Here is a 283934-nt window from a genome sequence, read left to right on the forward strand (position 1 = left end):
TCTGCTTACTTAGACCAAACCAAACCCTGAATTATGTTGGAAAATATGTGATGTTTTATGAAGGATCACATAAGAAACAACATTTTTTAGTTGTTTTTGAAACTAAAAAACTATTCAAAAAGTTTTAAATAGTTTAGAAAGGACTTTTACATTTTCATAATATTCATGGCTGTGTGGTAAAGCTGACATTATCTCACTTGTAATGGTTCAGATTGGACACTGTGACTGGCCGGTTCTGTGCTCCAGGCCACATGTTTGATACCCCTGGACCCATGCAACGAAGTATAAAAAAAAACGTGTCCACACTTTGGCCTGTGAAGAGTGAAAGCAGATATACGGCGTGATATCGAGCCAAATGCTTCAAAGTGTTCCTTGATGATGTGATAAAGAAGTGGCGTTCCTCCTCCAACCACAAACAGGAAGCTCATGAAGCGAGCAGTGTCAGTGCTTGTACGACACTCACCACGAGACCTCTGAGCAGGATGGCTGCAGTCGCACAGCTCTGCTTCTACCTGCTGTTCACTCTCATCAGCAACATTCATGCAGAAGAATTTATCGCCATAAGAGAAGAAGGAGGCTCTTTACAGTTCAAGCTCCCAGATCAAAACAGCTCCTGCATCACCTCCAGACGTGTTGGTGAAGATACTCTGGTCCTGTGGAACATCTCTGACCTCTGGAACAGAAACTTCACAGTACATGAAGACCTGACAGGACGACTCTCATTTCCTGAGACATTTCATGGTTCTCCTTCATTTACTCTCAACAACCTGACCCACTCAGACTCTGGACTGTACCAAGATGTGTGCTGGACTCAGGGCAGGATGACATATGAGAGAAACATCAGCCTGACTGTGTGTAAGACAGTGAGGTGGGAAGAACATTGGTGGGGAGAAGATATCACAAGTCATGAAGACACTGTAGACGTACAATGTAAAGGAGCAGGTGAGAATCTGACGGTGCGTTGGATCAGACATGACAGTAAGTGGCAACAAGCCAGGCCGAGTAGATTTGAAGACAGAATTTTGAAGGTGAATAAAGTCCAAGAAAGTTTCCTGGAGGTGACAAACGCATCACTTCTTCATGTCTTCAATGAACAACAAACTGTTTACATCTGCCTGGTGATGAACCAACAGCAGTGTGTGAGCACTTACTCTGCACATTTGATCAAACAAATAAAGCGACGTTATGCTTCAGAGGGAGACACAGCTGTGCTGGAGTGTCCCTTCATGGACCCCATTCATGACCAGCCCCCAGTTTGGATGAAGGAAGCAGGTCCCTACAATACTGTTCAAGAAATTGGTCGAAACTTCTCGCTGGTACTTCCATCACTAATGTTAAATGATTCAAATTTCTACCACTGTCTAGGTCTAACAGTAAGTCATTTGTACTGGCTTTTGGTGTGCCCTAAATTTGGTCCACCTGCAGTAAAGGTTTTCTCAGAGGGAAATGAAGTCACTATGAGATGCTCTGATGATTGGAAAAATAGTACTTCGGGCTTTATGTTCAATAAGTTGATTCAAACAGAAGGCAAAATTGTGAACGATGATAAGTTATGCAATGACAATAGAATCACTTGTTCCTATGACAGCCTGATAATCTCTAATGTCTCACTGGAAGATGCAGGAGAGTATGTGTGTGCAGGTTTTAATTTAGAGTTAGAGTGTTTGTCAGCAGAAACATTTGTTCTGATCTACAGAGAGCCCTTTGGGGTTTACTCGACCTTCTACAGAGTCAGGTGGATACTGCTCAGCAGTCTGCAGGTGATGCTTTGTGTTGTTGTGGTCTGTGTGACACAGAAAACCAGGAGAGGAGAGCGGCTTTCAGCTCAGACACACACTTAATATGCTTATAATAATAATAATAATAATAATAATAATAATAATAATAATACATAGAAGTGAAGAAATCAAAACAAAAACAAACAAAAATATTATTGTAGATATGAATATGTACCTGATTAGACGCCTCGGTCTCTTATGTGATTATGATTTTATCTTTTTAAATTTTTAAATTTTTTAAAATTTTTTTAAATATTTTATTTTAATTAATTAAAATGTTTTAATGAAAAACTATGAATTTTTTTAGCGTAATAATAATAATAATAATAATAATAATACATAGAAGTGAAGAAATCAAAACAAAAACAAACAAAAATATTATTGTAGATATGAATCTGTGACCTGACTGGACGGTTCAGTCTCTTATATGATTATATATTTTAAACATTTTGCCTTTTTTTTAATCTTTCGACTTAATTCTTGTTTATTTCTGCTCATATTTTATTTCAGTTATAATGATTATGTGCTTTTTTGTTTTATGTGATTTGATGTTTATCCATATCTCATTCATGTATCTCTCAGAGTATCATTTTGAATATTCTTCTGTTTCTATCAGTGATCAGTTCGATCTATAATAAATGTTAGAAACCAGTTGTAAATGTATTCGTTCTTCACTCTGATGTGAATCATTATCATCTCTCTTGGAAAATGTATTTTGTTATTGTGTTTAAGAGCAGATTCATTACAGCACCATGTTCATCTGCACTGTATTGTTTTCATTGTTGTGAATAAACATGATTGTCTGATACAGCAAACACTTCATAATATGGACGTTACTGCTTTGATTGTGTTTTTATATTCTCCATTTTTGTTAGGAATCATTTCTGAAATAAAAATATCTAAATCTAATTTAACAGGCTGAACGTTGATGCTCTTCTGTCAATGACTCCATGATGATTTTAAATTTTAATAAACACACAATCCTCATATTTCAGTGCAGGATGTAGAGCAGAGTATATCAGTCAACTGGATCAGAGCTCATCAGCATTTTGAACTTAATATGCAGCCAACACACTTTAACACGTGTCTGATGTAGAGTGAAACATATCATGGAAAAATGGAAGACGAGAGAAGCTGCATGGTTATCATCATTTATTTATTCATTTATTTTTTTTGCCTGTCCCATTTGGATCTTTAGCCATCAGAATTGTTGTTTGAAGGCCAAGAAAGATGCCATGTTGGTCCATTTGATTGACCTTTATTATAATTGTGTATTTGTTTTATTTTATTATCGGTTGTTACAGACGGGACAGACATGACTGGGGGATAGGACAGGGAGAAGGAAAGAATGAAAGAAAGAGAGGGAGAGAAAGAAAAACAGAGGGGAGAAGAGATGATGAGAAAGGGGGGAAGGAACAAAAAGAAAAACAAACAAAACACCTGGATCACCTGTATGGAGAAAAAAAAACAGAAGAGAAAACAAACAAAAAGTGCTATATAAATGCAAGCCATTATTATTATTATTATTTTGCTTATCAGGGATGTAAATCCTTAGGTGACGGCCAAGCAGGAAACAAGGTCATAATTCTCTCTGTGAGGGAGGAGGTATAGCCCCCCCGTGAGAGGGGCCAATGTGTAAGAGTTTGTGGAGTGCTCTTTGTCTCTGTATATAAGATGTAAGGGCGGTGGCCACAATTCAGAGATGGTCCTGGCGTTTCACTGGGATGCTCTCTCCACATTGAAATGTGTTCATTAAACCCACTTCAAATCAAGTTCACTGGGTGTGTTGCAGGTTATTGTTAGATTTTCCACAACAAAGTCCAAAGATGTGAGATGACAGATGTGTAAGAGCAGGCCAGCTTGGTGAGGTTATTAGTTGACGCAGTAGACTTTGCTAATGGCAGGCAGAGAGCAACACCGTATAACAGCAGTGAGAGCAGCAGTTGTACTGGATGTCATATGTGTGTTATACTGCAGAGGGCAACAGATGGCAAGATATCTATCATAGGACATGATGGCCAAGGTGAAAAACTCAATGCTGTCATAAGAGCACAAACAGAAAATCTGGAGCAAGCACAGAGGAGCAGAAACAGTGTGAACATAAGAGAGCATCTGAAGCAGGAGGAACGGAAACAATTCAATTTAATTTTATTAATACAGCGCCAAATCACAACAACAGTCGCCTCAAGGCGCTTTATATTGTAAGGTAGACCCTACAATAATACATGCAGAGAGAAACCCAACAATCATATGACCCCCTATGAGCAGCACTTTGGCGACAGTGGGAAGGAAAAACTCCCTTTTAACAGGAAGAAACCTCCGGCAGAACCAGGCTCAGGGAGGGGCGGGGCCATCTGCTGTGATTGGTTGAGGAGAGAGAAGGAAGACAGGATAAAGACATGCTGTGGAAGAGAGACAGAGGTTAATAACAGATATGATTCAATGCAGAGAGGTCTGTTAACACATAGTGAGTGAGAAAGGGGACTGGAAAGGAAAAACTCAATGCATCATGGGAATCCCCGGCAGCCTACGTCTATTGCAGCATAACTAAGGGAGGATTCAGGGTCACCTGAAACACCTGAAACAACCCTGTACTACCATCAGTGTTGGGAAGGTTACTTTTAAAATGTATTCCACTACAGATCACAGATTACATGCTTGTATTTTGTAAGGTATTCTGTTACGTTACTCAATGAGAGCAATGTATTCTGATTACTTAATATATTATCATGCTTTTTACAGCTACATGAATGTCCTATTGCTGTGTGATTTATTACTGAAGGTTACTCTCCACACCAACACCAGCTAGATGTTTAAATCTTAATATAAATGAGTAACAGTAGGTGGACATTAGGTAAGGCTGCACTTTTTGCAGCGATCTCGTATAGAAAACTATTCCGCGCGAATATAAAACAGGTCCACGGACACATAACGGGTATGACAGTCCATTCTCCCTGCGGCACGGACTACACTGCCCATCAGGCTTTATGCTTGAGGGCGATGCCTGTAACACTCTGCCTGTTGCCTTCATATTGAATCATTTTTTGAATAATAATTTTTAAAAATATCTTTTTGTCATTCATCACAATCCTCCCGACAGTGTGAGAGTAAATAAATGCCTTTACAACTTTACAACTTTTACACAATCACGACCTGACCTGAGGTCACATGCAAGTTTCAGGTCATGGACTGAGCTGGACTCATCTTCGCTGATGCACTGCTTGTTAAATATTTCAGTTTGATCTTAGAAAAAAGATACATAAATAAGTTTTAGCTTCACAGCATTTTTGAAAAATCAATGACAAGCTTTAAAACATGAAACCAGGTCAAAAATGTCTCTGTCCGTCGCTGTCTCAACCTTTCTTTAAACCCCTTCCCCTGTTTTATTGCTCAGATTCTTTCCAGCTGTTTCCCCTGTTGTCCAACCTCTCGTCATCCTGTGTATTTAAATCCTGTTTGCCTCTGTTCCTCCCTCTCTGTCCCTCCCTGTCCCTCCCTCTCTGTCCCTCTCTGTCCCTCCCTCTCTCGCCCTCCCTGTCCCTCCCTCTCTCGCCCTCCCTGTCCCTCCCTCTCTTGCTCTCCCTGTCCCTCCCTCTCTTGCTCTCCCTGTCCCTCCCTCTCTTGCCCTCCCTGTCCCTCCCTCTCTGTCCCTCCCTGTCCCTCCCTCTCTTGCCCTCCCTGTCCCTCCCTCTCTGTCCCTCTCTGTCCCTCCCTCTCTCGCCCTCCCTGCCCCTCCCTCTCTCGCCCTCCCTGTCCCTCCCTCTCTTGCCCTCCCTGTCCCTCCCTCTCTTGCTCTCCCTGTCCCTCCCTCTCTTGCTCTCCCTGTCCCTCCCTCTCTTGCCCTCTCTGTCCCTCCCTCTCTGTCCCTCCCTCTCTTGCCCTCCCTGTCTCTCCCTCTCTGTCACTCTCTGTCCCTCCCTCTCTGTCCCTCCCTCTCTGTCCCTCCCTGTCCCTCCCTCTCTTGCCCTCCCTGTCCCTCCCTCTCTGTCCCTCTCTGTCCCTCCCTCTCTCGCCCTCCCTGTCCCTCCCTCTCTCGCCCTCCCTGTCCCTCCCTCTCTCGCTCTCCCTGTCCCTCCCTCTCTTGCCCTCCCTGTCCCTCCCTCTCTGTCCCTCTCTGTCCCTCCCTCTCTCGCCCTCCCTGTCCCTCCCTCTCTCGCCCTCCCTGTCCCTCCCTCTCTCGCTCTCCCTGTCCCTCCCTCTCTCGCTCTCCCTGTCCCTCCCTCTCTTGCTCTCTCTGTCCCTCCCTCTCTTGCCCTCCCTGTCCCTCCCTATCTTGCTCTCCCTGTCCCTCCCTCTCTTGCCCTCCCTGTCCCTCCCTCTCTTGCTCTCCCTGTCCCTCCCTATCTTGCTCTCCCTGTCCCTCCCTCTCTTGCCCTCCCTGTCCCTCCCTCTCTTGCCCTCCCTGTCCCTCCCTATCTTGCTCTCCCTGTCCCTCCCTCTCTTGCCCTCCCTGTCCCTCCCTCTCTTGCCCTCCCTGTCCCTCCCTATCTTGCTCTCCCTGTCCCTCCCTCTCTTGCCCTCCCTGTCCCTCCCTCTCTTGCCCTCCCTGTCCCTCCCTCTCTTGCTCTCCCTGTCCCTCCCTATCTTGCTCTCTCTGTCCCTCCCTCTCTCGCCCTCCCTGCCCCTCCCTCTCTTGCCCTCCCTGTCCCTCCCTCTCTGTCCCTCTCTGTCCCTCCCTCTCTCGCCCTCCCTGTCCCTCCCTCTCTCGCCCTCCCTGTCCCTCCCTCTCTCGCTCTCCCTGTCCCTCCCTCTCTCGCTCTCTCTGTCCCTCCCTCTCTTGCCCTCCCTGTCCCTCCCTATCTTGCTCTCTCTGTCCCTCCCTCTCTTGCCCTCCCTGTCCCTCCCTCTCTTGCCCTCCCTGTCCCTCCCTCTCTTGCCCTCCCTGTCCCTCCCTATCTTGCTCTCTCTGTCCCTCCCTCTCTTGCCCTCCCTGTCCCTCCCTATCTTGCTCTCTCTGTCCCTCCCTCTCTCGCCCTCCCTGCCCCTCCCTCTCCCGCCCTCCCTGTCCCTCCCTCTCTTGCTCTCTCTGTCCCTCGCTCTCTCACCCTCCCTGTCCCTCCCTCTCCCGCCCTCCTTGTCCCTCCCTCTCTCCGCCCTCCCTCCCCGTCCCTCACTCTCTCTTGCCCTCTTTGTCCCTCCCTGTCCCCCCCCTCTCACCCTACCTGTCCCTTGCTCTCTCGCCCTCCTTGTCCCTCCCTGTCCCCCCCTCTCTTGCCCTACCTGTTCCTCACTCTCTGTCCCTCCCTCTCTTGCCCTCCCTGTCCCTCCCTATCTTGCTCTCTCTGTCCCTCCCTCTCTTGCCCTCCCTGTCCCTCCCTCTCTTGCCCTCCCTGTCCCTCCCTATCTTGCTCTCTCTGTCCCTCCCTCTCTTGCCCTCCCTGTCCCTCCCTATCTTGCTCTCTCTGTCCCTCCCTCTCTCGCCCTCCCTGCCCCTCCCTCTCCCGCCCTCCCTGTCCCTCCCTCTCTTGCTCTCTCTGTCCCTCGCTCTCTCACCCTCCCTGTCCCTCCCTCTCCCGCCCTCCTTGTCCCTCCCTCTCTCCGCCCTCCCTCCCCGTCCCTCACTCTCTCTTGCCCTCTTTGTCCCTCCCTGTCCCCCCCCTCTCACCCTACCTGTCCCTTGCTCTCTCGCCCTCCTTGTCCCTCCCTGTCCCCCCCTCTCTTGCCCTACCTGTTCCTCACTCTCTGTTCCTCGCTCTCTCGCCCTCCCCGTCCCTCGACCCTCTCTCGCCCTCCCTGTCCCTCGCTCTCTCTCGCCCTCCCTGTCCCTCGCTGTCTCGCCCTCTCTCTATTGTCCCCTTCCCCTGTGAGGTTTGTTCCAGCTGTGTTTTCACCTGTTGGCTCCAATATTAAAACACTTTTATTTATAGTAAAAATAAATAAAATATTAGAAACCAAGATGTAGCGTCGTTGTTGACAGTGTCCTCAAGTGAATATAAAACAATGATGGAACTTGGACTTACCAGCAGCCGTGGACCCAAAAGAAAATCACACAAAAAGAAACTGCAGCCCACCCGGTGCTGTACAAAAGAAAGTGTGAAAACAACCCACCACCTGAGGTCCCAGGGCCACTGGCACGTCCTCCGTTCACTGAAATAAAACACAGAAAAATACATTAAAGGAATAAAAGGACACTGAGCGTCAGGCTTAAAACCCACTTTAATAACTTTAATAAAAGAAATCACACACACACACACACCACACTGGAAGACTTATACCCCACGGGTCAAACTACAACTCGTGCTGGTGGTAATTGTCCAGGCCTCAATCACAAGCCAGTCTGGCTCCCCACAGGCTGAGACCTGCAAACGAGGCAATTTAAAGTTCCCAGCAGGACTCTCGGGCAGAGGGTCGCTTCAGCCCGATCACAGAAGCGTGGGTACGAGCAACAGTCCAGAATAAAATAGAATAAAACCAGGCGAACCAGGAAAGGGTAAGCCTACTTAATAAAAACAGTCTCACAACAGGATAAAACAGGACAAGACAGGACAAGACAGGACAGCAGGCTCCACCGAGGAGGAGCCCTCACAACAGCGGCTAGGCAGGCGTCTTGATTCTCCAATTAAGGCTGGGCGAGTTGTCACGGAGAGGTGAAGGCAGCGATCAAACCCCCGGGACCGGAGGCGCTATACTCTCACTGGTGGAGATCACTCGAGCACCCCTCTCCGCAACGCCGGAATAAATCAGAAAACTGCCGCGCCGTGGCTGTCATATGAGCATATCAGCATACGCTTCATTAGTAGCAACAGCCTATTGGTTCCAAAGACTTTCACTTTTTCTTCCACATGGTCAGAGAATGGTCTACATTTGTTTCTAAAGAACAAACACATTGAGGTGTTTGTATGTGACTTGTACAAGAACAAAAGGCGTTCTGCTGTGCCGTCTCCTGCAGGCCTTTCAAACAGCAATATCTGATCAATCTGTTTCCAGACGTGGGTCGAGTATCCAAAAATTGTACTCAAGTAAGAGTAGCATTACTTTAAAATATTATTACTCAAGTAAAAGTGAAAAGTAGTCGTCAAAAAAGTTACTCGAGTAAGAGTAAAAAAGTACTTGGTGAAAAGACTACTCAAGTAGTGAGTAACTGTTTGAAATGTCTGATTTATTTTATAAATAAATGCTATCAGACAAACAAAAATAAATAAATATACAAACTGTAGTATTTTCAAAAGGAATATATGCAAAAACATCAACAAAATAAGGCACAACAATTGTTGATTTTCACAACAAAGCTTTTTTCACCAATACCTGCAGTAAATAATATAAATATATAAACAGTGCAAACAATTTCCAGTGACAAGATATGCTGTAAACTTTATATTCATCTTTGCTCCAAATGGCACAGCAGCCTCAGAGAAAACAGAACGAGGCATCTGTTCATACAAGGCAGCTCAGTTTACCATAAATTGTATGGGTGTGCATCTATTTCTGCATATTTAGCAAAAATGTGCCATTTCTTCACTCGGTGAGGTGATGGTTCAGCTTCAGCAGTAGTTTGCTCTCAAGGTTCTTCCTGTGAAGCTGTGACTGTTCAGCAGTGAACAGGAGTCCTGCATGACTGAGAAGTCCTTCACAAGCTCCAGATGCAGGAAGAGCTGTACTGACGTTGATCGACAGCTTCTTGATGTGAGGAACGCCATGCAATAGATCCACACCTCCAGTGAATGGACATGAACGGTACCTCTCCAGCTCCCCTGCTTCTGGCTTCCCTGACCCCATGGATCCATCATCTTCGTCGGTTAGGCTGCTGTTTGTGCTGACCTCATCCAGCTCTGAGTCTAGGTGATGTCTGATGATGAAGAAGAAGAGTAATAAAATAAATATACACTTTAGGACTCAGGGGAAAGGGATCAATAACAATTTAACCTTTACAGTTTGATGATTTAAAGTCTCACACACAAGCCGTCGAAAGGGAAGGGGGGGTTGCTGCTTCCAAATAGAGCACATTTCATTCATAATGATGTGAATCCAAGCCCATCATCTAGTCATGTTTTAAACCGTGGGTTGTGTGAAATCTCAGAAATGCACCCACAAAGTGAATCTGTGAACTAAGGTGTAGGTCTGTTAGGGTCTATTAGGTTATGTTGTGGTGATCCTCGGGTTGAGGGATTTGTGTTCATACTGGAGTGCAAAATTAAAACCAATGTAAGATGGACAAGAAAAGTTCAAAGCCATCAGGTGCTCAGTTTAGAAAAAATAAAAAAGAAGAGGAAGAGAAACGAGCAACAGATACAGGTAAGCAGATGTGTCATTGGATAATGGCAGGTCATCCTGAACCAATCAGAATACTTTATTAATCCCTAAGGAAATTATGTGGGTTACAGTTGCTCCAAAAAGAAATGGTAAAAATAGTAACAGTAACAGACTAAACTCCAAACAATACATTATGTTACAGATTTTAATATTAATTAGTCATTGTTAATTGTTGATTTGTCCTGTTCTCATTGTATGATGAATTATGATGGCTGTTTGGTAGCCGTTTGCATACTATGCATCAATGCATACTCTCTCTCTCTTCGTCTGTGTGTGTGTGTGTGGGGGGTGGGGGGGTGGGGGGGCGCCAGAGGGAGTGTTTGCCCAGGGCGCCAAACAGGCTAGGACCACTACTGCTCACACCTGCTGAAGTCATTTGATTGTCGGTACCTAACTACTGCTGTGTCTCTTCTGTACTTTCAGAAACAAGGATGGACCCGTGGGTGATGGGTAATGAGGTCATGCTGTTTGTGCACGTTTAAACTGATGTGAATGGGTTAAAAGGAGCACAGTTGCAGCTCAGTGGGGAGCGACTGGTAGTCAGGCTGTGCTGTGCAGTGTCTCAGTTTTTGTGTTGTATAGCAGAATGGTATGTTTGGAGAATGTTTCCAAGCTGTTCCTGTTATGTGACGTTAACTGAACTTCAGGTAACCTGCAAGCAAAGAACAAGAAACAAGTTCCTGTGAGGTATTCTGAGCCTCAAGGACGATGATAAACACTACAGAGATTACACATTTCACTCTAAGTCCCTACTTTGACACTGGTGCATACAGATACTTGTATTTCCTCGTTATTCTTACTTCTTATGCTGCAATTATTTGTGCTAACGTCCTGCTGATTGTGGTTATCTGTGTGAACAGGAGCTTACATGAACCTATGTACATGTTTCTGTGCAGCCTGTTTGTGAATGAGCTGTATGGTAGCACAGGGCTGTTTCCGTTCCTCCTGCTTCAGATCCTCTCTGATGTTCACACTGTTTCTGTCTCATTTTGTTTCCTGCAGGTTTTCTGTGTGTACACTTATGCTTGTGTGGAGTTTATAAACTTCGTCGTCATGTCTTATGACAGATATTATGCCATCTGCTGTCCTCTTCAATATAAGTCATGTATGACACTTAAAACAGTCACCACGCTGATTTCTCTAACATGGTTATTACCTTTTATTATGATTGTCGTGCTTATATCGTTGAGTGCTCCTCTACAGCTCTGTGGAAACGTCATCAATAAAGTTTTTTGTGGAAACTACGCCATCATTAAACTGGCCTGCTCTGACACCAGAGTCCACAACATCTTTGGGCTCATTTACACTTTCATCTCTGTCGTTATTCCTCTGGTTTTAATCCTGTACACCTACGTGAGGATCCTCAAAGTCTGTTTTTCTGGCTCCAAGCAGACTCGACAGAAAGCCGTCAGCACCTGCACGCCTCACCTCGCCTCCATCTTGAACTTTTTCTTCGGTTGCTGTTTTCAGATATTACAAAGCAGATTTGACACCAGTGGTGTGCCAAATGTTTTTGGCATTTTATCATCATTGTACTTTCTGACATGCCAGCCGCTCTTCACAGCGCTACTGTACGGGCTGAAAATGACCAGAATACGCATCGCATGTAAACAGCTGTTTTGTGGTTCACTGACACGTTTGTTCAGTTGTAGCAGTGATATCTTCTCCAAAAGCCACCAAAGTCAGAGTTATTGTTAATGCATGTCGATTAAAAGGAAAGTTACTTTGGAGCTGAAATCATTCAAACTTTGCTCTTCGTGGTTTTTAAAGTTCTGTTAAGTTTAGATATATCTGTTTTTGTCAGTATGCTTGAACAAATAAACTAATATGAGTGACTCAGTTTTCTGTTGTTCTGTCACTTGAGCAGAGATAAACAGTCGGGTGGTTTGGGATCAGTGTGTCTAACCTCCAGAGGGATCAACACACAAACAGCAAAGTAAAAGATGTGCCATCAAAAACTGTACATAAACACTTTGAACAGAGAACAAAATAAAAATATATTTTTGCTAATTCTTGCATAAAATTACACATTTAAACTGAAATCACATGAATATAAAGTTCTATTGATGGATAAATTTCCATCAGTCCACATGATTCAAAGTGAACTCACTTACTGCCATTTAACAGTGAGAACATTTTCTATAAAAACTGTTTCCCTCACTGAGATATTTGATCTTGCTGCACTGAAAAAATGGGATTAACATAAAAACAATATGTACATCGGTTGCACGCAATTAAGTTATGTTTTGTCAACCTTATTATTTTATGTTATAACTGCACACAATGTTTTTGTAACATGAACATGATTTTGTCATGTTGTTAGTATGCTTTTCATTCATGTCAAATATTTATAGAAACTACTTGTTTATCAGACATTAACGGGTTATGTAAAATGTAAAGAGCTCTTTTATGTTAATTGTATTTGACTACCATGTGTTAGATTGACAAGATAATTTTATGCTATAAATATGTGTGCATATATATATATATATTAGGGGTGGAAATTTACAAAATTCACGGTTCGATATTTTGGTGTCACGGTTCGATATTTTTTCGATACAAAAAAAAATGTTCATGCCTTTTTAATTTGTCATTTATTAAAATTATAAATATATATTTTAACTCAAACGTACAGTTTTTAAATTTAATGTTGCTGAAACAACAAAGTAATAAAATAAATCTATCTGATGGAGAAATCACTCATCTTTGGTAAAGAGAGTTTATTACAGAGAAACGGCTCTTTCCAAAATAAAAGCTATACTATACGCTTCTTCTGGGCTATATTCTCAGCAGCATATTAAACATATCAGGTCCCCATAAGGAGAATCATGTGCTAACGGCTGTCTAAATGACTCGGCTAAAGTTTGTAGCATGCGTGCTTGTTGTTTTTGTCTGCTTCCACTTGACTTTCCACTAGGATGATGTCGGAGTAAATGTGCAGTCATATTCGTTGTGTTCCCACTAGTGCTGTCAGCGTTAATCTGAAATGACGTTAACGCCACAACACGGCAAATCTCCGTTAACGAGCTACCGCGGATCGCCCCGTGCGTGGGGCTGGACGGCCAACACGTTAACGAGCTAACTGCGCTAACGCACTAGTTCCCACCAATGTAATTGAGCATTGCTGGCACATCCGACATACTGTTTTACTTTGCCAGATCTGAATGAGGGTGGGGGAGGTTCAATTTGCCATGTTGCAAGGAGAACTTAGCTTCTGTCTCCTAGCTTGCGCTGCGCTCAGTGGATCTACGTTTGACTACTCCGCCTAGGCTGCACTGTCGAGCACAGATCCACTGAGCCCTCAACACAGACAGCATCGTCAGAAGGAAAGTTGATAAAATAAATTTAAAATTTTGTATTGTTCGATACACATGCATACCGAACCGAAAGCACTGTATCGAACGGTTCAATATCGATATCGTTGCACCCCTAATATATATATCTATATATACACACACAGTGTATGTACTGTACATTTTGTTTCCAATCAAACCAACAAGCAAAACATTTTTGAACAATGACCTGTAGTTTTCAAAACAGTATACAACTGGAAGTTGTAACAGCAGTCCAGATTATACATGAGTCATGTGAGTGCATCTCTTCCAAAATGTACCTCACAAACACCTGCAGGATCCTGAATTCAACATTCTGGGGCCTATGACAAAGTTAACACTGAATTTTCTACGAATACTGGCCCAAAGGTCAAAGGTGAGAATTCCTCGGGTATTTTTTTTTCTTTCTTTTTTTTTTTCAAACGTAAGAGCCTTAAGGCACGATGGCAACAGGAATGCAAATACTAAAATGTGACGAAGAAAAGCTTGAAAATAACATTTTCACCCACAAGCACAAAACCAACAGCCCTAAAATGTGATTCGTTTTGGCTTCCTTCTATAAGTAAAACATGGCAATAACTTATACTAACAAACAAAAAAAAACAGTGGTTGGACATCACAACACAACCAAAATTACTGTAACCATGTCCAATGAACTTAAAAATTGTCTGACTTCTAAACAGCTGCTACAATTAGTTCAGGCTACAAACTATTCCTCAAAAGAGCCATGGCTTGAAAAATGAACATTGAATGCTATAGTAATGATGGCCCCAAAGTTAAAAGTGAAAGTTGCTCCTACCAGTAAAAACCTATAAAATTGTGAGCAAAATCAGTTTCACTACATACTGTAATTTTACCAGTGTTGGCAAAAAAGAAACAATGGAACATATTCAGAGAGGCAGACATATTGTTTCCATGTCTGTTCACTCGTACAGTCTGTTCTTGAGAACCTGGGCCTTCTTTGAAAGGCTGTTCCCTTCGAGCTCCATAACCAGTTTCTGGAATACCTCGAAGGTAAACTTCAGTTCCAGTGGGTAGGTCAGGTTCAAAGTGTACATTAATCCAAATAGCATAGCAGCTGCTAGGGCACAGTTATCCAAATCCTGCTAGACTCCCTGGCCTTCAAGGACTATCCCGATGTCCTCACGGCTGTCACTGGCATCTCTTGACTTGATGATGTAGATTCCCATGGTTGTTTCCTCAATAGATTGTTGGATAACTCCTTCATCTGTGGCCTGGAAAATGCACATTCCCAAAATTAAATTCAACAGAACACTGGTCATTGCAAAGAAGCAGAATACTGTCAGAGAATGAAGAGGTGTTCAACTATGAACACCTCTTCATTCTCTGAAGAGGTGTTCAGAGAACACGTGGTCCTAACGCATGTAGAAGAAAAATACGTAAAACACCTAAACATCTTCTCTAACCCATATGGACAAGTCTCTGTCTCTATTTCTCCCTTGGTTAAGGTGACGTTCAACCCATTTATTAGTAGGTAACTACATTTTGCCTGAAAGGACGCTGAATAAAGCAGTATTTTTACAAAGTAATGACTGACACAAAACAAGCTTGTCAATTTAGTCTGGTTTTTGGTTATTATGTTAATTTTGTCAAAAGCAATAAATGTGGAGATACTAGCATCTGAACTGTACTAAACTATGATCTAAAACCCAGACGTTAGCTGGATCCAAGTATTTCATGAATATTTTTTTATAAAGTCTTCCAGGCCATACAGTATTTTTCTAATAAATAAGGTGGCCCCAATATTTATTAAATGTGTCCATTAAAAAGTGAAATTGTGGCATGTCAGCATGTAGATAAAACAAGATTTCATAGCTAAATATAGTCTAATCATTTTCAGTTATGTCTATTCATTTTAGAATAAAAAACACATACAAACTGGGGGCTGCCAGTGGTATCCCCCAGTCACCAGCAGATACACCTGTGGCATAAGTTTGATATTTTTCAAAATCCCAGAGGTCAAGGTCACTGAGATTCGAAATCTTTTTAGTAGCTGCACCTATGGGATGAATTTGACAATCCTACATGACTTTGTTGTTCAGTTGTCCACGCGTCATTGTGGCAATAAAAGCCTTTTACAGCCGAGGGGTAAGAGATTTTAGCTTTTTAAGTTTTGGGAGGGGGGGTTTAGTTCATGAAGCAACCACATTTATTTTCAATAAAACTGACCGTCTATAATAGCACTTACCACATGTTCTGTCACTAAATTGCTGGGGTCTTCGTTGAGGTACACGCAGAGCCCCTTGATAATACATTCACGCACAAGATCAACATCATCCTGGCAAAGGGTGACAAGCAGCATTTTGTTAAAATTATTATTTCCCCTAAACTGTAGACACAAATTAAAATTCTTTCTTACCTGGGCCATGGGTTCCAGAATATTCTGCAGTCTTCTTCCTATCTGTCCTCCTCCTTTTTGAACACCTTTATAAGTTTGTCAGATAGCACATCTATCTGCATGGTGGTAATGCGCTTAAACTCTGCATTTATCTAAAAAGAGAAGTTGACACATAAAAATACAGTCACAAACTCAAATCTCACAAGGTCACATTTACAAAAAGCTATAATTTTTTTTCATATTACTAATTTTTAGCGATGCATCCCACTCTACAGTTTGTTTTGTTATGAAATGGACTGATTTTTCTACTCTCCCAGAGTGCTCAAAGTGCTGCATACAACATGCCGCATTCATCCAATCACACCGATTCATTCTACTAAGTTTCTTAGTGCTTCCTAACTACCGTTCACACTCCAATAAACGCACCACAGATCATTAGTATTAGTATCTACTCTTGTAGCCCAAGGATACCTGGCATGCAGACTTAAGGAGCCAGGGATCGAACCACTAAGCTTCTGATCAGTAGGCCTGCTCTACCTCCTGAGCTAAAGCCTACAACAAGAACAATGTCACAGGCCACACAGATTGACAACCCTCCATCAGCAGGGCTAAATTTCGACAGGCTTCCAGAGGAAAAAGTTACACAACTGCTCGCGTTAGAAGTGGCTTATAAAAAGAGAATGATGTCACCACTTGTTCATTTCTATTTTGAAGTCTTAAGCTGTGCGTTTCCACAGTTGCCCTTCCAGCTTTCTTTTAAATAGCACGTCGTTAGCACAGTGTAGATCTGCCTATGGAACCAAGAGACACTGTACCCTCATTAGTTAATCAACAATCGTTAGCCAATGAGCATACACTAGTCCACTGTCCTTTTCCATATTAATGGGTACAATGAACACCATGTCATAATGAATATGAAACTAGCAACTTAGACCACAAACACTCAGGAACCATAAACCATGTTTACTGAGGTCAAAGATAAAGGCTATCTTCAGATTTTACTTTAAAAATTTAGAAGTCTCTTTCCTTTTCAGTGCATTACCACATTTTAACATTAAGAAGGAGGAGTGAGGAGTTTACAACTGAAGTCATCTTTTTATACTCAAATGTAAGCTGGCATACTAGACTTATCTGAGAAATCAGAAATTAATCAAGCATCACAATCAACCACTAAAATGTATTTTTCTGTTCAGGAGTGCTACTTAATAACTGTAATTTCACTGCAAAAGTTAAAAATCTCACCAAGTGTATCTGTCTTTTTTCTAGTCAAAATAATCTCATTACACTTAAAATAAGACACATTCAGCTACAGAGTAACATAAGAACTTGTTTTTCGACAGTGCATCTTGAAACTGGAGAATTTTCACCTAATACAAGTTATTTTTGCTTGAAATAAATAAAAAAATCTGCCAATGGAACAAATGAAAATTCTCCAGTTTCTGGTGATTTTTTGACTAGAAATAAGACAAATATACTTTGTAAGATTTTGAGTTTTTGCAGTGTTGGCATCTTAGTCAAACAATTATAATGTGCTTAACAATTTTTTCTGCTTTTTTGTAAAAAACAAAACAAAAGTGCATTTAAAAATTCATGGATAATATATATTTAAGCACTGGATTGACCATTACAGAAACATATACAGGAAGCAGACAGAGTGCAAACCTCCGTCAAGCCAGCTCACTCTCTGGGCAGAAGACATCAGAGAGCCAAAGAAATGTGATATTTAGAATCCCTATATGGCTATATTTTGTAAATATAACCAATGGCAGCAAGAAACATAGTTTTAAATAGCTCTATTTAACATTACTGTCACTTTGACCTTCAGAAAAATCTGTTGAGTTTGAAGGAGAGGTCAGAGGTCAAAAGTGACATAATATTAAACAATTTTATATGGTAAAATCTATATGTTGACAATAAACACTACACTTGTAATAATCAGTTTCTAAGTTAAAAGACTTTGTGAATTTTCCACCAATAAATCCTTAAGTTGACTTTGGAGACATCACTTCCTTGACGGAGGTAATAATTTTGACAGTTACCATTACTGTTAATTTAGGGCCGATCTACCATAAACCTTACATTGGGTGGTCTAACACATGTGTTAGCACTGCACATTATCTGTCTTGTAGCTCTATGCCCAAACAAAAACAAAAATGTAGTCAAGTAAAAACAAAATTGCAAACTAATCAAAACTCCTAATTAACCAACCTTTTATGATGATATGCCTTTTTAAGGTCACCATTGGGATTGGGCCAACATGTAATCAGCCAATGGATAAGTGTCACAGAGTTCATTCAGTGCTAGAAGCTTGATTTTCTCTTGAAGGGGACATACTTAATTCAAAGGCTCTGTAGTGTTCATTGTACCACCCACACAACACTTTGACAATGAGAAACAACTGGGGATGTATGATGTGCATCTAGGTTGCATTTACCATATGACGGTGAGCTGATGTGGAAAGAAATCATCAGCTGATGTTTTGAAGCCAAAGTCAAAGGTACATTTTTATAGCAACTGGTGTGTTTGACAATTTGCTTAAAAAAATGATGTTTGGCTTCAAATCGCATTGTCCATACTGCTGAAAGAGGGCCAAAATACCTTATCATCTGAGGATAGTGCTCAAGATAGTGATGCTTTGGTAGAAGTCTGACACAGGAAAACAGCTCTTGGTACTTTTGCTGTGTTCAACTATTTTGCTTTCAAGATATGAGATGGACTCATCAGTATGTACAAGGGCAACAACTAACTCAACAATATCTTTTAAAACCATTAATACAAGCCATGCTGGCTCATTTTCTGGCACACGATGTCCTATTAAAAATGGGAGCAACCTCAGCAAATTCCAGTTTTCATGGGCATTGCCTCCAATTGTTTTCAGACCCAAGAGTCTCTTTGGCACAATATGTGGCTTATTTGTTTTGTCTGACCATTTATAGGGGAATGACAATATAGTTTTATTTAGCTCATGTATTGTAAAAAACGTCTTGGATATCAGTGATGCTAAGCAATGAGCCACCTCTACTGGCACAATACTCTCAAATAAGTCATGAGCAATGTCAGGAGGAAAACCAGAGACTACATGAAAATGGGACATTCGTTTTGCAAAAACACAATCTTGTTTAACCCCCAAGTACTGTGTGCTGTTCTCAGAGGCTTTTTTAACGTTCTGCATGAACTGCTTTAGTTCGGAGGCGAAAAACCCTGAAGCAACGTGAGAATTGATATCACAATGTTTTGCTGTGCAAAACCAACAGAAGTAATCACCAGAAAAATTTTCAACAAAGCCAGCAATGCTGTGTGCTCCCAAATTATCAGCCACAATGCTATGCAAAGTACCTTTAAGAGATTTCCCTAACAAAGCAATATATACACCATGGTCCTCCAAACTTTTAAGATCTTCCACAAGAGGTTCCAAAACTTTGTCATAACCATATGCTCTAACATCATCACTTTTACAAAGCACAGTGAGATAAATAGATGATAAAGCAGAGTGACAGCCTGGGGTCAGGTTTGCTAGTATCCAATAAACACCAAAAAGCTTGTGCTTCTTTCGAGACGTCCCGAGGGGATTGCAGGTCTCAAAATCCTCCACATACAAACAAAGTGATATACGCAACTCATCAGCATTCAAGAAACAGTTGTTTTTGAAATGATAACCATCTTTAACAGACCTGTACTCATAAGATGGGTCAACTTCAATTTTGTCCTTTCCTGTATGACTTTCACCCTAACCCACATGAGCATATTCAATGCCTAGGAGCAGTACTGGAGACCTTGCGGGTACAAAACTTGAAGGCAAAGTTGGAAAAATGCTGTTTTCTGCAGACAGAGGTAAAGTACTTTGGGCATGTGAACTCCAAGGATGGGGTAGCTACAGACCCAGATAAAATATCTACTGTGTCTAATTGGCAAACTCCTAGCTCTGTTGCTGAATTGAGGTCATTGTTGGGGTTTGCTAGTTACTATCGCTGATTTGTTCCAGGTTTTGCATCCCTAGCTGCTCCGCTTCACCAGCTGTTGGCCGAGCTGGCTCGGACTAAGCACAAACGCCCCTCCAAGCGTACACTGCAGGACGTTTGGACTGAGCAGTGTGAAAATAGCTTTCAAGAGTTGAAGGCTTGGTTGGTGAATTCCCCCGTATTGGCTTATGCTAATTTTTCACAACCTTTTATCTTGGAGGTCGATGGCAGTCACTGGGGTCTGGGTGCAGTGCTTTCACAACAGCAAGCCGATGGCAAGGTGCGTCCTATAGTTTATGCTAGTCAAGGACTAAAGCCCACAGAGCGTAACGTGTCCAGCTACAGCTCCATGAAACTTGAATTCTTAGCTTTGAAATGGGCCATGACTGGAAAATTTAGAGAATATCTGCTGGGTAACAAATGTGTCGTCTATACAGACAACAACCCCTTGAGCCATCTGACCACAGCAAAGCTTGGAGCTTTGGAACAGCGCCGGGCTGCTCAGCTTTCCTCTTTTGATTTTTCAATTAAGTATCGTCCAGGCCGTATAAATAGCAATGCAGATGCTTTGTCCCGACAGTGTCAGCCATCAGAGCAAACTGTGTCTTTAGAGACACTGCTCTTTGAAGGATTTGGGCTAGAGACAGGTGATGAGCATTATGCTCCACCGCCTGGTTTTGACCAAGGCTTCCCTCGTTAGCGAGTTAAAAACTGGTTGAAGATGTTCTGTTATGTCTTGTCTTCTTTATGAGGAATAAGTCTCTAAACTAGCGGGGCCTGTGGAAACACAGACCCAACACAAGTGCAGTAGTGTAGCAGCTGTGCCAGTTATATGGTGTGGAAAAGACTCGCACCACACCATACCACCCACAAGGTAATGGCCAGTGTGAGCGTTTTAATCGGGCTCTGCATGATCTGTTGAGAACCCTGCCCCCTGAGCAAAAGCGTCATTGGCCCATGTATTTGCAGCAGCTTACCTTTGCTTACAATACCACAATCCATCAAACTACGGGTGAGTCACCCTATTTTCTTATGTTTGGCCAAGAGCCCCAGCTCCCAAATGATTTCCTGTTAGGCCGAGTAGAGGAACCCACACAAGGCCCGGTGCACACTTGGGTCCAAGAGCATCAGCAACGTCTTGATGTAGCTTATAAAGGTGTGAGAAACCGCACCCAAGCAGCAGCGACGCTACGTGCAGATCGTCAACCTGCCCCAGCTTCTGACCCCTTGCCATTGCATCAGTTAGTGTATTTGAGAGATCATAGCATTCAGGGCCAGAATAAAATCCAAGATTTTTGGGGTGTTACACCATATTGTATTGTCCGTGTCCCTGCTGACTCTGGTCCTGTGTATACAGTGGCCCCACTCCATGATCCAGAACAGAAAAGGCAGGTTAATAGACAATTGATTAAGCCGATCCCGGCTGATGTCTGTGAGAAAATCAGAGGGGAGCTCCAGCAAACTCCTAACCCTAGGAGATCACCTGAGCAGTTATCCCTGTCTGAGGATGCTGGAGACTATTATGTGTGGCAACGAAGGGAGTCCCCAAGAGGTAATCCCCAAAAATTATGAATGGATTCTGCACCTTGTCCCCAACAACCCCCAGAGGACCTGGCTATGGTAATGAGGCCACAGTCCAGAGGGACTGAGCCTGGTAACCTGACCCAACAGTTTAGTGTGCCCACTCCATTTGCTGAAAGTTACAGTACAGTTAGAAGAACGCCACGCTCAACTGCTGGCCACCACTCCAATCCACACCATCTGCCCCAATCAGCTGAAGCCAGGCCACCTAGTGTACATTCAGTTACAGCTTTTTACAGACCGTGGCTTTAAAGTTTCATCGTCGGGTCGCCAATGCAAAAACCAGGGGAGAGAATGTGAAAGGTGAGACCTGAGTATGGGAACCGCCCCTGGTAGGCGGAGCTGGTCTGTGTCCCTTTAGTAAGCTCAGGTGTGGGCAATTAGGTATTCTCTAGCAAACCTGAAGCTGCGAGTGCTTGGTCCAAACCAGGCAAGTTGGTATTTTTTCTTTCTATGAAAGCTTGATGCGGGCCCCCCTAAACTTCTGTTAGAACGCTGGGAAAAATTGCGTTCCTGTGAGAACAGTGTAGTGGACTTCACAGCCAATGACCCACATTTATTAGGGTGTGACGCGAACTTGTGGACAGAGTACCGAGCTGCTGCTTTGCCAAGTGGATTTCTGGCTGCGGGCAAAGGACGCCTCACATCAGTGTGTTTTAATTTGTTTTAACTTGGTGTAATTCGACAGACTGTGACTGCTGCGGCTGTCGATTTTGTTTGTTTGTTTTATTTTTCTGTATCAGTAGGCACCACAGATATTCATTGTTTTTAGTGTTTTACCTTTTTTTATATATATATTAATATATATATAGCTGCCGACGGTGAAGGCGCTGCGTGGAAAACAAATCCTTTTTTTGTCTTGCCGCGTTTTGCATGGACAGCAGTGGGCCCGAGTGAAGACGGCACTGAAGATTTGCCTTTTTTTTATAGTGTCCTGCCCATTTGGGGTTCTCTGTGAGTTGCCGTCCCTTTTTAACATGCGTGATATGTTGTAACCGGTTCCCCGCAGCACTTATCCTGTCTCACAGGCAATCATACAATTTTATCTTTTTTTTTTTCATATTTAATAAAGTAAAGTTTTTAATTGTTTTTAGGTGCCGCTGTTACAGTTACTTCTATTTTGTATTAAAATGAAACCCTTTTTAACTGACTGTGCGCCTATTTTAAATAGGTACCTACCACGGGTCACAATTAAGGCCTTCCATGTCTTAAATGTGCATGGGCGTCCAAAGTGTAGGTGTTTGAGTTTGTAATGTAGCTCCAATCTACCTTTAACTGATACTGAGCACACTTTACACTGCTGCATTCACTGGAGAAGGAGGAGAGGGAGAGAAACAGCTTTATTAACATTTGCAATGCAATTTAGTAGAGCTTAAATGTACTTAAACCCCTTAAGTACTGCCCTATGTATAGTTCAAACACTCACCTCTCCTACAGAGCCTTTAGGATGGAGGTAAATTTTGTTTCACAGGCAGAATAAGATATCTAGAAAATATCAAATTTTGCATCAATTATAGAAACATTTAGCATCTATTAAAGATGTAGACAAACTATTCAACATAGTTCTATGTGTGTTTTAAAAATAAACTAATCATGGTTATTAATTATACATTAAATTTTTTTCCATCTGATTAAAAGCATTACAGATATATGGTAAATTACTACAGGGGGATCACACTCCTCAGCCTCCCTGGGAAAGTCTATGCCAGGGTGCTGGAAAGGAGAGTTCGTCCGCTAGTCGAACCTCGGATACAGGAGGAACAATGCGGTTTTCGTCCTGGTCGCGGAACACTGGACCAGCTCTTTATCCTTTTTTTTTTTTTTTTTTTTTTTTTTTTTCCGCCTGTCCCATTTGGTTCTTTAGCCGTCAGAATTGTTGTCTGAAGACCAACAAGGATACCCAATGGATTTATTTTGCCAAATGGATCATCATGGCATTGCCGTATTGGTCCATTTGATCGACCTTTGTTTTTATTATTTATTTTATTTTCAGTTGTTACAGACGGGACAGACATGAGTGAGGGATAGGAAAGGGAGAAAGAAAGAGGAAGGAAAAGAAAAACAGAAGGGGAGAGGGACATTGAGAAAGGGGGGAAAAAAAATATCTCCGGGATCACCTGTTGAGAGAAAAAGAATAGAAAACAAGCAAAAAAAAACAAAACAAAACAAAGCAACATACTATACACAACACCATCGCATTAATCTACCTAAGTGTAAACAGCAGTAAATACTAAATATTGAATGTTGTTGTGCAGCACGCAGGACAGACAGCGCACAATGTGCTTTGAAGTAGCAGCCAAGAAAGGTGTGATTTAAGTCTACAAACAGTGAACACCTGTGTGCACACCTGTGTGGATCGGCGCGCTTGTATTCAAATGGTTTCCCCATGTAATGGTCTGCAAGAGGATGTAGAGAGCCATAGCCCTGTCCCTCAGGGCATGAAGCAGGCATGGAGGAGATCCAGGCCCCAGACATCCAGAGGTCCCAGAGTGCAAGAGCCCAAGGAGGACCACCGGAGGGGCATCCGTGCCACCTTCATGGGAAGGGCTGAGGATACCCAGGCGAGGGGTCACCCAGTAGCCACCGGGCAGAAACTAGAGGGGGCTGCACCGGCGTGTCCGCCGGCTCCGCCGGCAGCCAGCTGTGCCAGAGTGAACCGAGCCGCAGGCACAGAGGCCGGAGGCCCGAGGGCCCTCCGCGCCCCGGAAGAGGCCTGACCGAGCAGCAGGCGCCAGGCCCCGCCAAGTAGCCACCGGGAGTGAGCTGGCACATGACCTGAGCGCCCAGCCCCGGACACCGAGAACCAACAATGCACCGACCCCTGAGGGCATCAGTCACCGGCAGGGAGTGTGGTGAGGGGAGATAGGCCTCCACACTTGGAGGGCCTGGGAGTTCCCAGAGAGGTGGAGTCTAAGACCCGACCTGACATATAGACACATACAAACAGGCACACACAGACACAGACATGCATTCCCACCCTCATGCACACATATACAAACACTCAGCACTCACCCAACGTAGGAATAAACGTAAATGGACATGTACACACAATCACACTCCCAAAACATACTCTATACCCCGGGTCCAGGTATCCTCGCCCCCAGAGGGGGAAACGGCACCCAGACCCAAGAGATGTTACCCTTCCCTCCGGGGTGGAGGCTAGCAGACCGCCCCAGGCTCCGCAGCAGCAGGGAGGCCAATCGGACAGCCAGCATCTCTTCCCAGCCCCCCCGCCCCGATGGCTAGCAGAGAACGGGGGTGTGTTAAGACCCCATACCCTCCTCCTCCCGCTCAAGTGTAGTGTTGCTGCGTGTTGCTCTAAAGTGTGTTTAAAACAAGGGAGAGCATGGTGCTGCTGCCAGAGAGCAGCAGGTGTTAGCACGGCCCCTCCCGAGAACCCTCAATGTCTACATGGATTTAAAATTGAGAGGTGGGCACCGGCGCCAGAGGTAGGTTTGAATACACAGACCGTCTACTGGACGCCGTTAACGTGCCCACCCTCAAGGCCCTATATATATATATATATATATGTGTGTGTGTGTTATGAGAGTGTAAGTAATGTGGATGTCTAAGTTGTGAGATAAAATTGAGGCACAGGTGGCCAGAAGAGGACAGAGGGGTGGTGACACCCTGGTGACACACCCGCACCCCAAAGCCCTACCTGTGTGGGTGGGTGTGGTGGAGCGGGAAGAGGGAGGCAGCCGGGGATGGGGAGGAAAAGAAGGGAGGGGAGGGTGTCCCTCCCTAGGGCCAGCTCCCCCGCTGACCCCAATAGGCACCCCCGTCCTCTGGTATCCACCAAGGCAAGGGAGCCCAGGCCCATCCAGACCGGGGCCTACGGCAGCAGCACCGCCAAGCCCCACAGGACCCTTGGCAGCCCACCCTACACCACCGCAGAGGAAACTGTACCCACCCCAACATTCAATCATCTCCCAGACTACACAAGACACAGACACCCAGGTTAAGTTTATTCTCCACCTCTCCTATGTCTCTCCCCCACCTGCAGAGTGGACTCCTGCAAAGATGGAACAACCTCCCTGCCAGTTGAAGAGCCCCCCGGTTAGGCCGATGCACAAGAGGCCCCCTGCGCCAGGGCTGAGCCCCCGTGCACCCACCCGCCCACAACCTCGGCGACACACCGACGAGGACCAGCTCTTTATCCTCTCGAGGATACTTGAGGGTGCATGGGAGTTTGCCCAACCAGTCTACATGTGTTTTGTGGACTTGGAGAAGGCATTCGACCGTGTCCCTCGGGGTGTCCTGTGGGAGGGTGTTGCGGGAGTATGGGGTGTCTGGCCCATTGCTACGGGCCATTCGATCCCTATACAACCGTTGCAAAAGCTTGGTTCGCATTGCCAGCAGTAAGTCGGACTCGTTCCCGGTGGGTGATGGGCTCCGCCAGGGCTGCCCTTTGTCACCGGTTCTGTTCATAATTTTTATGGACAGGATTTCTAGGTGCAGCCAAGTGGCGGAGGGCTTTCGCTTTGGTGGCCTCAGAATCTCATCTCTGATTTTTGCGGATGATGTGGTTCTGTTGGCTTCATCGGGTGAGGGCCTCCAGCTCGCACTGGAGCGGTTCGCAGCCAAGTGTGAAGCAGCGGGAATGAGGATCAGCACCTCCAAATCTGAGGCCATGGTTCTCAGCCGGAAAAGGGTGGAGTGCCCACTCCGGGTCGAGGATGAGTTCCTGCCCCAAGTGGAGGAGTTCAAGTATCTCGGGGTCTTGTTCGCGAGTAATGGGAGAAGGGAGCCGGAGATCGGCAGACGGACTGGGGCTGCAGCTGCAGTAATGTGGACGCTGCACCGGTCCGTCGTGGTGAAGAGGGAGCTGAGTGTAAAAGCGAAGCTCTCAATTTATCTATTGAGCTACATCCCTATCCTCACCTATGGCCACGAGCTGTGGGTAGTGACCGAAAGAATGAGATCGTGGATACAAGCGGCAGAAATGAGCTTCCTCCGAAGGGTGGCTGGTCTCTCCCTTAGAGATAGGGTGAGAAGTTCGGCCATCCGGGAGGGGCTCAGAGTAGAGCCGCTGCTGCTCCACATCGAAAGGAGCCAGATGAGGTGGTTCGGGCATCTGACAAGGATGCCTCCTGGGTGAGGTGTTCCGGGCATGTCCCACTGGGAGGAGGCCCCGGGGCAGACCCAGGACACGCTGGAGAGATTATCTCTCGGGTGGCCTGGGAACGCCTTGGTGTTCCCCCGGATAAGCTGGAGGAGGTGGCTGGGGAGAGGGAGGTCTGGGCCTCTCTGCTAAGGCTGCTGCCCCCACGACCCGGCCTCGGATAAAGCGGAGGAAGATGGATGTGTGGCAACCCAAACGGAATCCAAAAACTTAAAACTAAGTACAATGTTGATAACTGGAATATTACACATCTGCATCCTACCACCAAAATTTGCTTTCAGTAATACTTAGTTAGATCATTTAATTTGATCTTTCTACAAAATTAAATTTACAGAATGTAAGATAACATATGCAAATCTTCACTAACAAATAAAATAATGTTATCACAACATTAACTTTAATACCACTACAGAACAGCACTAGAGAATTGCTCTGAAGTGACAACAATCTGCCTCTCAGCAGGGATAAGCACCAAATATTTGTACAGCAAAAGTAAATAAATTTCACACAATTGTATTCTCACAATGACCCACAAAACACAATAAACTTACACTTTCTCTGGCGCTAATGACTACTGCAGGCCCTTCATACCTGTCCTTCTTTTGGTAAAACATTTTTACTAACACCAGTTAACTAAATAGACACAAGTTTGTAGGAAAAGATGTTAATATACATAATACTGTCCTGCAGCTTAAGCTAGCATTATCTTCAGTTCAGTTGAGGAATAATTCTTATTTTCCATTATGTTGCTCAACAGCAGTATATACGAAAAACTACCTCAGTAAAAATTCACACATCTAATAGATTTTATCTTCATTTCCCCTCCAAAAGGGCTGTTTTGAGATGACACACTGGGAGACACTCTTTGAGCCTCACGGTGAGGACATCAATGGGCTCACTAAGTGCATCACCGACTACATAACCTTCTGCACTGACTCCATTGTTCCAGCTCAGACTGTCCATTGTTACCCAAATAGCAATCCCTTGTCATGATCTGAATGAGTGGCTGGAAACTTCCTCAGTCCCCTTGGTATCCACCCCTGGGCCATCATATCTTCAACAGCTTCACTCACCTGGAGCTGATTTGAGGTAATCAGGTTGGAGGGATTTAAGCCCTACACTGATGTTCCTTCTCCGCCAGTTTGTCAGGTACTCCATGTTGGTATCTGGCTCTAATGCTCCATATTCTCTTTGTCCGGTGCTTTACTTACCTTGTTCTCTTGTGCCTTAATTCTCCCAGACGCCCCAGAATTCTTACCCAAGACTTAAGCTCATCTCCTGGACTTCAGATAACCCACATTTCCTCTGGAAATCTCTCTGTGCCTCACCTGCCTGCCCTCCTGCCATCACACTCCTCAGAACGTACAGAACTCAAGTCAGCCTTCTCACACCATCTAGCCCACGTCTCTGCACTGAATCATACCTGTCATTAATCTCTGTCTCTCTTCCACAGCATGTCTTTATCCTGTCTTCCTTCTCTCACCCCAACCAATCACAGCAGATGGCCCCGCCCCTCCCTGAGCCTGGTTCTGCTGGAGGTTTTTTCCTGCTAAAAGGGGGTTTTTCCTTCCCACTGTCACCAAAGCGCTGCTCATAGGGAGTCATATGTTTCCCCGAAAGTTGATTCTGTTCATCTGGACGTTTTCAGAGGGAGAAACGTTTTGTCACCCATCCAGGTGACGTCTTCAGTCTCAGCTGACTGCAGGTTTCAATCTTATAAACAGAACATTTGCTTAATGACTGAAACCAGCCCACTGAAGGAACAATGGGCTGGGAGGTCAGTTCCTTACTCATTAATATGCAAATTCTCATGACCATTGATCAACAACCACTGATCAATGGCTATGAGTACTATTCACAGACAGTTGGGGAATGGCTGCAATCACAGCATTGTAAGATGGCAAAGGATTTAACCTTAAGACCCCTCCTCCATTCAGAGATGGTCTTCATCATTCTGTGTGATTTCTGGTATTACACAGGGAAAGACACTGTAAGCAAATAACTTGTATGGCAGCCATGGACAGCCATTGCTACATCTCCATGAGTGAATGAGAAAAACATCCCTCCACTCATGCATTCATCCATCAATACTTTCAGTCTGCCCTTCCTTTGGCCTTGTGTTGAGATTGAGTTACTAATGTTTCTTTTATGCAACTGTTTATTTTTTTAGTTTAAAAGAGTTATTTAGTTTGCAAAGCATGTCCCTTGGTGATGACACCAGACTGCTGTGGGACTAAAGTGAAAAGCTTAAATGAAGCAGAGGTGAAGTCACAGTTCAGTCCGTGTGACATTCAGTATCCCATGTTACACATGACTACAGACACTTTTGATGCTACACATATACTAAACTGTAATGCAGAGGTAAGTTTGAGATCTTTGTCACAGATGATCCTTCAGTGGTATAATGTGTTGCTTGTGTGGTTATTTTGGCTAATTCATGCCACAGTGTAAAGCAGGTGAAAGGATCACTAACATAGCATGAATACTTCTAAATGTACAGTATCCTGTGGATAGTGTTGGCTTGCTGTGAACCATGGAGATCATAAGAAACGCCACACAGTTTTCATATTTTACTCTCGGTGCCTATGTTGATACACAGATGTTTAAATATTTATATTTTATAATTATTTTGTCTCTGTATATGTTTACAGTTGGTTCCAATGTGCTGCTGATTGTGGTTATCTGTGTGAACAGAAGCTTACATGAACCTATGTACATGTTTCTGTGCAGCCTGTTTGTGAATGAGCTGTATGGTAGCACAGTGCTGTTTCCGTTCCTCCTGCTTCAGATCCTCTCTGATGTTCACACTGTTTCTGCTCCTCTGTGCTTCCTGCAGGTTTTCTGCATTTACTTATATGCAAGTGTAGAGTTTAGTAACTTAGCTGCCATGTCTTATGACAGATACATGTCCATCTGTTATCCTCTTCAATATCACACACTAATGATGTCTAATAAAGTTGCCCTTCTGATAGCTGTGACCTGGATTCCCCCTTTACTTGCTGTTTGTGTCACGACATGTCTGAGTGCTTCATTGCAGCTTTGTGGAAATGTCATTAACAAAGTGTACTGTAACAATCACTCCATTATCAAGCTGGGATGTCATGGCACCACAGTCAATAATCTCTATGAGCTCACTGCCGCCTCTGTCACAGTGTGTGTCCCAGTATCTGTAATCCTGTACACCTACACAAGGATCCTGAAAATCTGTTTTTCTGGATCCAAACAAATGCGACAGAAAGCCGTCAGCACCTGCACGCCTCACCTCGCTTCTCTGCTCAACTTTTCTTTTGGGGGTTCCTTTGAAATACTGCAGAGCAGGTTTGATATGAGCCATGTTCCAAACATGTTCCGGATATTTTTATCAGTGTACTTTCTTACATGTCAGCCCCTCTTCAATCCTGTCATGTATGGCTTGAACATGTCCAAAATACGGACCATATGTAAAAATCTGCTTTTAGGTTATGTAGGGAAGAGCAGGATATTTATCAAAATTGTTCAGATTGAGAAATAAGAGATAAACTACACTGATATGAAGAATGAGCGTTTCTACATGTGACATATTGTTTATGCTGATGCAGACATGTCTAACAGTCATTGAAAATTAGTCAAATAAAAATAATGTAAAAAAAATGAGGAAGTGTCTTCATTCCCAGACAGATTATTGAAAACTGTTTAAATAATGAAAGAAAAGATAATTGTTTCTGTGTTATTGCTGCTTGATGTGAATATTAACATTATACTTTCTACTTGGACCACAGAAAAGTCACTACACTACTAATCAAAGCCATGCCTAAATCATTAGTATTAATTTTAGTATAATGTTATTTATATAGTCTAATATGAGCCATCTCAGGGCACTTGATGATGTAAAGGAAGACAACATTTTCAAAAGAACCTCAGGGAACCACAGTTTGTGACAATAGGGTTGTTATACAGTGGCTTGCAAAAGTATTCGGCCTCCTTAAACTTTCCCACATTTTGTCACATTACAGCCACAAACATGGATCAGTTTTATTGTAATTCCACGTGAAAGACCAACGCAAAGTGGTGCACACGTGAGAAGTGGAACGAAAATCATACATGATTCCAAACATTTTTTACAAATAAATAACTGCAAAGTGGGGTGTGTGTAATTATTCAGCCCCTGAGTCAATACTTTGTAGAACCACCTTTTGCTGCAGTTCCAGCTGCCAGTCTTTTAGGGTCTGTCTCTACCAGCTTTGCACATCTACAGACTGAAATCTTTGCCCATTCTTCTTTGCAAAACAGCTCCAGCTCAGTCAGATTAGATGGACAGCGTTTGTGAACAGCAGTTTTCAGATCTTGCCACAGATTCTCGATTGGATTTAGATCTGGACTTTGACTGGGCCATTCTAACACATGGATATGTTTTGTTTTAAACTATTCCATTGTTGCCCTGGCTTTATGTTTAGGGTCGTTGTCCTGCTGGAAGCTGAACCTCCGCCCCAGTCTCAAGTCTTTTGCAGACTCCAAGAGGTTTTCTGCCAAGATTGCCCTGTATTTGGCTCCATCCATCTTCCCATCAACTCTGACCAGCTTCCCTGTCCCTGCTGAAGAGAAGCACCCCCAGAGCATGAAGCTGCCACCACCATATTTGACAGTGGGGATGGTGTGTTCAGAGTGATGTGCAGTGTTAGTTTTCCACACATAGCGTTTTGCATTTTGGTCTCATCTGACCAGAGCAGCTTCTTCCACATGTTTGCTGTGTCCCCCACATGGCTTGTGGCAAACTGCAAACAGGACTTCTTATGGTTTTCTGTTAACAATGGCTTTCTTCTTGCCACTCTTCCATAAAGGCCAACTTTGTGCAGTGCATGACTAATAGTTGTCCTATGGACAGATTCCCCCACCTGAGCTGTAGATCTCTGCAGATGGGGCAGACTGACAGAAGCGAGGCTGCCATCGGCCTGGCCAACACCAGCAGGCAGTAGGTAAAGTGTCTTGCCCAAGGACACAACGACCAGGACAGATCGAACTGGTAACCTTCCGGTTACAGATGTGCTTCCCAACCCCCTGAGCCACGGTCGCCCAGAAGGCGCCATCTGTGCAGTCTGTAGATGTTGAATCTACTTAATTATTGTAGAAAAATAATTGATTTCTGAGCTTTTTTCACACATTAAAGTTGATTACCTTGATTAAGCATCACGAGGCAGAGGGAGGGGGGTGGTTGCCTATTTTTTTTGCTGGGAGTTGGCAACTCTATTTGTTAGGTTGTTTAATATTTCTGCTAAGTACTCTTTAAAATACCAGAATAGGGAGGATGGTGTAGGTTTAAGTTTGTTAGATTGATCAGTGTAGCTGAACTATAAAATATTTTGGGTGCAGGGTTAGGGTTAGTGAGGGGGCAAACTCCACAAGTTTCTGACAACTAATAAAATGTGTTCAATGTGCTGCCCATTGTGTTGGATTGTCAATGCAACCCTCTTCTCCCACTCTTCACACACTGATAGCAACACCGCAGGAGAAATGCCAGCACAGGCATCCAGTATCCGTAGTTTCAGGTGCTGCACATCTCGTATCTTCACACCATAGACAATTGCCTTCAGATGACCCCAAAGATAAAAGTCTAAGGGGGTCAGATCAGGAGACCTTGGGGGCCATTCAACTGGCCCACGACGACCAATCCACTTTCCAGGAAACTGTTCATCTAGGAATGCTCGGACCTGCACCCATAATGTGGTGGTGCACCATCTTGCTGGAAAAACTCAGGGAACGTGCCAGCTTCAGTGCACAAAGAGGGAAACACATCATCATGTAGCAATTTCAAATATCCAGTGGCCTTGAGGTTTCCATTGATGAAGAATGGACCCACTGTCGTTGTGCCCCATATACCACACCAAACCATCACTTTTGTTGTTCCAGCAGTCTTGGAGGGATCCATCCAATGTGGGTTAGTGTCAGACCAATAGCGGTGGTTTTGTTTGTTAACTCCACCATTCACATAAAAGTTTGCCTCATCACTGAACAAAATCTTCTGCGTGAACTGAGGGTCCTGTTCCAATTTTTGTTTTGCCCATTCTGCAAATTCTGTGCACTGATCTGGGTCATCCTCGCTGAGATGCTGCAGTAGCTGGAGTTTGTAAGGGGGCCATTTGTGAGTAGCTAATATCCGCTGAAGGGATGTTCGACTAATGCCACTCTCCAGTGACATGCGGCGAGTGCTACGCTGTGGGCTCTTGCTGAATGAAGCTAGGACAGCCACTGATGTTTCTTCATTGGTGACAGTTTTCGTGCATCCACATTTTGGCAAATCCAACACTGAACCAGTTTCACGAAACTTAGCAAGCAGTTTGCTAACTGTAGCATGGGAGATGGGTGGTCTCATCGGGAGTCTTGCATTGAAATCTGCTGCAATGACCCGGTTACTGCGTTCACCAGATATCAACACAATTTCGATCCGCTCCTCACGTGTTAACCTCTTCGACATGTCAATGGCTGTGAACAAAGAGAAACTTGTAAATAACTCATGAAAGAATAAAGTTACGTTGAAACCAAGCACACCATTGTTTTTCTTGTGACATTACCAATAAGTTTGATGTGTCACATGGCCCTCTTCCTATTGAAAAAACAAAAGTTGTATCCAAGATGGCCGACTTCTAAATGGCCACCATGGTCACCACCCATCTTGAGGAGTTTGCCCCCTCACATATACTAATGTGCCACAAACAGGACTTTAATATAGGGGTGGGTTTTAATAATCGATTCATCGATTAAAATCTGGCTTGGATAACGTGATATCGATTCATTAGAATCCTGAATCGATTTTTTAATATAGGCTAAATGTATTTTGCCCAAAATTCCAGAATCTCAGGTGAAACGTCACAACATTTCAACAACCACCAAACAGCTAAAACAGTAAATGAGAGCAGGAACACTCATTGCGGGTTCCCGCCCCTGGCCCTCCCACCTGAAGTTAATCACACACCTGTGGCTCATCACCTGAACTCATCCACTACTTAAGGCAGTGGCTGGAAACATCTCGTCGCTGGACTATTCTTTAACCTCGGTAGTACGCTCCGGAGTACTAGTCTCTTGCTGCCTTTTCGTATCACTGACCCTTTGGATTGATCACGTGTTGTCTGTAAACAGGAATTCTGTTTCCCTGGAAGCCTTGGCGTGCGGGCTTGCTGGTGTGCTGTGTTTTTGTGAAGTCCCTCGTGTGTGAAGAGCTCCTTTCCCAGATTTCCCTGTGCCCTGAATTCCCTCCGCCCTCTCACTTGTATATATTTGCACCTGGTGTTGTATAGTAATAAAGGGAACTGTATTCTAGCTGCCTTGTCTGCGCTTGAGTCCATCCCACTTCGTGCCATCTGCCATCTTAGTTGTAAAGGTCACATGACTGTATCACATGATTAAAATGCATTATCGTTTTTGAAAACCTTCGGTTTTTTGAAGTCCACAAGGCGACACGAAAACGGCATTTTCAAATGTCTCCACTTTGGAGAGCGTTTTCAAAAAGCTCCGTTTTCCTTGACCGAAGACGCCGTCTCAGTTTGGATGGAGAGAAAATGATGCGTTTTCAAACAAAAACGTGTGGACATGGCCTCAGTCAGACTCGGCCCCCACCTCTACCCCCAACAGGTCAATCTGCCTCCCCACCTCCTCCACCCTCCTCCACCCATGCACACATTTTACAATGGCAAGTATACGCTCTCTAAACTTCCCACATGGATTAAAGATTGCACTACCACACACACAACGTTTGGCCCTGCTTTTGCTGCCTTACGAAAGTTCTTCCTGGAAAAGAAGCAGAAACAAGCATAGTTCCTCTCCCAAAGGACCCAACTAACATCTCCCTAATATTCACGGAGACTTGTGTTAGGATGATAAGAAAATGATGTGCAACTGCAAGAGGAGAAAAAAGAGACACAAAGTTCAATATCACACCACAGGCTTTTGAACATCTTGCACCCTTGTGAGTGCTACTGGTTAAAAAAAAATCAGTCAGGCAGTTTTTCAGTTTTCGTGTTTATTTTGTGTTTCATTTTTTGTATAGCTTGTTCTGGTGATTTAGTGTCCAGGATCAGGAAAGTTTGTGTTTCATGGCCTCTGCAGACTGTGCTGTTCATAAGGCCAAAGACTGACATCATTTCCCTGAGCAGGTAGGCGGTCTTTGTCAGGTTTTTTTCTGCTGATTTGTTGCATCAGTCAGCGATCCGCAGCAAAGCTCCAGCTTTAGTGACGACTGCCTCTGCGATCGGGGAAAGTTTCAGTGAGCGTGGCAGCAGTAAGGGCTTCACAAACACACGATGGTACGTTTGTGTACAGAGAATACTTTTAAGTAGATACTTTGACAGATGTGTGCAGCACATCTGTGTTCATTAACATAAAGAGAGAAACGTGTTTTTCCTGCTCTGATCATGTGATGACGGCTTATGATGAGAAACGCCTAAAATGTGAAATCGTGTGTTTGCAGGATCACAGTGAAGACACGACGCAGGGGAACAAAATCCAGTTCATCATAAACTCCTCAAAGGTTTCATACTTCACACTTGCTGCTTACTTCGACATCAGTACTTTGAAATATTTCTGTTTCACGGTTGTTATGTCTTTATACTTATTGATTCTCTGCGCCAATGTCCTGCTGATTGTGGTTATCTGTGTGAACAGGAGCTTACATGAACCTATGTACATGTTTCTGTGCAGCCTGTTTGTGAATGAGCTGTATGGTAGCACAGGGCTGTTTCCGTTCCTCCTGCTTCAGATCCTCTCTGATGTTCACACTGTTTCTGCTCCTCTGTGCTTCCTGCAGATCTTCTGCGTTCACACTTATGTCTGTGTAGAGTTTTGCATCTTAGCCGTCATGTCTTATGACAGATACCTCGCCATCTGCTGTCCTCTGCAGTATCACACACGTATGACGCCTGCAGCGGTGGTCTTGCTGATTGCACTTCCCTGGTTATACTCTTTTCTTACCATTCTTACTTTGATCTTACTGATCGCTCCTCTGGAGCTCTGTGGGAACGTCATTAACAAGGTTTACTGTTTGAACTACTCCATTGTGAAACTGGCCTGCTCTGAAACCAAAGCAAATAACATTTATGGTCTTTTTATCACAGCTCTCACAGTCTTTGTTCCAGTTATCTTAATCCTGTGCTCGTATGTGAGGATCCTGAAAGTCTGTTTTTCTGGATCCAAACAAACCCGACAGAAAGCCATCAGCACCTGCACGCCTCACCTGTCCTCTCTGCTAAACTTCTCTTTTGGTGTTTGCTTTGAAGTGATCCAGAGCAGGTTCAGTCTAAGCAGTGTGCACAGCATGGTGCGCATTGTTTTATCGCTGTACTTTCTAACCTGCCAGCCGCTCTTTAACCCCGTACTGTACGGACTGAACATGTCCAACATCCGCAAACATCTGTTTGCTCACAAAAGGAGATAACTGCAGAAGAAAAATCATCATCATGTCTGCTCTGAACACTGTGAATATTGTATATTATTATTATTGCATATTATTCCACGTAAATACATGGCTGCCTCTGGCTCTGCTAGTGTAAACTCTTCTGAAACTCCTCTGGTTGCTCATGAATCTTACAGCTACAATCACATCCTAAAAGGCTGTTTTGACTCAAATACTGTGCTGCAGCATGAATCACAATAGGTTTACCATTCTTCCAGCAAGATGGTCATTCATAGTGAACATAGACGGCTTCTGTCAGGTCGTTTATGTCCACTGTGAAATTAAACAAGATGCTTTCTGTTCAAGTCCTTAAAGGTTAAGCTGACCCCAACAGGATCTTGCTGTTCTGCAGGTTGTTGACCCTGTAAAGTCTGAACAATGAAATAATTGCCAGAAAATTAAACTTTTTGGAAACTGCAGGTTTTAATTGAACCTTCTGACAATTTTTTTTTTTAAAAAAGTAGAAGACAATAAGTTTGAGGGTTTTTTGCCACCTTAAACATTTCTGCTTAACAGGACCAGCTGACCGTGGTCTGCACATGGATCAGATCCGTGTGATGGTCAATCAGTCTCAGCCTGCGTCAGTTTCACGTCTGTGATGTAGAGCAGCAGGAACTTGGTGGCAGATCTGTTTCTGATCATTCACTGCAGGAAAGTTCACAAAGTGCATTCTGGGAAAACCTGGCTCAACTTTCTCCTTTCTCCTTTTGAATTACACTTCATTAGAAATACTTAAATCAGTTGATTTGTGAGGGGGGAAGTTAAGAGGCACTCGCTGACTTTCAGTGACCCACTTGAGGTTTAGGGTTCACTGAAGGCCGGGTTCAGACATGGGGTCACGTTTGGCAGCGATGACGGTCCAGTGTTCTCTGAAGGGAGTCAAATTTCTACCACACAAATGCAGCCTTTAATAAAAATTGTTTATTTAATTTAATAACTGTACAGTACTCTCTGTTTATAGTAACCATTGTCCTTAATGTAAATATGTAAGAAAAAAATTGTGTATGTTTCTGTTCTGTGTCCTGTTTGTTTGTATATTTGTCTTTTTGGCTGCTGTTACAACCAAATTTCCCCTTGTGGGACAATTAAAGGATTATTCTATTCTATTCTATTCTATTCTATTCTCTAAAATGCACATTTAAAGGGTTTTGTTTTTAGTGCGAGCGACGAGTTTATGGCCTTTTTCTTCTTGTCTCAGCGTTAATCATGTGACAGCCTGACTCTAAACCCTCAGTGGCCCTCAGGCTGTGTGTCAGGAGGCTAACGTGGCACTGGGTGCCGTCTTGGTTCGAGAGTTGACTTTTAGTTATTTCCGCAAAAGATGAATTTAAGACTTTGAACAAAGTGAGAGAACTTTCCTGTTGAAGTAAACCTGCAGAGGCTGCTGATGCTGTAAGAGTTACATCATCACTGTAACCGGTAGATTAAAGGTCACCTGTGCATGTAAACATTTCTGTCCCTGAGGTGTCTCCTCATTAGCCACAGTTTCCTCCACCTCCCTCTGATGCAACTATCTGCGAGTGCTTTTGACCAGAGAGACCAATCAGCCGGAGCGGACCTCAGCTCTGGTCTCAGAGGACGGTAATGACCCCCCTCAGAGGACCCATCCACGAAGACACACCCTGCAAACTTCATACAGACTTTCTGAAACACTGCTCCAGCTTTTTCCTGATGGTGTAGAATGTGTTGTCCATATTTATGTGGACACCAACTCTGAACATCCACCAGCTCACTGCTGATCCATTTAATGTTGCACTTTAGCCACATGCTAAGAAACAGAACAATATAAACACATTACAGAAAACACATGCAGTTTTATTATGTATCATCGGTGTAAATAGGTATAAAAGTTCATAAAAGTGTTACCAACGACCTGGTACATCCAAACATTGTCCACTTCCTGGCGTGACAGCAGTGCTCTGCTTTTTATAACGGCCTCCTTCACATCACCGTGACCTCTTTGGGCTGCATAATGAAAACTCACAGTCAGCAACCCCGACTTCCATGCCTGGAATCAGCAACAGGCCACAGCTGGTCATGAAACAGCTCGTCATCGTTTCAACTTTGTTGTGACCAGCAGGTTACAAAGAACAATTTCAAAATAACAGGACTGACAAAACAGACACAATATCGTAAGTCATGAGAAGGTTTTCTTACATATTGCACTGCTGAAACAGAAATATGTTCCCAGGTTAAACTCATTATAATCAATGATTATCCTAATCCTATGGAATCGAAATACATCGATATGCAAAAGGTCTTCATTTCTTTATATTCAGCCATGTGGCCACAGCTCCGTGCACAGCTTCAACAATGATGGTGTGGTCCACTCAGCTTCCCTCAAAATGCTGTTGAAGCTTTGCAAGATCCAGGAATTAAAGATCTTGTGGACTGGACCTTCTGCCAGATACTCCCAGCACACCCTCACTTTATGTTTAGATGTTATACCCAGCATCCTCCCCTCCACCTGATCCCACTTACCACCAGCTGGTGATCAGCTCTGTTCCTTTCAGCCGGGCGTCCAGAACACACGACTGCAGATCTGATGATCACAAAATTGATCATCGACCTGTTACCTGGTGTCCTGGTGCCATGTGCGCTTATGCACATCCCTGTGTTTGAACATGGTACAGACATACATACATCCGGCAACAATCCCCCAGCAACACAATAGAATAGAATAGAATAGCTTTTTATTGTCACTGTACATGTACAGTGAAATTTTGTGTGTTCAGCACCAACTGTGCAGGAATAAAAATATAAAAATTAGAAAGCAAGAATGAATAAAAGACAAGAGTTTATATACAACAAAAATAATATATAGAAAACAGGACGTGTGGGATCTGATTGACCTGAGGCACCAACCAGAGGGCAGCAGGTGGTGGGCGTGGTCACCTGTGAAGGAGGATTAGGCGATGACCTCCAGGGGTGTCAGAGGGCAGCCAATGATGTTTTTGGCAGTGTTAATGACCCTCTGTGCAGCCTTCCTGCTCTCAGTCGTGGTCCCTGAGGAGAGCACGCTCTCCACTGAGGAGCAGTAGAAGGCCAGCAGCAGCTTCTGGTCCAGGGTATTCGTCCTCAGGACACAGGAGGTACAGCTGGGCCTTCTTTTCCAGGGCGATGCTGTTGTGGGTCCAGGTGAGATCAGCTGAGATGTGAATGCCCAGAAACCTGAAGGTGGAGACAGATTCCACCTGTTCTCCATTCATAATGAGAGTGGACCCGTCGGTGTCTCCTGAAGACCATGATGAGTTCTTTGGTGTTAGGATGTTCAGCTTCAGGTTATTCTCTGAGCACCAGCAGGACAAGTTCTCTACCTCCGTCCTGTATCCTCTCTCCATCAGAGATGAGCCCAATCACAGTGGTGTCATTGGCATACATGATGATGACACCACTGTGGTTGGGTGGTTTGGTGTACAGGGTGTGCAGTAGGGAGAACGCAGCCTGTGAAGCTTCGGTTGGTGAGGAATTCTTTGATCCAGGAGCAGGTGGCAGGAGGGGTCTGAAGGTGGTCCAGTTCAGTCCTGAGGATGTTGGGGATTATGGTGTTGAATGCTGAGCTGTAGTCCACAAAGAGCATCATCACCAGGCGCTTCCTGTTGTCCAGATGGCTCAGCACTCTGTGACGGGTGATGGCATCCTCATGGATCAATTTGCTTTGTAACCAACCTGATGGGGTCGAGAGAGGAAAGTAGACAGTCTCTGATGAAACTATCCACTTAAAACACCTCATGACTACACACGTGAGAGTTATAGGTCTGTAGCCATTCAGGGTGTCTATTCCAGTCTTGTGGGGGATGATGGTGGAGGCCTTAACCCTTTATGGTCGGTCGGAGCGGGCACATTCTGTTTTGTGTAATTACAGTGGTCCCTCGCTATAACGCCCTTTCACCGTTATACCCTTCGCGGCCTCACTGTTTCACTGATTTTTTTTTGTGCAATTTTGCATGTTTTTTCTCTCTCTCTTTTTTTCTCTTCAATACAACGCATTGTGTTCTGCGTCCTGATTGGCTGTAGACCATTGTCAATGAATCTCCTCCGTGCCGTGTCTCCTGTACAGTGCTGAATGCATTCAGCTTGTCAAATTTACATAAATCTCCTACATACATAAAGCCCTGGCAGTGTGACTCTGAAGTGCTGTACTGTATGTTTGTAAGTTTTCTCTAACAAACACAATGTCGACGAAGCGTTCTGCAAATGCACATACTTCATATCATGAAAGAGGAGGTGGGCGGAGCTTATAAGTGCTGACAGACATCAGAGTCAGAGGCTCAGACACAGCTGGCTGTCACAGCTGATCTAAGGTCAGATGTAGATCTTCATAGGTGAAATGCACAAATTGTTGCCGCCAGCACACCTCACTTCAGAGAACAACCTCTGTGGTTCAATGACCTTTGACCCTTATTTCACTGAGTGTAGAAATGTCTTATCTTCTGCAAAATGACAGTCAAATTGTAATTTTCAAAAACAATCTTAAAAACACCGCTAATTTCTCCAGAGGACCCGGTTGACCTTCATCCAGGAGAAAGAGATGAAATGTTCAGGAATCAAACACCAGGATGATTTCATGGCTGAAGAAAACAACTTTCTCCTCAGAGACCCCAGCAGGCCTACTGATCATTTCTATGAATATGCTTTAGCAATAACTACATTTAACTAATATACAGCTCTTCAATGCTTATTCAAGGTCCTTTACTGCTGTTCATGTTATCTTAAGAGTTTAGACTGTCAGCAGCTTTTACCTGGAGTTGGCTCTCTCTGTGGAAGAGCATCACTTCCTGTTCCAACACAGTCGGGTTTTTGTGTAGTTTATCTGCGGAGCAATTTAATTAAAAAACTTCTTATTTCATAGTAGAATCTTCACGTGCTTCATCCGAAGCACGCTCTCTGTACTCACTCGCTAATTTGTATTCGCTCACTGTGTCTTTAGGTTTTGCTAGCTTAGCTTAGCTCATAACCGACTCACTAGCAGCATGGCCTCTAAAATTCCCCGAAAAGCCTTCAGTTAATCCAAAATGCTGCAGCAAGAGTACTGAGTACTCCAGTATTCCTTGGAATGCTGCTGAAGATCTGCCAGAGGTGGAAGATTTTGCGGACCGGGCCCTCTGCTAGGTGTTCCCAGCTGATTCTCACTATACATGCGGGTGCTCCAAGTCTGTCCAGCGTCCTCCCTGACCACCTGATCACCTCAGCCTCTCTCTTCACCCGAGTGTCCAGAACATCTGGCCACAGATCTGATGATATGATTATAACATCGATCATCAACCTTTGGCCTAGGATTTATCCTTATCGATGCCCTTAAGTTTAAACATGGTGTTCATTATGGACTAAAACTTCGAGTTTTTGATGCCACTGAGGATGGAAAGGTAGCTGACAGAAAAGAAATGCATAAGTGATGTCAGACACCAGAGACTTGGTGGAAAAAAACCCAAAACTAAACTAAACTAAATGTTAGCTTAGAATGAACCTTTTTTTTAAAACATACCAATCAATTGATGAATAACTAAATAGGCTTAATCATTTCCAACACCCTGGAGGACAGCGGGGAGAACTGAGACGCTGAATGGTGCTTTGATTCGATCGTTTACATCAAAGTTATTTACTAAAGTAAGATGGAACGTTTAAAAGTTAAACCCAGCATTCTTGGCAGACTTTTTCTTTCAGTGTTGCAGAATCTAATTTTAAAAAATTGCTGAAATCTGTTTTTTTGAGTGTCTCAAAGAATTCAGTGACAAAAGGTCCATGTTGGTGTCGCTTTTACCAATTTTATCTGGACATCCTACATGAACACATGTGGAAGGTACCGTGTGGCTGCTTATGTGTTGCTGAATGATTAAAGGCTTTGCTGTCTCTTGCAGTGTTTAAGTGGCCAAAGACTGAATGCAGCCTAACAGGAAACAACATCCAGTGAAAAAATGTCTTTAAATATTCTCATTTGTTTAATACATCTGCTTTCCACACTTTCCAGTGTAAACTTTTACATATGTCATAAATTTTGGACATTTTCAGCCCGTACAGCACAGGATTAAAGAGCGGCTGACATATAAGCCAGTACAGTGATATCAAAATACGTAAAATGTTTGGTACAGTGTTCATGTTAAATCTGCTCTGCAATATTTCAAAGCAAGCACCAAAAGAGAAGTTGATCAGAGAAGCGAGGTGAGGCGTGCAGGTGCTGACGGCTTTCTGTCGCATCTGTTTGGATCCAGAAAAGCAGACTTTCAGGATCCTCATGTAGGTGAAAAAGATTAACGTGAGAGGCAGAAAAATGGTGAATGCTGTGCTGATCAGTCCATAGATGTTATTGAGTGTGGTGTCAGAACAGGCCAGTTTAACAATGGTATAGTTGTCACAGTACACTTTGTTAATGATGTTCCCACACAGCTGCAGAGGTGAGCTCAGAGAAACTGTCACAGCAACCAGCAACAAAGCACAGATCCATGACACAGCGATGAGCACAGAAAACGTGTTGGATGTCATTCGTGTGTGATACTGCAGAGGACAGCAGATGGCAAGATATCTGTCATAAGACATGACGGCTAAGTTATAAAACTCTACACTTCCATACGAGTACAGACAGAAGATCTGCAGGAAGCACAGAGGAGCAGAAACAGTGTGAACATCAGAGAGGATCTGAAGCAGGAGGAACGGAAACAGCCCTGTGCTACCATACAGCTCATTCACAAACAGGCTGCACAGAAACATGTACATAGGTTCATGTAAGCTTCTGTTCACACAGATAACCACAATCAGCAGGACGTTGGCGCAAATTATTAAAGAATATAAAGACAAGAGAAGCAAGACAAACAAGTATTTTGTAGGCCCGGCATCAAAGTAGGCACCAAGTATGAAGTATGAGCCCTTTGTGAAGTTTATCATGATGCAAAGGTCCGTCACAATCAGCTTAATGAACAATACATGAACTGATGAGAAATGTGTAATTGCATAACAGTATTTCACAAAGCAAATGAAAGGAACCTGTCAAAGTTCTTAACTGAAAACCTTCCAAAAAGTCAAAAAGTAGTGAGTGCAGCTTCTTTTAAAGCCTTAAACTCAGCAGACGCCCCCAGCAGCAGAATGACATCATCCTCTGAACCTTCCACTGGCTGCTGATTGCTATGAAATGTTAACATCAGCTTTCAGCTTTCAAACTGGCAACATAACACGGTGTGCTTCCAATGGCATTTACAATGATCCACAGAGATGGGTGCTGTTTGTGTGTGAAGTTTTCCTGTTTTAGTTAGAAGACCCAAATGCCATGTTGCAATAATACAGGGTGGGCCATTTGTATGGATACACCGTAATAAAATGGGAATGGTTGGTGATATCAAAGTCCTGTTTGTGGCACATTAGTATATGTGAGGGGCAAACTCCTCAAGATGGGTGGTGACCATGGTGGCCATTTAGAAGTCGTTTTTTCAATAGGAAGAGGGCCATGTGACACATCAAACTTATTGGTAATGTCACAAGAAAAACAATGGTGTGCTTGATTTCAACGTAACTTTATTCTTTCATGAGTTAGAATATAAAATGTGTTCAATGTGCTGCCCATTGTGTTGGATTGTCAATGCAACCCTCTTCTCCCACTCTTCACACACTGATAGCAACACCACAGGAGAAATGCCAGCACAGGCATCCAGTATCCGTAGTTTCAGGTGCTGCACATCTCGTATCTTCACACCATAGACAATTGCCTTCAGATGACCCCAAAGATAAAAGTCTAAGGGGGTCAGATCGGGAGACCTTGGGGGCCATTCAACTGGCCCACGATGACCAATCCACTTTCCAGGAAACTGTTCATCTAGGAATGCTCGGACCTGGCACCCATAATGTGGTGGTGCACCATCTTGCTGGAAAAACTCAGGGAACGTGCCAGCTTCAGTGCATAAAGAGGAAAACACATCATCATGTAGCAATTTCAAATATCCAGTGGCCTTGAGGTTTCCATTGATGAAGAATGGACCCACTATTGTTGTACCCCATATACCACACCAAACCATCACTTTTGTTGTTCCAGCAGTCTTGGAGGGATCCATCCAATGTGGGTTAGTGTCAGACCAATAGCGGTGGTTTTGTTTGTTAACTTCACCATTCACATAAAAGTTTGCCTCATCACTGAACAAAATCTTCTGCGTGAACTGAGGGTCCTGTTCCAATTTTTGTTTTGCCCATTCTGCAAATTCTGTGCGCCGATCAGGGTCATCCTCGCTGAGATGCTGCAGTAGCTGGAGTTTGTAAGGGAGCCATTTGTGAGTAGCTAATATCCGCTGAAGGGATGTTCAACTAATGCCACTCTCCAGTGACATGCGGCGAGTGCTACGCTGTGGGCTCTTGCTGAATGAAGCTAGGACAGCCACTGATGTTTCTTCATCAGTGACAGTTTTCTTGTGTCCACATTTTGGCAAATCCAACACTGAACCAGTTTCACGAAACTTAGCAAGCAGTTTGCTAACTGTAGCATGGGAGATGGGTGGTCTCGTCGGGAGTCTTGCATTGAAATCTGCTGCAATGACCCAGTTACTGCGTTCACCAGATATCAACACAATTTCGATCCGCTCCTCACGTGTTAACCTCTTCGACATGTCAATGGCTGTGAACAAAGAGAAACTTGTAAATAACTCATGAAAGAATAAAGTTACGTTGAAACCAAGCACACCATTGTTTTTCTTGTGACATTACCAATAAGTTTGATGTGTCACATGGCCCTCTTCCTATTGAAAAAACAAAAGTTGTATCCAAGATGGCCGACTTCTAAATGGCCACCATGGTCACCACCCATCTTGAGGAGTTTGCCCCCTCACATATACTAATGTGCCACAAGCAGGACTTTAATATAGGGGTGGGTTTTAATAATCGATTCATCGATTAAAATCTGGCTTGGATAACGTGATATCGATTCATTAAAATCCTGAATCGATTTTTTAATATAGGCTAAATGTATTTTGCCCAAAATTCCAGAATCTCAGGTGAAACGTCACAACATTTCAACAACCACCAAACAGCTAAAACAGTAAATGAGAGCAGGAACACTCATTGCGGGCTCCTGGCCCTCACACCTGAAGTTAATCACACACCTGTGGCTCATCACCTGAACTCATCCACTACTTAAGGCAGTGGCTGGAAACATCTCGTCGCTGGACTATTGAGTAACCTCCTTTTCGTATTGCTGACCCTTTGGATTAATCACTTGTTGTCTGTAAACAGGAATTCTGCTTCCCTGGAAGCCTTGGTGTGCGGGCTTGCTGGTGTGCTGTGTTTTTGTGAAGTCCCTCGTGTGTGAAGAGCTCCTTTCCCAGATTTCCCTGTGCCCTGAATTCCCTCCGCCCTCTCACTTGTATATATTTGCACCTGGTGTTGTATAGTAATAAAGGGAACTGTATTCTAGCTGCCTTGTCTGCGCTTGAGTCCATCCCACTTCGTGCCATCTGCCATCTTAGTTGTAAAGGTCACATGACTGTATCACATGATTAAAATGCATTATCGTTTTTGAAAACCTTCGGTTTTTTGAAGTCCACAAGGCGACACGAAAACGGCATTTTCAAATGTCTCCACTTTGGAGAGCGTTTTCAAAAAGCTCCGTTTTCCTTGACCGAAGACGCCGTCTCAGTTTGGATGGAGAGAAAATGATGCGTTTTCAAACAAAAACGTGTGGACATGGCCTCAGTCAGACTCGGCCCCCACCTCTACCCCCAACAGGTCAATCTGCCTCCCCACCTCCTCCACCCTCCTCCACCCATGCACACATTTTACAATGGCAAGTATACGCTCTCTAAACTTCCCACATGAATTAAAGATCGCACTACCACACACACGACGTTTGGCCCTGCTTTTGCTGCCTTACGAAAGTTCTTCCTGGAAAAGAAGCAGAAACAAGCATAGTTCCTCTCCCAAAGGACCCAACTAACATCTCCCTAATATTCACGGAGACTTGTGTTAGGATGATAAGAAAATGATGTGCAACTGCAAGAGGAGAAAAAAGAGACACAAAGTTCAATATCACACCACAGGCTTTTGAACATCTTGCACCCTTGTGAGTGCTACTGGTTAAAAAAAAATCAGTCAGGCAGTTTTTCAGTTTCCGTGTTTATTTTGTGTTTCATTTTTTGTATAGCTTGTTCTGGTGATTTAGTGTCCAGGATCAGGAAAGTTTGTGTTTCATGGCCTCTGCAGACTGTGCTGTTCATAAGGCCAAAGACTGACATCATTTCCCTGAGCAGGTAGGCGGTCTTTGTCAGGTTTTTTTCTGCTGATTTGTTGCATCAGTCAGCGATCCGCAGCAAAGCTCCAGCTTTAGTGACGACTGCCTCTGCGATCGGGGAAAGTTTCAGTGAGCGTGGCAGCAGTAAGGGCTTCACAAACACACGATGGTACGTTTGTGTACAGAGAATACTTTTAAGTAGATACTTTGACAGATGTGTGCAGCACATCTGTGTTCATTAACATAAAGAGAGAAACGTGTTTTTCCTGCTCTGATCATGTGATGACGGCTTATGATGAGAAACGCCTAAAATGTGAAATCGTGTGTTTGCAGGATCACAGTGAAGACACGACGCAGGGGAACAAAATCCAGCTCATCATAAACTCCTCAAAGGTTTCATACTTCACACTTGCTGCTTACTTCGACATCAGTACTTTGAAATATTTCTGTTTCACGGTTGTTATGTCTTTATACTTATTGATTCTCTGCGCCAATGTCCTGCTGATTGTGGTTATCTGTGTGAACAGGAGCTTACATGAACCTATGTACATGTTTCTGTGCAGCCTGTTTGTGAATGAGCTGTATGGTAGCACAGGGCTGTTTCCGTTCCTCCTGCTTCAGATCCTCTCTGATGTTCACACTGTTTCTGCTCCTCTGTGCTTCCTGCAGATCTTCTCTGTGTTTTCTTATGTCTGTGTAGAGTTTTGCATCTTAGCCGTCATGTCTTATGACAGATACCTCGCCATCTGCTGTCCTCTGCAGTATCACACACGTATGACGCCTGCAGCGGTGGTCTTGCTGATTGCACTTCCCTGGTTATACTCTTTTCTTACCATTCTTACTTTGATCTTACTGATCGCTCCTCTGGAGCTCTGTGGGAACGTCATTAACAAGGTTTACTGTTTGAACTACTCCATTGTGAAACTGGCCTGCTCTGAAACCACAGCAAATAACATTTATGGTCTTTTTATCACAGCTCTCACAGTCTTTGTTCCAGTTATCTTAATCCTGTGCTCGTATGTGAGGATCCTGAAAGTCTGTTTTTCTGGATCCAAACAAACCCGACAGAAAGCCGTCAGCACCTGCACGCCTCACCTGTCCTCTCTGCTAAACTTCTCTTTTGGTGTTTGCTTTGAAGTGATCCAGAGCAGGTTCAGTCTGAGCAGTGTGCACAGCATGGTGCACATTGTTTTATCGCTGTACTTTCTAACCTGCCAGCCGCTCTTTAACCCCGTACTGTACGGACTGAACATGTCCAACATCCGCAAACGTCTGTTTGCTCACAAAAGGAGATAACTGCAGAAGAAAAATCATCATCATGTCTGCTCTGAACACTGTGAATATTGTATATTATTATTAATATTATTGCATATTATTCCACGTAAATACATGGCTGCCTCTGGCTCTGCTAGTGTAAACTCTTCTGAAACTCCTCTGGTTGCTCATGAATCTTACAGCTACAATCACATCCTAAAAGGCTGTTTTGACTCAAATACTGTGCTGCAGCATGAATCACAATAGGTTTACCATTCTTCCAGCAAGATGGTCATTCATAGTGAACATAGACGGCTTCTGTCAGGTCGTTTATGTCCACTGTGAAATTAAACAAGATGCTTTCTGTTCAAGTCCTTAAAGGTTAAGCTGACCCCAACAGGATCTTGCTGTTCTGCAGGTTGTTGACCCTGTAAAGTCTGAACTATGAAATAATTGCCAGAAAATTAAACTTTTTGGAAACTGCAGGTTTTAATTGAACCTTCTGACAATTTTTTTTTTTTTAAAAAGTAGAAGACAATAAGTTTGAGGGTTTTTTGCCACCTTAAACATTTCTGCTTAACAGGACCACCTGACCGTGGTCTGCACATGGATCAGATCCGTGTGATGGTCAATCAGTCTCAGCCTGCGTCAGTTTCACGCCTGTGATGTAGAGCAGCAGGAACTTGGTGGCAGATCTGTTTCTGATCATTCACTGCAGGAAAGTTCACAAAGTGCATTCTGGGAAAACCAACTTTCTCCTTTTGAATTTTGCAACACTTCATTAGAAATACTTAAATCAGTTGATTTGTGAGGGGGTGGGGGGGGGGGCAGTTTAGAGGCATTCGCTGACTTTTAGTGACCCACTTGAGGTTTAGGGTTCACTGAAGGCCGGGTTCAGACATGGGTCACGTTTGGCAGCGATGACGGTCCAGTGTTCTCTGAAGGGAGTCAAATTTCTACCACACAAATGCAGCCTTTAATAAAAATTGTTTATTTAATTTAATAACTGTACAGTACTCTCTGTTTATAGTAACCATTGTCCTTAATGTAAATATGTAAGAAAAAAATTGTGTATGTTTCTGTTCTGTGTCCTGTTTGTTTGTATATTTGTCTTTTTGGCTGCTGTTACAACCAAATTTCCCCTTGTGGGACAATTAAAGGATTATTCTATTCTATTCTATTCTATTCTATTCTCTAAAATGCACATTTAAAGGGTTTTGTTTTTAGTGCGAGCGACGAGTTTATGGCCTTTTTCTTCTTGTCTCAGCGTTAATCATGTGACAGCCTGACTCTAAACCCTCAGTGGCCCTCAGGCTGTGTGTCAGGAGGCTAACGTGGCACTGGGTGCCGTCTTGGTTCGAGAGTTGACTTTTAGTTATTTCCGCAAAAGATGAATTTAAGACTTTGAACAAAGTGAGAGAACTTTCCTGTTGAAGTAAACCTGCAGAGGCTGCTGATGCTGTAAGAGTTACATCATCACTGTAACCGGTAGATTAAAGGTCACCTGTGCATGTAAACATTTCTGTCCCTGAGGTGTCTCCTCATTAGCCACAGTTTCCTCCACCTCCCTCTGATGCAACTATCTGCGAGTGCTTTTGACCAGAGAGACCAATCAGCCGGAGCGGACCTCAGCTCTGGTCTCAGAGGACGGTAATGACCCCCCTCAGAGGACCCATCCACGAAGACACACCCTGCAAACTTCATACAGACTTTCTGAAACACTGCTCCAGCTTTTTCCTGATGGTGTAGAATGTGTTGTCCATATTTATGTGGACTCTGAACATCCACCAGCTCACTGCTGATCCATTTAATGTTGCACTTTAGCCACATGCTAAGAAACAGAATAATAAACACATTACAGAAAACTTTAAAGAGTCACACATGCAGTTTTATTATGTATCATCGGTGTAAATAGGTATAAAAGCTCATAAAAGTGTTACTAACGACCTGGTACATCCAAACATTGTCCACTTCCTGGCGTGACAGCAGTGCTCTGCTTTTTATAACGGCCTCCTTCACATCACCGTGACCTCTTTGGGCTGCATAATGAAAACTCACAGTCAGCAACCCCGACTTCCATGCCTGGAATCAGCAACAGGCCACAGCTGGTCATGAAACAGCTCGTCATCGTTTCAACTTTGTTGTGACCAGCAGGTTACAAAGAACAATTTCAAAATAACAGGACTGACAAAACAGACACAATATCGTAAGTTATGAGAAGGTTTTCTTACATATTGCACTGCTGAAACAGAAATATGTTCCCAGGTTAAACTCATAATCAATGATTATCCTAATCCTATGGAATCGAAATACATCGATATGCAAAAGGTCTTCATTTCTTTATATTCAGCCATGTGGCCACAGCTCCGTGCACAGCTTCAACAATGATGGTGTGGTCCACTCAGCTTCCCTCAAAATGCTGTTGAAGCTTTGCAAGACCCAGGAATTAAAGATGTTGTGGACTGGACCCTCTGCCAGATACTCCCAGCACACCCTCACTTTATGTTTAGATGTTGTACCCAGCATCCTCCCCTCCACCTGATCCAACTTACCACCAGCTGGTGATCAGCTCTGTTCCTTTCAGCCGGGCGTCCAGAACACACGACTGCAGATCTGATGATCACAAAATTGATCATCGACCTGTTACCTGGTGTCCTGGTGCCATGTGCGCTTATGCACATCCCTGTGTTTGAACATGGTACAGACATACATACATCCGGCAACAATCCCCCAGCAACACAATAGAATAGAATAGAATAGCTTTTTATTGCCACTGTACATGTACAGTGAAATTTTGTGTGTTCAGCACCAACTGTGCAGGAATAAAAATATAAAAATTAGAAAGCAGGAATTAATAAAAGACAAGAGTTTATATACAACAAAAATAATATATAGAAAACAGGACGTGTGGGATCTGATTGACCCGAGGCACCAACCAGAGGGCAGCAGGTGGTGGGCGTGGTCACCTGTGAAGGAGGATTAGGCGATGACCTCCAGGGGTGTCAGAGGGCAGCCAATGATGTTTTTGGCAGTGTTAATGACCCTCTGTGCAGCCTTCCTGCTCTCAGTCGTGGTCCCTGAGGAGAGCACGCTCTCCACTGAGGAGCAGTAGAAGGCCAGCAGCAGCTTCTGGTCCAGGGTATTCATCCTCAGGACACAGGAGGTACAGCTGGGCCTTCTTTTCCAGGGCGATGCTGTTGTGGGTCCAGGTGAGATCAGCTGAGATGTGGATGCCCAGAAACCTGAAGGTGGAGACGGATTCCACCTGTTCTCCATTTATAATGAGAGTGGACCCGTCGGTGTCTCCTGAAGACCATGATGAGTTCTTTGGTGTTAGGATGTTCAGCTTCAGGTTATTCTCTGAGCACCAGCAGGACAAGTTCTCTACCTCCGTCCTGTATCCTCTCTCCATCAGAGATGAGCCCAATCACAGTGGTGTCATTGGCATACATGATGATGACACCACTGTGATTGGGTTGTTTGGTGTACAGGGTGTGCAGTAGCGAGAACGCAGCCCTGTGAAGCTTCGGTTGGTGAGGAATTCTTTGATCCAGGAGCAGGTGGCAGGAGGCGTCTGAAGGTGGTCCAGTTCAGTCCTGAGGATGTTGGGGATTATGGTGTTGAATGCTGAGCTGTAGTCCACAAAGAGCATCATCACCAGGCACTTCCTGTTCTCCAGATGGCTCAGCACTCTGTGACGGGTGATGGCATCCTCATGGATCAATCTGCTTTGTAACCAACCTGATGGGGTCGAGAGAGGAAAGTAGACAGTCTCTGATGAAACTATCCACTTAAAACACCTCGTGACTACACATGTGAGGGTTATAGGTCTGTAGCCATTCAGGGTGTCTATTCCAGTCTTTTGGGGTATGATGGTGGAGGCCTTAACCCTTTATGGTCGGTCGTAGCGGGCACATTCTGTTTTGTGTAATTACAGTGGTCCCTCGCTATAACGCCCTTTCACCTTATGCCTCACTGTTTCACTCATTTTTTTTTGCGCAATTTTGCATGTTTTTTCTCTCTCTTTTTTTTTTCTCTTCAATACAGCGCATTGTGTTCTGCGATCTGATTGGCTGTAGACCATTTTCAATGAATCTCCTCCGTGCCGTGTCTCCTGTACAGTGCTGAATGCATTCAGCTTGTCAAATTTACATAAATCTCCTACATACATAAAGCCCTGGCAGTGTGACTCTGAAGTGCTGTACTGTATGTTTGTACGTTTTCTCTAACAAACACAATGTCGACGAAACGTTCTGCAAATGCACATACTTCATATCATGAAAGAGGAGGTGGGCGGAGCTTATAAGTGCTGACAGACATCAGAGTCAGAGGCTCAGACACAGCTGGCTGTCACAGCTGATCTAAGGTCAGATGTAGATCTTCATAGGTGAAATGCACAAATTGTTGCCGCCAGCACACCTCACTTCAGAGAACAACCTCTGTGGTTCAATGACCTTTGACCCTTATTTCACTGAGTGTAGAAATGTCTTATCTTCTGCAAAATGACAGTCAAATTGTAATTTTCAAAAACAATCTTAAAAACACCGCTAATTTCTCCAGAGGAACCGGTTGACCTTCATCCAGGAGAAAGAGATGAAATGTTCAGGAATCAAACACCAGGATGATTTCATGGCTGAAGAAAACAACTTTCTCCTCAGAGACCCCAGCAGGCCTACTGATCATTTCTATGAATATGCTTTAGCAATAACTACATTTAACTAATATACAGCTCTTCAATGCTTATTCAAGGTCCTTTACTGCTGTTCATGTTATCTTAAGAGTTTAGACTGTCAGCAGCTTTTACCTGGAGTTGGCTCTCTCTGTGGAAGAGCATCACTTCCTGTTCCAACACAGTCGGGTTTTTGTGTAGTTTATCTGCGGAGCAATTTAATTAAAAAACGTCTTATTTCATAGTAGAATCTTCACGTGCTTCATCCGAAGCACTCCCTCTGTACTCACTCGCTAATTTGTATTCGCTCACTGTGTCTTTAGGTTTTGCTAGCTTAGCTTAGCTCATAACCGACTCACTAGCAGCATGGCCTCTAAAATTCCCCGAAAAGCCTTCAGTTAATCCAAAATGCTGCAGCAAGAGTACTGAGTACTCCAGTATTCCTTGGAATGCTGCTGAAGATCTGCCAGAGGTGGAAGATTTTGCGGACCGGGCCCTCTGCTAGGTGTTCCCAGCTGATTCTCACTATACATGCGGGTGCTCCAAGTCTGTCCAGCGTCCTCCCTGACCACCTGATCACCTCAGCCTCTCTCTTCACCCGAGTGTCCAGAACATCTGGCCACAGATCTGATGATATGATTATAACATCGATCATCAACCTTTGGCCTAGGATTTATCCTTATCGATGCCCTTAAGTTTAAACATGGTGTTCATTATGGACTAAAACTTCGAGTTTTTGATGCCACTGAGGATGGAAAGGTAGCTGACAGAATAGAAATGCATAAGTGATGTCAGACGCCAGAGACTTGGTGGAAAAAAACCCAAAACTAAACTAAACTAAATGTTAGCTTAGAATGAACCTTTTTTTTAAATCATACCAATCAATTGATGAATAACTAAATAGGCTTAATCATTTCCAACACCCTGGAGGACAGCGGGGAGAACTGAGACGCTGAATGGTGCTTTGATTCGATCGTTTACATCAAAGTTATTTACTAAAGTAAGATGGAACGTTTAAAAGTTAAACCCAGCATTCTTGGCAGACTTTTTCTTTCAGTGTTGCAGAATCTAATTTTAAAAAATTGCTGAAATCTGTTTTTTTGAGTGTCTCAAAGAATTCAGTGACAAAAGGTCCATGTTGGTGTCGCTTTTACCAATTTTATCTGGACATCCTACATGAACACATGTGGAAGGTACCGTGTGGCTGCTTATGTGTTGCTGAATGATTAAAGGCTTTGCTGTCTCTTGCAGTGTTTAAGTGGCCAAAGACTGAATGCAGCCTAACAGGAAACAACATCCAGTGAAAAAATGTCTTTAAATATTCTCATTTGTTTAATACATCTGCTTTCCAAACTTTCCAGTGTAAACTTTTACATATGTCATAAATTTTGGACATTTTCAGCCCGTACAGCACAGGATTAAAGAGCGGCTGACATATAAGCCAGTACAGTGATATCAAAATACGTAAAATGTTTGGTACAGTGTTCATGTTAAATCTGCTCTGCAATATTTCAAAGCAAGCACCAAAAGAGAAGTTGATCAGAGAAGCGAGGTGAGGCGTGCAGGTGCTGACGGCTTTCTGTCGCATCTGTTTGGATCCAGAAAAGCAGACTTTCAGGATCCTCATGTAGGTGAAAAAGATTAACGTGAGAGGCAGAAAAATGGTGAATGCTGTGCTGATCAGTCCATAGATGTTATTGAGTGTGGTGTCAGAACAGGCCAGTTTAACAATGGTATAGTTGTCACAGTACACTTTGTTAATGATGTTCCCACACAGCTGCAGAGGTGAGCTCAGAGAAACTGTCACAGCAACCAGCAACAAAGCACAGATCCATGACACAGCGATGAGCACAGAAAACGTGTTGGATGTCATTCGTGTGTTATACTGCAGAGGACAGCAGATGGCTAGATATCTGTCATAAGACATGACAGCTAAGTTATAAAACTCTACACTTCCATACGAGTACAGACAGAAGATCTGCAGGAAGCACAGAGGAGCAGAAACAGTGTGAACATCAGAGAGGATCTGAAGCAGGAGGAACGGAAACAGCCCTGTGCTACCATACAGCTCATTCACAAACAGGCTGCACAGAAACATGTACATAGGTTCATGTAAGCTTCTGTTCACACAGATAACCACAATCAGCAGGACGTTGGCGCAAATTATTAAAGAATATAAAGACAAGAGAAGCAAGACAAACAAGTATTTTGTAGGCCCGGCATCAAAGTAGGCACCAAGTATGAAGTATGAGCCCTTTGTGAAGTTTATCATGATGCAAAGGTCCGTCACAATCAGCTTAATGAACAATACATGAACTGATGAGAAATGTGTAATTGCATAACAGTATTTCACAAAGCAAATGAAAGGAACCTGTCAAAGTTCTTAACTGAAAACCTTCCAAAAAGTCAAAAAGTAGTGAGTGCAGCTTCTTTTAAAGCCTTAAACTCAGCAGACGCCCCCAGCAGCAGAATGACATCATCCTCTGAACCTTCCACTGGCTGCTGATTGCTATGAAATGTTAACATCAGCTTTCAGCTTTCAAACTGGCAACATAACACGGTGTGCTTCCAATGGCATTTACAATGATCCACAGAGATGGGTGCTGTTTGTGTGTGAAGTTTTCCTGTTTTCAGTTCAGTTCAGTTCATTTTTATTTCAAACATTTCAAACATGATCCTTCACAATCATTACAATATATTATTCCATTATTTGTTTGAAAAGGAGTAGGTAGAAGTATTCACTTATTTGTCCCTACCCCCTCAAGTTTTACCTCTCATTCATAAATTTTCTTAAATTAAAACAAACAACATATGAAACAAAAGTAAAGCAAAACAAAACAAAACATACATAAATCAAAAACAAAAAATTAGCAATCCCCACCAGGGTATAGTTTCTTTCATATGAAAAAAAAACAGAAGGTTTATATTTGCAGATGCACAAATTATGGAAAAACAAACAACCAAAACAAAACAAAACAAAACAAAACAAAAAAAACCCAAAAAAGAACCACAACACCATTACCAGCAACATTACCGTCCTGGGTTAACCCCGTTTTCTTCATTGTTATACTTATTTAAAATCAGGTTTTTATATTTTACTTTAAACTGTTCTATGTTTTTACTTTCTTTTATTTCTTCTGTTAGACTGTTCCATAATTTAACTCCTGCAATTGAGATAGACATAGTTCTTAAAGTTGTTCTAGCACTTTGTATTTTTAAATTCCATTTCCCTCTTAAGTTATACCCACCTTCTCTTTCTATGAACAATTTACAGATTTCTTTTGGAAGCAATTTATTTCTTACTTTATACATTATTTGCGCTGTTTTAAGCTTCACCAAGTCTTGGAATTTAATAGCTTGCATTTTGACAAAGAGTGCATTTGTATGGTCCCTGTACCCCACATTATTTATTAATCTAATGGCCCTTTTCTGTATTACAGTTATTGTTTGTGTGTTACTTTTGTATGTATTTCCCCAGACCTCTACACAGTAGCTCATATATGGCAGTAGTAAAGCACAGTATAAAATGTGCAGTGCTTTCTGATCCAGCATATGCTTTGCTTTCCCCAGGACGGCACTGCCCCGTGCCAGTTTCCCCCGAACATAAGTAATATGTGGCTTCCAACAGAGCTTGTGGTCAATGATCACCCCAAGAAATTTTATTTCATTTACTCTTTCTAAATATACATTGTCAACACATATTTCTACTTTGATGTTTCTCTTTTGGTTTCCAAACAACATAAATTTGGTTTTATCTAGATTCAATGATAATTTATTTATATCAAACCACTTCTTTAATATAGTTAATTCCTGTGTGATCATCTCCAAAACCTGTGGCAATTCCACACCTGAACACAGTATATTGGTGTCATCTGCAAATATTACAAACTTTAAAATCTCCGATACTCTGCAGATATCATTTAAGTACATAATAAACATTTTTGGACCCAGTACTGAACCTTGAGGTACTCCACAAGCTATATCCATCAAATTAGATTTATATTCATTTATTTGTACATATTGTTGCCTGTTCCCAACATAGCTTTTTAACCATTCCAAAACCACTCCCCTAAACCCGTACTTTTCCAGTTTTTTTAATAGAATTTCATGATTAACCGTATCAAATGCCTTTTAGTTAGAAGACCCAAATGCCATGTTGCAATAATACAGGGTGGGCCATTTGTATGGATACACCGTAATAAAATGGGAATGGTTGGTGATATCAAAGTCCTGTTTGTGGCACATTAGTATATGTGAGGGGGCAAACCCCTCAAGATGGGTGGTGACCATGGTGGCCATTTAGAAGTCGTTTTTTCAATAGGAAGAGGCCCATGTGACACATCAAACTTATTGGTAATGTCACAAGAAAAACAATGGTGTGCTTGATTTCAACGTAACTTTATTCTTTCATGAGTTAGAATATAAAATGTGTTCAATGTGCTGCCCATTGTGTTGGATTGTCAATGCAACCCTCTTCTCCCACTCTTCACACACTGATAGCAACACCACAGGAGAAATGCCAGCACAGGCATCCAGTATCCGTAGTTTCAGGTGCTGCACATCTCGTATCTTCACACCATAGACAATTGCCTTCAGATGACCCCAAAGATAAAAGTCTAAGGGGGTCAGATCGGGAGACCTTGGGGGCCATTCAACTGGCCCACGATGACCAATCCACTTTCCAGGAAACTGTTCATCTAGGAATGCTCGGACCTGGCACCCATAATGTGGTGGTGCACCATCTTGCTGGAAAAACTCAGGGAATGTGCCAGCTTCAGTGCATAAAGAGGAAAACACATCATCATGTAGCAATTTCAAATATCCAGTGGCCTTGAGGTTTCCATTGATGAAGAATGGACCCACTATTGTTGTACCCCATATACCACACCAAACCATCACTTTTGTTGTTCCAGCAGTCTTGGAGGACAGCCACTGATGTTTCTTCATCAGTGACAGTTTTCTTGTGTCCACATTTTGGCAAATCCAACACTGAACCAGTTTCACGAAACTTAGCAAGCAGTTTGCTAACTGTAGCATGGGAGATGGGTGGTCTCGTCGGGAGTCTTGCATTGAAATCTGCTGCAATGACCCGGTTACTGCGTTCACCAGATATCAACACAATTTCGATCCGCTCCTCACGTGTTAACCTCTTCGACATGTCAATGACTGTGAACAAAGAGAAACTTGTAAATAACTCATGAAAGAATAAAGTTACGTTGAAACCAAGCACACCATTGTTTTTCTTGCGACATTACCAACAAGTTTGATGTGTCACATGGCCCTCTTCTTATTGAAAAAACAAAAGTTGTATCCAAGATGGCCGACTTCTAAATGGCCACCATGGTCACCACCCATCTTGAGGAGTTTGCCCCCTCACATATACTAATGTGCCACAAGCAGGACTTTAATATAGGGGTGGGTTTTAATAATCGATTCATCGATTAAAATCTGGCTTGGATAACGTGATATCGATTCATTAAAATCCTGAATCGATTTTTTAATATAGGCTAAATGTATTTTGCCCAAAATTCCAGAATCTCAGGTGAAACGTCACAACATTTCAACAACCACCAAACAGCTAAAACAGTAAATGAGAGCAGGAACACTCATTGCGGGCTCCTGGCCCTCACACCTGAAGTTAATCACACACCTGTGGCTCATCACCTGAACTCATCCACTACTTAAGGCAGTGGCTGGAAACATCTCGTCGCTGGACTATTGAGTAACCTCCTTTTCGTATTGCTGACCCTTTGGATTAATCACTTGTTGTCTGTAAACAGGAATTCTGTTTCCCTGGAAGCCTTGGTGTGCGGGCTTGCTGGTGTGCTGTGTTTTTGTGAAGTCCCTCGTGTGTGAAGAGCTCCTTTCCCAGATTTCCCTGTGCCCTGAATTCCCTCCGCCCTCTCACTTGTATATATTTGCACCTGGTGTTGTATAGTAATAAAGGGAACTGTATTCTAGCTGCCTTGTCTGCGCTTGAGTCCATCCCACTTCGTGCCATCTGCCATCTTAGTTGTAAAGGTCACATGACTGTATCACATGATTAAAATGCATTATCGTTTTTGAAAACCTTCGGTTTTTTGAAGTCCACAAGGCGACACGAAAACGGCATTTTCAAATGTCTCCACTTTGGAGAGCGTTTTCAAAAAGCTCCGTTTTCCTTGACCGAAGACGCCGTCTCAGTTTGGATGGAGAGAAAATGATGCGTTTTCAAACAAAAACGTGTGGACATGGCCTCAGTCAGACTCGGCCCCCACCTCTACCCCCAACAGGTCAATCTGCCTCCCCACCTCCTCCACCCTCCTCCACCCATGCACACATTTTACAATGGCAAGTATACGCTCTCTAAACTTCCCACATGGATTAAAGATCGCACTACCACACACATGACGTTTGGCCCTGCTTTTGCTGCCTTACGAAAGTTCTTCCTGGAAAAGAAGCAGAAACAAGCATAGTTCCTCTCCCAAAGGACCCAACTAACATCTCCCTAATATTCACGGAGACTTGTGTTAGGATGATAAGAAAATGATGTGCAACTGCAAGAGGAGAAAAAAGAGACACAAAGTTCAATATCACACCACAGGCTTTTGAACATCTTGCACCCTTGTGAGTGCTACTGGTTAAAAAAAAATCAGTCAGGCAGTTTTTCAGTTTTCGTGTTTATTTTGTGTTTCATTTTTTGTATAGCTTGTTCTGGTGATTTAGTGTCCAGGATCAGGAAAGTTTGTGTTTCATGGCCTCTGCAGACTGTGCTGTTCATAAGGCCAAAGACTGACATCATTTCCCTGAGCAGGTAGGCGGTCTTTGTCAGGTTTTTTTCTGCTGATTTGTTGCATCAGTCAGCGATCCGCAGCAAAGCTCCAGCTTTAGTGACGACTGCCTCTGCGATCGGGGAAAGTTTCAGTGAGCGTGGCAGCAGTAAGGGCTTCACAAACACACGATGGTACGTTTGTGTACAGAGAATACTTTTAAGTAGATACTTTGACAGATGTGTGCAGCACATCTGTGTTCATTAACATAAAGAGAGAAACGTGTTTTTCCTGCTCTGATCATGTGATGACGGCTTATGATGAGAAACGCCTAAAATGTGAAATCGTGTGTTTGCAGGATCACAGTGAAGACACGACGCAGGGGAACAAAATCCAGGTCATCATAAACTCCTCAAAGGTTTCATACTTCACACTTGCTGCTTACTTCGACATCAGTACTTTGAAATATTTCTGTTTCACGGTTGTTATGTCTTTATACTTATTGATTCTCTGCGCCAATGTCCTGCTGATTGTGGTTATCTGTGTGAACAGGAGCTTACATGAACCTATGTACATGTTTCTGTGCAGCCTGTTTGTGAATGAGCTGTATGGTAGCACAGGGCTGTTTCCGTTCCTCCTGCTTCAGATCCTCTCTGATGTTCACACTGTTTCTGCTCCTCTGTGCTTCCTGCAGATCTTCTGCGTTCACACTTATGTCTGTGTAGAGTTTTGCATCTTAGCCGTCATGTCTTATGACAGATACCTCGCCATCTGCTGTCCTCTGCAGTATCACACACGTATGACGCCTGCAGCGGTGGTCTTGCTGATTGCACTTCCCTGGTTATACTCTTTTCTTACCATTCTTACTTTGATCTTACTGATCGCTCCTCTGGAGCTCTGTGGGAACGTCATTAACAAGGTTTACTGTTTGAACTACTCCATTGTGAAACTGGCCTGCTCTGAAACCAAAGCAAATAACATTTATGGTCTTTTTATCACAGCTCTCACAGTCTTTGTTCCAGTTATCTTAATCCTGTGCTCGTATGTGAGGATCCTGAAAGTCTGTTTTTCTGGATCCAAACAAACCCGACAGAAAGCCATCAGCACCTGCACGCCTCACCTGTCCTCTCTGCTAAACTTCTCTTTTGGTGTTTGCTTTGAAGTGATCCAGAGCAGGTTCAGTCTAAGCAGTGTGCACAGCATGGTGCGCATTGTTTTATCGCTGTACTTTCTAACCTGCCAGCCGCTCTTTAACCCCGTACTGTACGGACTGAACATGTCCAACATCCGCAAACATCTGTTTGCTCACAAAAGGAGATAACTGCAGAAGAAAAATCATCATCATGTCTGCTCTGAACACTGTGAATATTGTATATTATTATTATTATTATTGCATATTATTCCACGTAAATACATGGCTGCCTCTGGCTCTGCTAGTGTAAACTCTTCTGAAACTCCTCTGGTTGCTCATGAATCTTACAGCTACAGTCACATCCTAAAAGGCTGTTTTGACTCAAATACTGTGCTGCAGCATGAATCACAATAGGTTTACCGTTCTTCCAGCAAGATGGTCATTCATAGTGAACATAGACGGCTTCTGTCAGGTCGTTTATGTCCACTGTGAAATTAAACAAGATGCTTTCTGTTCAAGTCCTTAAAGGTTAAGCTGACCCCAACAGGATCTTGCTGTTCTGCAGGTTGTTGACCCTGTAAAGTCTGAACTATGAATTAATTGCCAGAAAATTAAACTTTTTGGAAACTGCAGGTTTTAATTGAACCTTCTGACAATTTTTTTTTTTTAAAAAGTAGAAGACAATAAGTTTGAGGGTTTTTTGCCACCTTAAACATTTCTGCTTAACAGGACCAGCTGACCGTGGTCTGCACATGGATCAGATCCGTGTGATGGTCAATCAGTCTCAGCCTGCGTCAGTTTCACGCCTGTGATGTAGAGCAGCAGGAACTTGGTGGCAGATCTGTTTCTGATCATTCACTGCAGGAAAGTTCACAAAGTGCATTCTGGGAAAACCAACTTTCTCCTTTTGAATTTTTCAACACTTCATTAGAAATGCTTAAATCAGTTGATTTGTGAGGGGGTGGGGTGGGGGGGGCAGTTTAGAGGCATTCGCTGACTTTCAGTGACCCACTTGAGGTTTAGGGTTCACTGAAGGCCGGGTTCAGACATGGGGTCACGTTTGGCAGCGATGACGGTCCAGTGTTCTCTGAAGGGAGTCAAATTTCTACCACACAAATGCAGCCTTTAATAAAAATTGTTTATTTAATTTAATAACTGTACAGTACTCTCTGTTTATAGTAACCATTGTCCTTAATGTAAATATGTAAGAAAAAAATTGTGTATGTTTCTGTTCTGTGTCCTGTTTGATTGTATATTTGTCTTTTTGGCTACTGTTAAAACCAAATTTCCCCTTGTGGGACAATTAAAGGATTATTCTATTCTATTCTATTCTATTCTATTCTATTCTATTCTATTCTCTAAAATGCACATTTAAAGGGTTTTGTTTTTAGTGCGAGCGACGAGTTTATGGCCTTTTTCTTCTTGTCTCAGCGTTAATCATGTGACAGCCTGACTCTAAAACCTCAGTGGCCCTCAGGCTGTGTGTCAGGAGGCTAACGTGGCACTGGGTGCCGTCTTGGTTCGAGAGTTGACTTTTAGTTATTTCCGCAAAAGATGAATTTAAGACTTTGAACAAAGTGAGAGAACTTTCCTGTTGAAGTAAACCTGCAGAGGCTGCTGATGCTGTAAGAGTTACATCATCACTGTAACCGGTAGATTAAAGGTCACCTGTGCATGTAAACATTTCTGTCCCTGAGGTGTCTCCTCATTAGCCACAGTTTCCTCCACCTCCCTCTGATGCAACTATCTGCGAGTGCTTTTGACCAGAGAGACCAATCAGCCGGAGCGGACCTCAGCTCTGGTCTCAGAGGACGGTAATGACCCCCCTCAGAGGACCCATCCACGAAGACACACCCTGCAAACTTCATACAGACTTTCTGAAACACTGCTCCAGCTTTTTCCTGATGGTGTAGAATGTGTTGTCCATATTTATGTGGACACCAACTCTGAACATCCACCAGCTCACTGCTGATCCATTTAATGTTGCACTTTAGCCACATGCTAAGAAACAGAACAATATAAACACATTACAGAAAACACATGCAGTTTTATTATGTATCATCGGTGTAAATAGGTATAAAAGTTCATAAAAGTGTTACCAACGACCTGGTACATCCAAACATTGTCCACTTCCTGGCGTGACAGCAGTGCTCTGCTTTTTATAACGGCCTCCTTCACATCACCGTGACCTCTTTGGGCTGCATAATGAAAACTCACAGTCAGCAACCCCGACTTCCATGCCTGGAATCAGCAACAGGCCACAGCTGGTCATGAAACAGCTCGTCATCGTTTCAACTTTGTTGTGACCAGCAGGTTACAAAGAACAATTTCAAAATAACAGGACTGACAAAACAGACACAATATCGTAAGTCATGAGAAGGTTTTCTTACATATTGCACTGCTGAAACAGAAATATGTTCCCAGGTTAAACTCATTATAATCAATGATTATCCTAATCCTATGGAATCGAAATACATCGATATGCAAAAGGTCTTCATTTCTTTATATTCAGCCATGTGGCCACAGCTCCGTGCACAGCTTCAACAATGATGGTGTGGTCCACTCAGCTTCCCTCAAAATGCTGTTGAAGCTTTGCAAGATCCAGGAATTAAAGATGTTGTGGACTGGACCTTCTGCCAGATACTCCCAGCACACCCTCACTTTATGTTTAGATGTTGTACCCAGCATCCTCCCCTCCACCTGATCCCACTTACCACCAGCTGGTGATCAGCTCTGTTCCTTTCAGCCGGGCGTCCAGAACACACGACTGCAGATCTGATGATCACAAAATTGATCATCGACCTGTTACCTGGTGTCCTGGTGCCATGTGCGCTTATGCACATCCCTGTGTTTGAACATGGTACAGACATACATACATCCGGCAACAATCCCCCAGCAACGCAATAGAATAGAATAGAATAGCTTTTTATTGTCACTGTACATGTACAGTGAAATTTTGTGTGTTCAGCACCAACTGTGCAGGAATAAAAATATAAAAATTAGAAAGCAGGAATGAATAAAAGACAAGAGTTTATATACAACAAAAATAATATATAGAAAACAGGACGTGTGGGATCTGATTGACCTGAGGCACCAACCAGAGGGCAGCAGGTGGTGGGCGTGGTCACCTGTGAAGGAGGATTAGGCGATGACCTCCAGGGGTGTCAGAGGGCAGCCAATGATGTTTTTGGCAGTGTTAATGACCCTCTGTGCAGCCTTCCTGCTCTCAGTCGTGGTCCCTGAGGAGAGCACGCTCTCCACTGAGGAGCAGTAGAAGGCCAGCAGCAGCTTCTGGTCCAGGGTATTCGTCCTCAGGACACAGGAGGTACAGCTGGGCCTTCTTTTCCAGGGCGATGCTGTTGTGGGTCCAGGTGAGATCAGCTGAGATGTGAATGCCCAGAAACCTGAAGGTGGAGACAGATTCCACCTGTTCTCCATTCATAATGAGAGTGGACCCGTCGGTGTCTCCTGAAGACCATGATGAGTTCTTTGGTGTTAGGATGTTCAGCTTCAGGTTATTCTCTGAGCACCAGCAGGACAAGTTCTCTACCTCCGTCCTGTATCCTCTCTCCATCAGAGATGAGCCCAATCACAGTGGTGTCATTGGCATACATGATGATGACACCACTGTGGTTGGGTGGTTTGGTGTACAGGGTGTGCAGTAGGGAGAACGCAGCCTGTGAAGCTTCGGTTGGTGAGGAATTCTTTGATCCAGGAGCAGGTGGCAGGAGGGGTCTGAAGGTGGTCCAGTTCAGTCCTGAGGATGTTGGGGATTATGGTGTTGAATGCTGAGCTGTAGTCCACAAAGAGCATCATCACCAGGCGCTTCCTGTTGTCCAGATGGCTCAGCACTCTGTGACGGGTGATGGCATCCTCATGGATCAATTTGCTTTGTAACCAACCTGATGGGGTCGAGAGAGGAAAGTAGACAGTCTCTGATGAAACTATCCACTTAAAACACCTCATGACTACACACGTGAGAGTTATAGGTCTGTAGCCATTCAGGGTGTCTATTCCAGTCTTGTGGGGGATGATGGTGGAGGCCTTAACCCTTTATGGTCGGTCGGAGCGGGCACATTCTGTTTTGTGTAATTACAGTGGTCCCTCGCTATAACGCCCTTTCACCGTTATACCCTTCGCGGCCTCACTGTTTCACTGATTTTTTTTTGTGCAATTTTGCATGTTTTTTCTCTCTCTCTTTTTTTCTCTTCAATACAACGCATTGTGTTCTGCGTCCTGATTGGCTGTAGACCATTGTCAATGAATCTCCTCCGTGCCGTGTCTCCTGTACAGTGCTGAATGCATTCAGCTTGTCAAATTTACATAAATCTCCTACATACATAAAGCCCTGGCAGTGTGACTCTGAAGTGCTGTACTGTATGTTTGTAAGTTTTCTCTAACAAACACAATGTCGACGAAGCGTTCTGCAAATGCACATACTTCATATCATGAAAGAGGAGGTGGGCGGAGCTTATAAGTGCTGACAGACATCAGAGTCAGAGGCTCAGACACAGCTGGCTGTCACAGCTGATCTAAGGTCAGATGTAGATCTTCATAGGTGAAATGCACAAATTGTTGCCGCCAGCACACCTCACTTCAGAGAACAACCTCTGTGGTTCAATGACCTTTGACCCTTATTTCACTGAGTGTAGAAATGTCTTATCTTCTGCAAAATGACAGTCAAATTGTAATTTTCAAAAACAATCTTAAAAACACCGCTAATTTCTCCAGAGGACCCGGTTGACCTTCATCCAGGAGAAAGAGATGAAATGTTCAGGAATCAAACACCAGGATGATTTCATGGCTGAAGAAAACAACTTTCTCCTCAGAGACCCCAGCAGGCCTACTGATCATTTCTATGAATATGCTTTAGCAATAACTACATTTAACTAATATACAGCTCTTCAATGCTTATTCAAGGTCCTTTACTGCTGTTCATGTTATCTTAAGAGTTTAGACTGTCAGCAGCTTTTACCTGGAGTTGGCTCTCTCTGTGGAAGAGCATCACTTCCTGTTCCAACACAGTCGGGTTTTTGTGTAGTTTATCTGCGGAGCAATTTAATTAAAAAACTTCTTATTTCATAGTAGAATCTTCACGTGCTTCATCCGAAGCACTCTCTCTGTACTCACTCGCTAATTTGTATTCGCTCACTGTGTCTTTAGGTTTTGCTAGCTTAGCTTAGCTCATAACCGACTCACTAGCAGCATGGCCTCTAAAATTCCCCGAAAAGCCTTCAGTTAATCCAAAATGCTGCAGCAAGAGTACTGAGTACTCCAGTATTCCTTGGAATGCTGCTGAAGATCTGCCAGAGGTGGAAGATTTTGCGGACCAGGCCCTCTGCTAGGTGTTCCCAGCTGATTCTCACTATACATGCGGGTGCTCCAAGTCTGTCCAGCGTCCTCCCTGACCACCTGATCACCTCAGCCTCTCTCTTCACCCGAGTGTCCAGAACATCTGGTCACAGATCTGATGATATGATTATAACATCGATCATCAACCTTTGGCCTAGGATTTCCTGGTGCCACATGCACTTATCGATGCCCTTAAGTTTAAACATGGTGTTCATTATGGACTAAAACTTCGAGTTTTTGATGCCACTGAGGATGGAAAGGTAGCTGACAGAAAAGAAATGCATAAGTGATGTCAGACGCCAGAGACTTGGTGGAAAAAAACCCAAAACTAAACTAAACTAAATGTTAGCTTAGAATGAACCTTTTTTTTAAATCATACCAATCAATTGATGAATAACTAAATAGGCTTAATCATTTCCAACACCCTGGAGGACAGCGGGGAGAACTGAGACGCTGAATGGTGCTTTGATTCGATCGTTTACATCAAAGTTATTTACTAAAGTAAGATGGAACGTTTAAAAGTTAAACCCAGCATTCTTGGCAGACTTTTTCTTTCAGTGTTGCAGAATCTAATTTTAAAAAATTGCTGAAATCTGTTTTTTTGAGTGTCTCAAAGAATTCAGTGACAAAAGGTCCATGTTGGTGTCGCTTTTACCAATTTTATCTGGACATCCTACATGAACACATGTGGAAGGTACCGTGTGGCTGCTTATGTGTTGCTGAATGATTAAAGGCTTTGCTGTCTCTTGCAGTGTTTAAGTGGCCAAAGACTGAATGCAGCCTAACAGGAAACAACATCCAGTGAAAAAATGTCTTTAAATATTCTCATTTGTTTAATACATCTGCTTTCCACACTTTCCAGTGTAAACTTTTACATATGTCATAAATTTTGGACATTTTCAGCCCGTACAGCACAGGATTAAAGAGCGGCTGACATATAAGCCAGTACAGTGATATCAAAATACGTAAAATGTTTGGTACAGTGTTCATGTTAAATCTGCTCTGCAATATTTCAAAGCAAGCACCAAAAGAGAAGTTGATCAGAGAAGCGAGGTGAGGCGTGCAGGTGCTGACGGCTTTCTGTCGCATCTGTTTGGATCCAGAAAAGCAGACTTTCAGGATCCTCATGTAGGTGAAAAAGATTAACGTGAGAGGCAGAAAAATGGTGAATGCTGTGCTGATCAGTCCATAGATGTTATTGAGTGTGGTGTCAGAACAGGCCAGTTTAACAATGGTATAGTTGTCACAGTACACTTTGTTAATGATGTTCCCACACAGCTGCAGAGGTGAGCTCAGAGAAACTGTCACAGCAACCAGCAACAAAGCACAGATCCATGACACAGCGATGAGCACAGAAAACGTGTTGGATGTCATTCGTGTGTGATACTGCAGAGGACAGCACATCAGAGTCAAGATATCTGTCATAAGACATGACGGCTAAGTTATAAAACTCTACACTTCCATACGAGTACAGACAGAAGATCTGCAGGAAGCACAGAGGAGCAGAAACAGTGTGAACATCAGAGAGGATCTGAAGCAGGAGGAACGGAAACAGCCCTGTGCTACCATACAGCTCATTCACAAACAGGCTGCACAGAAACATGTACATAGGTTCATGTAAGCTTCTGTTCACACAGATAACCACAATCAGCAGGACGTTGGCGCAAATTATTAAAGAATATAAAGACAAGAGAAGCAAGAAAAACAAGTATTTTGTAGGCCCGGCATCAAAGTAGGCACCAAGTATGAAGTATGAGCCCTTTGTGAAGTTTATCATGATGCAAAGGTCCGTCACAATCAGCTTAATGAACAATACATGAACTGATGAGAAATGTGTAATTGCATAACAGTATTTCACAAAGCAAATGAAAGGAACCTGTCAAAGTTCTTAACTGAAAACCTTCCAAAAAGTCAAAAAGTAGTGAGTGCAGCTTCTTTTAAAGCCTTCAGCTCAGCAGACGCCCCCAGCAGCAGAATGACATCATCCTCTGAACCTTCCACTGGCTGCTGATTGCTATGAAATGTTAACATCAGCTTTCAGCTTTCAAACTGGCAACATAACACGGTGTGCTTCCAATGGCATTTACAATGATCCACAGGGATGGGTGCTGTTTGTGTGTGAAGTTTTCCTGTTTTAGTTAGAAGACCCAAATGCCATGTTCCAATAATACAGGGTGGGCCATTTGTATGGATACAGCATAATAACATGGGAATGGTTGGTGATATTAAAGTCCTGTTTGTGGCACATTAGTATATGTGAGGGGGCAAACTCCTCAAGATGGGTGGTGAACATGGTGGCCATTTAGAAGTCGGCCATCTTGGATACAACTTTTGTTTTTTCAATAGGAAGAGGGCCATGTGACACATCAAACTTATTGGTAATGTCACAAGAAAAACAATGGTGTGCTTGGTTTCAACATAACGTTATTCTTTCATGAGTTATTTACAAGTTTCGGACCACTTATAAAATGTGTTCAATGTGCTGCCCATTGTGTTGGATTGTCAATGCAACCCTCTTCTCCCACTCTTCACACACTGATAGCAACACCGCAGGAGAAATGCCAGCACAGGCATTCAGTATCCGTAGTTTCAGGTGCTGCACATCTCGTATCTTCACACCATAGACAATTGCCTTCAGATGACCCCAAAGATAAAAGTCTAAGGGGGTCAGATCGGGAGACCTTGGGGGCCAGTCAGCTGGCCCACGACGACCAATCCACTTTCCAGGAAACTGTTCATCTAGGAATGCTCGGACCTGGCACCCATAATGTGGTGGTGCACCATCTTGCTGGAAAAACTCAGGGAACATGCCAGCTTCAGTGCACAAAGAGGGAAACACATCATCATGTAGCAATTTCAAATATCCAGTGGCCTTGAGGTTTCCATTGATGAAGAATGGACCCACTATTGTTGTACCCCATATACAGTGTTGGGAAGGTTACTTTTAAAATGTATTCCATTACAGATTACAGATTACATGCCCCAAAATGTATTCTGTAACGTATTCCGTTACGTTACTCAATGAGAGTAACGTATTCTGAATACTTTGGATTACTTAATATATTATCATGCTGTTTACAACTACGTGAATGAACTATTGCTGTGATTTATTACTGTTACTGAAGGTCCGCGGCTCCGAACCGTAGTAAAGGGACCTCTGGCTAATACGGTGGGTTCTGTGTCGGGCTCGCAGCCGAAAACTAGCTTTACTTTGTTGTCTGTGTCAACTTTGCTTGCGAGAGACAGAGAGAGGCGTTGAAAGGCTGCTCCAACAGAACTTATTGTTTTTGGAGGAAAACACAAACACGGTGTACAGTCGAGTCTTAATAGCTTACTTACAACTGGGCTCGTCAGGCACTCTTCTTGGCTGCAGTGGTTATTATTATATTTACATATATTTACCCTCCCTCGCTCACAGACACATAACGTGTATGGCAGTCCATTCTCCCTGCAGCACGGACTACACTGCCTATGATGCTACATTCTTTAGAGCTATACCGGTAGCATTCTGTCTATTAGCTTAGCTCAACAACAACAGGCGCTCTCTCACCCAGGAAACACACAGAGAGAGAGCGTCACCATGTAACCATGGCAACCGTAACGCTGCCGCCTGGAACAACAGAACGCAGCTATCAAACAAACCCAAACAATCCTGACCCGCGACAATATGAAACAGGGAAGTACCGCCGTGTAATCCATTTATTTCAACAAAGTAACTGTATTCTAAATACCACCTTTTTAAACGGTAACTGTAACGGAATACAGTTACTCATATTTTGTATTTTAAATACGTAACGGCGGTACATGTATTCCGTTACTCCCCAACACTGCCCATATACCACACCAAACCATCACTTTTGTTGTTCCAACAGTCTTCCAATGTGGGTTAGTGTCAGACCAATAGCGGTGGTTTTGTTTGTTAACTTCACCATTCACGTAAAAGTTTGCCTCATCACTGAACAAAATCTTCTGCGTGAACTGAGGGTCCTGTTCCAATTTTTGTTTTGCCCATTCTGCAAATTCTGTGCGCCGATCAGGGTCATCCTCGTTGAGATGCTGCAGTAGCTGGAGTTTGTAAGGGTGCCATTTGTGAGTAGCTAATATCCGCCGAAGGGATGTTCGACTAATGCCACTCTCCAGGGACATGCGGCGAGTGCTACGCTGTGGGCTCTTGCTGAATGAAGCTAGGACAGCCACTGATGTTTCTTCATCAGTGACAGTTTTCTTGTGTCCACATTTTGGGAAATCCAACACTGAACCAGTTTCACGAAACTTAGCAAGCAGTTTGCTAACTGTAGCATGGGAGATGGGTGGTCTCGTAGGGTGTCTTGCATTGATATCTGCTGCAATGACCCGGTTACTGCGTTCACCAGATATCAACACAATTTCGATCCGCTCCTCACGTGTTAACCTCTTCGACATGTCAATGGCTGTGAACAAAGAGAAACTTGTAAATAACTCATGAAAGAATAAAGTTACGTTGAAACCAAGCACACCATTGTTTTTCTTGTGACATTACCAATAAGTTTGATGTGTCACATGGCCCTCTTCCTGTTTAAAAAACAAAAGTTGTATCCAAGATGGCCGACTTCTAAATGGCCACCATGGTCACCACCAATCTTGAGGAGTTTGCCCCCTCATATATACTAATGTGCCACAAACAGGACTTTAATATCACCAACCATTCCCATGTTATTATGCTGTATCCATACAAATGGCCCACCCTGTAGAATGGGAATATGTTTCAGTAAACAGGTAAATAAACAAAACTTCTGTCAGTGTCCAAATACATTTGGACCTAACTGTATATGTCAAATCATAGCAGTATAGTAGTGGCCTAAATGTGTATTGAAAGTGGTTTTCCATTCACCTTCTCTAAACTTCGCTAAGTGAAGCACAGAGGAGCAGAAACCGTGTGAACATCAGAGAGGATCTGAAGCAGGAGGAACGGAAACAGCCCTGTGCTACCATACAGCTCATTCACAAACAGGATGCACAGAAACATGTACATAGGTTCATGTAAGCTCCTGTTCACACAGATAACCACAATCAGCAGGACGTTGGCAGCAGCGATCGACTTGTATAAAGATCGAAGTATCTGATAGGGCTGTTTCTGAGTAAGCACCGAGTGTGAGATATAAAACCTGGGAAAAGTTTGTTTTCGTTCTCACTTTGTTGTGAACAGAAAACATAACTCTGGATAAACGAACAGGCAGAAAATGTTTACCTCTGACAGAACTGTAGCATGTGAGGGTCACGGCAGGGTTGAAAACTATGACATGAAAAAACCAGAGACATGCCATGACACAAAGGAAAACAGACGACCCTGAACAGAGACAGAGGACTTAAATACACAAGATGGTAATGAGGGAAGTGGAATCACCTGGGGAAAAATAGCTGACACAAATAATCACAATGCCACAGGGGAAGCAAAACTAAACACAACGAACATGGAAACAAGACTTTCAAAGTAAAACAGGAAAAATGGAGAGACATGAACTGGGAAACGCAAGCTTGACATAGAGATTCAATCATTTTTCACAATAAAACAACAAATCAAACAAACAATAAACAAGTAGTGGGTTGGAGTGTGCTTGCCATCAAATACCCAGAACAATTCAAAACAGCAACTTGATAATACGACAGAGTGCAAGCACATAAAAATGATACCAATAGATTCAAAATGAATTTTAAAACAGATGAAGAGAAGTATTTCTTACAGATTCTTAACAAGTTCATTCTTACACTCATGCGCCTTAACGGTAATATTATTAATATAATTACAGGTCCATACTTTGTCCAATAGATCGCCATAGATTAGATATAACAGACACACAAACAAATGTGAATATTACATCATCATTATCATCACAGTCATGGGGTTGTTTGCTGGTAAAATCCTCAGGTCTTCATTACACCTCGTATTAAAGTAAACAATAGGTACACGTGTTTTAGTATCAGCTTTCAGGCCCCTCTTCTGTGGAACCAGCTTCCAGTTTGGATTCAGGAGACAGACACTATCTCTACTTTCAAGATTAGGCTTCAAACTTTCCTTTTTGCTAAAGCATATAGTTAGGGCTGGACCAGGTGACCCTGAATCCTCCCTTAGTTATGCTGCAATAGACGTAGGCTGCCGGGGGATTCCCATGATGCATTGAGTTTTTCTTCTTTACTTACTATGTGTTAACAGACCTCTCTGCATTGAATCATATCTGTTATTAACCTCTGTCTCTCTTCCACAGCATGTCTTTATCCTGTCTTCCTTCTCTCACCCCAACCAATCACAACAGATGGCCCCGCCCCTCCCTGAGCCTGGTTCTGCCGGAGGTTTCTTCCTGTTAAAAGGGAGTTTTTCTTTCCCACTGTCGCACACACACACACACACACACACAAATTGAGTTCATGCCTCAATGGTGGATGTTCAGAGTCCACATAAATATGGACAACACATTCTACACCATCAGGAAAAAGTTGGAGCAGTGCTTCAGAAAGTCTGTATGAAGTTTGCAGGGTGTGTTTTCATGGATGGGTCCTCTGAGGGGGGTCATTACCGTCCTCTGAGACCAGAGCTGAGGTCCGCTCCGGCTGATTGGTCTCTCTGGTCAAAAGCACTCGCAGATAGTTGCATCAGAGGGAGGTGGAGGAAACTGTGGCTAATGAGGAGACACCTCAGGGACAGAAATGTTTACATGCACAGGTGACCTTTAATCTACCAGTTACAGTGATGATGTAACTCTTACAGCATCAGCAGCCTCTGCAGGTTTACTTCAACAGAAAAGTTTCTCACTTTGTTCAAAGTCTTAAATTCATCAGTGATTGAGTGACCGGAAGTGACACACTGAGCTGTCAGCAACAGGTTCTCTGAGCAGAAACGTTGACAAACTTAACATATCTCCTGAAAACGGCAGCTCTCCGCGGATACTAAACTTTGAGAGCGTGTGTGGGAAACCGTCCAGAAGTGGTGGCTCGTCATTTGCGACCTCTCGAAAACTCACAAGTTGACGTTTTTGAACCGTAGCGGTGAGAGAGAGGAAGGACGCTAGCATCAACTAGCTAGCCGGTCGTCACGGCAACGCTACAAGCATGGGCCCGAAAAAAGTTCTGTCAGCCGAGGAAGGTGACGATATTAAGAAGTCGCTGGAGTTTATGACAGAGGAGATTTCTACTGTCAAACTGCAGCAGAAAGCCATCCTGGACCTGGTCGAGGAAGTTAAGGCTCTCCGCATCCAGAACGCCGAGAAGGATCGGCGGCTGGCGTACCTGGAAAACAGAGTGGCGGATTTGGAGCAGTACACCCGGATGAACGATGTCATCATCACGGGGCTTCGCATCAAACCCCGGTCATACGCCCGGGCGGTCGCCGCCGACAATGTAGGAGGGCCAGGAGAGGAAGATGTCAACTCCACGGAGCATCAAGTGGTTACCTTTCTACGGTCCAAAGGTGTGGAAGTGGATTATAACAACATTGAGGCTTGCCACCCTCTACCCCGAAAAAATGACAGTGACAAACCAGCCATCATTGTGAGATTTGCAAACAGAAAACACAAAACAGCACTGTTAAAACAAGGAAAGAAACTGAAAGGATCCGATGTCTTCATGAATGAACATCTGATAAAAAGAAATGCGGACATTGCCAGGAAAGCACGTTACTTGAAGAAACAGGGAAAAATTCAAAATACATGGACCACCAACTGCAAAGTATTCATTAAACTCAATGGAACACCGGAACAAGCCAAAGTGTTGGTCATCAGAAATATGGAGGAGCTGGACAAATACTGAGGTTCAACTTACTCTGGAGGTATGAATACACATGTGACATGACACACAACACAACACATGGCACAGTCCAAAAGAACTTCATCTGCATCCGACAACAATATCAATATAACTCATTGGAATTCTCTTTATGATAATCTGGAACTGAAAACATTTCGATACACAGACCATAATGTTCTAGACTTAGAAAAGGATATAGACCCGGAAAATAACTTCTTCTACAACATCAGCAGTAACTGCTGCTACTTCACTGATGAACAGTTTAAGCACACCATCAACACGGAAAATAAATTATCAATAATCCATTTTAATAGCAGAAGTCTGTATGCCAACTTCAACAATATAAAGGAATATCTAAATGAGTTGACAAATCCATTTGGAATTATTGCCATTTCTGAAACATGGATCAATGCGGAGAAAGGACTGGACTTTGGACTGGAGGGATATGAAGTGAATTTTGTAAATAGAAGGAACAAGAGTGGAGGGGGAGTAGCTGTGTATGTGGATAAAAACCTAAATTACAAGGTGGTAGAAAGCATGACAACTGTAATTGATAATTTATTAGAATGTATAACAATTGAAATTTATAAGGAAAAAGAGAAAAATGTAATAATTAGCTGTATATATAGAACACCTGGCTCTAGTATTCAAGTATTTAATGACTTCATAGAGGAAATGTTCTCTAAAACAAATCAAAAAGTTATGTTTATCTGTGGTGATTTTAATATTGACCTGTTGAATCCGAAAAAGCATAAAATGACCGATGAATTCCTAAATACTATGTACAGTTTGAGTTTACATCCTAAAATAACCAGGCCTAGTAGAATTACACCACATTGTGCCACCTTACTTGACAATATTTTCACTAACAATATGGAAAACAACATTATGAGCGGAATATTAATTAATGACATCAGTGATCACCTACCAGTTTTTGCAGTTTATGACACTAATTATAAGAAAAATCAGCATGAAGAACAACTGAGATACAGACGTGTAAGGACAGAAGAAACTATGAATGCACTTAAGAATGATCTATTAAATCAGGACTGGGACAATGTGTACAAAGAAACTGATATTGATATTGCATATGGCATATTTTTAAGAATATTCATGGAATTGTACGATAAAAACTGTCCAACAATAAAATACAACAGAAAGCACAAATATTCATTTAGACCATGGATCACTAAGGGTTTACAAAATGCATGTAAAAAGAAAAATACACTCTATAGGGAATTCCTAAAACAACGAACAAAAGATGCTGAAAATAAATATAAAAAATACAAAAATAAGTTGACCAATATTATACGTGTATGTAGAAATGAGTATTATAGTAAAATATTGAACAACAATAAACATAATATGAAGGGAATATGGGATGTTTTAAATGGTATCATTAAAAATAATTCTGGACAGCAAAGTTATCCTCAATACTTTATCGACAATGGCAATATTATGGAAAACACTGCTGATACGGTCAACAGCTTTAATCATTATTTTGTAAATATTGGACCAAAACTGGCAGAACAAATTCCTGAGTCACTGCCATCAGTAGACTGTAGTGAAAACCTGATTGATAGGAACCCTAACTCAATGTTCCTCACATCAGTGGAGGAAAAAGAAATAATTGACATTGTACACATGTGTAAATATAAAATATCAACTGATTGTAATGATATTGACATGAAAATCGTCAAGAAGGTCATGGAAGGAATTGTAGGACCTCTAACATATATTTGCAACTTATCATTTCAGACGGGAAAAGTGCCAAACAAAATGAAAATAGCTAAAGTTGTGCCGCTGTATAAAACTGGGGATAGACGCCACTTCACAAACTACAGGCCTGTTTCTTTACTACCACAATTCTCCAAAATCCTAGAAAACCTGTTTAATAAACGATTAGACAAATTCTTAGATAAATATAAATTACTCTCTGACAGTCAATATGGATTCAGATCAAAAAGATCAACATCTCTGGCATTAATCGAATCAGTCGAGGAGATTACGAATGCTATAGATCAGAAACAGTATGCAGCTGGAGTATTTCTGGATCTCAAGAAAGCATTCGACACAATCAATCATGATATATTAATTAATAAATTGGAACGGTACGGGATCAGGGGGGTTGTACTGCAATGGGTGAAAAATTATTTAAGTGACAGGAAACAATTTGTGAAGCTGGGTGTCCATTCCTCATCATGCTTGGACATTGCTTGTGGTGTTCCACAAGGCTCTGTACTGGGTCCAAAGTTATTTATTATTTATATAAATGATATTTGTAAGGCATCTGATATATTAAAATTAGTATTATTTGCAGATGACACAAATATTTTTTGTTCTGGGGGGAATCTAAAGGAGCTGCTGGATACAATTACATCAGAAATGTGCAAAATTAAAAAATGGTTTAACAGGAACAAACTATCGCTAAATCTAAGTAAAACTAAAATAATCTTATTTGGGAATTCCCTTAGAAATGCACAAGTGCAGATTCATATAGATGGTGTGGAAATTGAAAGAGTACTTGAACATAAGTTTCTTGGTGTGATTATAGATGATAAATTAAACTGGAAGTCTCATATAAATCATATACATAACAAAATTTCAAGAAGTGTCTCAATCCTGAGTAAAGTAAAACACATTCTGGACCACAAATCACTCCACATTCTCTATTGTTCCCTGATTGCACCATATTTGAATTACTGTGCAGAGGTGTGGGGCAATACTTACAAATGTTCGCTATCACCAATCTTTATATTACAAAAAAGGGCCATAAGGATAATTCATAAAACCGGTTACAGAGATCATACAAATCCACTATTCTTAAAATCAAAAATTCTAAAATTCACAGATCTGGTTCATTTTCTCACTGCACAAATTATATATAAAGCAATAAATAACCTGCTTCCTGACAATATTCTAAAAATGTTTTCTAAAAAGGAACGGGGATACAATTTGAGGGGGGAATTAAATTTAAAACATCCTCGTATCCGTACAACATTAAAAAGTTTTTGCATCTCTGTGTGTGGAGTGAAACTGTGGAACAGACTAAGTAAAGATATAAAGCAATGTCCAAGCATGACACAGTTTAAAAAGCGGTTTAAGGAAATGGTTTTTACAGGGTACAGGGAAGAGGTAGAGATTTGATAGGGTGTTCTTGTCTAATATTTTCATGTGTGTGCGGGTGCACGGGTATGTTGGTATGGGTATATATATATATTTGTAGGTTGTGTATCCTTTGAGGTGTTAATGGGGTTATTGAAAATGTGTATATGTGCGTATGTGTAAATACGAATGTATGGATAGATAGAAACATATATGTATATATATTAAAAAAAAAAGAAAAAAAAAGAAGAAGAATTATAAAAAATAAAAAAAAATAAAAATACACATTACATATAATGTGATTGCAAGGAGGTATTTCTGGAGTCTATAAATTACTAGATAGTGGAAAAGGGGTGGGATTAAATAAGCTCATGCTTCTTCCTGCTCCTTTTTGAACATGACAGATATTTGTAGTTGTGGTTGCTCGTTTTCTTTTTTGTTTTGCTTTGTTTATTTGTCTCTTTTAATTCTATGTTGTTGTACTTTTTTAACATGTTCAAAATAAAGATTCAATCAATCAATCAATCTTTTGTGGAAATAACTAAAAGTCAACTCTCGAACCAAGACGGCACCCAGTGCCACGTTAGCCTCCTGTAACATGCTTCATGTTAGTGTCAGAGAAGTGTTAGCCAGAAAAACCTAAAGCTGACCCAGCAGGCAGTGTTTGTGTTCATATATCAGACGTTTTATTCATGTGGAATCAGAGTGGCTCTTCTTGTAGCCATGGAGACCGTGGTTTCTGCTGGTCACTGAGTAATTCGGTGTGACAGCAGCTTACTGCACAATGCTTTCATGTCCGCAATGACAGCCAGGCCACACCATCATCGCTTCCTTTCTTCTGGCTGTGGTCACGGTGCGTCAGCTGATGCTGCAGCGAGCATTAATGCAGTAACTTTATTGAAAGTGCAGCTTTTCACTGACAGGTGGAAGAAAGAGTGGAGTGGGGTTATTTTCTGAGGTTAAGGCTATTAAAATGTAATATTCTGATTAATTTTAAAGATTTTCTTTTTTGGATCCAAACTTTTTTCCGCTTTCTGTTTGGCGATGGTGCGTTTAACATTTTTTTCTTTTCATTACGCCTGCCCTGTCCAGCACTGTAGCAATCAAAACTGTTGTCTGAAGGCTGAGAAAAATGCCCAACAGATTTACTTTCCCCAGTGGACCTTTTCCTATAGTCGTCCACTTGATTGTCATAGTTGATTCACTCTTTATTATTTATTTTTATTTTAAGTTATTACAATCAGAAAGAATAAACTAGAGGAGAAGAGGGATAAAGAGAAAAGACACTGAAAATCTTATTCACCACCTGCTGAGAAAAAAACACAAGCAAAAAGAAAACAGCAAAGCAGCGAAACTACAGCAACAACTAGCATAAGCATAGGTAACAGCAAATAATAAATACTGAATCGTACTGAGCAGCACACAAGACTGACAATGCATGATATGTTTGAGGGGTCACCCAGCAGCCACGGTGCAGAAGCCACAGGGGGGCAGGGCGGCTGGGTGAAATGCCCGCAGGCTCTGCCAGCAGCCAGCAGGAATGAGCTGTTACATACCTGAGGGCCCAGCACTGGACACCAAAAACCACCAATGCACCGACGCCTGAGGGCATCAGCCACTGGCAGGGAGTGTGATGGGGGGAGATCAGCTTCCATACTTTGTAGGGCCTGAGATGTTCACAGAGAGGTGGAGTCTAAGACCCAACCTAACATATAAACACAGACAATCAGGTGCACACAGACACAAACGTGCATTCCCTCATGCACACAGACACAAACACTCAGCACTCACTCAACGTGGAGAGAAACAGAAATGACCACTGTACACACTCACACTCCCCGTACATACATAGCCATGGTCCAGGCACCATCACCCTCAAAGGGGCAATCTGCCCCCAAACCCAGGAGATGTTGCCCTTTTCCCTGTGGTGGAGACAAGCAGACCACCCCCGGTCCTGCAGCAGCAAGGAAGCCAGCATCCCGGATCCAGCCCCCTGCCCCCGATGGCGAACAGAGAATGGAGTTATGAAGACCCCATACCTCTCTCTGCCTGTTCATATGTGGTCTGGCTGCGTGCTGTTCTAATTTAAAACAGGTGGCCTCTCCTGCACCTCAGTGACATAGCTGTACTCCAAGGTCCTGCATGCCTGGGGGGGTTGATGGAGTGGGAAGAGGAAGGCAGTTGGGGGCAGTTTAATAACACAATTTAATAAATGACAGTTTTATCCTAATTAAAAAACAAATACGTTGATTAATTGAAATAAGTAAACCAGTTAAAGAAAAACACGAAAATGTAAGATAATAACAAAAACACACGTGTCAAGTTTGTTTATAAATAATCTGTATTTACAACAACAACGTGGATTTTTAAAATAAAAATGCATTAATCATGTAAATTTCCTGCAGAAACGTCCACATATCCAGTCAAAGCTGTCCAAAACGTTGAACTTCATGTTGTGTCACGGTTGGACATCTAAAATTTGGATGCAGTTTGGACGTCGTACAGATCTGAACTGGTTATGGACCGAACACGATGGTCTGCACGTTTATCCGCCATCTAGTGTTTGGTGGGGGAGGAGCTTCTCTGTGGACGGCGCCGTCTTCAGTTCTTCTTCTTTCTGTTCGAATTCTGCTTCTTGGGCACCCTGCCTCCTTCAGGGTTTCAGTCATTGCTCCACACTTCATGGCAGCAGTTCCTAAAGTTGCTCTAGCTGATTATACCTCTGATACCTGAAAACTAAAACTTCTAACAGTCATGTTTCTGTATTGTATAATGTGCCTTTTATGGCATCAAGGAGGTTTGTAACGTATAGATCTTGGATGTTGTTATCTCCTTCGTATAAAACGTCTTGTTGCCCATAAAAGAGGAAGTTCACTCAGGCCCTAAAACTTCTCCTTTTTCTGAGGTCATATTATAATGATTGACAGTATTATATTATAAGGCCTGTGCCAGTAAAACAGCAGGAAGAACAGACAGAGGCCTTTGCAATCGGGAGGGATCGATTTCCACCCATGTAGCCTTTTTTCCTTTGTCCTTGCATGTGAAGCTGGGAGTTTTGGGGAGTCTAGTCCTGAAACTGAGCCATCAGTCGTGGGTGTATCACCCGCTCTGCTGTATAGTTGACCCACATCCTGATTCCCAGGGTGCGGCTTTAATGAGGTCCCACCTATGGAGCGTTTGTCTGTGCGGGATCCGATGACGACCTTCAGTCAGCCTTCTCGTACATCAGAGAGCGATTATAGTTACACCTGGGCCTATCAGGGCCACTCACCTGAGCAGCTTTCTTTTTAACTGACTTATTCTGATTTTGTTCTCATATTGTTTTTTATTTAAATGATATTTCTCCTTCGTGTTGTTGGTTTGACGTTTCAGTAACAACCTGCAAAAACTGTACTTGTAACCGCACACGGAGACCGTTGTGCACCACTGAGATGAGGAGGAAGAGGAAGAGGAAGAGGAGATGAGGGTCTGACATCATTCTGCTGAACACAAACAGTTGCAAACTGTAAGTGTGTGTCTGTGTGTGTGTGTGTGTGTGCGTGTGTGTGTGTGTGTGTGTGTGTGTGTGTGTGTGTCGGTTTGCCCTGTCATCTGACACCTGTGAGGCTGCAAAGAGGTCACATTTTCAGTACAGTCAAAAACATGAAATGCAGACTAACACACACACACATGTGGGTGGGGCACCAGGTGGGCGTGGTCCAGGTGTTTTATTAGCTGCTGTGAGAGGTGAACTCAGAGAAAAGGCAGAAGGCGAGAAACACGACAAGGTGAGTTTCTTTAAAACCTTTAAACAGGAAAAAACGAATATTTTTATTAATTTGTATAAAATGCATTTTCAAACACAGGACACCAAAGCATGTTTGTAACATTTTAAATGAATTAATGACACAAAACCAGACTTAAGTAAATAATATTTAACACGAAAACAGTTTACTATACTTAAATATAAACATAATATAATTTGATAACACGGACAGATTTTAGGCAGATCGCACTGAGTAAAACCCTCTTTGAACAGAAGATAAAATCTTACTTTAAAAGTGACCCGAGGACTCCAGGGCACTGTTTTTTAGATAAAAAGGAAGATGTATTCTTTATTTTCGTGGCAAATGTACAAGCCCTCATCGGTGAGTTAAGCAGAGTTCATGGGAGCTCCTGACCTCCGTCGCTGGCTGACCGTCCTTTAACTCCCCGATGAAATGTTCACGTCCTTCCAGGAAACACAGCTTCAGAGCCTTGCACAAACTGACATCAGCAGCATCTCCTTTTTCTCTGCAGACCATGGTGACCTTTCTTCTTCATGCCCTGCTGGCGGTGATGTTCCTTCCTGTTGTCATGTTAACACATGGGTCCCAGTCCCCTGTCCTCACCTTTGACCCAGCAGCTGTCAGTGACCCGGATGCTTATTGCCAGATGCTCCTTCAGTCCGGCGTCCCCGAGCATCAGATCCCCTGGTTTTGTGTCTGCACTCTGTGCCAGAACTCCAGAGGGCCCAAAGGAAACCGCGGAGACGAAGGGCTGCCAGGTAACCTGCATCTATATCATGACATTACAGACCACACAGAACATTTTTACATTATTTTATTTCCATCAGACCATAAATAAAGAAAAACATGACGAATATGAGAAGCTTACAGATTGTGTATCAGTCTTCACACATGCTTAAATTAACATGGGGCTGATTTACCGCTGCCTCTGCTGGACAGTGAAGGAACTGCAGCTATTGTTGCTCTGTCGGTTAATCAGTCTGTTGCTGTCCCCGTCAGGTATTCCTGGTAGTGCTGGGAAAAGAGGCATGTCTGGGTTCAGAGGTCCTCCAGGTTTCGTGGGCAGACAAGGAGCCAAAGGTTACTGTTGGGGAATGCTGTGAAGCAGGCTCAGTATTCCCAATATTCCCATTTTTCCTTCTTTAAGTGTCTCTGTCAGGTAGAAAAAAACTAATTTTGCAAGATGTGGCTCACTGATTGGGCTCTGATTCTTTTCACCAAAGCAATCTTTGTACCTGGCCAAGCATCTCATTCCTATGATTGGAAATCTAAATGGGATTTAAAAAAACATTTTATGTGAAGGAATGTCAAACTACTTTACACTGTGAGCCACAAACAGGACGATTTCAGAATACTTTATTAATCCCTCACGAAATTATGTTAAATTATGTTAAATTATGTTAAATTATGTTTCTGTGCTCCCGAGAAGAGAAGCTTTCCTTTGTTTAACTCCACATTTAATCTGTAATTTATGTTAATTTTCTTAATATAGGAACAATACGTTTAATTTAAACTGTACGTGTCCGTTTTTCTACAGGACAAAGACGTGGCCGTAGTAAATGACTGTTAGCATGACTGTTTGGGCTTAAATTATAATAAATAAATGTTACAGAAAGAGTTCTGACTCATTCTCCACACTGTCCTGTTATTATATAAATAATAATTTCTCTAGTAGATCATGAAAAATCAGGAACTCTTCTGTCATTTAATTGTTTATCTATTACGTTGTATCGCGTGAACAGCCATTATTATTATTATTATTTACTTTATTTTATTTGAACAGTTTTTCCCAAAATGCCTACAGCCAATCAAAAACACCACTTCAAATTTCAATCTCTTTGTTTTTATAGCATTTACCACGAGAGCAAAAAGAAACGCAAATTCCTGGTTTAGCTCTTAAATATTCCTACATGCTGACTGTGTTAGTCGCCCCGAAAGCTGCTGTGAGAGGCTGAAGTTTAATTATTGTATGATAGATGATCGGTTCCTGTTACAAGCAGTGGAAATTATAAAAGGTTTGAAGCTGCTCCTGTTTCTGCATCATTGACTGTCTTCTCTTTATGAACTTCTCTGAAAAATACTTCATTTCACCACTAGGGGCTGCTGTAGTTTAGTGGCCTTAACTGCTTGGACTCTACTTGTGATTTTCTGTTTTGCTATAACTAAATGTTTACCATGGTGTGAGTCGCCTGACTTTATCTGTTTTGTGTTCAGGACAAAAAGGCGATGATGGGGATAAGGGCGACCGGGGACCTGAGGGGCCTGCAGGACTCAGAGGACTGCCGGGCTTCAAAGGTGAGTGATGAGGCAGTCATCGGGTGCTTCACCCATCGAGCCTCAGAACACCTCCTTATCCTGTTTCTGTTGGTCTGCAGGTGAAAAAGGGGAGCAAGGTTTTGTGGGTCTTCAGGGGGATCCGGGTCCTAGAGGAGATGATGGTGTCTGTCCTGATAATTGCAAGTCCATCCCTGGAACTCAGGGACCAACTGGTTTGATAGGCCCAGCAGGATCCAGAGGTCTGCCTGGCAGCCCGGGGATGCCGGGTCCCAAAGGTGCCATGGGTGAGATGGGAGAGTTTGGGCCCCCTGGTGTTCCTGGCTCTGTGGGTGAGAAAGGAGAGCTGGGGCCACAGGGGGAGTGCAGATGTATAGATGGAGCCAATGGACATAAAGGCGAAAAAGGAGATACAGGAGGCAAAGGTGATGTGGGACCAATGGGCACCGTGGGCCAAAGAGGGCCCCAGGGGATAACGGGAGACATGGGGCACATAGGGATGATGGGTCCTCCAGGTCCCTGCATGCCCGCCATCCAGTCGACCTTTGCTGCAGGCCTGACGACCAGCTTTCCCCGACCTAACACCCCCGTGGTTTTCTCCTATGTTTATTACAACATCCAGGAGAATTACAACCCCAGCACCGGCATCTACATCGCCCCCATCGATGGCACCTATGTCTTCAGCTATCACGTCAGCGTCTTTGACAAAGTCCTGAAAATCGGCCTCTTTCGTAACTTCATGCCAGTTGTTAAAACCACAGAGGCCAACCAGTTAGCGACCACCTCACAGTCAGTGGTCCTTCACCTGCTGAGGGGAGATTGGGTGTGGATTCAGGTGAAGGATATGGTAACCAACGGCATGTATGTCAACAATGAGGCCAGCAGTGTTTTCTCTGGCTTCTTGCTGCACCCAGATTCATGTGAATTGGCTTTACTCAGAACCCCCATGACCCCCAAGAAGGTTCCCGATGAGGGATACACCTGGGACGGCACGGCTGAGTCCAGCACCCCCCAACCCTGATCAAGTTACACTCATGTTACACAAAAATATTTCCCACCAATCAGACCGACACAAACATAGTGTAACCACAGACGATGTGCTTGAACATCAAACGTCAGGTTTTTGCACTTTGTGAACCATCCTTTAGAAACCTTATGTTTTAGACCAATAGGGTGACTTCTGGTGTTGTGGTCTCATTAATTTTGGAGCTTTTCTGTTTTCTTTGTATTTCTAGAAATTACAGATGGTATCTGATGGGGTGGTTTCTCGCCGAGCCTCTGCTGTAATAACATCCTGTATTGTTGGCGTGTCCTCGTTTCCTCCATGGCTTCAGTAGCGCTGGAATATTTATCTCCCCTCTTATCTCTCTGTCTTTGTCTGTAAACGGGTGTGAGCTCCAAACTCTGAGATTTACAGGCAACGAGTTACCTGATGATCCCCTGACACCGACCCAACTGGGCGGGTTCTCCCAAAACAGCTCCGCTCTGCTCCAGACAATGAAACCGAGACAACACGAATCTCTGTCGCGCCCTGATGACTCAGCCAGAGCTGTTCTCTGTTTTCCAACAGGTCATGCATCAGAAACATCAGCTCTGAAGCATCTTCACATACAAACATGTCTGTGAGACGCACAGCTCAGTCACAGCTCTGGATCTTAAAATTCCCAGAGAAAAAAACTTGTATTTTAATATTGGAACACTTGCATTGCAGGATGATTTACTTAAAACTTGAAGAAGTTAAAGTGAAAGCTAAGGGGATTTGGGAGCTCATGTCTTCAGATAACATCACACAGTTTCTCTCTTAGAGTTTATTGATCAGTGCTAACTAACTAACTGGTGTTGAGTCTTTTAAAAGAAAAGCTTGTATCGCTGTGTGTTATTAGGTCCAGGTGTTGGTGTCATCAGGTTCCTCACAAAGCTAAGAATAAATAAACTGGGAGCTCAATATATAAAACACAGTTTATTTCATAAATACATTAATTTCAGAACATACATGTAAAAAAGCCTCCCGCATCCAAACCCAACAGGAAATCAGCCATTTTGGCATCTTTGCTAATAAAGTTTTCTTAATTGAACTTTTATTTAACAGGAAGTTAATTAAAATGTAAATGTTTCTCTGCATAGTTCTGTCCATCGTGATTTTAACAAACTCCTGCTTGAGTTGTAACAGATCAGTTTTCAGCAGACTTTGAAGAGTCTGATGTGCCGACCTCTTCATGCTGTGATGGAGGTGTGTCACGGGAACTGTGGCAAATTTTGATATTTAGATATGAAATTTTAAGTTGCTGTGATTAATAAATTGTTCAGTTGACCCCATTGCATGCGAGTCCCAGCCTGAGCACAGCTACCTGCCAGTATTCAGTTACAGTCACAGCGCCACCTAGTGGCAACAGGGTCATTGCCATATCATCCAGTATATGTAGCAGCCAATGAGTCCCAACCCCGCCTACAGGAAGTGCCTGAAACACACGCAGCATGCTGACGGTCACTGCAGCTGTAGCGTTTTGCTGTTCTCTATTCTCTCTATTCAAACAAAACAGTTTCAAGAGCTTCATTCTTGTGGTCCACATTAGAAAATCAATCATTAGCAGGTGGGGTGATTCTAGTTCACGCTGAAATAAAAATCAAATATTAGAGATGTTGTGGGTTTTGGTTTGTGATTGTCCTCTGTATGAATACTTGTGTGTTGTTAAATTTAAAAATCCTCTATTAAAATAAGAAAGAAAGGAATCTGTCATTTCATGTCTGAATGAAAACTAACTGCACGTTCAACAAGAACAACGTCAGCTTTAGAGCTGGACTCCAGACGAGTCCGAGCTGTCTGTTGTGTCTCTACAAAGTAAACCTCGACTAAAATTAATTCACATTCACAAAGAAACTGTCTGAAGGCTGAGCACATGTTAAGCATGTGTGATGCTTCAGCTGGCTGCCTGTCTCAGTGAGAAAGTTGCCACCAACAACACGTTGGTTCAGGTTTCATTCATTTCTGTTCAACATCCTCGACTGCCAGGGTTTGCATTGTTGGCTGCACAGCAGTGTTTAATTTTCAACAGATTATGTTCCTGTGATGATGCGACTCTGACACAGTGACAATCAGTGATGGGAATAACGGCGTTACTAACGGCGTTGCTTTTTTTTAGTAATGAGTAATCTAACTAATTACTATTTCTATCATTACAACCCCGTTACTGTTACTAACAAGAAAATGCGGTCGCGTTACTATTTTTCAACAAACAGACGGTTGAAGCTGTCTTCAGGTTACCGCAGATTATATCAGTTGCACAGAAGTGACTGTAAGTAATCTGGGCGCTGCAGCGGCAATCACTTTCTGGCTGACATCACTTTTTAGCACAACACATGGAGCTCAGGGGGCAAATCAATCGCATGAGTGCTGCTGTTTGACTGAGGAAGAATAAAGCAGTCGTGGTAAGACAATCACATGACCACTTCAAGACAAATCCAATCCAATCCAATTTTATTTATAGAGCACTTTAAAATACCCAGCACAGGAACAAAGTGCTGTACAGAAAATAAGTTAAAACAATAGAATAACAGAAAACAGCAAAACAGAGACAAAGCAACAAGGTGATATATACCAGTTTATAAACTGTGTTGATCGGCCACGTAAAACCAGAGTCATGATAAACAAGATATACGTGGCGTTTGTTCCTCAATAGTTTCATGTTTACTGTCTAAGGACAGCACAGCGAGACCTCTCTGCTTATGAGCAACAAATAAAAAAAATGAAACAAAAAACAGCCCTTTCGTGTTGGTGAAAAAAGTAACCAGTAATTAATTACTGATTAAATGGAACTGAGGACGCCATCATCTACCTGCTCACTCGTGTTTACACCCATCCGACTGTGAGGGTCATGTTTTTTGACTTTTCTAGTGCTTTCAACACCATCAGGCCGACCCTCCTGGGTGATAAGTTAACGGCGATGCAGGTGGATGCTTTTCTGGTGTCCTGGATTGTTGATTACCTGACAGGAAGACCACAATATGTACGTCTCCCACAGTGTGTGTCTGACAAGGTACTCAGCAACACAGGGGCACCACAGGGGACCGTCCTCCCCCCCTTCCTCTTCACCCTCTACACCACAGACTTCAGCCACTGCACAGAGACCTCCATCTTCAGAGGTTTCCTGATGACTCTGCAGTGGTTGGATGCATCAGCAGGGATGATGAGACAGACTACCGGGCTGTGGTCGACTCCTTTGTCACGTGGTGTGAGCAGAATCATCTGCAGCTCAACGTGGCAAAGACCAAGGAATTGATCGTGGACTTCAGGAAGTCCAGGAAACACTTGACCCCTGTTTCAATCCAGGGGGTCAGTGTTGGCATTGATGAGGACTATAAATACCTTGGAGTTCACATGGACAATAAACTGGACTGGGCTACAAACACAACAGCACTTTACAGGAAGGGCCAGAGTCGTCTCTATTTTTTGAGGCAACTGTGGTCCTTCAACATCTGCCAGAAAATGCTCAGGACTTTCTACGAGTCTGTTGTGGTCAGTGCGATCCTCTATGCTGTTGCATGCTGGGGGAGCAGGCTGAGGGTCGCAGATGCCAACAGACTCAATAAACTGATCCGTGAGGCCAGTAATGTTGTGGGGACGGAGCTGGACTCCCTCAAGGTGGTGTCGGAGAGGTGGATGCTGTCCAAGATAAAGACAATGTTGGATAACACCTCCCACCCACTCCATGACATGCTGGTCAGTCACAGGAGCTCGTTCAGAGAGACTGAGATTACCCATAATGCACCACTGAACGACACAGGAAATCTTTCCTGCCTGTGGCTCCCTGTACAACTCATCCACCTAACACACTGGTTACTGCTACAGCTACACGTTTCTTTTCCAGCTATTTATTAATGAGTGACTTTGTATATATATATATATATGTATATATTGTACTATTCTTAGTTAGTGTATTGTCTGTCTTGTTAATGTTTGTTTATAATGGAGCACTGTAACAAAAAAATAATTTCCCCCAGGGATCAATAAAGTATTCTGATTCTGATTCTAATTACTTCCTGTTGAGGTTTAAATTTATCATCTTAAATGTTTATATGAAACCCTCCATGCATGGTCAGGAGCTTTCTCGTCTTGATGTCAGTGGCTTCTATCTCCTCCTTTGGCCAGCCTATTACCCCAGCAGGGTACCTGATCACGGGCAGGGCGTACGTGTTGATGGCCCGGATCTTGTTCTTACTGTTCAGCTGACTCCTCAGGACTTGCCTGACCCTCTGCAGGTACTTGGTGGTTGCAGCTTTCCTAGTGGCCTCTTCATGGTTCCCATTCGCCTGCGGGATCCCCAGGTACTTGTAACTGTCCTCTATGTCTGCAATGTTGCCTTCTGGTAGTTCAATCCCCTCAGTTCTGACTACCTTCCCTCTCTTTGTTACCATCCGAATACACTTCTCCAGCACGAATGACATCCCGATATCCTGGTGGTGTGGATCAGTGAATCGATGTCTCGTTCACTCTTGGCATACAGCTTGATGTCATCCATGTACAGGAGGTGGCTGACAACTGCTCCGTTCCGTAGTCGGTATCCGTAGCCAGTCTTGTTAATGATCTCACTGAGGGGGTTCAGGCCTATGCAGAACAGCAGTGGGGACAGAGCATCTCCTTGGTAGATCCCGCACTTGATGGTGACTTGTGCTATGGGCTTGGAGTTGGCCTCTAGTGTTGTACGCCACATCCCCATTGAGTTCCTGATGAAGACTCTCAGGGTCCTGTTGATCTTATATAGTTCCATTCCAGTATCCAGCTGTGGGGCATGGAGTCATAGGCCTTCTTGTAATCAATCCAGGCACAGGTTGGTCAGCCTGGTCCTGCAGTCTCGGCTGACTGCTTGGTCTGCCAGTAGCTGGTGTTTTGTGCCTCTGGTATTCTTGCCCATCCCTTTCTGTGCCCCGCTCAGGTATTGACCCATGTGCCTGTTCATTTTAGCCGCTATGATGCCTGACAGGAGCTTCCACGTGGTGGTGAGGCAGGTTATTGGTCGGTAGTTGGAGGGGACCAGTCCCTTCTGGGGGTCCTTGAGGATCAGGACTGTCCGGCCTTCGGTTAGCCATTCCGGGTGTCTCTCGTTAACTAGCAGCTGGTTCATTTGTGCTGCCAGGCGCTCGTGGACCATGTCAGGGCCTCGTGCTGTCCAACTCTTCATACTAGAGACCCTTTCTTGGATATCTGCCACTGTGATGGTTACTGGACCCTGTTCGGGGAGGTCGCTGTGGTCTGCCCACTAGCCACTGAGCATTGCCGTTATGGGTTGCGTCCTTCTCCCATATGCTCTTCCAGTATTGCTCCGTCTCCAGCCTTGGTGGTGCTGTTCTCTTATTGTTCCCCTGCCACTGAGAGTACACCTTGGCTGGTTCTGTTTATTCTATCTCTCTGGTGTACCTCCTCAAGCGGCTGGCCAAGGCTGTGAGTCATTGCTTGGCAGTTTCCAAGGCCTCAGGTATGGACAGCTTCCTGTACTTCTTAGGGACCTTCCTCATCGCGCCTTTCTGCAACTCCGATAGTAGCCTCCCTCCGTGCTACCTTGATCTTAGCCTCTAGCCTCCTTCTGAACTAGGTAGTGCTGCATTAAAACATCATCTAGCACGTACCCTTCTGAGGTTACTTTACGTAATCTTGGTAACCGGCTACGGGGGGTCCAGGTTTCAAGCTTGGCCATGATCCTATCTTTCAGGTCAGTTCCTCTCGCACTCAACGATCCTTCTCCTATCGCACTTGGGGATTGGTACCCAATCTCGGGTGGGGGTGATGATATCTCCCCCTGACATGGCATTCTGGCTCCCCCTTGCTGTAGCATTTATGTTGTACCTTCCGCCAGGGTTGGCATACAACAGGGTTCGGGTGATGAAACTTGTGGGCTGTCCTCTTCCTTAGAGACAGGGTAAGGTGTTCCTTCATTTGAGAGGGAATCAGAGTACTTCTCCACATTTAATGAAGCCAGTTGTGGTGGTTGCTAGTAATCTTATACGGATTCCTTCCTGGAATCTGCAGGAATAAACTCTAAATACTTAACTTTTACTATAAAAGGTTTTGGGCCCCAGTTGAACAGTTGGCTGCCCAGAATTTAACAATACTGTTTTTCTATTATTGGGCATGTTCATGAGGGGAGGGCGTGGCGTCAGCAGATTTCTCTCTCCACCTGTCCGTCCCTTTGTCAGGTGTATAAGAGCAGCTTCCCGTGTGGATCACAGACACCTTCACACTGCTCTGTGAAGCTGATGTTTGTTGTCCCTCTTGCAGGATGACTGCTGCTGTCATTTGACTTGCTCTTGTTGATGAGGAATCTGTGCTGATGACCTGAAGTTGTCTTTCTCACTCACTCTGTTTGACTGTTTCACAGTTAAGGGTGTAACAGATTCTGCCTCAGTGAGAGCAGACTGACAGCGCCTCAGACGGTTTCTGCTGTTTATTAAATGAGTCGCTGAGTCCAGCTTCATTGCACAGATGTAAAGTGCTTCTTTTCCTCCTGCTGCAAGATTATGATGTTTAAAGAAACTCATCTGTTTACTGTTGATTGTCTTAATTCATGACTTTTTACGTTGAGAGGTAAAGACAGATGCTGTGTGCAGTTCCATTTTACAACCTGACAGTTGAAATAGAAAGAACTTTGTATATAAATTACTCATAGGATTAAAAGTTTTTCTTCCTTTGAAATCACAGCAATTAAATAAGTTTTTTCTGAAGATGTTAAAATTATAATTTTGTATTCCACCTCAGCTGGATCTTTTTGTTTGTTTGATTAGAAAAAGAAAACATTAAAAATTGATGTTAGGTCCTCATGTGCTTTAAGTTTCTATGCCTGATGGTTAGGTGGCCCCTGAGATTATGTCTGCTCTTTGTCGAGCTTTTTTCTTTATCTAAGAGCTTCTCTAAGTGTCTAAAGCAGATCTGAATGAAAGTCAGAAAACATGAAGAACGGAGGTTAAATGTTGATCTCTTTTATGTCACTGTGGTTCACGTTTGTACAGGATGAGCTCCTCATGAACTCTGTTTAGTCTTTCTGAAGTGAAACAAGTTCCCATCCTTCACTGTTAGATTCATTGAGTTTTGTTTTCTATGGTTACTCTGTTTAAAGAATAGTTTTGAACTGAACACAGACTCAGTGCAGCTTGTGCTTAAACTCTGACATGATGAAGAGTTGATGATCCTTTAGCAGCTCGTTACAGGATGGAGAATAACTTTGAAATTGTGTTTGTGCTTCAGGGTCTGAACGACTCGCTCACAAACCGTCAGATCTACTTTGCCTTCGCTCTGATGTCGTACCTCTTCACCGTGTCTGTAAACCTGACCCTCATCATCACCATCAGCCTGGATAAAACGCTCCACGAGCCGATCTATATCTTCTTGTGCAGCCTTTGTTTTAATGAGATCTGTGGAGCTTCGAGTTTCTACCCAAAGCTGCTTCATGACCTTCTGACCAACTCTTATGTCATCACGTACGCGGCCTGTTTGGGTCAGATGTTTGTCACTTATAGTTATATTTTCTCTGAGTTCACCAGTCTCACTGTCATGGCGTATGACCGCTACATCGCCATCTGCAAACCACTGCAGTACCGGATGCTGATGACAGCTCAGAAGGTAACCCAGCTTCTGATGCTCACCTGGTGCTTCTCAGTTTTTGAAACGGCCGTGGGCGCCGTCCTGACCGCCAGGCTGCCGCTCTGCGGACGCCACATCCCCAAGATATTCTGCACTAACTGGGAGGTGGTCAAACTGTCATGCTCTGACTCGACCCTCAACAATATCTATGCGTTCATGTTGATATTTTCACACCTGTCACAGACTGCACTAATCATGGTGTCGTACGTCCACCTGATACGAGCTGCCGTCAGATCTCAAGCCGACCGCAGGAAATTCATGCAGACGTGTCTGCCGCACCTCAGTACACTGCTGGTCTTCAGCACCTCACTGATGTTTGATACCATGTACTCTCGTTACAGTGGCGGCAGTACAATGAAGGCACTGCAGAATGCATTAGCTGCTCAGTTCCTGGTGGTCCCACCCCTCGTCAATCCCATCATCTATGGCTTGAACCTGCAGCAGATCAGGTCCAGGATGCTCCACAGGTTCACCCACCGGACTGGGACATTCAGGAAAAACTAAGCCATGTTATTGAAATCAAACATGAAGAAAACATAGGAAGATGAAGTTATTTTCTAATCTTCTGTTCAAGTCAACCAAAATATGTGGATAGAATTCAGTTAAAACTAATAAAATCCAACCCTAAAATGTCACTTTTGGTTCTTAGTACTTTAAATTAAAGTTTATGTTTCATTGTTTTAGTTTGCTGTGATCGAAGGGTCAAAGAATTATCACTCTGTTCCTTTCATTTGTTTAAAGGAATCTGTGTAAAGATTGGTTAGATTCAAGTAAATGCTAAAACTCCTTCTTACTTCCCACCTTTAAATGTTATGAAATGATAGTCATAATCCACATGAAAAGCACCATCCCAGCCACGGTGGGCACCCTGCAGCACACACACTTTTAGTGTCACTGCTGCCCTTCATACTGCCGTCACTAGAGGGCGGCGACACCTATGTATGAACGCTGCTCATCAACTTCTCTTCAGTATCCAGTCCTGTGATACCACACAGACTAACTCTGGATACTGTAGCTCCAGTGAAAACTAAGGCCTCTAATCAGAAGTACCTGACTCCGTGGTATAATTCTCAAACACGTACCCTAAAGCAGATGACTCGTAATCTGGAGAGGAAATGGCGTGTCACAAATTTAGAGGATCATCATTTAGCCTGGAGAAATAGTTTGTTGCTTTATAAGAAAGCCCTCCACAAAGCCAGAACATCTTACTATTCATCACTGATTGAAGAAAATAAGAACAACCCTAGGTTTCTCTTCAGCACTGTAGCCAGGCTGACAAACAGTCAGAGCTCTGTTGAGCCAACCATCCCTTTAACGTTAACTAGTAATGACTTCATGAACTTCTTCACAAATAACATTTTTATCATTAGAGAAAAAATTACCAATAATCACCCCACAGATGTAATATTATCTACAGCTACTCTTAGTACCATTGATGTTAAGTTCTGTTAAGACTCTTTTTCTCCAATTGATCTTTCTGAGTTAACTTCAATAATTACTTCCTCCAAACCATCAACGTGTCTTTTAGACCCCATTCCTACAAAACTGCTCAAAGAAGTCCTGCCATTAATTAATGCTTCGATCATAAATATGATCAACCTATCTCTAATAATTGGCTATACATATAAAGTGGACGAACACCCCATTTAACGAAAAATTCATGTCCGAAAGTCTCCTTATATTTCAGTCACATAGTTATAAGTGCACTGGTAATGTCTGCCGATAAGTTCCACTTTGTTCTTACTGTTTGCTGCGGTGATGACGTCACATGGTTTTATGACGGTCCGGCCGTATCATGAGTCCGGGGAGCACTAGGCATGTTTTTCTCCATGGTCGTGTCCAAATTCATGGGCTGCTTCCTCCTGAGGCCGCATTTGTAGACCGATTACGTCACAGCGACGCGCCGAAGGCTGTCCAAATTCGTAGACTCCTCCAAATGCAGCCGACAAATGCGTCCTCCATTTCCCCGAATTTGAAGGATGGGTCGGGTGTGTCCTTCGTAGCCTACCATATCCTAGAATTCATAGCGCGGCCCAGCCAAACTCCAGTTTCCAACAATGGCGGCAACTCCAAAGTTTTCTGGGTTTTGCAAACTTCTACCACTGTTTCATCTGCGACTATAGTAAACATGCCTTGCCACTGAATCGGCTCATTTTACCCAAGGTTCCTTTCTGCTGGGATGAACTGACTCGACAGCAGGGTTTTAATAGTTTTGCAATTTTCATTAGTTTTTATTTTTATTTAGTTTTGACTTCAGATTTTCAATTTTATATCAGTTTTAATTAGTTTTTACCAACTGTTTGCTAGTTTAGTTTAGTTTTTATTTTTTTGAAAATCCTTAGTTTCAGTTTAGTTTTGATTAGTTTCAGTTATCGTTTTAGTTGCGTTTGCAATAATTAAGTGTAACAAAATCCCAGTTTTATCATATCAGTCATTCTCTTCTGCTTATCCTTGGGTATGTTGCTATTCCAGCTACCATACCCTGCACCCTGGACAGGTCGCCTGTCTGTCGCAGGGCTAACACGCAGAGACAGACAACTCACATTCCCACCTATGGGTTCTTTAAATAAATAAGGCAGATGAACAACCATTGATACCAGGCAACTATAAAACGTATATCTTGGCCCCAATGAGACTATTAACTCTCGCAGCACCGGGTGTTCGTAATTTTGGTTCAAGTGAACTGATAAACTTTTTGAAGGCAATTGACTCACACAGTTGTGTAGATATCCCCGTCCTGTTGTCTCGGGATGCATCACGCTGCCTTGCCTGGGGTTAGCTTCTGTTTTCTGGGGATGAGGGTTGAGTGTGCTCCCTTACCTTCTCAAGGTAAGCTAGGTTAGCCTTCTTTTGTGAGCTTTTCTAGTGCACTTTAAGGTTTGTGGGATTTTTTTCCCTTTAGAAATGTCCCTCATAATTTGTCTGTTTCCACTACAAGACACTTGCTTTATCCAAAACACAGTCATATTCAAAGTAATCCCAAATTGGACTCTGGCTCCCGACTTTTCCTGACATGATTCTGCGCGTGGACGGAGCAGCAACACAGACAACTCGACTAACGTACTGCCACCTGCTGGCATAATGAGACACAGCAATAAAAAAATCTGGAAACTAAACTTCATTTTCACCCTTGACTATTGTATGACACGCACACATCAATGAAAACTAAACACATTTTTGCTATAAATTCAGTTAATTTTAGTTAGTTTTGTGAACACTCATTATAGTTTTAGTTAGTTTTCCTTTTTTTGTTTTTATTTTTATTTCCGTTAACGAAAATGTTTTTTCACTTCTAGTTTTCGTTATTTCGTTAGTTTTCGTTAACGATAATAACCTTGCTCGACAGGCCTTCACTCACCTGAAAGAACGCTTTGCCTCGGCACCCATCCTCGTCCAACACAACCTCAACCAACAGCTCATCGTGTAGGTGGACGCCACAGATGCGGGAGTGGGGCGGTGCTCTCCCAGCAACAAGGCGGTAAGCTTCATCCATGTACTTGTCTCACCGCCTCTCCCCCGCAGAGAGAAACTATGACGTGGGAGATTGAGAACTACTGGCCATCAAGCTCGCCCTGGAAGAGTGGCATCACTGGCTGGAGGGTGCTGCCCAGCTATTTGTGACGTGGACTGACCACAAGAACTTGGAGCACATTCGGTCAGCTAAACAACTCAACGCCAGGCAAGCCAGGTGGGCCCTATTCTTTACCAGATTTACCAGGTTCCGGTAATGTCAAGCCCGATGCTCTCTCACGCCAATTCACCGCCTCCGAAGACACAGCTCAGGACTCCCCCATTCTTCCTCCCACGTGTGTTATTGGGGCCCTGACCTGGGAGATCGAGTTGGCGATTAGAGAGGCTCAACAGACTGAACCAGATCTCGGAACGGGCCCTCGTCAGTAAGGTCACGAGTGCTACATTGGGCTCATACTGCCAAGTTCACCTGTCACCCTGGGGTCCACCGCACAATCACCTTTCTTCAACGCTTCGCTTGGTGACCATCTCTCGCTAAGGATGTCCGCAAATACACTGCCGCCTGCCCAACCTGCACTCAAAACAAAAATGTCCATCAACCATCTTTCGGTCTCCTCCAGCCTCTGACTTCAAGCCGCTCCTGGTTACACATTGCTGTTGATTTCATCACTGGTCTGCCCACCTCGTCTGGTAACTCAGTCATTCTCACCATTATCGATCGCTTCTCTAAAGCTGCTCACTTAGTCGCCCTCCCTAAGCTCCCCGCTGCACTAGAGACCGCCTGGCTCCTGACTAACCACGTTTTTCGACGTCGTTTCAGACAGGGGGCCGCAGTTTACATCACGTTTCTGGAAGGAACTCTGCAACGCCCTTGGAGCTCAGGTCAGTCTCTCCTCTGGTTTCGCACAGTTAGAGGTTGAGCTCTCCATTTCGCTGCAGGGTCCCTTCATTCTTCACATATCCATGTCGAGCCAAGTGTAAATCCCGAGGCTGAACGGCCTTTGTACGAGCACATGCTTCCTACCAGGGCAAAGCTATGAGCTAGAAAAATCGGATGATCTGATATCGTCGTGTTGGTGTTGTTCCCAGATCATCATGAAAATGTTGTTGCAGGTTCAACATTGCAAGTGACCAATCACATTATTGTGACGTTATTCTTTTGCGCACCAACCCATTCGTGCATTTATGAAATTCCAATGTTGCAAGGACAATATCAATTCTGCTTAGCGTTTATTAAAGGGTTAGGGTTAGGGTCAGGGTTAGGGTTCGTTGATTGGCGGACAAAGGCGGTTTCTCGGCGGACAAAGGCGGTTTCTCGGCGGACAAAGGCGGTTTCTCGCAGCTTAAGTACAGTTTTTTGTTTTACGCCGGTTTTTCCCGAAGTCGCAAAAGTATGACATCACAACATTCTGATTGGTCACTTGCAATGTTGATCCTGGAACAACCTTTAGTATGATGATCTGGGAACAACACCAACACGACGATATCAGATTGTGCAGAAAAATCCTGCCAGACAGCCTGTGTCTGTCCAACCAATCAGAGAGCTCCTTACATCCCACGGTGTGGCTAATTTGCATAGCAGCAGGATTTTTAAAATGAAGTTGTTAATCCAACAGCTAATCCAAAAGTTAATCCTTGAGCAAACAGGAAAGGGAAATGGATTTTGAAATGAGGAGTGGAATCACCATTTTTAAAAGCAATTTGAAAATCACTTTAATGTGGAATTCAAAAATGAATTTACAAATGCAGAACTTATTCTAAAATTCATTATTTAAGCAATGAATTCTTTATTTCGATGCGCGTGGCTCTTGTGGTCCTCCATGAAAAAACTAGTTCATGCATTTAATACTTCTAAGCTGGACTACTGTAATTCATTATTATCAGGATGTCCATGTGCTCTTCACGTCTCCTTGCCAACCAAATCACATCAACATGGATCCTGTTTAATCCTTCACGGCTCAAATTCAACAGAGCTGGAGAGAGAAGGTAATCAGAGAACCACATTAGGAGTATTTTTATTTCATTTTCAGTACGAGAAGCTGTGACAGTAATACACAGATGAGGCATCACGCTGTCGTCAACCATTTCTTTAACAAAATAAAAGCATCTGCATGGAGCCGAATGCGCCACAGCAGAAACAGCAGCTCCTCCTCGCACATAAACATCTTTAATCTCCTTGAGTAGAAAAATAAATTACCTCAGGCCAACGAACAGTCAACGTGACATCAGAACAAACTCAGCTCTGTTTTATTTCTCACCAATATCTAAAATAAATATCAGCAACAGCTGCTTCTACGATCTGTTTAACATAAAACATCAAGAACTGGATAAAAATAAAAAACAGCAGATTTTACTGTCACAACAAATATTTGGCATTTTTACACAAAAATAAATAAAATAATTTAATTGCCCTGCCTGCCGATTTTATTCATTTAAATTTGGTTGAAAAGAACAGATGGCTGAACACCAACAACAACAAAAAGAATATTCAGAGCCAACTCCCAGAATGCACTGCTGCTGAGCTCTGCTCGTGTCCTGTTTCGATATTTAGTTTTGATCGTTTTCATTTTGTCCTTTGGTCAGACTTTTTGTTTTAAAGAAAATTAATGTGTTGCTTTGTTGCCAGAACATGAAGAGAATCTTAAAATAAGATTTAAATGTTTCTCACACACAAACACCACGTCAGGTTTGTCATAAGGAGCTTCCATCACAGCCAATCACACGAAAGAACCTGAAGACTCGCTCGCTGAATCTCTTCAGGGTTCATAGTTCACCAACACCAGCGTGAGGCAGCTGCTGCTCTGATTCACACATGACAGGATGTGATGTCATCAACAGTAAGCAGGTACGAGCAGGCGGTGCTACACCAGGCGGCGAATCAGGTTGTTCTTCTCGGGCTCCAGGAACTCATCCACCAGGGCAGCGGTGACCTTCCTGAGCTCCTCCTCCAGGGTGGACACCTCGCTGCAACACAGAGGGTGATGATGTCACAGAGGCCCCGCCCACACATCATGAGGTCACACATGAAGTTTGTTAGAGTGCCATTAGGACCTGACGTAGGTTATTCTTGGACTTTATCCTGTATGCTCTAAATAAATTTGGTGCTTTTTTAAACAAACGTGTCAGAACTACAAACGTCGCAGTTCTATCAAACTTTCTCGTGGTGCACGTTTCTCTGAAACGTCTGAAACTGCTGTTAGCAGCACAGTTATTGAGCTCACAGATCAGCCGAAGGCATCAGCACTGCAGGGAAAGAAAGCTCCATCAGTCAGCTGGCAGACCACAATCCAGATCAGTGGTAATTATAAAGCACCAAATCACAGCAACAGTCGCCTCAAGGCGCTTCATATCGTAAGGTAGAGCCCAAAATAACACATACAGAGAAAAACCCAACAATCAAATGACCCCCTACGACCAAGCCCTGTGACGACAGTGGGAAGGGAAAACTTGCTTTTAACAGGAAGAAACCTCCGGCTCAGAGAGGGCGGGAGAAAAGACATGCTGTGGAAGTGCGACTGGCGCCATGCCGGCTTCCTCCAGGACAGGACTTAATCTCAACAATTTTTACCGGTGAACGAGTGTGCTGTGACCTGCGTTTCTGGTCTTCCAGGGAAAAACTGTAACTTGTGTAGGAATACACATGGACAGGACATTTGAGCACTTTGAATTTAAATCTTATTCCATATAAAACCCAAAATGTTCCTAACAGCTGAGTGAGGGGGGCTGAGGGTCTCGTTTGTGCTGCTCAGTCTTGGTGATAGCTCTGTTCCTGTGGAGAATGAAGCTCATCACATCCACAGATCTGTTGTTGTCAACAGCTATTGATTTCAGCTCTTTGAATAATACTTTCAACATTAACTGGACCAAAAAGCGTCTTAAAAATCCTACGTCCATCTGGGATTTCATCTCATCTCATCTGCTCTGTTGAGGTGGCCTGGAGTTACAATATTCACAAAGTCCCAGTGAAGCTCTCTGAGGTTGGAGGCGTGGCCTCTGATCTACAAACATGTTATATTTGGAGCAACTGTACGAGAATTCGTCTCTGGTTTAATAAAGGGGGCGTCCAAATTCATGGGCTGCTTCCTCCTGAGGACGCATTTGTAGGCCGATTACGTCACAACGACGCGCCGAAACTGTCCAAATTCGTAGACTCCTCCGAATGCAGCCAACAAATGCGTCCTCCTTTCCCCCGAATTTGAAGGATGGGTCGGGTGTGTCCTTCATGGCCTACCATATCCCAGAATTCATAGCGCGGCCGAGCCAAACTCCAGTTTCCAATAATGGCGGTCGCTACTAAGTTTTAAAATTACTCATACTAATCTTTCTGGGTCACAAAATAAACTTTTGACATATTTTCAGGCGAGAAAGTAGCTGTGTAAACATCAAATATCTGCTCGTTTATCAAGATATCGCATATTTGCAAAAGTGCTTCGACGTTTTCGGAGACGTCTGCTACCCACCAGCTCGATAGCTAGCCGGGAGCTCAAGGGTCACTGAAGCCGCCGAGAACGGCACAACTCCCGGCACATCATTTTCGCTACTCTGGTTAAACGTAATATATAAGTCACTTAGACAACCTAAAAATGTTATTGTTTGGCTTTTTTCACTGTTTGATTTGTTCCTGAGTAAATCTGTTTGGCTGAGATTAAAGTTCTAGTTTTCACACAGCTGAATAAACGTCAAACAGAAAACTGATTAAACAGAAGCATGACACGGTCGAGAATTTACGCCAGTGTCCTGTTATATTTTAGATGGCAAGGAGCAGACGGCCGAGTTTATTAAACTCCACCCACACAGCGGTGACACTAATCAGAAGGCTGGGTCCTCAGGAGGATGCAGTCCATGAATTTGGACACAGCTAATGTATTCTCCTTGTAAGTGAGCTTTTTAACAATGATGGTTTATTTACCCCCCCCCCCCCCCCGAAAGATTCTCCTTTAGGTCAGTTTAGTTTCACCTCACACACTTAGGTCACTCCTACCAGGCAGCCTGATCGCCTTTACTCCTTTCAGCTCTTACTCGAGTCATTTTGTCGGGGAAACATTTTTTTTTTAAATGTCAAACAAATGAAGGAAGTCTCTTTTGAATTAATTTACAGGTTTTTAATCCTGTGAAAACTTCCTAAAACGTACGAGTGTGGTACAGACACAGGTATACAGCACAGCTTAGCTTTATTTCTGGCTCGACTTTGTACTTTTCTACACAAAGTGTTACTTGCTTGTCCCGACTTTAGCTAGGACGAGGCGTTTCACTCCGCTTGATTTTGCTGTTTGCCAAATGTCACATCCATAAATGCAAGTTTGTGTTTGTAGGAAGGAAAAGGATCTGCTCCTGTTACATAAAGCCAATGTGTTTAATGTTGCAGTCGTTTTTGCATTGTTAGTTTGTGTATTTTACCTGCTTGTATGTGCGTTTGTGTACACACGTCTGACTTGTTGCTCTAGAGTGTGACCAATTTTTCAATGGTGCGACTAAAAAAAAATAAAAAAAATCCTTGGTCCCGGTGCGACCAGCTGTTCGAGTGGTCAACAACAGACACGCGTTATATCGTGGTCTAAACCAATCAGAGATAGTCAGGGGCGGGACCTCTCTGATTGGTCGTGGTCCAGATATTCCTGTAGTCCGTGTGTGCAGGTGGACGAGCCGACAGCTCACTGATGCGTCGGCGAGTCCGTGCTTTGTATTTACCTTTTTTTTGAGCTGGACTCTTCAGGTTTTATCTCTCAACAACCAAAATTCACTGAACCAGCAGCAAAAGAAGATCCAAACTACACTTCACATTTGATAAACATCGTCATGAATTCACTCTGACTTTTACGGTTTTGCTTCCACGATAAAAATCACACTTCCTGCACAGCTCTCTCTCTCTCTCTGTACCTCAGGAACAGTTTCCCCGTCTCAAATCTCATTATTCATTCGCTTATCACCCACCAGTCTGTTGTTTACAGCGCTGTGGTTTTAATTTTTGTTTGTTGTTTTTTATACTTAAATGACCTCGGACAAGAAAGCCTGATTTCTGCTGTTAGATACTGAAGAAATTTATACTTTTTAAAATTATGGAAAATTTCAGAAGGCCAAGAAAACCTGCTTCATGTTTTTCTGTTTGATCCTCAGTTACTTTGACACAAAGGCCTCGGCTGTGATGCTCACACCTCTGATGAAGTCTCACATGTATCAGTGCTGATAAATGATCAGAATTATAATATTTCTGACTGTTTGAGGCAAAATTGAATCGAGTCGAATGAATTATAGAAATCAGTGATGATACTCAGCCCGCGTGAGCAGAAGTGCCAAAGAGTGTCGAAGCACTTTCAGCACTTTTTCAGTCACGAGTGTTTCTTGTAGAACTGAGCTCCAAATAAAGAACTTTGTGTTGACAAGATTGTTAGTTGATCATTTACAAATCAATAGTGTCTGTATGGACAGCAGTTTCCCCCCTACACATGTAAAACTGTGGTGTTCAGCGATGCGGTTGAGCATTTGGGTGCGCCCAACTGTTTTTGCACTGCGCACCATGGCAACCGCGGCAAAAAGTCCGTCTAGAGCCGGCACTAACATTTCATCTCCATCACAGACAAACAGAAGTGAGGAGCCGACCTCTGCCCTGGCACCGCGCAGAACTCTGTGTAGTACTTGATCTTCGGTTCGGTGCCGCTTGTCCTCAGCGTGGCCACGACGCCGTTCTGCAGGGTGAAGGTGATCATATGACCGCTCCTGGACACGGGAAGAACCTGCACGGGAGAACACACCTGAACACACCTGAACTGAACAGGAGGAACTCGAGGAAGAACAAAACGGCATCTCACAGATCTGAGGTCTGGCTGACTGCTGTCGTATCCCGTGGTAACGTCTCTGACGTGAACGATCTGGACGCCGCCGCACGTCTTCGGGTACGAGCCGCTGCCGTCAAAGTTTCTGATGCGGCCGAAGATCCTCTGGATGGTGGGAGGGTCGTTACAGACGACGTAGGAGGTTTTAGACACGTGATAGCCGTACCTACAGACAGGAAGTCACACTGAGGATGACTGTCAAAATAAGAGCACATTTTTCTGTCCAATGTAGTTTCAGTAGAAGTTTTGTTGAGATGTTTTTCAAAGGATGATAGTTGTCCCTTGCTATAACGCGGTTCACCTTTCATGAGCTCGCTGTTGCGGATTTTTTGTTTTGCAATTTTGCTTTCTTTCTTTCTTTGTTTGTTTTTTACAGCACATTGTGTTCTGCATCCTGATTGGCTGTACACTCCCTGTTAAATCCAGAATTCAAAATCCTGCTCCTCACATACAAGGTCTTAAATAATCAGGCCCCATCTTATCTTAATGACCTTGTAGTACCATATCACCCTATTAGAGCACTTCGCTCTCGCTCTGCAGGCCTACTTGTTGTTCCTAGAGTATTTAAAAGTAGAATGGGAGGCAGAGCCTTCAGTTTTCAGGCCCCTCTTCTGTGGAACCAGCTTCCAGTTTGGATTCAGGAGACAGACACTATCTCTACTTTCAAGATGAGGCTTCAAACTTTCCTTTTTACTAAAGCATATAGTTAGGGCTGGACCAGGTGACCCTGAATCCTCCCTTAGTTATGCTGCAATAGACGTAGGCTGCCGGGGGATTCCCATGATGCATTGAGTTTTTCCTTTCCAGTCACCTTTCTCACTCACTATGTGTTAATAGACCTCTCTGCATTGAATCATATCTGTTATTAACCTCTGTCTCTCTTCCACAGCATGTCTTTATCCTGTCTTCCTTCTCTCACCCCAACCAATCACAGCAGATGGCCCCGCCCCTCCCTGAGCCTGGTTCTGCTGGAGGTTTCTTCCTGTTAAAAGGGAGTTTTTCCTTCCCACTGTCGCCAAAGTGCTGCTCATAGGGGGTCATATGATTGTTGGGCTTTTCTCTGCATGTGTTATTGTAGGGTCGACCTTATATGAAGCGCCTTGAGGCGACTGTTGTGATTTGGCGCTGTGTAAATAAAATTGAATTGATTTGGTGTGTGTGTGGACCAAACTGTGCGTGGGCATTCAGGGACACGCAATAAAGAATCTTTTTCACTTGAAGCAGGTCAGTAAACGTCACACAGCTCGACATTAAATGACAAGCTGTGATCGTGATGTTAGAGCGATGCCCTGCAGTCTTACGTCTGGTAGATGTTGTGCAGCTGTTGGCTCAGACTTAGGTGCTTGTTGTGAAGGTAAGCGGCCATTTCAGCCACGACCGCCGCCGAGCTCACGCCGTCCTTATCCAGGACTGCGTCCCCACAGAGGAACCCTGAAGAGATGAAGGGACACCTGACAGTTTCCCTTCCAATAATCAAACAACCATCAAAGGGCCTTTATACTGTAAAGGACTGTGCAGCAACACAGGGAGCTGCTCTGTTGGTGCAGGGCACTGAAGATGATCACAGTGGGTGTATTATCCTTAAACTGTGATGAAGTCTACTCCCCACTGCTGTGTAATCAGATACTTTAAATTTAAATCAGACAGGAAACACTGCTAACTGTTCAGTTTCCACGCCAAACGTCACAGCGAACTTAGTTACCGATGGACTCCTCGAAGGAAAAGATGACTCTGCTTCCTGTTTGGGACAGCTCGTGGATTCTGTTCCCGACCCATTTGAAGCCCGGCAGAGTTTCCTGTTGAACACAGAGGAACCATCATCGTCTTACTTCCAGACACTGGTGTGCTCGCTAATGCTCGAGCGCCTGACCTCAAAGTGGAACCCCTCGACGCGAGCGAAGGCCTGCAGGATCTTCGAGGACACCGTGGTCGCCAACATGCAAATGCTCCGAGCGTCTGCCGGTTCAGAGTGGTTCTCCTTCCACGTGAAGAACATCCACCAGCCCAGCAGGGCCGCCAGCTCGTTACCTGTAAACACCTTCCAGCCACACCTGAAACACAGGTAAACTAGACCAGGTGAACCTGCAGCGCTGCCAAATACTTTCAGCTCTGAAGTGCCTTTGAGCAAACATACCCGTCAGACTTCTCTGCTACAGCCAGCCGGTCAGCATCAGGATCCGTCGCCAGGACGACGCGGGCGTTTTCCCGCTCTGCCAGAAGGAGAGAAAGTTCCTGGAAAACAAGACATCGGATGAGCGAACGACAGGATTCGGTCATTTGTGAGCGAACGAGACGGGAACCCGACCCACCAGCACGGACTCTCCCTCCTCGGGGTTGGGGCAGCGCACCGAGGAGAAGTTGGGGTCGGGGTCTTTCTGCTCCGGGACGGCGATCGGTGGAGGGAAGCCGAACACCTGGAAGGCCTGCTGCACGAAGGCGTGGCCGACGCCGTGGAAGGAGGAGTGGACGAACTTCAGCGGGGAGCTGCTGTTCAGGTCCCTGAGACGCATCAGGAAACATGTTGGTGCTCGGGGTCATTTTAAAGGTCAAAGTTCAACATTTTCTGACGTCCTTATAGTTCACATCCTGGCAGAACATCAGGGGAACGTGTCACTCTTAACAATCACGCCGTGAAACATAAAAGAGCAGGTCCGACCACCTCACTGTGACATCACCACGTCCAAGCCAACAACGCCAACGATAGCGTCACTGATTTTACACTTAAACCTGAAAGAAATGATCGTTTCCGCTGTAAACGCTCAGCAGTGCAAACAGCAGGTGGTCTGACGAACTGCAGACTCATGAAACACCTGAACTCATCACGCTGAAACCTCGCGCTCAGAAACAGCGTCCTGCGTTTTCACTCAATCACTGCTGGCAAACAGCTGACATCAGCAGAACAACACAGGCTGTGAAAATGAGGAAACTAAATGACTGTTCACACGAGCAGGCATCTACTAATCAGAAGGTTGGTGGTACAATCCCTGATGCCCAAATGCCCTTAGGCAACATACTAACCCCAGGTTTCTCTGTGGCAGGGCTCGCAAAATCGCTAGCCCGACGTCCCGGGGCTAGCGATTTTTCCAGTCGGGCTACCAAAATCTATCTCTGCCCTGCCCGTTGGGCTATCATAGGAAGGAAAAATATATGTCAATGCTTTTGCATTCTTTCGGAAATGTAGCTGGGTAATTATGTCATTGGCATCGGTGAGCCACTGTCAATATGTGACATACTGAAATCGCGTTTGAATTTACGCTTGTTTTTTTTTCACTTTGCAATCGCGTGAACTGTGTATAGAGAGCGACAGCACTGATTGGTGAGTGATGATAATTTGTGCACCAATTCCTCTGACATCGTCTTATCAATCGTTAGCTTACTATGCAAACATGACAAGTGAAATCTCCCGCAGCTTAAACATGTGAGAGGTTGATCGTGCAGAGAATCGCTGAGCGTTATGTTAGTGCCTGTGTAAAAGCAGCAGGATATAAGGCAAAAAGAAAGTGCAGCTTTATGGTTTCATGGACAAAAGAAATTCTGTGGCTGCAATATGACGAGCTAAATAACCAGGGCTGCACATAAGTGGTCCGCAGGTGCGCATTCACTGTCAAAATAAAAAAGATAAGAAGTTGCAACGCGTGTTTGCGTTCATAAGATTTTCTGGAGGAGGACAGACATTTGTTTAGAACTCTTAAAGATGTCGAAGAAGCTCCTTTAAGCAATTACTGTGATGTTCCTCCACCTCCAAAGAAATGTCAGGAGTCTGAACCACAGAAGAAGCGCGTATTCTCGGAAAAGTGGTTGCAGGAGGTGAGCTGGCTTCAAACAAATGATGAACGCACAGAGATGTGGTGCAGAATGTGCCGTGAAAATCCCACTCTAGCGGACAAAAACAGCCTTTTATATGGACGCAAACGCGCATTGCATTTCTTATCTGGTGCGCGTCTTTTATTTGGTCAGCGAATGCGCACATGCGGACCACTTATGTGCACCCGTGTAAATAACATAATGTTCTGCCGGGTGTGTTGTTGGTTTTCCCTCGATTTCTGAGTCGACAAGCGCCTTTGTTACTGGGACCAGTCATTTTAAGAAAGGCCCCCATTAGAACCCATGAGAAATGCAAGAAATGCATTATTGCTCAGTCTGCAATATCTTTCCCAGAACAAACACCAATTGCAAATAACAAACTAAAAATAAACCTGAAAAATCTGTTTAGAACAGCTACTATGTTGCAAAGAGTGAACTACCACTGGCACAATTTAGCAGTCTTTGCAAACTTCAAAAAGCAAATGGCCTCGATCTTGGTTCCACTTGCCTCTCACCAGTGACTTCAGTGGAAATTTCAGATTCACAGACTGATTCATGTTCTACAGTTCCTACAAGTTCATAGAAATTTCTGTTCAATTAGAACCAAGTATTTGAGTTGATGATTGTAATTTTTATACAATGTTGTAATTTGCGTTTCAACAATTTTTTGATTAATGTTTTGTTTCAAAACAGGAAAAAAAAACATCAATCAAAAAATTGCTCTCTTTTTTATTCGGGCTACTTAAATTTATTTTGGACTACCAAAAACTGAAGAGTCCCTGCCTGAAGGGCTACCAGGAATTTTGAAATTTTGCGAGCCCTGTGTGATGCTATGAATCAGAGTATGAGTTGGACAGAAATCACTGAGGCATCGAAAACGTGCTGTAGAAGAGCCATCAGCGTCCCTGTGGAGTGCACCGAGAGGAGGAACAGGTGGGCTTACCTGTGGAAGCAGAGGGAGGCGAGCTCATCCATGTAGCAGCTGTTGATCTGGGTCAGGGGGTCGGTCCTCAGGGAGCAGCGATCCACCAGCCCTACGTCCCAGCAGGAGGCGCTCCAGGGCTCCAGCTGCTCCTCTATACATCGCAGGATCTCTTTGTCGTGAGGCAAGGTGATCTGGGCGCCGTTACACCAGTACACCTGCAGGGGGCATACATGCACCCAGCTCAGTCTGCAGCAGAGCTTCCTAACTTTTACTTCCCATTTGAGGCACAGCTGCGAACGTGCCCTTACTGACCTTGTATCCGTTGTCTTCTTTTGGATTGTGTGACGCTGTGATCATCACTCCAGCTGCAGCGCCCAGCTTCTTCACAGCGTAAGGCTGCCAAAGGAGAACAGAGCGCGCTCAGTGTGACACTGCTTCATCCTTCAGCGAACGTTCGGTTTAATAAGTGTTTAAATATCTGTGACACCATCAGCTATCAGGCTGCTGCTGGCGCCGATGAGGTCGGCTCATTCATTACAGCCCGGAAAACGTGACAGCATGAAGATTAGTGAGGTCACAGTTAGGGATGGGTATTGATAAGATTTTCACGATTCCAATTCCAGTTTTGATTCTTTATCGATTCTGTTTAAAAAGGAGAACACTAAGGTCGATTAGCTCAGAACTTTGTTTTATATCTTCTCTTTGAACAAGAGAGAAATTTAGGAGTAACATGGCCTTACAAACCCAACAGTGAGATCTTCAGAGATCCACAGCCTGCGGCTCTTCAATGGGGTGTCACAGGGTCCCCAGGAAAAAAAAAGTAAATGTAAAATAATAAAATAAATATTCTTCTGTAGCAATAACAAAGTATAACATAAATTATTCTGTAGCAATTACACAAGAATATCCAGTAATGTCCCTGCCTACAATTAAACACATTCACTTACTGAAAATCATCTGCTGTGGCAAACGGCTGCAAGCCTTTGACCACAAACTGAGTCACTGCTCGGTGACATTCGTCTATCCTGCCTGAAAGGAGACGCTAACGGTAGACTGCAGCGAGAACTGCCAGCATCTGAGCCAGACTCTGTCTCTCTCATCATGGTCACCTAAATGCACAGTAATGGCAGGTTTTGTAATGAGGCAGATCGCGCTAACATAATATGCACTGTTGTTGATTATTTACCTGCCGCATTAACGGGAGAGGACGTGCAAACGTTACCGCTGCTGCTGGGTTGAGATTCACGAGTCCGGAGCGGAATTAAAAACACGACATTCATTTAAGGTCATCGTGTTTTGTGAGCAAATGCTTTTGCATATTCGTAGTGTTTCCTTCCTTAAATGAAATATCTACTTTGCAAGTATTGCAAGTTGCCCTGTTGTCATCCGTTCTCGTAAAGTAAAACCAAACTTTTGAGCGTTTGAGCCGCTTAGGCGCCGTGTTTCCTGCCAGGTAAATGACGCTCCGCAACGTGGTGACGTCATTCGGGGCGACTGGAATCGATAAGGGAATCGTTTGCAAAAATGGCAAACAATTCCAAGGAATTGAAACAGTGGGAACCGGTTCTCAACAAAAACCGGTTTTCGATACCCATCCCTAATCACAGCGAGCAGCCGGCTGCATGCAGGAAGTGATGCGTTAATGTTTCCTCACCACGTACGGCGTGGGGATGAAGGAGGAGAAGAGATGCACAGGGACGTCTCTGCTCAGCAGCACAGCAGCCGTCAGCTTCGCCAGCCTGAGACACACACACACAGACAGACACAGACACACACACACACACAGACACACACACAGACACACACAGGTTAAAAGTGTTGGTTGAAAGTGAACTCTGCTTCATAAACTCAGATGTTTGTCCATAAAAAACAACAACACTAAAACCTGATTCTTTAACATTTTTACAGTTTTTAAAATCAGGGAATTATGTCAGAAAATATCCAAAGAAAACAAAACATTGAAAACATTTATAAATATGTATGTTCTTTAACCTCCTAGGACCTGGCGTCTTTGAAATGCTGGCTGGGTAAGTGGTGCAGTCTAAACATCTCTATACCTGCTGTGAACACTAGAGGGCGCTCTCCTCCATTAGACCGACTGGGGTAAATCTGCACTCGTTCATTTTGTAAAAGGCAGTCAGAGTCAAACCTGTTTGACCTTTAACCTCCTAGGACCTGGCGTCCACATATGTGGACATCACATTTTGGGTTATTTAGACCAAAATACTCAATTTTGCTCTACAAGGGCCTGATATCCACTAACGAGGACATTATACGGCTACTGTTCTATCAACATTTTAAACAAATATCCTCACATGTGGATCTCATTTTTCTTAGAAACAAAAATCAGGTAAAAAAAAAAAAAATCAGGTAATTCTTTGTTTTTACATTCATCAGGTCCCAATCAGCCCAGATATCAAAGAGAAATTAAAAATGCTGCTGTGGAAGAGTTCAGTAAATAATGACGAATTTGAAAGAAAAATGCCTGAAAGATAAAAGCACATAAATTAAATATTGCACAGTGGTGACGGTCATCTGTGTCGAGGGACATCCTTGGACTGGTGGGACTGGGTCGTCAGCGCATGTGTGTCTGTGTGTGTGTCTGTGTGCCACCTGTGGCTGCTGCAGCCGCTCTCCTCCTGTCCTCTGGTGTCGAAGCCCACCACGACGCCTCTGCTGCTGAAGTCTGCAAAACACCTGCACAGGTAGGAGTACAGGCCCTGCAAAGGAAACAGGAAGTGGCTCGGGTCAGACATCGGCCCACCTGAGCCGGCCATGTTTCCTCCCTCTCTCTCACCTGTGTGGACTGGATGACGGTGAGGTCATTGATCCGGTTGAATCCCGCTCCCATCGGCGCTCTAAGCCCGGCAGTGCCGAAACTCATCCTGCTGCAGAGTCTCCGCCTCAGGTCATCGACACGTCCCGCCCCCACCAGAGACTCCACCTGAGCCCGGGTCCGCTGGTTCTGCAGCACAGCATGGAAAACCATCACACCTCTGACCACACCTGCGTAGGTAAAACCACACCCTCAACTCACAGCAACTCTCACACCTCACACACACACACACACCTCATGCTTCTCTAAGCATTCAAACTAAACTGCACGGCCGTCATCAACACCTGTGGAAGTCCAGGTGAACACGGTCACATCACCTGGCTCAGGTGAGCTGCCCCTTCATAAACACACTTGTCCAAAGCCTTCGCCTGCTCGGCCTCGCCTCACAGACTGAGCACGTGCAGTGTGCTCACAGACACACAGGAGTAAGGACGTCTCGTGGGCCTCGTTAAGCCCACCGCTGACACCAGGAAACGTTCTCACGCTGCACTGTCTGCTGTTTTTCAGCCTTGCTCTTTAATCAAAGCTCTTAGAACAGACTGACCTCGGCAGCCTGAAAACTCTGGACTCAACTTCTTACAGCTGCATGGTGCCGTAGGTGGACACGTCACGGACAGGCGGCCCTGGCCCTCGTATCGTCACTTAAACATGTCGAAGAGAGATATGACAACCCATTTGAGGTCACGTCCCTCAGAGGGTGGAGGGCGTTCAGTCTTGGACCTGAAGCATACTGTGAAGCTGAGCGTGGGAACGCCTCAGGAACCTGTGAGGTGTGAGGAAACCTTCAGTGCAGATATTTATTTGTACAGAGCAGGAAGTCCGTGAGACGGTTAAACGCTCTAACAGGCTGATGAAGGCCGAATCCTTCCTGACCCTCCGCTGTGACACGTGGATCACAGATTATTGCATCTGTGGCCTGCTGGAAATGTGCAGAGAGGACGATGACTGCAGGCCTCTGACAGGCACAAACACAGGAAGCTGAACCTTCACAGAGGTTTCATTAAAAACATTAAATGAGATTAAGATTATCACCTGAGGTCACACTCTGTGGGTGATAAAATATCACATTTAGAAAAGGTACCCGGTGCATGTTTGCTGTACTCTGTGGTGGGGTGCTCACTTCCTGTCTTCATGAGGACGCACTCTGAGCGAAGGCGTCCCTGCAGGCTCACGGGCCTCGGAGCATCGGCTGATGTGCAGCTGATGCTCCGAGAGGCCGAAGGACGGACCTCATTCATGTCACACAGGATAAAGATAGAGTCCAAACAGCGAGTGGGAATCTTTTCCCGGCTGCTGACATTTAAAGCGCAGTTCAAGGCAGCCGTGACCTTTACAGACCACACAGCTCTGAACACTGGGAGGGCGACACTGGGGGGCGAGGGGGGGTTCAAACCCAGTCCAGTCTGAAACACTGTCACAGTGGACTTCCTCTGGTCTCCTGCCAAGCAGCGTAGCTCCGGGTTTCTTCTTGAACATGGCCAAAGCTTCAAACAGCAAGGATAAAATGGTGTGGCTGGGATTAACCTTTGACCTTTCTGAAGCGAGACATTAGCAATAACGAGCACAGGCAGGTCTTGCTCACAAACAGTTGTAGTTCTTGCACAACGTTGCACCACGTCTTTGTTCTGCAACAGGATGAACCAGCGAGGTGCTGAGGTGTTTTAGAGAAGTCCTCGCTCTGCCTTCTGCAGACGGGACTCTGCTACAGCGGCCTGAACCAGTGACCCATGGTGACCTATTCCCAGATCCAAATCCTCAGCCAGCATCCAAAACCTAAACTCGTCTGACTGTTCACCACAGGAGATGGAGTTCCTCAGGGATCGATCCCAGGTCCTCTGATTGTATATGTTGCTGCTGACGCATACACAAGATTGACCCACAATAAGAGTCTAAGATTAAAGAAAACTGAAACAAACAGCTTCATGTAAAGAACCTACACGGATGGTCATGGTGTCAGAGCTGAAGCTACAGCGCAGCCATCATCACACACCCGGGTTTTTCTCACTGTGCACATTACAACAATAATTACCTGCTAGATGTCATAAATGGCTGAGTCTTCCAAAACTGTACAAAAAGGATGGACCCCACCTGGGGTCACCTTCTGGTTTCACATTTTAATGAATCTGGTCCCACCATGCTGGTTTGGGGGCCAGAAGTGACCACATATGGATGAGGAGGTGGCACGAAGCTTATTTTTCATTTGCATTTAAAGTTAAAATGGTTGTAAAACATGTTGGCTTTAAAATGTGTTTGGATCTGAGCATCATCCAGCAGCTCACAGTGACTTGCTTCCTGAATAAAGATGAGTAAAGGATCAATATTCACTTATGGATGAATGTTTATTGACCGGAAAGGCCTTTCTGAATCTGCTGAGTCACGCTGCCGGTTAATCTTCCGGTAACCCACAAAGGTAATCTCCATCACGCCCCGAGCAGCCGCGGTGCTCCTGCCAGCCGACCTGCAGCTCCGCACTGCGGCCACCACACACCCTCTGACCCGGAGACAGACTCGCTTCCCGCCACCACAACTCCCCTTTAAAAACGGATCATTTTACTTTATTGTTTCGGAAAATATTTCAAGAAGGAAATACGTCTTACTGGATTTTTGGGGGGCTAGCTCATTCTACTTGTTCATTCGGCTCACAGTTTCAACCTAAAGTCTTAAAATGACTGTTATAGTTCAGACCTGCTGCAACACCGGCTTCCCGTCTTCAGGCTGTATGAAGTTTATGTTTAATGGCAAACAGTGCTGCTTCATGGATCAGTTTGTATGCCGATTTCTCCACACAACTACAATGATCTATAAAACATAACTCATAAACATGTTTCTGTGACATGTCCCTGCCCAAAAGTGGTGATATTTTAATCGACGGATTTGTCAGCGAAGTCTGGTGCAGCGCTCCCCGCTTACACCCGGCTTGGCTTTCTGACTAACGGGCACAGACTCACCCTGTCCCAGGCTAACCAGTGCTGCACCGCCTTGTCAAGCTTCGGGTCGCCGGTCCTCTGACACCTGACGTTGGCGTTCAGGTCTCCGTCGAGTCCGTTGTCGTCCTCCATGCTGACAGCTAACGCTCAAAGAGCCACACGGCCATCTGTCTGCCCGCTGTTGGAGGCTATTAGCTCCCCGGCGGCTAGCGCCTCCGACTCGGACTTCTCACACACACCGCCTGCCTGTTATGGCTGGTGCGGCTGAGCTCTCTCCGGAGTCGTGTATAATTTCCCACACCGAGGCCAAACGTTAGCGACAATAACGCCAGATCACCGCTGGAGGCCGACAGAAGCTGGGCGAAAGCCCAGAATTTTCTTTCTTACTTAAGTTACACGGAAGTTCACAGAGACCGGCAGAGGCAGGGCTCCTCATTTCCGGCTAGTTAATAAAATAAAAGCTTCACATGAAGCGGCACAAAAGAACAAAACCTTTGTTTTCATTTGTTAGTGTCCATGTTGTTCTTTAAATATTTCACAGCATTCTCTGATATGATTAATATGCTCTGGGGTTTAGAAAAACGGTTTAAAATTCAAGGTAAAAATTAATTTCCAACTAATTTCCGGTACATTTTTGCCCACCTGACGCCAGCTTTATGAGCAATAATTGTAGAACAAGTTCAAGTTTCATTGTCATGTACAGATAAACAGTGTAGCCACATTTATCCATAATGAAATTCTTTGGCTTGTGCTGCTCAGCTTTACATGAGCATATAGAGAGTGTGCAGTTATATTAAGAAGAAACTAACAGAAATTAACAAGAATAATAATAATAATAATGCAAAGGAGAGAAAAAAGTATTAAATATTAGAGAATTTAAGACAAGTTGGTATTTACAGGTTGTGCAATGAGCATTTAAGTGGCATTTGTTGAAGTGTGCAGAGTCCTGTGATGGTAGTGAGTGTGTATGGAATGTCAGCAGTCTGATGGCTTTTGGGTGAAAACTGTCTCTGTGCCTGCTAGTGCGGGTCTGAATGCTCCTGAACTGCCTGCTGGACGGCAGGAGTGTGAAAAGTCTATGACTGGGGTGGCTGGGATCAGAGATCCGCTGCGTCTTCCTCATGCAGCGCTGCCTATAAAGATCCTGCATGGCTGGCCGTTCAGTCCTGGTGATGTGCTGTGCAACAGCATCAAAGTTGCTTTCCAATTTTACCAAACGAGGCACCATACTTTAGAAATTTCAAGTTAAGAGAAGAATGGGGAAACCTGAACAGTACAAAAGTCAATTTGTTAAATGAAATGAAAACTGTATGTGTATGTGTTTTGCAAAATGGACGTTTGCTTTTTCTTATTTCCCATTATACATGTCATTTTCCTGAAGTGGATGTTCATATTAAACATGACAAAAGTTTCTAATAATTTCATTCAACTTAATTCATATAGCACCAAACAGTCGTCTTTACTGTTCTTATAAAGTACAGTAAAGACCCTAAAATAATACAGACAAACAATCATATGACCCCCTATGAGCAGCACTTTGGTGACAGTGGGAAGGAAAAACTCCCTTTTAACAGGAAGAAACCTCCAGCAGAACCAGGCTCAGGGAGGGGCGGGGCCATCTGCTGCGATTGGTTGGGGTGAGAGAAGGAAAACAGGATAAAGACATGCTGAGGAAGAGACACAGAGGTTAATAACAGATATGATTCAATGCAGAGAGGTCTGTTAATACATAGTGAGTGAAGAAGAAAAACCCAGTGCATCATGGGAATCCCCCGGCAGCCTACGTCTATTGCAGCATAACTAAGGGAGGATTCAGGGTCACCTGGTCCAGCCCTAACTATAAGCTTTAGCAAAAAGGAAAGTTTGAAGCCTAATCTTGAAAGTAGAGATAGTGTCTGTCTCCTGAATCCAAACTGGAAGTTGGTTCCACAGAAGAGGGGCCTGAAAACTGAAGGCTCTGCCTCCCATTCTACTTTTAAATACTCTAGGAACAACAAGTAGGCCTGCAGAGCGAGAGCGAAGTGCTCTAATAGGGTGATATGGTACTACAAGGTCATTAAGATAAGATGGGGCCTGATTATTTAAGACCTTGTATGTGAGGAGCAGGATTTTGAATTCTGGATTTAATAATGAGCAGTGAAGCTCTGGCTGCTCTAAACTTTTGTCAGATTTTGTACTTTCACAGACGTAGAAGAGCAGCCAGAGGTTAAACCTCTGTGAGGAACAGCCAATCAGAAGAAACGTTTCTTAAAGGGGGATGAGCTAAAACAGCTTGTTTCAGACAGAAGCTGAACCGACGTCCACTGTCAGATTAAGAAGGATTATTCTGAACTGTGAAGCGTGCAAAGCTGACCTGTCCCGTTATAAATACTCACCTCGACCATCAGTGAGACTGCGTGAGCAGTAACAGCTGCCTGACATCTTACTGGAGACACTTTAACACATCACAGACACTCTGACACCTTTTTAGTGTATTCAAGTGTATATATGCAAATGAGGTGTGAAGTCATTAAATAAACACAGATGAATGTGAACAGACCTCCTTCATCCAGCATTATACAAACAGCTGTTAGATCAAAGAGTCAAACCGAGCTTTGATGCAGACCAGAGCAGCACACCTGGTCCAGCTCAAACCTTTGTTTCAGTGGGGAGGAGCTCTGCGACTCACAGGAAGGAAAATTTAATAAATGAAAACTTTTCTTTCCTTTCACTCAGTTTTTTATTGCAGTGTAAACTGAGGGCACTGCAGTGAGTTTTCAGGGTGTTACTCTTTCACCCTGTGAACCTAATATTGAAAATATCAACACCAAGACCAGAAAAGAGCTCTAAGAAGCTCCGCCCACACGCTCTCCGTCAGTTACAGGTCAGGCACTGATGATGATGATGATACCAAAACTGCTCAGCACGTGCATATCAGAAAGTTTGTGCTCAGTCATCCCTCAGGTTAGTGAGTGCTGAGGTTCCTGCTGATGTCACAGGCGTCGGTGACTCGCCGCCGTCCTGCGCTGCCTCAGTCAACTGACAGTCGAACTGCTGCGTGAAGGCATGCAGCAGGTGAGGGACGACCTCCTCCACGCTAGCGTGTCTCCGCAGCTCGGCGCTCAGCGACGTCACGCCTTTCCCTTCAATCCCACACGGAACGATGTGGTCGAACCACGACAGGTCAGTGCAGCAGTTCAGCGCCAGACCGTGAGACGTGATGTAGCGGCCACAGTGTATTCCTGAAAACACGACAGCCGTCATTCAGGCAATTCTTACACAGGACGTGCTGAAGAGCAAGCAGCTGCGCTGGAGTCCTGCGATGAAATGAAACACGCACTGACGTAAACGTCCTTATATAAGATTAAACATGTTGCCAACCTCACACCTGACCAGCAGATATGAAGAGCATGTTTCCCAGCGCACTGTTATACCACACCTGAGTCCAGCCAGTAAAACTTCTGTCTATGCGAGCGGCCTTTAGGTCACATGACCTCAGACCTCCCGCTCGCTGACAGCCTTTAACAGGTGAACAGCACCTGCAGAGATTGGTGGTCGGCCATCTGCTGCGACCCCTAACGGTCAGCAGATGGCGCTTTGTAAATAAAATTGAATTGAACTGAATATTTTTAAACTGAGGATTTTTCACGGTGGTGGTTTCATTCTTGTCTCCATGTTTTTCCCGTCACATGTGTGGTCCGCTCTCCAAATGACACAATAACGTAAGAGAAAGGACTATGACTCAGTGCGTCTGGACATTTGTGTGCCAATGAAAAGAAGGCAGTGTGACTTTGTCCATCGTCACCTAAAGACGAGGAAGTAAGAAAACAGAATCAGTGCTTTTGAATAGTGGTGTCAGACAGAAGGACCTGTGACTCACTTATTTCAGACACATCACGTCTCTTCTGTTCTCACATCAGCGTGTGAAGAACAGAAGGAAGACTGGCAGCGTTGGTTTGACACCATTATGACAACAACAGGAAGAGGCCATGGATCAATCTTCCTACAGAATGATTATCCACCATTCTGTAACTGGGGCTTAAAATGAGTTTTTACTGGACTTTATGGTTTCAGCTGTGACAGTCCTGGTTCTGACCCAGCTGAGATCAAACTGGACCCTGATCGAAAGCGTCTGTGTGACTGTAGATCTATACCTCGCAGTATAAATAAAGCATCCTGAGGTGACTGCTGCTGATGCCAATAAACCTGGTGAACTCCACCTGTAGCCTGGATTAATCAGCTGCTCATGTCTGATTATTGGTAATTATTGGTTTTAAAAAGCAGCCACACAGTCAGTGAACACATGGTTGGTGATTGAGGCTCAGAGCGACGCAGTCGTACCGATGGCGCAGATCTTATTGTCTCCGACCCAAACTCCCGTGTGAGGGGACGTCGTAGCTCGGATGCCGAACCTGCTGCAGAGTGCGATGACGGTCTGCTCCAGCTGATCGACGTACCACCGCACGCTCTGAGAGAACAGAGAAAACATTAAAATACGTTCGGCTCTGATAAAAACACACCAATCTCACTCCCACGTCAGCTCAGACCTTCTTGAAGCTGCACAGGTTCAAGACTGGGTAGCAGACCAGTTGTCCCGGCCCGTGGAAGGTGATGAGCCCTCCCCGGTTTGCCCGGGCCACATCGGCCCCCAGCAGGCGCAGTTGGTCCAGCAGGGGCTCGGGGTAGGGTTTGTGGCGGATCCCGGTGGTGTAGACCGGCGGGTGCTCACACAGCAGCAGAGCGTGAGCAGGGCCGGACCGGTGCCGGTTCACGTAGACCTGCTGCAGTCGCAGAGCCTCCTGATAGGAGACCAGGCCCAGGCGGACCACCTCCACCAGCGGCTGGCCGCCCCGCATCTGGGACTGACACCAGACCAATCCAGACTGTTAGTTGCACAAATGTTTAGTTTTGTTACTTGTAACCTGTTTAAAATGTATCCAGCCTTAAAGGCTGCATGAGTAGGGGCGTGGCCTCTTTGATTGACAGGTGGATGGTGACGCAGGTGTCTGCTGTGACTTATACAGGGGATGGGTTCCGTCAGGAGCAAAGATCCTCCATCTGGTTATCTGAAACCAGCAGCACATTAGCTTTAGTGTCACAGCACATGTACATGCATGCTCATGTTCCCAGGACCTGAACCGAGAGTTCACAAGCTGCCCTAGAATATCGCAGTTTTTAGATTTCCTTAGTTCAGCAGAGATCCTGGGACATTTCTCCGAACATAATCCAAACGATACAAACCTGAGCTACTCACAGACAAATCGGCTGCTTCAATTCACACATTATAAACTGACAAAGCAGAAAACTAAAACTAAAATCGAGGTGGAGCTTCTGCTCGCGGGCACTGAGCGCTCTGACCTCAGTGACACGGTCAAAGCAAACCGCAGTACATCTCTGAATGGGAAGCAAATCCCTCCGCCGTGTCTCTACGTGGTTATTTCGTTAGTTTATTAATTTATCAAAATACTTTATCAAAACCATCACCTGTCTAACTTCTGTACGCTCCTCTACCACGACCCACTCTTCTTCTACAGCTGTGAGACTGATGACGTCTTCCGGTTTGTACAGCGCCGTCGTGCCGCGAGTCATTAACCGGAACCTAAAGTCTTTCATAATAAAACTGAATTATTATCGACTTATTTTTTAATCTCGCAGTTTTGTCAAATTAATAAATATCATTTCTTGAGTTGAAGAATTAGATTCATATTAAGGCAACAAAATCTAAATTGCCAAAGATATGCTCTCTATCATGAGAAAATAAATTCACAACAGGTAAATTACAATATGTTGGCCGTCTTGTTTTTAATTTTATTACTTCTCATCCCTCCGTCTTTATTTTGCCAATGTTTACTTTCTAAGTAGCGATTTCTTTGTCTTGCAATTTATGTTTATTGAAAATAATGCTGTTTAACCACACACTAACAATCACAAACTCAGCCCCAACAGAAAGAGACATATTTAGCAGCTTTGATTTTCAAAGCACAATTTGCTACATATTTTACATGTTTTTTTTTACAGACTACCATCAAGTTATTTTTTATTTTCTAAATTTGGAAATGCACAATAAAATGCAACGACTTAGTTTTATTTTGAAGTCGACACCTGACGTCAGAGGAGGCTCGCGCCGCTGTGATTCAGCGGCTCCGGTTGGCGGGCTGCACGCGCGTCCACTCTGCTGCGCTCGCGCTGTTTCGGCGGCGGCAGGGCGGGGTTTGTTTTGAGAGCGGACCGGAGAGAGAAGACTCACCAGGGAAGATGGCGACCGCAGGGTCTGCCGAACGGCCTGGGAGACCGGCCAGCGCCACGGCCGCCGGCACGTCCCGGGCCGGGCTCGCAGCTCGGTGCCGGTCCGGGTCCAGCCCACCCGAGTACGAATCCAAGAAGTGCATGGCGTGCGCGGAGACCGGTGGCAGCCCGGCCGGCAGACACCTGGCCTGTCCGCTCTGCCTAGCCCGCAGACACTCCGGCAGCGAGGAGCGGCTCCGCGGGAGGAGCGACCACGAGAGTAGCAGCAGTAGGCCGGGCGGGAGGGACTGCGACAGCCGGAGAGGTCGGTGAGCTTCTCGGGGAATCGCCCGTGCAGATTTCGCTGTATCACACCGCTGCAGGGTGTTTGTTTAACGGCAGAAAACAGCGGGAATTTAAATTAAATCAACTTTAATAAAGTTTAACGTGAGCAGCGGGCGGTGTTAAGAATGTTAAAGGTTAGTTTTATGTGAAAAACATCTATGAAGTGTGATAGCTGCAGGCGTAAAAATCCCCGCTTTTCTTTATGGAGTTTTGTATGGAGCTACAGGATCAATCACAGGTCAACGTGTGGACAGAGGACACGTGACTGCTCACAGTGACCTCACCTGATCACAGGTATAGGCAGCAGGGTCACATGTCATGTGGCACTGCTCAGGTCTGCAGATGGGGAATGTGTCCAGACATGTACAGCTGGAGGAGGAGTTGAGTTACTGCAGTACTAGTAGTACTGGAGGTATTACTGCATGGACTCTGTTAGCAGTGACTGGCTGGAAAAGCCCAAGGGCGTTATTACTAGTACTTAGAGCAGGACACAGCAGGAGAACCATAAATACTGTAAGTACTCTTTGACTTGCTCTGACCACTGTGAACAGCAGTTCTTACATAAGAAAGCTCGGGTGAGACTCGCTGGCTTCATGTGTGTTGGATGAAGTCAGAAGGTGCTGATGGTGATCATCACCTCTCATGGTTAATGTTTTATTCATTGACCCGATACTGACGCCTTTAGCATTTTTCCTTTTAGGCTCTATCTGATCTGTGTGATTCACAGTTCACAATCATCCCTGTTTGTCTGATGCTGGGCTTCTGTCGTGTCTCTCTGACATCACAGAGAGCCAAGAGTAGAGCAAACTGTGCCCGAGCTGTGAGCTCACAGGTTTACTGCACGTGCACTGAGCTCGTTATTACACAGTTTTAAGACAGGAAGTGAACAGTAGAATTTTAGTAGTCAAAGTCACCTGTTTAAATTGTGTTAAGCCTTTAAATTATTAGGGGCGTGGCTTCTTTGACTGTTTTCTCTTTGGCTGTGTTCCTTTAGAGTTCTTCGTCTCTCCGGTGCTCATCCCGAAGTCTGCCGACGCTCCTTCGGGCCCGAGCGGGAAACACAAGGTGAGTCAGAGAGCTGCAGGTAAACCTGTGATCACCTGTGGGTGGTTAAGCTTGTCACAGCCGAGTGTTTTATTGCTGAGGAAGAAAAGCAGAGCTCTGCAGGCTGCCGATATCAAACTGGGAGAACTTTGGCTTTAATTTGAGCTCATTAAGTTTTCTCTCAAAGTTTTCACTGTGAGTCTCGATATACCGTCGCAGATGCTGCGTCGTCTCGCGGAGACGGGAGAATCTTTGTGTTTTAACCCTCGAAATAAACTTTAACCGTGTTTCAGATGCTGCTGTGTGACGACAGAGAGGAGGTGAAGAGGAGGAGCTCTCTGAACTGTAAAGACGAGGCAGTCCGTCGTGATGAAGATCCGGTGAGTGATGACAGGCTGAATGTTTTCATCCTGCAGCAGCTTCTTAAATAGCCGTTGTCCCTCCTCAGGGCGTCCTGTCTGACTCCGAGAATGAGGAGCCGATCAGCAGGAGGATCCGAAACATCTCAGCCTTCATCAGGAAAACCAAAAACTCATCCGCTGGGTGAGCACAACCACCCTGTCCTATTCCTTTTACAGACAGTGAACGTACCACAGACTACAGGGGTGTGACCTCTGACCTCTGCGTTTATTCTTTAGGAGTTGTCAGAGGAGCAGGAGCTGCACTGATCCTGTGGAGGATGGAGGAGGAAAGATGAAAGTTGTCACCCAGCCGGCAGCCGTGATGGAGCGGGTACGTGAGACAGTCATGTGATCGAGACTCCCGTCTGTGGGAACCTTAGAAGAAATAGTGTTTTATCAGGCTGTGTTAGAGAGTGTAATCAGATTACTGTATGCTTCAGGAGCCATGCAGGTTCAGTCTGCGGGGAGAAGGATCGTTAAGCCCCTCTCCCATTAGAACCTGCTCGGGTCGGCAACATTAGCCAGTTTTCAGGGTTACCTGTAGGTCGTAGTACCTGGTCGGGGTCCAAGCGATCCGAGCAGGTAATAAAATGCGACTTCATCAGACCACATGATTGGCTGGTCAGTAGCGTCACTGGATGAGTCGTGAGAGCTTCTCGTTCACTAAAATCAAAACCGCCATTTTTGAAACGCTACATCAAAACAACGCTGCGTTCCCCGGACGAAAAGCCACAGAGTGAGCTGCAGGCATGTATCTGCTGCGACGTCCACCTTCGTCTTAGTGTCACATATCAATAGACTCTGTGCACCTTAGCATGTGCTACTTCCTGTAGGGCGCCTCGTTTCCGGTGTGATATTCACGTCTTGTTTACGGTCAGGTTTTCCAAAACAAGTCAACCAAATGGACGAATCAAGCGGCGATTTACATTTCTCAAGATGTCGTATTACTGAATATATCTGTAGATGATGTTCGTCGACGTGTCGATATTTTCCCCACGCCTCAAAGAGAGAAAGGATTCAAATGTTTTATTTCTCAGTGTTTGTATACAGCGCTCCCTCGTTTATCGCCGGCGTTGTTCTAAAAATAACCAGCAATCGGTGAAGCCTGTGAAGTAGCCAACTTTATTTTTTACAATTATTTGAGATGTTTTGAGCCCCTCACTACACTGTTTATACACTTTTCTCAGACAGGCATGAAGTTCAAACCTTGGTAGAAAAATAATTCCAGTATTATAGGATGAAACCAAAGATCAAACACCTGCGTTAAACACCTGCGTTAAACACCTGTGTGGTCGCTGACTTGTGTTCTTGTGTCCTCCGCCAGGTTGGCATCAGCCACAGCTATGCGGCAGGAATCCTCCTCTCCTCTGAGAACAGCCGCTCTATCTCCGCCCCCATCACCGCTCCCGATCGGAGGCTCACCTGGCGAGCTGTGCTGACATCATCTTCCTCGGCTCTCCTGTGCATGCCTCCTCCCCGCCCGGAGCGCTCCATCAGCCCCGAGAGCAACGACAGCATCTCCGAGGAGCTCAACCACTTCAAGCCCATCGTCTGCTCGCCATGCACGCCACCCAAGCGCCTCCCGGACGGCCGCCTGATGGAGCCCACCATCGTGAAGTCCACGCCCCGGAACCTGACTCGCGGTCTGCAGAAGGCCACCAGCTACGAGGCCAGCCCTGCCGTCCTGCAGAAGTGGAGGCAGATCGAGCTGGACCGCCAGAGCCTCAAGGTGAACTCCAAGGCCACGCTGACGAGCCCCGTCTCCGAGGTAAACCACAACAAGCTCGGCGAGGGCGCAAAGACGCGCCAGTCCCCGGCAGGAGATGCAGTGACGTCAGCAAACAAGAGGAGGCTGCTGTTCGACTCTCCAGCCGGCGACACGGACAACTTCCAGAAGCAGTCGGTGAAGATCCGCGTCCCCGCAATCCGCTACAGCAGCGAGTCGACCTTCAAGGGAGGCTTTGAGCCGCCGGCCGGCACTCCCGAGTCCTGCAGCACGGGGGCGCTGTTCAGTCGGAAACAGTCGTTCTCGCCCTACACCAAGAACTCTGGGGTGCAGTCCTGTAAGTTAGTGCCAAAGGACTCTCAGAGTCCCAGGAAGGAGTCCGACAGTAGCATCCACAACCAGACTACCTCACGGAGGGGCAAGAAGAGGAAGCAGAAGACCAAACACCTGGACTCGAGCCGCGACTTGGATCTGAAGAGGGGCCGGTCCGTCAACCAGGAAGCGCTGGACGAACGGTACATCTGCCAGATTCAGCAGGAGCGGCAGGATCGAGCGCTCGCCCTGAAGCTGCAGAGACAGTTCGACCGCGAGAACCAGAACCGTAGAAGGAGCCCCGACAAGTATTTCCTGCGGTCCTGGATGTCCACTCAGAGCCGCAGGAGGCGTGGCCTGAGGAGGTCCCGACGAATCAACAAGAAGCACTAGACAGACGGGAAGGATCTCATATATGCAAAGACACGAAAGGCGAAGGTTTAATGAATGTTTTCACTCGTCTGACAAACGGGTTTGTAACCTGGAGACGTTTCTTCCAAACACCAGCAGATCACCAAAAACTGAACCTTCAGCTGCAGGACGGCCCGACAGTCATCACCACAGGAAACGTCCTGGAAGTGTTTGAACTCGGAGGCTTAATCTGAGCTTTTTTACAGATCGCCGTTTCTCTGCAGCTGGAACAAAGAAAGCTTTCACAGGTTCAACCATAATCACGTGGCCCGGGGCAAAGCATGTTTATGTTGAGCTTCCAGTTATAGATCCAGGGTGGATGTGAGGCCCTGAGCTGAACATCGCATCCCGACACCGCTGAAGGCGACGGCGGTGTTTCATCCGTGTTTGTGCGCTGCGTTCCACAGCGGCCTGCGCATCATCTGAAAATGATGCACAGGTTCAGATGAAGGCAGGCTGCACGCCGCCGGGCCGAACACGACTCTGTCGGTTCAGTCCGCTCCACGGGATGATGATGATGATGATGATGATGTTTATTAATATAGTTCATTTAAATCTCACCGGCCTCACAGTGATCTCCGAGAGGCCGAGGAAATCTAAAAGGAGCTTTATGGAAAGAAATGAGATGAGTGTGAGTGTCGGCCTGAGCTGCTGTTGGACAGAAGTCTGTCTTTGTATTTGTGACAGTTTATGAAGCCCAGTTTGACTAAAATAGCTAAAAGTGAATTTTTATTGGCTCTAAAACTCCAAAAGTCCAAAATCATGATTCGTGTGTGTTTCGGTAGCTCAGAGTGTGACACGCGTCTCTTCGTTCATATCTGAACACATCACTTCCCACCTGACGCTCCCTCTGGGTGTGCAGGTAACCCTCCACCCCTGAAAGCGTGACATGTACCTGGTATCACCCTCTGAGGTTGGAAGTGGACAGAAACCTGCAGGAACCCGGAGCACCGACGGTCGCTGTGGCGCAGGTTTCTGTCGGGGGTCAGCAGCACGTCTTTGCCCCGGGCAGGTGGAAGTTACCCCTGGTTTATCCTCGTGAGAACTTTCCACAGGTTAATCAAAGTCCAGCCGACCTGCACGTGTTGGGAATGCAGGAGAAACCAGAACCCGCTCTGAATATAAGGAGGTGTTGAGTCAGACTTCTCCCAGCAGCCGAGGATCACGGGACATAAACTTCCTCTAGTATAGCTTCTGGTATCATCCTGGTCTTCCAGTCTGAAAGTCGGAGCTGCCGAGGCTCGTGGGGACTGCGGTCTTTAGAACCCAATTGGTCAGGAAGGATTTCTACCTGAATTCGGATCAGGAGACTCACCTGGTCACTCTCAAGGAGCGAGGAGCCGTGTGATTGGACGAGCTTTATGGCCTGTGATGTCAGATGCTGGTGCATTCAGACCAAATGTGAATTTACTGTGGTCACAGAGCTCTGACTGTGGTACTTTTAAAATTATTGATTTATAAAAATCACGCTGGAGTCAGAACTTCACCTGTGGTCCACAGGAAGCAGGTGAGGCAGGTGTAGAGCCGACAGCCATTTAGCAGGTTAGAGCCCCGTCTCTATGTAGAGAAACTTCCACTATTGGGCCAAGCTGAACCAATCAGTGACAAAATCCAGCCTGACCCTTCACCCCTCACAGTCAGCTGTTTTCTGTCTGCGACGTAAACATATTTAATGCAGAAACTGCCTTCATGCTGCGAATACGGTCAGAGTTACAGCGTGAGGTGGTTTCCAAATCGGGATCTTTTTAATGGTTTTGATCGCTCCGTCAGTGCAGCAGAGGTCCACACGAAGCCTTCAGGCTGAAACCGTGTTTAAGCTGTCAGAAACTGCAGCTCGCTGCCACGCCCCTGCAGGAGCCTGAGCCTGAAGCGGAGACTGAAGGTGGGCGTGCACGTGCTTGGTCTGAGCTCACCTTCACCCTCTGCTTCAGCTGCACGGCTTCTGTTTGCAGGTCGTCTGTAACGGTGATGCTGTAGCTCCTGCAGGCCGTCCAGATGTCTGGTTCCTCAACACACGTGTTTTTTCTCCATGCTAAGCTCCGTCAGTGGTTTGCCTGAGTGCAGCGCCACGCTGTGTTCACACTGCTCAGATCAGAGGCAGTCGCTGAGCGCTGGTAGGTCGCTGTTAGAAAAGCCGTACTCGCACTGAGCCTCAGTAATGTCATGATTCACTCTGGGGGTCGTATGTATGATAGACACTGAAGAAGATGTGAGGGCGGGACAAACTGAGGACACGTCCACAAACATGGAACGTGTTGGTGTAGTTACTCTGCAGTTCCTCTACCTGAACACCTGCAAAGAAACAACGAGGTTGGGTGGAGTTAGAACCAGACTGCAGCTCACAGGCTGGATGTAAAATAAAGGTGTAGCTCCTTAAACCTGCATTCTCTCTGATGTCCAGCAGGGGGTGGCAACTCAAAAATCTGAGACACTCATGCTCACCTGGTCTCTGTGCTCACTAACTCTTTCCTGATTGGCTGATCATGATTTTGGAGATGATGGTCCCGTCAGAGTCACAGGAAGCAGGTTAGGGTTTAGGGCGGGGCTACCTGTGATTGACTGGTCGTGTCTGCCAGCAGCACAAACCCAGGTCCAGTTCAGTGACTGGAGTTACCTGAGGTAAAAGGCCACGCCCCTAATAATTGTATTACTACCTTTAGCTTACAATATAAAGCGACTTGAGATGGCTGTTGTTGTGATTTGATGCTAAATAAATAAAAGTGAAGCGAATTCAAACCAGGTGAGCGTAAAATGCAGGTGTCATGAAGGGAAATGATCCACAGAGACCGACGGTGTATCAGGCTGCAGACGTGTTCATTTTATCACGGGAGTCTGCTGCCTCTGCTGGACGGTGGAGGAACTGCAGGCTTTGGAGGTTTAGCTAATTGGTTTAGATAATAACAACATTCCTGCTGTTTCCTTTTTTTTTCTTTTTTTTTTTACATTTCTGCGTCCTCAGTGATTCCTGGCCTTCATCATCATCATCATCATCAGCTGTTAAAGTTTAATTTGAAGTCTTGATGGAGCTGAAGGGCTTTTTTTTTTTTAAACTCCATTAAAGATGTGCACGTTTCTGTTTTGTATTCTTTGGTGGGTGCAGAGAGTTCAGGTGGGGGTGGGTGGACGGGGTCAGGGGTCACGCTGAGTGCCAAATGAGCAGAAGACGTTGATCCTTTGTAACGGACTAGTTTTGTATGAGCGGCTGCTGGAAGAAAAAGTAAAAGAGTTGAAACGCTGGCTCGTGTCCTGTCTTCTCTTCACTCAGTGATCTGAAGCCCAGGGCTCACCTGAGACGCTCACCTGAGCTTCCCGCAGATTGCCGATGATTGGTAAGAAGAAGCAGGAAGTGCAGCAGGACGTCCTTCATCAACTGCAAACAATATCGCCATCAAAAACTCAGCAGGTTGAAGGTGATGCTACAAACTCTGTTACTCCATGTTTCATTCCCCAAATCAAAATGAAGGATGCTGTAAAGCAGCTGCTGTGAAGTCTGATATCCACAGAGAGGTGTTTACTGAAATAGAAACCAGCAAAGCCTGTAACAATAGAACAAAAGTTGCAAAAGTTCTTCTTTTGTTTTCAAAATAAAGCCCTCCAGTTACTTATTGGATGTTGCCAACATGTGTTAATCAGCATTTTCAAAGATTAAAGCCCCAAGTTAATTCAAAAACATCCACCACGGTGCTCAGAAATGTTTCAGATCTTAACAATGACAATCCAGACAGCACAGTTCAACTCGACCAGCAAACGTGCTCATGCATATGTTAAAGTTTTCCAGCCGACAATAGATGATATGCAGGCGCAGACTTTTTGATGGGCGGAGCAATGTAATCATGCACGCACTGATTTGTGCCTTTAGAATTTATACGTTTTGTTTGGAGGGAATGTTTTACCTCCACTTCTCGTTTGTTTTGGTATTAATTAGGGCTGCCACGATTAGTCGACTAGTCACGATTACGTCGACTAATCGTCAACGACTGATTTAATAGTCGACGCGTGTTTGAAGCTTTGTAAGATCACAAAAGACGCAGGAATAAGTAGTAGGATTTAAGAGTGTAATAACGGACTGAAACAGAAGATGGCAGCACTGCATGTACAAGGATGCCAGCTGCCGTTAAACCCCGAAGAAGAAGAAGAAGCTGTGTCCCAGAATTCATAGCGCAGCCCAGCTCAGTTTCCAACAATGGCGGCAGCTAGTTAGTTTTAATGTTACTCTTATTATTCTTTCTGGGTCACAAAATAAACGTTTAACATATTTTCAGTCGAGAATGTAGCTGTGTAAACCTCAAATATCTGCTCAGTTTATCAAGACACCACATATTTTCAAAAGCGCTCCGACGTTTTTGGAGACGTCTGTTAGCCACTAGCTCGATAGCTAACCGGGGGCTAGGCTCGCTAGAGCCGTGAAAACACCGGACTCCCGGCTAATCGTTTTCAAACCCACCGCCGTCTTTCACTACTCAGGTTAAACATATATAAGTTACTTAGATAACTTAAAAATGTTATTGTTTGGCTTTTTTCAGTATTTCATTTGTTCCTGAGTAAATCGGTTTGGCTGAGATTAAAGTTTTTACACAGCTGAATAAACGTCAAGCAGACAGCTGATTATCAGAAGTGTGAGATGCTGAGAATTTACTCCGGTGTCCTGTTATATTTTAGATAGCAAGGAGTTTATTAAACTTCACCGAAACAATCTGCAAACTTCATTAAAATTTAATAAACTATCATCTTGTCTTTATTTTTAGTTAGCACATACCTAAAACACTTAAAGCTGTAAGCTAATGATAGTTATATAAGAGCAGATGCTGCTGGTGCAATAAGCTGTAGTTTTACGTCCAATGGATGATGATCTGATTAGTCAACTAATCGCAAAAATAATCGGTGACTAGTCGACTATCAGAATAATCGTTTGTGGCGGACCTAGTATTAATGTAGCTACTTTATTATTCATCTATTTATTTGAGATGCACCAAATCACACAGACTTATTTTTACATCTGAGGGGGGTTTTTTTTATCTTCGCTGGAAGAGACATTTTGATTTTTAACTTACACTTGAGTGTGTAATATAGATAAAAAACCGTTACAGTGGAAAAAAGAAGCCAGTTTCTCTTTGTTTCTTTCCATTGTGGTTTTTATCTAAATAAAAGCTTGCGTTTTTTCTGAACATCGGCTGCTGCCGTTCTTTCTTTCTGTTATGAGTTTGAGTAAATGAATTGCTGCATTTGGGCGCAGCTGGAAGACGGTGCCATTAAAACAGTGCTATTATTTTTCCGTTGACTGCTTCTCTTAACCTCACTCCACGACAGGAGTGAAGTTAACCATCTGGCTGAGTGGTGCTGCTGTGGAGAGGGTAAGCAGCACCAAGTTCCTGGGTGTGCACATCTCAGAAGATCTCTCCTGGTGAGAAAACACAGCATCACTGGTTAGCAAAGCCCAACAGTGACTTTACTTCCTCCACAAACTGAGGGGAGCGAGAGCCTCAACCCCATTATGAGCACCTTCTACAGAGGCACTGTGGGGAGCATCCTCAGCAGCTGCATCACTGTGTGGTATCCTGCACTAGTTCCTGCTGGAAACAGCTACAACAGGTAGTGAGAGCAGCGGAGAGGATCGTGGGTACTTCTCTTCCCTCCCTCCATGACATCTGCTGCTCCTGCCTCATCCTGAAAGCTCTCTGCATTACAGAGACTCCACCCATCCATCAAACAGATTCTTCAGTTTGCTAACATCAGACTGAAGAGCCTCGAGGCCAGAACCAGCAGACTGAGAGACAGCTTCATCCATCAGGCTGTCAGGATGCTGAACTCTCACACACACCAACTCCAGACCTGCATCCACCTCTGACCACCCCCTCCCCACACTACACACAAACTCTTGGATTGTGTTGGACTCTGTTGTGTGTGTATGACACTTTTATCTGTTTTAGTGTAACACTGAGGGCTGTGGGAGCACTGCAATTTAAAATTCCCGAGTATGATCTGCACATGTGGTTTTTGACAAAAAATGACTTTGAGATTTTCAAAATGGAGGCCTTCAGTAAGTTATAAGAGATACGATAAGACTTTATTGATTCCACGGCGGGTTTTTTTGTTTTGTTTTGTTTTGTTTTTTTTGCGTTACCTCAGCTCAGGTACAGATATCAGAAGGATATTTATTTATCTTTATAAAGATACAAATAAAACACAAACAAATATAAATTAAGTAAGATAATACACTATATACAGCGGCAGCGCTTTAACGTGTCAGATTTTCTAAATAAAGGCCTCCTGGCTGTTCGCTAAAAACTGAACCTCGTACGTTTTTATTCATTTCACTTTTGAGTCGTTTGTATTTTCCACATGAGCGCGCACGCCGCAGCTGCCTCGGCCACGCTTGCAGACGTGGTGACGACATGCGCGTCGAGCGCTATGGTTTCGGTGGACAGCCAATCGGCTACATCCAAGTCACAGAGCCGTGTTTGTAGCGGAAGAGAAGATGGCGGCTGCAGCTGCGGGGAACAGAAAGAGCGGGCTGCTGGAGAAAGTGAGTAAAAGCGTGAACGGATTCTCCTGAGCAGGATGAACCCCTGCGGGGAGGGTCTGTGTCCCGGAGCTGGGAGGCCTATGTCCCCGCTGCAGCTGTTGCTCGGCTCGGTGTGTGTCTGTGTGAGCCGCCGCTAAGGGGCTAAGCTAATGCTAACGAGCTAAAGTGGATACATTCAGAATGAAAACAAAATAAAAACAAAGTTGAGTATGAAGCTGAGAGCCGAGTTTAACCTCGGCGTGGGAAATAAACCGTTATTAGAGGTCAAAGTTCAGCGGTTTGTTCTATTTCCTGCTTCCAGCTGTTAAACAGCTGCACCAAACCGGAAACAGACAGTTTAACTAAACTCACTCGTCTGTTAAACAGGTGATGTAGGAGTGCACGAGGCGTGCTTCAGAATGAAGCTTTAAGTTTCCACACATGAAACAGGTCAAACATCTGCAGCAGGTGGCGCTGCACGTGGGCACAATAACTCTTGTTCTTTTGCGGAGGGGGGGTTTAGCTTCCATCATACATGACAGGAAGATGATGTCTCCGCCCTCAACACGAACTCTCCCTGAGAAGAGTTGCAGTCGCTGCCTCCGTGTTTATGTTAGTCTGATCTTCAGATGGAAACTGTCAATTAAACGGCTGTTTGTGTTTCAGTGGAGGATCGACGAGAAGCCGGTGAAGATTGATAAATGGGATGGAGCGGCGGTGAAGAACTCCTTGGATGACGCTGCGAAGAAGGTTTAATTGATTATTTTTATCCACATTTTAACAGCAACTATTCAAACATGAACCGCATGTGTTACTTGTTCTTATTGAAACGTTCCAGCAGTTTACGTCCATGTTTCAGAGACATGAATGACTTTAGAGCAAGATGTTTTAAGTAAAACAGAAAAGGTTCACTCAGGTGAGAGGAGGGTGGAGAACTGCAGCTGTGTGATGGTAAAGGTGGGAGGAGGGAATTCCTACGTTTGAAGCGACCTGAGCAGTGTTTCTTCAAGGAGCGAATTTCATTGGTCAGATTTTTGCTGATGACGTCAGATTCACACAGGGGGCATGTCCGAATTCATGGGCTGCTTCCTCCTGAGGCCGCATTCGTAGACCTATTACGTCACAGCGATGAAGGCTGTCCAAATTCGTAGACTCCTCCGAATGCAGCCGACAAATGCGTCCTCCTTTTCCCCAAATTTGAAGGATGGGTCGGGTGTGTCCTTCGTGGCCTACCATATCCCAGAATTCATAGCGCGGCCCAGCCAAACTCCAGTTTCCAACAATGGCGGCCGCTACTAAGTTTTAAAATTACTCTTACTAATCTTTCTGGGTCACAAAATAAACTTTTAAGATATTTTCAGGCGAGAAAGTAGCTGTGTAAACATCAAATATCTGCTCGTTTATCAAGATATCGCATATTTGCAAAAGTGCTTCGACGTTTTCGGAGACGTGTGTTACCCACCAGCTCGATAGCTAGCCGAGAGCTCAAGGGTCACTGGAGCCGCCGAGAACGGCACAACTCCCGGCACATCATTTTCAGATCACCGCAGTCTTTGGCTACTCAGGTTAAACGTGATATATAAGTCACTTAGACAACCTAAAAATGTTATTGTTGGGCTTTTTTCAGTGTTTTATTTGTTCGTGAGTAAATCTGTTTGGCTGAGATTAAAGTTCTAGTTTTCACACAGCTGAATAAACATCAAACAGAAAACTGATTAAACAGAAGTGTGAGACGGTCGAGAGTTTCCTCCAGTTTCCTGTTATATTTTAGACAGCAAGGAGCAGACGGCCGAGTTCATTAAACTCCACCCACACAGCGGTGACACAAATCAGAAGGCTAGACCGTCACATTTCAGAGCCTCGCTCTTTGGTCTTCTCGCTCTTCGGAGGACGCAGCCTATGAATTTGGACACAGCTACAGTCGAAACTTCGTCACTTGTTTAAGCTTTGAATGATGTTTGCAGCATAAAGCTTGCATGCGTGTGAGAGCTTCACTGTCGGCTGGGATTTTTCACTCATGAGTCATGAACGCATGTGAAGGAAAGCTGCTGCTCACCTTGTTTGACCTCTGGGCCCTCTGCAGGTGCTGCTGGAGAAGTACGGTTACCTGGAGAACTTCCAGCTGGTCGACGGGCGCCTGCTGATCTGCACTGTGTCCTGTCTGTTCGCCATGCTGGCTCTGGTCTGGGACTATCTGCACCCCTTCCCCGAGTCCAGACCCGTCCTCGCCTGCTGCGTCATCTCATATCCTTCAGCCGGACACATCTCACCTCTGCTTTTAACAAATACGATGAACTCACAGTGTGTCGTATGTTAAACATGTGAGGGGAAAAATGTTAAAATAAGATTCAAAATTCAGAAACGACAGAATCAGTAAAAATGTTTTTACATATTAAAAACACTGAAAGTCTCATGAATGTCACTAAAACACAAAAACAAACGTTTTTAGAAATGATTCCATCTAAGATGATGATGATGATGAGCGTGTTGGCTTTCCCTAACTCCTCTTCCTCACGTACTTCATCATGATGGGCATCCTCACGCTGTACACCTCCTACAAAGAGAAGAACATCTTCCTGGTGGCCATGCAGAAGGATCCAGCTGGGATGGATCCAGACCACATCTGGCAGCTCTCCTCCTCCCTCAAACGGTCAGTGGGAATCAAACCAGCAACCCCAGCAGCACATTTCCTTATCTGCGATGGACTCAGTGGATCAGTTTGCGTCTGTGTTTTCCAGGTTTGACGACCAGTACACGCTCCGAGTGTCCTTCTCCGACGGGAAGGCCAGGAAGTCGAGAGAGGCGGACTTCACCAAGTCGGTGTCGGCGTTCTTCGACGAACACGGGACGCTGGTGATGGACCAGTTTGAGAAGAGCGTTTCTAAACTGCACGACACGCTCGCCGCCGACAAGAAGACCAAATAAAAGACGGGAAGCAAACGTGGTGTGAGCCTGCCTCCTCTGTTCCTCCTCACAGTTCACTGGTTTCAGCTCCATCAGGAGCTGCCAGAGGAAACTTATTCATGCATTCATATCTGCAGTCTGTCTGTTTTTACCACCACACTCTGAACAACCCCAGAGGTCAGCACGCCATGCCGCAAACCGGGGGCCTCTCCTTTATTAGTCAGACTCGGCAGCAGAGTCACAGGTCCGTGTTGCCCACTCATGCTCCGAGAGTGGGAATGATCTGAAACCAGTGAACTTCAGGAGGGACAGAGACCAGAGTCAGAGGCTCAGCTCCACTGAAGGGTTTCTTTTCCTGTCACAGCTGACTGTCACTCAGAGGTCAAAGGTCAGGTGTTTTGTCAGCAGGTTAGGAACATTTCAGCTATTTAAAAACATCCTGAGACTCAATGCGTCTTCCCCGGGTCTCCGAGTATTAAAGGTTTAAGGACCGCTGTGTGACATGGCTGTGGTGGGCGGAGCCTTACGTAAGGGTCACGGCGGTGGGGAATAAGCAGCTAATGATGGCCAACGGTTTAAAAATAAAATGTGATGTTTTCAGTGTTTAAAGTAAAGTTTTCGTCATTGTTTTCTCTGTGATGTGAGAATCAGTTTGAACTGCAGCAGGTGTCTGAACAGGTGAACTAACCGGTGCGTCGGCTCACTGGCTGACGCGTTGGTGCCGTACAACAGGAAGTGGACATTGATCAGACCTTTATTTTGAAAATTTTTTATTCTCAGATGCTTTCTCTGTATTAAAAAAACATTAAACTTGGATCTTGTTAGAGAAACATCTGGATGTGTGTCTCACTTTGAGTTCAGCTCTCAGCCCCCACAGGGTCACCTGCACAGGTGACCCTGGTCAGCAACCTGTGGGTGTGGCTTTGGTTTGTGTGGAGGTGTTTGTGGTGCAGCACCGCTGTCCGGCCAGCAGGTGGAGAACTCAGGCTGACGTTCGCGTCCACAGGCAGCAGCCGGCGTGCAGCTCCAACACTGTTCACACGGTTTCTCTTAAAGAGTCAGTGATTGGACACGCGTGGAGGGAGCACTTCCTGTCTGCGTCCTCTGAGCACCGTCAGGCGTTGATGAGGTTCAGTTTTCCAGCAGCGACGTCTGAACTGACAGCAAAACGATGCTGATTTCAATTTAAAGGTCCTGAGTTCGATTCGCCCGCCTGGCCGGTCCATTCACAGGTATGAATGGTTGTCTGTCTCTCTGTGTTGGCGACCTGTCCAGGGTGTGCCCCGCCTCCTGCGCTGTGGTAGCTGGGATAGGCTCCACCCCCACCATGACCCTGTCAAGGATAAGAGGATGGATGGATGCAGTTACATTTAAACCTGACTCACCTGAACTAGTGTGAACAAATCTAAACCTGTGATTTGGTGGATAAACAAAATCTGTCAGCCTGCAGCACAGATTTAAAGTCGCTCCTTGAACTGTGAAACTTTTCAGAGCTCACGACGTGAAACTATGAAATCAAAGCGTTTAAAGATTTCCTGATAAAAACATGTCAAACTCCAAACCTCGTATTTGGCTTCAGTCTGCAGAAACCAAACTGAACAATAAAGTTACATCAAATAAAATCATATGCAACATTCGTGCTGATGATGTAGAGACCGTCTGATACTCACACGTCTTCAAATGGCCTCTGAGACTCCACCCCAAAGATGGTGGCAGCTAAAATGCTCAGGGTCCAAGAGGCCGAAGTTGCTCAAACACAAAATTTATGTGAAACTCAGTTTTTAACCATAATGAGGTCAAACTGGTTCAAATGTAAACTGTTGGAGTCAGCCCGGCACACGGCTGCTGGGCTAGCATTAAGCTAAATAACACAGAAACAACAACAATCAGACAACGCCCTGTAAACAAGCACTTTGGCGACAGGAAGAAGCCTCCAGCAGACTCAGAGGGAGCTCTGCGGTGAGTGTTTGGGATCATCGGTCTAAAGACCTTCATCATAAATGAGCGTGTTTAAATTTGGTCTGTTTTCCCGTTAATCTGACGTTATCCAGGTGCCAGTGTCCATCTGTTATTTACAGGCTGTGGGTAGAGCACCTGTGGAGATTTTTTGTTTGTTTGTTTTTAGGTGACAAACAAATAATAAAAAAAAAACGCTGGCAGATTATTGTACATGTTTTTAAATTGTTCTCTTTAAGGCAGCACCGCTGATGTTATTCACTGCTCACAGAGAGGGGTGTGGCCACCAGACAGGGGTGGGGTTAGTGGTGAGGGGGCAGGGCCATGAGTGCAGGCTGCTGCCTGTCAGTGAGGCACTGATCAGATGTGTGTCAGAGTGCTGCTGTCTCTCGGCCATGGCCTGTCTGATGGCTGCCTGGTCCGTCCACAACCCCACTGTCACCAACTCCATCATCATGGTGAGTATGAGGACTCCAGAGGTATGATGAGGGGTGACCCGCTGTGTCTGCTGCTGGTTTAAGGAAAGGAAACAGCTTTTAAGCAACGAGGTCTGTGTGGGAATCAGCCTGAATGTGACGGTCAGCTGTGTGAGGCTCAGCAAATCTCACATGTTTGGGTTTTAAAGAAGTTAACAGTCCTGCAGCTCCACTGCACCAAGGTCAGCTGCTCAGGGAGGAAGAGGAGAGTCCTGATGAGCAGAGTTCTTCTCATGATGATAATGTGATTTTAACTTGAATGATACTGCCGGGTTATCCTCATCGTTTCTGTGTTCACGCACTGAAGGGGCAGTTCTGTAGTGCTGGGGTGTTAGTGCCTCTGTTGGGATTGTTCCTCTAAGACAGTGACTGCTAAGACTGGAAACCTACTGCATGAAATGTTGGGCTGTAGTGAAAATGGAGTCAGGGTGGACAGACGGGGGGATTACAGGATTTTTTAAACGAGGGGAATTCAAAATATATACTAAACCAAAACTTCGAACATTGTTAAATAATGCTCAGACCTCCAGCTTATCTGCAGGGACAAAGACTGTATATAATAGATGGCAGTAAGCACACTGAAATCACTCATTCGTTTCAGGATTCACATTTTAGCGTTTAGCCACCACAGCGTTGTTTTTTACCCAGACGTAAACAAGAGGGTGGCGTGCTAATGCTAGCCAGCTTGGTGAGACGGTATGGAGCATCACGCAGATACAGATGATGCTAATTCAGTAACATCACCGACACTGGAGCCTTCGTAGACTGTGAGTACAGTACCCTCACAGCAGCGATATTATTGGTCAGATAATATCATTAAAAATGCTCCAAAAGGTTCAAGTGAAACTCGCAGCTACAGCCGCCTGTGTCACCATCCACCTGTCAGTCAAAAGGCCACGCCCCTGACAATGCAAACTTTAAACACCCTCGCAGCGTACCGTTGTTATGATGGCTGAGATTGTCCACAGAGACCAAACATCAGGCTGCGAACATAACTCACTGCTGCCTCTGCTGGAGAAAGTGCAGTTATAATCGAGACCTCCTAATGTCTGCCTGGGCTGTGATGATGTCACAGCACTGTTTCGGGGTGTGACAATCAAATTCCACGCAGGGGCGGGGCTCCAGTAGCCACGCCCATGACTGGAAGTTTTGAAAGTTTAGTAGCTCTCACGGAGCGGACTCATGCTGGGAGGATAGAAGCCTTTCTCTTTTCTTAACACGTGTAAGTACATTTACTTAATACTTGAGCATAAATTTGTTCCTCCATTGAGTCTTTCACTAAGACTTTTACACAAACCATGTAAAACTTGTAAAAATGGGATGGATTTAAAATCATACAGTTTATGGGCTGAAACGATGAGTCACAACAAAGGTTTCTCACGACTTTAAGAACTTTTACAAATCAAACGGAGGAACACATTCATCTGTTGCTGCAGGTGTCTTGATGCTCCAGCAGTACAATTGTCCGGAGGAATAAAATACAGTGATTTAAGTAGTTTTCAGATTATACTTATGTTGCAGTCAATTTATGAGGTGATCCACAGGCACTTGTACTTCCTTTACTGCTGCACACACAAAGTTTCCTCGTAAACATCCTGAAATCTTCTGATTTCCTGAAAAGCTCTTTGTTTAGTCACATGTTTATATGTCTCTGAGCTCAGGATTATCTCTGCTCCTGTCTGTGTGGTCACAAACTATTAGTTATGTGTATGTATTCATATTCTGCTCGAGTTTTACAAAAAGCATCACTTCCACATAGAAAAATATTCTCAACATGAGTCAGTGATGTAAAGCTGTTTGTGCTGCAATGATGAGCAATGACAGAAAAGTTATTTGGTAGTTTTTTTAAGCAGACAAATGAAGCCAAACAAAAGAAGATGGACAAACTCCAAGGCAAGAAATCATTTTTGTTTTAAAATTGTTTTCTCAAATTTTGGCTGACAGGTGACATCAAACACCTGTGACCAATAATATGTCTGCTGTGAGGTTGCCGTAGTAACAAACTGAGCTCCAGGGTTAATGAGGGAAACTGTGGGATTTTGTTATTGATTAGCAGGTATCTGTGTCTGTAGACTGATAACTAGCTCTTAACTTAGTGCTCCTTCCTCTCATCCAAATATGGTCACTTCCTGAAAACAAGAACCAACATGGCGCGAGACACATCTCAGGCACTGATGCTTCATCACGCGGAGTGGAGAAACCTCTGATACTGACCTTTATGTTCAGATTGTAATTTAGATCTCAGTACTGAGAGTGGAGAAATCAATGATAAGGGTTACCATGGTGACCATGGCAATAGTTTTGCTGAATCACAGCAGCAGGGTGCTCAGTTTAAATCCTGCACTCAGCCTGTTCTTTAGCTCGGTGACTAAGCTCTGCCCGACAGCTACCTCCTGCTCGAAGGCAGATTAGTGCCTCGTTCGGGTCAGGTCAGTCACACATGGCCGTCCTACAGGAACAACACCGGACTAGCTGATGGCTAATCTGACAACATCCACGTCTGCGTCCAGGCCTGCTGCAAAACATGTAGAGAATCAACAAACCCAGACAACAAACATTCGGCTCTGCAGGATGAGAGCTGACAATCGAAACCAGCAGGCTCCTCAGTCAGCTTTTTAAGGAGGGATAGAGGTTCGAAACTATTATCGGCGCGCTCTCACTGTACTGCACAAGGAGTTGGCACAGGATTTATTAGAAAAACAGGGTTTCATTTATTTAACCCAAAAAGTTATATTTTCAAAACAAACATGTTGAGCTCATAAAAAAAACTAAACTCAGCCAAAGAAACATAACTGACCCAAAGAAACATAACTGACCCAAACAGGAAATGACACACAAAGGTATATAATGGCTGATCAGACCACTATGACACAACACAATCACATACCACAAAAAACGATGCAGTTCAGTTTGTTAATAAACTAAACAGCAAAGAAGAAAATCAAAAACATTAAACTCAAATATTTAGTTAACTACAAAAACATGTTTAACCTCCTAAGACCCGAACTCTTCCACGGCAGCATTTTTAATTTCTCTTTGATATCTGGGCTGATTGGGACCTAATAAATGTAAAAATTACCAGATTTTTTTTACCTGATTTTTAACCATCCATTCGCTTCCGCTTATCCTTTTCAGGGTCGCGGGGGGGGGCGCTGCAGCCTATCCCAGCTGTCATGTGGCTCTCATTTTTCTAAGAAAAATAAGAGCCACATATGAGGATATTCGTTTAAAATTTTGATAGAACAGTAGCAGTATAATGCCCTCATAAGTGAATATCAGGCCCTTGTAGAGCAAAATTGAGTATTTTAGTCTAACCCAAAATGTGATGTCCACATATGTGGACGCCAGGTCCTAGGAGGTTAACTAAAGAAAATACACATTCTGCCCCCTTCAACAGGAAGTGGTGGTGTGGTCCAGTCAGCCCATCTATGTATTTAAGTTTTTTAAACACTGGCCAACATCTTTTGTCTGGCAACAAAAGATGCCAGGGATGATGGCAGGTAAGAAATGGATGATGATGATGGATGGATGATGATGGATGGATGATGATGTGGACAGATGATGGTGGATTGATGGATGATGGATGATGTGGATGGATGATGATGGATGGATGATGATGTGGATGGATGGAGATGGATGATGATGATTATGATGAGGATGGATGTATGGATTGATGGATGATAATGTGGGTGGATGATTATGGTTAGATGGATGGATGATGATGGATGGATGATGATGTGGATGGATGGATGATGATGATTATGATGAGGATGGATGGATGATGATGGATGGATGGATGGATGATGATGTGGGTGGATGATTATGGTTAGATGGATGGATGATGATGTGGATGGATGGATGATGATGATTATGATGAGGATGGATGGATGATGATGGATGGATGGATGGATGATGATGTGGGTGGATGATTATGGTTAGATGGATGGATGATGATGGATGGATGGATGATGATGATGATGATTATGATGATGATGGATGGATGGATGGATGGATGGATGATGATGGATGGATGATGATGATGATGATGTGGACGGATGACGGTGGATGATGATGGTTGGATGGATGATGATGGTTGGATGGATGGATGATGATGGTTGGACGGATGATGATGGATGGATGGATGGATGATGATGTGGACGGATGACGGTGGATGATGATGGTTGGATGGATGATGGATGGATGGATGGATGATGATGTGGACGGATGACGGTGGATAATGATGGTTGGATGGATGATGATGGATGGATTGATGGATGGACCTTTTTGATTACATTCTCAGAGGGTCAGCTATGGTTGTCTTCAGCCAGATTCCTTTTATTCACCTTCAGAATACCAACGGGCCCCCCGACCTGATGTTGGATCCCCGGACAGTTTGTGTTTGTATGGATGAGGTGGTCAACAAGCGGCTGGCGGGCAGCCAGCAGACGCCACTGCTGCAGGGACACCTGAAGAAGGTGGACAACAACCTGATGGAGGCCCAGAGGTTCTCCTCATTACCTCGCAGACCCGCGGTCAACATTGAGTTCAAAGACGTCTCCTTCGTGGTCAGAGAGGGACCCTGGTGGAGGAAGAAAGGTAGAGTCATACACAAAACAAAGATGGCAGAGGTTCAGAAAATAAACACACTGTCACTGTAAATTCAATGCCTGAAGGGTGGAAAATAATCCAGGGCACGATTCAGCCTTGTGTTGTAGCTGGTTTGTTCATTACAGATCCTGAGTCACGCTCCTATAACAGCAAAAAGTATCAGGACAGCAGGAGGAGCTGGTCTGAATGCTTCTATTTTAAAAGGCTTCCACAGAGATGTGGATCAGGCCAACCTAAGACTGACTAAAGACAGTCACAGTGACCATTGACCTTTGAACACCAACATCAGAGCCGCCCTGAACCTCACAGCGATGCTGAGTCTGCAGAACACAAGAGAAGATCTGACATAAACGCTTCTGACCGACTCATAAACCCACACATTTAATCTCAGACGGCTTCACATTTTATAGCCCTGGACAGAAAAAATATATTCACATATATATGTATGTGTGTGTGTGTATAGATCTATCCATCTGAGGGCTTTACTTGTCCAGTTGGAGAGGTCAAAGGTGATGGCCGACCTCACAGGGTTCATGTCATTCTTTTGACTTTTTATTGTTAATGATGGGCTGTGCGTCAGCAGGCAGCCGTTAGGTGCTCTCGGTTTGGCTGCTGTGTGTTTGTGCGCTCGCTGGATTAGCGGCTGTAATCTGTTAATCTCAGCTGGGTCTTCTGCTGTAAATAGCTGCAGGTCAGATTGGAGGACGCGCCGTCGCTCGCTGCCTGAAAATAAAGATGCAAGGACAAGACAACAAGCGATGATGTCACCGCTCGTGAACCCGCCCACATCTGAGCTCTGCTCAGGCCTGAGAATGGGTTGGATTGTTATTTTAGGGAATCCCTTCCCATGATGCACAGGGTGTTTCTTCTTCACTCACTATGTGTTAATATTCAATTTTCAATTCAATTCTGTGAGCAAGCACTTTGGCGACAGTGGGAAGGAAAAACTCCCTTTTAACAGGAAGAAACCTTTGACAGAACCAGGCTCAGGGAGGGGCGGGGCGGGGCCATCTGCTGTGATTGGTTGGGGTGAGAGAAGGAAGACAGGATGCTGGAGGTTTCTTCCTGTTAAAAGGGAGTTTTTCCTTCCCACTGTCACATAGTACTTGCTCATAGAGGGTCATTTGATTGTTGGATTTTTCTGTTTTCTTTCTATCATTGTACGGTCTTTACCTCATCTTACCTCTGATTGGTCCTGAGCAAGAAAATGAACATAGTGCTTGTGTAAAGCTGTGCCGGGAACCTCTAGCTGAAACTAGATCTGTTAGAGACTCTGATAGCCTCAGGTTACAGACCATTATTATGGAGCTCAGCCAAACTCTTTGTTCATATTAGAAAAGCTGAGTTTCACTGAGAACATTTCACACCTGCTCAGGTGCACGAAAACAGCGTGCAGGTGTGAGTTTGAAAACATTTACAGGTTTTCTATTGTAATTTTCACACAAAACCTTTGATTGGTTCTTTGATGCTTTTCAGGAAAACAGAATCTGTTAACATGCGATCACATGTTATTAAATGCCAGAAAGATGGATCCATGAAGCAGAGCAGCAGATGAAGACGTGAGGTTTGATGTAATGGGGCATGTACGAGGCACTAACAGGCTAGAATAGTTGTAATAGCTGTCTTTCTGCTCTCGGTCGTGGCCCCCGAGTACCACCTGTTCTCCATCATGGACTTCAGGGAGAAGTCCATGAGTTCTCTGGTTTGAAGGATGTTCAGCTTCAGGTTATTTTCTGAGCACCAGCAGGACAAGTTCTCTACCTCCACCCTGTACGCCATCTCATCTCCATCAGAGATGAGCCCAACCACAGCAGTGTCATCGGCATACATGACGATGATGTTGGCTGGTGGGTTGGTGTACAGTCATAGGTGTACTGAGGTGAGGATGTTCATCTGGGTGTACAGTGTGTGGAGGGTACTGTTGGTCAGATTAAATCTAATAATCTCATTAAAGCGCGTTCAGCCTCTGTGTGTAACGTGTAACACACTCATCAGTTTTATGCATATTTAATAATGACAACCTCAGAAACCTGGTCTCTGAGACAGGATTTCAGGTGTCAGCACATTCTTCATGGTTTCTCAGCCCGACACACACGTTCTTACATGTGTGTGCTTCACGGTGTTTCAGTCATGAGTGACTGTTTGCTTTGAGACTGTGATACTTGTGGATAAGTCTGATGCTGAGCTCACTGTGAGGACAAAACATTAACAGCAGATTACTGAAGATGTTTTCATGATTGCTGCAGGGTTTTTGGACTCACGCTGATGTAAATGTTCTGGTTGGTCACACTATGGTCAGTGAAGCTGCTCGGAGTAAGTGAGGGAGGGTCTCTGATGGACCTGCAGATGTCTGAAGCACATTTGCATGTCTAGGAGAAACGTGGTCGGTTTCGGGACGATGCACGAGCCTCACCGAGTTCTGTAACTGACCGAAGTACAGTCCAGACCGTCAGCACTGAAACATCAGGAGGAGCGGGAGTGTTTGCTTTTCGCACAGAAGCCGAGCAGAGCGCCTAAAGTGTGAGAGCAGCTGCTGGTCTGCATGAATGAGAGAAAAACTCCAAACTGACGGGAAACCTGAGCCGAGAGTTCGAGCACAAAGAGCGGCTCTGTGAGCGGCTGGGAAACCTGCACATTGATTGTTTCTGTTCGCCTCAGGTTACAAAACTCTGCTCAAAGCCATCTCTGGGAAATTCACCAGTGGGGACCTGGTGGCTATCATGGGGCCCTCAGGAGCCGGAAAGTCCACGCTCATGAATATCCTGGCCGGGTACAGGTGGGTGCATCCATCAGGGCGGAGATGATGACTGAGTGTGAGGTTGAGGTCATAGCGCTCTCAGCGGCAGATGTTTTAAAAATGTTTTCATCATGTTACATCTCAGTCTGAGAGCTTTACCGCATCCTCACATCGGCCTGCTGTACCTCTGTGTGTGTCAGTAAATGCTAGTGAAGAATCTGATTACTGATTGCAGGTCAGTGGATCTGTCCAGAGCGCGCTCAGTGCACGTCTGTCTTTGCGTACAGGGAGACGGGGATGAAGGGCGAGATCCTGATCAACGGGCAGCCCAGAGACCTGCGCTCTTTCCGGAAGGTTTCCTGTTACATCATGCAGGACGACATGCTGCTGCCTCACCTCAGTGTCCAGGAGGCCATGATGGTAGGTGCTTCTGAGCCTCAGCGTTCGGCCTACTTCAGACCGCAGTAATCGCAGACCCTGCTCTCTGTTTCTGCAGGTGTCAGCCAGCCTGAAGCTGCAGGAGAAGGAGGAGGCACGCAGAGACATGGTGAGCCGATCGCTCCTGGCCTCCCTGATCTCAGACTCTACCCTCAGGCTGAACTCGGATCTCTGCTCCTTCAGGTCCGGGACATCCTGATGGCTCTGGGTCTGCTGGAATGTGCTCAAACCAGGACGTCTCACCTGTCGGGGGGGCAGAGGAAGCGGCTGGCCATCGCTCTGGAGCTTGTCAACAATCCGCCGGTCATGTTCTTCGATGAACCCACGAGGTAAGAAATCAGGTTGACTTCCAGGTCCTCTCCGTGGTTCATCCCAAGCTGGCAGAAGGTCACAGAAGGTCGGATATCAGTCTTGACCACGGTGCTCTGTCCTCAGCCAATGAGGTGAACCAAGCAGCTGAACCATTCCACTCAGTCAGCTCAGTCTTCATAACCAAGTTTAAATCTTTGCACTAAAGCAATTTTTGAATCGCACAGGCTGAACGCTTTTAGGGCCTTTCAGGCTGTGCAGACTCATTTTAGACATAATGCCTGACACGTAGGATCATGCAGGGAGATCTGTGGTTCGACTCCTGGTCCCGCCACTCACCTGTGTGAAATGGTTTCGCTGCCTCAGAGATCAGTCGTGCCAAAGCACAGCTGTTTTATTTTACTCGACTAATTTCAGACGTTTGATCAGAACAAGCTGTACTTCAAATTCTACATGTGAGTGATGTTTGGTCATGTTTCTGCTTCATGCTGAGCTTCTATGAAGGTGTGTGTGTGTGTGTGTGTGTGTGTGTGTGTGTCAGTGGCCTGGACAGCTCGTCATGTTTCCAGGTGGTGTCTCTGCTCAAAGCTCTGGCTCGAGGAGGACGGACGGTTATCTGCACCATCCACCAGCCGAGCGCAAAACTCTTCGAGCTCTTCGACAAGGTGACCCTCCTCCACGTTACACTGACTCACTGCACCATCTAGTGGTGTAAACTGGTATCACATGAACGTGTGGCTGGACAATGCACAGAAGTGTTAGCAGCGGTTCTTTATCTGAAGATCTGAAACAGTTTGAAACATTTATAGAAGCAGCTCTAATGTCAGAAGCAATAAATAAATTATTACATTTCCTTCAGTGGGTTAGAGGGTCATCTGCTAATCAGTGTGTGAGGGGGGCAAAGAGCTTTTAAAGGGGATAAAATCAAGTTTGTGTAGAGGAGTAAATGTGGTGTAAAGAAGCTTCGAGTGAGCACTTGTAACAGTTTGTACTATGGGGTGAAATCCGTTTCCTCCTGCTCAGGTTTTAAGGATGGAGAGAAGAACAGGAAGTGCTCTACAAAGGTGTTTGGAGCTGAAAACCTTGGTGTGGGTCCATAGAATAATAGGAAACATGATTCAGTGCGGGTTTCACTTGTGTCTCTGTCTCTGTGCGCGTTTCAGCTGTACGTGCTGAGTCAGGGTCAGTGTATCTACAGGGGACAGGTGTCCAGTCTGGTCCCGTACCTGAGAGACCTCGGGCTGAACTGCCCCACGTACCACAACCCTGCTGACTTCGGTAAGACTCGCCCGGCGAGCTGTTCCCGCTCGGCCGTCGCGGCGTCAGACTCACTGATGGGTTCTGTGCGCAGTGATGGAGGTGGCGTCCGGAGAGTACGGGGACCAGATGATCAGGCTGGTGACAGCAGCTCAGGAGAGGAAGTGTGAGAAAGACCACCAGCCCGAGCTCAACGGAGACAGCACCCTCCACCCCTTCCTGTGGCAGCGCACCGAGGAGGTAAAAAAACAGCACGCCCTCTGCTGTGATTGGTTGATGAGAGGCAGGTTTTCGCTTTACCTCCTGTGAATGTTTCATGACGAATGAGTCCTTTGAAAATGAACATGTACCTGTGATGATCTCCCGTCAGGAGAGCTCATCGTCTGAAGGCTGTCACAGCTTCTCTGCTAGCTGCATGACGCAGTTCTCCATCCTGTTCAGGAGGACCTTTCTCAGCATCCTCAGAGACTCGGTGACAAACACCTCTGTACACGTCACCTCAGATTCACACAGATGACACCATTTTTCCATCACTCTGACATAAAAATGATCATTACCATTTATAGTGGTGTGAAAAGGTGTTTGCCTCCTTCCCAATTTTCTATTTTTTGTGTTTTTGTTATGTTTTAGATCAAACAAATTTAAATATTAGACAACGATAACACAAGTAAACACAAAATGCAAATGAAGGTGTTTATTTTTAAGGGGAAAAATATCCAAACCAAGTGATGGCCCCCTAAACTTAAAAACTGGTTTGGGCCACCCTCAGCAGCAACAACTTCAGTTCAATTCAGTTTTATTTATACAGCTCCAAATCATAACAACAGTTGCCTAAACCCACTTTATACTGTAAGGTCGACCCTACAATAATACATGCAGAGAAAAACCCAACAATCATATGACCCCCTATGAGCAGCACTTTGGCGACAGTGGGAAGGAAAAACTCCCTTTTAACAGGAAGAAACCTCCAGCAGAACCAGGCTCAGGGAGGGGCGGGGCCATCTGCTGTGATTGGTTGGGGTGAGAGAAGGAAGACAGGATAAAGACATGCTGTTGAAGAGAGACAGAGATTAATAATAACTAATGATAACACAATGCAGAGAGGTATATAAAAATAAAGTGTATAAACAAGAAAAACTCAGTGCATCATGGGAATCTCCTATAGGTTTTGCAGCCTAGACCGAGGGCCGAGTACAATAACCTCAGTTTGATCTGAATTAAGAAGCAGAAAGTTAGCGACCATCCAGGTCTTTATGTCTTTAAGACATTCCTGCAGTTTAACTCATTGGTGTGTGTTATCTGGCTTCATGGACAGATAGAACTGGGTGTCATCTGCATAGCAGTGTAAATGTATGCTATGTCTTCTAATGATGCTGCCTAAGGGAAGCATGTATAATGTAAACAGAATTGGTCCTAGCACTGAACCCTGTGGAACTCCATAATTAACCTCAGTGTGTGAAGAGGACTCTCCATTTACATGCACAAACTGGAGTCTATTAGATAGATATGATACAAACCACTGCAGCGCAGTACCTGTAATACCTACAGCATGTTCTAATCGCTCTAATAGGATATTATGGTCGACAGTATCGAATGCTGCACTGAGGTCTAGCAGGACAAGCACAGAGATGAGTCCACTGTCAGAGGCCATAAGAAGATCATTTGTAACCTTCACTAAAGCTGTTTCTGTGCTGTGATGAGCTCTGAAACCTGAGGATAAAATATAACTTCACCGATTGCAGGTAACAACTGCAAACAACTATTTGCGATAACTGGCAATGAGTCTTTTACAGCTGTGGAGGAATTTTGGACCACTCAGTGTCATTCTACAGCATCTCAATCAGATTCAGGTCAGGACTTTGACTCGGCCACTGCAAGTCTTCATTTTTTAAGCAGTTCAGATGTGGCCTGCTGGTGAGTTTGTGATCCTTGTCCGGCTGCAGAACCCAGTGCACTCCAGTCCTGAAGGAGCAAAACAGCCCCAGACCATCACACTACCACAACCATATTTTGCTGTTGATACAATCCTTTTTTGAAATGCTGTGTTACTTTCACTCCAGATGTAACAGGACACACACCTTCCAACTTGTCTCATCATTCCACAGAATATTTTTCAAAAGTCTTGAGGATCATTAAATGTTTTCTTGCAAAACTGAGACAAGCCTTCATGTTCCTTTTGCTCAGCCGGGGTTTTTGAGCACTAACCTTCATTTGTGGATAAAGGCTTCTACTTTGGTTCACTGGATTCCTACAGCTTTAGAAATGGCTTTTTCCAGACTGAGAGATCTCAACTACTTTGTTTCCTCATTTGTTCCTGAACATCATTGGATTACTCTCAAAGAGTGACCTTTGACCTTTAGATGCAGATGAACAACTGAGTGTTGTCCTGTTGAAGTGGCTGTTTGGTGTCTCCAGTGGGGCGATCGTGGCTCAAGAGTTGGCAGTTTGTCTTGTAATCGGAAGATTGCCAGTTCGAGCCCCGGCTCCGACAGTCTCGGTCGTTGTGTCCTTGGGCAAGACACTTCAACTTCCGCCTACTGGTGTTGGCCAGAGGGGCCAATGGCGCGATATGGCAGCCTCGCTTCTGTCAGTCTGCCCCAGGGCAGCTGTGGCTACAACTGTAGCTGCCTCCACCAGTGTGTGAATGTGAGAGTGAATGAATAGTGGCATTGTAAAGCGCTTTGGGTGCCTAGAAAAGCGCTATATAAATCCAATCCATTATTATTATTATTAGAAGTCTGAGCACTCTTCCTGCACTTCACAGCTACACTATATTGTTTAGTATCTGTGTGGGTCTGCAGGACACTGGGATGTTGTGGTGGATTTTCTGATAATCCTGATACAGGGCGCTGGGCGTAGAAATCTGTGACTCTTCACCAGTTGCTCATAGAATTTAAGAAGCTTCTTGGATGAAATGTCTTCAAGAAACTTAAAGAAGTCCATATGCTTTTCTTTCTAAGCTCCTTAGACTGGTTTACAGATAATTTCTTGCCAATTTTCTTCCTAATTTCCTTAAAACTCTGGTCTGAGTCTGGTCATATATAATGACATCATTTTACTGATTACTTTTCAATCACAAAAACATTTTTTTCACTGTAACTTAAACACGTGGTGACGGTTTCCAGCACAGATTTGTGAAATGAAACACTGTCAGTGTGGTAATATTACTGTGCAGTATTGCAGTTTGAAGTAAGGCATTGTCATTGGCAGGTGCTGACTCACCTGAGGATCTCGTCTCACATTGGGATCGGCGTTCTTATTGGTCTGTTGTATCTGGGTATCGGGAATGAAGCCAAGAAGGTTCTGAGTAACTCGGGGTTCCTCTTCTTCTCCATGCTGTTCCTCATGTTCGCCGCTCTGATGCCCACGGTGCTCACCTGTGAGTCCGCCTCAAGCTGCTGTGTCACTTTACCTGCACACAGGTGACGTTTGAGTAAGATCAGGGTGTCATCGACGTAACAAATACATCACAGAGTCGAGCTGGAGAGCAGCTGTTATCTGTCCTTCATCGGCTTGTGTAACACGAGGTCTGCTGTTACAAAGGTGGACAGAACAACAGACCTCCATTTATCCTACCTGCAATACAACCTGTTTTAGTCCTTCCCCCTTAAAGACAACTTTGTTCTTATTGGCTTCCTCTTGTAAACAGAGGTTCTGAAGTGTTAGCCTCTCTGACATCACAGAGGTTCAAGCATAGAGCTGAGTGTTCAGAGGTGAGCTCAGCAACAGGTGCGTCACTTTTACCTGAACAGCACCAAAGGTGCCGGCTCTGACTCAGGAACTCTCTGTCTCATACACAATAAAACCTTTATTGATGTTCTCAGGGCCAAATCCTTAAACTGACACCCACAATTGCCAGGATTAATGACGGTAAAATCGTGTCTTTAAATTTGAGCTTTTCTGGGATTTTATGAGCTAGCAGTTGCTCTGGGAGCTGCTGTCAGAGAACATCAGACTAAGTCTCTGTAATAAGGGCGAGTTTTATTCGTCGCAACCTTTGAAAACCTGCTGCCATGTTTTTGTGCTTCAGTTCCTCTGGAGATGGGCGTCTTTCTGAGAGAACACCTCAACTACTGGTACAGCCTGAAAGCGTACTACCTGGCCAAAACCATGGCTGATGTCCCCTTCCAGGTAACAAAGACATAGCTTTATCTAAGCTGCACTTGGAGTGGCAGCTCCTGGTTCCAGCTCCCAAATCTCTTTCTTTAATGACACATTTGAAGATGAAAGATGATGAAAGATCTTGTTTTATCGTCATTTTTTCTGACGGCACAGTTTATCATTTTGTTAGAAACTTTGTATCCGTCCACTTACTTTTGAACTAGTTCCTGGACTCTGGATTTCGGAGCGTCAGCCACAAGTTATCAGCTGGTTCTCAGTAAACCGGGAGCTCACCCTTCACGGATAGTCAGTTAATACAGTAACTTCACCCCGGCCATATTTCTGGTAACTGCTAATGATATTGATAATGTCATTAGAAATGTTCTAAAAAAAAGCTCCAACAGCAACGGTCCAGAGGTCCAGTTCAGGGATGCCTCACCTCAGGCTAGCAGACAGCAAACACCTACAGCTGTCTGTATCACTATCCACTTGTCAGTCTAAGAGGCCGCGCCCCTAATAATAAAAGCCTTAAACCTTAATAGATTTAAGTAGGGGTGGGTTTAAAAAATAGTTTTTAATTTTAATAATCCCATATCGACTCATGAAATCCTGAATTTGATGTATTTTGCCAGAAATGTCAGAATCTCAGCTAAACCATTTCAACAATAACCAAACATTGAAAACAGCTTGAACAGATTCCTCAAAAGGATGTAAGCACGACAGCACACACACGCTGTACATATCCAAGATATGTATTATAATCAGAATTATAATCAGAATTATAATATTTGAGTCAAAATCCAACCTTGTGAATCAGAATTGAATCGTGGTAGAAATCAGTGGCAATACGCAGCCCTAGATTTAAGAGCTTCAGCTTAAAGTTGCACACTGAGACCTGGTAGTATCAACCCTCTGACCTGCAGTGTCGCTGTTGTACAGGTAGTGTTCCCGGTGGTGTACTGCAGTATCGTGTACTGGATGACGGCTCAGCCTCCGGACGCTGGCCGGTTCTTCCTCTTCCTGTCTCTGGGGATTCTGACATCTCTGGTGGCTCAGAGTCTGGGTCTGCTTATCGGAGCCGCCTCCACCTCTCTGCAGGTCCGCTCGCTGTTTCCTCCATCACCTCCTGTCATCTCACAGGTGTGTTCCTGTGCTGACATCACTCATGTGTGTTTGTTTCCTGTAGGTGGCCACGTTTGTGGGTCCGGTCACGGCGATCCCGGTTCTGCTGTTCTCCGGGTTCTTCGTCAGCTTCGATACCATCCCCTGGTACCTGCAGTGGATGTCCTACATCTCTTACGTCAGGTGGGGGCGCTGTTAGCTGGCGGGCCTGCTGCTGTATCCACACAGCAAGGGGCGCTGCTGCACTCTCTGAACGTGTTTGTGTGTTTCAGGTACGGGTTCGAGGGCGTCATCCTGTCCATCTACAGCCTGGGTCGTGATGATCTTCACTGCGATGAAGGTGAGGCGTGTCACTTCCAGAAGTCTGAGGCAATCCTCAAGGAGCTGGACATGCTGGACGCCAAACTCTACCTGGACTTCATTGTCCTCACCATCTTCTTTTTCTCTCTGAGACTCATTGCTTATTTTGTCCTCCGGTACAAAATCAGCTCTGAGAGGTAGAGCGGGGCCGGGAGGAATAGGAGGAGTCGCAGAGCAAGAGCCGGAGGCCGAAGAGCAGCTGTCCAGTTTGTCTCCACTTTGACTCGCTCTTAAACAACACATGAAGAAGAGATGGCGTGTGAGGACACCGCAGGCCTACAGGGGTAGATCTCATGGTCTCATGGAGGTCCTGTGGGTCCAGGAGCTGGTCTTCTGGATCCTGGAGGTTTCACCATGCCACATCCTGACTGATTTCTACTTTTTAGAATAAAAGCCTCTGCAGTTGCAGGATGATGACATCTCTGCCTCTTTAGTTTATTGCTGAGGTCAAAGGTGAGAGCAGCACAGAGGCCCTGATTTCCTGAGTTCTGTCCTTCACGTTTAAGCATCCTGCGAGCCTCTGCAGATCCACTGAAGGCAGTGATGCAGGAATGTTTCAGATTTCGCAAATCCTGGAAAACTGTTGGATGAAGTTTTCGGCAGTGCATTAAAAAGTTTTTTTAATCTTCCATCCACCCGACTGACATTCACACACAAAGACACGTGATTTCAAACAAACTAGATCCTGGAAGCTTTTCTTTTGAGGCTAAAACAAAACTCAATGGGCTGCTGGTGAAATCTAACAGGGATAAAAATGATGAAAAATCAAACTTTTGAGCAGAAAGTGTTTGGGAGTAAATCCACATGATTCAGATATAAAAGTTTTACAATAAATATGAATAAAAAATATTGTCTGGAACCTGTTTAGGCACAAATATTCCATCTGTTTACTTTGATAAAATTCACATTAAATAAATTTTAGAAAACTTTCCTGTGAAAAAACAGAAAAACTGATATTTCAATAAAACAATAATTACCCACACCGTGTTCTGAAAGGTAGGATGAACAAAACAATGAAAATATCAAAAGTATTTGTCATGTTGAGATGCTGTTTATTCCTGATCATTTTACCGGCTGTGACAGAACTAATTAAACTGAATTATGGGAACATTACACTGTCTGTTTTTAATATTCAGGTTAACTGTGTATGTACCTGCGACAGCAGGCAAACAGCTTTGTCTGAAAAACTCAGCAGATGTTTTTCTCACATAAAGCAACTGAGCGCACACGCTTCACAGCAGCTCGCTTAGCTGCACTGTGTCTCTGTGACCAGCAGGTGGAGCTGTTTACTGGGAAATGACGTTCATCCTACTGGACGTCTGCTCTAATCACTGTGTCACAACTCTGATTTAACAGCAGAAATTTAAAACACAAAAGTGGAAATGTTCATCTTTGAAACTTGGTTAAATAAAAATCAGATTTGAACTCAGAGAGTGAAAAAAGGAAAATAAAATCAGAGTTTAGATGTGATGCAGAGACAGAGAGCACACAGAGGGACTCAGACACGATTAAACAAGAGCCCTGAGGGTCGGGCCGGTCAGATCTGATATCGTTGTGTTGGTGTTGTTCCCAGATCATCATGAAAATGTTGTTCCAGGTTCAACATTGCAAGTGACCAATCACATTATTGTGACGTTATTCTTTTGCGCACCAACCCATTCGTGCATTTATGAAATTCCAATGTTGCAAGGACAATATCAATTCTGCTTAGCGTTTATTAAAGGGTTAGGGTCAGGGTTAGGGGCCGTTGATCGGCGGACAAAGGCGGTTTCTCGCAGCTTAAGTACAGTTTTTTGTTTTACGCCGGTTTTTCCCGAAGTCGCAAAAGTATGACATCACAACATTCTGATTGGTCACTTGCAATGTTGATCCTGGAACAACCTTTAGTATGATGATCTGGGAACAACACCAACACGAGGATATCAGATCGTGCTCAGAGTGCACGTCGCACACATGCTCAAGCTGTTGCTGACGTCGTCCAGTTTGAGGCCGTAGATGGCACAGGTCAGCGGCAGCAGGAAGCCCTCCATCCACATGATCACCCTGATCTCCCAACCTCACACACCAGCTCCGCCTCCTTCTATACGAGCGAGGCGATCACAAACCATTTTTGGAATCCGGGGATCAGAATGCCAAGACCTCTGCCCCTGACTGCCACCCAATCCACCAAGCACTGAACCTCTACAGTGCCTCCTGTGTCCTCCCCACCACCCACAAGAGGACAACACCACAAAAGTTGTAATGAGATGTTCTTAATTTGCCAGCTGATAAGTGCTGGCAAACGTAGGCTCAGCTCATGTGTCCACAACAGCAGCTGCATTTTGAGAGAAGACACACATGTAAAATTGAAAGCATCCGAGCCCTGAAATGAACCGTCTGTGTAAGTTCAATAAGAACGAGCAGAATTCAGGTGTCAGGCTGCTGGTCTGTTCCATACATCACCTTCAGTGTCAAGTTCAGTTTTATCGTCATTAACACAGCCGAGGAAGTTTTTGCCCGTCTTAATTTAAGACGGGCAAAAACATTTAAGTTTATAAGACTTGAGCGGTCATTCTGTACTCAGACACATCCTAACCATGACCACAATCAGGTAGACGCATCCATCAGCCATAATCACAGTCAGGAGGGGGCATCCATCCACCATGACTGTCATGAGGGAGGGGCATCCGTCCACCATGACTGTGATGAGGGAGGGGCACCTGTCCACCATGACCAGGATGAGGGAGGGGCATCTGTCCACCATGACCAAGATGAGGGAGGGGCATCTGTCCACCATGACTGTGATGAGGGAGGGGCATCTGTCCACCATGACCAGGATGAGGGAGGGGCACCTGTCCGCCATGACCGTCATTAGGGAGGGGCATCTGTCCACCATGACCAGGATGAGGGAGGGGCATCTGTCCACCATGACTGTCATGAGGGAGGGGCATCTGTCCACCATGACTGTGATGAGGGAGGGGCATCTGTCCACCATGACCAGGATGAGGGAGGGGAACCTGTCCACCATGACTGTGATGGGGGAGGGGCACCTGTCCACCATGACCAGGATGAGGGAGGGGCATCTGTCCACCATGACCAAGATGAGGGAGGGGCATCTGTCCACCATGACTGTGATGAGGGAGGGGCACCTGTCCACCATGACTGTGATGGGGAGGGGCATCTGTCCACCATGACCAGGATGTGGGAGGGGCATCTGTCCACCATGACCAGGATGAGGGAGGGGCATCTGTCCACCATGACTGTCATGAGGGAGGGGCATCCGTCTACCATGACCAGGATGAGGGAGGGGAACCGTCCACCATGACTGTCATGAGGGAGGGGCATCCGTCTACCATGACCAGGATGAGGGAGGGGCATCCGTCCACCATGACCGGGATGAGGGAGGGGCATCCGTCTACCATGACCAGGATGAGGGAGGGGCATCTGTCCACCATGACTGTCATGCGGGAGGGGCATCTGTCCACCATGACCAGGATGAGGGGGGGCATCTGTCCACCATGACCAGGATTAGGGAGGGGCATCCAACTACCATGACCAGGATGAGGGAGGGGCATCTGTCCCTGATGGTGGCCCTCCCTGACCACCATCAGGGGAAAATTCAATCAAATGTGTGACTGTCAGAACTTTTGTGGAAATATGAAGTGAAGATGTTGTAAAGAAAGAATGACTGCAGCTGTTATGTTAACACGCACTCACTGTGTCATAGTCAGAGATGGGCAGTAATGCATTACAAGTAATGAGTAAAATAAGGGATTACTATTACAAAAATTAATCAAAGTTACTTTCCAGTAAGCACGCTGCGTTTCTGCGTTATTAAACCATGATTTTATTTGTGAGAGTGTCTCATGACAATGACATGAGTGCGTGAGACTTTAGTGGTAACAGATGGGTGTACATCAACAATGGATAATATGGAGAGAGTACAACTGTGCAGCATTTAAAGCTTGGAAGTACTCACATTACTTTGAGTTTGATTCTGTAAAAAGTGAGACAAACATAAGCGTCTGCTCTACACTCTGCATGGGAAGAAAACTTCTAATCTGAGCGAGCAGCGAGCACGCTGCCACGGGAATGTGACACTCACAGAGAAACCCCTGGATCCCCCCACTGACATGACCGCTGTGGGCAAACCTCCACCCGCCCCACTCCTGCTAAACAGGTGACAATAGATTTAAGAGCTGCTGAGTCGTTGATTTTAGTTATTTTCTGCTGTGTTTTACTTGCATCTATTTGAAAGAGTGTAAACACAAAACATTATTTTATTTTAAATGCTGGAATATGGAGAACATAGGTTTAAATGTTAAACACATTTCTTCCAGTCAAAGACTGTTGTATATAATTACATTTTTGCTTGATGCATAAAGTTAAAAGATTAAAACTAATAAAACAAATTTTAAGACTTTTTCATTTTATATATTTTATATGGTGGAAAAAATGCAGAAAAATAGAATTGTGCTGAAAGGTCTGTTGCTTTATTGCGTATTCAGGTTGTGTATCATGTTTTTAAAAGGTAACTAAGTAACTAATTACTTTTGAAAATAAGTCATCAGTAATGTAACAGGATTACTTTTTTGGAGAAGTAATCAGTAATTAGTTACTAATTATGTTTTTCAAGTAACTTGACCTGCACTGGTCATAGTGATGCCTGGGTGGTAGCGTTGTTTACCTCATTGTATTTGTGGAGTACTGCTCTCACTGGATAGAGGGATGAGGTTCTGACCCAGCTCTCAGAACAAACACAGTAGCAGGACCCAAGGTTATTATCGTTAACGAAAACTAACGAAATAACGAAAACTAGAAGTGAAAAAACATTTTCGTTAACGGAAATAAAAATAAAAACAAAAAAAGGAAAACTAACTAAAACTGGAATGAGTGTTCACAAAACTAACTAAAATTAACTGAATTTATAGCAAAAATGTGTTTAGTTTTCATTGATGTGTGCGTGTCATAGGTCATAGAGTCAAGGGTGAAAATGAAGTTTAGTTTCCAGATTTTTTTCTTGCTGTCTAATTATGCCAGCAGGTGGCAGTACGTTAGTCGAGTCGTCTGTGTTGCTGCTCCGTCCACGCGCAGAATCATGTCAGGAAAAGTCGGAAGAAAGCGCCAGAGTCCAATTTGGGATTACTTTGAATATGACTGTGTTTTGGATAAAGCAAGTGTCTTGTAGTGGAAAGAGACAAATTATGAGGGACATTTCTAAAGGGAAAAAAATCCCACAAACCTTAAAGTGCACTTGAAAAGCTCACACAAGAAGGCTAACCTAGCTTACCTTGAGAAGGTAAGGGAGCACACTCAACCCTCATCCCCAGAAAACAGAAGCTAACCCCAGGCAAGGCAGCGTGATGCATCCCGAGACAACAGGACGGGGATATCTACACAACTGTGTGAGTCAATTACCTTCAAAAAGTTTATCAATTCACTTGAACCAAAATTACGAACACCCGGTGCTGCGAGAGTTAATAGTCTCATTGGGGCCAAGATATACATTTTATAGTTGCCTGGTATCAATGGTTGTTCATCTGCCTTTATTTAAAGAACCCATAGGTGGGAATGTGAGTTGTCTGTCTCTGCATGTTAGCCCTGCGACAGACAGGCGACCTGTCCAGGGTGCAGTATGGTAGCTGGAATAGCAACATACCCAAGGATGAGCAGAATGACTGATATGATGAAACTGAGATTTTTGTTAGACTTAATTATTGCAAACACGACTAAAACTATAACTGAAACTAATCAAAACTAAACTGAAACTAAGGATTTTCAAAAAAATAAAAACGAAACGAAACTAGCAAACAATTGGTAAAAACTAATTAAAACTGATATAAAATTGAAAATCTGAAGTCAAAACTAAATAAAAATAAAAACTAATGAAAATTGCAAAACTATTAAAACCCTGGTGGGACCAACATCTTCTCGACTTTTGTGTTGTGCTGAATTCTTCCCTGTAGGAGCCCACAGGTGGGCCACCAGCAAAACCAAGTCTGGGCCTCTGCGATCAGTCTTAGTCTAAGTTGCTCTGCTCAGGTTCCAGTCTCCCCTGGAGGTGTGGGTTTAAATCCTGACAGGAAGTGTTTTGTAGCACAGAGGGATTGTGGGAACTTGTCTCTCAGGTCTGGGCTCAGCGTTGTGTGCTCCACCAGTGATAAACAGTTTGTTCGTCCAGCTGGAAGCCAGTGGTAAAAATAGAAGCTCTGTCTCTCTTTATTCTGACATTTAATTAATTCAAAAGATATTTCAATATTTATTTATCTAAACAAAACAAGTTTACTCTAAATTGATGTTTAACAGTAAAAAAATGTTTTTATGTTTTCTCTCTAAAGTGTAAATATCTGGTTTCAACTGTGAATATACGGCTGTGTATAGAAATTCCTCTTGTTTTGCATAGAAATATACTGAACAACATACAAAGCATAATATATAAAATAACATCTGAGTTTTTTCTGTGAAAGAAGCTCCTTATGTCCATTGTTGTGTTCATCATTCCTGGCGTTTCTGAACAGGCAGAAACTGAGATTCTGGTTCATCCGATTCTCAGGAGCAGGCAGCAGCAGGGAGGGTTTCCTGGTTTGATGGCAGAGCCGAAGCTTTGGTCCATGTTTCAGGATGTCAGTGGGTTCGAGTTCTGTGTGCAGAGTTGGGATCTGAGGAGGCAGAAGGATGATTTCAGACAGTCCACTGACCCGGAGCAGTAGCCAGCTGTGAGTCTGAGGGAAACAGGAGTATTTCAATGTTTCCATCTCACTAAATATTCAGTACATGTGCATGTTTTGACCTTTAAACAGACTTGTACCAAATGCAGCGTTCTGATTGGTCAGATCTTTTTATTCGCATGTAAAAATGCAGAAATATTGAGCTAGTTTTGAAAACATAAATGTCACAAATTCATCCAATGACGCCGTCAATGTGAACATTTTAAAGTGGACTACAGTGGTTTAAAAGGTGAGTTTTCGAACCCCCAGACACCCTGAAAGTGGTCTTCACACTCAGATTGTTCACACGATGAAACGTGGTCCATTCATGCTCTGATCAGCTTTAATGGAACTGAAAACTCAGGGTTAGTCAAAGATGCAGGAGGCCTGTAAACTCTCTTTGGTTGAACTTTTAACTTCATTTAATCAGGTGAGAACCATCGTGTGTGTGGCTTAAATCCTACAGTTGTGTATTAAAGTATTTGGGTTCCTGGAGGAGTGAAAATCCGAATCCATTTTCTATCAGAGGGACTGATCCGGAAAAGCTAGTTTAACTTCAGTCCGACTTCCCTCGAGACTAACTGGAAAACTCTGAACCTGTATAATTGTCTTTAGATGTGAGGGTGCGTCACTTCAGCAGGCGTTAGACGAATGTGAAGTCTTAGTTTAATACATTTATTACTGATGGTGTTAAAAAGTTCTAATTCAAACGGTACTGTTGGTTTCACTGGAAAATCCTTCAGAGACTAAACTGTTTCTCTATCACTGTGGCTCGTTAATGAAGTCCCTGAGGTCAAAGGTCATTTCAGTGTGTCATCATGTTTGTCCCTGAGGCATTTTCACATTAGCTAAAGTTTCCTCTAATTCCCTCTGGAGCAAATCAGAGCTGGAAACCTGAGAGACCAAAGAGACCAGAGAGGTCCCGAGCCGACCAATCAGAGTGAGTGGACCTGAGCTCTGGCCTCAGTGGTCCGCTGAGGACTCGGGATGATAACGACATCCCCTCAGACCGCTCTGTAATGACCCCCCCAGGATGGATTTTAGTTGCTTTGCTCAATAAACTAATATGAACTTTAACTCTGAGGTTCAGTCTGAAGAACTTTTGTAAAATCAAAGTGGAGCGCATGAACAGTCCAGGAAAAACGTTACACAAGAATAGTTTGGTCCTTACCCTCTTCCTCTCTGTACCGTTACCATCCACTGCATTCTACAACATAAATATATAAAACTATAAAAACTGCTTTCTACTTTTGTTCCGTTTTTAAAAAAATGTAATCTATACTCATATCACTTTCTATTGTGAGCTGACATGTAGCAGGTGGTCTCTGTACATTAAAATACAATATGTGACACACAGTCAGACACCTCAGGTAGATAAAGGTGTGCTGTACTGGTGACTCATAAATCTAAAACTATTTTTAATGATTAGTTTCAGTTAAATTTTAGCTGAGCGGAACAATCTGATCGAAAGCTTCTGAGTTTATTCTTGGTTAAAAACAGGGAGCGTTCACGTCCACCAGACTGGGGCGTTCATCAGTCAGGTAACAACCTGACATGTTTTCAGAAGCGCCACCATGAAGACTGTGAGCATGACTGTCAGCAGGCTTGGGATGACCGACCTTTTCACAAGTGCTTCATATTAGGGATGCACCGATACCGGTATCGGGTATCGGCCTCAATACCACATTTTCTAAAGTACTGGTACTCGTTAAAAGTCCCCCGATACCGGGAACCGATACCACGGTCTGAGACCTGTCTATGTTTGAGCGGCATGTAAGGGGTTAATCACAGGCGCCGAGTGCCCGCCCCCAGGCCCCGGCTGCAGCTCAGAGCTGGGAGAAGGCGACACGAAACATATCAGCCGTGTGGAACTATTTCAAAGTGAACGAAGACGCGAAAACAAAGGCGGACTGCAAATTGTGCTCAGCGAAATTGTCCAGAGGAGGCTCAAAAGGTAGCGCATTTAACACAAGTAATTTAATCAAGCACCAAAATCCCAACACGACAACGAGTACAAAGAGTTTACCCACGCTTATTTACCCACGCTTATTAGCACAGAGGAGCATAGCTGATGCTATAGCAGTGGGACGGAAAATAGTTGGGCATTTTAAACATTCCGCCTTAGCCTACTCCCGCCTCGAGGACATTCAGGGACAGCTCAACCAGCCAATAAAGAGACTGCAGCAGGACGTACAGACGCGCTGGAACAGCACGTATTATATGCTCCAGTCCCTGATTGAGCAAAAGCGAGGGCTGGGCACGAACTCCCTGACTATCTCACCGCTCACCAATGGGCTCTTATGGAGACGACTGTTGCGATCCTCGCCCCCTTTGAGGAACTAACTAAAAAAGTGAGCAGCTACGACGCACTAGCCTCTGATGTCATCCCAGCTGTGACTGTGCTAGTGAGACTGCTAAACAGAGAAAGAGACGAACAAATTTAAAATTAAATTTTGTTTTTTTATAATTATTTATTCTGTAATATGTTGCATACAACATGCTTTTCATTTTAAATAAATGTTCTTAATTCCAAACCAGTCCCTTGTTTTTTTATTTTTGTTAAATTATAGGACTAAAGCTGTTACCTGTAAATTTAAATCATTTTTTTATTAAGTACTCGGTATCGGTATCGGCGAGTACAGCAATGCAACTCGTTTCCAAAAAAGTGGTATCGGTGCATCCCTACTTCATATTGTAAGGTAGAGACCCTACAGCAATAATAAAATCAAACGACCCACTTTGATCAAAGTCAGGCCAAACTGTGGTACCAAACACACTGCTAAAAAAGTAAAAGAACACTTTAATCAGACTACAGCATTGAGTCTGTTGAACTATTCAGATAAGTATTAGAAGGAGATGTTAGTCAGTTTCAGGCCATACCTGGACCCTGCAGAGCTAGGTAGCCCAACTACCTGTGGATGACAGGGATGGATTCTACGTACCATTGCTAGAAGGTTTGATGTGTCTCCCAGCACGGTCTCAGGACCATGCAGAGAGATGGGCAGTTATCGGTGGACAGGGCCATAGAAGGCCCTTAACCCATCAGCAGGACCGGTAAATGCTCCTCTTTGTAAGGAGGAACAGGAGGAGCATCCTCAGAGCTACAGAATGACCTCCAGCAGGACACTGGTGTGAATGTCTCTGACCAAACAATCAGAAACAGACTAACGAGGGGGTCTGAGGCCCCGACGTCCTCTAGTGGACCCTGTGCTCACTGCCCGGCACCGTGGAGCCCGACAGGCATTTGCCATAGAATACCATAATTGGCAGGTCCACCAATGGTGCCCAAAACTTTTCACAGACAAGAGCAGGTTCACTCTGACCACATGTGACAGATGTGAAGGGGTCTGGAGAAGTTGTGGAGAACGTTGTAACATCATTTGTGGGGGGTCACTGATGGTCTGGGGAGGCATATCCACAGAGGGCTGCACAGACCTCTACAGGCAGCGACACACTGACTGTCACTGGGTATCAGGAGGAAATCTATTTACCAGGTCATAGGTGACCCATCTGAGGTTAGGGTTTGGGCACAGCTAACCTACCACTCATTATTCACCTGCTTGAAACACTCAGATTTAGATCTATCAGACTAGATCAGGATGAGTCGTCCTTTGTCCACAGTAGGACACCCACAGCAGAATAAAAGTGGTTTTCTTCTTCTGAACCTCTGAACTGTGATGTTCTGCTCAAATTGCGCAGGAAGTGGTCGGTGTGAAACAGGCTGAATTTGCCTGTGATAGCTTATTTAAAACAAGAAAAGGTTCATGTTGGTAACTGAAAAGTGCAGAAATTTCGACTCATGCTGAGCCTGGCCTGTTGTTTTAGTGGGCCCATCTTCATCAGAACGTCAGTGACGTGTTGCCACAGCTGCATGTTTGCAAAATTAGTGGTGCAGTCTGAGCCAAGGCCAGAATCTGTAGGTCTGAGCAGGTTTAGCGTGAGACACATGACTGCTTACTGACAGCTCTTTGTTGACGTCACGTCAACTCCAAGCTGTCAGCCGTGACGCAGCGAGGCAACAACTAACCAGGTTTCACATGAGGACTGCTGTGTCTGTGAGGTTGTCCTCTGAAGCTGAACAGATACACAAAGGGCCTCAGGTAGAGTCAAACCCAGGCACTCTGCTCACCTGCTCACCCTGTGCTATTAAAGCAACGAGATAGCTCACTCTGAAAACTGAAACAATTCCAGACGGTAAGTGCTCAGGAGACAGAGGCTGTTGCACTGAACCACAACAGATGCAAACCAAAACAAATCCGAACCTTCCCGTCAATCACTAAACTCGTTAGTCCGTCACATGGAACGACGAAGGCGGATTTGTGCTGAGAAGGTATAAAAAGGCTGCAGAGGTGACTGTGTTGTCACAGGTGAACAGGTGAGCTGCAGTGTTTGTTAGATCAGACACAACAACTGTGCACATGACATATTTGGGACATTAGTACTTTGTGAGCTATGTTAAATGTAACTACGCCTCCTCTGTCTTATTTCATTCTTGGAGCTTTTATGAATGTTGGAAGTTTAAAATTCTTCTATTTCTCATTAACTGTAATATTATACATCCTGATCATTGCTGCCAACACGTCTCTGATTGTGGTTATCTGTGTGAACAGAAGCTTACATGAACCTATGTACATGTTTCTGAGCAGCCTGTTTGTGAATGAGCTGTATGGTAGTACAGGGCTGTTTCCGTTCCTCCTGGTTCAGATCCTCTCTGATGTTCACACTGTTTCTGCTCCTCTGTGCTTCCTGCAGATCTTCTGCGTTCACACTTATGGAAGTATTGAAGTTTCAAACTTAGCCGTCATGTCTTATGACAGATACCTCGCTATTTGTTGTCCTCTACAATATAACACCCAAATGACATCTAACAATACAGCTGTTCTGATTATGGTGATGTGGGCGTACTCTTTAATGAAATTTCTTATTGGTTTATCCTTAACCCTGCGTCTCAGGCTGTGTGGAAACTTCTTAAACAGTTTGTATTGTCAGAATTACCCTGTGGTTAGGCTGGCTTGTTCTAGCACAAAGGTGAATAATGTTTATGGGATTTTTGACATTATTATGACTGCCATAGTCCCCACACTTATCATCTTGTTTTCTTACATGAAAATCCTCAAAGTGTGTTTTTATGGATCCAAACAGATGAGACAAAAAAGCCTCACCACCTGCACGCCTCAGCTGGTGTCTCTCTTGAATTTTTTTTTTGGTTCTTGCTTTGAATTATTTCAGAGTAGGTTCGATACGACGGGTTTACCTGCCGCTCTGAGAATCTTCCTGTCTCTGTATTTTCTCATGATGCAGCCGCTCATGAATCCGATCTTGTATGGAACACAGATGTCAAAGATCAGAGGCGTTTATGAACATGTGCTGTCCTCTATAATGTCATGTGGGTGTAGTAAAGTTTCACAGAGTGAAAAGACCTTGAAATGTGTTTGTTAAATTATGAGAAAGTTTCTTCCTGTGGAGATGAATTAATGTTTAGCTGATTTGTATTTAACAAAACAGAAGAGAAGCACCAGAGAGAACCTGTGTGCCACAGATATATACGCTGTAATATAATATAGCTTTCAGGCAATAAACACACACACACACACACACACACACACACACACACACACACACACACACACACACTATATAGCATAATAGGGATCAGCAAGTTAAAGTTTGGTTACTCTACGTGACTTCAGACCACCTCAGATTCCCCTGGAAACGTGGCAGGGAGAGGTCAACTTCATTACAGGAGTTATAAAAAATCATTTAATTTCATAGGATTTTATTTATCCTGAAGGAAATTCTTACATCATGTCTCATCACATCAGGTCCCACACAAAATGAAGCAAACCCTGTTTGTCTTTGTTTTTAAAGTCCTTTTTTTCTAGAAAACCTTCTCAGCACGACTTTCGAGTGTTGGAGGGTAAAGTTTGCTGTTATCAGACTTCCTTTCGCTTGAGTTAAATGCAAATTATTATTGTATGTTTTTTTACCTTACATTATAAAGCGCCCTGAGGCGACTGTTGTTGCGATTTGGCGCTGTATAAATAAAACTGAATTGAATTAAGGGATATTCTTCACACTGCACTGTTACCAGTGTTGGGGAGTAACGGAATACAAGTACCAGCGTTATGTATTTAAAATACAAAATATGAGTAACTGTATTCCGTTATAGTTACCATTTAAAAAGGTGGTCTTCAGAATACAGTTACTTTGTTGAAATAAATGGATTACACGGCAGTCTTTTCCTGTTTCATATGTTCGGCTGTTCCCTCTCTGTTTTTGGTAATTCCACGCTGGAAAAAAACACGCATTAAGAGGCTCTAATGTCTGTGTGTCAATCTCGCGGCCCATGTCACCTCTACTTGCGGCCGCATAATGATGTGAAGAAATATTTTTTAAATGATTATTCAAAATTTTTTTTAATATGAAGGCAACAGGCAGAGTGTTACAGGCATCGCCCTAAAGCATGTAGCCTGATGGGCAGTGTAGTCCGTGCTGCAGGGAGAATGGACTGCCATACCCGTTATGTGTCTGTGAGCGAGGGAGGGAGAAAAAGGAAAAGTACGAGCTGTCACCGAGCAGAAACGGGAGCTGGAAGCATGTAAATATAATAATAACCACTGCAGCCAAGAAGAGAGCCTGACGAGCCCAGTTGTAAGAAAGCTATTAAGACTCGACTGTACACCGTGTTCGTGTTTTCCTCCGAAACAATAAGTTCTGTTGGAGCAGCCTTTCAACGCCTCTCTCTGTCTCTCGCTAGCAAAGTTGACCAAGACAACAAAGTAAATCTAGTTTTCGGCTACGAGCTCGACACAAACCCGACGTATTAGCCAGAGGTCCCTTTACTACAGTTCGGAGCTTCAGTAACAGTAATAAATCACAGCAATAGTACATTCACGTAGTTGTAAACAGCATGATAACAAATTAAGTAATCCAAAGTATTCAGAATACGTTACTCTCATTGAGTAGGGGAGGTGCTGGAAGGTGTTCCACCTGGAGACTCTGTTGTCCTGCTGGGAGACTTCAATGCTCATGTGGGTAATGACAGCGAGACCTGGAGGGGCATGATTGGGAGGAATGGCCTCCCTGATCTGAACCCGAGCGGTGCTTTGTTATTGGACTTCTGTGCTAATCACAGTTTGTCCATAACGAACAACTTGTTCGAACATAAGAGTGTCCATAAGTGCACATGGCACCAGGACGCTCTCGGCCGTAGGTCGATGATCGATTTTGTAATCGTATCACCAGACCTGCGGCCATATGTTCTGGACACTCGGGTAAAGAGAGGGGCTGAGCTGTCAACTGATCACCACCTGGTGGTGAGTTGGATCAGGTGGCGGGGGAGGACGCTGGACAGACCCGGTGCACCTAACTGCGTAGTGAGGGTGTGCTGGGAACGTCTAGCAGAGGCCCCAGTCCGCGAGATCTTCAACGCACACCTCCGGCAGAGCTTCAACAGCATTCTGAGGGAGACTGGGGACATTGAGTCCGAATGGACCATGTTCAGCGTCTCCATTGCCGAAGCTGCTGCATTGAGCTGCGGCCGCAAGGTGGTTGGTGCCTGCCGTGGTGGTAATCCCCGAACCAAATGGTGGACACCAGAGGTGAAGGGAGCCACCAGGCTGAAGAAGGAGTCCTATCGGGCTTGGTTAGCCTCTGGGACTCCGGAGGCAGCCGACAGGTATCGACAGGCCAAGCGGAATGCGGCTCGGGCAGTGGCTGAAGCAAAAACTCGGGTGTGGGAGGAGTTCGGAGAGGCCATGGAAAAAGACTTTCGGACTGCCTCGAAGAGATTCTGGCAAACCGTCAGGCGTCTCAGGAGGGGAAAGCAGTGCTCTACCTGCACTGTGTATAGTGCTGGCGGAGCGCTGCTGACGTCGACTGAGAAAATTGTTGGGCAGTGGAAGGAATACTTCAAGGACCTCCTTAATCCCACTGACACATCTTCCGAGGAGGAAGCAGAGTCTGGGGATGAGGGGAATGACCCGCCAATTTCCTGGGGCGAGGTCACTGAGGCAGTTAAACAACTCCTTGGTGGCAGAGCCCCTGGTGTTGATGAGGTCCGCCCCGAGTTCCTGAAGGCTCTGGACGTTGTAGGGCTGTCCTGGTTGAAACGCCTCTTCAATGTTGCGTGGAGATCAGGGGCAGTACCCGTGGACTGGCAAACCGGGGTGGTGGTCCCCATCTTTAAGAAGGGGGACCGGAGGGTGTGTTCCAACTACAGGGGGATCACACTCCTCAGCCTCCCTGGGAAAGTCTATGCCAGGGTGCTGGAAAGGAGAGTTCGTCCGCTAGTCGAACCTCGGATACAGGAGGAACAATGCGGTTTTCGTCCTGGTCGCGGAACACTGGATCAGCTCTTTATCCTCTCGAGGATACTTGAGGGCGCATGGGAGTTTGCCCAACCAGTCTACATGTGTTTTGTGGACTTGGAGAAGGCATTCGACCATGTCCCTCAGGGTGTCCTGTGGGAGGTGTTGCGGGAGTATGGGGTGTCTGGCCCATTGCTACGGGCCATTCGATCCCTATACAACCGTTGCAAGAGCTTGGTTTGCATTGCCGGCAGTAAGTCGGACTCGTTCCCGGTGCGTGATGGGCTCCGCCAGGGCTGCCCTTTATCACCGGTTCTGTTCATAATTTTTATGGACAGGATTTCTTGGCGCAGCCAAGTGGCGGAGGGCTTTCGCTTTGGTGGCCTCAGAATCTCATCTCTGATTTTTGCGGATGATGTGGTTCTGTTGGCTTCATCGGGTGAGGGCCTTCAGCTCGCACTGGAACGGTTCGCAGCCGAGTGTGAAGCAGCGGGAATGAGGATCAGCACCTCCAAATCTGAGGCCATGGTTCTCAGCCGGAAAAGGGTGGAGTGCCCACTCCAGGTCGGGGATGAGTTCCTGCCCCAAGTGGAGGAGTTCAAGTATCTCGGGGTCTTGTTCGCGAGTGATGGGAGAAGGGAGCCGGAGATCGACAGACGGATTGGTGCTGCAGCTGCAGTAATGTGGACGCTGCACCGGTCCGTCGTGGTGAAGAGGGAGCTGAGTGTAAAAGCGAAGCTCTCAATTTACCGGTCGATCTACGTCCCTAATCTCACCTATGGCCACGAGCTGTGGGTAGTGACCGAAAGAACGAGATCGCGGATACAAGCGGCAGAAATGAGCTTCCTCCAAAGGGTGGCTGGCCTCTCCCTTAGAGATAGGGTGAGAAGTTCGGCCATCCGGGAGGGGCTCAGAGTAGAGCCGCTGCTGCTCCACATCGAAAGGAGCCAGCTGAGGTGGTTCGGGCATCTGACAAGGATGCCCCCTGGGCGCCTCCTGGGTGAGGTGTTCCGGGCATGTCCCACAGGGAGGAGGACCTGGGGAAGACCCAGGACACACTGGAGAGATTATCTCTCGGCTGGCCTGGTAACGCCTTGGTGTTCCACCGGATAAGCTGGAGGAGGTGGCTGGGGAGAGGGAGGTCTGGGCCTCTTTGCTTAGGCTGCTGCCCCTGCGACCCGGTCTCGGATAAAGCGGATGAAGATGGATGGATGGATGGACAGTCAGACACCTCAGGTAGATGAAGGTGTGCTGTACTGGTGACTCATAAATCTAAAACTATTTTTAATGATTAGTTTCAGTTTAATTTTAGCTGAGCGGAACAATTTGATCGAAAGCTTCTGAGTTTATTCTTGGTTAAAAACAGGGAGCGTTCACGTGCACCAGACTGGGGCGTTCATCAGTCAGGTAACCACCTGACATGTTTTCAGAAGCGCCACCATGAAGACTGTGAGCATGACTGTCAGCAGGCTTGGGATGACCGACCTTTTCACAAGTGATTCATATTGTAAGGTAGAGACCCTACCGCAATAATAAAATCAAACGACCCACTTTGATCAAAGTCAGGCCAAACTGTGGTACCAAACACACTGCTAAAAAAGTAAAAGAACACTTTAATCAGACTACAGCATTGAGTCTGTTGAACTATTCAGGTAAGTATTAGAAGGAGATGTTAGTCAGTTTCAGGCCATACCTGGACCCTGCAGAGCTAGGTAGCCCAACTACCTGTGGATGACAGGGATGACATCTATGTACCATTGCTAGAAGGTTTGATGTGTCTCCCAGCACGGTCTCAGGACCATGCAGAGAGATGCGCAGTTATCGGTGGACAGGGCCATAGAAGGCCCTTAACCCATCAGCAGGACTGGTAAATGCTCCTCTTTGTAAGGAGGAACAGGAGGAGCGTCCTCAGAGCTACAGAATGACCTCCAGCAGGACACTGGTGTGAATGTCTCTGACCAAACAATCAGAAACAGACTAACGAGGGGGTCTGAGGCCCCGACGTCCTCTAGTGGACCCTGTGCTCACTGCCCGGCACCGTGGAGCCCGACAGGCATTTGCCATAGAATACCATAATTGGCAGGTCCACCAATGGTGCCCAAAACTTTTCACAGACGAGAGCAGGTTCACTCTGAGCACATGTGACAGATGTGAAGGGGTCTGGAGAAGTTGTGGAGAACGTTGTAACATCATTTGTGGGGGGTCACTGATGGTCTGGGGAGGCATATCCACAGAGGGCTGCACAGACCTCTACAGGCAGCGACACACTGACTGTCACTGGGTATCAGGAGGAAATCTATTTACCAGGTCATAGGTGACCCATCAGAGGTTAGGGTTTGGGCTCAGCTAACCTACCACTCATTATTCACCTGCTTGAAACACTCAGATTTAGATCTATCAGACTAGATCAGGATGAGTCGTCCTTTGTCCACAGTAGGACACCCACAGCAGAATAAAAGTGGGTTTCTTCTTCTGAACCTCTGAACTGTGATGTTCTGCTCAAATTGCGCAAGAAGTGGTCGGTGTGAAACAGGCTGAATTTGCCTGTGATAGCTTATTTAAAACAAGAAAACGTTCATGTTGGTAACTGAAAAGTGCAGAAATTTCGACTCACGCTGAGCCTGGCCTGTTGTTTTAGTGGGCCCATCTTCATCAGCATGTCAGTGACGTGTTGCCACAGGTGCATGTTTGCAAAATTAGTGGTGCAGTCTGAGCCAAGGCCAGAATCTGTAGGTCTGAGCAGGTTTAGTGTGAGACACATGACTGCTTACTGACAGCTCTTTGTTGACGTCACGTCAACTCCAAGCTGTCAGCCATGACGCAGCGAGGCAACAACTAACCAGGTTTCACATGAGGACTGCTGCGTCTGTGAGGTTGTCCTCTGAAGCTGAACAGATACACAAAGGGCCTCAGGTAGAGTCAAACCCAGGCACTCTGCTCACCTGCTCACCCTGTGCTATTAAAGCAACGAGATAGCTCACTCTGAAAACTGAAACAATTCCAGACGGTAAGTGCTCAGGAGACAGAGGCTGTTGCACTGAACCACAACAGATGCAAAACAAAACAAATCCGAACCTTCCCGTCAATCACTAAACTCGTTAGTCCGTCACATGGAACGATGAAGGCGGATTTGTGCTGAGAAGGTATAAAAAGGCTGCAGAGGTGACTGTGTTGTCACAGGTGAACAGGTGAGCTGCAGTGTTTGTTAGATCAGACACAACAACTGTGCACATGACATATTTGGGACATTAGTACATTGTGAGCTATGTTAAATGTAACTACGCCTCCTCTGTCTTATTTCATTCTTGGAGCTTTTATGAATGTTGGAAGTTTAAAATTCTTCTATTTCTCATTAACTGTAATATTATACATCCTGATCATTGCTGCCAACACGTCTCTGATTGTGGTTATCTGTGTGAACAGAAGCTTACATGAACCTATGTACATGTTTCTGAGCAGCCTGTTTGTGAATGAGCTGTATGGTAGTACAGGGCTGTTTCCGTTCCTCCTGGTTCAGATCCTCTCTGATGTTCACACTGTTTCTGCTCCTCTGTGCTTCCTGCAGATCTTCTGTCTGTACACTTATGGAAGTATTGAAGTTTCAAACTTAGCCGCCATGTCTTATGACAGATACCTCGCTATTTGTTGTCCTCTACAATATAACACCCAAATGACATCTAACAATACAGCTGTTCTGATTATGGTGATGTGGGCGTACTCTTTAACAAAATTTCTCATTAGTTTTTCCTTAAACCTGCGTCTCAGGCTGTGTGGAAACTTCTTAAACAGTTTGTATTGTCAGAATTACCCTGTGGTTAGGCTGGCTTGTTCTAGCACAAAGGTGAATAATGTTCATGGGATTTTTGACATTATTATGACTTTCATGGTCCCCACACTTATCATCTTGTTTTCTTACATGAAAATTCTCAAAGTGTGTTTTTATGGATCCAAACAGATGAGACAAAAAAGCCTCACCACCTGCACGCCTCAGCTGGTGTCTCTCTTGAATTTTGTTTTTGGTTGTTGCTTTGAATTACTTCAGAGTAGGTTCGATACGACGGGTTTACCTGCCGCTCTGAGAATCTTCCTGTCTCTGTATTTTCTCATGATGCAGCCGCTCATGAATCCGATCTTGTATGGAACACAGATGTCAAAGATCAGAGGCGTTTATGAACATGTGCTGTCCTCTATAATGTCATGTGGGTGTAGTAAAGTTTCACAGAGTGATTGACAGCAGCTGACCTTGAAATGTGTTTGTTAAATTATGAGAAAGTTTCTTCCTGTGGAGATGAATTAATGTTTAGCTTATTTGTATTTAACAAAACAGAAGAGAAGCACCAGAGAGAACCTGTGTGCCACAGATATATACGCTGTAATATAATATAGCTTTCAGGCAATAAACACACACACACACACACACTATATAGCATAATAGGGATCAGCAAGTTAAAGTTTGGTTACTCTACGTGACTTCAGACCACCTCAGATTCCCCTGGAAACGTGGCAGGGAGAGGTCAACTTCATTACAGGAGTTATAAAAAATCATTTAATTTCATAGGATTTTATTTATCCTGAAGGAAATTCTTACATCATGTCTCATCACATCAGGTCCCACACAAAATGAAGCAAACCCTGTTTGTCTTTGTTTTTAAAGTCCTTTTTTTCTAGAAAACCTTCTCAGCACGACTTTCGAGTGTTGGAGGGTAAAGTTTGCTGTTATCAGACTTCCTTTCGCTTGAGTTAAATGCAAATTATTATTGTATGTTTTTTTACCTTACATTATAAAGCGCCCTGAGGCGACTGTTGTTGCGATTTGGCGCTGTATAAATAAAACTGAATTGAATTAAGGGATGTTCTTCACACTGCACTGTTACCAGTGTTGGGGAGTAACGGAATACAAGTACCAGCGTTATGTATTTAAAATACAAAATATGAGTAACTGTATTCCGTTATAGTTACCATTTAAAAAGGTGGTCTTCAGAATACAGTTACTTTGTTGAAATAAATGGATTACACGGCAGTCTTTTCCTGTTTCATATGTTCGGCTGTTCCCTCTCTGTTTTTGGTAATTCCACGCTGGAAAAAAACACGCATTAAGAGGCTCTAATGTCTGTGTGTCAATCTCGCGGCCCATGTCACCTCTACTTGCGGCCGCATAATGATGTGAAGAAATATTTTTTAAATGATTATTCAAAATTTTTTTTAATATGAAGGCAACAGGCAGAGTGTTACAGGCATCACCCTAAAGCATGTAGCCTGATGGGCAGTGTAGTCCATGCTGCAGGGAGAATGGACTGCCATACCCGTTATGTGTCTGTGAGCGAGGGAGGGAGAAAAAGGAAAAGTACGAGCTGTCACCGAGCAGAAACGGGAGCTGGAAGCATGTAAATATAATAATAACCACTGCAGCCAAGAAGAGAGCCTGACGAGCCCAGTTGTAAGTAAGCTATTAAGACTCGACTGTACACCGTGTTCGTGTTTTCCTCTGAAACAATAAGTTCTGTCTGAGCAGCCTTTCAATGCCTCTCTCTGTCTCTCGCTAGCAAAGTTGACCAAGACAACAAAGTAAATCTAGTTTTCGGCTACGAGCCCGACACAAACCCGACGTATTAGCCAGAGGTCCCTTTACTACGGTTCGGAGCTTCAGTAACAGTAATAAATCACAGCAATAGTACATTCATGTAGTTGTAAACAGCATGATAACAAATTAAGTAATCCAAAGTATTCAGAATACGTTACTCTCATTGAGTAGGGGAGGTGCTGGAAGGTGTTCCACCTGGAGACTCTGTTGTCCTGCTGGGAGGTTTCAATGCTCATGTGGGTAATGACAGCGAGACCTGGAGGGGCATGATTGGGAGGAATGGCCTCCCTGATCTGAACCCGAGCGGTGCTTTGTTATTGGACTTCTGTGCTAATCACAGTTTGGCCATTACGAACAACTTGTTCGAACATAAGAGTGTCCATAAGTTCACGTGGCACCAGGACGCTCTCGGCTGTAGGTCGATGATCGATTTTGTAATCGTATCACCAGACCTGCGGCCATATGTTCTGGACACTCGGGTAAAGAGAGGGGCTGAGCTGTCAACTGATCACCACCTGGTGGTGAGTTGGATCAGGTGGCGGGGGAGGACGCTGGACAGACCAGGTGCACCTAACCGCGTAGTGAGGGTGTGCTGGGAACGTCTAGCAGAGGCCCCAGTCCGCGAGATCTTCAACGCACACCTCCGGCAGAGCTTCAACAGCATTCCGAGGGAGACTGGGGACATTGAGTCCGAATGGACCATGTTCAGCGTCTCCATTGCCGAAGCTGCTGCATTGAGCTGCGGCCGCAAGGTGGTTGGTGCCTGCCGTGGTGGTAATCCCCGAACCAAATGGTGGACACCAGAGGTGAAGGGAGCCACCAGGCTGAAGAAGGAGTCCTATCGGGCTTGGTTAGCCTGTGGGACTCCGGAGGCAGCCGACAGGTATCGAAGGACCAAGCGGAATGCGGCTCGGTAAGTGGCTGAAGCAAAAACTCGGGTGTGGGAGGAGTTCGGAGAGGCCATGGAAAAAGACTTTCGGACTGCCTCGAAGAGATTCTGGCATACCGTCAGGTGTCTCAGGAGGGGAAAGCAGTGCTCTACCTGCACTGTGTATAGTGCTGGCGGAGCGCTGCTGACGTCGCCTGAGAAAATTGTTGGGCAGTGGAAGGAATACTTCGAGGACCTCCTTAATCCCACTGACACATCTTCCAAGGAGGAAGCAGAGTCTGGGGATGAGGGGAATGACCCGCCAATTTCTGGGGGCGAGGTCACTGAGGCAGTTAAACAACTCCTTGGTGGCAGAGCCCCTGGTGTTGTTGAGGTCCGCCCCGAGTTCCTGAAAGCTCTGGACGTTGTAGGGCTGTCCTGGTTGAAACGCCTCTTCAATGTTGCGTGAAGATCAGGGGCAGTACCCGTGGACTGACAAACCGGGGTGGTGGTCCCCATCTTTAAGAAGGGGGACCGGAGGGTGTGTTCCAACTACAGGGGGATCACACTCCTCAGCCTCCCTGGGAAAGTCTATGCCAGGGTGCTGGAAAGGAGAGTTCGTCCGCAAGTTGAACCTCGGATACAGGAGGAACAATGCGGTTTTCGTTCTGGTCGTGGAACACTGGATCAGCTCTTTATCCTCTCGAGGATACTTGAGGGTGCATGGGAGTTTGCCTAACCAGTCTACATGTGTTTTGTGGACTTGGAGAAGGCATTCGACCGTGTCCCTCGGGGTGTCCTGTGGGAGGTGTTGCGGGAGTATGGGGTGTCTGGCCCATTGCTACGGGCCATTCGATCCCTATACAACCGTTGCAAGAGCTTGGTTTGCATTGCCGGCAGTAAGTCGGACTCGTTCCCGGTGCATGATGGGCTCCGCCAGGGCTGCCCTTTATCACCGGTTCTGTTCATAATTTTTATGGACAGGATTTCTTGGCGCAGCCAAGTGGCGGAGGGCTTTCGCTTTGGTGGCCTCAGAATCTCATCTCTGATTTTTGCGGATGATGTGGTTCTGTTGGCTTCATCCGGTGAGGGCCTCCAGCTCGCACTGGAGCGGTTCGCAGCCGAGTGTGAAGCAGCGGGAATGAGGATCAGCACCTCCATGGTTCTCAGCCGGAAAAGGGTGGAGTGCCCACTCTGGGTCGGGGATGAGTTCCTGCCCCAAGTGGAGGAGTTCAAGTATCTTGGGGTCTTGTTCGCGAGTGATGGGAGAAGGGAGCCGGAGATCGACAGACAGATTGGTGCTGCAGCTGCAGTAATGCGGACGCTGCACCGGTCCGTCGTGGTGAAGAGGGAGCTGAGTGTAAAAGCGAAGCTCTCAATTTACCGGTCGATCTACGTCCCTAATCTCACCTATGGCCACGAGCTGTGGGTAGTGACCGAAAGAACGAGATCGCGGATACAAGCGGCAGAAATGAGCTTCCTCCGAAGGGTGGCTGGCCTCTCCCTTAGAGATAGGGTGAGAAGTTTGGCCATCCGGGAGGGGCTCAGAGTAGAGCCGCTGCTGCTCCACATCGAAAGGAGCCAGCTGAGGTGGTTCGGGAATCTGACAACGATGCTCCACTGGGTGCCTCCTGGGTGAGGTGTTCCGGGCATGTCCCACAGGGAGGAGGACCTGGGGCAGACCCAGGACATGCTGGAGAGATTATCTCTCGGCTGGCCTGGGAACGCCTTGGTGTTCCCCCGGATAAGCTGGAGGAGGTGGCTGGGGAGAGGGAGGTCTGGGCCTCTTTGCTTAGGCTGCTGCCCCTGCGACCCGGTCTCGGATAAAGCGGATGAAGATGGATGGATGGATGGACAGTCAGACACCACAGGTACATGAAGGTGTGCTGTACTGGTGACTCATAAATCTAAAACTATTTTTAATGATTAGTTTCAGTTTAATTTTAGCTGAGCGGAACAATTTGATCGAAAGCTTCTGAGTTTATTCTTGATTAAAAACAGGGAGCGTTCACGTGCACCAGACTGGGGCATTCATCAGTCAGGTAACCACCTGACATGTTTTCAGAAGCGCCACCATGAAGACTGTGAGCATGACTGTCAGCAGGCTTGGGATGACCGATCTTTTCACAAGTGCTTCATATTGTAAGGTAGAGACCCTACCGCAATAATAAAATCAAACGACCCACTTTGATCAAAGTCAGGCCAAACTGTGGTACCAAACACACTGCTAAAAAAGTAAAAGAACACTTTAATCAGACTACAGCATTGAGTCTGTTGAACTATTCAGGTAAGTATTAGAAGGAGATGTTAGTCAGTTTCAGGCCATACCTGGACCCTGCAGAGCTAGGTAGCCCAACTACCTGTGGATGACAGGAATGGCATCTATGTACCATTGCTAGAAGGTTTGATGTGTCTCCCAGCACGGTCTCAGGACCATGCAGAGAGAATGCGCAGTTATCGGTGGACAGGGCCATAGAAGGCCCTTAACCCATCAGCAGGACCGGTAAATGCTCCTCTTTGTAAGGAGGAACAGGAGGAGCGTCCTCAGAGCTACAGAATGACCTCCAGCAGGACACTGGTGTGAATGTCTCTGACCAAACAATCAGAAACAGACTAACGAGGGGGTCTGAGGCCCCGACGTCCTCTAGTGGACCCTGTGCTCACTGCCCGGCACCGTGGAGCCCGACAGGCATTTGCCATAGAATACCATAATTGGCAGGTCCACCAATGGTGCCCAAAACATTTCACAGACGAGAGCAGGTTCACTCTGAGCACATGTGAGAGATGTGAAGGGGTCTGGAGAAGTTGTGGAGAATGTTGTAACATCATTTGTGGGGGGTCACTGATGGTCTGGGGAGGTATATCCACAGAGGGCTGCACAGACCTCTACAGGCAGCGACACAATGACTGTCACTGGGTATCAGGATGAAATCTATTTACCAGGTCATAGGTGACCCATCTGAGGTTAGGGTTTGGGCTCAGCTAACCTACCACTCTTTATTCACCTGCTTGAAACACTCAGATTTAGATCTATCAGACTAGATCAGGATGAGTCGTCCTTTGTCCACAGTAGGACACCCACAGCAGAATAAAAGTGGTTTTCTTCTTCTGAACCTCTGAACTGTGATGTTCTGCTCAAATTGCGCAGGAAGTGGTCGGTGTGAAACAGGCTGAATTTGCCTGTGATAGCTTATTTAAAACAAGAACAAAGGTTCATGTTGGTAACTGAAAAGTGCAGAAATTTCGACTCATGCTGAGCCTGGCCTGTTGTTTTAGTTGGCCCATCTTCATCAGCATGTCAGTGACGTGTTGCCACAGCTGCATGTTTGCAAAATTAGTGGTGCAGTCTGAGCCAAGGCCAGAATCTGTAGGTCTGAGCAGGTTTAGCGTGAGACACATGACTGCTTACTGACAGCTCTTTGTTGACGTCACGTCAACTCCAAGCTGTCAACCGTGACGCAGCGAGGCAACAACTAACCAGGTTTCACATGAGGACTGCTGCATCTGTGAGGTTGTCCTCTGAAGCTGAACAGATACACAAAGGGCCTCAGGTAGAGTCAAACCCAGGCACTCGGGGCTTCTGCTCACCTGCTCACCCTGTGCTATTAAAGCAACGATTTAGCTCACTCTGAAAACTGAAACAATTCCAGACGGTAAGTGCTCAGGAGACAGAGGCTGTTGTACTGAACCACAACAGATGCAAAAAAAACCAAATCCGAACCTTCCCATCAATCACTAAACTCGTTAGTCCGTCACATGGAACGACGGAGGCGGATTTGTGCTGAGAAGGTATAAAAAGGCTGCAGAGGTGACTGTGTTGTCACAGGTGAACAGGTGAGCTGCAGTGTTTGTTAGATCAGACACAACAACTGTGCACATGACATATTTGGGACATTTGTACTTTGTGAGCTATGTTAAATGTAACTACGCCTCCTCTGTCTTATTTCATTCTTGGAGCTTTTATGAATGTTGGAAGTTTAAAATTCTTCTATTTCTCATTAACTGTAATATTATACATCCTGATCATTGCTGCCAACACGTCTCTGATTGTGGTTATCTGTGTGAACAGAAGCTTACATGAACCTATGTACATGTTTCTGAGCAGCCTGTTTGTGAATGAGCTGTATGGTAGTACAGGGCTGTTTCCGTTCCTCCTGGTTCAGATCCTCTCTGATGTTCACACTGTTTCTGCTCCTCTGTGCTTCCTGCAGATCTTCTGTCTGTACACTTATGGAAGTATTGAAGTTTCAAACTTAGCCGCCATGTCTTATGACAGATACCTCGCTATTTGTTGTCCTCTACAATATAACACCCAAATGACATCTAACAATACAGCTGTTCTGATTATGGTGATGTGGGCGTACTCTTTAACAAAATTTCTTATTAGTTTTTCCTTAAACCTGCGTCTCAGGCTGTGTGGAAACTTCTTAAACAGTTTGTATTGTCAGAATTACCCTGTGGTTAGGCTGGCTTGTTCTAGCACAAAGGTGAATAATGTTCATGGGATTTTTGACATTATTATGACTTTCATGGTCCCCACACTTATCATCTTGTTTTCTTACATGAAAATCCTCAAAGTGTGTTTTTATGGATCCAAACAGATGAGACAAAAAAGCCTCACCACCTGCACGCCTCAGCTGGTGTCTCTCTTGAATTTCTCTTTTGGTTGTTGCTTTGAATTACTTCAGAGTAGGTTCGATACGACGGGTTTACCTGCCGCTCTGAGAATCTTCCTGTCTCTGTATTTTCTCATGATGCAGCCGCTCATGAATCCGATCTTGTATGGAACACAGATGTCAAAGATCAGAGGCGTTTATGAACATGTGCTGTCCTCTATAATGTCATGTGGGTGTAGTAAAGTTTCACAGAGTGATTGACAGCAGCTGACCTTGAAATGTGTTTGTTAAATTATGAGAAAGTTTCTTCCTGTGGAGATGAATTAATGTTTAGCTGATTTGTATTTAACAAAACAGAAGAGAAGCACCAGAGAGAACCTGTGTGCCACAGATATATACGCTGTAATATAATATAGCTTTCAGGCAATAAACACACACACACACGCACACACACACACACACACACACACACACACACACACACACACACACACACACACATTTCAGAGGGTATAGCTACTTGATCCTGGAAAACTTTATAGAGGTCTGGACCAAAACCATCTGGGCCAGGGGCTTTCCCTCCTTGAAGAGATTTAATTGCCGTCAGCACCTCTTCTTGTGTTATTTGTTCACCAAGACGAACTCGATCGCCTTCAGACAAAGTTGGTAAATTGAGTTTATGTAAAAAAGTTTGGGTATCACTTAATGTGGCTGTATTTTCAGATATATATATAATTGTTTATAGAAATTTTCCATTAAATTAACCAGTTTATTATTTTCATATTGATTCTGACCTCTTTCATCTTTTAGTGATGTTACAGCATGAGATTCTAGTTTCAGCCAAACGTGCCAATAACCATCCAGGTTTATCTGCAACTCAAACAGCCAGAATATACTGGCCTCTGCTTTTTTAGTCACAAATTGATTCAAAGCTGATCTAGTGGCTTCTATTTTTTCAGTACGTCAGGTGAAAAATGTATTTTGAGGGAGTGCTCTAGATCTGCTAATTTTTTTTTCAAGGTCCATTTGATGTTTTAAAGATTCTTTCTTTTTCGCTATACTGTATGAAATTATAGCGCCACGTAAGCATGCCTTCATTGTCTCCCAAAGGACAGAAGGATTTGTGTTTTCATTATCATTTGTCCGTAAAAAAAGATCCACTTGTTCTTTTATATAACTCCGAAACATAGAATTATTTAAAAGTGATGGATTTAATCGCCAACTACGTAGAGTTGGGTGAGCTTCAGGAGGTGAAATATTTAAATGAACATCTGCATGATCAGAGAGTATACGCGTGCCAATATCACAAATGCTAACTCTGTTGAGGACCTCCCTCGAGACAAGGAAATAATCAATACGGGAAAAACTCTTATGTGGGTTAGAATAAAAAGTATAATCTTTTTCACCTGGATGAAGAGTTCTCCAAACGTCTATCAGCTGAAAGTCAGAACACAGTCCCTTGATAGCTTCTCGCTTTTTGGATGCTGAATTGTTGGGTGGTGGATTTTGATCCATTTCTGGGTCTATGCTACAGTTAAAATCTCCTGCCAGAACAGTAAATGTTGTCAAATTGACAGATATTTCTTTTATAAGCTCTGTACTGGTGACTCATAAATCTAAAACTATTTTTAATGATTAGTTTCAGTTTAATTTTAGCTGAGCGGAACAATCTGATCGAAAGCTTCTGAGTTTATTCTTGGTTAAAAACAGGGAGCATTCACGTGCACCAGACTGGGGCGTTCATCAGTCAGGTAACATCCTGACATGTTTTCAGAAGCGCCACCATGAAGACTGTGAGCATGACTGTCAGCAGGCTTGGGATGACCGACCCTCACAAGTGCTTCATATTATAAGGTAGAGACCCTACCGCAATAATAAAATCAAACGACCCACTTTGATCAAAGTCAGGCCAAACTGTGGTATAGCTTTCAGGCAATAAACACACACACAAACATACACACACTATATAGCATAATAGGGATCAGCAAGTTAAAGTTTGGTTACTCTACGTGACTTCAGACCATCTCAGATTCCCCTGGAAACGTGGCAGGGAGAGGTCAACTTCATTGCAGGAGTTATAAAAAAATCATTTAATTTCTTAGGATTTTATTTATCCTGAAGGAAATTCTTACATCATGTCACATCACATCAGGTCCCACACAAAATGAAGCAAAACCTGTTTGTCTTTGTTTTTAAAGTCCTTTTTTCTAGAAAACCTTCTCAGCACGACTTTCGAGTGTTGGAGGGTAAAGTTTGCTGTTATCAAACTTCCCTTCGCTTGAGTTAAATGCAAATTATTATTGTATGTTTTTTTACCTTACATTATAAAGCGCCCTGAGGCGACTGTTGTTGCGATTTGGCGCTGTATAAATAAAACTGAATTGAATTAAGGGATATTCTTCACACTGCACTGTTACCAGTGTTGGGGAGTAACGGAATACAAGTACCAGCGTTATGTATTTAAAATACAAAATATGAGTAACTGTATTCCGTTTTAGTTACCATTTAAAAGGTGGTCTTCAGAATACATTTACTTTGTTGAAATAAATGGATTACACGGCAGTCTTTTCCTGTTTCATATGTTCAGCTTTTCCCTCTCTGTTTTTGGTAATTCCACGCTGGAAAAAACACGCATTAAGAGGCTCTAATGTCTGTGTGTCAATCTCGCGGCCCATGTCACCTCTACTTGCGGCCGCATAATGACGTGAAGAAATATTTTTTAAATGATTATTCAAAGATTTTTTTAATATGAAGGCAACAGGCAGAGTGTTACAGGAATCGCCCTAAAGCATGTAGCCTGATGGGCAGTGTAGTCCGTGCTGCAGGGAGAATGGACTGCCATACCCGTTATGTGTCTGTGAGCGAGGGAGGGAGAAAAAGGAAAAGTACGAGCTGTCATCGAGCAGAAACGGGAACTGGAAGCATGTAAATATAATAATGACCACGGTAGCCAAGAAGAGTGCCTGACGAGCCCAGTTGTAAGTAAGCTATTAAGACTCGACTGTACACCGTGTTTGTGTTTTCCTCTGAAACAATAAGTTCTGTTGGAGCAGCCTTTCAACGCCTCTCTCTGTCTCTCGCTAGCAAAGTTGACCCAGACAACAAAGTAAAGCTAGTTTTCGGCTACGAGCCCGACACGAACCCGAAGTATTAGCCAGAGGTCCCTTTACTACGGTTCGGAGCTTCAGTAACAGTAATAAATCACAGCAATAGTACATTCACGTAGTTGTAAACAGCATGATAACAAATTAAGTAATCCAAAGTATTCAGAATACGTTACTCTCATTGAGTAGGGGAGGTGCTGGAAGGTGTTCCACCTGGAGACTCTTTTGTCCTGCTGGGAGACTTCAATGCTCATGTGGGTAATGACAGCGAGACCCGGAGGGGCATGATTGGGAGGAATGGCCACCCGAGCGGTGCTTTGTTATTGGACTTCTGTGCTAATCACAGTTTGTCCATAACGAACAACTTGTTCGAACATAAGAGTGTGCATAAGTTCACGTGGCACGAGGACGCTCTCGGCTGTAGGTCGATGATCGATTTTGTAATCGTATCACCAGACCTGCGGCCATATGTTCTGGACACTCGGGTAAAGAGAGGGGCTGAGCTGTCAACTGATCACCACCTGGTGGTGAGTTGGATCAGGTGGCAGGGGAGGACGCTGGACAGACCCGGTGCACCTAACTGCGTAGTGAGGGTGTGCTGGGAACGTCTAGCAGAGGCCCCAGTCCGTGAGATCTTCAACGCACACCTCCGGCAGAGCTTCAACAGCATTCCGAGGGAGACTGGGGACATTGAGTCCGAATGGACCATGTTCAGCGTCTCCATTGCCGAAGCTGCTGCATTGAGCTGCGGTCGCAAGGTGGTTGGTGCCTGCCGTGGTGGTAATCCCCGAACCAAATGGTAGACACCAGAGGTGAAGGGAGCCACCAGGCTGAAGAAGGAGTCCTATCAGGCTTGGTTAGCCTGTGGGACTCCGGAGGCAGCCGACAGGTATCGACAGGCCAAGCGGAATGCGGCTCGGGCAGTGGCTGAAGCAAAAACTCGGGTGTGGAAGGAGTTCGGAGAGGCCATGGAAAAAGTCTTTCGGACTGCCTCGAAGAGATTCTGGCAAACCGTCAGGCGTCTCAGGAGGGGAAAGCAGTGCTCTACCTGCACTGTGTATAGTGCTGGCGGAGCGCTGCTGACGTCGACTGAGAAAATTGTTGGGCAGTGGAAGGAATACTTCGAGGACCTCCTTAATCCCACTGACACATCTTCCGAGGAGGAAGCAGAGTCTGGGGATGAGGGAAATGACCCGCCAATTTCCGGGGGCGAGGTCACTGAGGCAGTTAAACAACTCCTTGGTGGCAGAGCCCCTGGTGTGGATGAGGTCCGCCCCGAGTTCCTGAAGGCTCTGGACGTTGTAGGGCTGTCCTGGTTGACACGCCTCTTCAATGTTGCGTGGAGATCAGGGGCAGTACCCGTGGACTGGCAAACCGGGGTGGTGGTCCCCATCTTTAAGAAGGGGGACCGGAGGGTGTGTTCCAACTACAGGGGGATCACACTCCTCAGCCTCCCTGGGAAAGTCTATGCCAGGGTGCTGGAAAGGAGAGTTCGTCCGCTAGTCGAACCTCGGATACAGGAGGAACAATGCGGTTTTCGTCCTGGTCGTGGAACACTGGATCAGCTCTTTATCCTCTCGAGGATACTTGAGGGTGCATGGGAGTTTGCCCAACCAGTCTACATGTGTTTTGTGGACTTGGAGAAGGCATTCGACCGTGTCCCTCGGGGTGTCCTGTGGGAGGTGTTGCAGGAGTATGGGGTGTCTGGCCCATTGCTACGGGCCATTCGATCCCTATACAACCATTGCAAGAGCTTGGTTTGCATTGCCGGCAGTAAGTCGGACTCGTTCCCGGTGCGTGATGGGCTCCGCCAGGGCTGCCCTTTATCACCGGTTCTGTTCATAATTTTTATGGACAGGATTTCTTGGCGCAGCCAAGTGGCGGAGGGCTTTCGCTTTGGTGGCCTCAGAATATCATCTCTGATTTTTGCGGATGATGTGGTTCTGTTGGCTTCATCGGGTGAGGGCCTCCAGCTCGCACTGGAACGGTTCGCAGCCGAGTGTGAAGCAGCGGGAATGAGGATCAGCACCTCCATGGTTCTCAGCCGGAAAAGGGTGGAGTGCCCACTCCGGGTCGGGGATGAGTTCCTGCCCCAAGTGGAGGAGTTCAAGAGGGAGGTCTGGGCCTCTTTGCTTAGGCTGCTGCCCCCGCGACCCGGTCTCGGATAAAGCAGATGAAGATGGATGGATGGATGGACAGTCAGACACCTCAGGTAGATGAAGGTGTGCTGTACTGGTGACTCATAAATCTAAAACTATTTTTAATGATTAGTTTCAGTTTAATTTTAGCTGAGCAGAACAATTTGATCTAAAGCTTCTGAGTTTATTCTTGGTTAAAAACAGGGAGCGTTCACGTGCACCAGACTGGGGCGTTCATCAGTCAGGTAACCACCTGACATGTTTTCAGAAGCGCCACCATGAAGACTGTGAGCATGACTGTCAGCAGGCTTGGGATGACCGACCTTTTCACAAGTGATTCATATTGTAAGGTAGAGACCCTACCGCAATAATAAAATCAAACGACCCACTTTGATCAAAGTCAGGCCAAACTGTGGTACCAAACACACTGCTAAAAAAGTAAAAGAACACTTTAATCAGACTACAGCATTGAGTCTGTTGAACTATTCAGGTAAGTATTAGAAGGAGATGTTAGTCAGTTTCAGGCCATACCTGGACCCTGCAGAGCTAGGTAGCCCAACTACCTGTGGATGACAGGAATGACATCTACGTACCATTGCTAGAAGGTTTGATGTGTCTCCCAGCACGGTCTCAGGACCATGCAGAGAGATGCGCAGTTATCGGTGGACAGGGCCATAGAAGGCCCTTAACCCATCAGCAGGACCGGTAAATGCTCCTCTTTGTAAGGAGGAACAGGAGGAGCGTCCTCAGAGCTACAGAATGACCTCCAGCAGGACACTGGTGTGAATGTCTCTGACCAAACAATCAGAAACAGACTAACGAGGGGGTCTGAGGACCCGACGTCCTCTAGTGGACCCTGTGCTCACTGCCCGGCACCGTGGAGCCCGACAGGCATTTGCCATAGAATACCATAATTGGCAGGTCCACCAATGGTGCCCAAAACTTTTCACAGATGAGAGCAGGTTCACTCTAAGCACATGTGACAGATGTGAAGGGGTCTGGAGAAGTTATGGAGAACGTTGTAACATCATTTTTGGGGGGGTGACTGATGGTCTGGGGAGGCATATCCACAGAGGGCTGCACAGACCTCTACAGGCAGCGACACACTGACTGTCACTGGGTATCAGGAGGAAATCTATTTACCAGGTCATAGGTGACCCATCAGAGGTTAGGGTTTGGGCTCAGCTAACCTACCACTCTTTATTCACCTGCTTGAAACACTCAGATTTAGATCTATCAGACTAGATCAGGATGAGTCGTCCTTTGTCCACAGTAGGACACCCACAGCAGAATAAAAGTGGTTTTCTTCTTCTGAACCTCTGAACTGTGATGTTATGCTCAAATTTCGCAGGAAGTGGTCGCTGTGTAACAGGCTGAATTTGCCTGTGATAGCTTATTTAAAACAAGAAAATGTTCATGTTGGTAACTGAAAAGTGCAGAAATTTCGACTCATGCTGAGCCTGGCCTGTTGTTTTAGTGGGCCCATCTTCATCAGCATGTCAGTGACGTGTTGCCACAGGTGCATGTTTGCAAAATTAGTGGTGCAGTCTGAGCCAAGGCCAGAATCTGTAGGTCTGAGCAGGTTTAGCGTGAGACACATGACTGCTTACTGACAGCTCTTTGTTGACGTCACGTCAACTCCAAGCTGCCAGCCATGACGCAGCGAGGCAACAACTAACCAGGTTTCACATGAGGACTGCTGCATCTGTGAGGTTGTCCTCTGAAGCTAAACAGATACACAAAGGGCCTCAGGTAGAGTCAAACCCAGGTACTCGGGGCTTCTGCTCACCTGCTCACCCTGTGCTATTAAAGCAACAAGATAGCTCACTCTGAAAACTGAAACAATTCCAGACGGTAAGTGCTCAGGAGACAGAGGCTGTTGCACTGAACCACAACAGATGCAAAAAAAACCAAATCCGAACCTTCCCGTCAATCACTAAACTCGTTAGTCCGTCACATGGAACGACGAAGGCGGATTTGTGCTGAGAAGGTATAAAAAGGCTGCAGAGGTGACTGTGTTGTCACAGGTGAACAGGTGAGCTGCAGTGTTTGTTAGATCAGACACAACAACTGTGCACATGACATATTTGGGACATTTGTACTTTGTGAGCTATGTTAAATGTAACTACGCCTCCTCTGTCTTATTTCATTCTTGGAGCTTTTATGAATGTTGGAAGTTTAAAATTCTTCTATTTCTCATTAACTGTAATATTATACATCCTGATCATTGCTGCCAACACGTCTCTGATTGTGGTTATCTGTGTGAACAGAAGCTTACATGAACCTATGTACATGTTTCTGAGCAGCCTGTTTGTGAATGAGCTGTATGGTAGTACAGGACTGTTTCCGTTCCTCCTGGTTCAGATCCTCTCTGATGTTCACACTGTTTCTGCTCCTCTGTGCTTCCTGCAGATCTTCTGCGTTCACACTTATGGAACTATTGAAATTTCAAACTTAGCCGCCATGTCTTATGACAGATACCTCGCTATTTGTTGTCCTCTACAATATAACACCCAAATGACATCTAACAATACAGCTGTTCTGATTATGGTGATGTGGGCGTACTCTTTAACAAAATTTCTTATTGCTTTATCCTTAAACCTGCGTCTCAGGCTGTGTGGAAACTTCTTAAACAGTTTGTATTGTCAGAATTACCCTGTGGTTAGGCTGGCTTGTTCTAGCACAAAGGTGAATAATGTTTATGGGATTTTTGACATTATTATGACTTTCATAGTCCCCACACTTATCATCTTGTTTTCTTACATGAAAATCCTCAAAGTGTGTTTTTATGGATCCAAACAGATGAGACAAAAAAGCCTCACCACCTGCACGCCTCAGCTGGTGTCTCTCTTGAATTTTGTTTTTGGTTGTTGCTTTGAATTACTTCAGAGTAGGTTCGATACGACGGGTTTACCTGCCGCTCTGAGAATCTTCCTGTCTCTGTATTTTCTCATGATGCAGCCGCTCATGAATCCGATCTTGTATGGAACACAGATGTCAAAGATCAGAGGCGTTTATGAACATGTGCTGTCCTCTATAATGTCATGTGGGTGTAGTAAAGTTTCACAGAGTGATTGACAGCAGCTGACCTTGAAATGTGTTTGTTAAATTATGAGAAAGTTTCTTCCTGTGGAGATGAATTAATGTTTAGCTGATTTGTATTTAACAAAACAGAAGAGAAGCACCAGAGAGAACCTGTGTGCCACAGAAATATACGCTGTAATATAATATAGCTTTCAGGCAATAAACACACACACACACACACACACACACACATATTTCAGAGGGGTATAGCTACTTGATCCTGGAAAACTTTATAGAGGTCTGGACCAAAACCATCTGGGCCAGGGGCTTTCCCTCCTTGAAGAGATTTAATTGCCGTCAGCACCTCTTCTTGTGTTATTTGTTCACCAAGACGAACTCAATCGCCTTCAGACAAAGTTGGTAAATTGAGTTTATGTAAAAAAGTTTGGGTATCACTTAATGTGGCTGTATTTTCAGATATATATAATTGTTTATAGAAATTTTCCATTAAATTAATCAGTTTATTATTTTCATATTGATTCTGACCTCTTTCATCTTTTAGTGATGTTACAGCATGAGATTCTAGTTTCAGCCAAACGTGCCAATAACCATCCAGTTTTATCTGCAACTCAAACAGCCAGAATATACTGGCCTCTGCTTTTTCAGTCACAAATTGATTCAGAGCTGATCTAGTGGCTTCTATTTTTTTCACTACGTCAGGTGAAAAATGTATTTTGAGGGAGTGCTCTAGATCTGCAAATTTTTTTTCAAGGTCCATTTGATGTTTTAAAGATTCTTTCTTTTTCACTATACTGTATGAAATTATAGCGCCACGTAAGCATGCCTTCATTGTCTCCCAAAGGACAGAAGGATTTGTGTTTTCATTATCATTTGTCCGTAAAAAAAGATCCACTTGTTCTTTTATATAACTCCGAAACATAGAATTATTTAAAAGTGATGGATTTAATCGCCAACTACGTAGAGTTGGGTGAGCTTCAGGAGGTGAAATATTTAAATGAACATCTGCATGATCAGAGAGTATACGCGTGCCAATATCACAAATGTTAACTCTGTTGAGGACCTCCCTCGAGACAAGGAAATAATCAATACGGGAAAAACTCTTATGTGGGTTAGAATAAAAAGTATAATCTTTTTCACCTGGATGAAGAGTTCCCCAAACGTCTATCAGCTGAAAGTCAGAACACAGTCCATTGATAGCTTCTCGATTTTTGGATGCTGAATTGTTGCGTGGTGGATTTTGATCCATTTCTGGTTCTATGCTACAATTAAAATCTCCTGCCAGAACAGTAAATGTTGTCAAATTGATAGATATTTCTTTTATAAGCTCTGTACTGGTGACTCATAAATCTAAAACTATTTTTAATGATTAGTTTCAGTTTAATTTTAGCTGAGCGGAACAATCTGATTGAAAGCTTCTGAGTTTATTCTTGGTTAAAAACAGGGAGCGTTCACGTGCACCAGACTGGGGCGTTCATCAGTCAGGTAACATCCTGACATGTTTTCAGAAGCGCCACCATGAAGACTGTGAGCATGACTGTCAGCAGGCTTGGGATGACCGACCTTTTCACAAGTGATTCATATTGTAAGGTAGAGACCCTACCACAATAATAAAATCAAACGACCCACTTTGATCAAAGTCAGGCCAAACTGTGGTACCAAACACACTGCTAAAAAAGTAAAAGAACACTTTAATCAGACTACAGCATTGAGTCTGTTGAACTATTCAGGTAAGTATTAGAAGGAGATGTTAGTCAGTTTCAGGCCATACCTGGACCCTGCAGAGCTAGGTAGCCCAACTACCTGTGGATGACAGGAATGGCATCTATGTACCATTGCTAGAAGGTTTGATGTGTCTCCCAGCACGGTCTCAGGACCATGCAGAGAGATGCGCAGTTATCGGTGGACAGGGCCATAGAAGGCCCTTAACCCATCAGCAGGACCGGTAAATGCTCCTCTTTGTAAGGAGGAACAGGAGGAGCGTCCTCAGAGCTACAGAATGACCTCCAGCAGGACACTGGTGTGAATGTCTCTGACCAAACAATCAGAAACAGACTAACGAGGGGGTCTGAGGCCCGGACGTCCTCTAGTGGACCCTGTGCTCACTGCCCGGCACCGTGGAGCCCGACAGGCATTTGCCATAGAATACCATAATTGGCAGGTCCACCAATGGTGCCCAAAACATTTCACAGACGAGAGCAGGTTCACTCTGAGCACATGTGAGAGATGTGAAGGGGTCTGGAGAAGTTATGGAGAATGTTGTAACATCATTTGTGGGGGGTCACTGATGGTCTGGGGAGGCATATCCACAGAGGGCTGCACAGACCTCTACAGGCAGCGACACAATGACTGTCACTGGGTATCAGGATGAAATCTATTTACCAGGTCATAGGTGACCCATCTGAGGTTAGGGTTTGGGCTCAGCTAACCTACCACTCATTATTCACCTGCTTGAAACACTCAGATTTAGATCTATCAGACTAGATCAGGATGAGTCGTCCTTTGTCCACAGTAGGACACCCACAGCAGAATAAAAGTGGTTTTCTTCTTCTGAACCTCTGAACTGTGATGTTCTGCTCAAATTGCGCAGGAAGTGGTCGGTGTGAAACAGGCTGAATTTGCATGTGATAGCTTATTTAAAACAAGAACAAAGGTTCATGTTGGTAACTGAAAAGTGCAGAAATTTCGACTCATGCTGAGCCTGGCCTGTTGTTTTAGTTGGCCCATCTTCATCAGCATGTCAGTGACGTGTTGCCACAGCTGCATGTTTGCAAAATTAGTGGTGCAGTCTGAGCCAAGGCCAGAATCTGTAGGTCTGAGCAGGTTTAGCGTGAGACACATGACTGCTTACTGACAGCTCTTTGTTGACGTCACGTCAACTCCAAGCTGTCAACTGTGACGCAGCGAGGCAACAACTAACCAGGTTTCACATGAGGACTGCTGCATCTGTGAGGTTGTCCTCTGAAGCTAAACAGATACACAAAGGGCCTCAGGTAGAGTCAAACCCAGGTACTCGGGGCTTCTGCTCACCTGCTCACCCTGTGCTATTAAAGCAACGATTTAGCTCACTCTGAAAACTGAAACAATTCCAGACGGTAAGTGCTCAGGAGACAGAGGCTGTTGTACTGAACCACAACAGATGCAAAACAAAACAAATCCGAACCTTCCCGTCAATCACTAAACTCGTTAGTCCGTCACATGGAACGACGGAGGCGGATTTGTGCTGAGAAGGTATAAAAAGGCTGCAGAGGTGACTGTGTTGTCACAGGTGAACAGGTGAGCTGCAGTGTTTGTTAGATCAGACACAACAACTGTGCACATGACATATTTGGGACATTTGTACTTTGTGAGCTATGTTAAATGTAACTACGCCTCCTCTGTCTTATTTCATTCTTGGAGCTTTTATGAATGTTGGAAGTTTAAAATTCTTCTATTTCTCATTAACTGTAATATTATACATCCTGATCATTGCTGCCAACACGTCTCTGATTGTGGTTATCTGTGTGAACAGAAGCTTACATGAACCTATGTACATGTTTCTGAGCAGCCTGTTTGTGAATGAGCTGTATGGTAGTACAGGGCTGTTTCCGTTCCTCCTGCTTCAGATCCTCTCTGATGTTCACACTGTTTCTGCTCCTCTGTGCTTCCTGCAGATCTTCTGCGTTCACACTTATGGAAGTATTGAAGTTTCAAACTTAGCCGCCATGTCTTATGACAGATACCTCGCTATTTGTTGTCCTCTACAATATAACACCCAAATGACATCTAACAATACAGCTGTTCTGATTATGGTGATGTGGGTGTACTCTTTAACAAAATTTCTTATTGCTTTATCCTTAAACCTGCGTCTCAGGCTGTGTGGAAACTTCTTAAACAGTTTGTATTGTCAGAATTACCCTGTGGTTAGGCTGGCTTGTTCTAGCACAAAGGTGAATAATGTTTATGGGATTTTTGACGTTGTTATGACTGTCATAGTCCCCACACTTATCATCTTGTTTTCTTACATGAAAATCCTCAAAGTGTGTTTTTATGGATCCAAACAGATGAGACAAAAAAGCCTCACCACCTGCACGCCTCAGCTGGTGTCTCTCTTGAATTTCTCTTTTGGTTGTTGCTTTGAATTATTTCAGAGTAGGTTCGATACGACGGGTTTACCTGCCGCTCTGAGAATCTTCCTGTCTCTGTATTTTCTCATGATGCAGCCGCTCATGAATCCGATCTTGTATGGAACACAGATGTCAAAGATCAGAGGCGTTTATGAACATGTGCTGTCCTCTATAATGTCATGTGGGTGTAGTAAAGTTTCACAGAGTGACTGACAGCAGCTGACCTTGAAATGTGTTTGTTAAATTATGAGAAAGTATCTTCCTGTGGAGATGAATTTAAGGTTTAGCTGATTTGTATTTAACAAAACAGAAGAGAAGCACCAGAGAGAACCTGTGTGCCACAGAAATATACACTGTAATATAATATAGCTTTCAGGCAATAAACACACACACACACACACACACACACACACACACACACACACGCACACACACACATATTTCAGAGGGGTATAGCTACTTGATCCTGGAAAACTTTATAGAGGTCTGGACCAAAACCATCTGGGCCAGGGGCTTTCCCTCCTTGAAGAGATTTAATTGCCGTCAGCACCTCTTCTTGTGTTATTTGTTCACCAAGACGAACTCGATCGCCTTCAGACAAAGTTGGTAAATTGAGTTTATGTAAAACATTTTGGGTATCACTTAATGTGGATGTATTTTCAGTTATATATAATTGTTTATAGAAATTTTCCATTAAATTAACCAGTTTATTATTTTAATATTGATTCTGACCTCTTTCATCTTTTAGTGATGTTACAGCACAAGGGCGTAGATTTGGCATGGACAGAAGGGACGTGTCCCCACCAATAATTTGATCTCTTCGAGTAAAGAAAAACAAACCCGATAGTAAGAAAAAAACGATCTGTCAGTGTCTCATTCAGCGAGCAGAGCAGAAAGAGTCAAATTACGTTCTCTACTGGAGTCCTACCTCATGTGACAAATATGGCCAATGTGATTGGCTGAGCCTTTCAGGGAGCTCTGTTTAGTTTCAGCAGCGGCAAACTTGCGCTGCGAGGAGGAGAGGAGGAATGCAACAAAAGTGAAGAACCTGGATATAAGAAATTGTTTTTCAAAGAAACTTGTAAGTCACTTAAAGTCAAGTTCACTCATATAATGTGTCACAATAACGTTACAGGCTATGCTAGGCTATACATGCCAACAGTCCTGATTTTTCCGGGGAATCCCGAATTTCAGTGCCCCTCCCGAAAATCTCCCGGGTCGACCATTCTCCCCCCAATTTCTCCCAATTTTCCACCCAGACAACAAAACTGAAAAACCATATCCCAGACTGGCCCAGCCAATTCCAGCATTTTCAGCCATTTTAAAATTAATGTGTAAATTTGGCGACATTTTCCCCTCTTTTCAGGCACCATACTTTGACGAACTCCTCCAAGGGATTTCATCATATTGACCAGTGCGTGGCATCGAAAGACCTTTGTGATGTTAAATTGCCAAGCTTTTTACGTTCAGGGAAACAGGGTGGTCATGGCGGCATGTGGAGTTTCAATCACTCGCCAAAAAGCAGTAATCTGCTGTCACTCAAAAACACAATGTCCAATCTCTCCCAAACGTCGCAGGTGTGATGAGACTCGAGCTCGGAAATGTTTGTTATGCCATTTGTCAGTAATGTTTAGAGCGCCACCTAGTGGGACGACTATAATCATGGTTGAATAAGATGAAATGTTAGCTGGTGATTAAATGCAAGAATTCCATCAACGTGACATCAGATCGGACGTGCTGGTTTCTAGTGTACGACAGTACACTAGAAAAAGAACCCAAAGCCCATTTATTTAATACTTCTATGAGACACAAAAACATCCCAGCAGTGCCTCCATTTTATGTAGCCCTCATTTACTCAATACCATTAAAGGGGCAACACGCTAAAAAAAAAAAAAAAAAGTTAAAAGTTAACCTACTGTAGCTACTTTACATTTCTTAGTATTTTTGGCTACAAAGAGTATGGCAGACCACACCGGGCTTGCTTCAGAGTTGAAGAGGTGGTGTCGGGGTGAAGGTTTGGAGGAAGCTAAAGCACTCTTGGTTCTGGTTCCAGAAGAAGTGGAAATAGCCCAGATAAAAGAAACCTTGGAGACTATTAAGTGTCTAGGGCGAGTCCGTGTTAGAGGGCGCTTGTTCCACACCCCTTTGTGCTGCCTAATGGTTCTCTGCTAGTGCAAACAAAGTATACCTAAAGATAATGCACCCAAGGAAGTGCTGGACCAGCACAGTGGTGAGAAATGGCCGATAATGACTCTTAGTGACTCTTAATGAATGTGCCGCTCCTGATGATTTTGCTGTGAAGTTGAAGAGTCTCTTAGACACTGAGACTATGGAAGACATACAAAGCTTATTTCTCAGCCTCGCTCCTCCGCAAACCAGCTCTGATCCTTCCCTAAACTCCACTGAGTCTGTCTTGCAAGCGGTTGGTGATTTTTTGGAGAAGGCACGTAAACCACAAGCTGAAGGTGGTTATCGGCGTTTGAGGCTGTTTTCAGGGAACTTGCCAGTTCCCACTAGTGAAGACCCCTTTGACCATTGGCTTGAGCAGGCATGGCTCATGGTAGAGGAAAGTGACTGTACAGACAAGGAGAAAAGGCGCAGGCTGATGGAAAGTCTAAAGGGGCCAGTGTTGGAGATTGCCAAATCGGTCCGTGAGTCAGACCCTGAGGCAGGCCCTGTTGAATACCTGGAGGCTTTGGAAAGCGCATTTGGCAGTGCTGAGTCTGGGGATGATCTCTATTTTGCTTTCCGCTTAATGCAGCAACAACCAAGTGAAAAACTGTCTGATTTTCTGAGGCATCTGGAGAGGGCCCTCAGTAAAGTTGTTCAGAGAGGAGGATTTCCAGCTTCTAGCAAAGACAAAGCTTGCCTAGAACAACTTCTGAAAGGAACTGTTGTTTCCAAATTCATGCTAATTAATCTGCGCCTGAGAGAGAGAAAGTCCAAACCCCCAACTTTCCTCCAACTCTTAAGTGAGATTCGCACAGAGGAAGAGTATGAGGCATCAAAGAGGGAACTAAATACCTCAGTCCAGCATGTACAGACAAAACCTTCAGGGACTGACAATACAGAAATACAAAGTCTCAAAGCTGAAGTTAAAGAGCTTAAGGCCAAGTTAGCCACCTGCATGACTAAGGCCCCTGAGGTCAAAGAGAAAGGTTCGTCCTCAGTGCAGTCAAGTGAACACAGTGACACCAAAGAACTGGCTGCTTTGAAGAAACAAGTGAAAAGACTGCAGCAGAAAGTAGCCCAAAGAGATACTGCTCCAGACTCCTCTTTAAAACTGGCTACTGTGGCAGCAGTAGAGGCTACCTCAAATACAAGGACCCCTTATCAGAACAGAACGCCTTCGGGTGAGCAGTTCTGTTACCGTTGTGGGGAAAATGGACATTTTGTTGCAAAGTGTCAAAATCCTGAAAATCAGAGCAAAGTTATACGAAAGCTGATCCAAACTGTCAAGACACTGAAGGAAAGTGCAGGTACTTCAACAAGTAATGCCACTGACACTGACTGCCATGTCAAGCAGGGTCTTCTGACTTCTTCCACCTCAGCTGGAATTCCAGAAGGACTGATTGGTCCGCCAAGTATTGTGCCACTTAAAGTGAATGGACAGCCCTGTGATGCCTTATTTGACAGTGGATCACAGGTCACCATAATATTCGACTCCTGGTACAAAGCCCATCTGCCTTCCACCCCAGTCCATCCGGTCACTGGTCTCAACATTTGGGGTTTAAGTGAGTCCAATGTCAGTTACCCCTACCTTGGCTATGTTGTGGTAGATGTTGAGTATCCGGCTGAAGTGACTGGCACCAAACACACAGTACCAGTCCTTGCCCTGATCTGTCCAAGCCCAAAAGAAGAGCAGATTCCTATCATTGTTGGCACTAACACCAGCCATGTCTGCAATTTGGTACAGGAATGCAGAAAAGAGGGGCGTGACATAACCAAAAGCCTGGGCATCCAAATTCACAGGGAGTCGCTACCCACATTCACAGACTCCATCACCCTAGGCTCTCAAGATGACCAGGTTGGCTGTGTGACTTGGCAAGGTTCAAATCCCTTGTCCTTACCCCCTGGAAAAGACTTGCAAATAACCTGCAAAATTCATTTTCAACAGACAGTTGGCAAAGAGATCTTGATGTTTGACTCTTCTCCCTTAGCTCCTCTGCCAGGTGATGTCCTGCTACAACCCATGGTTGTGCCCGCCAATGCGGTACAAGTTAACAGCTTCAGGATCCTGGTGCAGAACCAGTCTGCCAGGGAAACCATTATCCCGGTTGGAATTGTCATGGGTCACCTTTATCGCACCGAAAGCGTAATCTCCATGCCAAGCAAAGAACCAGAGACGACAGCATTTGACAGCAGCCAGATCGACTTTGGTGACTGGCCTGTGCCTGAAGAGTGGAAGGACTGACTTAGACAGAAACTAGTGGAACGCGCCCACGTCTTCTCAGTCCATGAATGGGACGTTGGCCTTGCAAAAGAGGTGGAGCACACCATTCGCCTGGCTGACACAAGACCTTTTCGGCAAAGATCACGTCGACTGGCACCTGCAGACATAGAGGATGTAAGAAAACATCTGCAAGAGTTACTCTGTGCCGGCATCATTAAAGAATCCCGTAGCCCCTATGCCTCACCAATTGTAATAGTTAGAAAGAAAAATGACACCATACGGATGTGCATAGACTACAAGCTCCTTAACAGTCGGACCATGCCAGACCAGTACACGACCCCCTGCATTGATGAAGCACTGGATTCTTTGTCTGGGAGCAAATGGTTCACAGTGCTGGATCTGTGTAGTGGATACTACCAGATTCCAATGGCAGAGGAAGATAAAGAGAAGACGGCGTTCATCTGTCCCCTAGGCTTTTTCCAATTTGAGAGAATGCCGCAGGGAATAACAGGAGCGCCTGCGACTTTCCAGCGTCTAATGGAAAAAACAGTCGGAGACATGAACCTCCTCCAAGTCCTGGTTTACTTGGACGACCTGATTGTCTTCAGAAAGTCGCTGGAGGAACACGAAGAGCGGCTCATTAAAGTCCTAGATCATCTTGGAGAAGCAGGACTAAAGATCTCCCTGGACAAATGCCAGTTTTGTCAGCCACAGGTGAAGTACCTCGGGCATATTGTGTCTGCCCAAAGTGTCTCTCCTGATCCGCAGAAGATTGAGGCTGTTACCACCTGGCCTCAGCCCCACGACCTAAAGTCTCTGAGATCATTCTTAGGTTTCTGCGGATACTATAGGTGATTCATTGCTAACTATGCTGCCATTGTGAGACCTCTCACTGAACTGACCAAAGGCTATGCTCCGACACAAAAGAGCAAAAAAAAGACTCCAGACATCAACAAGTCCTACTTGAAAGAGTCAAAACCCTTTGGAGATCGGTGGGATGACTCCTGCAGCAAAGCCTTTCAGCAGATCATCCACTGCCTAACCCATGCACCAGTATTAGCCTTCGCTGATCCTACCAAGCCCTATGAGCTCCACGTGGACGCAAGCTTCAAAGGATTGGGGGCTGTCCTATACCAGCTACAAGAAGGGGACTTAAGGCCGGTTGCATTTGCCAGCAGGAAGTTAAGTCAGGCTGAGAAGAGGTACCCCATACATCAGCTGGAGTTCCTGTCATTAAAGTGGGCAGTGGTGGATCGCTTTCATGACTATCTGTACGGGGCGTGCTTTACAGTGCGAACAGATAATAACCCCTTGACTTATGTTCTGTCTACGGCAAAACTCAATGCCGTGGGACACAGGTGGTTAGCTGCTTTGTCCACATATGACTTTGATGTCCATTACAGACCAGGAAAGCATAACATAGATGCAGACATCCTCTCCAGAAACTTTGACACTGATGCTGAATGGGAGACTATACCAGAGGCAGCTGTTAAATCCATCTGCAAAAGAGTACAAGTTTCAGAAAGCCCAGGGTGTCCCACCAGATGTGTCGACCAAACCGGGGCTTCCCCGGAATGCATCCCTGACATCTATGCATTTCCTCTTACAATGGAGCTACAGTCACTGGAACACGTCTCAAAAGCTGATCTCACTAAGGCACAGAAAGAGGATCCAGTCATTGGTCCAGCGGTCAAAGCTGTCCAACAGAATTTATGGACAGGCAACAGTCCGGAGCTGTCACTCCTAAAAAGAGAGTAATGGTAAATGGTAAATGGCCTGTATTTGTATAGCGCTTTTACTAGTCCCGCCTAGGGACCCCAAAGCGCTTTACACACCCAGTCATCCACCCATTCACACACACATTCACACACTGGTGGAGGCAAGCTACAGTTGTAGCCACAGCTGCCCTGGGGCAGACTGACAGAAGCGAGGCTGCCATATCGTACCATCGGCCCTTCTGGCCAACACCAGTAGGCGGTAGGTGAAGTGTCTTACCCAAGGACACAACGACCGAGACTGTCCGAGGCGGGGCTCGAACCGGCAACCTTCCGGTTACAAGGCAAACTCCCAACTCTTGAGCCACGATCGCCCCGAGAGAAAGATAAGCTGACCCTGCTGAGTGACGGTCTGCTCTATTGCATCACCAAACGTCACTCAGGGGAGGAGGTCCGTCAGCTAGTCTTGCCAAAGGTGTATCATGATGTTGTGTTGAGATCAGTACACAATGACTCAGGACACCTCGGCATAGAGAGAACTCTGGATTTGCTCCGTCGAAGGTTCTACTGGCCAAGAATGTTCCAAGACACTGAGGAACATATCAAAAGTTGTGGTGAATGTATAACACGCAAGACTCCTGCCCAGAGAGCCGCACCGCTTCACCAGATCTCCAGCAGTGGACCTATGGATCTGGTGTGCATTGACTTTCTCTCAATGGAGACGGATTCCAAGGGCATGAGAAATGTTTTAGTGGTCACCAATCACTTCACACGCTACGCCCAGACATTCCCGACCAAGAATCAGACATCTCAAACAGTGGCCAAAACCTTAATGGATAAGTTTTTCGTCCACTATGGTCTTCCGGCTCGTATCCATTCAGACCAGGGGCGAGACTTTGAGAGTCGTCTGATCAAAGACTTGTTGAAGAACATGGGGATACGGAAGTCGCGCACTACTCCGTATCATCCGCAAGGAGACCCTCAGCCAGAGCGGTTCAATCGAACGCTGCTTTCAATGTTGGGTACTCTAAGCACAGAAAAGAAACGTCAGTGGAGCCAGCATGTCCCTTATTTGGTCCATGCTTATAACAGTACAAAATGTGATGCAACTGGTTTTTCACCATACTTCCTGATGTTTGGCCGTGAAGCCAGACTGCTAGTGGACTTGTGCTTTGGGACCACAATTGACAAAGCTGAGGAAAGTCACTCACGCTATGTGTCAAAGCTTAAGGAAGATCTCCGTCAAGCCTACAAGCTAGCATCTGAGACGGCAGACAAAGTCCATCAGAAGAACAAAAGGGGCTATGACAAGAGAGTTTGTTTCCAGTCTCTAGAAATAGGAGACAGAGTCCTACTGAAGAACTGGGGTCTCAAAGGGAAGCACAAGTTGCAAACAAGATGGAGTCCAATACCTTACCAAGTTGTTGGAAAAAGGCCCAACCTTCCTGTCTACCAACTAAAGAAAGAGAATGGGAGTGGTCGTCTGAAAACAATCCACAGAGACCATATCCTTCCTATTGGCCAACATGTGAAATTGCCAATCCCTGAAGAAGGCAATAACTGTTGTGACAGACAAAAACCAAAGGGCAAGAAACCAAAGCAGGCCACAGTTGCGTCTGACCCTCAGCTGTCACAGGATTCTGATTCATCCTCAGAGAGTGAATACTATGAGCCTCAGAGATACTACTACACTCAAGAAAGAGTGAGAGAAGCATTAAGACAGGCTCTTAGATCTCAAGCAGTGCCACAAGAGGATTGTGCAAGTGACCAGGATGACGTCAGTGATAAAACTGATTCTGATCAGTGCAGTGAAAAGGAGGAACTGCCACTGGAGGATGAAGACGTTAATTGGGACAGTGAGACTGAGCCCGACCAAATGGTGGACATTCAGGGGGAGTCTGACCCAGAACCTGATCTGGATCCCAGAACAGCCCGGTCTGCCAAAACTCAGAAACCAAATACACACCGTAATCTGTTGGGTGACACTCCTAAACTAAGGCCTAAGAGACAGATTAAACCAGTAGTTCGTTTAACCTATGATGAGCCAGGAAAAGCTAAAGATCAGCCTATCACTATTATACATAGAGGGGTTGTCATCACTATAGGCAAAGACTAAGAGCCATAGTATGTAAAAAAAAAGTCATCCTACTTCCCAAGTTCTTGTAGTTCCTTGGTAGTCTGTTGAGGACACCAAACATTTAGTGGGGGGAGGGTGTAACCCGGGTTAAAAAAATGCATAAATAGTAAAAGATAAGTGAAGTCTGAGAATATAAATATCAAAGAGTTCATTTATTTAAATTTTCTTGTATATTAAAAAGGTAAAAGTTCATGTCAACTGATTAAAAACATGTTTGCATTGTTTAAAATAAGTTATCTTTCTTTTATTGTGACTTGCTTGTGAGAACTGTAATTTCCTACGGGGATATGGTCTGTGAAGGTAACACAGGGTGGAGAAGGAAAAAGAGAAAAAAGAGAGCGGGAGGAGAGAGGGCGGTGGTGCGTGAGTTATACGGAGCATCTGGAGAAGTTAGCTTGTTTTTATGTACTAGTAGTAAGTGTGTTTCGACTTTTCGGAAAGATAAGTCACAGTGTCGGTAAGTTAGTGACATGACACATAAAGTTTCAGCGTGAAGCTGCTGGACTGTGTGCTTTGTTTCTTGAGGCCGTGCATGCATTAAGTTAAAGTGAGGCTAACCCAGCCGTTCGCTAATAAGGACTACTGTAGACTGCCGTTTTGCCAAAGTTGTGGAACGTAACAAGCTGCAGAGGATCGTTACCGAACTGGATAACTACGGACACACCCCAGATAGTCACTCTGAGTGCCCGCGTCACTCAGAGTACCTCTGGCAACGTGGGAAGCTAAAACAGGTAGCTTGTGAAGCACGTGGAGATCACGGACCTTCCTCATCTTTGTGCTACTGCATTCAGAGCGGAGTGTTTCTGAAGGAGCTGAAGACAACTTGTTGCCTGGATTAATCTGGTGGGAATTGCACGTTTCACAAGGTACTGAGTTTATTTATTTATATTTTGCTTGTTGAGTGAAGAACTTCCGGTTGGGAGATGTTTTGGATTTATACTGGAGCAATACAGGCCTGCAACGTAGGGTTTATCTCTGCCGGCTTTAGGTTTAGTTTGGGACTATAATTGTTTTATCACTGGTGGTTTACACTGTATATGTGGAGAGTCTGTGTACAGTAGCACAGGGCTGTTTCCGTTCCTCCTGCTTCAGATCCTCTCTGATGTTCACACTGTTTCTGCTCCTCTGTGCTTCCTGCAGATCTTCTGCGTTCACACTTATGGAACTGTAGAGTTTACTAACTTACTCGTCATGTCTTATGACAGATATCTTGCAATATGTTTTCCTCTTCAATATCACACACGTATGAGTCCATGCAAGGTATCCGTGCTCATTGTTCTAACGTGGTTTTCCTCATTTCTTGGAATCAGTGTTTTGATTTCTCTGAGTGCTCCTCTGCAGCTGTGTGGGAACATCATTAACAAAGTGTACTGTGACAACTATTCTGTTGTTAAACTGGCCTGTTCTGACACCACAGTCAATAACATCTTTGGACTTATTTCCACTTCTCTCACCATCATATCCACTGTCTCTCTGATTCTCTACACCTACATGAGGATCCTTAAAGTCTGTTTTTCTGGATCCAAACAGACGCGACAGAAAGCCATCAGCACCTGCACGCCTCACCTCGCCTCACTGCTCAACTATTCATGCAGTGCCTTTTTTGAAATTGCACAAAGCAGATTAAACATGAAACATGTCCCAAATATGGTGCATATTTTTTTATCATTATACTGGCTCATATGCCCACCGCTCTGTAATCCTTTACTTTATGGACTGAATCTGACCAAAATCCGGATCATATATAAAGGTCTAATCTTAAGTAAAGTCTAAATGCTTGATGTTAGAACTTGGACCAGTCAGTGCAACAGCAGAGAGGAAATGTGGAGAAGATCCTTCTGTCTTCTGTATATGCTCATGCTCTGTGTTTGAAAACAGTTTACTGTTAGCCTATAAAATAATTTTAGAACGTAAAACTATGTTTCAAATACTTTCATTTTTGCTTTGTTTGTTCTCTTTTTCTCATTTTTCTCAAAAAGTTAAGTTAAAAATAAAATAACTGTACAACAAAATACACAAATACACAATATAGAACATATATAAGAATATATGAGGAAATATAGAACAGTAACAGCAGCTGTACAAATACTAAATGCTAATGAAGAAATATAATGTCCAGGGTTGTGCAATCCACATGTGTAAGTGTCTTGTGCAGTGCAAATATGCTTAAAGTGATTTATTTAAGTAATTTGTGATAAAGTGATTCTATTAGATGACCATGCAGTGTAGTTGTGCAGTGGCCACTAGTGTAAACAAATGTCCAGAAAGTCCAGTGTGTGTGTAAAAAAACACGACTGTGTGTGTGATTAAGAGACCGTATCGCCTGCAGGAAGAAGCTCCTCCTCAGTCTCTCTGTGTTGGTCTTCAGGGAGCGGAATCGCTTTCCTGACCTCAACAGAGAGAACAGTCTGTTGTTGGGATGGCTGAGGATGGCCTTGGTCCAGCACCGCCTGCTGTAGATTAGGGTTGCAAAATTCCCGGAATTTTCAAAGATGGAAACTTTCCATGGGAACAAAAGGGAATTATCGGGAGTTGATGGGAATAAATGGGGAATTTTCAAAATTGAAGGTTGGCTCTTCTTAGGGAACTTAAATATAGTTGAGCAAAGTATATTTTAGCATAATATTGACAAAAGCAAACAAATGCAATTCAAATATAAAGTGCAAAAATATTCCTCAAGACCCAACACATGCAGCAGCCAGGAGTTCCACTCAAGGGGAAAATGAATCTGTTTCAGCTGTATCAGAGTCAGATACCCACTCATCAGCTCCTGGTCCCCCTGGCATCAGAGGAGTCTTTGATTTTATGGATGACACTAGCCAGAAAAACGCAGATGAGTGTTTCGCTCGTGCAATCTATGAAACTGGCTCACCCCTGATGCTGACATCCAATGTGTACTGGAAGAGATTTTTGAATGTTCTCTGACCAGCATACATCCCCCCAACCAGACATGCATTGTCTACTCATCTACTGGATGAAGAGTTCAGTCGAGTTCAAGCAAAGGTGAAACAGACCATTGACCAAGCTGACTGTATTTCAGTCATCTCTGATGGATGGTCCAATATCAGGGGACAAGGAATTATTAACTACATAATCACCACTCAGCCTGTGTTCTACAAGAGTGTAGACGCAAAGGAAAACAGACACACAGGCCAATACATTGCAGATGAGCTAAAAGTGATCATCAATGACCTTGGACAGATAAGGTTTTTGCACTGGTCACTGACAACGCAGCCAACATGAAGGTTGCCAGGGCACATATGGAGGAGACCTACCCTCATATAACTACTATTGGCTGTGCTGCCCATACACTAAATCTTCTCCCAAAAGACATAATGGCACTAAAAACAATGGACACTCTGAATAAGAGAGCGAAGCAAGTTCTGAAATATGTTAAAGGCAAACAAGTAACTTCCGCTACATTTCTGTCAAAGCAAAAGGAAAAGAACAAGAGTACTACACTGAAGCTTCCCAGCATAACGTGATGGGGTGGTGTTGTTATCATGTTTGACAGCCTTCTGGAGGGAAAGGAGTCTCTGCAAGAAATGGCCATATCCCAGTCTGTAGGCATCGACAGTGACATCAAGAAGGTCATCTTGGATGATGTGTTCTGGGAAAGAGTATCTAGCTGTCAGAAAATCCTCAAACCTATTGCAGCAGCAATAGCGAAGATAGAGGGGGATGGTGCCATCTTGTCAGATGTCCAGTGCCTTTTTGCAGAACTCAAAGAAGAAATCCAGACAATTCTGCCCACTTCCCTACTACTGAAAGCAGAGGAAACGGCTGTGGTCAAGTCATTGGAACAGCGGAGGGAGTTCTGCATGACGCCAGTGCATGCAGCAGCATACATGCTGGACCCCAAATATGACAAGGGCATACTTTCTGGGGAAGAGATCAATGGTGCCTATGCGGTCATTACAGCCATGTCTGACCACCTGGGTCTCGATAAAGGCAAAGTTCTAGGCAGTTTGGCAAAGTATCAAACAAAGCAAGGCCTTTGGAAAGGGGATGGAATATGGCAGTCATGCCAGCACATATCTGCAGCCACCAGGTGGAAGGGACTATGTGAATCTGAGGCCCTTGCACCTGTAGCCTCCATCCTCCTCCAAATCCCACCATCATCAGCCGCCTCCGAGCGCAACTGGTCACTGTTTGGGAACACCCACACAAAGGTTCGCAACAGGCTCACAAATGTGAGAGTGGAAAAGCTGGTCGGCATTCGGGCAAACCTACGGCTCTTTGAGCCTGACACAGAGCCATCCTCAACAAGGCTGGAAAGTGACACTGAAGAGGAAGACTCAGAGTTGGATGCTGAGGAAGTGGACATGTTGTTGGGTGATGATGAGGTCCAGGAAGAGTCTATTGACTGAGCAAAAATGAGAAAAGAGGATTGCTTGAAGGAAGATTTGCATGTTTAATGGGACGTTTTGGAGGATAAGTGGAATTTTTCATTTAAACTTTTAAATGGGACTTTGTGGAGATTTTTGGACAGGGGGCATTTTTGAATGAGCGGGGTTAGGGGATGGTAATATTGAACTCAACATTTCTGTTTTTATTCATCCATGAAATAAGTTATTGAAACGTGTTCTATTCTACTGTACTTACAAATAAATCTGTTGAAATATCTGTTGAAAACATTTTGCATGGAGGTTTTCTTATGATTTCTGTTTATATTTATGCTTGGAAATAATATATTCCCAGTTAGTTCTCCTAAATTCCCATTAATTTCTATAATTCCTATTATTTCCATGGAAAGTTTCCAATATAGAATATTTCCAAAATTCCCAAGCTTAACTTACCATGGAAATTTACCGGAAACTTTTCGGAAATTTTACCGGAAATTTTCCGCCCCCTTGCAACCCTACTGTAGATTGAGTGCAGGCCAGGGAGCTCGGAGCGGATGGTGCGCTCAGCTGATGGCACAACCCCCTGTAGAGCTCATCTGTCCTGCATGGTGCTGTTCCCGAACTAGGTTGAGATGTTTCCCGTCAGGATGCTCTCTATGGTGCAGGAGTAAAAGTTCCTGAGCACCTTGGAGGGCAGTCGGAAGTCTCTCAAGCGTCTGAGGTGGTAGAGACGCTGTCGGGCCTTTTTCACCCCAGTGTTGATGTGACAGGATCATGACAGATCCTGCGTGATGTGAACCCCGGGGTATTTGAAGCTGTCCACTCTCTCCACTGGGCACTCGTTGATGACGGGGGTCTGGTAGTTCCTCTCCTGCTTAGTGCTGAAGTCCACTATCAACTCCTTTGTCTTACTGACGTTTAGAAGGAGGTTGTTTCTCTGGCACCAGTTCTCCAGATTCCTAATCTCCTTCAGGTAGGCCGTCTCGTTGTTGTCAGAGATCAGGCCCACCACGACGGTGTCGTCAGCAAATTTGATGATGGTGGTGGAGCTGGTAGTGGCCACACAGTCATATGTGTACAGAGAGTACAGCAGGGGGCTCAGAACACACCCCTGGGGGGCTCCAGTGCTGAGAGTGGTGGATGCTGAGACATGTCCGCCCATCCTTACTGCCTGTGGTCTGCCACTTAGGAAGTTGGAGATCCACTGACACATAGATGAGCTGAGTCCCAGATGCTCCAGCTTGGTGGTGAGTGTGGAGGGAATTATGGTATTAAATGCAGAGCTGTAGTCTATGAAGAGCATTTTAACATAATTCCCCCTTCTAGTGTCCAAGTGAGTAAGTGATGTGTGGAGGAGATGAGAGATGGCATCGTCTGTGGAACGATTTGGACGGTAAGCGAACTGTAGCGGGTCCAGTGTGTCTGGTAGTGAAGAAATGATGAAGTCTCTGACCAGGCGTTCAAAGCACTTCATCACTACTGAGGTGAGGGCTACAGGGCGATAGTCATTGAGGGAAGCAGGGTGGGGTTTTTTCGGGACAGGAACAATGATGGACTCCTTGAAGCATGTGGGGATCACCGACTGAGATAAAGAGATGTTGAATATCTCAGTGAACACAGGAGCTAGCTGGTATGCGCGGTCTCTGAGGATACGACCTGGGATGCCGTCTGGTCCCGCTGCTTTCCTGGTGTTCACTCTCTTGAAGGCTCTCCTCACATCATGCTCGGAGATGACGAGCACGTTTCCGGTGCTGGCAGTATCTTCCTGTCTGCAGCCGTTAGCGCCGCTAGCACTAGCATCGTTGGAGTCCTTAGCTGCAGCCTCGAAGCGAGGATAGAAAGTGTTCAGCTCGTCTGCCAGAGTCACGTCCGCGTTCGTCATACCGGTTGTTGGTGCTTTATAATCCGTTATTGTCCTTAGTCCCCGCCACAGGCTCCTAGAGTCACTCTGTTGGAGTTGTGACTGTAGTTTCCTCCCCTAGCACTGCTTCGCCTCTTCCACCACCTTCCGCACGTTATATGACGAGGCTTTGTACGGGTCCATGTCCCCCGTCGTGAGTCCCATGTTGTAGGCAGCAGTGCGGGATCACTGCACTGAAGTGCGGGATCACACCCACAAAACAAAAACAGATAACTCAGAACAACAGAAATAAACACTGTTTGAAAAAGATTACTTTGCTGTGGTTATCTTAATTAAACACTTTGCTAAAATATCACATGTTCTTCCTTTTTTGTCCTTCCCACGAGCTGGGACTTTGTTGAAGTGGTCATTTCTGGTTTCATTTGTTAGGCTATCCCCTCTCTATGCCTTCTCCAATTTTGGTGATTAAACACTGTCAGGTGCAGGTGTAGCTCAGTTGGACGAGCTTGTAGTCATAAATCACATGACTGGCAGCGGCTGTTCGGGGTTTGAGTACGACCCATGGCTCGTTTTTAGAAAAAGATTTTTGAACTCAATTTCCAGCGCAAAATGTCTGTAGTTGATCTTTCTGAGTTAACTTCAATAATCACTTCCTCCAAACCATCAACGTGTCTTTTAGACCCCATTCCTACAAAACTGCTCAAAGAAGTCCTGCCATTAATTAATGATAATAAATGAACATGGTGTTCAAAATGGTCAAAGTGGTTTTAGCATAAAGGTCCAGCTACAAACACTCTTCGCGTCCAGCGCTTTAATTTATTTGCGAACAACTTGTTTGAATATACATTGTGTATATGAAATTAAATAATTATGGTTTGTATTTATTGGCATCGTGTCATGATGGCTTTTTAAGATTCTATATAAATTTTAAAAAAAGTCAGTGTCATCTCGTCTTTCCCCTGATAGTGACGTTGTACTGCTGCAGTGAAAAGGATAAAACAAGAAGTGATTCAGTGCAGTTGGGAGGGACTTACAATCAGGCTGCTTTTGGGTGATTCTCACCCTTAAATGTAGCTCAGTTTGTGCACAGTTTAAGTGATGTATGGTAAAAACAAAAAGAGGATCATGATGAACTCTTCACAGGTTTCATGTTTCACACTCACTGCCTACCTCGACAGCGGGGCTTTGAAATATTTATATTTCACAGTTGTTGCATTTTTATATATTGTTATTGTTACTGCCAACCTCCTGCTGATTGTGGTTATCTGTGTGAACAGGAGCTTACATGAACCTATGTACATGTTTCTGTGCAGCCTGTTTGTGAATGAGCTGTATGGTAGCACAGGGCTGTTTCCGTTCCTCCTGCTTCAGATCCTCTCTGATGTTCACACTGTTTCTGCTCCTCTGTGCTTCCTGCAGATCTTCTGTGTACACACTTATGGAACTGTAGAGCTTACTAACTTACTCGTCATGTCTTATGACAGATATCTTGCAATATGTTTTCCTCTTCAATATCACACACGTATGAGTCCATGCAAGGTATCCGTGCTCATTGTTCTAACGTGGTTTTCCTCATTTCTTGTAATCAGTGTTTTGATTTCTCTGAGTGCTCCTCTGCAGCTGTGTGGGAACATCATTAACAAAGTTTACTGTGACAACTATTCTGTTGTTAAACTGGCCTGTTCTGACACCACAGTCAATAACATCTATGGACTTATTTTCACTTCTCTCGCCATCATATCCGCTTTCTCTCTGATTCTCTACACCTACATGAGGATCCTTAAAGTCTGTTTTTCTGGATCCAAACAGACAGAAAGCCATCAGCACCTGCACGCCTCACCTCGCCTCACTGCTCAACTATTTATGCAGTGCCTTTTTTGAAATTGCACAAAGCAGATTAAACATGAAACATGTCCCAAATATGGTGCGTATTTTTTTATCATTATACTGGCTCATTTGCCCACCGCTCTGTAATCCTTTACTTTATGGACTGAATCTGACCAAAATACGGATCATATATAAAAGTCTAATCTTAAGTAAAGTCTAAATGCTTGATGTTAGAACTTGGACCAGTCAGTGCAACAGCAGAGAGGAAATGTGGAGAGGATCCTTCTGTCTTCTGTATATGCTCATGCTCTGTGTTTGAAAACAGTTTACTGTTAGCCTATAAAATAATTTTAGAACGTAAAACTATGTTTCAAATACTTTCATTTTTGCTTTGTTTGTTCTCTTTTTCTCATTTTTCTCAAAAAGTTAAGTTAAAAATAAAATAACTGTACAACAAAATACACAATATAGAACATATATAAGAATATATGAGGAAATATAGAACAGTAACAGCAGCTGTACAAATACTAAATGCTTATGAAGAAATATAATGTCCAGTGTCGTGCAATCCACATGTGTAAGTGTCTTGTGCAGTGCAAATATGCTTAAAGTGATTTATTTAAGTAACTTGTGATAAAGTGATTCGATTAGATGACCATGCAGTGTAGTTGTGCAGTGGCCACTAGTGTAAACAAATGTCCAGAAAGTCCAGTGTGTGTGTGTAAAAAAACACGACTGTGTGTGTGATTGAGAGACCGTATCGCCTGTGGGAAGAATCAATCAATCAATCAATCTTTATTTATAAAGCACTTTTCATACAAAACCAATGTAGCACAAAGTGCTTTACATGGTTAAAAGCAGCCCACCCCACCCTCCAACTCACTCCCCACACTTTCATTAACATAAGCAATGTGAATACAGACATATTCCCCCCCCCCCCCCCCCCCCCCCACACACACACACACACACGCACACACGCACACACACATACACACACGCTTAAAAAGTAAAATTGGGCTGGGTACGCATGAGCCAAGTGAGGAAACACTATCACAGGGAGCCGTCTGCACCGGAAGCCGGTCACAGACCGCAGCCTCCAGGCTGGGCACACAGCAGGAGGGAGGCAAAGAAGCCCCCCAGCCAGGCTGAGAGGACCCCCAGAGCCCCAGCAGCCACGGTCGATCACAGCCCCGGTGCAGAGAGCGCCCTCCGAGGAAACACTGGAGATATGACACAATAGGATATATACAGGGTAAAAAGATAAAATAGACGAGACCAGGTGATAGCCATGTGAAGACGTGTTGTACAGGGCTCCTCAATGGATTAACTTTTTTCATAATTCCACCGCTCCAAAACTAACGAACTTTTAATAACAGTACGATAACACGCCCGTGTGCTGCTCTGAGGCACTTTTTACATCTTCAAAGCTATGTTGTACGAAATATGAGCAAAACTAGATCGGGGAAAGAGCAGGCCGCAAAAGCCTCGGACCATGCTGAGGACAGATCGGAGGCACCACCCCCTGACATGAGTGAGATTATGAGAGCGATTGCTAGCTCTGAAAAGAGGATATTGGACCGTATCGATTCAAGCACGAAAGATTTAAATGATAAAATAGACACAATCAAAGAAGATCTGGAGAAGCAAGAGACTCGTTTGGAAAGTGTTGAGTTTGGTTTGAATACTTATTCAGACCGGACAGTGGAGTTGGAAAACGAGGTTAGCAAGCTGAAATCGGACGTTGCTAAGTTGACCAGCAAATTGGTCGACATCGAGGGGCGACAACGCCGGTGCAATGCACGCATTGTAGGGGTGAAGGAGGGCTTTGAAAACACCGGGAAACCCACGGCAGTTATTGCTACAATGCTGAAAGATATACTGGGCCTCGATTTTACTCCGATGTTGGACCGTGCTCATCGTGGCTTGGGTCAACAGGGAAACTCCCCCAGGGCAATCGTGGTGAAGTTTCACTATTACCAAGAGAAGGAAGAGGTGTTCCGAAGGGCCGCCAAGTCGCAGCCGTTGCTGCTGCAGGACATGAAGATAAGCATTTTTCCTGATTTTACAGCAATGGTGGCAAAGAAACGAGCTGCTTTTATGGAGGCTAAACGTTTGCTCCGAGGCTGCACTGGCGTTAAGTTTGGACTTTTGTTTCCAGCTGTTCTCCGCATCACTTCACCTACGGGACAGGACAATCATTTCACCGACCCAGCAGCTGCAATAGACTTTATCAAAAAAGACTTACTACGGCCGTGAGAGGTACAGCCGAGTGAGAAGAGATAAGTTGGACTTCATATGTGCGATTGTTTGAACTCAAGGGACATAATTTTACGTCGGTGTTGGGGAGAAGTCAAGTAATTAATTGGGCCATACTCAAAAAAGGCCGGAAGGTATAATGATTTTGATTTAATTTATTATGAATACTCTGCCTTCCTCCTTTGTTCCGATTTTTCGATATGTTCGAGATATTGCTGTTATTCTGGGGCATTTGATTAGAATAAACACGGGGAAAGTGGAAAATATAAGTTTTGGAGTTTTGTTTAGTTATTAAATGTTATATATTTGCCCAATTGAGGGGCTGTTTGAGGGTTAACAGTATGTTTAGTCATTGTGCTATCCTAGCCTGGAGGGTTGCGATCTCAGGGATAATAGTAGATCAGCATGGGGTTTTGAGGCTCGTTTTATTTATTTATTTTTTCCTCTTTTTTTTTTTTTTCTTTCTTCTCTTTTTCCCCCCCCCCTTCTTTTCTGGGGGGGGGTTCCAGAGGTTGGGACATATTTTTTCAGCACCTGCATTTTGGTACCTGAATGGCAAGCTCGCAAAGTAATCTGCCTCTTCGTTTTATAAGCTGGAATGTTAAAGGTATAAATAATCCGGTTAAACGCACAAGGGTTTTTACTCATTTAAAATCATTGAGATCCGACGTTGTATATCTGCAGGAAACACACCTCCGATCAAGTGAACAAATTAAACTAAAAAAAACATGGATAAGCCAAATATTTAGCTCAAAATTTGAGGATAGATCACGGGGTGTGGCTATTCTAATTAGGAAGGGGATTCCATTTATTCCACTATCAACTGTGGCGGATACCAGAGGGAGATATATTATTATACAGGGTAGGTTGTATGGGAAACAAGTAATTCTTGCAAATGTATATGGACCAAACTGGGACGACCCAAATTTTTATTGTACCTTTTTAAAGCACCTGCCAGATTTAACAGAGTCCCATTTGATTCTGGGTGGTGACTTTAACTGCGTGCTTAATCCTCAACTTGACAGATCTAATCCTAAACCTGATAGCAAAATTTCAAAAGCGGGTAATGTTCTAAAATTCTTTATGCAATCTTATGCTTTTTTTGACCCCTGGAGGAACAAAAATCCAACATCTAAACAATTCTCTTTTTTTTCACCAGTGCACCGGTCATACTCACGGATAGATTTTTTTGTTGTAGATAATAGAATTCTTCCCAAGGTTTTAGATTGCCAATACAATTCTATTGTTATTTCAGACCATAGTCCAGTACAATTAGATGTAAATTTTTATGAACGCTCAAGTCAAAAAATGGCCTGGCGACTTGATCCTTTACTCCTAACTAAAGACTCATTTAAAAAAATGGTCTCTGAGCAAATACAGTTTTTCTTAGAGACAAATCAAACCCAAGGGATGAAAATGACCGTTGTACGGGAGGCATTAAAGGCCTATCTTAGAGGCCAGATAATTTCATATGTTTCATTTCAAAAAAAGAAAAACTTACAACAAATGAACAACCTAGCCAACAGTATAAAAGAGATTGATGGCTTATATGCAGAAAATCCAACACCAGACCTCTATAAGAGAAAATTATTACTAAATTCAGAATACAAAATTCTGTCCATTCAGCAAACAGAACGTTTATTTTTCAAATCAAGGCAAAAGTTCTATGAACATGGGGAAAGAGCCGGAAAACTTTTGGCACATCAAATTAAGCAATCCATATCAGCTAACACGATTTCTGAAATCTGTAAAACCTCTGGAGAAAAGACGTCCGATCCGAAAACCATTAATGACCAGTTTAAAATGTTCTATTCCAATCTTTATACTTCAGATCCGGTTGATGAAAAAAAGGTTGCTGAAATGCTTGATAGATTACCAATTCCACAAATATCTGTAAATGACAGAACAGAAATTGATAGAGAGATAACCATTAGTGAAATTGTCGAAGTAAGGTCATAAATTTGGATATCTGCCGATACCGATATCAATCCGATATAGTGTGTTTTTTAATCAATAAAACGTTTTTTTAATATCTTGCTGCATTTTGTATAAGTTTATACTCGTTTAAATAAATAACAACACTAAAGCTATTCTGTTATACCTGTATGTAAAAAATACACTGCACCCAAAATATTTCATAGTTCAGCAAAACTGATCAATCTAATAAACTTAAACCTGCTCCATCCTCCCTATTCTGGTATTTTAAAGAGTACTTAGCAGAAATATCAAGCAACCTAACTAATAGGGTTGCAAACTCCCAGCAAAAAAAAAAAGGGAACCACCCCCCACCCTCCAGCTCATGATGCTTAATCGATGTAATCAAATTTAATTTGATGCAGGGGGGAAAATGCACAGAAAGAAATTATTTTTCAAGAATAATTAAATAGATTCAACATATTTCTTCAACAGAATTGCAGACTGCACAGATGGTATCTTCCCAAAGGAAAAAGTAGTATACAGTGGGGCAAAAAAGTATTTAGTCAGCCACCGATTGTGCAAGTTCCCCCACTTAAAATGATGACAGAGGTCAGTAATTTGCACCAGAGGTACACTTCAACTGTGAGAGACAGAATGTGAAAAAAAAATCCATGAATTCACATGGTAGGATTTGTAAAGAATTTATTCGTAAATCAGGGTGGAAAATAAGTATTTGGTCAATAACAAAAATACAACTCAATACTTTGTAACATAACCTTTGTTGGCAATAACAGAGGTCAAACGTTTACTATAGGTCTTTACCAGGTTTGCACACACAGTAGCTGGTATTTTGGCCCATTCCTCCATGCAGATCTTCTCAAGAGCAGTGATGTTTTGGGCCTGTCGCCGAGCAACACGGACTTTCAACTCCCGCCACAGATTTTCTATGGGGTTGAGGTCTGGAGACTGGCTAGGCCACTCCAGGACTTTCAAATGCTTCTTACGGAGCCACTCCTTTGTTGCCCGGGCGGTGTGTTTTGGATCATTGTCATGTTGGAAGACCCAGCCTCGTTTCATCTTCAAAGTTCTCACTGATGGAAGGAGGTTTTGGCTCAAAATCTCACGATACTTGGCCCCATTCATTCTGTCCTTAACACGGATCAGTCGTCCTGTCCCCTTGGCAGAAAAACAGTCCCATAGCATGATGTTTCCACCCCCATGCTTCACAGTAGGTATGGTGTTCTTGGGATGCAACTCAGTATTCTTCTTCCTCCAAACACGACGAGTTGAGTTTATACCAAAAAGTTCTACTTTGGTTTCATCTGACCACATGACATTCTCCCAATCCTCTGCTGTATCATCCATGTGCTCTCTGGCAAACTTCAGACGGGCCTGGACATGCACTGGCTTCAGCAGCGGAAGACGTCTGGCACTGCGGGATTTGATTCCCTGCCGTTGTAGTGTGTTACTGATGGTGACCTTTGTTACTTTGGTCCCAGCTCTCTGCAGGTCATTCACCAGGTCCCCCCGTGTGGTTCTGGGATCTTTGCTCACCGTTCTCATGATCATTTTGACCCCACGGGATGAGATCTTGCGTGGAGCCCCAGATCGAGGGAGATTATCAGTGGTCTTGTATGTCTTCCATTTTCTGATGATTGCTCCCACAGTTGATTTTTTCACACCAAGCTGCTTGCCTATTGTAGATTCACTCTTCCCAGTCTGGTGCAGGTCTACAATTCTTTTCCTGGTGTCCTTCGAAAGCTCTTTGGTCTTGGCCATGGCGGAGTTTGGAGTCTGACTGGTTGAGGCTGTGGACAGGTGTCTTTTATACAGATGATGAGGTCAAACAGGTGCCATTCATACAGGTAACGAGTGGGGGACAGAAAAGCTTCTTACAGAAGACGTTACAGGTCTGTGAGAGCCAGGGATTTTCCTTGTTTGAGGTGACCAAATACTTATTTTCCACCCTGATTTACGAATAAATTCTTTACAAATCCTACCATGTGAATTCATGGATTTTTTTTTCACATTCTGTCTCTCACAGTAGAAGTGTACCTCTGGTGCAAATTACTGACCTCTGTCATCATTTTAAGTGGGGGAACTTGCACAATCGGTGGCTGACTAAATACTTTTTTGCCCCACTGTGGCTTACTAGGGTATATTAGACTTAACAGTTACTATATACAGTAATGGACTTCTATGTATTTTACATCAGATTAAAATTTTGGGTGTAAGAGTCAGATAATTATTTATTAAAAGCTAGACATTTTAAATGAGAACAAGAAAGAAAAGTATGTCTTTGTTCCCCCTTTTCCCTGTTCATGCCCTATCGGCCCCCCTGGCTAAACTTTGCTAGATCCGCCCCTGCACAGTTACCAGCCGTCGGCTACGTAGAAAACGATCCTGGTCTAGAAAGTAATATTAAATAAATTCTAACAACAGCTTATCAAGCTTAATAGTGCTGCTGTTGTTCAGCCGCTGGTTTCCTCTTTCTGGTGCAAAGTGGGCCAAAAACAAAGAAGAGAGACAGACTCGCGACAGAAAAGCCGATCAGCTGATCATTAAGCAGTTTCACGATTGAAGTAGCAGCAGGAGAGAGAGAGAGAGAGAGAGAGAGAGGCAGTCGCTCCATATATCTGTTGTTAAGCTTAACGTGGGAATGCTTTACAAACATTCAGAGATGAACTTACACACTTTCTTTACTTCTCTCTGGGAAAACTTCCTCGGAGATGAAATGCTGGTTTGCTAGCAAGGCTACAAATACACACAGCGGCTCTATCACGTGATGCATACTGCTGCGACGTGCTACAGTTATGAGCCGAGTTACGCCATGTAGCAAGTTTTGTGAGGTGCTTTTTTGATATTTAATGGATCGGATTACATTTTTTATTTCTCGCCGATATCCGATCCAGTAATTTGGGTCAGTATCGGACCGATACCGATACGTAATATCGGATCGGTCCATCTCTACTTTGTACGGGTCCACGTCCCCCGTCGTGAGTCCCATGTTGTAGGCAGCAGTGCGGGATCACACACACAAAACAAAAACAGATAAATCAGAACAACAGAAATAAACACTGTTTGAAAAAGATTACTTTGCTGTGGTTATCTTAATTAAACACTTTGCTAAAATATCACATGTTCTTCCTTTTTTGTCCTTCCCACGAGCTGGGACTTTGTTGAAGTGGTCATTTCTGGTTTCATTTGTTAGGCTATCCCCTCTCTATGCCTTCTCCAATTTTGGTGATTAAACACTGTCAGGTGCAGGTGTAGCTCAGTTGGACGAGCTTGTAGTCATAAATCACATGACTGGCAGCGGCTGTTCAGGGTTTGAGTACGACCCATGGCTCGTTTCTAGAAAAAGATTTTTGAACTCAATTTCAATCGCGAAATGTCTGTAGTTGATCTTTCTGAGTTAACTTCAATAATTACTTCCTCCAAACCATCAACGTGTCTTTTAGACCCCATTCCTACAAAACTGCTCAAAGAAGTCCTGCCATTAATTAATGATAATAAATGAACATGGTGTTCAAAATGGTCAAAGTGGTTTTAGCATAAAGGTCCAGCTACAAACACTCTTCGCGTCCAGCACTTTAATTTATTTGTAAACAACTTGTTTGAATATACATTGTGTATATGAAATTAAATAATTATGGTTTGTATTTATTGGCATCATGTCATGATGGCATTTTAAGATCCTATATAAGTTTTAAAAAAGTCAGTGTCATCTCGTCTTTCCCCTGATAGTGACGTTGTACTGCTGCAGTGAAAAGGATAAAACAAGAAGTGATTCAGTGCAGTTGGGAGGGACTTACAATCAGGCCGCTGTTGGGTGATTCTCACCCTTAAATGTGTCTCAGTTTGTGCACAGTTTAAGTGATGTATGGTAAAAACAAAAAGAGGATCATGATGAACTCTTCACAGGTTTCATATTTCACACTCACTGCCTACCTCGACAGCGGGGCTTTGAAATATTTATATTTCACAGTTGTTGCATTTTTATATATTGTTATTGTTACTGCCAACGTCCTGCTGATTGTGGTTATCTGTGTGAACAGAAGCTTACATGAACCTATGTACATGTTTCTGTGCAGCCTATTTGTGAATGAGCTGTATGGTAGCACAGGGCTGTTTCCGTTCCTCCTGCTTCAGATCCTCTCTGATGTTCACACTGTTTCTGCTCCTCTGTGCTTCCTGCAGATCTTCTGCGTTCACACTTATGGAACTGTAGAGTTTACTAACGTACTCGTCATGTCTTATGACAGATATCTTGCAATATGTTTTCCTCTTCAATATCACACACGTATGAGTCCATGCAAGGTATCCATGCTCATTGTTCTAACATGGTTTTCCTCATTTCTTGGAATCAGTCTTTTGATTTCTCTGAGTGCTCCTCTGCAGCTGTGTGGGAACATCATTAACAAAGTGTACTGTGACAACTATTCTGTTGTTAAACTGGCCTGTTCTGACACCACAGTCAATAACATCTATGGACTTATTTTCACTTCTCTCGCCACCATATCCGCTGTCTCTCTAATTCTCTACACCTACATGAGGATCCTTAAAGTCTGTTTTTCTGGATCCAAACAGACGCGACAGAAAGCCATCAGCACCTGCACGCCTCACCTCGCCTCACTGCTCAACTATTCATGCAGTGCCGTTTTTGAAATTGCACAAAGCAGATTAAACATGAAACATGTCCCAAATATGGTGCGTATTTTGTTATCATTATACTGGCTCATATGCCCACCGCTCTGTAATCCTTTACTTTATGGACTGAATCTGACCAAAATCCGGATCATATATAAAGGTCTAATCTTAAGTAAAGTCTAAATGCTTGATGTTAGAACTTGGACCAGTCAGTGCAACAGCAGAGAGGAAATGTGGAGAGGATCCTTCTGTCTTCTGTATATGCTCATGCTCTGTGTTTGAAAACAGTTTACTGTTAGCCTATAAAATAATTTTAGAATGTAAAACTATGTTTCAAATACTTTCATTTTTGCTTTGTTTGTTCTCTTTTTCTCATTTTTCTCAAAAAGTTAAGTTAAAAATAAAATAACTGCACAACAAAATACACAATATAGAACATATATAAGAATATATGAGGAAATATAGAACAGTAACAGCAGCTGTACAAATACTAAATGCTAATGAAGAAATATAGTGTCCAGTGTCGTGCAATCCACATGTGTAAGTGTCTTGTGCAGTGCAAATATGCTTAAAGTGATTTATTTAAGTAACTTGTGATAAAGTGATTCGATTAGATGACCATGCAGTGTAGTTGTGCAGTGGCCACTAGTGTAAACAAATGTCCAGAAAGTCCAGTGTGTGTGTGTAAAAAAACACGACTGTGTGTGTGATTGAGAGACCGTATTGCCTTCGGGAAGAATCAATCAATCAATCAATCTTTATTTATAAAGCACTTTTCATACAAAACCAATGTAGCACAAAGTGCTTTACATGGTTAAAAGCAGCCCACCCCACCCTCCAACTCACTCCCCACACTTTCATTAACATAAGCGATGTGAATACAGACATACCCCCCCCCCCCCCCCCCCACACACACACACACACACACACACACACACACACACTTAAAAAGTAAAATTGGACTGGGTACGCATGAGCCAAGTGAGGAAACACTATCACAGGGAGCCGTCTGCACCGGAAGCCGGTCACAGACCGCAGCCTCCAGGCTGGGCACACAGCAGGAGGGAGGCAAGGAAGCCCCCCAGCCAGGCTGAGAGGACCCCCAGAGCCCCAGCAGCCACGGTCGATCACAGCCCCGGTGCAGAGAGCGCCCTCTGAGGAAACACTGGAGATATGACACAATAGGATATATACAGGGTAAAAAGATAAAATAAATAAGAACGGGATACAATATAAATATAAATAGAGTAAGAAGATTAAAAAATGAATAAGAATAAAATCAATAAATATTAGGTAAAACCTAAATTAAAAAAAAATTAACAATAGAATAACAGGATAGAATAAATAAGCATAAAATAAATAAGTAAAAGCTAAATTAAAAAGGTGGGTCTTGTTCTTAAAAACATGTACGTTCTCTGCGGCCCTGAGCTCCTCCGGCAGGCTGTTCCACAGATGAGGACCATACCACTGAAAAGCTGCCTCTCCATGAGTGTGTGTCCTGACTTTAGGGACAATCAAAAGGCCAGTACCAGAGGACCTCAAGGTCCGCGAGGGTTCATATGGTAAAAGCAGATCTGAGAGATAAGAAGGCCCAAGACCATTAAGACATTTAAAAACCAATAAAAAAGCTCCTCCTCAGTCTCTCTGTGTTGGTCTTCAGGGAGCGGAATCGCTTTCCTGACCTCAGCAGAGAGAACAGTACGTTGTTGGGATGGCTGAAGTCCTTCACAATCTTCCTGGCCTTGGTCCAGCACCGCCTGCTGTAGATTGAATCTAGGTCAGGGAGCTCGGAGCGGATGGTGCGCTCAGCTGATCGCACAACCCTCTGTAGAGCTAGTCTGTCCTGCATGGTGCTGTTCCCGAACCAGGTTGAGATGTTTCCCGTCAGGATGCTCTCTATGGTGCAGGAGTAAAAGTTCCTGAGCACCTTGGAGGGCAGTCGGAAGTCTCTCAAGCGTCTGAGGTGGTAGAGACGCTGTCGGGCCTTTTTCACCCCGGTGTTGATGTGACAGGATCATGACAGGTCCTGCGTGATGTGAACCCCGGGGTATTTGAAGCTGTCCACTCTCTCCACTGGGCACTCGTTGATGACGGGGGTCTGATAGTTCCTCTCCTGCTTAGTGCTGAAGTCCACTATCAACTCCTTTGTCTTACTGACGTTTAGAAGGAGGTTGTTCCTCTGGCACCAGTTCTCCAGATTCCTAATCTCCTTCAGGTAGGCCGTCTCGTTGTTGTCAGAGATCAGGCCCACCACGACGGTGTCGTCAGCAAACTTGATGATGATGGTGGAGCTGGTAGTGGCCACACAGTCATATGTGTACAGAGAGTACAGCAGGGGGCTCAGAACACACCTCTGGGGGGCTCCAGTGCTGAGAGTGGTGGAGGCTGAGACATGTCCGCCCATCCTTACTGCCTGTGGTCTGCCAGTTAGGAAGATGGAGATCCACTGACACATAGATGAGCTGAGTCCCAGGTGCTCCAGCTTGGTGGTGAGTGTGGAGGGAATTATGGTATTAAATGCAGAGCTGTAGTCTATGAAGAGCATTTTAACATAATTCCCCCTTCTAGTGTCCAAGTGAGTAAGTGATGTGTGGAGGAGATGAGAGATGGCATTGTCTGTGGAACAATTTGGACGGTAAGCGAACTGTAGCGGGTCCAGTGTGTCTGGTAGTGAAGAAATGATGAAGTCTCTGACCAGGCGTTCAAAGCACTTCATCACTACTGAGGTGAGGGCTACAGGGCGATAGTCATTGAGGGAAGCAGGGTGGGGTTTCTTCGGGACAGGAACAATGATGGACTTCTTGAAGCATGTGGGGATCACCGACTGAGATAAAGAGATGTTGAATATCTCAGTGAACACAGGAGCTAGCTGGTATGCGCAGTCTCTGAGGATACGACCTGGGATGCCGTCTGGTCCTGCTGCTTTCCTGCTGTTCACTCTCTTGAAGGCTCTCCTCACGTCATGCTCGGAGATGACGAGCACGTTTCCGGTGCTGGCAGTATCTTCCTGTCTGCAGCCGTTAGCGCCGCTAGCACTAGCATCGTTGGAGTCCTTAGCTGCAGACTCGAAGCGAGGATAGAAAGTGTTCAGTTCGTCTGCCAGAGTCACGTCCGCGTTCGTCATACTGGTTGTTGGTGCTTTATAATCCGTTATTGTCCTTAGTCCCCGCCACAGGCTCCTAGAGTCACTCTGTTGGAGTTGTGACTGTAGTTTCCTCCCGTAGCGCTGCTTCGCCTCTTTCACCGTCTTCCGCACGTTATATGACGCAGCTTTGTACGGGTCCATGTCCCCTGTCGTGAGTCCCGTGTTGTAGGCAGCGGTGCGGGATCTCAGAGCATCGCGGATGGTTTTATCCACCCACGGCTTCTAGTTGGGAAACGTTGTGATAGTCTTTGTCTCCACGGTATCATCCGCTAGTTTCCCAATGAATTCCACAACCGCTTCCGTAAACACGTTGACATCATCATCGGAGCTGCTTCTGAACATGTCCCAGTCTGCGTCGTCGAGTGCGTCCTGTAACGCGGCCACCGATTGGTCCGTCCAGCGCGCGACCTTCCTCTGAACCGGAACTTCCTGTTTTAGCCTTTGTTTGTATTTTGGCATGAGGAAGATGGCGGCGTGATTGGATTTGCCAAACGGAAGGCGAGATTGTGCCTTGTAGCCGTCCTTGACCGTAGTGTTTCAGTGGTCCAGTGTCCTTTCACCTCTGGTGGGGCAGGTGATGTGTTGATGAAAGTTCGGCGCTGCGCGTTTGAGGTTGGCAGTATTAAAGTCCCCCGTCACAATAAGCGCGGCGTCCCGGTGTTGTGTCTGTTGCTGTGTGAGTGCCTCATGCAGCTCGCATAAGGCGGTGACCGTGTCCGCTTGTGGTGGAATATAAACAGCACTTATATTGACCGATGTAAACTCTTGAGGCCTCTTACTCAGGCAATCAAAAGATCAAAAGTTATAGAAATATAACAGCTCCACATATAAAACCCTTTAATAAGGATGACACATGATGGACAGTAGTTCCAGATTTGGTGTGCAGGAGCGTGTGAGAGGAACAACACTCGCACTGTTGCACCAATTGTTGTAACCATTAAACACATGCCGCCTCCCCTTGACTTCCCCGAGTCCTGTGTCCTGTCCATGCGGTGAACCGAGAAGAACTCGGCCGGCTGGATGGCGTGGTCCGGCACCGCTGGGTTCAGCCATGTCTCGGTGAAGCAGAGAAGATTGCAGTCCCAAATGTCTCTCTGGAACTTTTTCCTGGCCCTGAAGTCATCAAGCTTTTTCTCCAGTGACTGGATGTTGGCGAGTAGGATGCTAGGCAGAGGTGTGTGGTGTGCACGAGCTCTCAGCCTGTTCCTGACGCCGGCGCGTTTCCCTCGAGGCCGCCGCTTCGCGTCGCGTCCTTTGTTCTTCCTCAAGATCTCACTCGGCCAGCTCGGATCCGGAGTTAAAAACTTAAAATTGTGAGTATATTGTATACCAAGAGAAACAAGAGTGTCTCTGTCATGCCCAATGTACCTCATGGTGATGATTTTGCTGATTTAAAAACGCTGAAAACTAACTTAAAAAACAAAAACAAAGAAAAGGTGGTCGGAGCAGTCGTGACGGCAGCCGACCGCACCGGCGCCATCTTCACACTCTGCACTCTAATTACAGCGGCATCACACTCCTCAGTCTCCTGGGAATTTTGATGGCAGGGTACTGGGAAGAAAGACAAACAATGGAGTTTTCATCCTGGTCATGGAACAATGGACAAGGTCTTTGTTCTGTAAAGGATATTTCAGGGTGTGTGGGAGTTTGCCCAACCAGTCTACATGTTTTATGGAGTTGGAGAAAAGATACAACCACATTCAGCTGGGAATATGTGGTGTCCATCAATCTCTGTGTTTAACTGTTGCGATAGCTTAGTCCATATTGCTGGCAAAGGGCAGAGCAGGCTGTACCTGGAGAGGAGGCTTAGGTCTTTTGGAGTGGAGGGCCCACTCCTGAAGAGCTTCTATGACTCTGTGGCGGCCTCAGCCATCTTTTAAGGTGTGGTCTGCTGGGGTGGCAGCATCTCTGCTGTGGACAGGAAGAGACTGAACAGGCTGATCAGGGCCAGCTCTGTCCTAGGATGCCCTCTGGACCCAGTGGAGGTGGTGAGTGACAGGAGAACGGTGGCTAAGCTGTCATCCCTGTTGGACAACATCTCCCAGCCCATGCAGGAGACTCAGACAGCACTAAGCAGCTCCTTCAGTGGCTGCAGCACCCACCTGGCATGTGGGACGCAGGTCTCCTTTCAGCTACTGTCAGACTCCACATGTGCAATAGCAATAACACTAAGTGCAATATTCTTCTTCTGGCAATGTTGTATTATACTCAGTTGTATATAGTATTTTATTTTATTTTATTCTAATGTATTGTGTACAGTATCTTATTCTTATCCTATTCCAGTGTTTTACTTATTTTTGCGATCTAACGTTGCACTGTCCACTGTCTGCTGTAACAAAAAAATTTCCCACATGTGGGACTAAACAACCTTTAGTACAGCCTTAATACCAGTCTTGCCAAAGCCTGGTAAGGCAAGGATCCCCTGGAGTGCAATAACTATCGACCTATTTCCGACTAAGGCCATATTACTGATGAATCTAGTGGGTCCCGATCTCTGATTGGTCTTTTCTTTTTGGACGTCCAGAATGCATTTGACCAAGTGGAGTGGAGGTTTTTGTAGAAAGTATTAGAAAATTTAACTTTGGCCCAGAATGTATTAAGATGATAAAAATTTTATACACAGAGCCTTCAGCCAATGTCTGTATTGGTGTAATTCCCTCATCTATATTTAGTATATTTCACGGGACAAGATGTTGATGGTTCTGTCCCACCGCTGGAACGAGACGATTCTACTACAACAGCAAAAGCAGGACGCAAGTCACCAAAGGTCTTTGTGTTACTCGTGCACGAGGGAGGGCTGACGAGCGCTGTTCCTTCGCTTGACCCCAGTTGCTCTCGTCTGCTCCGTCGTAGCACTGCTCTTTATTGCAGTTTCATGACTATGCATAAGTTCATTAACATATGACGTCTTACATAGGCATACATGTGAAGAGAGAGTACCTTGTCTGGATGTCGTGGAGGGATGCGTGTGTGTTTGTGTGTGTGTGTCAAGATATGACGCTGGACTCCCCAAAGCTGGTGCCAGGAGTCCATCCGTCCACCTAAACAAAGGGTTCTTATACTTAACCAGACACAGAGTAGGTGTCCTCCAATACCATAAATCAGTAAGACAGGAGTGTCCAAACTTTTTGCAAAGAGGGCCAAATTTTATAAAGTGAAGATGCCTGGGGGCCAATGGTTCCTTTTGACTTTTTTTTTTTCATAACAAAGTTACATGAAAATATAATGAAGAACAATTTTAATAGTCACAATTACCTTTATTTTTAAAATAGAAATGTAACTAAATAAAAGACACTCAGGCAAGCATTTACAACTCTAAAGACACAATTCAGCCTTTCATTTATATCTGGAGAGTCAGACAACATTGAACAAACTGTATAGAATACCCTAAATTTCCATGAGTTTGCAATATCTTTGCCTAATGAACATTAAAACAGGAGTTATAAGTAATGCAAAGTGTTCTGTTATCAATGAAGTTTTTCTTTTAAAGTGAATTTCGCCCTTTGACTTTTACAAGACCTTTCAGGAAGCCAAAGTTTTCCACATTTACTGGAAGATTGCACAACTGGAAGTTCACTTGCCGCAAGAAATAACCACATTTGTAAAGTTACACAATATGTACACAACACACTCAACTATGAATTAAGAGCATAACATCAACAGTTAAAACCAAATCTTAAGAGTTTAACAAAATACGTTTCCTTTTGTGTATTGCATTAGCATGCTTTATGCTTTTTACTGTTCAGGAACACATGAGTAATGCAGGGATGTCACTCCTGGAGGCCTGCTCTTCATTTGATTCAACTGTGCTAAACCAGAAAGAACTAAAACATGCATAGCAGCTCTCCAGTACAGAATTTGGGCATCCCTGGACTAATGAGAGGGGTGATACTGAGATCTAGATTTTAGTAAAGCAATTAGGTCTGGTTTGAGGGCAGTGGTTGAGATGCGTATAATATCACGCAAGTGGGAGTCACTCATCCTTGATCTCAATCGGTTCTTGTTTAAGTTCAAATCCACTCCTCTGTCCCGCAGCTGTCTGTGAATGTCTGACGATATATCCTCAACTCTGCGTGCCAAGCAAGCATTCAGAAATTCTTGCTTCTTCTCGGGGCAAATGTTCTCCACCATTTTCATGACACAGTCTTTGACAAACGTACCTTCAGTGAAAGGTTTGCCATGTTTAGCTATTAACACTTCGTAGCTGGCTTTCGTGATATTTTCATGTGTCTCACAGGCCCGCGTGAAAAATCGCTGTTGCGAAGCCAGAGCAGCTTGGAGTTGCTTCACTTTTTCAGCGCGCTCACTCCCTGTTAGCTTGTTATATGTTGCAGCATGTTTAGTCTCTTAGTGTCTCCTAATGTTAAAATCCTTAAACAAGGCAACAGTGTCTTTACAAATCAGGTAAACACAATTGCCTCGAATTTCAGTAAAAAAAAAAACTGCAATTCCCACCGCTCCTGAAAGCGGCGGCCCTCACCATCAACCTTTCTCTTTTTTTGTACAGTCGCCATGGCAGAAATGAGCAGAGAAGGGCGGGCTCGCAGCACAGGCGCAAGTAGCAGAAAAATGTGCAGCCACCATGTGGTGAAAAAAGGAATTACACCTTTAAAGCCAGGATTTATTTATTCAGACTTAGAAAGTGAGCCATAAATTATACATAATTAGACTGAAGCTGTGGGCCGTGATTGGCCCGCGGGCCGGACTTTGGACATGCCTGCAGTAAGAGATGGTATGACCTCTCTCGTGACCTTAAGGTGTGTGTGTATGCCAGAGTGCTCTGGGAGGCACACAGAGTCTTTGCAGACTGCTAAGGATCAGACATCCTATCAATATGCAATTGATTATATAACTCTAAGCATATATGAGTAAATATTTCTAAGCATAAATGACAATCCAGCAATATAAACCTAACAGATGTCAACTCTCCCCACTCCTTTAACCTTTTTATAGAAGCCTTAGCACAGTCAATACGGCAAAACACCTTTATCCCTGTTTCTATAGGGTGTACAAAACACCATATTTCATTATATGCCGATGATGCCTGTCGGACGACATGTCGGCTATGCAGTCGACCTTACCTACACTATTGAACTTAATAGATACTTTTGGTAAGCTATCAGGTTTTAAGATTAACCTCGGGAAATCTGCTCTTATGTTACTCAAATTAGACAGGAACACTCTCAATACCCCACCGGATATAAACATTGTAGGACAGGTTCATTATTTAGGTATTTAGATAGTGATGTCTGTAGCCGCTATTGTTGAGAACAACTACTGTGATATTTTAAAAAAGATAGAAAAGGATGTTAATAGATGGACGCATGCGTCAGTGCCAGCTCGGATCGCTGTAGTTAAAATGAATGTATTACCAAGAATTAATTTTATTAGTTCAATGTTTCCTTTAGCACCCCCAGTCGACTACTGGAAAAAAGTGCTCTGCTCAAGTCATTCATATGGAATAACAGGCATTCACGTATAAAGTGGGATACATTACAAAGATCCAGACTAGATGGCGGATGGGCAGTCCTGAATGTTAAACTATATAATTTTGGCATTCACACTGAAACATATCAGGCAATCAAAAGATCAAAAGTTATAGAAATATAACAGCTCCACATATAAAACCCTTTAATAAGTTTAGAATTACAGTTTTTGTATTTCAGCAAAAGTTGTTTTCATGCTGAGAGTAGCTGTGAGACACAATTAGTGTCCGTTGGCAATGAGCTCAGACTATTACATCACCCGATTGAAGAGTTTAAATGAAGGAACGTCTGCATGTCAGTCAGCTTTATGCTAATTCACTGTAACATGCTGTAAGTAGACTGAAAACTACTTCTATTAAATAACACTGTGATCCTTTCATTAACCTGCAAACTGTTGATCATGACAAACCTTTCACAGGTTTCATATTTCACTTTCAGTGCCTACTTTGACACTGGGCCATTCAAATACTTATATTTCACTATTGTCATGTCTCTGTATGTGTTTATATTTGGATCTAACCTCCTGCTGATTGTGGTTATCTGTGTGAACAGAAGCTTACATGAACCTATGTACATGTTTCTGTGCAGCCTGTTTGTGAATGAGCTGTATGGTAGCACAGGGCTGTTTCCGTTCCTCCTGCTTCAGATCCTCTCTGATGTTCACACTGTTTCTGCTCCTCTGTGCTTCCTGCAGATCTTCTGTCTCTACACTTATGCAAATGTAGAGTTTTATAACTTAGCCATCATGTCTTATGACAGGTATCTTGCTATCTGCTATCCTCTACAGTATCACACACATATGACGTTTAACAAGGTTGCCAAGCTCATCGTTCTCACATGGCTGTTCCCTATTCTGAATATAGTCGTGATGATATCACTGAATGCCTCACTGCAGCTCTGTGGACACACTGTTGACGCACTGTACTGCAACAATTACTCTGTCGTGAAACTGGCCTGCTTTGGCACAACAATTAATAACATCTATGGACTCGTGTACACATTCACTGTAATAATTGGTCTTGCATTGCTAAACTTGTTCACTTATGTTAAGATTCTTAAAGTGTGTTTTTCTGGATCCAAACAGACCCGACAGAAAGCCGTCAGCACCTGCACGCCTCACCTCGCTTCTCTGCTCAACTTTTCGTTTGGTTGCTTCTTTGAAATAGTGCAGAGCAGGTTTAACATGAGCAGAGCTCCCATGATTTTACACATTTTCCTATCAATATATTTTCTCACTTGCCAACCAGTTTTCAACCCCGTCCTGTACGGACTCAAACTAACCAAAATCCGACTCATATGTAAAAGTCTTTTATTTGGTAAGATATGAATTTATAAAGTTAAGAGATACTTTACTAAGTTGATTTCTGGAACTTCTGCATTCACAATACAATGTTTGGAATATGTGTGACTGTAATAGGCATTACATTTACATTTTTCAAAACAAGTTCAAACAAAACTAGTTTATTTACATCTTTGTCACATATTGTCACTTTGAATATTATGAAATGTTAATCTTTCACAATAAGGATATTTAGAAATCTTATAAATGAAACATTTATTTACACAATCAATTCTTACATAACAGAATAAAACATATTTAAGCACATTAGTCAGAATGGTACATAGCGTGGTGTTTATGTAAAACGTTTCTAGTCTCAATGATGAATCAAGGATTTTCTAAACCAGAGGAAACAACGGTCCATAAAAGTCTCAACGAACAGGATGAATGAATGAAAACATTTTAATTTAAAATTAAAAGAAATCCAATAAAGTATTCTTTGGAAGCACCTTCATCTTTGTCTTTTAATTGCAGACCTGTGCTGATTATAATATGCCGTGTTTATGAACAGCATTGTGCAGTTTTATCAGTGGTCACAGTAGTACTCTGTTGAGGCAGCTGAATTCTTGCAACACCGTGATTACAAATGTGGAGCTGAACAGCGATCAACGGTGACGGTGACCTCAATAGTTCAAGCTGGCCTGATAGACACTCACAGAAACATTGGTAGAAACATCCATCACAAGAATCCATGATGGTTCCCTTAAAAATGGTTTTCCATAAAAACTGTTAAATCTGTGATGGTTTAAAACTGGAATACAGTGTAGAAGCTTCCAGCTCCGCACATGTATATGGGGTTAGGTTGTAATTAAAGTCATTTATCACAAAGGTCTGGGCCGGGAGTAAAACCTCTGACCCTGTCATTGAAATGCTTATTTTTTTCCACTTATGTAGCCACAACAACATTAATAGATACTTAGTCCAGTTACATTTTATTTATAGTGTCACATCACAATAACAGTTACGTCCAAGTGCTTTATAATGTAAGGTAAATCCTACGATAACACATAGAGGTGTTAGTAATTATGCACAATAATACATCTAATACACGTTTACTCCCCCATCCAAATCACTGAATTCAGGTGTTTCAGTCACTTCCATGTCCACAGGTGTATAAAACCATCACTGCTTCTACAAACATCTGTGGATGAATGGTTGGCTCTCAGGAGCTCAGTGAACTCCAGTGTGACACCTGTGCTACTAAAAATTCCACAGTGAGATGTTAGTGGGATAATAACCAAGTGGACGTGATTGGGAACAACAGCAGCTCAGCCATGATGGCCATGTAAAATCACAGAGTGGGGTCAGTGGATGCTGAGATGCACAGTGTGCAGAGGTCACCAATTTTTTGCAGAGTCAAACTTCATGTGGCCTTCAGATTAGGTCAAGAACAATAATTAGAGAGCTTAATCTGTAGTGGGCTCATCCCTGCGCTTAGCCTGCTAGACCTCAGTGCAGCGTTCGATACTGATGACCATAATATTTTGTTACAGCAATTAGAGCACGCTGTAAGTATTACAGGCACTGTGCTGCAGTGGTTTGTATCATATCTATCTAATAGACTCCAATTTGTTCATGTAAATGGAGAGTCCTCTTGTCATGTTTGGTGCTGTGGCAGGCATGATGTAGGACCAAAATGCAGGCTCATAAACAGAAAAGTAAACTCAAAGAGGCAGCTTTATTGCTGCACATGCAAGAGCCAAACTTGCATGCTAACCCAAACTCTGAAAACTAGAAATATGGAACTGAAACTTGGAAACTTGGAAAACTACAATGGACAGAGGAGAACACAGGGCTTAAATACACTGAGCAATGAGGGAACAGCAAACCAAAGGGAAACACAGCTGACATAACGAAATAGAAAGGAAGCAAAAACTGAAAACATTAACAAAGGACGCGAGACGGTTAAAGTAAAACAGGAAACACAAGACAGGCACAGAGATGTGGACTTGACAAGAGACACGACTGACAGGGGAGACAGGCGAACATGGAGCACAGAGACAAGAGAACTAACTGAGACATGGAGACGTGACTAACTGGGAAGACACAAAGGGCACATGGAACACGGCAGATCGAAAAAGCATGGGAAGTGTGAGTACAAGAAAGTAATTATTATAATATGATGTGTTAAATTTGTTTAGATCAGAGGAATAAGGAAGGATTGGTCTGTGTTTTAGTTTGGCTTAGCTGTAGCCTGAGAGTGTAATTGTTTAGAAGGAAAGGAATTTATGGACACTGGGGGTCTGTTGCCATAGAAGGAGACAGGAAGCTACAGTTGGGGGTTGCTGATGCTTGTACCTTTAATAAAACTCACATTGTTATAAACTTAGAAGCAGGTTTGCAGGAGACTCTCCACCTTATCTGTAAATGTAAGACAACAAGAGGCCACTGGCCCAGTGGATGCAGAGTGGGGGTCTCGGTGTTTCTAATATGTTAACTGTGTTTTCTATGTTGTGTAGAGGAATCTGGTGTAGCTTGGGTGAGGAGATTACTTTTATGACCCCCAGGAAGTCACGTATACAGACACACACACACACACAGTGCTTTGACTGTTACGACACACCCACACCTACATGCACACTCACTCACGTGCACTCACATAGACACACGGGTACGCGCACACACAGGCACTCACGTGCTCATGCATACACACACAGACACAGTTTGCAGGACACCATGGGGGTTTTATGATGGGGTCGCTTCTATAAAACTGTGTTTCACAGACAAAGGAGTGAAGATTTTGCAGAGGGACACCGGCCTTGCACATCTCCCCTTCTAGAAGATGCATGCTTAAATGAAGATGAATAAAGATGAATAAAGGTTTTGTGAAATGACTACTGAGTTCTGGTGCCATCTCTGGAATCCCGAAGAATAAAAGAACCGGGGAGAAACTGATTTCGTAACAGAAGACAGATTCCTAGGGAGAAAAACTATAACATAAGCACAAAACCAATAAAGAGGACCAGGACTCTGAATAAAAACAAATCAAAGAATATTAATTCAAAACCTGAAACACAACCCAGTACCATTGCAGACCCAGTACTGGGACACCTCTTCACACGCTGAGGTTAATTATGGAGTTCCACAGGGTTCAGTGCTAGGACCAATTCTGTTTACACTATACATGCTTCCCTTAGGCAGCATCATTAGAAGACATAGCATACATTTACACTGCTATGCAGATGACACCCAGCTCTATCTGTCCATAAAGCCAGATAACACACACCAATGAGTTAAACTGCAGGAATGTCTTAAAGACATAAAGACCTGGATGGCCGCTAACTTTCTGCTTCTTAATTCAGATCAAACTGAGGTTATTGTACTCGGCCCTGAAAATCTTAGAAATATGTTATCTAACTGGTTACGCAGCCGCCCTCCTGAAATAATTCATTTTGGGCTTTTTTCCCATTATTGTAGGGTCTTTCTTACAATATAAAGCACTTTGAGGCCACTGTTGTTGTGATTTGAAAATATATAAATAAACTGAATTGAAGTTCAAAACAACGGGGTCTTGGGTTTGACCTGGCCAGTCTACTAGTGAGGTGGGACCCTTCTTTTTGTATACTTCCAGATACAAACAGTGATTGATGAATTTATCTTATGGCAAGAACCAATTAGCTGAGAGAAACAACAGTAAAAATTGGCATTTTAAAGGCCACATAAACAAAGGGAAACTGGCCACCAAAAATGAATGCAGTCATTGCAAATTGGTAGAAGATCCGGTGTTGGCAGGAAGAACAGTTCAAAACATAAGAGATTTTGTAAGAAACAGAGGATTAACTGCAAAAAGGCAGACAAAAATTAACTAAAATAACTGTTTAGCCAGATGTGGTTTTACATCTTGGTCAGATTGCTGAATTGTTGTTAAAACTGACTTATTGTGCAGCAGGCTGCCTGACTGATGTTCTGTTTAAAGAAAAAAAGTTCTTGTTAATTACAGAAGTAGTTTGTATTTCATAATTTTTTTATTTAATTTATTATTTATTTTTTTTTGACAGGTTATATTTAAAATAAAAAACTATAAATGCATATAAATATGCATTTATATATATTCTTTTTTTTTTTTTTTTTTATGGTTAAAATTAATGTTCAGATCCAAGAACACTACTAAAATGATGTTCCATTAATCCTGTGTGCTGTCAGATGTGTATTCATGGTGATGATGAGCTATTTAAAAATTACATCATTGTCCTTTTAAAGACCCAATATTGGGGGTTTTTTTGGACCTCATAAAACACATCGTTGTAAAGTGGACAATGTCTCCAGAAAACACAATAGAGTCTGGTTGGTGTGTATCAGTGTATCTAGACTTCTATAGAGAGTGTATGAGGTCTGAAGTGACCCAAATGTTTTTCAAATGTTTTCCTTTTTTTTTTTTTTTTTTTTTTTTTTTTTTTTTTTTTTCTTTTTGCCTGTCCCATTTGGTTCTTTAGCCGTCAGAATTGTTGTCTGAAGACCAACAAGGATACCCAATGGATTTATTTTGCCAAATGGATCATCATGGCATTGCCGTATTGGTCCATTTGATCGACCTTTGTTTTTATTATTTATTTTATTTTATTTTATTTTTATTTATTATTTTAATTTTTTTTTTTAACCCCGCTCTCTTGGCTCTAAGTCCTCTGGAAACTGTAGTCCATGTAAACCACCACCGGGCGGGTTTGGCGAAATAGTCCCTCCATACCACATAGACCCGTGTGTGTGTGTGTGTGTGTCCTCCTGGTCACTAAAAGGATCATAAAAGCAGGAAGATTACAAGACAAGAAACAGATATTATGTATCTACAATAAAACCTCCCCCAGCACAGAGTGGCTGGAGAGGTGTTCAGGATCAAAGGAATCTCTTTGATCCTCCTGCTTGAAGTAAGACTTTACAAATTTAAGAAACACAATGTCAACATTCAACAATTTGACTTAACATTTACACTTAGCTATATAAATGCGATGGTGTTGTGGTTATTATGTTGCTCTCTTTTCTGCTTGTTTTCTCTTTTTCCCCCTTTTTTCCTCTCTCGACGGGTGATCCGGAGATGTTTTCTTTTTAAGTGCCCTTTCTCACTGTCCCTTTTCCCCTCTCTTTTTCTTTTCCTTCCTCTCTTTCTTTCTCCCTTTCCTATCCCCCATGCATGTCCCATCTCTAACAACTAAAAAGAAAAGAAAAGAAAAGAACCTCTCCGTGAATCGCTACCTTATCGTGGTGGAGGGGTTTGTGTGTCCCAGGGATCCCAGGGGTTATGTTGTCTGGGGGCTTTTGCCCCCTGGTAGGGTCTCCCATGGCAAATTGGTCCTGGGTGAGGAACCAGACAAAGAGCGATTCAGAAGACCCTTATGAGAAAAACATCAAGGGAACAGTTTACCCTGCCTGGGATAGGGTTACCGGGGCTCCGTCCTGGATCCAGGCCCGGGGAGGGTGCCCAAGGCCGATCGTCTGGTTGCCAGATCTTAATCCCGAAAAGGAGACATGGACCCATCCTCCCGCAGGCCCACCACCCGCAGGAGGCGCCTTAAGGGTCGGGTGCATTGTGTGCCGGGCGGCGGTCAGGAGCAGAGGCCCTGGCGGACTAACCCCCGGCTGCCAAGACTGGCAATTGGGACATGGAATATCACCCATCTGGTGGGGAAGGAGCCTGAGTTAGTCCGTTAGGTTGAGAGGTACCGGCTAGATATAGTCGGGCTCACCTCTACGCATGGCTTGGGCTCTGGAACCAGCCTCCTGAGAGGGGCTGGACTCTGTCTCAGTCTGGAGTTGCCCCTGGTGAGAGGCGGCGGACTGGGGTTGGTATTCTAATATCCCCTCGGCTTGCTGCCGGTACGTTGGGGTTCTTCCCGGTGGATGAGAGGGTTTGTTCCCTGCGGTCGGGGAACGGGTCCGAGTGGAAGTCCAGAGTACCCAGTCATGACGAACACCTTGTTCGAACATAAGAGTGTCCATAAGTGCACGTGGCACCAGGACGCTCTAGGCTGTAGGTCGATGATCGATTTTGTAATCGTATCACCAGACCTGCGACCATATGTTCTGGACACTCGGGTAAAGAGAGGGGCTGAGCTGTCAACTGATCACCACCTGGTGGTGAGTTGGATCAGGTGGCGGGGGAGGACGCTGGACAGACCCGGTGCACCTAAACGCATAGTGAGGGTGTGCTGGGAACGTTTAGCAGAGGCCCCAGTCCGCGAGATCTTCAACGCACACCTCCGGCAGAGCTTCAACAGCATTCCGAGGGAGACTGGGGACATTGAGTCCGAATGGACCATGTTCAGCGTCTCCATTACCGAAGCTGCTGCACTGAGCTGTAGCCGCAAGGTGGTTGGTGCCTGTCGTGGTGGTAATCCCCGAACCAAATGGTGGACACCAGAGGTGAAGGGAGCCACCAGGCTGAAGAAGGAGTCCTATCAGGTTTGGTTAGCCTGTGGGACTTCAGAGGCAGCTGACACGTACCGACAGGCCAAGCGTAATGCGGCTCGGGCAGTGGCTGAAGCAAAAACTCGGGTGGGGGAGGAGTTGAGATAGGCCATGGAAAAAGACTTTCGGACTGCCGCGAAGAGATTCTGGCAAACCGTCAGGTGTCTCAGGAGGGGAAAGCAGTGCTCTACCTGCACTGTGTATAGTGCTGGCGGAGCGCTGCTGACTTCGACTGAGAATATTGTCGGGCGGTGGAAGGAATACTTCAAGGACTTCCTTAATCCCACTGACACGTCTTCCGAGGAGGAAGCAGAGTCTGGGGATGAGGGGAATGACCCACCAGTTTACAGGGGCGAGGTCACTGAGGCAGTTAAACAATTCCTTGGCAGAGCCCCTGGTGTGGATGAAGTCCGCTCCGAGTTCCCGAAGGCTCTGGACGTTGTAGGGCTGTCCTGGTTGACACGCCTCTACAATGTTGCATGGAGATCAGGGGCAGTACCCCTGGACTGGCAAATCGGGGTGGTGGTCCCCATCTTCAAGAAGGGGGACCGGAGGGTGTGTTCCAACTACAGGGGGATCACACTCCTCAGCCTCCCTGGGAAAGTCTATGCCAGGGTGCTGGAAAGAAGAGTTCGTCTGCTAGTCGAACCTCGGATACAGGAGGAACAATGCGGTTTTCGTCCTGGTCGCGGAACACTGGACCAGCTCTTTATCCTCTCGAGGATACTTGAGGGTGCATGGGAGTTTGCCCAACCAGTCTACATGTGTTTTGTGGACTTGGAGAAGGCATTCGACCATGTCCCTCGGGGTGTCCTGTGGGAGGTGTTGCGGGAGTATGGGGTGTCTGGCCCATTGCTACGGGCCATTCGATCCCTATACAACCGTTGCAAGAGCTTGGTCCGCATTGCCGGCAATAAGTCAGACTCATTCCCGGTGGGTGATGGGCTCCGCCAGGGCTGCCCTTTGTCACCGGTTCTGTTCATAATTTTTATGGACAGGATTTCTAGGCGCAGCCACGTGGCGGAGGGCTTCCACTTCGGTGGCCTCAGAATTTCATCTCTGCTTTTCGCGGATGATGTGGTTCTGTTGGCTTGATCGAGTTTGCAGCCGAGTGTGAAGCAGTGGAAATGAGAATCAGCACCTCCAAATCTGAGGCCATGGTTCTCAGCCGGAAAAGGGTGGCGTGCTGTGGTGGCAGATTTCTTTTCTCATGTATTAATCACATATTCAATCATATCACATTAGTTATAGTAATATCACTTTCTCACTTTACTATAGAGCTCTCAATTTACCGGTTGATCTATATCCCTACCCTCACCTATAGCCACGAGCTGTGGGTAGTGACCGAAAGAAACAGATCGTGGATACAAGTGGCGGAAATGAGCTTCCTCCGAAGGGTGGCTGGCCTCTCCCTTAGAGATGGGGTGAGAAGTTCAGCCATCCAGGAGGGGCTCAGAGTAGAGCCGCTGCTCATCCACATCGAAAAGAGCCAGCTGAGGTGGTTCGGGCACCTCCTGGGTGAGGTTTTCCAGACATGTCCCACCAGGAGGAGGCCCCAAGGCCGACCCAGGACATGCTGGAGAGATTATATCTCTTGGCTGGCCTGGGAACGCCTTGGTGTTCCCCCAGGTAAGCTGGAGGAGGTGGCTGGGGAGAGGGAGAGGGAGAGGGAGGGCTTCTTTGGTTAGGCTGCTGCCCCCGCGACCTGGCCTCGGATAAAGCGGCAGAAGATGGATGGATAAAAGAAAAGAAAAGAAAAGAATCGTGTCAACAACGGTCGATCAAATAGACCAATATGTCAAGGCTGTGATGATCCACTTGATAAAGTAAATCTGTTGGGTGTCTTTCTTGGCCTTCAGACAACAATTTTGATGGCTAAAGAACCAAATGGGACAGGCAAAATAACAATAAAAAACGGAGCAGGTAACTGAGCTGTGTAGTACTGTACTGTGCAGATAGCAGAGAGCAGCAGTAAACTGGAAGAGAATGGAGGTTTCAGATGGGATTTACAGGGAGAGGTTAGAAAAATAAGATCATCTTTGTAAAGACAGGAACATAAGCCTGATTGGGGAATTTCTTGGCCTCCTCGCTGGGATTTCCTGAATCGCCTTTGTCCTTTTAAAAACAGTAATAGTAGGCAGCCTTAAACACGAGTGTTAGATAATGAGCTCTGCCTCCTGCGGTGGGTGTCAGCTGAGATTAGAAGATGCATCAAATTTTCAGGTCAATGACAGCAGAAGATCAGCTCATGTAAGGATTTCATCCAAGACTTTGTTGTAATCATTACAATACTTTTGATAAGGGAACGATAAGTTTGGCTTATGTTTAACCTTTATTTATTATAAGCATATGGTCAGTGATGACAGATTAAACCAACCCTTGCTCTTTGCTCCTGTAACAGATTTATGTTTCATCTAGGTCCAGCTTCTCATTGAAAATGTATATACAATAAGTTTAGAGCTTGTTTCTTCTGAACTTATTTATTATCATTAGGTTTGATGAGCCAGTTGTACAGCCAGCAGATCTGTGAGATGTTGGAAAGATAAACAAAACAACATATTTTTAGGTGACCCATTCAGTTATCGTGAATCCAAAGAACAATGATGATAAACACCACACAGGTCTCCTTTTTCACCCTTGCTGGCTATTTTGACACAGGACGTGTCACTTACTTGTACTTCATTGTTATTCTTGCTTTGTATATTTTCATTGTAGGTTCCAATGTGCTGCTGATTGTGGTTATCTGTGTGAACAGAAGCTTACATGAACCTATGTACATGTTTCTGTGCAGCCTGTTTGTGAATGAGCTGTATGGTAGCACAGGGCTGTTTCCGTTCCTCCTGCTTCAGATCCTCTCTGATGTCCACACTGTTTCTGCTTCATTTTGTTTCTTGCAGATCTTCTGTGTCTATGCATATGGAAGTATTGAGTTTAGTAACTTGGCTGTTATTTCTTATGACAGATATCTTGCCATCTGCTGTCCTCTGCGATATCACACATGTATGAGTTCTAGTAAGGTATCCGTGCTCATTGCATTAACATGGTTGTTGACTTTTTTTGCAATAGGTGTTTTAATTTCTTTGAGCTCACATCTGCAGCTGTGTGGGAACATCATTAACAAAGTGTACTGTGACAACTACTCCATTGTTAAACTGGCCTGTTCTGACACCACAGCCAATAACATCTATGGACTGTTCTACACGTTCACTTTAGTTCTTCTGGTAACTTTAATTTTTTACACCTACATTAGGATCCTGAAAGTCTGTTTTTCTGGATCCAAACAGACGCGACACAAAGCCGTCAGCACCTGCACGCCTCACCTCGCCTCACTGCTCAACTTTTCATGTGGTGCTTTTTTTGAAATTATACAAAACAGATTTGATATGAGACAGCTCCCAAATATGTTGCGTATTTTTTTATCAATATATTGGCTGACGTGCCAACCACTCTTCAATCCTGTAATCTATGGGCTAAATCTGACCAAAATCCGAGTCTCATGTAAAAATGTAATTCGTAGAATGAAGGTTTTTACACTTTGTCACAAATCAAACTTTAAAATATAATATCCAGTTAAAACTATGTGTTTGTGCTTTATTCAGCAAATATTTGGCAGTTAAATTTCTCCACAGTCAATTCTGGAGACAATTGAATACGTCTTCATGTCAGAATCAAGATCCATCCATTTTGTCTTTTTTGTTTTCCTGATCCGTCTCTTTCCTGATTTGAATTCAGCCTCAAGCTGACAGGTTTACAAGGACTGTTGCAGTGTCTTATTATAATGAAATCTTGTGAGAAATGATATAATAAACGAAACACAGAATTGTCTGAACTGGTATTGATTTTGGTCTTAATGTGTCTGAAATCAGAAGTCATTGTGCCATCACTTAGTTCATTATTTAATATATTTAGAAGGGTTAAGTTAGCCTAAAGGCTACAAGATCATTTTTGGCAGTCAGGTTGTTAGTTAGGGCTAATGGTACCGCTGATAGATTTAATAAATGTAAGTTAGTAAACAGGTTTTTCTCTTTATCCCGATACAGATGTGATTTCTTCCATTTTATAAACGCCTGCTTGTGCCTGAAATTTCTGCAAACCAACAGATTAAAGAGTCATTGACTTTGTTGTAGTAACCAGTGAAAATGGAAGTGAGAAAACATCCATCTACTCTGTTCTGGTTATCCTTATCAGGGTCGCTGGAACCTGTCACAGCTGCCACAGGGTGTGGGGTGCTGCTTTGCTGTCAGACCCAAAAGACACAGCATTTATGCTGGATATGAAAAGTGTGTGTGTGTGTGTGTGTGTGTGTGTGTGTGTGTGTGTGTGTGTGTGTTTAACCAAATAATAAGTTCAGTGTAGGGCTTTGAGTTATAATTTTCCTCAGTACTGTTTTTTTATCTTCAGTTTCGATCATTGCATGTGAGAAATAAAAAAAAAAAATTCATTTCATGTTGTTTATATAGAATTAAATCACAAAGACAGGTGCTTCAAGGAATTTCATATAAAGACCATACAAAAATACATTTGCAGAGCATATCCTAGCAGCACATACTGTTAATTTACTGAGGAGGTGTCATAACTAAGGAGGACTCAAAATGCAGATTTGGGAGGTTAAGTTCAGTGTGTTTTGTTTAAAGTCAGTGTTCAACAATCATCCAAAGTGCCCTTAATAGAAGTCTGATAATTCATTGGCTCCAGTTCAGGCAAATCCAGAGTCTGTTCCCACAGCCAGGTCTCTCTCTAGGCTTAAATATCATGCACTTAGCTCCTACTTTACCTACCAATTGGATCATCTGTGGTGACAGATGAAGTGCAGGCCTGTGGCTGGCACATGATCAGTTATGCAACTGTTTCTGTTTGGTTTTGATGTTCATCTCATGCAACAGTACATGAGTGGAAACAAATTGAAAGCTGTCTGAAGAAATAGACTCATTATTATATCTATTTCAATTCTATTGTATTTATACAGTGCAGAATCACAGTAACAGTCATTTATTGTAAGGAAGAAGGAAGAAACCTCCGGCAGAACCAGGCTCAGGGAGGGGCGGGGCCATCTGCTGCGACCAGTTGGGGAGAGAGAAGGAAAACAGGATAAAGACATGCTGTGGAAGAGAGACAGAGAATAATAACAAGCATGATTCAATGCAGAGAGGTCCGTTAACACTGGCCTCCATCCTGGTGGATAAAACAATGGCTATCACAGCCTGCCCCCATCTTAAGACTAAAACAGAGGTGTGACAGCTCTTGGCGCTTGCTGGTTTTTATCCATGGTTAGTCCTGAACTTTTTGGAGCTGACCAGCCCCTTAACTTATCTCATCCAAAAGGATGTCCCTGATTGGACCAGATCTGATCAATTGGACAGAACAGTGCCAGGCAGCTTTTGCCCAGGTGAAGAAGGTTCTCTGTGGGGAACCCCTGCACCATTTCTAACTTTTCCCTACCTTTCATCCTGCAGACTGATGCAGACTGACGTATGCCTGGGGGCTGTTTTTTCCTAGCAGTTAAGAAAGGTTGTGTACATCAGCAGGAAACCTTTGGAGTGGGAGTCCAGGTACAGCATCGTGGAGACAGAGTGCTTGGCAATCTGGTGGGTGGTCAGATTATCTCCATTATTACCTCCGGGGCCCCCCTTTCACCTTCTGTTTGGATAATGCCCCCCCTGCACTGGCTCCACTGCATGAAAGATCCCAATGCCGGGATCTCACGGTGGGTTCTTGCTCTTCAGCCTTTTAAGTTCAAAGTGGTCCATAGGCTGGGGGCACAAATGGTCGTGGCTAATTTCCTCTCCCACCCAACTGGCAAAGTGTGGTTTGTGGCTCAGCTGCAGGGCAGTGGTGCACCAGCAGGTTCAGGGTGTCAGGGAGGCTGGTTGTCACAGCCGGTGAACACACATACATCAACACTACAATGAGCGGGTGGAGGGAGGTTTGGAGTCTTCTCTCATCCCCGTTCTCTGCGGCCTGCTGGAGCGGGGGGGCTAGGAGGAGGAGATGGCCGTCCGACTGGGGTCTGGAATGTGGGGCCTCGCTGCTGCTGCGGAGTCGGGACGGTCTGCTTCTCCCCACCGCAGGGAACAGGGTAGCACCACCTGGGTCTGGGTGCAGTTCCCCCCTCCAGGGGCAAGGGTACCTAGACCCAGTTTGTAGAGTACGCTTGGGGAGTGTGATTGTGTGTACAGCGTCTCTCTATGTCTGTCTCCACGTTGGTTGAGTGTGGAGTAAGTGCATATGAGAGCATGAGGGAGGGAATGGATGTTTGTATCTGTGTGTGCCTGTATGTCTGTGTCTATATGTCAGGTTGGGTATCAGACGCCACCTCTATGTGGACATCTCAGGCCCTCCAAGGTATGGAGGCCTATCTCCCCCCACCACTTCCCCTGCTGGTGGCAGACGCCCTCAGACATCGGTGCGTTGGTGGTTCTTTGTGTCCGGGGATGGGCGTCCAGGTACACACCGGCTCACTCCTTGGTGGCTGCTTATCGGGGCCTGGAGCCTGGGGCTCGCTCGGGCCACTTCGGGGGTGGGGTGCCCTCGGCCTCTCGGCCTGGGGCTCGGTCACTCTGGTGCAGCTGGCTGCCGGCGGAGCTCACGGGCACGTCACTGCAACCCCCCCTGGCTTCTGCTCCGCGGCTGCTGAGTGACCCCTCACCTGGGACTCTCCTCAGCTCTTTCTGGGACAGTGGCGCAGCTGCCCCTCTGTTGGTCTTCCTTGGTCTCTTGTGTTCTGGGGGCCTCTGGATGTCTGGAGTTTTGATCTCCTCCATACCTGCTTCATGCCCTGGAGGACGGGGCTGTGCCCCCCCCCCCACACCCTCTAGCAGATCATTACATGAAGGAACCTTTTAAAAACAAGCGCGTTCATGCTCACAGGTGTACACACGGGTGCTCACACACACAAACTACACCCTTTTTGGCTCCTACCTCAAAGCACACTGTGTGCTGTCGATCTTACGTGCTACACAATAATGTTTAATATTTAGTATTTACTGTCATATTCCCATATATCATTGTGATGTTGTTTATTCTATTACTCTCATTTTCTTCTGCTTGTTTTCTTTTTTCTTTCTCAACAGGTGATCCAGGTGATTGATATATGTATTTTTTTTTCTGCTTATTCTGTTAGTTTTTGTTTTTTGTCCTTCTCCCCCGTCCCCGCTGTTTTTCTTTCCCTCATTCTTTCTCCCCTTTCTTTCCCCCAGTCAAGTCTGTCCCGTATTCAGCAAGTGAAAATAAAATAAACAATAAAAGGTGAATCAAATGGACCATTACGGCAAAGCTGGGATGATCAATTTGGTAAAGTAAATCCGTTGGGCATCTTTCTTCGCCTTTAGACAATAATTCTGATGGCAAAAGAGCCAAACGGGAAAGGCAAAAAAAAAAAAAAAAAAAGGAAACACCCGAATCTGTGCAGAGTGTGCTGCAGCTGGAAAGCTGCTCTGATAAGGGCGAACGAAAGCACTGCAAATAAATATTGCTTGACTCGCACTGTATGCTTTGGCTCCTTTTTGTCACACATGACTTTCCTCTGATAGCAGTACCAAGTGCTGCACCATTCAGAGCTCTGTGTTCAGCAGAGTATCTTGAAAAATGTCCTTCATTTTTGGCAAGCAGCAACAAATACCTCTCTCTACGTCTTAAGGCACATACTGGTACCCTACTGTTGTCACTCGTAATTACATTAGGAAATTAACAGTAAAAAGTATGTGGAAAATGGGAAACCAGTAACTTTAGAATGTTAAGTGTTTAACTGGGAAAACTGGGACAATCTGGGCAAAAAAACATTGTGTCCATTACACAAAAGGAACCCATGATAGTGTGTAGCTTTTTCCTTATTACTGACCTTGTAGGTCTTGGAATCATAATCTAAAGCAAACATACAAACACATCCCACAAATAAAAAAAAACCCTCTTACTTCTGTGGATTCTTGATTAAAGTGCAAAATATGATTATAGTTGTTTGTGTAGATAGAACAAACTTCCAACGTTACCAAGAGACACTTCCTGTGGGATGTTGGGTACTAGAGTCAGTCTCTTGCCGTGGGCTTTCCCTGAACTGAAATGGTTAAAAGGGAATGCAGAGTTTCCACTCAGTTAGGAGGAGCTGACTGTGACCAGGTAAGGACAGCAGGTAGACACTGGGATTTACACAGTGGTCTAAAACCAAGCTGATGTTGATTTCACATTGAGTAATTTCATCTGACCACAGTTTCAGTCTGTTAAAATCACATCATCCAGTGGGCACTGTCAATAAGCTTTATCAACTGAAGTGGTAATCATGACAAACTCTACACAGTTCTCACATTTCAGACTTGCATTCTTGAATATTGGGATTTTCAAGTATTTATTTTTTATGCTTGTCATGTGTTTCTTTATTTCAGTAGTTTGCACCAATGTCCTGCTGATTGTGGTTATCTGTGTGAACAGAAGCTTACATGAACCTATGTACATGTTTCTGTGCAGCCTGTTTGTGAATGCACTGTATGGTAGCACATCTCTGATTCCACTGCTCCTGCTTCACATCATCTGTGATATTAATATCATTTCTGCATCTTTATGTTACTTGCAGATTTATTGTATTCACTGCTATGGGAGTGCTGAATATCTTAATCTGGCTGTTATGTCTTATGACAGATATCTCGCTATCTGTTTTCCATTGCAATACAACACATACATGACACCCAAGAGGATTGCTATACTAATTGCTATAACATGGTTATATGCCATTCTTGCATGTGCTCTCATGATTTCATTGAGTTCCACTTTACCACTTTGTGGGAACATTATTGACAAAGTGTACTGTGACAACTACTCTGTCATAAAGCTGGCTTGTTCTGGCACTAAAGCACTTAATATATATGGAATTATTATTGTTTTATGCACAATATGTTGTCCTCTGATATTCATGCTTTACACTTACATAAAAATCCTTCGAGTTTGTTCTTCTGGTTCCAAACAGGTGAGGCAGAAAGCTGTCACTACCTGCAGTCCTCATCTGGCCTGTGTGTTAAACTTTTCATGTGGAGCTTGCTTTGAAATATTACAGAGTAGGTTCAATATGAGCGGTGTACCTATTTTGTTACGTATATTTCTGTCATTATATTGGCTAATAAGCCAACCACTATTAAATCCTTTAGTTTATGGCCTGAACATGACTAAGATCCGCATTTTATGTAAAAATCTGCTGACACTTAGACCTTTAAATTGAAGTAAAGTTTTGCATGATGATCCTAGGCATACATTTTCTAAGGAGTTTCTTGGCTTTGGCTACACCTTAAGTCAACCTTAAGAAAAAATAGGAAACCTTATTATTAAACCTTATTAAACCTTATTTCCAGGCAGCCATGGGTCCTTTAAATGCCTTAGGATGTTTGAATGTTACTATTTTATTCTCGACTTCTAGATTTTGGGTTAGAGTTACATTTTTTGTATTACTATGTATATTTTTTAATTACTGTGTCTGCTTGATGGTTGTGTAATTTCTGCTGACTACACAATAAATTGCCTAAAATAAAGAAATACTTGATCCATGAATGAAGTGAAAATCATCATTACTGAAATGTTCCCGTCACTTTAAAGTGCTGTATTTTAAAAATATTTAGCGTGTTTGCAATCAACCCTCTGCACTCTACATCATTTCAACAATATATCTGGACAGTCACACTGAACAAAGCTTTCGACCTTCAAAAGACGGAGTGCCAATTCATATGAGCACACTTGCAGTGTTTATATGAAAGTGATTGAAACCAGCTTTCTTTATTAAGAAAATAAAAATATTTTCAACCCTAACAGTGGGTTGCTTGAGGGCGCTCCACCTGGTGACTCTGTCGTCATTCTGGGAGACTTCAACACTCATGTGGGCAACTACAGTGAAACCTGGGGGAAGGGTCTGATTGACCTAAAACTGAGAAGTGTTCTGTTACTGGACTTCTGTGCAAGAGTAACACCCTAGGCCAGATCGATGATCAATCTTATAATCGTATCATTGATCTGGGTTGGTTGGTTGGATTGATCAGCCTATGCATACCAACAGTCCAAGCAGAACGTGACTCGGGCAGTGGCTGAAGCAAAAACTCGGGTCTGGGAGGACTTCAGAGAGGCATTGGAAAAATATTTTTGGACTGCCTTGAAGTTATTCTCTCAAATTGGAGGCTGGGCAACGGAATATGCAGGCTGCAGAGTATAAACAGTCCCTGGAAAAGGCTGCTCAGGTGCATGGTTCAGAGTCTTTTTTTTTTTTTTTTTTGCCTGTCCCATTTAGTTCTTTAGCCGTCAGAATGGTTGTCTGAGGACCAACAAGGATACCCAATGGATTTACTTCCAAATGGATCATCACGCCCTTGCCATATTGGTCGATTTGATCAACCTTTGTTGTTATTGTTTATTTTATTTTATTTTCAGTTGTTACAGATGGGACAGACATGAGTGAGGGATAGGAAAGGGAGAAAGAAAGAGGAAGGAAAAGAAAAACAGAAGGGAAGAGGGACAGTGAGAAAGGAAACTTTAAAAGAGAGAGAAAAAAATCACCTGTTGAGAGAAAAAGAAGAGAAAACAAGCAAAAAAACCCAAACAAAACAGAGCAACATACTAAACACAACACGATCACATTAATCTAGCTAAGTGTAAACAGCAGTAAATACTAAATATTGAATGTTGTTATGTAGCAAGCAGCACCGACAGCGCACAATGTGCTTGGGAATAGCAGCAAATAGAGGTGTAGTTTATGTCTATGAACAGTGAACACCTGTGTGCACACCTGTGTGGATCAGCGCGCTTGTATTCAAAAGGTTTCCCCATGTAATGGTCTGCTAGAGGGTGTAGAGAGCCATAGCCCTGTCCCCCAGGGCATGAAGCAGGCATGGAGGAGATCCAGGCTCCAGACATCCAGAGGCCCAGAGTGTGAGAGCCCAAGGAGGACCACCAGAGGTGGTGCTCCGCCGGCAGCCAGCACAACCGAGCCACAGGCCCAGAGGCCGTAGGCTCGAGGGACCCCTTTGCCCCGGAAGAGGCCTGACCGAGCAACAGGCACCAGGCCCCGCCAAGTAGCCACCAGGAGTGAGCTGGTACATACCTGAGCGCCCAGCCCCGGACACCAAGAACCACCAACGCACCAACCCCTGAGGGCATCAGTTACCTGCAGAGAGTGTGGTGAGGGGAGATAGGCCTCCACACTTTGGAGGGCCTGGGAGTTCCCAGAGAGGTGGAGTCAAGGTCAAGGTAACTTTATTTATACCCATAGGCAAGGTAAATTTGCTTTGCAGAAAAAATGCTGTCATTTTTTCTGTAAAGCAAATTTACAGAAATCTAAGACCCAACCTGACATATAGACACAGACACAAACATGCATTCCCACCCTCATGCACACATATACAAATACTCAGCAGTCACCCAGTGTAAGTATAGACATAAATGGACATGTTCACACAATCACACTTCCCAAACATACCCTGGGTCCAGGTACCCTCGCCCCCAGAGGGGGAAACGGCTGCTAGGCCCAGGAGATGTTACCCTTTCCCCCGGGGTGGAGGCAAGCAGACCGCTCCAGGCTCCGCAGCAGCAGGGAGGCCCCGCATCCCAGATCCCAATCAGACGGCCTACACCTCCTCCCAGCCCCCCCGCCCCGATGGCCAGCAGTGAACGGGGGTGTGTGAAGACCCCAAACCTCCCTTCTCTCGCTCATGTGTAGTGTTGTAGCGTGTTGTTCTAAGGTGCATTTAAAACACGGGAGAGCATGGAGCTGCTGCCAGAGAGCAGCAGGTGTTAGCACGGCCCCTCCCGAGAACCCTCAATGTCTACATGGATTTAAAATTGAGAGGTGGGCACCTGCGCCAGAGGTGGGGTTGAATACACAGACCGTCCACTGGACGCCATTAACGTGCCCACCCTCAAGGCCCTATATGTATATGTTATGTGAGTGTGAGTAATGTGGATGTCTAAGTTGTGGAATAAAAGTGAGGCACAGGTGGCCAGAAAGGGACGGGGGGGGATGCCTCCCCTGCACCCTGGTGACACACCCGCACCCCAAGGCCCCTGGGGTGGCAGCCGGTGATGGGCAGGAAAAGTAGGCACCCCCGTCCTTCGGCACCCACCAAGGCAAGGGAGCCCAGGCCCATCCAGACCGGCGCCTACGGCAGCAGCACCGCCAAGCCCCGCAGAACCCGGGGCAGCCTACCCGACCCCATCGCAGAGGAAACTGTACCCACCCAACATTCAATTATCTCCCAGACTACACAAGACAACAGACACCCAGGTTAAGTTTATTCTCCACCTCTCCTATGTCTCTCCCCCTCCTGCAGAGTGGACTCCTGCAAGGATGGAACAACCTCCCTGCCAGTTGAAGAGCCCCCCAGTTAGGCCGAGGCACCAGAGGCCCCCTGCGCCAGGGCTGAGCCCCCGTGCAACACACCAACGAGGACCGAAGTCCCCAAGGCCCAGCCAGAGCCCCAGCACGGAGGCGAAGCACCCCCGAACCCCAAGCCCCCACGCCTGCCGGATCCACTCAGGGGCAGCCAGGCTACCAGGCCAGTAACCTACGTCCGCCAGCACAGACCATCCTCCAGCCCCGCTGCACGCAGTCACGAGGAGAACAACCTCTAAGAGCGACCAGAGCCACTAACCAGGTTATGAACACAACCCCCGGGTTAAGCCCTCCATGGATAACGTCCCTAGGGATTCTCCAGGTGCCCTAAGCCCATCCCAACCTCCACATCAACCACAATAGCTAAGGCGGGACCAAACCACGACCCCCTACCCCCGCTAGGTGATGGAGCCGATCAAAGGGGCTCAGAGGGATGATCTAATGTGGTGGCAGAGGCTGTCTCGAGACTAATGTGATCTATTAGATAGTTTCTATATTGGCTAGAATTAAGATTATTTTTATTTTTCCAGTTCATGAGGACCGTTTTCTTGGCGATGCATAGGGCAGTAAAAACCATATGGACTGTATTAGTTTCTGTAGTGACATCATCCAAATTTCCCAACAAGCATACTAAAGGGGAGGTTGGAATTTAACATTTTAGACACTTTGATAAGTCTTCACATATCCCGCACCAAAACTTCTGCACTGGTGGACAGAACCAAAGAGCGTGGATGTAATTGTCTGGTGTATTGCCTTGACAGTGTGAGCAGTTGTTGGAAGATGTAAAGCCCATCTGGAACATCCGATGACCTGTATAGTGCACTCTATGTAGTATTTTGTATTGTATTAATTGCAGACTGGGATTTTTAATCAATTTAAAAGTTTTTAAGCAAATCTGAGACCAGACATTTTGGTCTAAGCTGACTGATAAATCTGCTTCCCACTTTGCAATAGGAAGTGATATTGATTCATCTATTTTAGAAAGTGTTCTGTATATTTTAGACAATAATTTTGGGGATTTAAGAGTAAGAAAATGTAGCGCACTTGGTGGAGTTTGTAATTCAACTTGACTGAGGTTAAATTTCTTTTTTACTATGGATTTAATTTGTTGATATTCTAAAAAATCTTTTCTTGTTGATCCCATATTGTGTAACTAGTCTGTCAAATGGAATAAAGTCTGTTCCTTCTAATATATGTTCTAAGTATTTAATTCCTTTACAACTCCATTCTGGTTAATTAATCTTATTATTGTAGGTGTACGTTTGCATGGGATTAATGAAGACTCCCACCATGCTGTCAGAGAAGAGCTGATGTTCATGCTTTTAAAGCATTCATGTCGTTTGATGTTTGAGCTGAAAAATGGTAGGTTCAGATTCAAACGGATTCAAACAGGACTCATCTTGGAACACAAATAGCCACTGGGCAGGAAACAAGGTTGTCAGGCTCGAAGTTTTCAGGGTGGCAAAGATTCACTCCTTCATTCAAAGTTCTTACGCCAGCTCCATCCAGCAAATGTTTGGCTGTCCTTTATACTTTTGATTTGACCTATATAGTTCATCTTTGAAAATGTGTTTGGTATCATTCTTTTCAGCACAACCTGTTTGAATTTACAATTTTTTTTTTTTTTATTTCGACATACTGTGTTAACACAGTTGAAAGACGAAAAACACAAAGGAATGTACTGTGAAAACAGCGTGTTTAAAGAACCATTTTCATAACTTCAAATGCAAATATAAATTAAAATAAAAAAAATACATGCCTTTTGCAAACAACAAAATTATATACAACTATTTACCTAATAATACAGCCTCAGGCGTTTTTGGTACAACCATTCAAAACTACAGAACAATCAGGTGTCACAATAAGTGATTTGTGCCACTCAAAAAATAATTTCTGCGCCTCCACCGCTGCCACCAGCCCTGCCAGCAGTTGAGGCGAGCAGGAAAGAGGAGAGGATGGGTGATCGGCAGCAGCGTGAAGCCGCACAATCTACAGAAGCAATTAGAATAAGCACAAAACAACGAGTGAGGCAGGCGGCAGAGGGGTGGACTTTGGATGCTACGGGAGGATGAATGGTACCCGCAGCATGGAAACGCACACTGACACAGAGATGAAAAAGTAAACAATCATGGAGACGAGTGATTTCTACAGAGGCAGGACTAGGACAGAAAACATGACTGGAGGGACCGGTACCGGTCTGCGAGTCATTCGGGAGAGTTGAGGTTCGGGTGTGAAATTTGTGGTTTTCAGGGTTTTTATCTGTTTTTGCGTTATTTTTTAAATCATTTTTAATGTTAGAAGAAGAATAAATCTTCTTTTTTCGGTACCGGCAATGGTTTTATTTTGTTGTATTTATCTGTGACACCTTAAAGGCCGGCCCATAAAACATAAACTGGTCCGTGGTGCAAAAAAGGTCAGGGACCGCTGACCTAAGATGCACAGCTGAAGTGAGGTTAGGATACATCTACTAAACCATGGGGACAGCTTTTCACAAATCCAGAACCTCTGGACTGCCATGCAGGACCATATAGCATGCATATAGTTCCCAGCAGAGTTGTCTGTTCAGTAGATGTATATGTTTGAGTATAACAAACAACAATAACATACATTTTTATCACAATTTGGAGATACTGTATTTTGGAAATTCTGTTCCCCATATAGGTATTTCTAGATTCAGTTGTGTGATGGATTTGATTATATTCAGTAAATTTACTGTTTCTGATTAAATATTTTGATATAAGCTGAAATAAAGTTTCCACAGTATTTTCTACATTTTTTTTAAAATCGCTTTCTCATGAATGACAAAAATAAATGTAGTATTTTCTTTTCAATGCAAATTTCTGGATTGTTCCAAATGGCTGTTAGGTGACATGGGATAAATGAAGAAGTGAAGTTCTTTTTAAAAATTTCCACCAGACTGTAAGAGGTGTTTATGTGAAGGCTTTGAAAGCAGTCATGATGCTTAATACTGGAGCTGATGAGTGCGAGATTAGAAATTTTTCTAGGTCCAGCCAAGAGACCTAGAAAGTCCATTTTGAAATTTATGACAATCTATTGCATGAGATAAAATGTAGTAATAAAAACATCACCATTGTGTTTGGGCTTTGGCAGAGTTTTTATATTTATCCGTAACAGTTTATTTTTCCTTAAAACTTCCAAAAGTTTGAATCTAGTGATGTAAACCAAGCAATACAAGGGTTATTTGTGACCAGTTAAAAACTTGTTCATTTTAGGCAAAATCATCACTTTATTGGCAACTACTCTTCCCATGAGATATATAGGTAAAAGATTTCCTACATGTGAGATCATCCTCTAACATTTTCAGTAGGGGAATGTAATTCAAGTCTGAGAGCCTGGTGGAAAATGTCTAATATTACCCAACTGTAGTGGATTGGTGGAGGTATTCTGAAAATTACAATTCAGAGGCAGAATTTGTAAGATAAGAAAAGTAATACACCATACACATATAGGCTTAAAAATGGTCAATAACTGTTATTTCAGAGGTGTGTGTTTGTTATCAGACTTTTACAGATGTTGCGGATTTTGGTCATTTTCAGGCCGTACATCACAGGATTGAAGAGCGGCTGGCATGTAAGAAAATATAACGATAAAAATATGCGCAGCATGTTTGGCACATTTTTCATATTAAATCTGCTCTGTAAAATTTCAAAGCTCGCTCCAAAGGAAAAGTTCAATATGGAAGCCAGGTGAGGCGTGCAGGTACTGACAGCTTTCTGTCTCGTCTGATCAGAACCAGAAAAACAAACCAGCAGAATCTTCATGTAGGTGTAAAGAATGAAAAGCAAAGCACCAAAGATTGTGCTGAAAGTAGCAAGGAGGCCATACAAGTTGATCACAGTGGTGTCTGAGCATGCCAACTTCACAACAGAGTGTGTGTCACAGTATACTTTAGAAATTGTGTTTCCACAGAACTGCAAAGGTGAAGTTAAAGATAGCAAGACAACCATTGCAAAACAAGAATAGAACCACGTTGCAGCTATAAGTATGGCGATTTTTTTTGATGTCATATGTGTGTTGTATTGCAGAGGACAGCAGATAGCGAGGTACCTGTCGTAAGACATGATGGCTAAATTTAAATATTCTACAGCCCCATATGAATGTACACAGAAAATCTGCAGGAAGCACAGAGGAGCAGAAACAGTGTGAACATCAGAGAGGATCTGAACCAGGAGGGACGGAAACAGCCCTGTGCTACCATACAGCTCATTCACAAACAGGCTGCACAGAAACATGTACATAGGTTCATGTAAGCTCCTGTTCACACAGATAACCACAATCAGCAGGACGTTGGAACCTACAATGAAAATATATAAAGCAAGAATAACAATGAAGCACAAGTTAGTTACACGTCCTGTGTCAAAAAAGCCAGTAAGGGTGAAAAAGGAGACCTGTGTGGTGTTTATCATCATTGTTCTTTGGATTTAGAACAATTGACTGGTTCACATCAATAAATAATTTACCTTTTCTTGAACCTGGACTGCACTGACACCACATGCACCTTACACATTAAGCTCACCGGAGGATGAGTGAGTGTTATAATACTAAAGCAATTCATTGTCAGGGAAAGAACATAACAAATAACTAACAAAATGTCCCGTTGCCCTGTCCCCACTGAGCTGAAACACTGCTTCAGCTTCTTATAAATCTTCCTAGAGAGAGAGAGAGAGAGATTAGTTCAGAGGTTTTTTTTACTCTAAATTTGGTAAATATTCAACCTCAAATTAATTGTATTTCATCTATCCCACAGCAGCACAGTTCAGCACTGCCAGGTACCTAGAGGAAGACAGAGAGGAGAGATAAATGTAGGCCTACTGGATTGTTCTTTGCTATTTATTTTACTGACAGTGTTAAATTAACCACAAACTTACAACATCAAGGAAATGTATGTAGAAGTAAAATGCTCTATTCACAATATTATTCTATTCCCAACCTATTGTATCCTTCAGATTAAAGTTACGGGAGAATACCCAGAACTTCACACAGTGGCACTGAAGGTAGTGTTGCTATTCCCATTCTCATACTTTAGTGAGCCTGGATTTTCTGCTCTAACAGCCGGTGCTAGGCTGTTCTGGAGGATCTGAGGAATAACGACCCTGTCCTGCTCATGCAGGGATGACCCACCACTGCCAGTTGCCCATTGGCTCTGGTCCTTTGGGCCTCTTGACCTTTGGCTATGAAGGCTCCACCGTGTGCCTCCCTCTTCCTTCTTCTGGGGATGACACATAGTTATCCTCAGGGCGTGTGGCCTCTGGTGTGCAGTTCTCTTCAGGCTCAGGGGGTTGTGCATGGCCTCGTCATATTCTAACTGTGGTGTTCTTGTGTGCCCAGTTTGTTTTTCCTGGAACAGGACTCAACTCACCTGCAACTTGCTTTGCTGTTCATCTGCAATCACTCATCACCTCATGGGCTTACTAACTACTAACTATCAAATAAGGGAGATTTGGCATACCAGACACTCAGTGCACACTCAGCTGTGCTGATGGTGGTCAAGGTCAAGTTTATTTATATAGCACATTTCAAACAGCCGATGCTGCACAAAGTGCTTAACAATATAAAAATGGCATTAAAAAGCAAAAATGTAATACAATAATAACAATATAAAACAATAATAGGACAATAAAAGAATGAAAACAATAACTAAAACTATTTCAAATGCTTGGGTCATAGTGTGTTAAAAGCCAGGGCATAAAAATGTGTCTTAAGTAATGATTTAAATAGCTCAAGTATTTGTGCAGATCCAATATTTAGGGGGAGACTATTCCAAAGTCTGGGACCTGCCACAGAGAAGGATCTATCACCACGAGATTTGAGATCGGTCCGTGGGATGGACAGCATTAGTTTTGAGCTAGACCTCGTGGTTTGTCCTGGAGCATAGGCAGAGAGGAGCTCGGGCATTAAGTGACTTAAAAACAAAAAGTAAAAGTTTAAATTGGATCCTGTAGGAGACAGGAAGCCAGTGTAAAGAAGCTAAAACTGGGGTTATATGCTCTCTCCGTTTGGTACCAGTTAGCAGGCGAGCAGCTGCATTTTGAACCATCTGAAGACGATGGATGGAGGCCTGATCTAGACCATAATACAATGAATTGCAGTAGTCCAATCTGCAAGTAAGGAAAAGGTGAATAACACGCTCAAAGACGTTAGCCGGGAGGGATGGCTTTACCTTAGCTAGCTGTCTTAACCCTTTAAGACCTACCATAGAACCAAGTCCGCCAGAGCTTATATTATATTTTTACATGCTGTAGTCCCATTTTTGGGAGCATTTCAAGTTGCTATACATCAATACAACCATTATAGCCTACATTTTAATAATATGCATGCATTAAGTGCATAGTAATTACATAAATTGCAAAAAGGTGCAATAAACTACAAAAAAAATTGAAAATCGTTTTTGTTTTTTTTAACATATATTTCTAGTTAGAGAAATTTAAGAGGCTTATCCCTCAAAACTGTAAATACAAAAAAGTTGCACAAAATAGTTTCCCACCACAGGAAATTTATTTTGAGTGTCTTCATAGTTTTATTTTTGAAATACACCAATTTCTATACACTGCAGGAAAAACGAAAATAAATGTTATAGTGCAAATTTGCAAAAAAGCAGCATGTGCATCAAAATAAACTATTTCCAGCAGTGCAATATGAGTCCTAAGCATCCCAGAAACTATTCAGAAAGCCATAAAGTCAAAGATAACTTTTACAAACACCAGTATAGGCTCATGAGGCCTTGATGGTAAAAAACTACATTTCCGCGAAAATGACGTCACTTCCGGTTTGGGGCAGGTCATGGCGGACATGCGATAGTTCGTGTTGATGGACGTAGGAAGTGTTATGAACAGCTGATCGGATCGGTAAAGCGCGTTTCTGGAATATTATGTTTTTGTTGCTGCAAGTGCTTTTTATGCAGTTTTTGCAAAGCTATATGTGGAAGGAAACTGTGACCGAGGACAACTGATGGCACAAGATGTAAGTACAACTCCTCCGGTTTCACATGCAAAAAAATTTATTGTGCTAGCTTACCTGGTTGCAGTGCTACCGGGATTTAAAAATAGTTATGCAAAACAGAGCGTGCCCACTCTGACCGGTTTTAAAGGGTTAACTGAAAGAAGCAGGACTGAACTACTGCACTCACCTGCTTATTCAATTTAAAAGAACCATCAATGTAGACACCAAGGTTTTTTACAATGTTTTACAATACGAGGAAAGGGCGCCCAGAGTGCTGTTGATATGATTAAAGTTGCCAAGAATGACAACCTCAGTTTTATTTTCATTTAGCTTTAAAAAGTTTAATGACAACCACTGTTTGACATTGTCAGCGTAATAAGAGCTGGGGATGGTCTGACCCTGCTTTTAAAGGTAGATAAATCTGCAGATCATCAGCAAAACAGAAATGCTGTACCGCGAGAAGATGGAGCCCAAAGGCAACAAATAGGGTGCGAACAGGGCAGGACCCAAAATAGAGCCTTGAGGTACACCGTATTTAAAAGGGGCTGTTTTGGAGTTGTGGGGGCCCATATTGACATGAAAAGACCTTTCTGACAAGTAGGACCGAAACCACTGGAGGGCAGATCCTTTTAGGCCAGCATGAAATTTGAGCCATGATAACAGGATGTCATGGTCGACCGTGTCAAAAGCTGCTGACAAGTCCAACAATAAAAGGGCACCAGGGCTGCCAGAGTCCAAAATTAAAAGAATATAGTATTCAATTGAATCAATTCCTCATCTAAAACATTATTGAAAAATACAGTAAATGATAACAGAAATTATTTTTAAAAGGCATTTCCTTTTAAAAATAAGCAAAAAAGAAAAAATATATACTGTAATAATATACTGTAAATACAGACTTCACTGACCCAGTTTATTATGCTATGCAGACCAAATGGCACCTTATTTTTATGAATCACATATTACTCCTCACATCTGGTGTGCGTCTGATACAATTGCAGTCAAGATTGCCTCCTGCTGGTCAGAAACTGACAGTGCAGGTAAACGTCAATATACGGGACATTTAAGGTAGCTTTATGTCCCGGCTAAAACAAGACAGTTGGAAACCCTATCCACTCAGGCTACACGCTTCGGCCGTGTCTGCCTCACCTGCCTCACCTGCCTGCCCACCGCTTCACTCTGGATCTCTGGAAATAAAGGATGGGATTCACCATCTGTCTCATCCTGCTGCTCAACTAGACACTATTTTTGCCTGCAAAGTAATACATTGCTCCTAACTCACTGCCTTTCATTTAGGAATTAATTACCCTCTCCCTCTCTTTCAGTAATCCCCACATCAGAGACTCCTGCTACATTTTCCACATTTCCAGTTTTGCACACTGGCAGGGTCTTGCATGGCAAATTGGTCCTGGGTGAGGGACCAGACAAAGAGCGATTCATGGGGGCCAGCCAGGCACAGCTCGAATAAGGGGACCTGGGCCCATCCTCCTGTAGACCCAACAGCCGCAGGAGGTGCCATAGCGGTCGGGTGCGATGTGTGTTGGGCGGTGGCCAGGAACAGAAGCCCTGGCGGATGGATCCCTGGCTACCAAGACTAGCAATTGCAAAGAAAAGCGTCTGGACTTCTTTAAGTTACTTGAAGACGTTTCACCTCTCATCCGAGAAGCTTCTTCAGTTCTAAGGTCAAATGGTGGGGAGTCCCAGATTTAAACCTAGTGGGAGTATCCCCCCACACAGGGACAAAAGGACCCCCCTATGATCCTCTAATTGCCTGAGCCAAGGTGTGAAACTGGGTGTGGGTCCCAATCAGCCAGAGTTTCGGATGAGCTCATTGTGAAACCTGGCCCCACCTTATCATGCGAATTCCTGAGGTCAGATGGCCCAGGATGTGAGTGGGCGTTAAGGCGTCTGGGAAGGATCTCAAAACTGGATTATAGATGGCAGAGAGTTGGTGTCGTAAACCACCGCCTCTGTTCAAAGATGGTCGCTCACAGTGGACATAGATGGCTTCTTTCACTCCTCTTTCAAACCATCTGTCCTCTCTGTCCAAAATGTGAACATTGGCATCCTCGAAAGAGTGACCTTTGACCTTTAGATGCAGATGGACAGCTGAGTCTTGTCCTGTGGAGGTGGCTCTTCTGTGTTGTGCCATGCGCTTGTGAAGTGGCTGTTTGGTCTCTCCGATGTAGAGGTCTGGGCATTCCTCGCTGCACTGTACAGCATACACCACATTGTGAAGTCTGTGTTTTGCCGTTTTGTCTTTCGGGTGAACCAGTTTCTGTCTGAGTGTGTTGTTAGGTCTGAAATGCACCGGGATGTCATGCTTGGAGAAAACCCTCCTGAGTTTTTCTGATACACCGGCTACATAGGGGATGACAATGTTGTTGCGTCTGTCCTTATCCTCCCTCGCTGGTGTCTGATCTTCTTTTCTGTGCCTCTTTGCTGACTTTAAAAATGCCCATTTAGGATAGCCGCACGTTTTGAGTGCTTCCTTTACATGTGTGTGTTCCTTCTTTTTTCCTTCACGCTTAGAGGGAACATGTTCTGCCCGGTGGTGTAGGGTCCTAATTACTCCAAGTTTGTGTTCCAGAGGGTGATGGGAGTCAAGCAGGAGGTACTGGTCCATGTGTGTGGGCTTCCGGTAAACTTCGATGTTGAGGTTGCCATTCTCTTCAAAGTGCACAGCGCAGTCCAGGAAAGGCAAACAGTCGTCCTTTGTGTCTTCCCTGGTGAACTTGATGTTTTTATCCACAGCGTTAATGTGCGCAGTGAAGGATTCCACTTCTTGTGTCTTGATTTTGACCCAGGTGTCGTCTTCATATCTGTACCAGTGGCTGGGTACTCTTCCTTTGAAAGACCCACGAGCCTTCCTTTCCACTTCCTCCATGTAAAGGTTGGCTACAATAGATGACACGGGGGAGCCCATGGCACAGCCATGTTTTTGTCTGTAGAAACCCTCGTTGTATTTAAATATGTAGTGGTGAGGCAGAGGTCTAACAGTGTGCAGATCTGATCGGGTGTGAAGTTGGTCCTGTCCTCCAAGGAGCTGTCTTCTTGTAGTCGTTTTCTGACAGTCTCCACTGCCTCCGTGGTGGGTATGCAAGTGAAGAGAGAGACTACATCAAAGGACACCATCGTTTCATCTGGATCCAGGGGAAGTTTCTGGACCTTGTCGGTGAAGTCGGTGGAGTTCTTGATGTGGTGTGGGGTGTTCCCCACGAGAGGAGCAAGGTGTTTTGCAATGTTATAACATTATAACATTGCAAAACACCTTGCTACCATAGGTTTAAATCTGGGACTCCCCACCATTTGACCTTAGAACTGAAGAAGCTTCTCGGATGAGAGGTGAAACGTCTTCAAGCAACTTAAAGAAGACGCTTTTCTTTGCAAGCTCCTTTGACTACGATGACCTGGATGACTGAGAACCTTCACAGACAAGACTAGCAATTGGTACATGGAATGTCAAGTCTCTGGTGGGGATGGAGTCTGAGTTAGTGCATGAGGTTTACAGGTCGGGGTCCCGTCAACACATCGCTTGGTGTCAGGAACCAATCTGCTGGAGAGGGGCTGGAAGTCATGATCCTGTGTCTTTTGACCCAACGTTTTGAGTTTTAGTTTTAGGTTTCCTAAGTTCATTTCTGTTTTGCCTAGGTTGCCTTGTTGTAGTTTAATCTTTCAGATCACCTTGGGTCTTCAACCCCAGTGTTTAAGTTTCCTTTGCCTTCATGTGTGTCGTGTCTGTGCATCTTATGTTCTCAAGCTCTTGTTGTCATGTCTGCATCTCATTAAGTTTCCTGTTTTATTTTGAAGAGGTATTGTGCTTCTGCGATCCATGTGTTTAGTTTTACTCTCCTCCTGTGATGTTATGTTCATTCATATCAGCTGTTTCCCCACATGTTTCCACTTCCCCATATCACCTCATGTGTGCATTTAGTCTGTTTCCAGTCATTCATCATCAGATCGTCTGCTAAGTTCACGTCATGTTTCCAGGTCTTTCTATGTATCCATGCCAGGTCTCCATGTTTAAGGTTTTTTCATGTTTTAATTTTAGTCCACCAAGTTTAGGTTATTGTTCAGTTTCACCCATGCCCTTTGTTTGCATTTATTTTGTCAGGCTTAATGAACAGCTTGTTTTCTGTTAAAATTAAGTTTTGTTCTTGCGTGTCTGCACTTGGGTCCTCTTTCTCACTCAACAGTCTGCTTTGTAGCCAGACTGTGACACTGGACTCTGTCTCAGTCTGGAATTGCCCTTGGTGAGAGGGGGCGAGCTGTGGTGGGTATCCTAGTATCCCTTCGGCTTGCAGGGTTTCTCCCTGTGGATGAGAAGGTTTGTTCCCTGTGGGTTGGGGAATGGGTCTTGACTGTTGTCCTCGCATATGCACCAAACAACAGTTCAGAGTACCCAGCCTTCTTGGGGTCCCTGGGGTGCTTGAGGGCACTCCACCTGGGGACTGTTCTCCTACTGGGAGACTTTCAGGGAGAGTGAGACCTGGAGGGGCTCGATTGGGAGGAACAGCATCCTGGATCTGAACCCAAGGGGTTTTTTTGTTACTGGACTGTGCAAACCACAGTTTGTCCATAACGAACACCATGTTCGAACATACGGGTGTCCATAAGTGCACAGGGCACTGGGACATTGATGGGTCTGTCTAGCACAGACCCACTGCTGGAACAAGACAATTCTACTACAACAGCAAAAAGCATGGCACACCAAGCAGAGCTCTTTGATCTCATGCACGAGGGAGAGAACTGTGACAAGCATGTTCCTGTCGCTCACCCCAGTCGCTCTCGTCTGCTCCCTCGTAACTAGGGATGGGTACCGGTATCCGGTGCCATGATGGCACCGGTTCTGACATAAACGGTAGTAACCAGACCGAAAAGCAGCGCACATTTCGGTGCTTTATTTCGGTGCTTTATTTCGGTGCTTTTTTTTTTCCTGAGCTGTGATACACTTTAGATTCTAGCCAATCATTTTACGTTTCCGAGGATAGTAGGCGGGTCCAGGTACATAAGTTCTTTTAGAGCAGAGCTACAGATTAAAAATGCCCAAGGCGAAGCGGTCAAAAGTCTGGCTGTACTTCACAGCAAAAGATGCAAACTAAGCAGCCTGCAACAAGTGCTTTAAGATGATACTGTGATACTGTGCAAAGGAGGTAACACCTCAAATCCGATAAAACACCTGGCAACGCATAGCGTTTTTTTTTTTTAAAGCCGAGAAATGCGCCGTATTTAGCTTGCTGCAAGACCTCACACCGTGCACATCTACTGCGTGTGTAGCCCTAGCCCTGCCAGTGAAGCAGAGATGATGAGGATGATGATGCAGCAGCAGCCGTTCTTCTCTGCGTGAGTAGCTTAATGTTGTTCGTGTGTAATTTACGTTGAGTAGGCCAACCACGTTATTACATTAATGCATGTAAGGTAAACTAGCAAACACCATCATAGCTACATGCGGCTGTCTTCTTGTTTGATGGCAGATGCTCCCTTCACCCTGGCCAAAAAGGCTAAAATGACCAAAGAAAAAGTGGAAAACATTTAAACATGAGAGGTTTTTGGACAAAGTTTGTGTTTTTTCCATTGTTTAAGCACTGCTTCCAGCAAAGAGTGATACCATACATGCCCCATAGCTGCAGAAAAGGCTAACCTTGTTATCTTTTTACAAAAAAACAGCTGAACATGAGAGGTTTTTGGACCAATTTTGTGTTCTCCATTCTTTAAGCACCGGTTTTAGCACCATTTAGGCACCGGCACCGTTTCAAAAGTACCGGTTTGGCACCGGTATCGGATAAAACCTAAACGATACCCATCCCTACTCGTAACACTGCTCTTTATTGTGGTTACATGAATATGCATAAGTTCATTAACATATGACGTCTTACATAGGCATGCATGTAAACAAAGAGTACCTTGTCTGTGTGTACGTATAGGCATGTGTGTGTGTGTGTGAGAGAGAGGGGGGTCAAAATGTGACCCTGTGAAGACTCCCAAAGCTGGTGCCAGGAGTCCAGCGGTCCACCTAAACAACAGGCACTTATACTTAAGCAGATACAGAGTAGGTGTCCTCCTATACCATAAATCAGTAAGAGAAGGCACGACCTCTCTCATGACCTTAAGATGTGTGTGCATGCCAGAGTGCTCTGGGAGACACACAGAGTCTTTGCAGACTGCTAAGGATCAGACATCCTATCATTATGCAATCGATTATAAAACTCTAAGCATATATGAGTAAATATTTCTAAGCATAAATGACAATCCACAATATAAACCTGACAGACCTCCTAGGCCGCAGGTCAATGATTGATTTTGTAATCATATTACCATAAATTCTGGACACCTGGTTGAAGAGAGGGGCTGAGCTGTCAACTGATCACCACCTGGTGGTGAGTTGAATCAGATGCCGGGGGAGGATGCTGGAGAGACCTGGTGTACTTAAATGTATAGTGAGGGTGCACTGGGAACACCTAGCACAGACCCTGGTTCGTGAGCTCTTTAACACACACCTTCAGCAGAGCTTTAAGAGCATTCCCAATGAGACAGGGGATACTGAGTCGGAATGGACCATGTTGAGCATCTCCATTGCCGAAGCTGCTACACTGAGCTCTACACCACAAGGCAGTTGGTCTCTGTCATGGTGGTAATGAATGGTGGACACCAGAGATGAAGGGAGCCACCAGGCTGAAGAAGGAATCCAGCCGGGCCTGTGGGACTTTAGAGGCAGCTGTTAGGTACTGACAGGCCAAGCTGAACATGGCTTGGGCAGTGGCTAAAGCAAAAACTTGGGTGTAGGAGAAGGTCGGAGAGGCCATGGAAAAAGACTTTTGGACTGCCTTGAAGTGATTCTGGCAAAATATCAGGCGACTCAGGACGGGAAAGCTGTGGTCTACCTGTACTGTGTATAGCGTAGGCGGTGAGCTGCAGACTTGAATGGCCGACTGTGGTGGTGGATGTGTTCCAACGATAAGGGTGTTCACACTCCTCACCTCTCTGGGAAAGTCTATGCCGGGGTGCTGGAAAGGAGTTTGTTCGTTAGTCAGACCTTGGATACAGGACGAACAATGGCGGGCGGTGAGCGACCAGGACGGAGGGACTGAGTCCAAAACAAAAAATCCACAAGAAACGCAGGAGCTCAGCAACAGTTCACAGATAGTTCAGGGGGTCGACCCAGAGGCCGACAGCACAGGAGCCAAGGGGAAAAGGGGGGCCGGCCGCACGGATGGCAGCGGCACAACAATGATGTCCAGCCAACTGCTTGGAAAGTGGTCGGCAGTGTTGACGTGGCGAACATGGATGAGACGGCTATGCAATGTGTGCCGTCCAAACAGGACATGTACCTGATGGTGGCGTGGCAGCCGCAGGACCGGGCGAGGCAGGACCAGATGAGGCAGGGCCAGGCGATGGTGTGGAAACCATAGATGGAGGATCTGGTGGCACTGAAGCAGTTCCTCTGACCCTCCAGCAGAAACTGATGACGGCTGAACGGGCCCCTCGGACCCTGCAGTGGAGGCAGAAGACCACTGGTTGAGCTCTCCAGGACCCTTGGCGGACATCAGGACACAGGCTGCACTAATGGTTTTCCCAGTAGCTTTTCCCAGTTTAGGTTTGTGTCTTCGTGCAGTCCTCGCCACCCTCATTTCTGTGTATATTTTACCCCTTGTAAATAAATAATAATAAACCTGTATCTCGCCGTTTCTTGCATCTTGGGTCCTCATTTAACTCCACCACACGACTGCTGCCCAGCTGTGACAGGAAAGGAGAATAGCATAGAATAGAATCAACATTATTGTCATTGCACATGTCACAAATGCAAGGCAACGAAATGCAGTTTGCATCCATCCAGAAGTGCTTTAGCCATAATATAAATATCTTACAAAATATATATTAGCAATGATATAGATATATTACAGAAATGGGTCTGTTATAGGTATGAGGGTACAAGCTATGTACAGGATATGAACAGGATATAAATATGAAAACTATACAGAAATATGAAATATGAACTATGCAAGTTATAAACAGTTGTAAACAGTTGTAGAACTATAATTATTGTATTGTACAGTATGATTGTTTATACAGTATTTACAGTAGTGCAGTTTAGATCAGTGAGATATGTGGATAATTTCTTTTTTTGTGTGTCCCGTTTGGATCTTTAGCCATCAGAATTGTTGTCTTAAGGCCAAGAAAGATGCCAAGCGGATTTATTGTACCAAGTGGATCATCATGGCCTTGGTCCATTTGATTGACCTTTATTATAATTATGAATTTATTTTATTTTCGGTTGCTACAGACGGGACAGACATGACTGGGGGATAGGACAGCGAGAAAGAATGAAAAAAAGAGAGGGAGAGAAAGAAAACCAGAGGGGAGAAGAGATGGTGAGAAAGGGGGAAGAAAGAAAGAAAAACAAACAAAACATCTGGATCACCTGTATGGAGAAAAAAAACAGAAGAGAAAACAAACAACAAAGAACAACATAATAAAAACAGCACCATCACAATAAACTAGCTAGCAGTAGATACTAAATATTAAACGCTATTGTGCAGCACGCAAGACAGACAGCGCACAATGTGCTTTGAGGCAGCAGCCAAGAAAGGTGTAGTTTGTGTGCACACCTGTGTGCATCAGCACGCTTGTATTCCAAAGGTTTCTCCATGTAACGATCTGCTAGGGAGTGTGGGGAGCCATAGCCCCGTCCCCCAGGGCATGAAGCAGGTATGGAGGAGATCCAGGCCCCAGATATCCAGAGGCCCCAGAGTACAAGGACCCGAGGAGGACCACCAAAAGGGGGGGAACCGTGCCACCCTCCTGGGAAGAGCTGAGTAGAGCCCCAAACGAGAGGTCACCCAGCAGCTACGGAGCAGAGGCCAGAGGGGGTTGCAGCGGCGTGCCCGCGGGCTCTGCCGGCAGCCAGCTGTGCCAGAGAGGACCGAGCTTCAGGCCCAGAGGCCGGAGGGCACCCCACCCACCGGAAGGGGCCCAGCCGGGCCACACGCGCCAGGCCCCGCCAATCGGCCACCAGGAGTGAGCGGGTACATACGTGAGCGCCCAGCCCCAGTTACCCTATTAAGCAGACAGTTAAGAGTGACCCAGCCCTGTGTGCTCCTGTTCTGACAGTATGCGAATTGGTGGGGGTCCAGGGTGGGGGGGAGACAGGATTTGAAGTGTGCTAGGACCAGCTGCTCTAAGCACTTAGTGATGATGGGGGTGAGTGCTACTGGGCGGTAGTCGTTGAGGCTAGATGGGTTGGAGTTATGGGGTATGGGGACGATGGAGGTGGACTTGAAGCAGGCCGGTACCACAGCGTGGTTGAATATGTCTGTGAGCACTCCTGCAAGCTCCCCAGAACACCCCCCCCCCACACACACACACAGACACACACCTCTCTACTACAGCTTTATAAGAAGCTGAGGTAGAGTTTAAGCTCACTTGGGACAGGAGCCAGAGCACAGCAGGCTAATGATCAAAACCACACAGCATCACAAATCTTTTGTGACTTATTTCTGAACTAACCTTTATTTACTTTTTCAGTTGCCTGAAAATGAAACTCTTCAGTGTTATTACACTCACTTATCTTCCTTTGTAGTTGACATTTAGGTTGCATGATGGCCCATTTCACTCCAACTTTAAACATATTTAATTTTTCACTTTATAACAAAAGATAGTTTAATAATGTTTAGATGAACCAGTCAATTGTTCTAAATCCAAAGAACAATCATGATAAACACCACACAGGTCTCCTTTTTCACCCTTACTGGCTATTTTGACACAGGACTTGTAACTAACTTGTGCTTCATTGTTATTCTTGCTTTATATATTTTCATTGTAGGTTCCAACGTCCTGCTGATTGTGGTTATCTGTGTGAACAGAAGCTTACATGAACCTATGTACATGTTTCTGTGCAGCCTGTTTGTGAATGAGCTGTATGGTAGCACAGGGCTGTTTCCATCCCTCCTGGTTCAGATCCTCTCTGATGTTCACACTGTTTCTGCTCCTCTGTGCTTCCTGCAGATTTTCTGTGTTCATATATATGGGGCTGTAGAATATTTAAATTTAGCCATCATGTCTTACGACAGGTACCTCGCTATCTGCTGTCCTCTGCAATACAACACACATATGACATCAAAAAAAATCGGCATACTTATAGCTGCAACGTGGTTCTATCCTTGTTTTGCAATGGCTCCCTTGTTATATTTGACCTCACGTTTGCAGCTGTGTGGAAACACAATTTCTAAAGTATACTGTGACACACACTCTGTTGTGAAGTTGGCATGCTCAGACACCACTGTGATCAACTTGTATGGCCTCCTTGCTACTTTCAGCACAATCTTTGGTGCTTTGCTTTTCATTCTTTACACCTACATGAAGATTCTGCTGGTTTGTTTTTCTGGTTCTGATCAGACGAGACAGAAAGCCGTCAGTACCTGCACGCCTCACCTGGCTTCCATATTGAACTTTTCCTTTGGAGCGAGCTTTGAAATTTTACAGAGCAGATTTAATATGAAAAATGTGCCAAACATGCTGCGCATATTTTTATCGTTATATTTTCTTACATGCCAGCCGCTCTTCAATCCTGTGATGTACGGCCTGAAAATGACCAAAATCCGCAACATCTGTAAAAGTCTGATAACAAACATAAAATAGTTGTGTGTACTTTGTCATCCCAGTTTACCCATTAATGTACATTTAGTTGTGCATAATGCATGTTCCATGTCTGTACTTTAGTATACGAGACAGCATTGCAATCAGTATTTTACTTGTCCTGATCATTTTTAGCACACTGAATGAAGTTAGATCTTCACCGCAATCTTTGAGAAAATGTTTCGTACTATGAAAAATCTGATTTCTGAGTAACTTGGACATAGCATTACTCCACAGGATTTAAATGTGCAAAAGTATCTTTGAAGAGTTTGAACTTTAAGCCACAGTCAGTCGAAATTCAAAAAGAGGAAATTCAAGGCTATCATCATACTCATAGGAGAGACGTAGCAACAAACTCTAAAATACAAACATAAAGTAAATTGCTGTTTGCTCATCATGTTTTGACTGACAATTAGTAGTAAACATGCGAGGCGTTAGTTGCCTAGGTAACCTTATTATTTGTTTATCAACTTTATCATGTCCTAACCAGCAGTATGGTTACATCACTGCTAGTCTCATCCTGAATGTTCACTCCTTAATCTCTCAACATACACTAGGGTCACTCTGTCTGCTTAATAGGGAACATTTACAAAAGTAGATATTACATTTTCAAATGTTAGAAAATTTTCTATTGGGGTGTTTAAAAAATGGTAATCAAATTCTCAGAAGGGTTTCCAGTCACCTGGTGGATGTAAAGACGAACCTTGAGTAATTCCTAAGAAGATAAGGCCTCCCTCTTGCCCACTGTTCATAGAGCTTTAAGAGAGATCTGAACAGCACTGGTGTCCATGGCCGTGCTGTATGGAGAAAGCAATGTTTAATAGATGGATGAGCTCACTTACAGATAACAATATATATTATATTATTATTATTATATCATATAATATCACATCATCTTCCCCAATAAATGTCTAAGTGTGCATGCTTTCATTCAGTTCTGTTTTTGTCAAGACTGGTGGAAATGTTCGAACTCACTTATGATAGAAAGAACATAGAAAAAGGTGCTTGTGTGAATAGGTGTTCATGACTGAATGAGGCCAGTTGTGTAAAGCCTTTTGTGGGCTCAGTTAGAGTAGAAAGGGGCTGTATAAGAGCCAGTATATTTACCATTTGAAAATCAAAGAGTATTTTTGGTCTTACATGTAAAAAAAAAACACAGAAAGTCTTACAGGACTCTTTTTGTTTAAATTGCAGTTAAGCAACTTGCTTTGATATTGCCTAGAGAAAGAAAACTCCTTTGTAAAGCATGATTGTGTCACACACTGTGGAGGAATAAGCTAATTCTTGTAAAAACTCTTTAAGAAAACTGTGAGTGCAAAGGATTAATGCACAAGAAGATGACTGTAAGGGAAGAGCACCAGAAGGGCTTAATCTGGGACACGTGGAATGTAGGACGAATTTCAGAGACGCAGTCGGTTTGAGACTAAACACTGTAGGACTAAGCACTGATGTTTCATATGAACCGGAGGGCTAATTTCCTAGAAAATAAAAGTGATAACCTTTGCAGACATCCAGACCTTCTGACCCTGTGTGTACCATGAGGCCAGGTCCCTCCGATCTGGCAGGTAATGGTTCTGCTCAGCCGTGCGTTGCCACAGTACCCTGGTGTAGGGCTGTGCGATATGACCAAAACCTCATATCCTGATATAAGACATCTATCGTCCGATAACGATATGAATCACAAAAATGTAACATTTTCTGTAAAGTCTGTGAATCTCGGGCAGCTCGACTTGTGTGAAGTGTTTCCAGCTGCGCGTCATGTAGCTGGAGTCGAGTGTTTTAACCGATGCATGAAACGATACATTTTTAGACGTAAGTTGTAACAGTTGTTGTATTTATTACACGGCGTGCTGCGGGGAAAAGCCTGTTCTAACGTTTGAGTCTAAGGTCTATTTTTTAGCACCTGGCGGCTCTTTTTTACTTCTCATCCATAAATAATCTGCTCTTTCACATGATTCAGTTTATTTTGAAAAGTCTCAACAGGATCTTGAGCTTTATTGTGAAAGGTTTACGTGGAAAATAAACAAGCGGACACGCGGTGGTGCTACCATCGTTGTTGCTAACGACAATGCATAAAAACAGGCGCTTATCCGCCCGTAGTGTGGTTATATTAAATATAAGAGAAAGAGAGAACTTTAAGAAATGAATATAGCCACTACAGTGACCATCAAAACGATGAGAAAATATTGCTGTAAACAGTTTATTTTACACCACGAAACAAACAATAGCGTAAAATGAAACGATAGACGTTTTTATATATATCGTCATCCGATATATATCGTTATATCGAACAGCCCTACCCTGGTGCATTCCCATACTCAGTTAATCTTTTGTAGATGATGGATGGAGGGAAAGCCCAGGTCCTGCTCCACAGCTGGAAACATGAAGTACTCGAGGGAGGCTTCAAAAAGACATAGTCTACCCTGGGCACGTGTGTTAGAAGGAGGATTATGGAATAGAGCAGAGAGCTCAAACAAACCTTAGCGCCCAGCGTTAAGGTTCAGGGCTAGGAAATCACCAGCCTTGAAAAACATGTCAGCTATATCGAGAATTACTATCTTGCCATTTGAAGGAGGTAAACTGGTCACAAAGTCAAGTGTGACGTGAGACCAGGGCCTGTGTGGGACTGTGAGTGGCTGCGGGAGACCACGATGGTTGAGCTTGGCTCTTAATTTGGGCACAAGTGGTGCAGGCTGAAACATATTCTCTCACGCTGTCGTGGTCCGTGGGAGTACATGGAGGGGGTTTCCTGTGGCTGCTGAGCCATCCCTTGCAGTGCTTCAACTGAGCCTCAGCTGCAAGCAATCAGTGGGAGACCTACTTCAGCTGACTCAACCGGCTCCAGTTTGTTCTACTCTTCTTGGTGGTAAATGACGTTTCCCTTCGTGGTTTTCCTCGTGTGATTTATCTCTTGGAGTAATTCCTGTCTTCCCTTCATTCAGCGGAGTTTCAACCCTGGCTTCACCTTACTGGGACAGTCCCTGTCTCCCAGCCTGCTCACCCACCTGCCCTCTAACCTCCACGCTTCAGCTTGAGAGCCTCCAGATGCTTTCCACGGACCTCTCTCCCCTCCCCTCAGTGATACTAACCCGGACTGGCACAGTAAGGCGAACTATTCTCCAGTTTCTAGTTATTAAGCTCTAGTTTTCTCTTCCGATTTTAACTACCTCTCCCTCTGTTACAGAATATTCCCTCGGCTCTCTGACCTCTTCCTCGTTCCTGCAACCAACCTTTTTGGGCCCCCTTGTCACTTTAGACCACCTTTTTTAAATAAATGTCACTGTAAGCATTCCTCACCTGTCTGCACTTTTGGGTCCACTTTCCTGGGCGAACCTGTTGGTTCATGACACACATCTTTATCCACTGGAGGCCACCAGAAATATTTTATTCAATGTCTTTCGTGTGCAGGGGGGGGGGTTATGAGCTCATGGCTGAACTGGCTAAACATGATTGTGTAGACAGAGGTTCATCAGGAATGCTTAATTACTGAGCAAAGCTTATACTACTACTATTAAAACTCTAGACCAACTTTTTGCCAACTTGTATTTCAACCGCATCACTTAAAACCGCAGTTTTTAAGTGTGCACTGTGATGTAAATGTGCACTTTTCGAGCGCAAAAAAGACGGAAACACAAAGTGCGGACCCGCCGACACGGGTCAGCCCCAACGGCGTGTCCGTGTACGGTCCGCCGGGTGAGAAAGCCGAGAGAGACAACGCTGATTCTGAGGCGTCGGTCCGCTCTGCGTCTTTGTGTGGAATCCGTTTACCTGCTCTTATTTGCTGTTTGGTGGTTGTTGAAATAGTTTTTGAGCTTTATCGCTTCATTCAAGCTTCTCACCTCTCTCTAGCCAATCAGAGAGGTCCCGCCATTGACTATATCTGATTGGTTTAGACCACGATAGGGGCATAATGTGTGTCTGTGGTTGACCACACGGAGACTTTCTTTACTCAAACAGTTGGTCGCACCGGTGCGAACTAGGATGTTGTTTAGTCGCACCATTGAAAAATTGGTCTCACTCTAGAGCCCTGAAAGGTCAAGGTTAGCGGGAAGACAGGACCCGGGCATCGGTCTCTCATTGACTGGACACATTTTATTTACCGTGCCCCAAAAACAGTTCTATATGTGAAAAAGTCCCAATGGTGTTCTCTTCCCCAGATGCCAGTGGTAGTGCAGCTCCGTTCACTCATGAAAATCCAACGTGCTTCTTCTCCTCTGACTGTCCACTCCCATTCATTCCCATTCATTCCCATTCATTTCCTATGGCGATCGCTTTTGACTGGGAACGCCACAGGTGTAACAAAGTTGATTAAAACACTCAAAATTCACTGAAAGAGGTGCTGATCGCTTTTATATGTTCAAGTGCATAGTGTGGAGGATGTCATAAGGCCTTGGGGCAATCAGATGTAAAACACAATATTTATGAGTGTTTTAAGTTGTAAATTTGACCCGAACACGACAGGAAGGATTAAAGGAGAAAACGTACATTTTAATTTAGGTTTAAAATATATTTTGATGAACTCAGGAGTCATTTTGTAAAAATATATCTTTTAAAAATGTGTCACCAGGACTGTGAAAAAAATGCTTTTAAATTTTGTTGACCCTATAAACAATTTAAAGTTATACACAGAATCTTCATACAGCTTTACTTTAGTACAATAAATTCTGAGTTTGTATTAACAAAACTAAATCAGGTTGGAGTTCAGTATGAGTAAATATACTTATAGCACTTATAATAGTATATTATATACTATAATACATTATATACTTACACAGTTAGATAAAATGGTCCAATAACATAAAGAAAAATCTCAAAATGTATTAGTTCATACTAACAAATTATATGTGCTATAAGATTTTTACATGTTACACGGATTTTGGAGAGATTCAGTCCATACATTAAAGGGTTGAAGATTGGTGGGCATGTTAGAAAGTAAAGTGATAGAAATATCCTCAACATATTTGGTGAACTGTTCATGTTAAATCTGCTCTGCAGTATTTCAAAGCAGGCTCCAAAGGAGAAGTTGAGCAGTGAGGCGAGGTGAGGCGTGCAGGTGCTGACGGCTTTCTGTCGCGTCTGTTTGGATCCAGAAAAACAGACTTTCAGGATCCTCGTGTAGGTGTACAGGATTACAATTAAAGGCCCAAAGACTGACAAGGCACTAACAGTGAGTCCATAGATGTTATTCAGTGTTGTGTCAGAGCAGGCCAGCTTCACGATGGAGTGGTTGTCACAGTACACTTTGTTTATAATGTTTCCACACCGCTTTAAAGGAACGATCAAAGGCAGTGTCAGAAAATTCACAAGAAGTGGTGGTGACCAAATCGCTACAATGAGCTTAGTAACTTTGTTAGATGTCATCAGTTCGTTGTATTGCAGAGGACAACAGATAGCAAGATACCTGTCATACGACATGACGGCTAAGTTTAAAAACTCTATACTTCCATAAGAGTAGACAGAGAAAACCTGCAGGAAGCACAGAGGAGCAGAAACAGTGTGAGCATCGGAGAGGATCTGAAGCAGGAGGAACGGAAACAGCCCTGTGCTACCATACAGCTCATTCACAAACAGGCTGCACAGAAACATGTACATAGGTTCATGTAAGCTTCTGTTCACACAGATAACCACAATCAGCAGGAGGTTAGATCCAAATATAAACACATACAGAGACATGACAATAGTGAAATATAAGTACCTGAAAGTCCCACCGTCAAAGTAGGCACCAAGTATGAAATCTGAAAGCTGTGTGGAGTTTTTCATGAGCCTTCTTTTCATTCAGTTACTATTGTCCACACAAAAAAACAGTTCTTTGCATTCTGGTGTTGACTTGACTGGAAGCTGTAAGGCAGCTCTTTCAAACTTGTGTTTGTTTTGCATGACGTAGAACTAAAATTTGAAACAACAACCAGTTACAACTCAAAGCCTGAAACGTTCAGTGAGTCTGAGTCAGCTTCAGCCTGCTGGAGTCGCTGAAACTCTGCTTCTTTAAAACGTTTAGAGGACGCCCACAGTGTGACCTCATTATGAAAGGTCACACTGGTTAATATTCATGTTTTATTATTAACAAACAAATGCTGAATGTTGCATGGTCGTTGTCATACTTTTTACTGTGCTTTCATAAAAATATTCTTTAGTGGTTCATAGTAGGACTGCAGTTATCTATTATTTTAGTAATTGATTGATTTAAAAAAAAAATACAGGTCTTTCAAAATTAACTGCTCATTTGTCAAAAAGAAACAAAACAAACCATTTGGATTCACGTGTCATTATTAGATTCAATTTTTTAAATAAAACATTTTCTTAAATGCAAAAATATATAAATACTCTCAAGTAGGGTCAAATAAGATAAGATAAATGTGCAGCCTAGCCTTTGTGGATACATGACTGACTTTAATTATCCAGAAAATCATCACATTCTCTGTAAGATTAAGGTCGACTATCGAACGGCGTATATTTTGAAGTAAAGGCTTTAAAACCAAGTTAGTACAAACGTCACTAATGTCACATAACTTTCCCGACATGTGGCCAACAGTAATGTTTTAATGTTCTTCATTATTAAACATTTGCACATAAATAAGTGACATAATATTCAGCACTTAGTTTTAAAAGTAAGTACTGAATATTCCGCCATCTGCCAGTTTTTTTTGAAAAAATTATCCACACCCACCGCCGCGCTATGAATTGTAGGATGGGTAGGGGCAGGAAGGATGCACCTCCAATCTTTCAAATTTGGGGAAGCACAGATTTTTGGCCACATTTGGAGCAGGCTTTGAATTGGGGCAGCCTTTGTCACGTCACTGTGACGTAATTGGGCTTTAAATGCAGCCTCCGAAGGATGCAGACCCTAAATTGGGACACAGCTATTGAGACAGGCCCTGTTTGTCTGTCTGCCCCTCTGTGTGTATGTTTCCATTACTTCCTGTTTTACTTTGGTAGTCTCCTGTCTGTGTGTACCATATTTTGCTTTGGTTCTCTTATTTTGAAGGTACCTTCGTCCTCCGTCTCACGTGTTATGTTTAGCTTTGCATCCTCTGTCTCATTGTGTGTAATTTACCCAAGCTTGAACAGTTTCCTGTTCAATTCACTTTTATTTATATATCAAATCACAACAAAAGTTGCCTCAAAGCGCTTCATAGGTACAGAGAAAAACTCAACAATCATATGACCCCCTATGAGCAGCACTTTGGCGACAGTGGGAAGGAAAAACTCCCTTTTAACAGGAAGAAACCTCCAGCAGAACCAGGCTCAGGAAGGGGCGGGGCCATCTGCTGTGATTGGTTGGGGTGAGAGAAGGAAGACAGGATAAAGACATGCTGTGGAAGAGAGACAGAGGTTAATAACAGATATGATTCAATGCAGAGAGGTCTGTTAACACATAGTGAGTGAGAAAGGTGACTGGAAAGGAAAAACTCAATGCATCATGGGAATCCCCGGCAGCCTACGTCTATTGCAGCATAACTAAGGGAGGATTCAGGGTCACCTGATCCAGCCCTCTCACATCTCATTATAGAAAAGTTTCATGCCATTCATTTCTTATATTTCTTCTCTGGCAGGTATTTGCTGTTAAGCAGACAAGAAGTTATCTCACTGCACTGCTGAGTTCATGTCTGCTTAAGGTTTGTCTCTCTTCGAGCTCAGCTCTCTTTTCACTATGATGCTGACAATATTTCATGTTAAGAATTTGCTTAAAAATGTTTTGAATGCTGCTGTTTTCAGGTTGTTTTCAAGTAAAACCAAGCCATTGTGAAGTAGGTCTGTGCTTCCCCTCGAATATTTCTGTTTTCCCTGTCAGTGGACAAAGCTCCGCAAGAGGAAAGGATTCACTGCTACCATGTCTTACACAATGCATGTTACAGAGCAGACAACTGGACCTGGACATCACTTAGCACATGGAGCAACACAACATAACTAATGATTCATCTTAACAGCTTGAAGAGTTTCATACAGGATGTGTGTTGTAGTGTGGAGTATTAATAGATCATCATTGACAACATTTAATATCTCAGTGATGCTGTTTGCTCTTTAATGTTGTCTAAATACACTCAGTTCAGTTTTATTTGTATATCACCAAATGGAGGTTTAATTAACCGGTGGAGGTTAAAGGTTTCTTTCTCTTTGTTTTCAGGCTGGTTGAACTGAAAACCTTTTAGGAAAGAGGGAGCATGGAGAACGTCTCTTTGCACACACATTTCTTCCTGGAGGGCTTTAGTGAACTCGGAGAGCTGAGGCCGTTCCTCTTCATCCCGTTCTCCTTCATGTTTGTTGTGTCACTTTTTGCTAACTCCCTGCTGGTGTACGTGATCGTTTCACAGAGAAGCCTCCACTCGCCGATGTACATCCTCATTGCCAGCATGGCGTGCATTGACCTCAGCCTCCCTGTATTCTTTGTTCCCCACATGCTGCTGAGCTTCCTGTTCGACTGGAGGGGGATCTCTCTCATCGGCTGCCTTGTTCAGATGCACTTCATCCACTTTTTTGGAACTTTTCAGTCCACTCTGCTGGTATGGATGGCTCTGGATCGCTACTTTGCCATCTGCACACCCCTTTACTACCACAATCACATGATCTTATCGAGATTCATTGCATTTTTACTACCACTTGTTGTGAGAAATGTTCTCATGATCACACTCTTTGTATGTCTGGCTGGAAAATTGCCATTCTGTTCGAGAAATGTGATAAACCACTGTTTCTGTGAGCACATGGCCTTGGTGGAGCTGGCCTGTGGAAGCACCACCATCAACAGCCTGGTGGGGTTGATGGCCGTGTTTCTCATTCCTGTTCTTGACTTTGTCTTCATCACTGCCTCCTATGTGGTGATATTCAGCTCTGTGCTGAAGTCCAGCGGGTCAGGTGTAAAAGCACTTCACACCTGCATCACTCACATCATGGTCATCACAGTCAGCCTCATTCTGGCTCTGACTGCTTTCCTGTCATATCGGATCAGGAACGGCCTCCCTGCAGCCAGTCGAGTTTTCTTCAGCACCATGTACCTGCTTTTTCCCAGCTGTTTCAACCCAGTTGTCTACGGCATTAGGACCAATGAGATCCGACAGCACATCCTCAAGAGACTGACTTGCTGTCACATTTGCCAAATGGGCCCAGTTACTAAGAAATGATTATCAAAAGGCCAACTCCCCAGCTCCCTCATGAAAACTTCAGTTTTTTATAAGTCCTCATCAAGCAGGCCATTATTCGAGATGCTCTATTCTTAACCCTAAAATGAACTGAAAGGTGTACTCCACTCCTATGGCTAGGGATTATCACAAGATGCTAGTACATGTTGAATTTGATGTGTTAATTTGTATTAGAGCGTGCAAAAACTAAAACCGTGAAAGAGCTCTCTCCTTCTTCAAATCCATCCTGAAGAAGGCACATAGATCATGGTTCAAAAGCAAAGAAAGGAACACTAAAGAATCTGTTTAATTGAAAAATGTTTATTCATTCATTAGATCCAACAAGGAAAAGTTAGACTGAATGAATGCCCCTTTAGGTCAGCGGCATTCAATTAAAATTTAAGGAGGTCCAGATAACAAAAATTTCCACATGCATTATAATTGGGGAAAAAAATGTACCAGTGTCTGAATATACTCAACAACTGATGGTCAATTAAAATAAATAAAATATAATTCAGAATTATTTAATTTGTGTTTATTATTTAATTTCATAACCAGGAAGATAATATAATGAAAAATAATAATCAAATGTTCTTTTACGTTTCAAGTAAAACTATAAAAAGTTGCATTTCCTGCGAAAATGCACCACCCAGTCTCAGGCTGGCTGCTGTGGAAGTAAAGAAATTATTTTATGGCTACAATATATTCTGCATCATTAATGATATAATCTATAGTATTGATACTGCATTAAGATGTTTATTAAAACCTGCTGACTTTACATTAACCTTCTTATTACAGCTACAGCTAAGACCATTTTATACATTGCATTTTTGTGCTCAGTAAAGAGTTAAAGCTCAGTCATTAAAGGTCTCAAGCTTTGTTTGGCGCGAATATCCAGGCAATCTATTGTGTAGGTGACTTAGAGCAACAGAAGGTTAAAACTGCATACACGCTTACAAAACACATATAGTACATATAATCTAGAAACAGGCTTGAGTGAAGGCCTGAATGTATTCAGCTTCTTGTTGCAACCTGTGGCATTTGAGTTTACTTAGTAACAGGTGACAGAAGATGGGTCAACAGGAGGACCACGGGGACCTCCAGGGCCTGAAATCATCGCCATATTTGGGAAAAGATGTTAGAAAGAGGAACTTCTGTGTCTGACCTTAGCTCTAAAAATTGTCTCATTGTCTGTACAAGATGCAAATGATGTTCTTAGAAATACAAAAATATGTTATAGAACGCAAGAGGGGCATCAAACCCTGATGATATATAAACTCTGTGTATTTTTGGCAGAAGAAGTCCGCAGATGTGATGCTGTGTACTTCTTCCCGCACGTGTGTTCTTAATAAACTCTTCATCTGATTGCACTCTACTGGGCCTCCATTGGTTTGTTTTTGTGCCACTTGTCGAATTCGGGACACTGCTCATCTCAATGAGCCAAATCGGAGTCATGCCAGAAAGAGATATGATGAGAGAGTAAATGTATAGCATGCAAAAGAAGCTGAAGTGTCTGCTAAAAAAGGGGGGCGGGGTGGGTGGGGTGAAGAAGTTGAAGTGTCTGCTGTAAAGGGGTGAAGAAGTTGAAGTGTCTGCTGTAAAGGGGTGAAGAAGCTGAAGTGTCTGCTGTAAAGGGGTGAAGAAGTTGAAGTGTCTGCTGTAAAGGGGTTAAGAAGTTGAAGTGTCTGCTGTGAAGGGGTGAAGAAGCTATACTTCTTCACCTGCCCAAAAACGGAGAAAAGGATGAACGGGCTGCTGAAGACAACTGACGAAGCTGAAGTCCATATTAAAAAAGTTGCTGAAATCATAAAACTTTGCACAATTGCAATAAATTCACAAAAATATTGACCAAGGAAAACAGTCAACTGAAAAACCTGAACAAGCTGAAGTTTCGTCAAAAGTAGTAGTTGTTTAACGGTGAGCAATTGGCTGCTGTCGGCTGAAAAGAGGTGAAGAAGTTTTCGAAAGTCCCATGAAATCAACATTTGAATTAATGGGGAGATGTTCCATTTGTTCCCTCTTAGAGGCCATGCTGCGTATGTTCAGTGGGCCACCGAGGAGCCCTTTGTCTTTACACTGTGGATCCCATATAGCCCTGGCTTAATTAAGAGTCCGAAATAACTTGCTTTTAGCCATGCTTTTTGAACGCAGGGTTCCTCTGTATACGTATGGGTATGATAGATTGTGTTTATATTGTTCAACTCTAATTAAATCTCTTACCAAACCCCTCCGCTGTGTTACTTCCTTTCTTATTAAATGAGGCTTTGAAATGTCTGGAACAATTAAGGCACCCTTTCGTGGTTGCTTCAGGGGCTTGCCAAGAACTTTGGTTTTGTAGTCTTGTAGATACTCTGGGGGTATCCTCTCTTGTTGGGGTCTTCTTCCTTCCTCCTCATCATGATCTGATGGCGGAGCTTCTAAATCAATTTTCCAGCATCTTAGCATTTCCATTTCCGTAAGTTTAATACAGAGCTCTGGTGTAACTGGTGTTATGTAGACTTCTGAGCATTTCCAACAAATTCACAGGATACATGTGGTGTAGGGAAGTTGGGAAAGCATTTGGGACTTGTGATTTTTAACATACACTAACTGGTTAAATTGGCAGTTTTGCTTTTATGGTCAGCTCTCTTTTCACCACAACATACTAGTACAGCTTCCGCATTACTGGAGCACCCCCAAAATGGGCTCAAATTGCCCCTGGTTCAGACAGCGAATTATTATTATATAGCACTACTCTCACAGATTACTCAAAGTGCTTTGTATAGCATGCCACATTCACACACTTTTTCTAAACTGAGTGTTTCCTAACTACATTCGAAGTCTTCACATGCAGACCTAGGTTTTGGATAAAGTGTATACTCACAAACCTGTCAAACCTGCATTTGAAATGTTGGCTACCATAGCAGATTAGTATTGCAACATGGCATTTGGGTGTTCTAACTAAAATAGGTAAATAGGAACATAAATAGTGCCATCATTGCCAGACCTGACCTACACTCTGCCATGACACCAGTCAGTCAGAAGTGCAAGCTTGATGCCAGATCCTGGCCATACCCGTTTTCTATGAGCCTGGGCCAGATGGACCAAACCAGAATCGGTCCAGATATGGCATGCCATCACATACACAGTGCCATTTATGCCAGGCCTGGCCCATACCTGGATGACATACGACAGAGTGGAGATTGCTCGAGAAGGAATCACGTGCACAGATTCAATCTGGGACAGCTTGCACATTGAACTGTCACTGAACTCTTATCACTTTAAATAAAACGCACTGTCTATTCCTTCTAAATCTCCACTCCTGGGTCCTGGGTCCTGGGTCGGCATGTTATGAAGGGACATTTCTCAGATAAGTTTCTCACACCAGTAAAAGAGTCCGACCGCCACTGAGTGTGGGGAGTCTGACCGGCGCCATTGCTAACTTTGTTTCCCACCCAAGTTGTTCTGCTAAACTAATCTTTCGTTCTCTAACTCACCCATGCAGTGCTTTGATTGACTCAGGTGCAGAACAAAGTTTTCTGGACGAGCCACTAGCCTGTGAGTTAGGCTTCCCGGTGATGCGTCTACCAGAGTCATCACCGGGAAGCAACGATCAACGGTAGCCCGCTGGCAGTAGTCACACACTGCACAGAGGACATCACTCTTTTCCTCTCCGGTAATCACACTGAACATATCATTCTTTTTCTTTTCAATGCAACCCACACCGGATTGGTGTTGGGCTAGCCTTGGTTTAAACATCATAACCCTCAGATTGTTTGAGAGAGGGGTAGAATTACGGTTCTTTGTGCCCTGAACAGTTTTTGCGTTCTGCTACACCGAACAAAATCCCGCTGCTCTACCTTACAATATAAAGCGCCTTGAAGCAACTGTTGTTGTGATTTGGCGCTATATGAATTGAATTGAATTGAATTGCTCACGTGGGTAACGACAGCGAGACCTGGAGGGGCGTGATTGGGAGGAATGGCCTCCCTAATCTGAACCCGAGCGGTGTTTTGTTATTGGACTTCTGTGCAAATCACAGTTTGGCCATAACGAACACCTTGTTCGAACATAAAAGTGTCCATAAGTGCACGTGGCACCAAGATGTTCTAGGCCGTAGGTTGATGATCGATTTTGTAATCGTATCACCGGAGCTGCGACCATATGTTCTGGACACTCGGGTAAAGTGAGGGGCTGAGCTGTGGTGAAGGGAGCCACCAGGCTGAAGAAGGAGTTCAATCGGGCTTGGTTAGCCTGTGGGACTCCGGAGGCAGCCGACAGGTATCGACAGGCCAAGCGGAATGCGGCTCGGGCAGTGGCTGAAGCAAGGAAAGTCTATGCCAGGGTGCTGGAAAGGAGAGTTTGTCCGCTAGTCGAACCTCGGATACAGGAGGAACAATGTGGTTTTCATCCTGGTCGTGGAACACTGGACCAGCTCTTTATCCTCTCAAGGATACTTGAGGGTGCATGGGAGTTTGCCCAACCAGTCTACATGTGTTTTGTGGACTTGGAGAAGGCATTCGACCGTGTCCCTCGGGGTGTCCTGTGGGAGGTGTTGCGGGAGTATGGGGTGTCTGGCCCATTGCTACGGGCCATTCGATCCCTATACAACCGTTGCAAGAGCTTGGTTCGCATTGCCGGCAATAAGTCGGACTTGTTCCCGGTGGGTGATGGGCTCCGCCAGGGCTGCCCTTTGTCACCGATTCTGTTCATAATTTTTATGGACAGGATTTCTAGGTGCAGCCAAGTGGCGGAGGGCTTTCACTTTGGTGGCCTCAGAATCTCATCTCTGCTTTTTGTGGATGATGTGGTTCTGTTGGCTTCATCGGGTGAGGGCCTCCAGCTCGCACTGGAACGGTTCGCAGCCGAGTGTGAAGCAGCGGGAATGATGATCAGCACCTCCAAATCTGAGGCCATGGTCCTCAGCCGGAAAAGGGTGGAGTGCCCACTCCGGTTCGGGGATGAGTTCCTGCCCCAAGTGGAGGAGTTCAAGTATCTCGGGGTCTTGTTCGTGAGTGATGGGAGAAGGGAGCCGGAGATCGACAGACGGATTGGGGCTGCAGCTGCAGTAATGCGGACGCTGCACCGGTCCGTCATGGTGAAGAGAGAGCTGAGTGTAAAAGCGAAGCTCTCAATTTACCGGTCGATCTACGTCCCTACCCTCACCTATGGCCACGAGCTGTGGGTAGTGACCGAAAGAACGAGATCGCGGATACAAGCGGCAGAAATGAGCTTCCTCCGAAGGGTGGCTGGCCTCTCCCTTAGAGATAGGGTGAGAAGTTCGGCCATCCGGGAGGGGCTCAGAGTAGAGTAGCGGATGAAGATGGATGAATTGAATTGAATTGAATTGAATTGAATTGAACTGGTCCTACTGAACAAGCCTCTTCCCCAGACCCGTCAGCAGTTCCGGAAGAGTATCATTATTTAGCTCCAGTTTTTGTAAAGAAAAAGGTTGCTGAGAGATGGTGGTCTAGGGCAATGAAACAGAGGGAGAGGAGAGTCAGGATGGTTCAGAGAATTGAATGAATAACCGACCAGTAACAGTCTGTATGTCTTACTTTGTCAGCAGGCAAAGTGATGCCAGACTGTGAGGTAGCAGCCTGGGTGAGTCCAGTCCAATAATCAACCTGTTGGAGTAGCGTTCAGATAGCTGCTCTGCTCTATGTTGGTACAGAATATTGAAGATGATAACAGTGGGTGGATTATATTTTTAAACTTAGTTACAGCGCTTTCAGAAAGACATCTACTGTGATAAAGTCTACTCTCCACTGCTGTGTAATCAATTATTGTAAATGTAAATGTTATCAGGAAATGATCAGACAGGAGAGGGTTTTCAGGAAACACTGTTAAATGTTCAGTTTCTATGCCATATGTTAACACAAGATCTAGAGTGTGATTAAAGTGGTGGGTGGGTTCTTTTACATTTTGAGAGAAGCCAATTGAGTCTAATAACAGATTAGACTGTATCACCCCATATGGAAAAGAAATAGAAAAACTTATAAAAGACTTGCATCAGCTTTAGCTTGCTTCATACGGTGAATCATATAAGGCTTATATGATTTACTCATGATCCCACATAGCAAGCAGGTCTGGCCCGGATCTGGTATCAAGCAGGCACTGCTGGCTGACTTCTGGCATGATAAGACGTATGTCATCCAGATATGGGCCAGGCCTGGCATAGGTGGCACTGTCTATGTTATGGCATGCCATATCTTTTCTCATTTGTGGTTTGGTTTATGTGGCCCAGGCTTATAGAAAACAGGCCTGGCCACCTTTGGCAAACCAGATCTGGGCCACCAAAGGGCCGTCATTCTTTGCGATATGTGGGCCATGTGTAAGCACATTGTGTGGGCCAGATCTGGGCCATACCAATTTTGCAATGTCGGAAAGTGGCCACTTTCTCAGTACTTTCATATATTGTTTTAGGAAGTATTCAAAACATACAAGTTTCATTTATATAATTTTTCAAGGGATCTTGTATCTGTTTTCACTCTTTTATGCTTTTCATACAAGTTTCACACAAAACAGATACAAACTTTGTAAGATTTATATATATCCTTTCCATATGGGACAATTGGACAGTCCCTGACCTATGTTAAAATGAAGTTATCTGAAACACCTTAATGCTATGCCTTCTATTAACCCAAGTGTCATATAATCATATAGTGTAGTATTTAGTGGATCCATTAGACGACGTGTCTGTCATGGGCTGGGTCGTGTGACCCAGTGTTTGAGTTTTATGTATTTTTGTATCCATTTTTGATCTAGTTAATTTCTAGGTGGCTATTTAGTCCTTCATTTCTTAGTTGTTTCTGTCATCTCCCCCTGTACTCAGTCTCCCTGATTCGTGCATCTACCTGTCAATGTTCATGTCTCTGTGGTAATGTTAAGTTCATGTCATGATTTATCTTCATGTCTCTGGGTTTCCTGTTTTATTTTGAAAGAGTCTGGTGTTCTTTGTTCACTGCATTTAGGTTTACTCTCCCCTGTGCTGTGATTATGTTTCATTCTATTCAGCTGTGTCCTCATGTGTCTCCACTTCCCCTGATCACCTCATGTGTGTATTTAGTCCTCAGTCTTGCTGTGTTCAGTGTCGCGTCGTCTGTGTTCTCACCTCCATGTTTTCACGGTCAGTCTTTGCAGTGATCATCATAGTCTCTGAGTCTTCTTAGTTTGTCACAGTTTTAGTTTTCCCAGTTTAGTTATAGTCTAGTTTAGTCACGCTATCCCTGCTTTGTTTGTACACTTTGTCTTCAGCCATAATAAAGGCTCGCTTTCTGTTAAGTTCACTCCCGTCTACTCACTTGTGTACGCACCTGGGTCCATCACACACACCACCGCACGGCCTGTCTCCGCAGACCGTGACAGTGCCCATTAGTGATAGAAATGTAGGACACTCTCGGCCCCACTTGTCTGTAGAAGTAGATAATCTCTTAGTGGAAATGTACTGGAATACTGTTGTTTAGACCAGAATGGGACTGATAGGTCTGTGTAGCACAGGCCTATTGCTGGAACACCAAGACAATTCTACTACAACGGCAAAAGCAAGACACAAGTCACCAGAGCTCTTTGTGTTGCTCATGCACGAGGGCGAGAACTGTGACGAGCGCCGTTCCTCACGCTCGAACCCCAGTCACTCTCAGTTAGCTCCCCCGTAGCACCGCTCTTTATTGTGGTTACAATAGTCTCATTAACATATGACGTCTTACGCAGGCATGCATATAAACAAAGAGTACCAGTCTGTATGTACGTGTGTGTGTGTGTGTGTGTGGGGGGGGGGTTCTAGATGTGAACCTGTGAAGACTCCCCAGACCTGCTGGTACCAGCAGTCCACCTAAACAAAGGGCTGTTATACTTAAGCAGATAGAGTAGGTGTCCTCCCATAGTATAAATCAGTAAGAGAAGGTACGACTTCTCTCATGACCTTAAGATGTGTGTTTATGTCAGAGTGCTCTGGGAGGTACACAGAGTCTTTGCAGACTGCTAAGGATCAGACATACAATCACTACAAAATCGATTATACACCTCTAAGAATATATGGTTATATATTATATAAGCGCCTTGAGGCAACCTTTGTTGGGATTTGGTGCTATATAAATAAAATTGAATTGAATTGAATTGACGCACAGCAAGAAGGTCCTGAGTTCAATTCCACCATCAGGCCGGGGTCTTTCTGTGTGGAGTTTGCATGTTCTCCCCGTGTTTGCGTGGGTTCCCTCCGGGTACTCCGGCTTCCTCCCACCGTCCAAAGACATGCAGCTTGTGGGGATAGGTTAATTGGATAATCCAAATTACCACTAGGTGTGAATGTGCGAATGAATGTGAGTGCGAATGGTTGTCTGTCCCTGTGTGTTGGCCCTGCGACAGACTGGCGACCTGTCCAGGGTGTACCCCGCCTCTCGCCCTATGACAGCTGGGATAGGCTCCAGCGCCCCCCGCGACCCTGAAAAGGATAAGCGGAAGCGAATGGATGGATGAATTGAATTGAATATTTCTAAGCATAAATAACAATCCAACGACATAAACCTAACAGGGACAGCTTGGAATAAAACTGTTAAGTGCACGTCACGGCAGTGTGCCATGCAGGACACATCTCCCTTCTAGAAGTGAATAAAAGTGTTAAATGATCTACTGAGCAGTGTGTTGTCTTCCATCAGACGCCTATAAGGAATCAAAAAACTTGTGTTGAGACGCAACACCTGCCTGTGGGATTTGTTTTGGTTGTTTTTTTCCTTCTCCCGTTTTTCTTCCTCTCCATTCCTGGTGTTGTTTAAGGAAGTTGCACTTCTGGAAGTCAGGCGCCGAAGGACATCCGACCTGGAAGCACCTCTACGTGGGAGCTGAGTTGATTCAGCATCCCAGCTGTTTCCAATCATCTGCCACTTTGGGCAGAGCTATTTAACGGTGGAGTTGGGTGACAGTCAGCGCTGGAATATTTCACCCAGTCTGGTATTAACTCTGGTGTCTAAACTGAGTAAAGTGAGAGAAGAGACTGTTTGCTGTGTTTGCCTGCTCAAGGATCAACAGGGAGGAAGGCGTTGAAGAATCGTGAGCACAGGTCATTGCTAGGAAAGTGACAGAACGTGGTACCACGCACCACAGGAGAAATGGGGAAGGCTCACTGATGACTGTTTGCACACTTGCATTGCCTATTGAACTAATTTATCACTGTAAATAAATTCACTGTCTGCTCTCCAAGAGTTCACAAAACACCAAATGGTGGGGTGCAAGCTCCTTTGACTACGATGACCTGGATGACTGAGAACCTTCACAGACATATGTTGAGGCTGTCATTTTTAGCATCTACATGGATGTTAAAATCACCCACAATAATTATTTTATCTGAGCTGAGCACTAAATCAGATATAAAGTCTGAGAAATCAGACCGAAACTCTGTGTAAGGCCCAGGTGGACGATAGATGATCAAACATTTGGGTATTCCAGCTGAGGTGGACAAGGCTAAGCTCTTTGGTGCAGTTGTGGCTACTGTAATATTCTTTCTTTGTGATTTGTTTATGTTTAAGTAATTTTCGCTTGTTTTTTGTTTGTTGCTGGTGTAAACTGGTTGCTGCAATACAGAATAAATCATTATTTTGACTAATTATTAAACCATTCACTAACAGGTCTGTGTAGGCTCTCAGTCATCCAACTTGTGGTAGTCTGTGGAGCTCTGAAAGAAAGCAGCTGGACTTCTTTAACTTTCATGAAGATGTTTCACCTTCCATCCAAGAGGTTTCTTTAAAGCCATCCAGGATAAAATGTGTGCGCATGCTCCCTGCTTCCTAATAGCTTTTCAGTTCAATCAGCCTGAAAAGAAAGAGAAAGAAACATTTAACCTTCACCGGAAATCAAACTACATTTCTCTCATTTACGTTTCAAAAACCGTCATACAGCCAAAACAAATCAAAAATCAAACTAGGGTGAATGCCAGGGCTTACTATGATGCAAGCCACCAATCTCAGTGTGATTTATGCAGCATAATTTCATAAATAATTCAATCAGCTGTGACATCCTCTCACACAGTTCGGCTAAACATGACACGCATGTTGTTACAGAGGAAACACATGAACCCGAACTGCAGTAAGAACTTTATTGCAGTTCTGTAATACTGAGGAGTAAAGCTAAATTATTTATTTTAAGCTTATTTTATGGATATAAAACATTGAAAATTGCAGTGTGCTGTTAGGGTCAGAGTGAGGGCACAGTGGGGACTCTTTCATCATGTATACTGTGTGTTTGCACGTTAATGAGTCCCAGACGAGCTCCTCATTCTTTCATCAACAGCAACTGTGATGCAACACAAGGCTCGACCTCGGAGGCCTGTGGCCAGTCAGAAGAAATGGATCTAAACTGACACACCTCAAAAATACAACAACTGATTAATATGCAGTGTTGTCCACATTATTTTCCTTTTTATGAAGGAATGTAACAAACTTTGTGTTTGTGTGGTTGTTGCAGGAAACAAAACATCTTTCTTGTAGTCACCTCACAGGAGCATAAACACCAAAGCAGAGTCCCAAAGCCGCTCTGAAGAGTCCCCTTCCATTATTCCCCGTGCTGCACTGTGTGTTAATTGGCCTGTAGCTGGTTCAATCCTCCAGTGTCCGAGTGGCCACAGGCCTCTGAGGTCAGGCCTTGTTTTGCATCACAGTTGCTGTTGATGAAACAATGAGAAGCTCGTCTGAGACTCATTAATGTGCAAATACACAGTATACATGACGAAAGAGTCCCCACTGTGCCCTCACTCTGACCCTAACATCACACTGCATTTTTCAATGTGCTATATGCAAAAATAATAATCGTAAAATACAGAACAAGCTGCTTTGAATTTTTACTTTTGGACATTGGTTTTTTTTTGTTTTTTTTTTGTATTGAATATTTTGTAGTTGGTATTTTACTAGGCTATAACATTACTGCTGATTGAACTACTGATGCCTGTCTTAGCCACAACACTTTTGCTAAAGAGATTTTCATTTTCAATATTCATATTTTCCTCGTTAACCCTTTAAGACCTACCATAGAACCAAGTCCGCCAGAGCTTATATTATATTTTTACATGCTGTGGAGCCATTTTTGGGAGCATTTCAAGTTGCTATACATCAATACAACCATTATAGCCTAAATTTTAATAATATGTATGCATTAAGTGCATAGTAATTACATAAATTGCAAAAAAGTGCAATAAACTACAAAAAAGTTGAAAATCGTTTTTGCTTTTTTAACATATATTTCTAGTTAGAGAAATTTAAAAGGCTTATCCTTCAAAACTGTAAGTACAAAAAAGTTGCACAAAATAGTTTCCCACCACAGGAAATTTATTTTGAGTGTCTTCATAGTTTTATTTTTGAAATACACCAATTTCTATACACTGCAAGAAAAACGAAAATAAATATTATGATGCAAATTTGCAAAAAAGCAGCATATGCATCAAAATAAACTATTTCCAGCAGTGCAATATGAGTCCTAAGCATCCCAGAAACGACACAGAAAGTCATAAAGTCAAAGATAACTTTTAAAAACAGCAGTATAAGCTCATGAGGCCTTGATGGTAAAAAAAAAAAAAACTACATTTCCGCAAAAATGACGTCACTTCTGGTTTCGGGCAGGACATGGCGGACATGCGAAAGTTCATGCTGATGGACATAGGAAGTGTTATGAACAGCTGATCGGATCGGCAAAGCGTGTTTGTGGAATATTATTTGTTTGTTGCTGCAAGTGCTTTTTATGCTGTTTTTGCAAAGCTATATGTGGAAGGAAACCATGACCTAGGACAAGCTGATGGCATAAGATGTAAGTAAAACTCCTCCAGTTTCATATGCAAAAAAAATTATTGCGCTAGCTCATGTGGTTACAGTGCTACCTGGATTTAAAAATAGTTACGCAAAATGGAGCGTGCCCGCTCTGACCGGTTTTAAAGGGTTAAATAAAAATTAAATAAAAATTGTGTCCATCCATCTTCTTCAGCTTATGCAGGGCCGGGTCGCGGGGGCAGCAGCCTAAGCAGAGAAGCCCTCCAGCTTGTCTGGGGGAACAACAAGGTGTTCCCAGGCCAGCCAAGAAATATGATCTCTCCAGCATGTCCTGGGTCTGCTGCGAACATTCTAGTGCGAGCTGGAGGGCATCACCCGATGAAGCCAACAGATCCCCATCATCCACAAAAAGCAGAGATGAGATTCTGAGGCCACCTAAGTAAAAGCCTTCCGCCACTTGGCTGTGCCTAGAAATTCTGTCTATAAAGATTATGAACAGAATCAGTGACAGCTGGCAGCTGTGGTGCCGCCCATCACCCACCAGGAACGAGTCCAACTTGGTAAATGGTAAATGGTAAATGGTCTTGTTCTTATATAGCGCTTTTCTACTCTGTCTGAGCACTCAAAGCGCTTTATACAACTAATTCATTCACTTATTGCCAGCTTTGCAGACAAAGCTCTTGCAACGGTTATATAAGGACTGAAGGCCTGTAGCAATTGTCCAGTCACCCCATACTCCCGGAGCACCCCCCACAGGACCCCCCGAGGGACACGGTCGAATGCCTTCTCCAAGTCAACAAAACACATGTAGACTGGTTGGGCAAACTCCCATGCACCCTCAAGTATCCTTGAGAGGATAAAGAGCTGGTCCAGTGTTCCACGACCAGGACAAAACCGCATTGTTCCTCCTGTATCCGAGGTTCGACTAGTGGACGAACTCTCCTTTCCAGCACCCTGGCATAGACTTTCCCAGGAGGCTGCGGAGTGTGATTCCCCTGTAGTTGGAACACACCCTCCGGTCCCCTTTATTAAAGATGGGAAGCACCACCCCGGTCTGCCAGTCCAGGGGTACTGCCCCTGATCTCCATGCAACATTGTAGAGGCGTGTCAACCAAGGCCGCCCTACAACATCCAGAGCCTTCTGGAACTCGGGGCGGACCTCATCCACACCAGGGGCTCTGCCACCAAGAAGTTGTTTAGCTGCCTCACTGACCTTGCCCCCAGAGATTGGCGGGTCATGCCCTTTGTCCTCAGACTCTGCTGGGGATTAAGGAGGTCCTCAACATATTCCTTCCACCGCCCAACAATTTTCTCAGTCGAAGTCAGCAGCACTCCCCCCACACTATACACAGTGCAGGTAGAGCACCGCTTTCCCCTCCTGAGACGCCTGACGGTTTGCCAGAATCTCTTCGAGGCAGTCTGAAAGTCTTTTTCCATGGCCTCTCCAAACTCCTCCCACACCCGAGTTTTTGCTTCAGCCACCGCCCATGCCGCGTTCCATTTGGCCTGTGAGTTCCCTATCAGCTGCCTCCGAGGTCCCACAGGCTAACCAAGCCCGAAAGGACTCCTTCTTCAGCCTGGTGGCTCCCCTCACCTCTGTTGTCCAACATTTGGTTTGGGGGTAACCACCAGAATAGGCACCAACCACCTTGCGGCCACAGCTCAGTGCAGCAGTGGTTGCACCAACCATGCTGAACATGGTCCAATGACTCAATGTCCACAGTCTCCCTCAGACTGTTGTTCAAGCTCTGCTGAAGGTGTGCGTTGAAGATCTCACGGACCGGGGCCTCTGCTAGACGTTCCCAGCACACCCTCACTATACATTTAGGCGCGCCAGGTCTGTGCAGCGTCCTCCTACGCCGCCTGATCCAACTCACCACTGTTGGGTGATCAGTTGACAGCTCAGCCCCTATCTTTACCCGAGTCTCCAAAACATATGGCCTTAGGTTCTTCTCATATGGAAAAGAAATAGAAAAAACTTATAAAAGACTTGCATAAGATGTGGCCTACTCCATAGAGTGAATCATATAAGGCTTATATGATTTACTCATGAAAGTGGCCACTTTCATATATTGTTTTAGTAAGTATCCAAAACATACAAGTTTCATTTATAGAATTTTTTAAGGGATCTTATATCTGTTTTCACTCTTGTGTGCTTTTCATACAAGTTTCACACAAGACAGATACAAACTTTCTAAGATTTATATATATCTTTTCCATATGGGTTGGTAGCGGTGGATCGGTCCGCCACGGCCTCCGCTCCTGGCCACTGCCCAGCACACAATGCACCCGATCTTTACAGCACCTCCTGCGCATGGTAGGCCTGCAGGAGGATAGGCCCACGTCCCCTTTTCGGACTATGCCCGGCCGGGCCCCATGGACCAAGGCCCGGCCACCAGACCCTCACCCTCGGGCACCCTGCCCGGGCCTGGCTCCAGGGTGGGGCCCGGTAACCCTATCCTGGGCGGGGTGAACTGATCCCTCTATGGTTTTCTCATAAGGGTCTTATGAATCGCTCTTTGTCTGGTCCCTCACCCAGCACCAATTTGCCATGGGACACCCTACCAGGGGGCAGAAGCCCGTGGACAAAATAGCCTCTGGGATCCCTAGGGCACACAAATCCCTCCACCATGAACCACTAAACTGTTTAGCCTTTCATGCTGGTGTGTGTGCCCCCAGTGAAATTTGTTTCCCGTATGTGGGGAGTGTTAAGAAATAAATATATATTCTTAATGCTTATTTGCTGATTAGATTGTTTTATGAGAGGCCCAGACTTGACTAGATCACAGGCTGACAGGAAACTGCATGTTTTTGCAGAATATGAGCTGCAGACAGAGAGTGAAACTAAGTTCAGACGAAGGGTGACAGGTTGCCCTGGCAACAGACCTCAGAAAGGGGAAGTTATTGCAAGCTGCACAGGAAGTATGACACAAAGAAAAGAGGAATTTGCCATATAAGGAGTTGTTTGTATCGAAACTTTGTGACGTGCTGCAAATATATCTAGTTAGACTGGCTGCTGTTTTTTCAGACTTGAGCTGGCGTTTCTGTGCTAAGTCTCCATATTCCGGATTTTGTAAAATTAAAGATCTTTTGAATTAGACCACTTTGAGCCGTGTCTTTCTTGGCCGTTAAGGAATAAAAAGAACGGGATTTAATAGGAGCACACTCTGGGATTTCTAAATCCCGGATAAACAGTATCCGACACACCACACTACTTCCACATCTACCCACATTGCAAAATTGGTATGGCTGATCTGGCCCACACAACGTGCTTACACATGGCCCACATACCACAAAGAATGACGGTCCTTTGGTGGCCCAGATCTGGTTTGGCCCAGATCTGGTTTGGCCCACACATGGGCCCGCACAAGGCCAGTTGCAGATACACTGATGGCCCTGTGCTGGCCCAGAACAGTGCCAACTCTGGCCCCAGATGTCAGTCTAATGTGCACCACACATATAATAACAACATGTGCTGGAACATAATAGTGCAAAAGTAACATGACTAAACTCCGTTCAGACAGTGAATGGACTGATTCTTGTATAGCGCTTTTCTACTCTCCCGGATTACTCCACGTGCTCTATACAACATGCCACATTCACCCAATCACACACACACACACAGTTTCTCTAAACTGAGCGCTTCATAACCACATTCACACTAAACAGTCACACTTTTGACATGCAGATTGGAAAAGCTACAGCCATCCAGTGGTAAACATGAGTAAACCCTCACTAGGGTGGCTGTAGCTCAGGAGGTAGAGCAGGTCACCTACTGATCGGAAGGTTGGAGGTTCGATCCCAGGCTCCTCCAGTCTGCATGCCAAGTATCCTTGGGCAAGATACTAACCCCAAGTTGCTCTCCAATGCATCCATCGGAGTATGAATGTGTGTGAGTGTAGTTAGAAAGCACTCAGTATAGAGGTAGTGCTTGTGAGAATGGGTGTGACTGGGTGAATGTGGCATGTTGTATAGAGCGCTTTGAGTACTCCGGGAGAGTAGAAAAGCGCTATATAAGAATCAGTCCATTTACCATTTACCACAAGGTTTTGCATAAAGTGTACACTCACAAACATGTCAAACCTGCATTTGAAATGTTGGCTACCATAGTAGTATAGTATTGCAAGTATGGCATTTGGGTGTTCTAACTAAAATAGGTAAATAGGAACATAAATAGTGCCATCATTGCCAGACCTGACCTACCCTCTGCCATGACACCAGTCAGTCAGAAGTGCAAGCTTGATGCCAGATCCCGGCCATACCCGTTTTCTATGAGCCTGGGCCACATGAACCAAACCAGAATCGAGCCAGATATGCATGCCATCACATACACAGTCCCATCTACGCCAGGCCTGGCCCATACCTGGATGACATACCACTTACCATGCCAGAAGTCAGCCAGCGGTGCCGGCTTGACACCAGATCTGGCCAGACCTATCTGCTATGTGGGTAATTGTCTATAATGGACGTAGAGTAAACTGGATCAAGAACCCTATTGAACCCTCTCTTGAACT

General features: G+C 44.3%; 31 protein-coding genes and 4 pseudogenes across 34 annotated transcripts in view; 26 read left to right on the forward strand and 9 right to left on the reverse strand.

The window, feature by feature from the left end:
• Positions 1–482: 482 nt before the first annotated feature.
• LOC148099645 (uncharacterized) lies at positions 483–10482 on the forward strand. Its single transcript, XM_087851685.1, has 2 exons — positions 483–1735; positions 10452–10482. Exons 1-2 carry the CDS (start codon positions 483–485, stop codon positions 10480–10482), a joined length of 1284 nt encoding a protein of 427 aa, XP_087707811.1.
• A 254-nt stretch (positions 10483–10736) lies between these two features.
• Positions 10737–11726, forward strand: LOC148099646 (olfactory receptor 4B13-like). The gene has a single exon (XM_087851734.1). It carries the CDS (start codon positions 10737–10739, stop codon positions 11724–11726), a length of 990 nt encoding a protein of 329 aa, XP_087707860.1.
• A 2557-nt stretch (positions 11727–14283) lies between these two features.
• Positions 14284–27347, reverse strand: LOC148099647 (uncharacterized; annotated as a pseudogene).
• Positions 27348–28917: 1570 nt separating this feature from the next.
• LOC148099648 (olfactory receptor 10A3-like) lies at positions 28918–29895 on the forward strand. The gene has a single exon (XM_087851735.1). It carries the CDS (start codon positions 28918–28920, stop codon positions 29893–29895), a length of 978 nt encoding a protein of 325 aa, XP_087707861.1.
• Positions 29896–35031: 5136 nt separating this feature from the next.
• Positions 35032–35784, forward strand: LOC148099649 (olfactory receptor 51G1-like). The gene has a single exon (XM_087851736.1). The coding sequence runs from the start codon at positions 35032–35034 to the stop codon at positions 35782–35784; it is 753 nt and encodes a 250-aa protein (XP_087707862.1).
• A 5949-nt stretch (positions 35785–41733) lies between these two features.
• Positions 41734–42681, reverse strand: LOC148099650 (olfactory receptor 6E1-like). The gene has a single exon (XM_087851737.1). It carries the CDS (start codon positions 42679–42681, stop codon positions 41734–41736), a length of 948 nt encoding a protein of 315 aa, XP_087707863.1.
• A 3862-nt stretch (positions 42682–46543) lies between these two features.
• On the forward strand, positions 46544–47296 carry LOC148099651 (olfactory receptor 51G1-like). Its single transcript, XM_087851738.1, has one exon. The coding sequence runs from the start codon at positions 46544–46546 to the stop codon at positions 47294–47296; it is 753 nt and encodes a 250-aa protein (XP_087707864.1).
• Positions 47297–53247: 5951 nt separating this feature from the next.
• LOC148099652 (olfactory receptor 10J5-like) lies at positions 53248–54195 on the reverse strand. The gene has a single exon (XM_087851739.1). The coding sequence runs from the start codon at positions 54193–54195 to the stop codon at positions 53248–53250; it is 948 nt and encodes a 315-aa protein (XP_087707865.1).
• Positions 54196–59240: 5045 nt separating this feature from the next.
• On the forward strand, positions 59241–59993 carry LOC148099653 (olfactory receptor 51G1-like). The gene has a single exon (XM_087851740.1). It carries the CDS (start codon positions 59241–59243, stop codon positions 59991–59993), a length of 753 nt encoding a protein of 250 aa, XP_087707866.1.
• A 5988-nt stretch (positions 59994–65981) lies between these two features.
• Positions 65982–66933, reverse strand: LOC148099654 (olfactory receptor 6E1-like; annotated as a pseudogene).
• A 5053-nt stretch (positions 66934–71986) lies between these two features.
• On the forward strand, positions 71987–72972 carry LOC148099655 (uncharacterized). The gene has a single exon (XM_087851257.1). It carries the CDS (start codon positions 72240–72242, stop codon positions 72933–72935), a length of 696 nt encoding a protein of 231 aa, XP_087707383.1. The 5' UTR covers positions 71987–72239; the 3' UTR covers positions 72936–72972.
• Positions 72973–79431: 6459 nt separating this feature from the next.
• Positions 79432–84777, forward strand: LOC102778104 (uncharacterized). The gene is made up of 5 exons (XM_087851259.1): positions 79432–79542; positions 80316–80562; positions 80804–80884; positions 82019–82099; positions 82180–84777. Exons 2-5 carry the CDS (start codon positions 80319–80321, stop codon positions 83097–83099), a joined length of 1326 nt encoding a protein of 441 aa, XP_087707385.1. The 5' UTR covers positions 79432–79542; positions 80316–80318; the 3' UTR covers positions 83100–84777.
• A 5498-nt stretch (positions 84778–90275) lies between these two features.
• Positions 90276–91211, forward strand: LOC102779916 (olfactory receptor 1-like). The gene has a single exon (XM_035916565.2). It carries the CDS (start codon positions 90276–90278, stop codon positions 91209–91211), a length of 936 nt encoding a protein of 311 aa, XP_035772458.2.
• A 4957-nt stretch (positions 91212–96168) lies between these two features.
• Positions 96169–111907, reverse strand: pgm2l1 (phosphoglucomutase 2-like 1). Of its 3 annotated transcripts, none has more exons than XM_087851260.1 (14): positions 111522–111907; positions 108535–108702; positions 108351–108457; positions 107392–107476; positions 106050–106133; positions 105756–105952; positions 103318–103507; positions 103143–103240; positions 102879–103059; positions 102711–102804; positions 102310–102439; positions 100985–101174; positions 100735–100909; positions 96169–97142 (listed from the first exon to the last, which is right to left on the reverse strand). In XM_087851260.1, the coding sequence occupies exons 1-14, from the start codon at positions 111630–111632 to the stop codon at positions 97057–97059; spliced, it is 1896 nt and encodes a 631-aa protein (XP_087707386.1). In that variant the 5' UTR covers positions 111633–111907; the 3' UTR covers positions 96169–97056. The 3 variants fall into 3 exon arrangements, with proteins under 3 accessions (XP_087707386.1, XP_087707388.1, XP_087707387.1); XM_087851262.1 differs by having other exon boundaries at positions 108535–108743; XM_087851261.1 differs by having other exon boundaries at positions 100776–100909; positions 111522–111906.
• Positions 111908–113462: 1555 nt separating this feature from the next.
• lipt2 (lipoyl(octanoyl) transferase 2) lies at positions 113463–117052 on the reverse strand. Its single transcript, XM_006809898.2, has 4 exons — positions 116964–117052; positions 116027–116545; positions 115821–115947; positions 113463–114721 (listed from the first exon to the last, which is right to left on the reverse strand). Exons 2-4 carry the CDS (start codon positions 116333–116335, stop codon positions 114429–114431), a joined length of 729 nt encoding a protein of 242 aa, XP_006809961.2. The 5' UTR covers positions 116336–116545; positions 116964–117052; the 3' UTR covers positions 113463–114428.
• A 583-nt stretch (positions 117053–117635) lies between these two features.
• On the forward strand, positions 117636–125149 carry rnf169 (ring finger protein 169). The gene is made up of 6 exons (XM_006809900.3): positions 117636–118029; positions 119044–119114; positions 119387–119473; positions 119542–119636; positions 119732–119825; positions 120819–125149. Exons 1-6 carry the CDS (start codon positions 117735–117737, stop codon positions 121923–121925), a joined length of 1749 nt encoding a protein of 582 aa, XP_006809963.2. The 5' UTR covers positions 117636–117734; the 3' UTR covers positions 121926–125149.
• Positions 125150–128324: 3175 nt separating this feature from the next.
• On the forward strand, positions 128325–132179 carry spcs2 (signal peptidase complex subunit 2). The gene is made up of 5 exons (XM_087851263.1): positions 128325–128466; positions 129112–129195; positions 130529–130688; positions 130960–131095; positions 131184–132179. Exons 1-5 carry the CDS (start codon positions 128419–128421, stop codon positions 131368–131370), a joined length of 615 nt encoding a protein of 204 aa, XP_087707389.1. The 5' UTR covers positions 128325–128418; the 3' UTR covers positions 131371–132179.
• A 1486-nt stretch (positions 132180–133665) lies between these two features.
• On the forward strand, positions 133666–149821 carry abcg1 (ATP binding cassette subfamily G member 1). Of its 2 annotated transcripts, XM_087851266.1 has the most exons (15): positions 133666–133763; positions 138131–138377; positions 141048–141165; positions 141414–141546; positions 141623–141673; positions 141748–141893; positions 142415–142538; positions 143037–143151; positions 143225–143370; positions 143501–143602; positions 146341–146509; positions 147161–147261; positions 148171–148329; positions 148418–148536; positions 148626–149821. In XM_087851266.1, exons 1-15 carry the CDS (start codon positions 133701–133703, stop codon positions 148852–148854), a joined length of 2022 nt encoding a protein of 673 aa, XP_087707392.1. In that variant the 5' UTR covers positions 133666–133700; the 3' UTR covers positions 148855–149821. The 2 variants fall into 2 exon arrangements, with proteins under 2 accessions (XP_087707392.1, XP_087707391.1); XM_087851265.1 differs by having other exon boundaries at positions 141362–141546; positions 141623–141893.
• Positions 149822–159851: 10030 nt separating this feature from the next.
• LOC148099656 (olfactory receptor 10A3-like) lies at positions 159852–160838 on the forward strand. The gene has a single exon (XM_087851686.1). The coding sequence runs from the start codon at positions 159852–159854 to the stop codon at positions 160836–160838; it is 987 nt and encodes a 328-aa protein (XP_087707812.1).
• Positions 160839–166973: 6135 nt separating this feature from the next.
• Positions 166974–167939, forward strand: LOC148099657 (olfactory receptor 10A3-like). The gene has a single exon (XM_087851741.1). It carries the CDS (start codon positions 166974–166976, stop codon positions 167937–167939), a length of 966 nt encoding a protein of 321 aa, XP_087707867.1.
• A 6129-nt stretch (positions 167940–174068) lies between these two features.
• LOC148099658 (olfactory receptor 10A3-like) lies at positions 174069–175034 on the forward strand. Its single transcript, XM_087851742.1, has one exon. The coding sequence runs from the start codon at positions 174069–174071 to the stop codon at positions 175032–175034; it is 966 nt and encodes a 321-aa protein (XP_087707868.1).
• A 7093-nt stretch (positions 175035–182127) lies between these two features.
• Positions 182128–183093, forward strand: LOC148099659 (olfactory receptor 51I2-like). Its single transcript, XM_087851743.1, has one exon. The coding sequence runs from the start codon at positions 182128–182130 to the stop codon at positions 183091–183093; it is 966 nt and encodes a 321-aa protein (XP_087707869.1).
• A 3317-nt stretch (positions 183094–186410) lies between these two features.
• Positions 186411–187376, forward strand: LOC148099660 (olfactory receptor 10A3-like). Its single transcript, XM_087851744.1, has one exon. The coding sequence runs from the start codon at positions 186411–186413 to the stop codon at positions 187374–187376; it is 966 nt and encodes a 321-aa protein (XP_087707870.1).
• Positions 187377–195695: 8319 nt separating this feature from the next.
• or64d1 (odorant receptor, family 64, subfamily D, member 1) lies at positions 195696–197181 on the forward strand. The gene is made up of 2 exons (XM_087851687.1): positions 195696–195708; positions 196454–197181. Exons 1-2 carry the CDS (start codon positions 195696–195698, stop codon positions 197179–197181), a joined length of 741 nt encoding a protein of 246 aa, XP_087707813.1.
• Positions 197182–200935: 3754 nt separating this feature from the next.
• On the forward strand, positions 200936–203662 carry LOC148099662 (olfactory receptor 52D1-like; annotated as a pseudogene).
• A 1062-nt stretch (positions 203663–204724) lies between these two features.
• LOC148099663 (uncharacterized) lies at positions 204725–205862 on the forward strand. Its single transcript, XM_087851745.1, has one exon. It carries the CDS (start codon positions 204886–204888, stop codon positions 205696–205698), a length of 813 nt encoding a protein of 270 aa, XP_087707871.1. The 5' UTR covers positions 204725–204885; the 3' UTR covers positions 205699–205862.
• Positions 205863–211494: 5632 nt separating this feature from the next.
• Positions 211495–212448, forward strand: LOC148099664 (olfactory receptor 11A1-like). The gene has a single exon (XM_087851746.1). The coding sequence runs from the start codon at positions 211495–211497 to the stop codon at positions 212446–212448; it is 954 nt and encodes a 317-aa protein (XP_087707872.1).
• Positions 212449–221290: 8842 nt separating this feature from the next.
• Positions 221291–222223, forward strand: LOC102794662 (olfactory receptor 4S2-like). Its single transcript, XM_006781934.2, has one exon. It carries the CDS (start codon positions 221297–221299, stop codon positions 222221–222223), a length of 927 nt encoding a protein of 308 aa, XP_006781997.2. The 5' UTR covers positions 221291–221296.
• A 4378-nt stretch (positions 222224–226601) lies between these two features.
• The window catches only part of atg16l2 (autophagy related 16 like 2), a 125811-nt gene continuing 68478 nt past the window's right edge, over positions 226602–283934 (reverse strand). The window contains exon 19 of the mRNA XM_087851267.1: positions 226602–226639. The gene's annotated coding sequence lies outside the window, so the exon portion shown is untranslated. The remainder of the gene's footprint in view (positions 226640–283934) is intronic.
• On the forward strand, positions 231235–232096 carry LOC102794944 (olfactory receptor 11A1-like; annotated as a pseudogene).
• LOC102795230 (olfactory receptor 11A1-like) lies at positions 236907–237836 on the forward strand. The gene has a single exon (XM_006781936.2). It carries the CDS (start codon positions 236907–236909, stop codon positions 237834–237836), a length of 930 nt encoding a protein of 309 aa, XP_006781999.1.
• On the reverse strand, positions 244552–245416 carry LOC102795514 (olfactory receptor 4B13-like). Its single transcript, XM_006781937.3, is given in 2 exon segments — positions 244552–244599; positions 244601–245416. Coding segments are annotated over 2 exon segments (864 nt in total).
• LOC102795815 (olfactory receptor 4B13-like) lies at positions 257655–258581 on the forward strand. Its single transcript, XM_006781938.2, has one exon. It carries the CDS (start codon positions 257655–257657, stop codon positions 258579–258581), a length of 927 nt encoding a protein of 308 aa, XP_006782001.2.
• On the reverse strand, positions 263409–264353 carry LOC102796112 (olfactory receptor 11A1-like). The gene has a single exon (XM_006781939.2). It carries the CDS (start codon positions 264351–264353, stop codon positions 263409–263411), a length of 945 nt encoding a protein of 314 aa, XP_006782002.2.
• Positions 266741–267694, forward strand: LOC102796405 (olfactory receptor 52K1-like). Its single transcript, XM_006781940.3, has one exon. The coding sequence runs from the start codon at positions 266741–266743 to the stop codon at positions 267692–267694; it is 954 nt and encodes a 317-aa protein (XP_006782003.3).

This window comes from Neolamprologus brichardi, chromosome 14, assembly GCF_056152115.1.
Source record: "Neolamprologus brichardi isolate AB-2024 chromosome 14, ASM5615211v1, whole genome shotgun sequence".
NCBI lineage: Eukaryota > Metazoa > Chordata > Actinopteri > Cichliformes > Cichlidae > Neolamprologus > Neolamprologus brichardi.

Excerpts from the sequence above, each read along its gene's own strand:
- LOC148099651 (XM_087851738.1), top strand. The coding sequence starts at position 46,544 with ATGTACATGTTTCTGTGCAGCCTGTTTGTGAATGAGCTGTATGGTAGC.
- LOC148099649 (XM_087851736.1), top strand. The coding sequence starts at position 35,032 with ATGTACATGTTTCTGTGCAGCCTGTTTGTGAATGAGCTGTATGGTAGC.
- LOC148099646 (XM_087851734.1), top strand. The coding sequence starts at position 10,737 with ATGATAAACACTACAGAGATTACACATTTCACTCTAAGTCCCTACTTT.
- spcs2 (XM_087851263.1), top strand. The coding sequence starts at position 128,419 with ATGGCGGCTGCAGCTGCGGGGAACAGAAAGAGCGGGCTGCTGGAGAAA. Across the intron at positions 128,467-129,111 it reads AGAGCGGGCTGCTGGAGAAA|TGGAGGATCGACGAGAAGCC; the intron begins GTGAGTAAAAGC and ends TTTGTGTTTCAG. Across the intron at positions 130,689-130,959 it reads CCTCGCCTGCTGCGTCATCT|CGTACTTCATCATGATGGGC; the intron begins CATATCCTTCAG and ends TCCTCTTCCTCA.
- LOC102795230 (XM_006781936.2), top strand. The coding sequence starts at position 236,907 with ATGACAAACTCTACACAGTTCTCACATTTCAGACTTGCATTCTTGAAT.
- LOC148099650 (XM_087851737.1), bottom strand. The coding sequence starts at position 42,681 with ATGATAAACTTCACAAAGGGCTCATACTTCATACTTGGTGCCTACTTT.
- LOC148099663 (XM_087851745.1), top strand. The coding sequence starts at position 204,886 with ATGAGCAAAACTAGATCGGGGAAAGAGCAGGCCGCAAAAGCCTCGGAC.
- lipt2 (XM_006809898.2), bottom strand. The coding sequence starts at position 116,335 with ATGCGGGGCGGCCAGCCGCTGGTGGAGGTGGTCCGCCTGGGCCTGGTC. Across the intron at positions 115,948-116,026 it reads ACCTGTGCAGCTTCAAGAAG|AGCGTGCGGTGGTACGTCGA; the intron begins GTCTGAGCTGAC and ends CTGTTCTCTCAG. Across the intron at positions 114,722-115,820 it reads CAATAAGATCTGCGCCATCG|GAATACACTGTGGCCGCTAC; the intron begins GTACGACTGCGT and ends TCGTGTTTTCAG.
- LOC148099653 (XM_087851740.1), top strand. The coding sequence starts at position 59,241 with ATGTACATGTTTCTGTGCAGCCTGTTTGTGAATGAGCTGTATGGTAGC.
- LOC102795815 (XM_006781938.2), top strand. The coding sequence starts at position 257,655 with ATGATAAACACCACACAGGTCTCCTTTTTCACCCTTACTGGCTATTTT.
- LOC148099657 (XM_087851741.1), top strand. The coding sequence starts at position 166,974 with ATGTTAAATGTAACTACGCCTCCTCTGTCTTATTTCATTCTTGGAGCT.
- LOC148099660 (XM_087851744.1), top strand. The coding sequence starts at position 186,411 with ATGTTAAATGTAACTACGCCTCCTCTGTCTTATTTCATTCTTGGAGCT.
- LOC148099655 (XM_087851257.1), top strand. The coding sequence starts at position 72,240 with ATGGGCCCGAAAAAAGTTCTGTCAGCCGAGGAAGGTGACGATATTAAG.
- LOC102794662 (XM_006781934.2), top strand. The coding sequence starts at position 221,297 with ATGACAAACCTTTCACAGGTTTCATATTTCACTTTCAGTGCCTACTTT.
- LOC102796112 (XM_006781939.2), bottom strand. The coding sequence starts at position 264,353 with ATGAAAAGAAGGCTCATGAAAAACTCCACACAGCTTTCAGATTTCATA.
- LOC148099656 (XM_087851686.1), top strand. The coding sequence starts at position 159,852 with ATGTTAAATGTAACTACGCCTCCTCTGTCTTATTTCATTCTTGGAGCT.
- LOC148099652 (XM_087851739.1), bottom strand. The coding sequence starts at position 54,195 with ATGATAAACTTCACAAAGGGCTCATACTTCATACTTGGTGCCTACTTT.
- LOC148099648 (XM_087851735.1), top strand. The coding sequence starts at position 28,918 with ATGGAGATCATAAGAAACGCCACACAGTTTTCATATTTTACTCTCGGT.
- LOC148099645 (XM_087851685.1), top strand. The coding sequence starts at position 483 with ATGGCTGCAGTCGCACAGCTCTGCTTCTACCTGCTGTTCACTCTCATC. Across the intron at positions 1,736-10,451 it reads TCGACCTTCTACAGAGTCAG|AAACAAGGATGGACCCGTGG; the intron begins GTGGATACTGCT and ends CTGTACTTTCAG.
- rnf169 (XM_006809900.3), top strand. The coding sequence starts at position 117,735 with ATGGCGACCGCAGGGTCTGCCGAACGGCCTGGGAGACCGGCCAGCGCC. Across the intron at positions 119,637-119,731 it reads ACCAAAAACTCATCCGCTGG|GAGTTGTCAGAGGAGCAGGA; the intron begins GTGAGCACAACC and ends TTTATTCTTTAG. Across the intron at positions 119,826-120,818 it reads CGGCAGCCGTGATGGAGCGG|GTTGGCATCAGCCACAGCTA; the intron begins GTACGTGAGACA and ends GTCCTCCGCCAG.
- pgm2l1 (XM_087851260.1), bottom strand. The coding sequence starts at position 111,632 with ATGGAGGACGACAACGGACTCGACGGAGACCTGAACGCCAACGTCAGG. Across the intron at positions 108,703-111,521 it reads ACTGGTTAGCCTGGGACAGG|AACCAGCGGACCCGGGCTCA; the intron begins GTGAGTCTGTGC and ends GCTGTGCTGCAG. Across the intron at positions 97,143-100,734 it reads GTCTGTGATGGAGATGAAAT|CGAGGTGTCCACCCTGGAGG; the intron begins GTTAGTGCCGGC and ends TCTGTGTTGCAG.
- LOC102779916 (XM_035916565.2), top strand. The coding sequence starts at position 90,276 with ATGGAGAATAACTTTGAAATTGTGTTTGTGCTTCAGGGTCTGAACGAC.
- LOC148099664 (XM_087851746.1), top strand. The coding sequence starts at position 211,495 with ATGTATGGTAAAAACAAAAAGAGGATCATGATGAACTCTTCACAGGTT.
- LOC102778104 (XM_087851259.1), top strand. The coding sequence starts at position 80,319 with ATGGTGACCTTTCTTCTTCATGCCCTGCTGGCGGTGATGTTCCTTCCT. Across the intron at positions 80,563-80,803 it reads CGGAGACGAAGGGCTGCCAG|GTATTCCTGGTAGTGCTGGG; the intron begins GTAACCTGCATC and ends TGTCCCCGTCAG. Across the intron at positions 82,100-82,179 it reads AGGACTGCCGGGCTTCAAAG|GTGAAAAAGGGGAGCAAGGT; the intron begins GTGAGTGATGAG and ends GTTGGTCTGCAG.
- LOC148099658 (XM_087851742.1), top strand. The coding sequence starts at position 174,069 with ATGTTAAATGTAACTACGCCTCCTCTGTCTTATTTCATTCTTGGAGCT.
- LOC102796405 (XM_006781940.3), top strand. The coding sequence starts at position 266,741 with ATGGAGAACGTCTCTTTGCACACACATTTCTTCCTGGAGGGCTTTAGT.
- abcg1 (XM_087851265.1), top strand. The coding sequence starts at position 133,701 with ATGGCCTGTCTGATGGCTGCCTGGTCCGTCCACAACCCCACTGTCACC. Across the intron at positions 143,371-143,500 it reads TGTGGCAGCGCACCGAGGAG|GAGAGCTCATCGTCTGAAGG; the intron begins GTAAAAAAACAG and ends ATCTCCCGTCAG. Across the intron at positions 147,262-148,170 it reads TGGCTGATGTCCCCTTCCAG|GTAGTGTTCCCGGTGGTGTA; the intron begins GTAACAAAGACA and ends GCTGTTGTACAG.
- LOC148099659 (XM_087851743.1), top strand. The coding sequence starts at position 182,128 with ATGTTAAATGTAACTACGCCTCCTCTGTCTTATTTCATTCTTGGAGCT.